General features: G+C 38.9%; 6 protein-coding genes across 16 annotated transcripts; 3 read left to right on the plus strand and 3 right to left on the minus strand.

Moving 5' to 3' along the window:
• The first annotated feature begins 1660 nt into the window (after positions 1-1660).
• Positions 1661-38535, plus strand: LOC109034461 (uncharacterized). Of its 3 annotated transcripts, XM_072301756.1 has the most exons (4): positions 1663-2511; positions 17530-17673; positions 33850-34115; positions 35955-38535. In XM_072301756.1, the coding sequence occupies exons 3-4, from the start codon at positions 33898-33900 to the stop codon at positions 36211-36213; spliced, it is 477 nt and encodes a 158-aa protein (XP_072157857.1). In that variant the 5' UTR covers positions 1663-2511; positions 17530-17673; positions 33850-33897; the 3' UTR covers positions 36214-38535. The 3 variants fall into 3 exon arrangements, with proteins under 3 accessions (XP_072157859.1, XP_072157857.1, XP_072157858.1); XM_072301758.1 differs by lacking the exon at positions 17530-17673 and having other exon boundaries at positions 1661-2511; XM_072301757.1 differs by lacking the exons at positions 1663-2511; positions 17530-17673 and adding an exon at positions 28112-28325.
• A 2000-nt stretch (positions 38536-40535) lies between these two features.
• Positions 40536-118893, plus strand: LOC109034428 (monocarboxylate transporter 14). 4 transcript variants are annotated; one of them, XR_002009144.2, is made up of 10 exons: positions 40536-40859; positions 95250-96863; positions 105258-105508; positions 106400-106653; positions 107647-107764; positions 108581-108811; positions 109525-109807; positions 110820-110982; positions 111960-112107; positions 118595-118893. XR_002009144.2 is itself a non-coding variant. In XM_019047557.2 (9 exons), the coding sequence occupies exons 2-9, from the start codon at positions 95438-95440 to the stop codon at positions 112054-112056; spliced, it is 2823 nt and encodes a 940-aa protein (XP_018903102.2). In that variant the 5' UTR covers positions 40536-40859; positions 95250-95437; the 3' UTR covers positions 112057-112747. The 4 variants fall into 4 exon arrangements, 3 of the variants coding, with proteins under 3 accessions (XP_018903102.2, XP_018903103.2, XP_018903105.2); XM_019047557.2 differs by lacking the exon at positions 118595-118893 and having other exon boundaries at positions 111960-112747; XM_019047558.2 differs by lacking the exons at positions 40536-40859; positions 118595-118893 and adding an exon at positions 62661-63741 and having other exon boundaries at positions 111960-112747.
• Positions 118894-119069: 176 nt separating this feature from the next.
• LOC109034430 (uncharacterized) lies at positions 119070-135830 on the minus strand. 4 transcript variants are annotated; one of them, XM_019047564.2, is made up of 8 exons: positions 135380-135830; positions 132504-132609; positions 128959-129168; positions 128227-128281; positions 126846-127214; positions 125950-126030; positions 124373-124455; positions 119070-123667 (listed from the first exon to the last, which is right to left on the minus strand). In XM_019047564.2, exons 3-8 carry the CDS (start codon positions 129154-129156, stop codon positions 123524-123526), a joined length of 930 nt encoding a protein of 309 aa, XP_018903109.1. In that variant the 5' UTR covers positions 129157-129168; positions 132504-132609; positions 135380-135830; the 3' UTR covers positions 119070-123523. The 4 variants fall into 4 exon arrangements, with proteins under 4 accessions (XP_018903109.1, XP_072157334.1, XP_018903108.1 ...); XM_072301233.1 differs by lacking the exon at positions 132504-132609; XM_019047563.2 differs by lacking the exons at positions 132504-132609; positions 135380-135830 and adding an exon at positions 130463-131540 and having other exon boundaries at positions 128965-129168.
• Positions 135831-136808: 978 nt separating this feature from the next.
• LOC109034433 (putative fatty acyl-CoA reductase CG5065) lies at positions 136809-150522 on the minus strand. The gene is made up of 9 exons (XM_019047566.2): positions 150159-150522; positions 148640-148840; positions 147166-147414; positions 145260-145405; positions 144407-144516; positions 143528-143720; positions 141726-141965; positions 139714-139971; positions 136809-137077 (listed from the first exon to the last, which is right to left on the minus strand). The coding sequence occupies exons 2-9, from the start codon at positions 148835-148837 to the stop codon at positions 136912-136914; spliced, it is 1560 nt and encodes a 519-aa protein (XP_018903111.2). The 5' UTR covers positions 148838-148840; positions 150159-150522; the 3' UTR covers positions 136809-136911.
• A 5564-nt stretch (positions 150523-156086) lies between these two features.
• Positions 156087-240748, minus strand: LOC109034452 (protein kinase C-binding protein NELL2). 3 transcript variants are annotated; one of them, XM_019047608.2, is made up of 17 exons: positions 239833-240748; positions 235926-236378; positions 188046-188168; positions 186893-187043; positions 185437-185716; positions 184463-184618; positions 180530-180658; positions 178124-178217; positions 176865-177056; positions 175143-175262; positions 172703-172963; positions 171088-171327; positions 169506-169634; positions 167399-167652; positions 166213-166437; positions 164595-164644; positions 156087-158398 (listed from the first exon to the last, which is right to left on the minus strand). In XM_019047608.2, the coding sequence occupies exons 2-17, from the start codon at positions 235987-235989 to the stop codon at positions 158059-158061; spliced, it is 2808 nt and encodes a 935-aa protein (XP_018903153.2). In that variant the 5' UTR covers positions 235990-236378; positions 239833-240748; the 3' UTR covers positions 156087-158058. The 3 variants fall into 3 exon arrangements, with proteins under 3 accessions (XP_018903153.2, XP_018903154.2, XP_018903155.2); XM_019047609.2 differs by having other exon boundaries at positions 164624-164644; positions 239833-240739; XM_019047610.2 differs by lacking the exons at positions 235926-236378; positions 239833-240748 and adding an exon at positions 224654-225633.
• An 18844-nt stretch (positions 240749-259592) lies between these two features.
• Positions 259593-274041, plus strand: LOC109034442 (glycogen [starch] synthase). Its single transcript, XM_019047588.2, is given in 15 exon segments — positions 259593-259743; positions 260727-260933; positions 261698-261882; positions 263140-263331; positions 264387-264584; positions 265165-265427; positions 265915-266035; positions 266541-266707; positions 267371-267563; positions 268100-268274; positions 269108-269319; positions 270088-270128; positions 270130-270298; positions 271121-271178; positions 272169-274041. Coding segments are annotated over 13 exon segments (2079 nt in total). The 5' UTR covers positions 259593-259743; positions 260727-260794; the 3' UTR covers positions 271145-271178; positions 272169-274041.
• The last annotated feature ends 14317 nt before the right edge of the window (positions 274042-288358 follow it).

Raw genomic sequence — 288358 nt, forward strand, 5'->3', positions numbered from 1 at the left:
TAAGAACCATTTTTGTTCCTGATAAAATTTCCTATCGTCCTGCTTAAAGAAAATTACGCTAACATTAGCCGTTCAGTAGTTATTCAAAATTCAAAATTTGGGGGCCCCCCTGCCCCCCCAGGGGGCTCAGATTTTTGGGGTCTATGTCTGAATCGAATGTCTATAGGGTAGAGATGAATCCCTGAAATTTTCATGCTTTCTTCCAGAAGTGCACGATTCTTATGCTTATCGGCCCCACTACGGCCCATGGCGGCAAATTTAGGGGGCGGGCGGCAAATGTTGTAATTTTCTCAATGTAGGTAAATGTTTTCTCAATGTAGGTTTCTTCAAATGTAGGTATTAAGAAAAACATCTGATTCTGAAAAAAAATCACAAATGAAGAAAGGCGAAAAAATCTTTCATATCCTGAGAGTTAAACTATAGTAATTTCGAATTTGTTCGTCTTTCGGTGATACAAGAGACAGCGCCTTTCATTAGTCTAGTTGAGAGAGAAACCAAACACGCAATTTGGCCTGGAGCGGCACGACGCAGAGAGCAATGATGGCGAGAACTTGAGATGGAAAGGAGAAGCCCTATCGGCGCACCGGTCAGCAAGAAACACATATTAGCGCCTACAAGACTCCATGAATACTTCACGCATTGCGTCAAACGTAGTGCGGTCAGCAGCGGTTGGCGTGAAACTCATAGTGCCTACAAGACTGCATGAATACTTCACGCATTGCGTCAAAAACAGTGCGGTCACTTGGTCAGCGTGAAACGCATAGCGCCTACAAGACTGTAGGGATACTTCACGCATTGCGCCAAACACAGTGCGGTTGGCGCGGTGGCGGAAATTAAGATCATTAGACCACATTCATGTTTATTTCTTATTCATAATTTTTTCGTTCTTTTCTTATAAATGAAAGGCATCGTCCACACAGAGATAGGTCACCGGAACTTAATTTTCGAGCAAAGTTCCGTGAGCACTTGCTAGTGTTGACAGGGCTTTCACAAAACATGTGCCAAACGCGAGTAAACGCGTGTAAACGCGTCTTATGTACCCCTCCTCCTCCGGCACGTTCTTTATATGGATGTTTCAAAACGAATGAGATGGGGCGGCAAAATATAGGCGGCAAGCAGGTAAATCCGGCCCTGCAGGTACCTAATGCAAACGTCATGAATTAAAAGATTTGTGTTATTGTCGTTTTTCATGTCACTGATGAGAACAATAAATCGAGTATCAAACATCGGAACCTCAATTCAGTAGAAAAACAGAGCGATAGGTAGTATCAACGCCGTCAGGTTGAAGCATGACAAAATTCACAATGAAAGATGATTTTTGGGCAGTGCAAAACACAAACCTTGGAATTAAGGATCATTAAGGCTTGGAGGATGCGTAGTGGCCTATCTTGAAAATTGAAGGCGAAATAGCAATTTTAGCAATCTCCAGGCCACCTTTGAATCTATGCTGCCTTCTATACATACTAAAATATCCAGCAAAAAAACGCTACTGGAAAACTTAACTATCTCGCTGACAAATTATGCTTGTTCGATTGTTTGATTTTGATTTTTTTCATGGATTATAGGAGAAGCTACATTTAGCTACTGACTGACTTTTCCTGGAGGAGGCTTCAGTATTTATCAGTGTGCATCAGCGCGTTGCTGCGGCACGGCTAGCCGACCGCTAGCAGAACTCACCAGCTCCTCGTCATACCAGGTTTTCACATTGTGAGTGCTGCTACCTTCCGGCACTCAAAGCAAACAGCCATGTCGAAGGAAGATTTCGGCAGGTGACTTCAATGCCAATGTGACTCAATTTTACCTGTGCTCCGTAATTTGCTATGCGATTAGCCGTCAAGGATAAGGTGTTTTCTTCTTTATTATGCCTCGAAAGTGTTTTGGAAAGTGGTGCAAGATTTCGGTTATCAGTGTTTCTACCCGAATACGCGTTATCAGTACCTAATATGTAGTTGATCGTCAGATTACTGCTTAAGTGCGTTCTTTGGATTAAATGTTTACTAGGGTATTTTTTTTTGTGAAAGTTTAAACTAAAAATTTGATCGTGAACTCTGTTGCATTTAACAGAGGCCAACGCGACATGTGCTCTTTTTTCCATTCGTCTAATAATCAAATGCTATTAATTTCATTAATGTTCCTAAGTACATTGCAATGAGCCAAGGTAGCTGATTAATTAAAAATAATTCACTTAACAGTGTGATTTTGCGATTATTCAGTTTCATCAAAGAATCGACTAAAAGGAGACACACTTAGGTAACTCCATTTCAAATATTTTTCATCGGTCTATAGGTACGGTTCTTTTCTCGGCGGAGTATTCAAAAAAAATTTTTAATGAGTATTTAAACTTTCTCTCAACTTGAAAGTGTGTACCTACTTGTGGTTTTGTGCAATCTTTGGTGAAGTGGAATAAAAAATTTTAAAAGAATTCGGATACCTATTACATCACATTATCAGGAGTTTCATATCCTTCACAAAATCAGAAGTTAGGAAAGGACCAAAGAGGCCACCTAAGAGGTAAGAAAATACGTTTGTCAACATTAGTGTGTTCCTTTTTCCACGTGATAAACGTTTCAGATTCATGAATATGACTCACCAAAAAGACTATAGTCTCTTTTATATGACGAAACAGAAACGGCTTTCCATGCTTACAAATACACCTACTTCACAAGACGGCTGAATAATGATAAACATTAATGTTTCTTTTTGAGGAAAATTAGTGCGACTGTCGTTAAACCTACAATTGGACGTATTTCTATCAAACGGAACTATGTGCATTAAGACATGAGCCTTGAGACCCATAAGAATACATGCATAACAGAGCTCACGTCATAATGCACATAATTCTGTTTGACAGAAATGCGTCCAATTTATGTTATGATTTTTAATTTTCCGACGCAAAATCGATTAGTTTAAGACGGATGATAATTCAGTAACTACGTGGGTGCCCCTTACCTCCTTTCCTCTGGACTATGTATTCAAATAAATCCATCAGAGCAAAACTCATAGTTTTCAGTCAATGGTCAAACAGGGAATGAAAGAGAAGACAGGGTAAGAGGTGGGAGGAGAGGGGGAAACATCAGAAAAGACCTATCGAAACGAAAATATTTGTAGCTGTTACGTGGAGGAGGGGGAGGGACACATTTGGTACATGTATAACGTAAGCAACATGCAAATAATGTTAAGATATTTTGAATATTTGATCTCTTAAATCGTTAGACCTCAGAAAGAACACAAGAGGAAGATAGATATTGTTATATCTTAATTTCATCTTTCTTTCCTTCTCCGCAACTGTCCTTAGTTCCCTGCTTTTCAACAATTTTTTCAAACCCTTTGCGGGAAAATGTTGCTTTGATTCGAGTTAAGCACAACTCAGATTACGTCAAAGTCCTCGCGGAAGTATGTAATACACATTTTTGACCACTCATTGTGACGTAAACGTATGCTCATTTTTCTCAAAATGCCATACAATAATGAAACTGCTAATAAGTAATGAAGGGGGGGGGATGGGAGTTGCAGAAACATTGAACCAAACAATCGACTCTAAATGAGATGTACTCAATAGTTTATAGAGAGGCGAAGCGGACGATATGAATATGGAGTTGACGAATAACGTTTACAAGGAAACGAAACTAATTGTTGAATTTCATGAAAACGTAGGAGATGAAAAGACGAGAACCGCGCAAGATAAAAAAATTATAAAACGAAATAAAATTGTTGCAAGACAATTTTATCAAAACTCAAAAGTATTTTGAACTACGTAAGATTGACCTTGCTGTATAATACGACTTATAAGGGTAAAAACGCTCATCTCAGAGTATCGACGGTGAAAATCCCGAATCAGGTTTCTTTTTGCGGCATTTGAAAATTTCCGATCCCGTTTGAATATTCTGAAGGAGAACAAACTCCCGTACTTCCGTGAAGTTTTTGCAGAATTTTCTCTTTACAGTGGAAAAAAATAATAGAAGTTTTTAAGAATTGACGTTGAGTCGTTTCCCCTTTAGAACATGCAGTACCTAGGTATAAAATAAAGCCTGCAACGCCGCAAACCGATATACGTGGTTTGGGATCACACCATCTATATTTATGTCGAGAATGCAAAATTCTCAATTTTTCCAAAGTTGTTGGTTACCCCTCTTTGACTCGTAACCATATGATGTATTCTCGATAATAAAATGAGAGGGGAAATTTTTTTTTTTTTTCTATATGATTGCGCTTGTTGTAATTTTAATAAAAGTGAATCTACAGAGATGACACATTTACTCTCTATCCAAAACGACCTTTTCAATTCAATACTGACAAGAGTAATTTTTTTTTTTTTTTTTTTTTTTTTTTTTTTTTTTTTTTTTTTTTTTTTTTTTTTATCGAGGAAAGATAAGAATGACTAATATTTCCAGTGCCTCGGCAAAAGATTCAAACAGGATACGAGGCGTAATCTGTTTTAGATACCATGAATCAGTACGCCTGGTTATGATTCTCCTCGTTCGTCAGCACAGCATGGCATGCGATGTAGCACAGAAAAATGTGATTTTAATAATTAAAATCACTAACTCGAGGTTTCAGATGTGTTTATTATTTAATTTCAGAGGAAACGCATCCTACAAATGGAATCAAGGGACATTTCATATAAAAAGGAATCCTGGAAAAGAGCGGTTCCTCTTTAATTATTTACTTATCAATTAAACAGTTAAAAAAGTGGACATTTATTGTGTTGATGGCCCAAAGACATCACCATAAAAAGATTTAAACTGAAAAGTCCATGAGGTCTAAGTGGAAGACATAGAAAAAAAAAAAAAAAAAAAAAAACAGATAAAAAAACGTCTTTCTGACTGTTTAGTTTGGGCTGTGCTTCATACCGAGGATGGTCCGAAATCGTGGACGCGCAGGCACGTTCGATCGTAACGCTTTGCGAGGAGGCATGTCAGTTCGGCGGGTGTCAGCGACTCGGTTGACAGTCGTGTCTGAGCATGAAACGGACCCGAATTTTCGGGTTTTGGCCACGGTCCTGCTCCACAGCTCGGCTTCGTGCTCCCCCCCCCCCCCCCCCCCCCATTCTTCGTGCAGCACGATTCGGGCTTGGGCCAGGATGACCCCCTGAAATGCGGAAATGGACACACGTTCGCGACACACTCTTGTCACAGACGCTCTCATGACTAGACCTAGGCCGAAAATCGGGTTCCGGAATGTCAGATTCTGTGACCCCACGACCTCTACCTTTGCCCTACTGGGCACAGACCGTGGATCTGAGCACCATTTCAAACAAAATACGCGGTTTTGTTCAGCATGGCGATGCACAATTGGACTTCATTTTACAATTGGGGACTGGGACTCCTACTCGAGCACGTTTTTAAAACAGCTTAAGAGCCCTAAGTTTTACTATACAGATAGGTGATTTTATGAATAACTCAGAAATAGGAGCTTCTTAATGCAAAATGGACGTATTTATGCGAAATGGAACTATGTGAATGTGGAAAGATGTGGTGTGCTCGTCAGTGCCCGGGCCATAAGAATGAATGGGACTTTGAAAGTGCCAGTGACGTCAGCGGCAACGAACGAGCCCGGGAACGACGGGGAGGTCGGTGGCGGGACTCTTCAACTCGTGAGTCCTGTCCGCAACGCTCTTGTCACATGCCCATGGCTCACGAGTTAGCGCTCAGTTCCTTTTGATTTAATGGCAAATCCCGCTTTTCCATTTTCTTAAAAGGAACTGTATCCACTTTTACATTGTCTCTTATGCAGCTTCCACGAGCACACCCCATCTTTTCACTTCCACATAGTTGCTTTCAGCATAAATACTTCCAAATGTTGCCCAATTGAGGACCCCGCACTAAGAATGGCCTATACGCGTATTGAATATTACTGTCCTCAGGGGTACAGAAACTTCCCAACCACGAGACCGGCCGTTCGCGTGGAATGAGGGAACCCATGTGAGGACAAAAAATTGGGGGAACCTTGAAAAGTTTTTTTTTAGGGTTTAGGTGGAACTTGACTGTTGAAATAGCTACCTTGAGGGACCTAACTATCAAGTGCGCTGTTTTGGAGGGAATCAAACTGTTGACCACGCTTGGACTATACCGTGGTATAGATAGAACATGGTTAGCTAACGGCTGGAGATCAAAAACCCTTTTTTCCCGGAGTTAAGCCAGGCCTTTGGAGCAGTGGGTGGAATAACAGCCTATACGAGTGAAGGCCTTTCTTGCCTCCATCAACTCGGTAACGTTATTTTCGAGTTTCGACTCGCAAGAATCACTGATAGTGACAGTTCGTTCATTTTGCATTAATTTTTCGCGATTAGGTATACATATGAAGAATCCCTATGCTCTGAGATGAATCTGACCACGGATAAAATGTTCTTTATTAAGTAAAAAAATAACATTTAGATATAGACGGCAATATATTCGGCCGGGATGAAATTAAGATTCAAGAGGCGAATGTTTGATCTCGTGCTGAGGCTCTGAAGTCAAAGAACCACATTCGTGGTCGTTGAGTCGGGTTGCGCGAGCTCCAGGTGACATGATGATAGTGCTCGACAGGCAAAGCACAGCCCGCTCCGCGAGCCGAAGACAGTGTTTATAAGCCCTATGATTTAGGAGGCGCGCGCCGAGCCATAAAATAATTTAAACGAATGAAAAAGCGCACCAGAAAACGAGGCTTCGAACTAGGCTGTTAAAATAAGTACCCGGTTTTTATAACGTCGGCTGACAGGAAATTTGATAATTTCGGGATCCGAGGTGAGGTTCGAAATTTATCTTCGCCGGCCAGATAATGAGCTAAACACCTTTTGGCGATGGATCCTCTTGATGTTTTTTTGGTTGTAGTCTCGCGGTGAAAAAAGTCGGCGTGTCAACATCTTCAATCTCTCGGACGAAATTTTCTTTCTCCTACATTACCATTGATGCGAAAATATTATTAAAATATGAGGGCAGTGGCGCAGCGGGAGTGATGCAGGGGGTCCGGATCCTTCTGTTCCTCACGATCGGAAAATTTTCCCCTGAAAACGACATTTTTCGTGTTTTTCCGGAATTTTTTACCCTAACCCCTCTCTCCTCCCTCCATGAAAATTTTTTGGTTGGGTTACTATTCTAGAGTTTGCTTAGCAGTCGAAACAATAATAAGCTCTGTTTATAATTTCAACTACCTTTATCAATGCAAGTACTAAGTCCATTGGTGCTCACCTCAACAGCATTATCAATTAAAAATCGAAACAATTTTTGTTTTTAATCGAAATACGTGATATGCATAATTTTAGCTTGCCGTCTTCGTTCCCAGTCACTCGTAATAGGATTTCTTTGCTCCTGATAAAAATAGGAGATCGAGAACTAAAGAGAATAACCTCATGAACAGCATATCCATTTATCATCATTTAAAAATAATTTTCACTTCACATTCACGCAGGAGCATGTGCTTTTCTGGATAAAATTTTCCGGTATCAGAAAAGTCTTTAAATCTAATCACTGGAAACCGGATTCTGAGTGAGAAATCATGCGGAGACGAGTGAAATTTTCCCACCTCTGAGACTTCTCTCTCGTCATGTATCTTACCTATGTTCCTGACATTTCTGAATGCCAAAAGCACTGTCAAGAATAAAGGTGGCTTACAGAAATCTACAACCTCCTCTCCTATGGCCTAACCCCCTCCCCTCCCCAAAAAAGATAAAAAATTTAAAATAATTGAAGGTCTAAAGGAATTTTCACTTGCGAACTCTCGTAGGAAAATTTTGACCCTTACGCCCCCCCCCCCCCTCTACCCTCGTGAAGAATTTCTAAGCACTGCTGAACGTTGCTATTTTTTAACAAAAGTTTTATCAACTTTCATGATCCATAAGACCCAAGCTGGCCACTAATCATCGGGAAGAATGATTAAGCTGATTTTCAGCGCTAGCCACACTGCGTCGGTGATGGATTCGAAGCGCGAGCATCGTGTTAAGACAACTCACTTCTAATGAAGACGGCACTTAGGAAGGCCCCAATCCAGCCGCTGGCTTTGTGAAAAAGTGTTGAATGGTGGGACTTGACGCTGGGATTATAAATAAAAATTTCGTCTTATTACTCGTAAATGAGAATGATTTGTGTTTCTTGAGACGGACTTTCTTCGTTCGTGCGCCCGCTCCGTGCTCAGCCGAGTGTGTTTCCTGTTGGTTTGCGCTTGTGCGCGGTTCATCTTCATTGATGCGTTGCCAAATTGTGCTCGGGGAGGAAAACTTAGTGCCTGACAATGAGTCCTAAGATTAATTTAAATAAAAAGTTAACAAACATCGAGATAATGAATAATACATTTTGCTAAATGGAGAATTTGCATGTGTCTGAAATTTGATGAATTTCGTGTTTAAATGGAAAATACTGAGTGAACTGAACGCGAGGATACCCTTGGTTCATGATTTAAACAATTATTGGAGAAGATATGACAAAATTATCTAATCTGCTGAAATACGTGTGTTTAAATGGGAAATGCCGCCAGATGACGTCACTAGGCGGTGAATTTATTCAATTTGAAATCTATTTTTATGCTATTTTCCATATGAAAAAAAAATTATAAAAAATACTGTGAAATCAGCTCTTTAAGCACTTTCAGATAAAGTTTTAAAAAATTTGCATGCAAATTCTCCATTGCTAGTTTTATTTCAAATTTTTAGCAAAAAACGGAACCATCGCGCATTGAGGAGGCATATTGTTTCTTCCCAAAGAATCTATCTAGGGAACCCAAATATAAAGTTAGGAGTACGCGAAAGCAAAACATTGAATTCGATCAGTCAAAAGATTGATTTTCACGTTCACTAACTTCCAGCTTTGGTACAGGTTTTACAAACGAGTTATTTTTTAGGGAAGGAGAGAGACAGACAATTGAAATGTACCTCTAAGCGTACGTATCCGTTTTTTACCAAAAAATTGTAGTGAAACCAGTATTCCAGCAAAATTTGTACGATACCTTGAAGTTTGCTTAGTCCCATCAAGTAAAACCTTAATCGAGGATAAACTCCTATAAGATAGAGAATGAGAGAGAGAAAGGGCTGCAATGAGTTTTTGATTATCAGTGAGTCATGGTTGTCTTAGTCATAATATCGTACTTTTATGCAGAAACTTTCAGACGTATCTAAAAGATGATAAAATCTATCTAAACACAATTTTTTTCGTTTAATGTTAACGGAGATATTGCTCTTAAAAAATACGTTGATTAATGTCATCACCGTATAGTGGTGCAATTGGTGCATATCGTGGGTCATTCCATTACATTCAACAGCATGCACACATTGGTCGCGGGAAAATTTTCCAGGTGAATCACTGATAAGACCGTAGTGCAGAAGAGATCATGGTATGCGTCATACCGCTGTAGATGACGTCACTGCCTTTTAAAAGGCTTCGTTTTCATTAATACTCAACAAAGAGACTTAAAATCCAGGCAAATCTTTATATAAGTTGTAAAATATCGGTTAGAATCGACCATCATGACATAATTTTACCCAAACAGAGACTAGCCAACTTACTTTCACAACTGATTGCGATGGTGGAGATCGGAAAATAGCTATCTGGATTTTCGACATTGCTTTTTCGTCACTTTTAATTGAAGTTTTCAAATTTTTCATTTAAATAAATTGTAATTGATTGTTTTTCCTTATCCTGTGCAAATTCTGAACAACAAAGTTTACCAGGTCTCTCTATTTTTTTCTTCCTTTTTTTTTTAAAAAAAAAAAAAAAAAAAAAAAAAAAAAAATTGTACGAATAAGATTTTGAGACTCCACAATCGAGTTACGTGTTTTCCATTTTTCATCGTTAAACTCCAGAACACTCCTGTGTTTCAAAGAACCGATATGAATTTCCTCTTTAAAGCATAGATAATTCATTAACACGTTTATGTGTGTACAGTTGTACACAAACTACTGGCAGATCAAAATATCGTATAGAGTAAGAGTCTAATTTGTCATAAACCGGGCAACCCTGGTAAAAATTGGCGATAGGAGCTGCGTTTCAAAATACCATAGGAGTTCTTAAAGCCGACTGAAGAAGGCAATAGAAAATCATATAGCTGGCTGTAGAAAGTGGAAAAAATCATACGGCCGGGCTACACGAAGCGATAAAAAATTAAACAGCCGGGCTATAGTTCCTGTCGCCGGGCTTTACACTTTATCGCCTGACTGTTGCTTTTTCGCCATCGGCTATAAAAAGCTATAAGAAATTGTGTAGAAATTCGTATGCTTTGCAAATCCTTAAGTTTGTACAGAATCACCATAATATTTACAAGACGCACATTATAGTTTCCTTTACTATATATTTGTTTTCATCAATTAAAATGAAAATAATCCATACAGAGTGCGCAAACATTTCAAAGTCATGAGTTGAAAAACGCTGACTCCGCGAGATTAAATATTAGAGTCTAACACAAAGCGGAGCCGCGACGCACTGGCGCCTACAAACCTAACAGGAATACTTCACGCATTGCGCAATGCGTGAAGTATCCCTGTTAGGTTTGTAGGCGCCAATGCGCGTTTCGCGCTGGCTACCTGCCCGCCGCGCCGCAGCGTACCACGGCGCTTGAAGCTACTATTTCACACCAGAGGTATTGCACAGTGTCGTACGAAATTGCAGGCGCTCCAACATATTAGGAATGGCAGGCATCCTTCAAAAGTACGGAGCTTTCCTTGTAAAATAAATCAAGATACTCCGGCCCAAAAAGAGAGCGGTAGTCCAAAAACTCACTAAGTCCTGGCATCCGTAATTAGTAACGTTTAGCATACACTTTATCGTCAGGCTGTTGCATAGTAGCCATCGGCTATGAAAGGCTATAAGAAATTGTGTTGCCGGCTATAGAAGCTATTGGAAATCTTACAGTCGGCTGTAGGTCTATGGTATTTTGGAACACAGATTCTACTGCCAATTTTTACCAGGGAAGCCACCAGTTTTTCCATCAGCCATCGGGCTGGTCCGTCTTTCGGCTACCCACTCCTTACGTCCAATGTCCAGCTCATTGTTCGACCGTAGAATAATCGAGTTCTGGAGCGTGTCGTAAACGGAGTTTAATTGGGTCCCCAAATGCGATGCCCCCGAAACAGCCGAGACAGTGTTCTCGATTGAAAGGGCCATTCGTTAATGCGGTAATTAAAGAGAGATGAGGCCAAAATGGTCCTGAAGCGAGCCACTGCACCATGGGAGTTCGCGTATCACGTCAGCGAAGCTCCCAAGTCCCCAATGACATTTTAACCGCCCGGAGATTTACTACGACCACCACAAATTTATTCTCACGAACTGCGAGAGAATAGGAAGCACTCAAAAGTGAATCTCTTCTAAGCCCCGGCCAAAATGTTGAACAACGAAAAAAAAGAAGAAGACAAAGAAGAACGATGAAAAAACCCAAATGCATAATAACTGATGAAAATTGTAAAAAAAAGGCGGTGATTTACATAAATAAACGCTTTTTGTTCAGAATTCAATGTTATCGTTCCGAAGATTTGACGCAGTAACGAAGGCACGCGCCAGGAAATCAGATCCCGAGCTAGCGCGGTCAATCTTGACGAAGTCCTTAGGATTTCAGTAAAACTCACTTCAGTGGGGAGGTGTGAATGATCGATTATCGATATGTCCCTATTAAAGGTATGGTAAAGAATCGATTATGAAGGCATTAATTGCGAACACCCTGTTCATCGATTCTAATCCATAGATGTAAATGGCAGATCAATCGATTCATCGCAAAGCATGCCACGCAACTGACTCTCTTTGCCGGGTTTACCCCGGAAAAACGCGATCTCTCACGTAGCTTCAAGCTTCACGACTTAGCGACATTGCAGAAACGCATTCCTATCATGCGTCATAACGTTTATTTATCAGTAATGACGTCCCTGCCGCAGTATGATAGGTTCAATGAATCGTGAATGTATGTGAGAATGTTAAACCTACCGGCTTGGAACCGATTATCCGATCAATAATGCTGGAATTACGTCCGAACTTTCACATTTTTTCGCAGCATTGCAGTGATTCATCGATCACGATTCATCAATTTTCGGGCCCCGGAATGGAGTCGCATTAATTTTTGGATCACCCCTGGAGCCAGCATCACGCTGCGACGATCGTCTATCTATGCTCCAAACGTTTAAGAAAGAACGCCGTATGAACATCCTGCCGTTGTCGAATCTCCTCTGATAATTGAAATCCGAAAAGTCCGGAAGTCCAGAGTTAAAATCCGGAGTTAATCTCTCCGAAAATTTTTAGGCAAACTTGGGAATTTTTCCCCTCTGAATTTACGGGGAATTTAATTCCCAGTTCATTCCAATGTATTTTTGAAAATTTGAACAGGAACGGGTAGGCTACGACTCAACGAAGAGAGCCTGGGTTCATCAGAAAGATGATTATTCTGCCGTGCTAAGTAAGAACGTCGTATGAACATTCGAGAGTTGCCAAATTTCCATCGAGAAAATGTTCATTTTTTTTAGCAAAGATGAATATCTCTCCTTGAAATTTTTAGGACGTTTCGGTGAAATTGCGCGCAAAATTATTCGAAAAATTTGAAGAAAAATATTCACAAGTTTAGTGGGAAATTCGTGATTTATCAAAGGAAATTTGGCAACGCCTGAAGGTTCATACGACGTTCTTCCTTAGCACGACAGTATTGGGGACCTTTTCAAATAAAAGGGAAAGCTCAAAACTAATCCTGAGAAGCTTTACGAAATTGCTTACATTGTGCCAGATGGAGCCCCTGAATTTTGCCGAAAAGTACTTCCTCGAGGTCATTTTGATTTAAATTTTGGGTCCATAAAATTTTTTGAAAATAAATGTTCTATCGGGGGAAATTTAGCGACGCTCGAATTCATACGGCGTTCTTTCTTAGCACGGCAGTATATGGTCGAACAGATAGTCGGGGTCATTAATACTAACACGTCTGCAGTAGTCAAAAAGTACGACCTCCAGGAGGATGGGGAGAGGAGGAGCGGCTTGGACCACCCATCTCCCGCTGTTCGGTCAGGAACTGTTAGGGTCGGGACGCAGATTGAATCGCGCGGGTAATAGAAATGGACATGTTTGATTTTTGACCTCTCGAGACGGGCCAAAGTGGAATTTTAATCATAATTAATATTTTTCCTCTTGGTCGTTACAGGCTGCGCATAAACCGAGGGAACTTAATCAACGCGATTTCGTGCTCGAGAATTCGGCGTATAAACTGCGGTCTGTTGCGAAATGAAACTTTTTACGGCCGCATATTGAGGTTCCTTTCAACATAAGCAGAAAATATTGGGCTCTATTTCAGCTGCTAGAACTTTATTGGAAAAGAATTTGGTAAAAAATGTTTTAAAGATGTAAATTTTGTTCAGTCCTTCAGAGAAGAGTGCCGAGTAGATGTTCGTGTTGTCGCATTTCTAATGGGATATTATCGTTGTTAAGTATAGAAATAATAGCTATGCCATATAGTTATCATTTTCCTTGAGCGTTCATGCACTTTTAGAGTATGCCTGTCTTACTGTGAATAAGTGGTGAGCAGATTTTTTCATAAAATACAGAATGAAATACATACCTTCTCTTGATGACCTTCTTGGTGACCTTCTCTTTTAACTAAAATAACCTTGATTTCCTTCACTTAATTGTGCTATAAATATCTTAAGTATAGGTATGTAATTTTTGAAAATGTACACACTTCATGTAAACACTTTCATTTTGTTCAAACAGCAAAACGTGTTCACTTTATTGATTTTACTTAACATTTATTTTGCAAATATTTGGTTTGGAAACGCTTCCTGATTCCTGAGAGTGTAACATCTTTTTCAATCAATGTCCTGACGGTCAAAGAACAGGCGTAAAGCGACGGAGTGACGCGACGCGATTTTGATCCCAACGCCTTAATACAACTATTCGTACTCGAAGGATGTCTGTGATGCATACACACAAAATTGAAGGCGCGCTGACTTACGATCGCTTCCCTCTCGCGATCCCTTTATAGAATTAGGGGCCAATAGGTGTTACATAAGGTATTTTAGCTGACTTTCTGAACCTCTTCTCCTGTTATTAGGCACACATAGAATAACCTTTCACTTCTCCTTTTAAATTATATGGGAATGGCCTCACGTTATACGACTGGACCTGTCCATACCTGCGGGCCGATTATTGAAACTGACGGACAAAGCGATAGACAAAAAAGACATAGGAAGTATGGAGCGATCCTATTGGTTGACATGGTTGGTTCTTGTAGACTAAGGGAGAAAATGATGGACTAACTGTCGGGTCTTCAGTGGGTTTCCGTTAGTTAGTCTATTACCTACCTCCTATGTCCATTGCCACCACCTGCTTTCACCAATAGGATCCCTCCTAATCCCGTTTGTCGTCTTTGTCCATAGCTTTGTCTATAAGTTTCAATAATCGGCCCGCAGCTTGACTCAGAGTATCGACGGCGAAAATCCCAAACCAAGCTTTTCTTTTGTGTTAAATTAAAATTTCCGCCATCATCCTATTTCTTCGAAGGAATGCAAATTCACATCTTTCCATTGACATTTCACAGAAGTTTCTTCGCACATAGAAGAAAAATCACGGAAGTTTTAAAAGAATTGACGTTGAATAGTTTTCCTTTTAAAAAATAAAGTATGGCAGGAACTCTGTAACGTCGCAAACCGAGATACGTGGTTTGGAAGTTTCACTGTCAATATTTTTTGGTTTTCTCAAAAGTACCCATTCTTGACGTTGCTCTTTTTAGGTCTCCACTCAGTTGTAGAAAAGCACCGTGAACAGTGCAACCTGTGCGTTTCTTAAGTGTTTACTCATGACTCACATGACTGTTTGAACTGGTTATCTTTTCAAAAATAAAGAAACAACCGAAAAGCATTAAGTTCTAAACGAAGTAATGAACGCAATTCAGCAGCGTTATAGGGTACCGCTCTTTATGCCCTCAGAGTATTTTTCCTACGCGCTGTGCGGTGTAATAAAAAATGATATCTCTCATTCGGCAATTGAATGAAAGCGGCTCGGGCACGGCATACATCGTTTAGAGAATAAAAGACGAATGGGGTTCGGGATAGGTCGCCCGGGGCCGCTGCGAAACTAGAAAATAAACAAAAGCACGCCCATTAATTAAAGAATCCGCTATTGCTTTGTGTCACAAGTAGTGCTTATCAACGATTCAACGACGGTGCCTTGCTGCCTCGAGCTTCGAGTTTGGCAGTGGGGGAGGCCAGCTCAGAAGTGGATCGAAACCTGAATTTTACTAGAAGGAGCCAGACCACATAAATTATTACCAATTTATTTTATTTATTTCTTTTCCGCTAGGAGCCTTTCATCGGAATCCATTGAATTTGTGAGGAAATAATATACGTATACATATTTTTTAAACCAAAAAAGAAAAAAAAAGAAAAAAATAAGCTAATTTAAAAAAGAAAGTGTTGTTGCTAGTCAAAAAGAGGAAAATAAATAAAATATGATAATATAAAAATAAGGAAAACAATGAATATTAACAAGCGGTCGATGATTAGTTTTTTCTAAACTTTTGAAACCCTATAATTCTTATCATTGACGGTGGACGTAACTTGAAACTTTAGAGTTTAGTCTATATGAGAAAGAACTCAAAATTCGTTTAGCGAAGTTTTTAAGAAATGCTTCTCTGATCGATCGAATCAAGCTCGGTTTGCCAAAAGCCACTCTCTTTAAGAACGAAGTTGAAGTAACGAAACGGAACACTTCGTAATTTAAATGAGGCAAAAACAAAACGGCACCAGTCTCGCAAATGCCCCGACATTCCCCCCGTGCCTCGCGTTTTTTTTTATGAAAAGCGGTGCGTCGCGCATTGTTATGCATATGTAGTAGAGTGGCATGTCACTTGTCTCGCACGTTTCACAATGGTGCCAAACCTTGGATTTTATGTTCTGTTTTCACAACGCGGCTCAAGACACGAGTATCGATGAATCTGCGCATTCAACAAATTGTAATTAAATCGCTGTTTTTCAATTTTCTCATATCGAGGGTGCAATTTTCCAAGCAAAAACGTTTACTCAACTCATTTCATTCAAAACCGCGGCACGACCGCGATTGCGTTCATGTTGGTTGGTTGTTTTTACTACATGGCGTTCAAGTCACTGAGCTGAATTTCCTGAACGATTGGATTTTAGTGTCTTTCAGAGTAGTGTGGATATAATATTGATAATATGTTGTAATATATTCATGTTGGTTGGTGTTTTACTACATGGGTTCAAGTCACTGAGCTTAATTTCCTGAACGATTGATTTAGTGTCTTTCAAGTAGTGTGGATATAAAAGGATTTTTTAAAACAATTTTGATAGTATTAAAGAAAAAACCAACGACTCTTACACGTTTAAATTACCATAAAACTCGCCTGCGATAGAACCATGTATCAACTAGAAATCGTCCCAAACAATTAATTTTAAAATTCCCACATTCTCTGTGCCTTCTGCGACTGATGCAAAGGTGTCTTTAAAGGCTTTAAAAGCTTTTAAAAGCTTGCTTTGCATATTTTTTTACTTCCGATTTTTCCTATCTTTTTTTTTGCTTCTGAGTACGTAAGCCAATTTTTCTAGGCCCAAATTTTAACTTTTACTTTTAGATATTTCTATCAAATATTTTGATCAGTCTCCAAAACACACGGGAAAAGGAATATTTAAAGGAATTGGCAACTATGTTGACGAGATTTTTGGAAGTGGAAGTCCACCTCACCGAAGCGAGTTGCGAAGCTATGTTGAAAGGCCCGAAAATGTGAGATCGAGAATCGGGTATGGTTTTATAACGGAGCAAGTTCGACTGGATGGTTCTTTGAGTTAAACCGAGGTTGCGGGTTTTGCGACGAAATCAGGCGAAGTTTCCTCTAAAGATTACAATTTGATTTTTTATTCAAAGGGTTCTCCGCAAAACACGTGAATGACAAATACGAAATCAATTCTTTTCTCTCTCTTTATTTTACAATATTGACGCATTGACTTTTTTGGGTGATCCCAATCTCGACAACTTTTAATACTTTCTTAGATAAGATGAAGCAGAAGCGGAAGAAAAAACGAATGACCGAGTCTTTAGCCTCGATTATGTACCTATAATCTTCACTTGCATTTTTGAACCATGTATAATATTGAAGCTTTAACTGTAGGCAACTGCAACTTTAAACTTCAAATCTCGAGGAAAAATATTTCTGATTTCTCTGTCAACACCAATTACTCCTCTTTGACTACCTCAATACGTGGGTGCCCTTGTTTTTGATTGAAGTTTTGGCTTTTTTTACCTTATTTAAAATTTCGTCAGTCGGTTGATGCACTTTTTATTCTTCCTTCTTCCTCTTTGGTTTCTTTTAGGTACTTTTCCTCCTTTTGATTGCCTGTCAATTGAGTGAGGGTGTCATTTGGTAAAGTATTCTATTTATTTTGACCCTCGTGAAGCCAGAAATAGTCAAGCGAATATCGAGTATCGGGTAAAAAATTTTAAAAAAATGTTGAAAACTTTTAAATATCAATGGTAGATATGCTCCGACTGTTGCTGTATTCTATTCATGTTTTTAGTATTACGTATCGTTTCAACTGAGCCTACAAATTAAACCAAGATTTATAGAAATATTTCTCTCTCTATGTTACAGAAAATTGCACCTTTGCGGAGTGGATTCTCTCCATACTGACTAGATTTCTATACCTATAACTATACGGTCTTCCATTAGCGCACTGCTACGTCATAGGCTTACTTTTTGAACAAATGATTGGCTGAGCTTCAAAAAATTTTGAAGGTAAGATCACAAGTCTGCGTCTAGTATCAGATTTTCTTTGTTTTTAGGAACTGAATGGAGAAACCTCCAACAGGGCTTGTGATATTCTCCTCAATCTTCTTAGAGACTGCTTTAATATTGCCTATATGAATCGCAGAAAATAACCTTTTTCAAGGTGAAATTCCAACTTGAAAGGTTCTATTCTAAAAATTGTTGTGTTTTTTTTCAATTCACAACGCAAGGGAACAAATCCTCAAATATATTGAAAATGCAGATCCCTCGACTGCATTTACGGTAAATCAAATAACCCCTCCAAAATACATTTTTTGGTAAAATATCAATAAACTATGCAGGGTGATTTTGTGAATGAAGATTCGGATATCTTTCAAAGTTTAACATAATCCCAGACATACATTTTATTTTCAAAAAAATGTCATAGCAATAGTGATATTAGCGACCAGTGTGTCACGCGTGTGGGCTTGCGTGATCTTTTATGTCGGCAAATCAAAAGTACCATTTAAGAGTTGAGAATGAAGCGACGAAGTTAAATAAACTAGATTCTGTCGCGTAAAAACACTTCGTGTAAAAAAGGGTGATAAAACTGAGCATTATTTAAAATACAAGACTCATCGTTGCAGTTGTCGAATGCTACTTTATTCGATTTAAAAGGCTTTCAATGTCTCGTTTAATATTGTATCGGAGAAATTGAGCGGACGACCCATAAAACGGCAACGGAGTCATCGAATTTGTGGCGCTCCTTCAACGTAAGGGCGCATCTCAATTTTCTCGTGAGATCTGTTCTCCGTATAACTCAACGCTTCCTGGGGCTCATATGGGAATAGAGATTCGTCCATACGTCAAAAAAGCGACGTTTTGGGCAGTCACACTGGCGCTGCCCAACCAGGACCCGGTGCACGTATCGTTGGATTGGAGAATTTGGAGATGTGAGGCCATATAAGGCTCACGTTCTTCACATCACAAGACTCATCTTCCCAGCTGACCCGCTCACCTTTTCCGCGCTTCGGTTGCCCCCTCGACCCCCCCTCCCCCCGCCCTCAACGCCGCGGGTCGTGATGAACCCGACGCACTTTTCGATCCCGTGTAAATAGAGCTTTGTTTTCGGGAGCCCGCCTGGGAGTATATGAAGTGTCTTCGCGGAGAGATAGAGGAGGCCCAGGCCGAATTTGGTCTTGAATCGTGAGAAAGTTCGTAACAAAGAGGCCCAATGCCGGACTTATGATTTTTGGCCCCATAGGTGAAGTCTGTGTGGGCCCCCTAGTGCACCTCTGCGGAGGAGGGGGTTAAGTGGTGGATTTACCCCGTGGGAGGGGGGAGTTCAGGGGGTTCTCTTCGATATAGCTTGAAATTTTAGCCCCTAAAAATTATAAAATTGAAATCGTGTCGTATGAAAACCGTTATTGTTCGTTTTTCCAGTATTGAGTTGTTTTGGGTTGCTGTCACATTTCAGAGTTAGATGAAACCTCTATAGTGCTGTTAATATTCGTTTTGAGGGTTTCTTAATAAAAAAACGAGCTTTTGCACTCTTATCATGATTGTATCAACTTTTGAAAAGTATTATGAACACAAAAAAACTGAAAGCTGGACAAAAAGACAGTGGAAGTTTTTGCACCATTCTATATCAGCAATAACAATTAAATAAGTCCCCTTGATGTATGTGTAAAAAAGATGTGCCCCAAAAATGTACGTCTCAATAGTATATGCCTCAACGTGGCTTTGAATTGCAGAATTTTTGACCTTTAAAACACAACAATTAAATATTCTTGTCATAAAGTAAGGTTTCATTCCTGCAGAATAGTACTCAGTGCAAATTGGCAAGTAATGCGCGTCCATGCGTGAACAATCCGTCATGCGCCTTTATCATTACTTACTCCTTAATCATAGCCCTTGCTAAACGTTTACGTCCTGTTGTCAAACTGACAAAAATACTAATGTGTTCTGGTGAGTACAGAATTGTTCACATGTTAAAGCACAACTTCGTAGACCTAGATGGTTAAGAGTTTTTCCCTATTTTCATTGATCCCATTTGACTGGAATGTTGAAAAATCTTATGCATCATACTTTCAACATAAGTTGAATTCGGCCCTCTGCGGTGTAAAGAAAGCTGTGAAAAAAGGAACTAGAAAATCCTTTTCTTACACCCTCATTGAAAAAAAAACTATGCTTGTAAGCTCAGTGAGTGAGAAATCAAGAAGACCTCAGTTCTCTTGGTTTTGCATAGGGGCTTAGCACGTAGCCTGCATGCTTTGGTAAATTCCCACGGATTTTTTGGTCAATTCTTTCGCCGTTGTTATGACACGTATGAATTGTTTTAGCCTATCTGATTGAGATGTAGGCGAAAGATGCTCCGTGCCCTGGAAAATAATTTAAACTGATCAGTGTTCTCGATCCGTTGTTATTCAAATGGCTGAGCAAGAAAACAAGCTGATGCGTTCACCACCGAGTTTACTTCCATTTCACCTAATTAAAGGAAGGAATGAGCAGACCGCTGACTGGAACTCTAGATTTAGAGGCAATTTTTCAAAATTTAGTGTTTTTTAGAGACGCTCAAACCTATATTCAGAAAGATAGCTTCGATGATTTCTCATCTGCGATAGCACCCTCCTCGTTTGATGTTGAGGCGATGACAGCATCTTTATGATAGATTTCGTCGTTATGGAGCTGAAAACTCTATGTAAATGAAAGTGAGCACACATATGACAAAAATGATGCGCTATTCTGCATCTGACACCATGCAATACCGTAGCAGATCATCGAGGGATCAGCGTGCCATCAAATGCGCGCGCGAACCGTAATATCGTGACATTAACGTCCATTCATTCATGGGTCGTGATGCTCAGTTTTTATAGTTATGCCTTACCGAATTTCTACGAGTGTTAATGCGCATTGATGCGCGCTGATAACTCAGCCGAGTTTTTAATGCTTTCTCATTACGTATCACAGCTCGCGAAGAAGACGCTCAAATTAAAGGCCAGCCGACTGGTTTCTCTTCCACCCGATGCCAACTTGCGGGATTAGTGGTCTGCCGAATTTCATCCTGTGTTCCTTACCGTCACACTTGAGCACTGTATCCTAACTCCGAACTTTTTTTTTTCTTTCTTTCTTTCTTCGTTCATTTTTTCATTTTTTTTAAAACAATGTTTAAATTTTTTTTGTCAAACCTAACGATGCCTCATTTTGAGTGAAGAGATTTAGAGAAGTTTTAATTTTTAGTAGAGGACACTAATAACCCGCGACACAACCCTGTTTTGATGACGGGTGTAATTTGTCTTCATGTGTGCGGAGGCGTTCTGGTTTTTTCTTGTGACAGAGTAAAGAAAGGGACTAGTTTTTGGTCAAAGTAGTTTTTGACCCGATCATATTTCACCGACTCTAAAGATTACATTGCATAGATTGGTGCTGATAAAAATAAAAAATTGAAATGTATTTAAAATTTACTGTCAGATTTTTGGGTACTCTAGTAGCTCACTATTGGGCGCGGGCCTCATCAGGCAGCGAAGTGTGGTTTGGTGGTCAAACTGAGCTCCTTTATTTGAGTTCGATTTTGGCATCTCCCCTGAATCAACAACAACTGTTTTCGAAAAATAAACGATTAAACAATTTTCAACGATAAAATACTTTGGTGTTTACTTTTGATCAAAATCACAGTCCTTCAAGCCAATACTATCATTCATCATTCAATTTGTAGGATTATGGAAGGAACAAGCTAATCCTGTGCATACCACAAACATTCAAATTCGAGGATTGATAGTATTTACAGATGCAGTAAATGCGCAAGGCGTCCCATCTATTACTTTTCCTCTCCTCAAACTTACCTACTGTAAATCCAGCTTATTTCTGAGTAGTAGGGGCCAATCCTTGTCGAATTACCGTTTATCGAAATGTTTATTCAAATTAAGTCGGCTTAGGACTTAGGAGTAGGACATAAATTTTTTCGATTGAGTGTCCAGCGCTTTAACACTTCTGATCTGAGTCCACGAGTTGTTCGAGCCTTTGGCTGAGAAAATAAGGCGTTTTTTTTTTAAATTTTAAAGAAAACAAATGGTCCTGCTAGAAATGTGCTATTTAACCGCTTTAATCCAATCTTTGAGGCACATAGTTCAAATGGAGAAGGGGGGGGGGGAGGCTGATCACCCTGGTAAAAATTGTCGGTAGAATCAGGGTTCCAAAATACCATAGACCTACGGCCGGCTGTAAGATTTCCAATAGCTTCTATAGCCGGCTACACAATTCCTTATAGCCTTTTTATAGCCGATGGCGATTAAGCAACTCACAGCCAGGCGATGAAGTGTATGCTAAACGTCACTAATTACAGATCCTAGGACTTAGTGAGTTTTTGGACCATTGTTCTCTTTATGGGCCGTAGTATCTTGATTTATTTTGCGAGAAAAGCTCCGTACTTTTGATGGATGCTTGCCATTCCTAATATATTAGAGCGCCTTCAGTTTCGTATGATACTGTGCAATACATACCTCTGGTGTGAAATAGTTGCTTCAAGCGCCGTGGCACGCTGCGGTGCGGCAGGCGGGCAGCCAGCGCGAAACGCGCATTGGCGCCTACAAACCTAACAGGGATACTTCACGCGTTGCGCAATGCGTGAAGTATCCCTGTTAGGTTTGTAGGCGCCACTTCGTCGCCGCTCCGCTTTGTGTTAGGCTCTAATATTTAATCTGGTGGAGTCAACGTTATTCAACTCATGATTTTGAAATGTTTGCACATCCTGTATGGATTATTCTCGTTTTAATTGATGAAAAAAAATATGTATTAAAGGAAAATATAACGTGTGTTTTGTAAATATTAAGGTGATTCCGTATCAAACTTAATGATTTCCAAAGTACACGAATTTCTACACAATTTCTTATAGCCTTTTATAATCGATGGCGAAAAAGCAACAGCCAGGCGATAAAGTGTAAAGCCCGGCTATAGGAACTGTAGCCCGGCTGCATAATTTTTTATCGCTTCGTATAGCCCGGCCGTATGATTTTCTCCGCATTCTACAGCCAGTTATACGATTTTCTGTAGCCTTCTTTAGCCAGCTATAAGAATTCCAATAGTATTTTGAAACGCAGCTCTTATCGCCAATTTTTACCAGGGCAATGACCATATAGTAAGGACCAGTGTAGCAGCGTAGCGCGCATCTACCCATTCTGCCCTCTCTATAACCAGTTTTCCTTAAAAAATTGAATATGGAAAATAAAGTAAATTAAATTGTATAAATACTTTCCTTTCAGGATTTCTCGAACATTACTGCACTTACCTGTCTGTGCTTTGACCATATCTCACTCTTGTGACGCATTCTTCAAGCAAAAACGTTTTGTTTGTTTGTTTTTTTTTTTTTCGTTTCTTTTTTAAGTGAGAAAGGAACGGTTAAAAATACGATGTTCTTACCAACACCAAGGGAAGAAATCCAGAACTTACTCTTTCATCCATCATAAATTTCATTTCCAAGCAGTGGAACCCGAAGTTGACGAGACCACCGTCTATTGTCGACAGTGATCCGAGATTTTTTCGGATCCCAATTAATAAAACTGACAATTTAATGGACAAGCCTGTATTAAAAATCACTTAGGTTCGTAATTTTTTCGAATGTTTGAGCAAAGCAGCTCCATCCGTTAGCTTGATGCGCCCGGTCTCTGAGGCCTGTCTTCTTTCGTGAGATCAACCAGTCTATTAGTGAACGCTGTTGCTTGACCCGTCTTAAACCGTGAATATTCTGAGGAAACTCTCTCGAGGATGCGAGAATTTTTGAGTCGATCTAGCATCGTTTAAGTAGGATCACTCAGTCAGCGTTGATTTATAATTTGTTTCTGATCAGCTGAATTTCTGGCTGCTGGCAACTTGTGGCTCTTCGTTTCACGATGAACCGTGTTGGCAAAAAAAACTTGGTATCGGAATTATCGTTAATAACTTATGGATCGGTTTTTACTTTCTCTTTCTCCCTCGAAAGACATATTTACCTTTGCTTTCATGCGTTTTTGACCTGCTCATGAACTTTGAGGAACTATTTTTGGCTAAGGAAGTTGACCCAGATTTTAAAAAGTCCAAGAAATCAATAAATGAACCCTAGATAATATATAGGCACACCTAGCTCCCTATACAATTAAAATATATTAGTTCTACATGAAGATTTAAAACTATACAGAACACCCGCAAATAAAAAAAAAAAAAATCAAAGCTGACCCTCAAATGAAGGGCCCAAAACCCCTAAAACTAGACACCTAATTTTACTTAATTAATTCAAGTAACCTCTATTTTCTGCATTAATTGGATTTTTTCTGTATAAGATCAAACTTCCAGGCCAAACTAATTTGAAAAATTCATTGCAGTCAAAGATAACCTAAATTTTTGGTTTCGCTGATTTTGAGCCACTTTCAAGAGCATTTATTTGTTAAATGATGGCCTATTTGAAGATTGAGGAAATCATGTTTGAGCCATTTTTGGCATCTTTATCAAGTAATTAATGATAAAAATGATGAAATTTCAAGTTTCTCCTCTTCATTCTTCTTGGACGACGACAATATTTCCTCTACCCGCGAGGGGAGCGGAAAAGTAAAGGAGGACTTGAAAGGAGAAGCCCTCGGCGCGGCGATCGGCATGTAACACATATTAGCGCCTACAAGACTGCACGAATACCTCACGCATTGCATCAAACACAGTGCGGTCATAGCGGCCAGCGTGAAACGGATAGCGCCTACAAGAATGCATGAATACTTCACGCATCACGCCAAACACAGTGCGGTCAGCGTGAAACGCATAGCGCCTACAAGACTGACGGAATACTTCACGCATTGCGCCAAACACGGGACGGTCTGCGCGGCGCGGCGGCGGAAGTTAAATCATTAATCCACATTTTTGTTTGTTCTTTCATAATTTTTTCGTTCATTTCTTATGAATGGAAGGCCTTGTCCACATAGAGATAGGTTTACGGAACTTAACTTTCGCGCAAAGTTCCGTGAACTTTTGCTAGTAGTGTTGACAGGGCTTTCCCAAAAAATGTGTTCAACACGAGTAAATGCGTCTTATGCACCCCTCCCCCGCTGACACGTTCATTTGGTAGTTTTTATCGAGTTTCAAAACGAATGAGAAGGGGGTGGCAAAATACAGGCGGCCCATAGGCGGCAGGTAGGTGAATCCGGCCATGGACAGGGGTTCAAAAGAATAAAACTCCTTTAAATCGAGATCTTTTGCAGAGGCGCACGTAATGCATTAATTTCTGCACTTGAAAACCAGCAAGGGACGGCGTGCCCCTGGTCATTTCATCCCCTCTTTTACCAAATCACATTATCTTTTCTGAATAAACCCTCTTGATTTACAAGAATGGAAAGCTTGCCATGGTTATCACGTTTGAAAGGAGGTTACATTAGACTTTTTTTACCCCTTGCTTGGAGAAAATTGCCTCTTTCAGCCCTCTTCATTCTCTGTCCCGCCCGGAAACTCTGGCAATAGCTTGGAGGAAACTCAGCTGACTCTGATTTTGCCTGCGGATAATGATTTCAGAGAGATTGTCGCACGATTAATAATGCAAACAGTTTAATTGAGCTGAAGCAGGTTGAATATTTGATTCCAGGTTGTTCGACTCCTGCCACTGTATGCCCGGCGATAGGCAGGGACCGTGCTTTTAAGCACAGCGGGGGGTGTTCCTTATAGACTAATGTATCACCGAACGTTGCCATATCGAAGAAAAATGTTGCTTATCACAAATCGGAAGGAAAATATTGCGGATATTGAAAAGTTTGTCTGATTGCGTTGCGCCATTAGAGCCGCATGCTATTTTAGTCGAGGGCGAACACCAGTACAGTTCTCAATGAAAATGGGTTAATCGAGTTAAATGTCCTTACGTACCTGTGTAAAATCAATTTTGAATTTCACAGGGGGGGGGGGGGGGGGGGTTAGTTTTCTGAGGAATTTTTCTAGTGCATTTTGCAGAGTTAAAATTGCAGAGCTCTCAGTGGCCTTTTGGATTACGGTAGACGAGCTGTTCATTATAATTATACGTCGATGGATGCAGTCGAAAAATGAACATCACCGCATGCGGCATCACAATTTACCGCTCATGTTGTTCTTTTTTTACTAAGGAATATAATAATTAGTTTTTTTGAAAAACAGTGCTTTCAGGAGAAAACCTAACAGAAAAAAGCGGACACTTTTAAGCACTGCAATAAAAAAAACTAATTCCCGAGTTTTACCATTGATATGTTCTTAAAGTCGAACGAAAGTCGCTGAAAAGGAATGAAGGGGGATGTTTAAAGTGACAACACTGTTTTTCTTTAGTAAACGGAAAATATTCTAGAACAGGTATGGTGTGCGTGTTGACATGCCATTCAAAGGATTGATAAAATCAACACTTATGTGGGGTTGTACCCTCGAGACACCTCTACTTACATCCTGTCCATCCTCGTCCAAAGTTTTCATATTCTATGAGGGAGGGTTTATAACTTACAGGGTGTGACGCACGTTGTAGATCGATTATATGTGGATTGTTTATTCTATTATCGCCCATTTCTGCTTTACATTGGACAAATGAATGAATGAATTGATTGATTAATTGGTTTCTTTTTTATTTCCATTCAACGATAGCAATCATTCTCTATTTCAGACGTCTTTCAATTACATAATCCTTTGACAAAAATGGATGATCAGAGAGCGTTTGAGACCGCAAAATGAAAGAAATCCGTTTACTTACCGAATGGTATCGTATACGCCGTAAGGCAGTCAAATTAGTCTACTCTGATATCAGGTTTTAGGCTATCATAAAATTATGCTCAAAAGCAGGAAATGGCAAAAAACACAATTCAGAGATAGTAAAAAAAAATATCTCAAAGTTACTAGTAAAGTTAATTTTTCTAGACCGTTGGTCCTTCATACAAAGTTTCATTCCTTGAAGTGTGCGACTTTTTGCATCTACTTTCTTCTCTGCCTAAGTCGCACTGAAGCACCCAGGGAAAGGGAAAAAAGGGGACCCGAAACTGAACATCAGGCGCCTTCATTATTTTGGATATGCAACATTGACAACTGTAAAACACGTATAATTGCATCTATTCATTTACAGCGCGACGAGTCTGTTCGTGAGTGGACTCAGTGGACTGTGTGTAACTAATCAAAGGCGTCTGTCTAACTCCATTTTCATTCTTTATGAATAGAAGAAGAAGGAAATACCTATTTCTCATTCCCAGAAAGTCTGAGTGATATGAATTAGAAATGAAATCCGCTGCGTAAGTGCAGTATTCACTTTGCAGAAAGGGTTGATCTCGCTGTGTGAGAGCGGAATTCACTCAAAAAGAAAGTAGATTCTGTTTTGCATTCATATCACTCAGGGTTTTGGAGAGCAAAATGAGCCTTGGGGTGAAATGCACCCCGGGTTTCACTCTGAGATTTATACAGCATATTTCACCGAAATTAATTCTTAACCCCCACCAATTTAGATTTAGCTGCCATTTAGATTTTTAGCTGCCATTTTATTTTATTTTATCACAAGATTCCGAAATAATTCCGATTTGCCGATGTTTGGAGAAGAATTCAAATTTTTTCAAAAATTTCTGGGAAAAATTCCGAAATACGCCCGGATTTAGTTTCGAAGATCGTCAAGTTTGACAAAGAGTCCCTAAATTTGATCAAATAATTGGTCAAACAGGTAAAAAGAACCGCAAATTTCGAGAGGATTCCGAAAATAGGTGAAAATTTCGGGGATTCAGAATATTCCGGGAAGAGTTCCTATCATATGAAAAGTTCCGAATTTCGGAATTAATTTCGGGAAATGGCAGGACTCTAATTGGATGGCATTTTGCAAGAAGGAACCAAGAGTATTCCAATGTTGCTAAATTTGTGCAAATTTTTTTTATCTTGCAAGTATAAATTGATCGTTTAAACAAGTTTTATCTTTACTCCCAATAAAATATGAATTTAAGATGAAAATTACCTTTGTAAATTGAATTTTTTGCATGATTTCAGTAAAAGTTTTGCCGAAAATGTAAGTTGCACAATTCTAGCAACATTGGAATGCTCTTGGTTCCCTTTTGCAAAATGCAATCCAATTGCTGTCCCCCAAATTCTAGAGAGCTTTTTTACAGGTTTAATGGCACCGAATACTACTCCAAGAGACCGCGCTCACCGCGCTGTCAGGTGACAAGCGTTCCTCGGATTCATTCCTCTTTGTTCCCGACATCGATTGAGACATCGGCTCCGCCCGGTGACGTCGCCGAGGCCCGTGCTGCGAGCAACGGGACCCGGAGCGGTGCTCGAACTTGAACCTCCCGCGTGGAAATCGCGCACCGTGACGCAACACCGCGCCCCGCGCCAAGAGAGCAGTCCCGACTCTCCGTTTCGTTTCGTCCCATCGATTTTTAAAACCGGCCCATCTTCCCCCTCACCCTCGCCCTCGCCCTCGTTCGCCGGTCGCCTCCCCTCGTTCCTTAAGCTCGTCACGTGACTAGGACGAAAATAACGCAAGAATTGAAATCGCAGCGAAACCCCGTGCTCTCCCCGTGTCAGTTCCGTTGTTTTCAATTATGTGCAACGTATCTTTCCGCCGAGTTTCCGTTGATTACGGGTTCTTGGATCATTAACAATCAGAGTGAAATAACCCGAGTTTGAGGTTACGTTGTTCTCCGGTTTCGAGATGCTGGTGCTTCGGACTGAGTGTACGTGAAAAGTGTGGGGTAGGTAATTTGCCGCAATCACAGTTTCATTCCAAGGAATTAAATAGTTACCTATTGAATATGAGATGGGTCTCGTTAGACTGACAACAGAATGTTTTTCGTCGTTTCCAGGACGAACTAACGTAACTTCATTCCGAAGTTGTACAAATGGTCGACTCAAACCATTCTACATTTTTTACAAGACTATATTCAATATCTGTCCAAAGATTTAATGATATTTTGCCTGTGATCAGGAAAATCGAAAAATTTCAGTCACGGCAATGCCCTGAGGTGTTATTTTCTTCTTCTTCTTCTTCTTCTTCTTCTTCTTATTCTTCTTATTTCCAAAAATTGTAGTTTTCATGTAAAGATCCAGCAACTTTGAAGTGCAGTGGCGTTCATACAACCAAGGGAAGCACTGCATCTCCTATCATCTTTCATTAGATGCAAAGAGAATTAGTCTCCAAGTGCTAATAATTTAAAGGCTAGCAAATAAGAAAGAGTTGAGTCAATTAAAAAAAAAAGAAAAAATAACGAAATTTTAGTTATTTCGCCTTAAGTAGTCTCCACTTGAATACCATGTAAAAAATGAGCTGTGTAGGTCACTTTTTCCTCTCAATGTGTAATATTTACTGGTGTCATGAGGTGAACGCTACCAAAAGCGTAAAATTCCGAAAGCGAACTCCAAAAGTGGTAACTGCAGGGCTCAAAAGCACAAGGAGAGTGTGTGGAGGCTCGTACACAGAATCGCAAACCCCTGGATAAGGAAAAGACTAAGAAGAAGAATATGCATGATTTTTGTGAACGCCTCAATTATTATTTGATGGCAGACTACGAGGATTGTAAAAAAAAAAAAAATAGCACTTAAACATCAAAGTGATATATTCAATAGGGGGAAAATCCAAACGCAGGACGACTCGTTGACAAAGGTTGAAGGAAACACCAAAAATCTTGCCACAATCCCACATTTTTTGCAATGTTGAGGACCAGTAATATTGCCATAAATACATATAAACAATCATTAATTTTTCGGAAAATTGATAATGTCCCCATAAAAATCAGTAATGGTTTACGCCATTGGCATTATAGGTGACGCTGAAATTAATTTTCAGTTTAAGAGAACAAGAATGTGAAGCGCATGCGCCTAATAAAAGTACATGAATTTCTTTATAACGCCTGGATGCAACTATTCGGGCTCCGCGGATGTCTGTGTTGCATACGCACGGAACGGAAGGCGTTTTGACTTCTAGACACTCACCGCTTCACCCAGGGCGCGGCGTGGAAACGGGCTGTATTGTGAAGATCCAAAATGAAAGAGCGCCTTTCATTCTTCATTTATACTACGGAGATGTTTCTTGGGCACGAATAATGTTGCTCTACAAATCATTCTCAGCACATCGCTGTACAAAAACTGAGGCATGAAAGATATTCAAACCCGACGCATATGTGAAAATATCCGTGCGTAGTAGATGTTTTTGTAGTATAAGCGAAGGGTTGAGGGCGCTCTGACATTTTGGATTCTAGCACTTTAAACCACTGCCTGCAAAACGCCTGAACTTCCGTGCTTATGCAACACGGACATCCGAGGAGCTCGAATAGTTGCATTCAGGCGTTGTAATAATGAAATTCGCTCAAGGTTCGTTGCATGCGATACTGACTGAAGGTACTTCGCGTGTTTCTCTTACACCTCACTTCATTCCAGCGTCGCCCATTGCGCAGATGAAGTAAACCGTCACTGATTTTAATCTCGTCGTTGGCAATTTTCAGTAAAATGCTTTGTTTACATACATCTGATTAGAACGTTGCCTTTCTAAAATAAAGGCTACAGCCCTACACTTCGTTTCCTAAGAACGACGAGAGTGGAAGGTCGTTTTATGTACACTTAAAGGAGGGGGGGGATCGAGCGCGTATCTCAACATATTTGTTTTTGCAGAAGAGTTAAGTCAGAAATATACATCAACCTACAGTCAGTTCAGAACTCGATGAGGCGGGGCTACAGGTAATAGAAACAATTACTTTACGTCAATGATCGCTTCAGTCATCGAATAGGAGCACTGGCAGACCGGGTTCATAAAAAGGGATCAGTGCCTATAGTTTCTCACGTAAAATTCTAGATAAGACGCTAACAAAAAAAAGTAAATGTGTGTTCTTAAGTTTTATACAACCGTCGAAAACATGGATGAAAAAGAAATTCGACGCTCATAGCGGAACGAACCTGCTCAACGTTCAGATACGAGTACTTGGCTGAAAATTTAATAACGTTCAGGCCCGCCTCAAGGGGGGGGGGGGGATACTGGGTCCTTGGTACCGGGGCCCGGGCCCTGGAGGGGCCCGTGACGCAGGTGACAAACCACTACGAATTCATGTGTAACCCTTGTCTCGTAGGGAAAATAAGTGAAAAAATTACCCTAAAAATTCCGCAGAAGGTGAATAAAGTTTCAAAAACACGCTAGGGCACTATAAAATTGTTCTTACTTTTTTAGAGATTTTCAAGATTTTGAGTATATGTAGAATGATATTTTTAGTAACTGTGTTTCATTTTCTTCCGTTGTCGGATGCTAAGAGGCTCCTTTCTGGGCATCCTCGACTTCAATGGCTTAACTCCCTTGCCATAGACGTACGAAAGGGGAGTCCAGGGGGGCCCGGCTCCCTATAGAATTGAAAATTATCATCTGCCCCCTCAAAAAAAAATTTATAGATGTTTTGAATGGAACAATTCGAAAGTTTTTGGTGCTGAAAGTAAACAAAAAGGCGTAATTATTCTGCAGAAATTGATGGGAAATCTCCATCATAAGAGCTTCATAATGCGTCCAAATAGATTTAAAATTTCAAAAATTTCCCGGGGGAGGCCCCCCGGACCCCCCCCCCCCCCCTGTGCTAGGGGCCCGGGCCAGAAAATTGGTACCAGGGCCCGAGATGGGATGTGGCGGGCCTGTCTCACGTAGAGATTGAGATCCTAACGAAAATGTAAACCCGAATTTTATTTTGCATGTTGCTCACGTCTAATCATTGATTTTGTTTCCGTAGTCATTGAACTGTCGTGTCCTTTAGTTTTCTTACTTTCTCGCTCCCCTAGTTTTTTTTGGATTGATTTGACCTTACATGCAGTACACACCTTTTGATCTGACTCCAATTCTGCCGTGCTAAGGAAGAACACCGTATGAGCCTTCAGACGTTGCCAAGTTTCCTTCGATAAAAACAGAATTTATAAGGAAAACTGTGAATTTTTTTTCTGGAATTGTTGGGCAATTTTGCACGCAATTTCATCTAAAATATCTGAAAATTTCAAGGAAAAGTATGCATGAGTGTAGTAAAAAATAAATGTTTTATCAAGAGAAATTTGGCAACTCTCAAATGTCTATACGGCGTTCTTCCTTAGCACGGCAGAATTACTCTCAGTTAATGACCGTACTTAAGTGCATATTCCCTTACTTAGATTTCTCAGCTTCACACCCTTTTTCTTTCAACTTTTAGAGACTCAAGTTTGTGGGTAGTCGTATACACGAGTGTTTATTTTGAAGATCATCCTATGTCTCGTTTCCCTTTCACTGCACTGGTGGAAATTGTGACGTTTGCTAATAAATTATGCGTCAGTGAACTCTAGAATGCTATCTCAGTGACCCATTTAAACGCAGCCGTCATAAATAAGTCGAACCACCTACGCGAAGAAAACTTGATCGCAATGCAAAATACATTAAACAGAGGGCACTGAAGTTATTTCGAGCAGCGTGAAAATGCAAGAATTACCTCGCTCCTGTTACCGCCAACCAAGATTGACGCGCCTCAATTACAGCATTTCTAAATTCCTACTCCGCTATTTTTCAAATCTTTTACATTATTATTGTTCATTTATGTAGAAAACTTATCCAAAGCGCAGGAAAACACACAAATGTTTAGGAGAAGAAGCTAATTTATTTTCCAAAAAAAAAAAAAAAGAACAAATCAGAAAGAAAAATGTGAAAGTTTGCCGTGGCAAATGTTTAAACCGCATTTTTAAAAAGTATTTGTTGATATTAAAAATAGCGCAGCTTAGAACTGCAACAGCAGCACATACCCCTCCAAAGCCTCCATAAGGCTATCAGACTTCAAAGGTTTTTGATTAAAAGTAGAAGCTAAAATAAAAAGGGTTAACATACATTTTGAAAATGAAGGAACAGAAACTACATAAGACTGAAATGTGTGATCTCATATACCCATGCGCTGCAAAAGGAATTCTCTTGAAGCTTACTTACCTCCTTCAATCAACAAGTCATGCTGTGTCCGAAGAGGTGCTGCAGTGTATAATTCATTGCGTCTCACGAAAATGAAGGCGTTTTAAGATCGTATCAGTCGCCCGCGACCGCGGCGCGGCGCAGCACGGCTCGAACTATGATACTCCTGTCCATTCCTCAAAATGGCTAATAAATCAAATGTTAACGCAAAAGAAGTTTGTGTTAACTGCGTGCCATGGTGATCCTCTCCTACCTAAATCTTCTCTGCGATCTGAACTAAAACGGATCAATTTTTTCAAGCTATGTCAAAATAAGTCTTTCGGCTCCATGTAATGTTTTCAGTGTCAGTAACACACCGGAATTAGACCATGAAACCAATTTTCGTGGCTTGCTTAGTGCCACTATCAAATGGAGTCTGGGTGTCACTATTTAGAGTCTGATTATAAATTATATCACGCACTAAGGGGTGCTGCGTAGTCGAATTTTCGCTTAACCCTCAGTTTTGAGGTAGAATAATAGAGTATACAAAGTTTGACACTAATCGAGGCAAGGATATTGAGATAGGAGTTTGTATTTTCTCTTATAATTTTCACCAAATAACGCTTTCACTGACTTCATTAAAATAATTATGATGCTTAATTGGTTTTTTTTCTTCTCTCCACTCAAGATTTTGGAGAGGGGTATATGTTATCGAGACGTTTTTTTTTTTTTTTGGGGGGGGGGGGATGAGGAAAATAAAAAAAATTAAGATCCATATAAAAGGTATTCGAGAGAGGAGGCATAAAACACTCCGAATGACACTGTAAGAACATTCATTTATGGACGACCCCTTGAGTGAGACATAGTTTGATGAGTCACTCCATTGAACAGTGAACACGGATAGTCATATAATCAAAGGCACTGACCTCCTGATTCAGTGCCCTCCTCTATCCTTTTTTATTTCCTTATCATTTCGCTGCACCGGACTGTTATCATTCCAAGTATCCAATCATTGCACATCAGTGGCGCGGCATGCTTTGCGATAGAATCGATTGATTTGCCATTTAAACCAACGGAGAAGGATCGATAAACAGGGTGTCGCAACGTACACCTAAATAATCGATTTTTTACTATAGCTTCAAATGGGTAAATATCGAAAATCGATCATTCGCGCCTCGCCACTGTTGCACATCCTCGCAACCCACGAAGAAAAGTTAATCAAGTGAGAATTTATCTGCATTGCATGTCTGACAGGGTCAGTTTTTCAACTTTTCATGTATCAGAATCGAAATTTAAACATTTTTTTTTTTTTTTTGTGCGGACAAATTTTTCAGTTTCTATTATTTTGTTCACAGTGTTACACCGGTGGATCCAATGAATTCAGATTTTCGAGGCCTTGAATAATGAGTTGCGTGCCTTGCTGCCCGAATGAAGATTTCATTCCGCAAGAGGAGCTCGATCGATGGACGGACGATATTCATCATGTTCTCAACAATCGAGAGGGTACCCGCCGTTTCCATGAGTTCCTCGTCACCCGAGGCTTGGATGAAAGCGAGCTCACCCTGGAATTTTGGGAGAGGTGCAGCCGGTCCCTGGATCAACTTTCCGCCAGCGGTTCTCCGTAAGTAACTCCTTTTTTGTGATACACGTTGACGATAATCCTGCCAAGCTAAGGAAAAACACCGCACATTGGACCGAATCATACTAGTCATAAAAGTAAATTTGAAAGTGAGAATAAAACACATGCACCGGCTAGTCACGTCATCTGGCAGTACATACCATTGGAACATAATATGTATTTTAGCAGATATATCATGTGTTCATATCTCCTCCGATAATTGTTCAATTTATGATCAAGAATATCCTCGTGTTCAGTTCAGACATCAAAAGGCTGTATAATTGAGACTTTTTTTAAGAAAATATATTTTCGAAGCGTAGATTTAGGAGAGTAGGAAGAATAAGTCGGACAGAAATGATTAATTGTTGTGGATTTTTATATCCAAACGCTTTAAAATGCGAGCATGTGATGATTACCTGATAACGAAATGATTTACCAAGCCCATCGTAGGGTGTAAAGGTGTGATTTTCACCCAGTATTTGATGCAGGTACTCGGACTTATTGATCGGCAGGAGCTATCAACTGGACGTATTTCTACCAAAGAGACCTATGTGCAGATGAAAAATATGGGGTGTGCTCGTGGAAGCTGGATAAGAAGCAATGTGGTTAGTGGGCGTGATTCCTTTTGAAGAATGGACCATTAGACAAGGTACGAATTTAAGCATTCTGATGCATGTTCCCTAGTCAGAATTTCACATAGAGCACGATTCGTACAATGAAAATTACTTAAACCAACTCCTAACGAAGATTTTAACGTTTTTATTTCACATTGGTTACGAGGAATTTGAACTGCCCGCTCACAAGAAACTCAAAGCACTACGCGAGTCAAATCGCGCACTACAACGGTTTCAGCAAGCCTCTCAATCGAGCAATGTTCATTTCCCACCATGTGTTGTTCAAACTATAAGCAATTTGCCATAGCTGAGCCAAAGCATCAAGATTAAGGTTGTCAGATATTTATATACCAGAGATTGTCATGATAACGTTTAGCGCTCAATTTGAATCAGGTAGAGCATTGAGTTTTCATGAGCGGGAGGTTTGAATTCACGCATCAAGAATCATTAAATATTTTCGTAAGGAGTTGATTTCGGCAATTTTCGTTGTGCGTATCATGTTCTACGTGAAATTTTAGTTATGAAACATGTATCAGAATGCTGCAATTCGTACCTTGTCTAGTGGTCCATTGGAAAAGCGGGATATTACATTCTATCAAAGAGATCTATGTGCCATCTGAATGCGGAATTCATGAGCCGCGGGCATGGCACGAGAGCGTTGTGAACAGGGCTCATGAGTTAATGACCACGACTACCGCAACCACGAGGAACGTGACGCCGGCGTCCTCCTCCGTTGACGTCACTGGCGCACAATTATTCTCATTCACTCTTACGCAAAGAGAACTAACGAGCACACCCCATATTTCTCACTTGCACATAGGTCTGTTTGATAGAAATACGTCCAACTGTCTCTGAAAGTTTTCAAATTTCCGACTTGAAGAGCGTGCTCCAATAGATATAATATACCCGACTCGTTCAAATCACTACCGAGAAATTGGTCGGCGTTACCTATACTATCAAATTGGACGTGTCTGTGCTAAAAGGGACTATGTCCATAGGGTTTGCGTGCAACAATAGTGCAACATAGTTCCTTTTAGCGTAAATACGTTCAATTGTGGAATTGTAATCAGTTTGTCCTCACGAAATTTCTTACAAAAGGGTTTGACTTCAATTTTGACAGTTACGCGATTTAACTAATTGAAGATTCTTTCTCGCTGAGACAATTGCCAGAAACTTTGAATGAGTTTAAGGAAACGCCTCTAACAAGATATCGTTCAATTTTTTTCAGGCCTGACACCAGACATTCGGTTGAAGTCATGCGATTTCACAAGGAGGTAAAGGATTTGCTGAGTTTTGCGGAGGAGAACGTGAACTTCGATCTAGCCCAAATGAAGATATTTTATGAAGCTGTCAAAAGCGCTAACGTGGATAAGTTGAAGACAGTGGTGGCAGAAGCGATGGAGTCTGCGGTCAATCTTTTGGACGATGATTATCAACTCTTCAGGCGTCACTTGCTGCGAGAGAGGAACCTTTTAAAATCTCGGTGATTCGGAAAAAGTGATGTTCGTTGAAAATTTCCTCGTACCTGCTCAAAAAGGAACCATCAAAATCTGGTGTAACCTTGTTGATGAAGGTTTTGCGTGAGTCTTTCGGCTTGTTCACGTTTTGAAGTTCCTGAGAGATTTATATAAAGTTCCTGATAATAATGTTAATGATTCGTTTCGACTTGAATACACTGAAATGAGTATGCATACGTACCTAATTGTGAAAGTAGCGTATTGGAAAAGAATCTTGCCTAAAAAAATCTAAAGCCACCATGAAACCTGAGCATTATAACCGGCTACCTTAAAATAAAAAATGCGTTGAGAAAAACAAAGTATTTTCTTCCGAAAATACCTACATTGTCTCTCCAATACGTCAACCAGCAGCTCCACTGCTTCGCTAAAACGCCTTCAATTTTTGCTTCCGCAACCATTACTGCTTCGCGTTGATATGTGAATCCAATGTTACAATGCACTTTTGTACCTACTCACAAATTCTAACCACTCTAAGTTTAAGTGCGTTAAGGTTTAATAGCCTGTTGCTCCTTCTGATTGCGTAGAATTCTACGGGTAACATGAGTCGATTATTTGATTAACCAGAAACAATAAAACAGGATAATGAAAAATCACAAATGTATAGAAATGAGGAAGAGATATTAGATAAAATGTCGTGCCGATATTTCTCAGATGCGTCGGAAATGAGTTTATCTGTGTCTTAACAAGGGAGTTTTTACTAAAAAAGTTGTGGGAGAGCTAAGTTTGTGGGAGAGCAGAAAATAAGAAAATATTTAAAGGGCCGAAAAGAATTGTATTAAAGAATTTGGAAAACTATGGAATTACAAAGAATAGTCACACTAAAAAAATGTGCCAAAAGGGCGAACAAGGGGCACAGCGTACTAGTACGGGTCAGATGGTAGAAGAACCTCGAGAAATGGGCAGCTCAAGCTTTTATAGGCTTGCTGACGTCACAGGTGGTGAGTCAACAAGTCTACACGCTATTGGCTGGCTATAATCAGTGGAGCTATCAGCTTCAAGTTCAGTAATAAAAGTAATGGGTAATTTAAGGTGATGGCTGGGAGATAGGACTGAAAAAGAGGAAAGTGTACGAAATCCAGCCATCCCTAGTGAGTAAACTGAAATGTAATGAAAAATCGAAAATGTGAAGGAAAAATATGAGAAGGTGTTGACAATCTGCCTCTATTGCAATGAAAGATTTTATTTTGTAGTAACTTTGATAGCAAAATAAAGTAAATACCTATTTCAAAGAAAAATAATGATGATGCTACTTTAAATAGGTCTGTGGTTACATATTTATTTGCAAAAAAGTTTTCCTTTTATGACTTTTCACCACTGAAAATGAGAAATTATTTTCAGCCTTTTCCAAAACGACTGAGTGCTGTTAGTGTTGCATTCATAATCTCAGCTATCGTGCCTTTTTATGCAAAATGTTAGTTATGATACTCGTTATTTGCATATATTCGTTGTCAATCATACTCGTAGGTATGATTGAAGGAATTATGAGAAAGAATTTGTTGGGATTCTGAAGGAATTGGTATATGCGTTCCTGAGGATTTATCCATACTTATGTAATTACTACACATTGACAGCACGAATATTAGGTAACACCTTGTAGTAAGGAACGTGTATTGAAAGTAAAATGTTTTAGAATCGCGGTGCTCCCGGCATGTTCCAAAAAAAAATTTGTCTTGGCAAGTTTTTCAAGAAAAAAATACGACCACTTGAATTTTGTTAAGATATTGAGATTATATAAATTTCAATCGACTTATTAAATAACTTGCTAGAGCACAGATTTGTTTGAAAGCTCCGAGGTATTTTAACGCTGAGGCACTGTAACGTCCGATTATACAAGTTCTGTATAATGCGCTGTTTTTGGGAAGAGTACATGATCCACGGGAACAAGGAGTGGTTCATCATTAATTTTGAGGGCTTTTTATTTGCACGAAGTATATAGAGATATTTCGCGAGTAAATTTGTATTTTCGATTTGATTAATTACTTCATTAAGCAAGCCCTGCGTGAGCAAACAGAGAAATTTCAGGGGTATTGGACTCAATCCAAAGTTGTAGATATCTATAGTACCTAAACTTGTTTAATTTAAAAATGGTTAAAACTTCTCATCTTTTATACAAATGTTACTTGGGTACTTATTTTCGTTTCATTTAAGGCCCAGAAAGAAGTTTTTGTTTAGTTATGTACTTACGAATATTTGAAATACTGTGCGGCGAACTTTTCAGTTAAATGTCAATTTTTGTACAATAAAATTTTGTTAATTTTCTACCTCATTATTTTTATTAAATATTACTCTGTATTTTTGAATTTTATTTTTTTCATCCCCTATTGCGTAACATTTTCTTTCAGTCATGGGTGGAACTAGGAATTTTCTGTGGGATGATAGAAGGACAACCCGTAAATGGAGATGTAAGAGACACAAAAACATCCTGTCTAGAGGGATTTGTGGGTTTCCTCCGCAGTTCCAAAGAGTGGATTTCCCTATCCACAAAGGGAGGTCCTACTAGTAAAATTTTGAAAACTTGAATCGTCTCAGGAGTAATTTTAAGCTATTCTCAACAACAAATTGATCGAATTAAAATTTCAAAGGTGAAAAAAATGTCATCACACACTTGTCAGCAATTTTTAACATTTCAAGGGGGGGGGGGGGGGCTTTCCGCTTTACCCGGCCACATATATACTAGTTCCGCCCATGCCCTCAGATATTTAAATTTTTAATAAAGTGAATGCATTTTGAGTGGCCATAGGAAAAGAAGAAAAAAAATGCAGTTCCGTGAGAAAAATGCAGTTTGTCTTGTCGGAACTTCAATAAGTAGCATCGTCAGAAGTAAGTACAGCTCTTCCTCCACTTACACATAAACATGATCCTGTATGAGTGCGTGGTATATATAAAAGATAATGATTCAATGATACCTGAGGACAGGATGTATTTTCTTTCTCTGTATTTTCGAGAAAATCGGCTATATTTTCATAGAAGGCAACCAAGGCAATATTACTGTGGCACCTTGGCTGCAACACATTTTGGCTATATCTCGCTTTGCGGCATAACTTTATAGGATAGGAAAGGATTGAAATTGGAAAGTCAAAAAGATCAATCTCGTCTATTTTTTTCAGATGGTTTTCACATTTAATTTTACGATGAAACCTATCATACAAATCAAAACTTAATCACGCAAAAACAGGAAAAATTATACGTAGCTCTTCGATTGACCTTATGTAAACATAGGTATTAGTCAATTCTCCGTTTAATTTTCCTTGATAATGTAGAAAGAGAAATTCCTGATCGCGCGTGACAAAATGAGCAGTTTTCCAAAAGGACATATCGACGGTGAAACTACCAAACCACGTATCTCGTTTGCGGTGTTTAAAAATCTACGCTCACATTTTATTTTTTTGAAGTAGACCAAATCAATATCATTCCTTGAAATTTTCACGGAATTTTCTCCGCACAAAGAGGAAAAATCACAGAAATTTTCAAGACTGGATGTTAAGTAGTTTTTCATTTAAAAAATAAAGTATGACAGGAAGTCTGCGACGTCGCAAACCGAGATACGTGGTTTGGTAGTTTCACCGACGATATGACATATGAATGGAAATTTGAAGTTTCGTAGTGTCAATAAGTATTTCTAAAATTAAGAGCCCTTTCATTTGCATGTTCTGATTTGTGGTCATACTGATCAGGTATTTCTCAGTGTTTTATCATGATAAGGAACATGACAGATCTGAAATACGAGCAAACATATATTTGATTATTTTTACAAATGTATTTGTAAAAAATGCATCGCGGAATTACTACGAACAGGCTGTACTGTGCTGCAAAACTCACTCTATCAAATCACAATACAATGAAGACCTACCTAATCACACACGATGCTGTGTTGCGTTAATTCAAATTCTCATCGATTCCCGCTGCAGTCTCTGATTGGCCGATTATTTCAAGCGTGACGCCACAAAAACTCCAACAATATTCTCTGTGAATTATAAATTTACAATCAATTAAATAATGGAATTTTCTAAACCACTAATATGATAAGTTAACACAATTTTGTTCATGATATAACACAGAATATATTTAACAATTAATAAAATTTTGTTAGCAAAAATGGCGATCCCTGGAGTTGCTAGCTTTGTTCGATTTTGGATGAGTGTGTTTGTATTCCTGCGCACGCAAACAGCTGATTCTCCAATGAAAAAATAACAAAACACGATTAGTGATCTGTTGGTCGGCTGTACGCATGTCTCGTGTTTGCCGAGTAAACCCTTCAGCACCTATTAGAATACCTATCCCTTTAGGTATGTAAGCTCATTTTAAGTAGGTTGTGTACCTCTAAGGTGATATTCGTGGCTTTATAATTTAGGAAATTAAAATTTTTGATACCCGAAAGTTCTTTGTTTGTTTACCGTAGTCAACTGAAGTTCGTGTCTTTTGTTTCCAAGTTTTTGTTCGTTTAGCTGTCTATTTTGTTCCCGTTCTTTTCTAAAGAATTTCCATGAAAATTTAGTGAGCGTTTCGTTGTCTAACTCGATTAGCTGCAGCTCATTTCTTTGCCTTCATCGTAAATCCTCAAGCATTCCTACCCGAAGACTCAACCATGCAAACTCGAAAAGTTTTTTAGCATCCAGGTAAATTACATTATGATAGTACTTAGTTTGACATAATTTGTCCTTCATTATCATCCCTGAACTGTGAGTTTGTAGGTTTAGAGAACCTAGATTCTATCAAACAAATACTACACTGCCAGTAGGTAAGCAGACCGCTTTCTACTTAAATTTTTGGCAACTTTCTTGAGGCGTTATAATTTTCTGTTCCTCAAGTTCCTTAACCTCTAGGTAAACAAGATAAGACAAGTGTTTATTTTTCACCTGCCTGTCAGCCTCTGCTGAATACTCATTTACATTGTCCGTAGAATTACATATTTCGTTTTCAGTTCTTAAAGTGCTATCTATTTAGTCAGTTAGTCGTCACAACATGAATGAACGTTCATTTTGAATCTCTACGGAAGTAGATTGTTCTTTACATACCTCCGATCTAGGTATTATGTTTTGTTTACTAAGATTGCGCGTCTATAGCTTTCTCTCTACACTGACAAGGCACAATTCTATTCACTGTCTGGATTCACTAAAAATATTTTTAGTTAATCTTCTTCTAAACCTCTACCCTATAAAATAAATTCACAGTGTTGATCAAATTTTTTCTTTGAAGTGTTCCGAAGCTTACAGAATACGTAGGTAGGTGATGATCATCCGTGGTTGAGGTGAATGTGGGTAATTTAAAGTCAGTGCAGCGCAAATATTGTATTATGAACCTGCTAATGTGTATCTGTGAATAGTCCAGTTACCTTTGTTGAATGCAACTTAACGTAGTTTTTATACGGTAGAACTAATGAGTTTAAGTAAGCAGGTAGAATGCAGAATAGCCAACTGAAGAAGTAGGTTTCTTTTTCTTTCAAAGACTTCAGAAGAGCAAAATTATTTTTATATTCTTCATTAGGTACTTAAATACACTTTCATCTTTAGTAACTGTTTTGATGTTACTCCCAGGTGTACTTTATTTAATCTGCACTCTTGTGTTTTTCCGGAGAGGGATTGGAAATGTTTTCCGAATCAATAGATCATTCATATTCATAATTTTTCAAGAATTTCCAGAGGCAGAAGATCTAAGTTTTCTTTTCATGCTGAAGGTTCATTTTTTTTTACTCACTTTGTGCCATGATTTATTTCGTCTGTTACTTAGTCTTTTCAATGTTTTATCGGCCAAGAGCACGCAAGAGTATTATTTTTCTACAAGTTTGAAATCCTTCACGAGCTCATCTAGGTACATTCGCTTTAAAAGCTAAGCTTAAATCTCAACACTACCCCTCTCATCTGATTCTTGTTCTTTTCTGCTCTTGTTCAAAATTTAACTGAATTTTATTTGCATACGAAAATGAATCAGTTAAGTTGTTTTACAAACCTGGTTGCTTTTAAGTAAGTACTGTCGGGAGCATAAAGGCGAGCATATCTTAGAAGGTCCCTCCATAGGAAAGGGAGCAATGAAATAAACACATTTAAGAAAAATGAGAAGAATAAAATTTCTGTGAACAGGTTTGTTGCACTTAGCTCGTTCCAAATTCACCAGCACTGACATTCTTTTGCACGTAGGAAGTTTCTGTCAAGTATTTACCAATTCACAAAAATAATGAAGCAATTCATGGTTTTAGAATGTACAAGTTTGGAATTAGGAGACCAGAATCCTTCCTTGTAACAAAAAAGGAACTGTATTTATTTATTTTAGCAGGTTAAAGCTCCCATTCACTTAGGTACTTTAAATTCTAGAATGATCCTTGAAGTTGGTTTCAAGGTATTGACTCTGGTGAGTCAGATTTTTGAGTGGGGATAGCGCCCTGATATTTTTTAGAGGCTCCGTAATTTAGATAGACCACTTTGACATCACTGATTTATTTCAGACCAATGATTCTTCCTAAATCAATAGATATACTTAGGCAGTGTTTTTAGCAATCTTATGCATTTAACAATACAGTTCTTTTTTTGGAAGACTGATTTGAAATTTTTCTGTGATGGGAAAGGGGGGGGGGGTGTCGCTGACAACCTGTGCCACAATATGTTTGAGGATTTTCTAAATATTGCTAGTTCTTTTCTGTATATTGAGGGGAGGGGGGGGGGGGGTGTGATCTCAGACCAAGAGGCTTTGGAGAATTGTAAGTGTACCTGACCTGCCTTATTTATTTGACCAACCTTTTTAAACACCTTTCACTATGCTAGCATTCTGGAGATTTTTGAATGATGCCCTTTAACCTGGAGCTCGAACGTAGCGTCACCATTAAGGTCCCCAATTCAGTTTTATGAGGGGGGTGAATTGACACTGCCTCTTTTTAATTTTGAATTGCCTGCCGCGTTAAGCCTAATAACGTCGATCCCATTGTAGCTCTGAAAATATATTCGGTAATTTAAATTTGGCAACGAATAAACTTGGAGTCCCTTCGTTAGAGGTCGCCAGGATGTACGAAAATCCGATGAATTTTTCCCTGTCGCATGAGGTTTTATTCCTCCAGTGCATGTGATTTGTCCGTAAATCTGGCACTCTCCGCTCTGACCCTGATCAGTCTAGATCCATCAAACTGGTCGTCGAACGTCTGACTGACCTGGTCCCGCTTCGAGCCAGGCGTGAAATCCAATCCAAGCACAAGCACCGTTAAAAGGAGCGTCTAATAATTCGCTCGCGATCACCTTTCATACATGCTCCTGTAGAGTGACCCTCTCCTCGCTTCCTCCTCATAAAGTCATAAATGCGCGGGTAATCGGCTCGGTCAGTATAAGTACGGTAGAATGCTAAGGTCGGTTTCTGCATCACAGAACAAGTGACCCCAACGTGGAGACACCTATACTGCCGTCCTGAGGAAGACGAAGAACGCCGTATGAGCCTTCAGACGTTGCCAACAGGGTGTATAGCATCAGGATTTTCCCGATTCCATCAGGATTTGAGGAAAAATCAGTCGAAAAATCAGGATTTGAGGAAAGTCGCCTGTCCGATCGTATTACTTTCGCCTACGCTTACGCAGAAATTTTAATTTTTCTCCACAAATAATGAGGATTTGAAAAAATTATCAAATCAGGATTTAGCAGTCAAAAATCAGGATTTCTCGAAGTGAAAAAAAAACTAGACACCCTGGCCAAGTTTTCTTAAATAAAAACCAAATTTAGGACTGGGAAAAGTGAATATTTTTCCCAAGATCTTCCGACAATTTTGTACGCAATTCAATCTGAAATAGGTATCTGAAAATTTTCAGGAACAATATGCATGAATATCGTTAAAAGCGCATGTTTTATCAAGGGAAAAAAGCTCTCGAAATTTCATACGGCGTTTTTCCTTAGCACGGTATTATGGGTATGACGATGGTTGAATTTTGTAGGACGTCAAAAACGATAAGATTCGTCTGAACGCAACCCGTGGCATTCGATAGCTTTTTCCTATTGGGTAAGTAGTGTCGAATTTACCTTCACCATCCCAAGAAAGCAACGTTATGCATCTCATATCATTGAAGATGTCGCCTTGTAGAAGATGCTGTGGATGACGTCATTAACCGTGCTAGTCCATATCGATATCGTGGTTTTCCCACTTGGTCGCATCTCACACTTGCTAGACGAACGAAATTCTGTATAACACTGTCGTGATGTTTTCTTCTCTGTGCGAACGTAGAAACTTAATTAGACATTGATACCATAGCGTAGCGGAACGCTCTACGAATATTTTGGGATGGAAGTCGCCCAAAAATACCAAATGAAACCGGTGTTACTTATGGAAGTTCGAAGTTTCAAAACTGCATAGTTTCTAGAAAAGAGTTTTTAAAAATCTGCCGAGCTCAGGACACAAAATTTCTGGATTATCGCTGCACTTTATTGGCAGTAAAATGATCAAAGCCGCCGCAACACATTCCTCCGGACTTTTTCGGCAAAATCTCAAAATCCGATTTTTTTTCTCAACTCGACAGTAATCATCTTCCGTGGACCAAGGTGTCGTTTTTCTGTGGAGGTCAGGTCACAATTAGTATCAATTTTTTAGAACATTACTCGCAGCTCAATCTTGGTATCAAATCAAGTTGTAGCAGAATTAACATTCAACCGTCAGCTTCTCTAATTGAAGTAGATAAGAAAATTAACCGCATTTGTAATCTCTTGGTCGCACCTTAAGAGTTCCGAAGTCACCTACACATCAGAACGAGAAAGAATCATGGATTTTCTGACATTCGCTCGAGACAAGTTACGGGAGTTCGTGACGAAATCGACATCTGAATGGAAAATCATTTCAGTTTTCCACGCAGAAAACGCTTAAGTAATTGCTCCTATTTAAAACCTGATGATAATTCACACGCGTAGTTAGGTACCATGGAGGAAAATTTTTAAAAAAAAAAAAACTTGCGGTCTAATCCGTCATGGAACATTGAAACAGCTGTTTAAGCGTCGGTTTCCTCTTAAGTTCCGCATGAGTACCTGTATCTAATTTTCTCCGGCTAGAAAAGAACTTTAGAAGTGTTTGTATTCGCACTGATGCGTATCTTCGATCCATCCTTTCATAAATTTCAGTAATCTTTTGAACCGTGTTCAGTTAGTTGGCTAGTAACGTTATGCTTTAACTGGACTACATTTTTCAGTAAGGAACTATTATTTTTGGCACATTTAGAAACATCTCGTCGTTTCTCAAGCGAAGGAACGTTACTCTATTCCAAGGTTGCAAAATTGACTCGAACAAATGGAATTTTCGCAAGAATTTGACCTGACGATTTCTGTCTAAAATTGTTACGATTTTTGCGTGTAATTAGACGGAAATACACTGAAATTTTCAATTTGAATCGTTCATCAGTTTCCAAGTAAAAATGCCATTGACGAGGGGAAATTTTCTTACGTTCTTTTCGTAAGGGAAACGGCGTTACAGTATTTACATCTGTGTCATTATTGTAAGAATCCAGTTTTTGTTCAAAGAACCAGGAGGAAAATGGGATGGAAGTTTCTCTGTCATCAGGAATCCGATTGATCGCAAAAATTAGAGATATCTCAAAGAATGAGAACATTATACACCTTATACCTTTACCTGTAAATACCTTTAGACACAATGGCCCAGTGCACTGGGCAACTCAGTATTACAAAAATAATAAAGATTCCAACAGAAATGTTACTCACAGTCATCCAAAGTGGATTAATAAATGCAATACTGGCTATAATCATTTTATTTGGTTTAATAGCTTCATTTATTCAAGTATACTACACTGGGAAAAAAAAAAAAAAAAAAAAAAAAAAAAAAAAAAAAAAAAAAAAAAAACCACATTGGATCTAGAGTCCAGACTCTTGAAAATATTGACAAGAAAAAGGACTCTTGATTCAATCAGATTTAAGCTTAAATCAAAAGGAAATCCGCTCAAATTAAGAGGTTTGATTCTTGATTTAAGCTTAAATCTGATTGAATCAAGAGTATTTTTTCTTGTCGATGTTTTTAAGAGTCTGGACTCTAGATCCAATGTGTTTTTTTTTTTTTTTTTTTCCAGTGTATAGTATGATTATAAAGGTATATATAAACGTATATTAGGTGGATTACAAGCCACTGCAGTAGCTTGTTGTAGGTATGAAAAGTTACACAATTTTCTCAGTTTGCACCAAGGGCGCGTGGAACCCTGAAAGTCTATTTGTATAAACATATTGGGTACTCATTATTAGATACGACGATACCACATAATTTTCTTTATGAAGCTAAATGTCAAATTCGATAAACCATTATCAACGAGCGAACTCCTTTTTTATCAACGAAGTTGAGGTTTCAGTTCGCGAAACCTCGCTCTCTTTCGAGCCGTACAGGTTGAAAATACAGCAATATAAAAAAGAAACTGTCATAACCACCGGTTGTAGCGAGAACCACTTAATGCAACCTGAATGACTCTTAAGGTTTATCTACAGCTGCGTGAAGTAAGAAATTTCTCCGCGCAGGGGGCGCCACCGCTGTGTTTTAGAGTCCGTACAGCACCACGTGAGTCCTTGAGCTTTTATAAAAGTTGAAGGAATTTCTGTTTAAATCGAAGATAAATAAGTTCTAGCTATAACATTCTTCTTCCTATTGACCCTAAAAACAACGTGAAAAGTCATTTCTGAAGCTCTGCAATTTGATCCCAGAAAAAAGTAGGGTTAAGCATGATGACCTTGATGCAACCAATCGCGCTTGATCGCTCTCAGCAGTTGGCAGATATCTCTCTCCCACCGTGAGCTGTCTCTCTCGCACTTACAGATATCCCGTAAGAGAAACTGGGATCAATTTACAGCTTTTATTATTAGACTTTCAAAGCTCGCGTTTGTTTCTAAGGATTCCAGACGTATGCTGCTAGAACTTATGAGTCTTAGAATTTAAGATACCTATTGTGATATTTAAATAATCACTGATTTCGGAGTCGGATTTTAGCAGCGCGACGTGGTGGATTTTTTCGGAACTACAGCTGAAGATTAACCTTAAGTGGTGGCGGTATTCATCCCCACTATTTGACAACCATTGCAACTATAGGCCCGCCGAAGTAAACGGGGTGAGAGATACCGCACTGGCCTTGGCCCTACTCTGTCACCCCTCCGCCCGCCCCCCGTACTACTCCACCCCCTCTACCCCCTATTATATTGTAATTGCCCGGACTTTTTCCCCCTGAGCGAAGGAATCGGCTTAGCGCCCCAAAACCCGCACTATTTGTATATCTAGGTCATCCCTACGATCTCTAAGCTTCCGTCTCTCACTCTTTTATGCAATATCAGCAGAGCTGCAATGACAAACATTTGACTCCCCCTGCCGTTCAAGGTGTGAGTCGAAACTTATCGGGTGTTTTTAACGTAGGTGTAGCGAGTATGTCACACGATTCTCGAGAGATTCGATGTCTCGACTTCCTACCTTGCTGGCGTTCATGAAAGGGATCCCTGATGGGGAAAGATTTATGACTCTGCATCCGCGTGTTCATCAATTCTCCCGCGCTGAGGAAGGATATCGCGTGCGTATTCGGATTTTGTTGAATTTCCCTCCATGAAATTCTCTCTTTCGAGAAAAATCACTGAATTTTCTCCTAAAAATTTTCAGGTCCAAAAGATGAAATTGTCCCTAAACAGGGTGACTACAAAGCCGGGATTTCTGGAGAGTCCGGAAACAGTACTAACTTTTTCAGGGTGGTCCGGAAGTACTGAAAAAGTGCGGAAATTCCGCAAAAAGGCCCGGAATTTTTTTAATTTTTTGTCATTTTTGTCGCAATTTCGAATTTCGTCAAACGGAGGTACTGAAAAAGTACAGAATTTTTCTGTTGGAGGAGGTTCTGAATTTCTTAATAAAGTATTGAAAAAGTACTGCAAAAGTACTTATTTTTGATCAGCCTGTTTTAGTAGACACCCTCTGAGTGTATCCTTGTGTAGTCACATTCCGCACCAGTGTGAGAAATAGGCGAATGCGTTTTAGTCGCGAGTCATTTTCCTTCCTGGAGTCATTTTATCAAGCAGGAGGACCGAAGGAGCACAACAAATCATGACTCATAACAATTGCTCTGATAAAAAGAGCATCTATCTCGGGGTTTTGAAATGACTACTCACTCATATATCTAATTTTTTTAGGCAAACTATTTCACTAGTAGCGTAGCTTCCCATTTTTTTTTTTTTTTTTTTTTTTTTTTTTTTTTATTTTTTTACAAAAAAGTCTTGGAAGCGTAGAGAATAACTTGATGGTGAGTTCTGAACTCTGAGAAAAAGTGGATCAATCTCATCTGAGAAAATCTCTTTGACGCAGTTCCTGATCACGCGGAGGAAGCAACTAGTCGCGTTAAAGAAATGACTCATTACGCTATGTAAAATTTTAATAAGAACAACGAAAGTTTGTTTGCCGTAACCAAATATTTATTGTCAGCGCAAATGAGAGTATTTGATCACGACAAGTTTATTTTCGAAGTCACAACTAAACTTATACTCAGTGTAAAAATAGATTCCTTACCGCTGTACATATTTTCCTTCGCGCAACGAGGCACTGAAAGCAAGCGGTTTTTTCTGTCATTTTTCTGCGAAATTTTGCCCACTCGATTTTTCCCTCTTGAATTGAAAATTAATTCTATTTTTCTACGCTTTGCGCGCACTAATGACATTTAGTTGCGTCAAAATGCCTCGAAAGGCAAATTAAAATAATCGGGGTGGTTCTGACGCCCCCAGAATAAACATCCCTCGCAAATGCGTGGTTTGCGTGGGTCAAATCGCCGCCCCTCAGACGTAAGGGCGTATCTCAAATTCCACTCGAGCCCTCTTTTACATATAAATCCATGCTTTCTGGGGCTCATGTGGAAATCGAGGTACGCCTTTACGCCAGAGGAGCGACGAAATGACGGCTGAGTGTCCTCAGATAAAATTCATTCCTTCAATACGCAGTAAAATTAGCTTTTCCCGTTCTATTGCCAGTGGAGATGTTGCATGTGTGAGGACTTTGCGATTTGACTGTTGATTCTTATGTAAAAGTTCGCGAGAAACACGATGGTGCCATTGGTTTTCTCTGAAATCATCTCCCAAGCTCAAAAAAAGCTCTCAAGTTGAGGTCAAAATGGAGGGGATATCCCACGCTATCCTGAGAGTCCACGTCTACATCAAGACAAACTCTCCATGCAAAGATAGGGAGCAAATACATTGACAGGGCTGCCACATTATTTGGGGACTCCAAAACTGAAAACACGGCAACCCTGCTAATGTATTTGCTCCCTATCTTTCCATGGAGAGTTCGTCTTGATGGAGAGGTGGACTCTCAGGATAGCGTGGGATATCCCCTCCGTTTTGGCCTCGACTTTAGAGTTTTTTTTTGAGCTCGGGAGTTGATTTCAGAGAAAACCAGTGGCACCATCGTGTTTCTCGCGAACTTTTATAGAAGAATCAACACTCAAATCGCAAATTCCTCACACATGCAACATCTCCATTGCGGGTCGCAGACTTAATAAAATCAATGAATTTTACTCAAGAGCGTGCATTTTGCCTAGATTGCTTTAGAAGGCGTTTTTTCAAACGAAGATTTTGCCGTCTTTGTTGCTCGCACGTGCGGGTTCGTGGGCGCTTAAGTAAGTGCATATTATTGCGATGAGACATTACTGCCCGCAACCTTCGCAGCAGTATGCTGCCGTGCTAAGGAAGAAAGTCGTATGAGCCCTCAGACGTTGCCAAATTTCCTCTGATGAAATATGAATTTATAGGAAAATTCGTGCATTTTTTTTTAAAATTTTTTTGATTATTTTATTTGTAATCGGATCTAAATTTTAAAAAAATGTAAAGGGACAACATTCATAGCTCTCCTAGAAAATTAACATTTTATCAGAGGAAATTTGGCAACTCTCGAATGTTCATACGGCGTTTTTCCTCAGTACGGCAGTATGGATCTTCGATTTGGCGTAAGAGCTCCGACTGTGGAAACTTCCTTTTGTTTCGGGTCCAATTCGCAGACTGCCAAAAAGCTATCACGTGACGCAGCTTGGCCCCAGACCGAGGGGCGAGTCTCGCTTCTCGCGGTGTATCACCTCTTGGCAAATATTTTACGCTGCAGCGTGGATTTATGTGTTTGGTTCTCGCCGATTTTGAAAAAGAGGGAAAATGCATCCAACCTGCTGCACTGCTGGCATGGGTGCAGTCGCAGGTCACGCATGGGAGTTGAAAGTACTCAGAGTCGTTTCCTGACTTTGTATTTCATAAGAACCCAATCGCTCCAGCTATCCCTTTAAAGTCAGGGTTCCTAGTCCGGAATTTCCGGGAAGTCTGGAGTAGCACTGATTTTTTGAGGGCGGTCCGGAAGTACTGAAAAAGTGCGGAACGTGCGGTACTGAAAAAGTTCCGCACGAAAGTCCGGAATTTTATCCTCGAAGCCACGCGTCTTTTTTAATAAAGCCTGGAAAGTATGCAATCCCCTGCGCGTTGATTCTTAGGTTAACATTTGCCTGCAAGATCGCGATTGCGTAGTGAGTTAATCCTCAAACCACCCATGAAATTTTGTTTCTACCTACGTCATTTTTGTCGCGAAGCGGGAATTTCAAATTTTCGATTATTTTCGAATTGCGTAAAATGGAGGTACTGAAAAAGCACTGAATTTTTCTGTTGAGGAAAGACTGAATTTCTTAGAACCCTACTGGAAAAAAACCGTAAAAGTACTGATTTTTGGCCAGCATGGCCCCCCCTGTAGCACCCCCCCCCCCCCCCAGCATAGACACCCTATAAACGAGTTTCCCCTCCTAAGTGTGAATCTAAGGCCACCCTCACAAAAGGCACCGTTTTTTACCGTCCTCGAAATTGAGCGGTAGTAAATAATATTGTGATGGATACTATGAGATGCAACTTTGCTGAAGTTTTACGCAGACTCTTTGGGGTTTTGTCACTAAATAAAAGTGAATTGTCTAGGCAATCTCACGCAGTTTAGAGCAAGGCGGAAGATCGGACATCCTAATTTTCACACACAGCATACAGACCAATTGAGAACGGGAAATATATCGTGGCTCTCCAATACTGCCGTGCTGAGGAAAAACGCCATACGAGCCTTCAGGCGTTGCCAAATATCCCCTGGCAAATCACTTATTTTCAAGATAATTTTTGAATATTTGTCTACCAATTTCTCAGATAATTTTGTTTGTAATTTGATCCAAAACGTCTGAAAATTTCAAGGAAAAATATTCATAATTATCCTCAAAAATAAAAATTGTATCGAAGGAAATTTGGCAACTCTTGAATGTTCATACGGCGTTCTGCCTTAGCACAGCAGAATAACCGATCAACTTTTTATCTTAAGGCATTTGCAGACTCCTTTTTTCCCCTGCTAAGTCCTTGAGAGTCTGAAAAGTCCACAAAAGTCCTTGGTTACTTCTTGATTTTGGTTTTAAAGAGTTGACTTGAACTATTAGCGAGTTCTCCGACAAAATGTTTCAACTTTTCCATTACGAGTGTCTCTGTGTCATTACACGAAGTAACGTGGATTTGTTAAGGCGAGCGTGTTCAAGCCACAAATGGAAATACCACCTGCAGTCGAGTGGTTCCGCAGTCATGTACCATGAGTTTTATTCATTTCAAACCATCCGTTTTTACCGTTTTGAATGAAGTAATATGGTAAAAGTTCTCTTAGTATCTTCAGTCTGGAAAGAATCTCACAAGAGAAAAGAAAATTGTGACGTAGGTCTCATATATGGCTAAACACAGCAAGATAACAAAACTGGGGCGTTTTAGGTATAGCTACACATATGGATTGCATTTAGCAAAAAGGAACCACTAGTATTGCAATGTTGCTAAGATTGTGCAACTTCTTTTGTCTTGGAGGAAAACCCCGATTGTCCATTAATAGTTTCTATGTAACTCGCTAAAAACTGTGAAATTAAGACAAAAATTACCATCTAACTTCCATAGTTTTTCACGATTTCCGCAATTTTATTGCAAAGGATGAAGTTGCACAATCTTAGCATCATTGCAATGCTAGTGGTTCCATTTTGCAAAATGCAATCCATATGACCTTTATCAACTGGAGCAGAAGCTGGAATAACAAAGTAAATTATGAAAATTGCGGCTATGTAGTGTAATTCTTTTCATTTTCAGCCTCTTTGAGCTTTATGGCGCTATATGCACCCTGTTGGCAGTTTACTCATGGCTCAATCCTGGCTCATATTTTAGGAACATAATCTGTAGTATTAGATTCCTCGTGCAGATATGTGCTTTTATCACTGAACCTGAAATAGTAGTTCCTTATTGCAAAATGCCGTCTACTGGTCTTGCATACGACGCGGGACTCCCTTGAGTGCCCTGTATTCTGCCATGCTGAAGAAAAATGCCGTATGAAATTACAGATTTTGCCAAATTTCCTTCGATGAAAAACGATAATTTGGAGGAAAATTTTGAACATTTTCCCCCCAAAGATTCAGAGAATCTTATTCGCAAGTCAATCTAAAGTGTCGAAAAATGTCAGAATAAAACATTCATATACCTTTCGCCTAGTATGAATATTTTATTGGAAGAAACTGTAGGGAACATTCGAACGCTCATACGGCATTTTTCGTGGACACGCTTTCCTCCTGAAGTTCTGTACCAGTCCCAGATCGCCCATTAATTCAGGTGCCTATTCGACTTTCTACTAATCTTCTTTTGAGCGAATCTGGTAAAACCTATTCATAAATATTAATCTAATTTATCTCCTTGTATGGGTTATTTATTCATTAATGTGAATTACGGTCAATTCTATGTTAAACATGCAGAATGTAATTCGTTTAAGGATAATCATCTCCGCATTACTAGTGGCTCTGCCTTCTTTCACGACTCGTCCAAGTTATTTTAAGAGACCTGTTGAGCCGATTTCCATGATTTTCCGGATTTAGAAAGGTAATAAAGCTCTAGATTAGCCTGCTGTCTGCAAATTTTTGAATTATCTCTTATTTAAGTATTTTTTTTCTTCTTTTTTTTTTTCGCGCGACGATTCTTGAAGGTTGGCAAAAGTAGGATTCGCCTAATTAAATGCGTGTAGAATACTCGATATTTCTCACCTAGGTAGAATCAATTATTATTTGAAACAGAGTTGCATGGAAGGAAAACTGTGATGTCACCTCGCGAGAATTGGCACTATACTGCCATCCACAGCAGAAACGCCGTAACTCCCCGGAAAATGTTGTATTTTTTTCTTGATTTTATTCTTTTATTCTTTATTCTTGAAGGTTGGCAAAAGTAGGATTCGCCTAATTAAATGCGTGTAGAATACTCGATATTTCTCACCTAGGTAGATAATCAATTATTATTTGAAACAGAGTTGCATGGAAGGAAAACTGTGATGTCACCTCGCGAGAATTGGCACTATACTGCCATCCACAGCAGAAACGCCGTAACTCCCCGGAAAATGTTGTATTTTTTTCTTGATTTTATTCTTTTATTCTTTATTCTTGAAGGTTGGCAAAAGTAGGATTCGCCTAATTAAATGCGTGTAGAATACTCGATATTTCTCACCTAGGTAGATAATCAATTATTATTTGAAACAGAGTTGCATGGAAGGAAAACTGTGATGTCACCTCGCGAGAATTGGCACTATACTGCCATCCACAGCAGAAACGCCGTAACTCCCCGGAAAATGTTGTATTTTTTTCTTGATTTTATTCTTTTATTCTTTATTCTTGAAGATTGGCAAAAGTAGGATTCGCCTAATTAAATGCGCGTAGAATACTCGATATTTCTCACCTAGGTAGAATCAATTATTATTTGAAACAGAGTTGCATGGAAGGAAAACTGTGATGTCACCTCGCGAGAATTGGCACTATACTGCCATCCACAGCAGAAACGCCGTAACTCCCCGGAAAATGTTGTATTTTTTTCTTGATTTTATTCTTTTATTCTTTATTCTTGAAGGTTGGCAAAAGTAGGATTCGCCTAATTAAATGCGCGTAGAATACTCGATATTTCTCACCTAGGTAGATAATCAATTATTATTTGAAACAGAGTTGCATGGAAGGAAAACTGTGATGTCACCTCGCGAGAATTGGCACTATACTGCCATCCACAGCAGAAACGCCGTAACTCCCCGGAAAATGTTGTATTTTTTTCTTGATTTTATTCTTTTATTCTTTATTCTTGAAGGTTGGCAAAAGTAGGATTCGCCTAATTAAATGCGTGTAGAATACTCGATATTTCTCACCTAGGTAGATAATCAATTATTATTTGAAACAGAGTTGCATGGAAGGAAAACTGTGATGTCACCTCGCGAGAATTGGCACTATACTGCAATCCACAGCAGAAACGCCGTAACTCCCCGGAAAATGCTGTATTTTTTTCTTGATTTTATTCTTTTATTCTTTATTCTTGAAGGTTGGCAAAAGTAGGATTCGCCTAATTAAATGCGTGTAGAATACTCGATATTTCTCACCTAGGTAGAATCAATTATTATTTGAAACAGAGTTGCATGGAAGGAAAACTGTGATGTCACCTCGCGAGAATTGGCACTATACTGCCATCCACAGCAGAAACGCCGTAACTCCCCGGAAAATGTTGTATTTTTTTCTTGATTTTATTCTTTTATTCTTTATTCTTGAAGGTTGGCAAAAGTAGGATTCGCCTAATTAAATGCGTGTAGAATACTCGATATTTCTCACCTAGGTAGAATCAATTATTATTTGAAACAGAGTTGCATGGAAGGAAAACTGTGATGTCACCTCGCGAGAATTGGCACTATACTGCCATCCACAGCAGAAACGCCGTAACTCCCCGGAAAATGTTGTATTTTTTTCTTGATTTTATTCTTTTATTCTTTATTCTTGAAGGTTGGCAAAAGTAGGATTCGCCTAATTAAATGCGTGTAGAATACTCGATATTTCTCACCTAGGTAGATAATCAATTATTATTTGAAACAGAGTTGCATGGAAGGAAAACTGTGATGTCACCTCGCGAGAATTGGCACTAAACTGCAATCCACAGCAGAAACGCCGTAACTCCCCGGAAAATGCTGTATTTTTTTCTTGATTTTATTCTTTTATTCTTTATTCTTGAAGGTTGGCAAAAGTAGGATTCGCCTAATTAAATGCGCGTAGAATACTCGATATTTCTCACCTAGGTAGAATCAATTATTATTTGAAACAGAGTTGCATGGAAGGAAAACTGTGATGTCACCTCGCGAGAATTGGCACTATACTGCCATCCACAGCAGAAACGCCGTAACTCCCCGGAAAATGTTGTATTTTTTTCTTGATTTTATTCTTTTATTCTTTATTCTTGAAGGTTGGCAAAAGTAGGATTCGCCTAATTAAATGCGTGTAGAATACTCGATATTTCTCACCTAGGTAGATAATCAATTATTATTTGAAACAGAGTTGCATGGAAGGAAAACTGTGATGTCACCTCGCGAGAATTGGCACTAAACTGCAATCCACAGCAGAAACGCCGTAACTCCACTCAAAATGTTGTGTTTTTTTCAGTATGTACTTTTCTACACAAGAAAATTAAAATGCCAAAAGGCTTCATTTCTTCATTTTTAGTTCCAAATGGTATTGCGGAGTTGTATCAAAAAAGTAAGGATGAATATTCGTTAGGTTTTTTGTAATACAACATTTTGTCAGAAAAAAATTGAAGAAATGTTGAATGGAGATACGGTGTTTTTTCTTTGAACGGCAGCATAGCGCACCTTAGACGGCGCTGATGTTTTTGTTGGGAGTCGGGCTGCATAGCGGTCAAGGGAAGCATCCCCTCCTTCAGTCAGCACACTGAAAAAAAATTCTCGGCATTTTTACGAAGGTCCGTTGGTACCTTTACCATCTCACTTTTTTTTACCAATTATTTGTAATTTTACCAAGACAGACCGGTAAGCTTACCTAATAACCGGTATTTTTACTGTTTTTTTCAGGTAAGAATACCACTTTTATTAGTAATCAATTCCCGGCAACTTTGCCATTTTATCTCGGTAATTCTACCACAGTCGATAAAACATATTGGCGTTTTTACCAAGGTCCAGTAAAATTACCGAGAAAGTTCAATAATTTTACCGAAATTTCTCGGTAAAATTACCAATTTCATAAATGGTAATTTTACCAAGAAAAAACTGGGATCAAATAGACCCATGAATTCTTGGTAATTTTACCCTTTTCTTAGTAAATACACCGAGATTTTTTTTTCAGTGTGATGTTTTTGTTGGGAGTCGGGCTGCATAGCGGTCAAGGGGAGCATCCCCTCCTTCAGTCAGCGATGCTTATTCAGCCCTCGGTTTATTTTGTAGGATTCGACCATATGATATATTTTCGAGGGAAAAAAAACTGCGTCAAGTTGTAACAGTTGGTAATTCCTCTGGAAGGACAGTCAGTATCAGCAGTAACACAGCAGCACTCCTGAATAATGAAAACGTCCAGGGAATGGAGAAAGAAAAACTTCCCAGCGGGCGCCAAAGCTAACGTATGGAAAAAGCTTTTTGTTGCCCTAGAACGAGCACGTAGAGAAACTGGAAGGCCCGAGTTTTATTAGGTCCGGCATGTATTTTTAATTGCATAACTACCGTTTTTCAGCACTTTTGCTCAGTACTTTGCGCGTTATGCTAGCGGAAGTTAGTTTTATGTCTTGATTCGTAGGGCTCTCTTTCCTTTTCCGTTTTTTTTCGAACCGTTGGATTTGACTTAATTTTGACAGGTTCCCAACGATAACTATTTCGACCCTGCTGTGTTTGACATTGCTTACTCGTCTTTTGAACACTGGAAAAAAAAAAAAAAATGAATCTAGAGTCCAGACTCTTAAAAACATCGACAAGAAAAAATACGCTAGATTCAATCGGATTTTTGCTTAAATCAAAGAACCAAGCCTCTTAATTTGAGCTGATTTCCTTTTGATTTAAGCAAAAATCTGATTGAATCAAGAGTATTTTTTCTTGTTAATGTTTTCAAGAGTCTGGACTCTAGATCCAATGTGTTTTATTTTCCCAGTGTGCGTTCTGGTCGGAAATAATAGGGGGGGGGGGGGGCTGCGATTCTTCGGTGTTTCCACGCTGCTGCATTTATTTTTATTTTTTTTTTGGTCGCTGGACGAAATGTAGTGTCATTGCAAGTTTGTTAAAAAGAGACTCGTATAAGCGCCCTCTTACCATTATGGTCGGCCTTTTCCCCACTAAAAACAATAATGTAAGATGACCATCGAGAGAAATTGATTTTGAACTCAAGATTGGCAATACACGAGTCAGGCAATTTTTTGGTGAACGCCTAAAATGTATGCACAGGCGATACCTCGCATACAAAGGAAGGTTCTCATCATTCTTTATATATGGGTAATTTTTTCTCCAACATAATGCGGTTGCGCCAAAAATTTGTAAGTCGTCGTGCGTTGCTCCGAGGGTAGTTTTGTAAAATATCCAATTGATAACAAGAACACACAATTTACGAAACTGTGATGGAAAAGAGGCTGTAGAGCTTGTTCCACTATTTTTCTCATGAAATTAGGAGCGAGCATTGTGACTAATGAATCGGACAGAAGGGAACGGCCCGTATCTATGTAAATCAAAGGAATGAGGCCAGTTTATTACACGGGGTCTTTTAGTACGTATATACATGAACCCGAAATTTCATCAGAGGTCCTTTACAGAACATAAAATGAAACAATAGCCTAAAAAGCATTTAAAAGGGGGCGGTTTCAAAGGTCGCCTCTTTTTATCGTTGTTTATTTCGTGTAATGGGCTTACATAAATTTTCGGCACGATGAAGAAAAGTATACGTCTATTTTGCGCGCCACGCAATAAAGCATAGACTTAGGATAAGTACATTTTTTTGCTAGAATGAATTGTAAGTTTTTCTCTGTCTCCATGTATCCTCTCTTTTTTCTCCACGTAGATTTCGAAAATGTCGGGAAATTCGAGGTCAAGAGCTCTTTCCTCTCGCGGAGGCTTTGCGCTGTTGCAAAGTTGTGCAATGGAAATTGTATTCTTTAAAGAATCAAGAATAGTTAATTTTTTATTTCCGGCTAATTATAGCTCCTCAGTAAGAGTCTCCGAGCTCTTGGATCACTTTTTAAAACTTTCTCTGCTCTTCTCTCGAAGACGCCTACATTTTTTACACAGCCACTGACGGCTGCAGAAGCTGGGGAAGGGAGGATTGATGAAAGCGGATGATACCCACCCTCGTCAACCCCTTGAGTTTATGAAATGATATAAGAGGGAAAAAAGGAGCGGTGTAGGTAGAGGGGCGAAAGTTAAGTAGGCTACGACCGCAGAGTGAAGAGGCGGGAAAGTTTCTAATTAAAAGTTTTCATTTGAATAAATTGACCAAAGCACCGAAGCATCAGCGTGGGATTTCATGTGGGACTTCAAGTACTTATGGGACTGTTAAGATATACAAAAAATAAAAAAAAAATTCTCTATGTTCTGTTTGCCTTCGTCGACAGTACAGTGCTACAGTACTTCATAGTAGGTATACAGTACATAGTTCAGCACAATAGCCCTTACCGCGTGAGTTCCAAAAATATCAGTTTATAGTTTATTCTGACATTATTTAGTGCATACATTATACTATATACATTACCGAAATGTTAAAGCTCTCTAAAGAAGGAAATCTCAAAATTTAAGGTCAATATCTGGACTCCGCCGTAAATATAGCCTAATTGCTGATCGGCGTAATTAATTAGCTAACTAAGTATATAATAATAATAATGCATTATTCGTTAAGATGCTGCACTGGCAAAAGATAATTTAAAATCAACCCTCTTTCTTAAAACAAATCGTAATTTGATAATCAGGTTCTTATCGCGCATTTTTAGTCATAATTTCAAAGTGTCTATGGGTGGCAATCATCTAAAATATCCTAGTGAACCAGAAATAAAGAGAGATTTTGGGTCATCCTGAAAAAGTCTGGATTTTCAGGAAAATCGTGACAATCAGACAAAATGAGGATTTTCAGTCTGCAGATCTAACAGAGGAAAGATTTTCTGATGCATCTATTTTTGGGGGGTTGCACGAGGCAGGGAAACAGAAACATCAGCAATACAAGGCAATTTTTGTAAAATATCAGGATTTTTGGACTGAAAACACTTTTCTCAGCCTGCTGGAAATGAGTTCTGTAACAAACGTGCAGTTTTTTAGCCCAGCGTAAACGATAACCTTATTTGAAATCTTGTTATCTACATCTCGCATACCTCCCCATCGAAGGCTCCTCTCATTTTGAGTCTCAAACTTTTGTCGAAGCCATGGTCGTTTGACTAACCGCTACTCTACTTGTATCTTATTCTCTTAGGGCTATTAATACCATATTCATCGCTTAAGACAAATTTGTGGCTGTTCTCGCGTGAGTTTAAACCATTAAAGTGATAATACGGTTAGTCTGTCGGTTGAAAGATAACAGTGCCCTTCTGTGCATGAAAGATAGCTGCAAATCTAGCGATGTTGTTCAAAATCATCTCTTTCTCCGTCCCTCCTGTTCTGATTCGCGAATTGCATAAATTATATGTCAAGCTGATTTTGTTCAAATTCAAGTTCAATTATAGGTCAACCAAGTAAAAACTTTATTTATACGAAAGAAAATTCGTCAACATGTTACGCCGCGCCGGGAAAAATTTAACTTCATCTTAAAGCGAAAAAAGGTATTTCTTGAATTTGTCGTCAAGAAGATGTTCTTTGAATCAAAAATAAAATCTCTTGAAGTAAGCAGGTTTCTATTTAATACAATCAAGCGACTTTCCTCGTGATGTAAGCTACTTTCTTATCGATGTAAGCATCTCATTTTGTTACCAGGAAAAATATTCTCGGTGGAAATTTCAAGAGTACTTTTACTTAAATCTGGCACTTTGTTCCAGTCAAGGTTAAGCAACGTCTCCAATTTTTTGTGTCCATTCTGTTCCGGAAACAGTGAACAATTTGCGATTTGATTTTTATTGTCGTCTTGGTATTCAGCATAATGGTGAACTCTACCGTAGTTTACGTTAGTTTGAATCATACTTATTGCAAATGCTAAACAGAGGACACGGAATTTAAATATCTACTTAACCTTTCTGACACATGGGTGATTAAGTGCTACTACCAAATACTTCCAAAAGTACGATTAAACAACGGAGATTACGATTACAATGTATCGAACCCTCACGTTGAATTTATCTTTGTGGCTGAACAGTACTTTATTGCGCGCCGCCGTTCAAGAGCAGTAATGATTTCAATTAAAGCTATAAATCTACTAATCCCAGATAAGACCGATTAAAAAATCGAAAAATTAAATCCGGCAGGAACATTCATTATCATTACCATCTTTTTTTTCGTTGTGCATTGATGGCAGCCACGACTTTTTTGAGTGACGGAGCTTAGTTTGCCGCACCTTCATTCCCCCGTTGTCAGATTAATTTATTTCCATTTCACGGTGAACTTTGGACAATTTTCAACCTTTGAAAGTATGATTTCCGAAGGCCCGCAGACGTATTAACATTTTTTTTCTTTCTTTTTTTAAATGAGATAGGTTATTTTTTTTAACAGAAATTGCGATGGTTTTTGCGACTTGGTTGCATAGCTATGTTTAATTTGGGCGTATTTCTTTCAAACGGAACTAAGCGCCATCGGGGGAGGAAGGTAGAGGGGGGTTTGGGTTGGCGGGTGTTGCGGAACGCGATGCTCGTTCCGTCCTATACTCGCAATGCTTTTCCATGGCGCTTAGTTCCGTTTGACAGAACGCACTATCCGGGATTCTAAAATCCGCCAAAGGAACTCAAATTGGCGCTTAGTTCCGTTTGACAGAAATACGTCCATTTGAGCTAAAACTACAAAGAGGAGAGTTATTTTTATGTAATCTCACGAGCACTTGAACGAAATGTACCAGAGGCCAGGAATAGCAAATAATGCCCATGTAACTCGATAATTATTCATTTAATTTTGCTCAAAAATTCGAGTCCGCACTGGCCAGAATTGTTTACACAATTATTTCTATTTTAAATTTGATGTTTACGTAATTTTTGATTCCTTACTCCGGATACAACCCTATCTTGAATTTGACCGACTCCGGAATTTGGCCAACCCATAATAAAATTAGTTGTCACGGTGTCATGACCTCAACCTGAAGAGTTGTTATGAGAGTTGCTTTTTAGCAAAACCGAACTCATGTACATCCAGAATCAACGATGTTCTTCGAGTCTCTTTGATGTTGTCTACGTTTATTGCTTGGTCAGTGCCGCCCGTATCATAAATTTTAGTCTCGTTAGCTAATTTAATTCCATCTATTCATCATGTTTGCTTCTAGAAACAGTGCCTTTATGAAGCCAATTTATTAAGATCAATTTTTCTCTTATGTTCCAGGTATGTGCTTCCTCCTTCTCTTTTGTTCGACTGTAATTCTCTACATTTTTTGTAAGTATCAAAGAAGAATATTTTAATAATTTATGTTGCCGAGCATGCATGCTTGTTTTAAAATTTGGTTTTAATGCAATAAGGCAGCGAATTCCCGATATGTTAGGAGACACTCTGTGGATACAGGCTCCGATTTTGGAACAGCTTTGCACTTTCTTCGTACATGAAGTTTAGACTTTTTGTTCTCATTTACTTAACGAACAGTAAACCAACATAGGCTATAATCCATCAAAGCTTATTTCGGTCTAAACAGAATTTACCCACATATACTTACTTTTACAATTCTTAAGTTTACTACAAAATACGCCAACGGTGCATGTTACGCATCGATGGGTGAAGTCGAAACGTGCCTTTATCCATTGTAACATTTCGGAGATTTTTAAACGCTGCAAGTGTTTCGCGTGCAGGAGTTACGCATTTTTCGACTTTAGCCATTGATATAATACCGACAACGGTACACGACCTCAACGGCAATGACACGAGTGCCTTTAAAGGTCTGGATACACGCTCAAATTCCGAACCAATTCTGATCTAAGTAGACCAGTTGATGACTGATGGTCACCATACAACAGTCCTCTTTGATCAAAATTGGACGGGCCGTCAAATTTTGATCAGAATGGAGTGCCGTCATCCGTCATTTCCTGCCGCACGAAACATTTCTGCCAAATCATTTTAAAATTTAGCAAAGTAATGATCTGATGACTCCCGACACTTTGATGGTAATTGGTTCGAGAATTTGATCGTGTATCGAGACCTTATCGCAAACGAGATCTCTTCACGTCCTACCGGTCTCGCTCAACACTCAACAGCAACACCACAGTGGGCGAATTTTATCGGGAGCCGGCAACCCCACACGAGACTCGATTCGTACATCTTTATCAGTTTAATTAATTGACTGATACCGAGTCCGAGCCGAGAGTCGCGCGTGTTGCATACCCGGCGGGCGCTGAGAGTCGCCGAGCTAATATTTGGCATTCAAGACTTAATTCTTATCGCCTTTGCTCCCCCCCCCCCCTCCTCCTCACCCACCACTTTCTCCCGACCCCGCCCGGGCGGCGCGGGGCGATTCATGTGTGGCTTTTGTAAATACTCGGTGGAGGCAGCATCGGTAGCAGTAGTAGCCCATCTTCTTATCTCCCCGCGCGCTGCCATATTTTGTTGTTAATTTTTTATCCGAACCCGCCGCATGCACTCGCCTTGCAGTCGTCGATCAACTCACGAGGCCCTTGCAGTCTTCCCCGTGCATTTTTTACTCGCCGCCGCTGTGTATCCTCCACACTCTCGAGTCGCGTCTCCAAATGTCATTTTCGGCGCGCGAGAAATTGTGCCGTTGTTCCTGCCTCTTTTCACCCCTTAAAAAAGTAACCGGATCGAAAGTTTCCCCGACTGTTTGAAATTTTACAACGCAGTCGATCTCAATAATTACCACCGGCAACAATCTCCTCGATACAGCCTTTCAGTGTTAATAGCCATCGAATCATGAAAAAAGGCTGCCTTTGACTGAAAACCATTTTTTCTCCCATCAAAGTTGCGTTAAGCTTTCAGCCTTTTCCGATCCGGCCGAACATCGTCGGCCCTGAAATCTTCAACGCATATTTTCGGTCGAAAATTGTCGCTTTCGCAGAGCGCCGGTTTTTCGTCGTGTCTTGAAACGTGCTGAACGCATATGTTTTTCCTGCTCCAAATTGACAAAGTTTATCGAACTGTTATAACCTAAGTTTTAGAACGTGCCCTAAACGAAAAAATTCCGTTTTCTTGTCCTCACAAAATCATTTTTCGAATATCCTAAAAACAAGGTTCACACACTTTTTTCGGGAAAAATGATGACTTCAAGCAGTTCTGTCGAATCGGAAGATTCATGTGCCGCTGTGCTTGTCATGCTGCGCGGGCAGTGCCAGTGCCTCGGTATTTTCGAGAATCATTTGAAACTGTTGACTTTATGAGCATGAACCGTTGTAATTTTAAGTTCCTGTGATTTCTTAGCTCAGACCAATATCAGAATACCTCTTCGCGCCAGTGTCAAAATCTTTGTACGGTTTTTCATATCAGTTTAATTAGATTTACTTCGAATCGTGAATCATATCGCCTTGCTCAATTTTCCATTGTTCGGAATCTCATCTGTGTTGTCGCATACCGCCGAAATAAGTTTTTACCTCTCCGAGTCTCGTCCCTGGAATTACTAGCTGCCGTAATGAAAAGGTAATAGGACCTTCGTATTAACTCATTTTGAATGTTGCTACCCGGTATTTTGCCTCTTTTATCACTCCCTTCATTCATACTGCCGTGCTAAAGAAAAACGCCGTATGATCTAAATGTGAAGATGGAATGTTGCCAAATTGCCTCTCAGGAAATGAGGACTTATCTGTAACAATAGCGGATGTGAAAAATTACCTTTTCAAAACACGCTTAAAAAACTGTTTTGCTCACACAAAAATTTAATATGTCAGGCTCTGGCATAATGTACAGATCTCGAAGATCACATCTCAAGTATTTTCTCAACATTTTCTTGATGCCAAAACAGTTTTTTGAATGTGTTTCAAAAAGGTAATTTTTCACATCCGCTATTGTTACAGATAAGTCCTCAAATATTTATTTTTGCAGAACTTTATGAATATTTTTCCTTGAAATTCTGATGTACTTTATATGAAAGTATCAGCGAAACCCTCCGGAAAATTCGCAGAAAAATATTTACAAATTTACCCAAAAATTCGTGATTTATCGAGGGAGATTTGGCAACGCCTGAAGGCTCATACTGCGTTTTTCCTTAGCACGGCAGTATACCTCGAAAGTAAAAAAAATGAGGTTTCGAACAAAAGAAAAACAATTAAAATGAAGTCCTTGTAAGGCTTTGTCCACCGGAGCACAGTTCAAGCGAACTTGTTCCAGGAACTTATTTTAACTCAACCATAACTTATTCCACGAAAGCTCAGTTCGTGGAACTAATTCGCTCAAACTGCGCTCGTGTGGACAAGGGCTAATAAATAAAATAGCAAAGAAAGATTTTAAATAATTTAACGATCCTGTGCCACTTCGCCCTTTTATATACTCGTTAAAACTTCTATCCCCCACCGCTCACCTTCATCCCCATGCTGTCTTGCTAAGCAAGAACGCAGTAAATCCATCAAGATTTTCCCTCGGTTTTTGGACTTTAACATTTTATAAAATAAAGACTGTATTACCCATGCTCCTCAAATTTTCAGGTTAAGTTTTTGATGGTAATTGCAAAAGAATTCTGCAAAAACATTGTCTCGAGGTACGCAAGTTTTTCTGCTATGATACATTGTCTCCAAAAAATTTAAAATGGCGTTTACGGCGTTTTTGCGTTGCACGGGAGCATGGTAATCAATATGTCATGACACAATCGTTTCAGCATGCTGTACCACCACTTACAAAGAGATAACGTCTAAATGTCGCGCCTGTGCATGGCTTCATTAACAATCGAGTATTGTATGAGGCTTCAATTGACTCTTTCAACTCTCCATTTGCAAAGAGGATTATAATTATCCAGAGAAAGGCTCGTGATGGGATGAAGGTTTCCCGCGCATCGGAAGCAATACCTTCAGTCGGTCGGCAATCAGTCCTAACTGGAGTTTGCGCTCTTTGTTCACATTTTGCCGTACCTTTTTTTTATTTATTTATTATTTTTTGTTTTTCACCTTTTTTATTATTTTTGGTTTTTTACCTTTTTTATTATTTTTTGTTTTTTACCTTTTTTTATTATTTTTTATTTTTTACCTTTTCTTCATTATTTTTTGTTTTTTACCTTTTCTTTATTATTTTTTGTTTTTTACCTTTTCTTCATTATTTTTTGTTTTTTACCTTTTCTTCAGTATTTTTTGTTTTTTACCTTTTCATTATTATTTTTTGTTTTTTACCCTTTTTTCTGGTTTATTGGCTTTTTTTTTGCGATCTTCTTTGAAACTTTATGGAAATATCTTTGGAAGTTTCGTTGAACGGCTGAGCACGATGGCACGGGGTGGCTGATCAGAAATCATGTTTACCTCCTCTTTCATTTTTATCAGGCATTCTTCTTATTTCAAATGCATCTAATTTTGGAGCTTTCTTCTCACCGAAATTAGTTGCATCTGAGAACCGAGAAATATTAACGATTGAAGGTCAGCGAAATATTTCTCATCGGTTCCACAGCAGCTACCTTGTCGGTCCATAATGAACTTTATTTTGGGAATATTTACCTGAAATAGGAAAATTATAAATAGGAAGAATGTTGTGATTGTAATGATATGGTTATTTTCGTTGATAACTTGACAAGACTGACTTCTGAGGCCTCTTCGATCCGTCGAGTCGTCCTCTTGTCATCGTGTTGTCTCGTTGTTTTTTCTTCTTTTTCTTTTTCTTTCTCAATTAGATGTGGATGTAAGTGAGCATGTAAAGTGCTAAGTGCTTTTGTGTATCAGTCGCTGAGAGTGTGGGCAAGGATTGGAGTGCTTTTGTTATCAAGTTGTTCGGTGCAGGTAACAATCGATCCTCACTTCTAAAGGCGAAACGAGTCGTCGAGTATCGTGTAGAGAGGTAACAAATCCGGCGGAGTTCCAGTGAAACAACCCGGGAAGCATTTAACCGCGAGGTAAATCTTGAATACATATGATGTCGTGCTAGAATCTTCGATTTTCCAGGATATAACCTTAAATGATTTTAAAGTTTTGAAATAAGTCAAAGCGAGAGTGTGAGTAGACCGCACCTAACAGAATAAGGGAAGCAGCGTCAATTCAGTGCACTGGAAAAAAACACATTGGATCCAGAGACCAGACTCTTAAAAATATGGACAAGAAAAAATATTCTTGTTTCAATCAGATTTAAGCTTTAATCAAGAACCAAGCCTCTTAATTTGAGCGGTTTTCCTTTTGATTTAAGCTTAAATCTGATTGAATCAAGATTCCCTTTTCTTGTCAATGTTTTCTAGAGTCTGGACTCTAGATCCAATGTGTTTTTTTCCCAGTGTGTTCTAAGCATCGTAAATCCTCATATTTATCTAAAATCGTCGCTTTCCGGATGAAGGAACCTAACTCTATTCCATGGTTGCAAAATCAACTCAAACATTTCGATTTTTTACAAGAAAATATATATATAAGCAATTTTTGTCCAATTTTGTCTGATTCTCGCTTGAACTCGGATAATTTTCAGTTTGAAATTCCTATATAAGAATTTACGGTTGAAATCGTCATTTGCGTGGAGAAATTTGGCAACATTGAAATGTAGTTGCGTTCTTTCGTGGGGAAAACGACGAAATATGCACTGATTGTGAAAAGAAAATAATTATTGCTTTTCTACCTAAAAATGTTTAATTTAAAGGAAGAAATATCGTATGAATCTCATTACCGTGCATATATTTCGTAGGAGTATATTTTGTAGAAGTTACAAGATTCTGAGAATACTATAATCGAGTTTATTACCTTTTGTTCAGTGCACTCTTACTGATCTCCCCAAAACTTACAGACTAAAATAAACACTTTAATTTTTGACGTGCAGTTCGTCAACTAACATAAGTTAGTTCAGCGAAAGTTTAGATAGCGATGAAGTGTTAATATTAAAATAACTTCGTGCCAACAATTTCAAAGAATCTCGAAGAGCCTGTAATAAAGCTTCGCCAAAACCGTATGATATTGACATTTTTATTGCTAAGGAAACCTCAAAAGCTCTCTAAGTTTTAACGACAACCACTTGAATGTTAGAATCACGCTTATTATTATGTTAAAGGGCTCCTCTTCTTAGTCCTCGTCGTTTTTGCTGTGTTCCGTAACGGGATTACAATGTTTTATAATCATTAATCTTCGTGGTATCTCATTGTGTTCTTTCTTCTCATGTCAGAGTTTTCAATGTCGTAGGTATTGAGTGATTTTTCGGTCGCAATGCTCACATAGCACAGGTTGAGATTTCTCGTATCGTAATCTTCATTAGATATCGTACAAATTCTCCTATATTCCTAGCGTAGCCTATGAGGTAATGACGGGTAATACTGCCGTATTATTGAAAAACGCCGTATGAGCCTTAAGGCGTTGCCAAATTTCCTTTGATAAAACACGAATTTCCTGGCAAGCTTTTGAATATTTTCCTTACAATTTTTTAGATAATTTTTTCCGCAATTTCCCCTAAAGTTCCTGAAAATTTCAAGGGAGAATACTCATAACTTTCTTCAAAAATGAACATTTTATCTAAGGAGATTTGACAACTCTCGAATGTTCATACGGCGTTCCCCCTTAGCAGCGCAGAATAGTTGCAGCTTCCAATCCAGAACAAATCCTGTTGTATGATTAAAGGAATTTTCTTTCCCTAAGTTTGATCGTCTCGACCGATCCGGTTATCATTGAGTTTTTCCAGGGTATCGTTACAAAATCTTAAAGTTATCGGCAAATGTCATCATGTTCCCACGTGAGAACTGCCACCGCGGTAAATTTCTAAAGTTAGAAACCTAAGATCTATGTTCTTTTAATTGATTATCTCGCCCTATCTTTCTCCGAAGAAGACGTTCTAGCAGAACATTACGAATGGAATAATATCGTTCCGCGAAACCTAACCTACAAGCCTGTAATTATATAATGAATTAACATATTTTTCCGCAAAACTGAGGTTATCGACTGATTGATCCCACATTTTCTCGGTTTTTTATCTGTCCGCAAGTGTAAAGAAATTATGTGGTCGGATTATCTAATTCCTATTTCCAATCTTATGACGGCTCGACAGCGAGCTTATCCCATCGCTAAAGTCCGATGATTTACGTTAGTTTTTCCGTTCCTGAAATCTAGGTCTTCGTTACTTAATGTTAGTTTCTATTTTAGAGTCTTTAGTCCCTCTCCTCCTCCCTGTCTACTTTTTTTTGATTTCTAATCAATCAACCTTCTTTTGCTCACTTTTCTGTGATGTGCAACACAAGAGGCTTTTCTTTCCCTTTGTCCATTTCTCAGTTCATATTCAAATGTGGTGGGTTTTAGGATCGAAATGGATTTTTTTTATTTTTTGCTCGAACGTGAATTTATCGAGTTGAAATGAGAAATAAAATGAACATTTCGCTTTTGTGAAGTATACATCTCGGCGAAAATATATTCACTGGAAAAAAGTCTCTTTTGGATCCCGAGTCGAGACTTCTAAATAATTTGATAAGAAAAAAACTCTTGATTTAATCGAATTTTATCTTGAATCCAAAGGAATCCGCTTAAATTGAGGCCTTGGGTCTCGATTTAAGTAAAAATCCGCTTGAATCAAGAGTATTTTTTCCTGTTGAATTTTTCCATAGAGTCTGGACTTTAAATCCAAGAGACTTTTTTTCAGTGTTGCAGTCTCGTTTGCCACTGTTTTAGCAGGTGATTTCTGAAAGAGTTTTCCCTTGTATATCAGCAGGAGCTATTCTACATGTAAGTGGGCTTTGTTTCGTTTAGAAGACAGTCGATGAGCCCGCAATGTTTAGTGCAGCGGTGCATTTTTTGAGTAGAATTGAGCCCGTTCCTACCCTCCCTAGGTATATGAGTCTTGTATGAGATGCTTGCATTTTGATTTAAGTATGTATAATGCACCCTTGCAGCATTCAAGTTCATGTAACATAGGAAGAAATAAATCGAGAGCGAAGGACCGTAGTTTCATGGAGTGAATCCATTTTTGATTAGGTTTCGAGTTTTGAATTCGCGCCAACCGTCCGTCAAATGTTGTACGTCATACAGTTTTTTCTCATTCATACGTCTCTGAAAGTTCTGTCTGGTAGCTAGTACTAAGGGAAAAAATGAAGCTAATTAATGCTAAATAGATTAAGCTTTTTTAAAAAATTAACAGCCGTAAGATGTAGATTTTATTGCTATTCCTGACCACACACGTGGTCAACCGTAAAAGCTTTTCGGTTTGATGGCAATTTTACCATTTGTAGTTATCGAAAATTATGAGGGATTAGATAGAAAACAACTAATTACAGCAAGCCTGTCTTGTTTTGAAAAATTTCCAGCAAACTTCATCGGGTACCCCGTAGGTAATAGTGCTTTTTAATGGATTCCGTATCAGTAATCTTACGGAGGGATTTTTGTCGATGCTGTCATGACTCTTCATCTCCTCATTCAGTTTAAGATTTATTAAGAGGTTAATCGTTCATAATCCGAATTGATAAATGATTTTTAATTTTGCCGCTCCAGAATCTGGGACCATGTTTATTTTCGAACACAAGTATGTATAGGTTTTTTCCGCTCATTTGCGATAGGTATGAACTTTGTTGTAAATCTTCTACCTTTGTCGGCTTCGTGTACTTTTATTTTATTACATAAAGTTACCTAATACCCTCTTCTTGATAACGTTAATATGCGAAAAAGAAGAAAGCACATAAAAATGTAGATCTTATGCAATGCGATAAAGCGAAAGTGGAAAACACCTGAATCCAATCCATTAGATTAGCCCGCAGCGGAAGCTTGCAACATAAAAAAAAGAAATTAGTTCAGCGTTGCGATGGTTTTTTTCTTCTAATTTGCTGTCGGTTACCGCACCCCTGTTGACTTCGTGGCTCAACTTTCATTCAATTCAGATAAGTATTATTAAATAGATCAGTTACTGTAGTCATATTATATCGCATTTTGATGGTTGAAGCATTTATAGACTGGCAAAAGACGACGCATCAAAGATCTAAGCAATATGTAATCGGGGAAGAAAAAATTAAAGTCGGAGGTCAACGCCACGTCTCGCCTAATGATGAGTGATAAGGAAAATGTGTTGAGCAAAAAATCAATATAAAATTCGCCTCTATGGTGACTGATGAATGTCGGGGTGAGCGTTTTGAAAGGCGAGTTCTCGGAAATCGGGTTATGATCACTAAAACAATCGCTCAATATACTTTGATTATCAGTCATCATTAGGCTAATCTGAGCGTTGACCTCCAAAAGTACATTTGAACTGAGTTAAGCAGAAAGGAACCAACCCACATTTTGGAAAAAATTGGGTTATGAGAGGTTTTGAACTCAACCACTTCTCTACTATCTGTCGCCAGAAATTTAAAGTTTTTGTTTGGGCAAATTTTGCTGAAATTGAACGTGAAGTTCATCTTTTACATTGAGTCTTATGCAGGAGCCAAACTTTAAACCTCTTTTTCTCGGTTCAATCCCGACGTGGCTTGGTTCCTTTCTGTTTAACTCGGTCCATTTAAAAGCTGGAAGAAATCAAAGTTATATACAGCATTGCGATGGGTGATATTAATCACAATGCACACGCTTTGATGGCGATATCTCCGTTGATGCTGAAAGTGTAGAGACCCCTCTTTTGACTAATTTAATTGATTTTGTTTTTTCATATCGTCGTCTCCGGGATAAAGGAACGCATATTATTCTAACTGTATACGGTATTATTCCGAGGTTGCGAAATTGACCTAAAAAATTCAATTTTTAAAGAAATGCACCTGTGCAATATGTGTCGAATTTTGTTCTGATTTTCGCATGATTTGGAAACATTGATATGCAGTTACGATCTTCCGCGAGGGAGGCAACGATTTGTATCAACCATCGCGCAATGCGATGTAATGACCAGCGCTATCACCCAGTACCGAAGGAGGTGAAATTTATTCGCGTTTGCTTGAACATTTTAAAGTATACCATATTGATGATGGCCTTCCCGAAATGGCGGTTTCCCGAACGTTGAGGATAGTGTGCGCAGTGTCTTTTAGCTTTCATACCTTTGCGTGGAATGTGAATCGAATAATTAGCACAGTACATTGATTGCAACATTCATAAATTTGATCTTGGACTTGACCCGTTCGAGCTGTTCGTTCATACCCAAGCTGGGCGGCATAAGTAATATTTGGCACGTTCAACTTCTCAGACAGCGCCAAAACGATTCGTTTGGAAATGGTTGCTTCGTCGCTAATGTCTGCGGATTGGCACATGGCGTGTAAACATTCGGGATACCAAGTGCCGCTCTCTTTTTGACGTTTTGTCAAGAAAATTCACCTCTTCCGAAGGGGCGAAGAAGAAATTTCTAAAAGACCTCCTTCCCCCCCCCCTCCCCTCCGCAAAAAAAAGAGAGAAAAAAATACCTGTCTGGGATGAATGAAATACAGGAAATCCCGCACACGAACTTCGTTAACATTTTATAACTAACGTATGTTTTTCCTCACGTGGACGTCGAGTTGATTAAAAACGGAAGGACGTGAAGATGCCGTCATGGACGGATGAAACGCGTCCGTGTTTAATAAATTGGTCGTGCTTGTAAGTGAGAAGAAGTAATTTTTTTCAATATTCTCAACCTTTCAAAGTGTCCGTAACCGCAATACACGCACTTCAGGACACCTGAAAGTTTTCACTAGCAAATTAGTTCTCATTGCTGTATTTTTATCGTGTTATTGTTTGATCGCTCCAGCCGTGGTTCAATTTACGTGTTTTCAATTCTTAACTACTATCTGTATTGTGTAAGTCCTTTCTTGCGCGGCAAAGGGATTTAGGGTTCTCGTCGTTCCACCTTTGAAAGATTTAAAAGGTTAAGGCAGGCTTAGGGTCATTCCGTGTGTGTAGTTCGGCGTTCATTTACATATCTGCAAAGCATGTCCGATCAAAATTTTTGTTGAGTCTTTCTATGGTTTCGCGGCTTGCCGGCTCAGAAATTAGCTATTTAGTCGAGGCTGTGATTGTGTTCCTATTTGCTCTGTTGTCTTGTTTTTTGAATTTGTAAAATATTTAACCGCTAATTTTAAAGGATACCTAAAGTTGACACGTGATCTTCCCCCCGTATATAAAACTTCTAATCCTTTTTGTGCAATTCAGAGTAAAAAATCTAAGCTTTTAACATTTATTCAAGAAGTAAATTAATGATGAATAATGATTCAGAAATTGATGTAAAATGTGGTAAAATTACTTTCTTATCTGCAAACTATCTCGGAGAAAAGTGTTGTTTATTAAGTTTATGGAGTGTACTGAAAGGGGGATATCTGTAGCGTATGGCCATTGGCCAGCGTGTGGCGAAGGAGAAAATTCAATAATCTATTTCGAAGACTCCATGTTTGACCAACAGCTGAGAAATATTAGAAGGAATGAAAGTGCGAATGAACTCGTTGAAAACATAACCTAGTCGATAAGGCAATGTCTTGCATGGAAACCTTTGATGAAGCTGCGGTGCTGAGTGCAGAGTTCTGAACCCTAACCTAGTTATGTTATGAACATGCGTGCATTAAAATCTGTAGAACTATTTTCAAACTTCAGTGTTCATGAGAAAACGTTTTACTAATGCTTGGTCATATCGCAGCACTCTTCTTAATTGTGTATTTGATTTACCTAATTTTCATGTTTTTCTTCATCCTCGTGTGCCTTGTGTGTGTAGTAGTGTGGGCCGCATCTGTAAATTCAATGTCGCAGTTTCATGTTGTTGAATCGAGGGCAGTGTAGCCGTGAAATCAAAGAATGTCCATTATTTTGAGTTCTACTTCACTCCCTAAGAAAGTATTATCAAGGTGAATTTTCAAATCTTTGAATTTACTTTTCATTGCAATCGATAGACTTACTGAAATCCTCATGGGTAACTTTTTTTTGTCTTTGCCCACTCGACGTCCTTCACATTTCGATATTTGGTCTGGAGCGTCGTTTCTTTTTTTTCTTCTTCTTTTCTTCTTTCTCTTTTCTTTTTGTGCGTGTCGCACTAGATGGTTTTAAAATTTGCCATTCCCATTCGCCAGTCTCCGTAGATATAGGAACTAGTCCTCGTCTTTTGAGATCCCCTCTCGGCGTTTTCTCTTCGGAAAAAGTAGGGAAGACTTCTCCAGCAAATAGATGGTTGAATCGTTATCGAATGGCCTCGATCCATAAATAGCATTGCCGAGATAGTGACGATCGATTAATCGAAGTTCACTCGATAACGATTTAACAATCGACCCGCTGGAGAAGTTATGATATTATATGTATAGTCGTTCCCAGGGCAAGGAATAACTCTAATGACTTGAACCACTGTAATTGTATGATTTTTCTTAATGATCATAACGGAAACCTTGAACTCATTTCTTCCGTGAGTTTTCATCAAGATAAGTGGCATCCGGACATGAACCGGTACAAGAGAATACCAGTAAGAGCCATCCTAACTATACTTTCGCTTCGAGGTTTCTTGTATAAGCGCTTGCAATTCTTTTTTAAGCTCAAAATTTGTTTATTAATTGCGGTGCTTGTATAACTCAACTTTAAATTCTGTTGTTTTTTTTCATCGATTAATCAACCCAATTTCTTGTATTGTCTTATCATATGTGTCTGTAGCCGCAACAGAAATCCGGCCAATTCAACCATATCTTTTTTTAATGAGGGGGAAATTCGGTCCAAAGTGGTGCCTAACGTGAGTTCCAAAACTTTGTGAGTTTCCATGAAGGGCGGCCCATCGAAAGTGGCGAGGTGTGAATGATCGATTAATTATCTGTATTTCCCCATTTGAAGTTACGGTAAAAGATCAGTTTTAAGGTGCTCGTTGCGGACACCCTGTGTATCGATCCTTTTCCATAGGTTTGAATGGCAGATCAATCGATATATCGCGAAACACACCACGCCACTGCCCATCGAATACCGGCACGGCAACGCGCAATCAGCCGGTGAGGTTCCACCTTGGTGACTCCTAAGTCCTAAAGCAGCTGAAGATGTTACTTCCGACCATATCTCTTGGTGGGCACGAAAATTAGTCGATAACTTGGTGAAATCTATCATCATTTTTCCCAGCACAGGCAGTGGCGTGGCGTGCTTTGCGATATATCGACTGATCTGCCATTTCGAGCTATGGAAAAGGACGGTAAGGGTGATCGCAACGAACATCTTAATAATCGATTCTTTACCATAGCTCCAAATGGGGGAAAATCGATAATCGATCATTCACGCCTCGCCACTGATCACAGGTCATAAAACACACTTGAAATTATCAGTAATTTTTTTTAGCTCAGTCGGTCAATTTTCGGTGCAAGGATCGGAGAAAGGATAAGGATCGAAAAAGCTCTATTTAACGAGAAAATATTAACTTGAGCAACTGTCATGTCATGTGTACAGTGACGTCGTTGGACTTGGGGACTCTGATAATTCGGTATTAATAGCCGAGCAGGGAGCTTTTGCTGGTGTCCCCGTGCATAATCGAATTATCTTATCGATTCCGTGGAGTCAATTGGATAGGCCCCCTCATCCATTTATAATCGGGGCGGCGACCAATACCCGCAAGTTGTAAGTTGTGTAACGCGCGACTAATGCAAGTTCAGCCGTTGTCGTGGCCCAGCCTCGAGCGCTGCCGTCGAAAGTGAACTTTCAAAGTCGCACTTTTGACTTTGGGATCGATCAAAGCTCTCGTAGCCTCGGGTCGGGATCAATTACCCGACTTAGCGCCCCGCGTGGCCTCAGGGTTGCCGCTAGACCGGAATTTTCGCGCCCCGGCTAGTTGGATCGACTGCCGCACGGTGGATCGAGTCAATAGGAGAGGCTGGACAAAATTTGGAAACTTTTAACGCTGATAATTCCGTTTACACGAAACTTTGAGGTTCTGAAAGTGGCTCCATTGGTTTTCTCGTGAAATTTTCTTCCAGAAGTACCCCTTCAGTTTTGAAATATGACGAAATAAATGTCAGAATGGGCAGTTTTAGTAAAAAATTTCGTGTCCGATCTCTCTAATTGACCCGATCCACTGTGTGCCGCCAGAAGCTGGCGCGACGTTCGGGGAAAAAAGCTCGCGATAGTGCACTGGATAACAGTGTCCTTTAAACATTAAAAAATAAAAAAGAGCTCCATAAAAATTTTAGGCAGCGCATGTCTGGGGACGTCCGTAAGTTACGTCATACGCCCGAGGGAACAGGATTCTAGAGGTGCCTGAAGATTGGGGGAGGGGGAGAGGTCAAGTTGAACCTGGCTTAAGGCTCAAGACACGTGCAGTCTGAAAATTTAAGAATTGACGTATAGGAGGAGGAAGAAGAGGAGAAGCACATCTGTGAAATTTAATCTCTCCGGTTTTAGTCCCCTCCCTCCCCAAATTATTGATGGGGAGGGGGGCTATAAGTGTGTGATGTAATCTATAAACAAAAGTTATTGTATAGATGGTAAATCCCTCCAATCGATTTGAAACTTAAGTGCAGGGGTGAAAATGCTCGGTCGGCCGAAAAATTTCGAAAGAACTCCAAAAGTACTTCCCGAGGGGAGGGGTCACCGCAAATTTTTTCGTCCTTTAATTTGCGATTCTCACTCGAGACGTGCTTTCGAATTTATTTTAAAGTAAGTGTTTTTCAGTCAAATCTTATATACGCATACCTACGCACTTCAACGTGCGATTTTACGTTTGAGATTTTTTAAAAACATGCTATAAATTATAGAAAGTATCGCCATTGCTCGATCGACCATCGAAAGAGCCATAGAGTCACCCTAACAGCTTTCGACTTTTGTTGGTTTCTTATGGAAAGGGATATCTTTCACTTCACCACTTGGCAAATCGGCATGATGGGGTGGACTTGACCTAAATATTTAATTCGACGGTAAAAGCAGTTCGTGGTTTGATTTTGTGTATCTCCACTTCACGCTGCGGAAGGATTGAATTGCAATGTCCCTCCCCTGTACTTAAGTATACCTTTGAAAATTGTCAAATCTGATGAATACTAACGATTTTGCCTAACAAAGGTGGTCATCTCGCGCTAAATCTGACAATCCTGCTGAGCTTGACTTTCATCTATCGATTGTTTGGCCTTGAGGAAAAAGTACCGGCTGTATGTGTTGTATGCGATTCTAGCGTGTGAATTTGATTGCCTCAACGAGCGAATTACCCAATTAGAGCGGTTCTTTTGGATTGGCGATGTTCGTAACGAGAGCTGAAATATATAGTTTTTTTTTTATGTTTTTGACCCTCTGACAGCTCAGCGGCAGTCTCAGAAGATGTGCGCTTTGTTGATGTAACAATGGTTTTCAATTTCTGATTATTGTAATCAGATATTTCACGTGTTTGCATCGATGATTCGGAAGTTCTCTCGTGATGGTCGAGTTAGAAGAATTTCCTTACAACCTACTCCCATACAGTCACAGCTTTAGTCGGTAACGTAGTTGATCAATTGTTAGGTTCTCGCTGAGGGCAGTTTGAGTATAGCTCAAATAATTTTTGTACTTCTCAATATTATAATTTTTGTTTTCATTTTATAACGGAGACTGTATATGATTAGAGTGGTGTTTGTCGATTTTAATCGAATGCTCTCGATTGAGTTCCGTAATAACTATGAATTCGTGCTATTTCTGTGTATTCCAATGCTGTAAGAGAATGATCGCCTCAACGGAAAAAATCACCTCAACTTATAAAAAATTTAGGTGTTTTTTTCAGTGTAATCATCCTTTTTTCTGCTGCTGTGAGAAGTACTTGTGAATTAAGTACCTAGCAAAATTCACTTGAAGAAAATTCCGCATTTTATAATTGTTGTAGAGTGTCATCTGATTGTCTTCTAATTTTTAAAAGTCATCAAAAAATCTGCTGAGCGTGTCTTAGAACTGCTTCGCGTTGACGGTTGCATCATGAATAGGTTATGAAAAATCAGTGGTCCAAGTATCAAGTTCCCACGTCCAATAGGTAATATCAAGCAGAGATCGTCCTTTGAAAGTTGAAACACACGATGGGTGATACCATTCGTCGCGTCAGTAGGTACACGTGCTTTTCTCCGCATCTTTTTCTCATCAATGATGCGCGAGATTATTTTTTGCAAATATTCGTCTTTGATAGTCGAAAGCAGGTTCAAAGTGATCATTATAGGCTTTCCTTCATATTCTCGTAATTTTGATGGGTTTCATATCAGATAACAGCACGCACTTTAAAACTCGTCGTTCAGACAGATTTTATTATTTTTCCTTATAAATGTACGATATTCAGCCATTAATACGCAATATTTTACCATTTGTTATTGACCCGCCTGAGACTTAAGGCATCTTGAAGCGGAGAGAGAAAAGTCCATTTTACTGTTGTGCCCCAGGTTACGCAAGAATCCTAGCGTTGGGGTGCTCACCAGGAAAACGTACTTTGCTCCCCCTTTAGATGCCTCACTTTCGATGAGGCAAATCAAGAGTTCAGTTCAAATTGGACCGCGTTAACAAGAATGGCACTAAATCTTTTATTTTTTAACTTACTAAAACTAATTAATTTTTTTAACTTCAAAGTTTAATGTTTATAAACTCAAGTAAACAAATTTTATCTAATATCACTTTTCAGTAATCTTACTTTGTTACGACTTACCTTAACTTATTTAAGAATGACGGGCGATTGACCACGTCACATCAGCCACTGTCAAATTTAACTGGGCAATTTAATTTTTTCAAGAGTACGTTTGTACAGATTCTTTTGAAAATTTTGAAGAATTTGCTTCGTTCTATTCAGAAAATTCACTCAAAGTCGCACAAAAATTCGCATATCCATTTTCATATACAAAATTAAATTGCTCAATTGAATTGAACAGTGGCTGATGTGGCTTGGTTCCTTTCTGCTAAATGCGGTCCAATTCCGAAAAGGTTGATCGGATAAGAAGGTTGAGAGAATGATTAGGGGGTGGATTGCGGTGGTTTAAGGACATCGTGAACTGGCGAACTTACGAAAGTCGTTCATTTCTCAAAATTGAGTCGTTAATTTGATCAGGAAACTTTCCGTGAGTCGTTTCCCAAGTCTTTAGAACTCGAATAAAAAGTGGGTGCTTTTTGTGCTGAATTCAATGATTGGAACGGATATACCATTCATACTGAGCAATCAGGTCAAGTGCATCCGATGCATCGCATGGAGGCCCAGAAAATTAACGTTGAACCACTTACAATGTTCATCGCCTTTTACGGCCATCAGCTTTCATTTTCTTGATCTGTGATCCTGGTTATTTCTTGGAAATCGGAAATTGTGTTGATTCCTCCATTTTCTTCGTTCCTCGTCTCCTATTGTACCTTTTACAGCACACTGGAAAAAAAACCACATTGGATCTAGAGTCCAGACTCTTAAAAACATAGACAAGAAAAAATACTCTTGATTCAATCAGATTTACTTAAGCTAAAATCAAGAACCAAGCCTCTTAATTTGAGCGGATTTCCTTTTGATTTAAGCTTTAATCTGATTGAATCAAGAGTCCTTTTTCTTGTCAATGGTTTCAAGAGTCTGGACTCTACATCCATTGTGTTTTTTTTTCCAGTGCAGGGTGTCTAGCATCGGGATTTTCCCGATTTTCCCAGGATTTGAGGTCAATCAGGATTTGAGGAAAAATCGGTAGTAAAATCAGGATTCGAGAAAAGTCGGCCGTCCGAAATTCTATAGTTCTGCTTTCGCATAAGCTTATGCAGAAATTTTAATATCCCTCCGCAATAAATCAGGATTTGGAAAAATTATGAAATCAGGATATAGCAGTCAAAAATCAGGATTTCCCAAAATAAAATAAAAGAAACTAGACACCCTGTACAGTGTTGAAAATATTCAAAATTCAAGGCAAGGTATCAAGGATCAGGATATATAGCCATAGTTTTTAAAACTTGCAGAAATCTGGAATTGATTGCTTTAGAAAACGCAAGAATATTGATCAATGATACCTGAACAGATAAGTACTCGTACCATATGATTTTTCAAGGGATCAGTTCAGCACATATCAAGAATTTTGAAATAAGGAAATGTTCGTCAATTTCAAGAAAAGTTTTAAGTATATCCGGGTTTTATTTTGTGCTTTTGTGAGACAAAAGCGACTAATTATATCTTTCCAATCTTTGATTTCAATTTGCAATTGCCGGGTCTCGTTTCGCCATTCAATTATCGTCGGTAATTGTTCATATTTGGGCGATCACATTGATTTTCAAATCTTTAAAGGGCGCAGATTTTGAACGACTCTCTTAAAAATCTCGACAAATGACGAAAGGGAGTGCAAAGCAATGATAGTTTAGCAGGTTATTGGCAACGGCGTCGAATTGTAGGTTGTTCAAATTCCACTTGCTAACAATTTAAAGAATTGAAGCGGCTGCTATTTTTTTTTTTATCGCGGAGGTCTTCGACAGTCGGAGTTTCTCACGGAGTTCAAATGTTATCATCTCGCTGTCGTGGGTTGTTTGTGCAGATTTTTATCTCCCACACGATGAATTCCAAGATTCGTTTTGATTTAAGAAACCCCCGACCATCTTATCACACAAATAATTATTTAAATTAAAGATTCAATTTTGCTCCTTCAAATCATTTTCCCTAATAATTGTGTCTATTCTTGGCCGAAGAAGACGGATAAATATTCGCAGATCCATTCGGTAGACTAATCGAGAGATGATGCAAAGTTCAGTTACCCTATCCTTTTAGAAATAACAGTGTTGCCAACTTTCAAGGATCGCCACTGGTCGTCCCAAAGCCGGTGTCGAAGTTCTTGAAAGTTTGCAAAATTATTTGTCCTCCATTTAAATGCTGCAAAAATATCGATTCTTGGTGAAACAAGCTACAACACCTAGAATCGATTGTTTCGCATACATTTAAATGGAGAAAAAACAGTGTTGCCAACTTTGAAGGATCGCCGCTGGTCGTGACTTTCGCGCGGCGTCGGGCGAGCTTCGAGATGCGTGTGTGGATCGGGTGCGAGCTGGATTATTTGAATCCATTGATTATATCGATTCCAGGCGAAACAGGCTGCCACCCCTGGTGAGGCCCTCACCTAGAGTCGATTGTTTTACATACATTCAAATCAGTGTTCGAAATTCACAGGCGCCAACGCGCCAAATGCGCCTAAAAATCTGTCATGGCGCCTAAAAAATGAAGGCTCTGCGCCAACGTGGCCCCTATGAATTTCTGCCTAAAAATCTGAATTTTCATAAGGTGATTATTCGAAATTTCGACGCACGACATCGGATTGAACACGCGAAAAGCGAGCAATTGCGGCATGTTGAGCGCACAATTTTGCCGCAGCGCGGCGGTACTTTTGCCTCCCCCAAGTTACAGCTTCTTTCTTGTTCTGTTACGGAAACATTTGGCGTCTAACTTTTCAATAAATGCGCCGTAACATAATATAAGCAAAAAGTAAATTTGGCCCCTAAAAAATCTTCAAAAATTGGGCTTGATGCGCCACATGGCTCCTAAAACCCAAAGGTGAGTTTCGAACACTGATTCAAATGAAGAAATGTCAAGTTTGAAGAATGGCCACCGGTCGCGACTTTGACGCCTCGAGATGCGTGTGTGGATCGGGTGCGGGCTGGATTCTGCTCATTTTCGCGGACTGAGCGTGAGCGAGCTCGGCTTGCGTTAAATTGCTCTCAATTGAGTCTAATAAAACAGACAAAGGACCGAAGGAGGAGGCCGGGCCGTTGCACGCCGATCGGGAGACGGGCGACTCAAATCGCTTATTCACTTTGCACCACTTATTAAATCCCAACCCAGACAGTCATTACCGTGTAGCGTCGCGAGCCTCCAGCCATTTTTGTCTTATCCCATCTCGGCCCAAGCCCAGCCACCCCTCGCCCCCCCCCCCCCTCTTTCCACGCCTCTCGTTCACGTTTTTCCTCGCCAATAGACCAGAAGCTCACGAACTCTTCTCTATCCTAGTCAGCGTTGCCACCTTCGAAAACTTGGAGACGTGCTTTGAAATGAGGGGGAAAACTGAAATTGGAAATCAATTTTAGGGATACAGCTCGACCGCGGAGTTTTCCAGTTAATATTTAATTTACAAGATGCAGCTTTTTTCCAGTGAAATCATGCTGATGATTTCTCGAGGAAATAAACAATGATGCCTAGAAAAAATGAAAAAATATAAGAAACCTCGAAAAATCAGGGAATTCTATGTTTCAAATCCTTGAAAAGTCAGGAAGTTTTGATAAAGAAAACTCAGTTGCCTTCCTGAAACAGCGAAAGCAGGATGTCGTATCACGAAAATTGCACACATGCATCGACGAAATATCATGAAAATTGAGGGATTGTAATGACCTTGTCGGAAAATTTCAAGAAAATTCTGAATTTTCCGAGATGAGAACACACTTGGTAGCATAAATTAGGTGCCATCGGCTGTTTCTTATTTGCGGTAAGAACTTATTTTCGGAACCTTGGAGTGTTAAGTATCCCAAAAGATGTATTCACTAGTTGCAGTATGAATTGGACTGTATTTTTCAATTCGGAACTATAAATTCTAGCCCAGTTTAAAAACAACGTGTGTGCCATTATTTTCCCTATGCACATAAGTGTTTTTCCTGAAGAGCTAGAATTTATAGTTCCAAATTGTAAAATGCAGTCCAATTACTCGCCTTATCGTGGGAAGTATAGAAGCTGTCACGTGCTCTTTCGTCGGTAATTTATTCCTTTTTCGATATGGCCCCTACGCTCCTTCACCGTCTAGCTTATTATCAGCGCTCTTCTCAAGAATTTGCTAAAAATCGTGGACGAATTAATCAGTTTGGGGCCCATCCCGTCATTCCAGAAAATCGGCAGTGGCAACATAGGATTAGACTGACCCAGTTCGAGTCCACGGATCTTTGATTCCCCACTTAAATGATCCTTTCATCTTTCTTGTTAATCGCTGACGCTGAATCGCTGATAGTTTCCCCTCTCCTCCTCCTCGCTCTCCTCAGTTCCGTGTCGTTATTTAGCTTCCAACGACTCTCTCCCAGCTTGCACGGCAAGAATGGAAACGTCGCTGAAAAATCAACTGGTGAAATAATTCTTCACCAACGAAAGGCGGAAAGCTCAGTTTCCTCTTATCCAATCTCTCTTTTGTTCGCGTGGGCGGCGCGTGTGGAGAAAGCTCTGGGAGCTGCAGTTCCAAGGGAGAATCTGAAACTTTGACACTTCTTCCTGTATTCCTTCTTCCTCGACTTTCTTTTCCTTTTTCCCTGTCCCTACCCTTTTCTTAAGAATTTACTTTTGAATACTTTTCCTTTAAAACTTTTTGAATTGATGCGTTCCCTTAAACTGAAAATCCCCCCCCCCCCCCCGCCACACTCCGGTGATCCGTGCAGCGATGGACGTTTCCACCACTATCAAGTGTTTTATTTCTAATTTGATTTTTTCCTCTCTCTTCCTATCCTCTAATTGTTAGGTTTTTCCATCTAGATTTTTTTTGTAACAATTTACTTAAGTACTTTGTAAAAAACCTCTACTTTAATTGCAGAGGTGTAAAAGGCCCAAGTTGCAAAGCGCTCTAATTCTACTACTACAAATACTATTACTTCTACTGTCTTTTCCCTCTTTCTTTTCCCTTCTTCCTTTTTTGCCTCTTCTGGTTCTTTTTCTAGTCCTTTTTACAATTTCCCTTTTCTCTTTTTGCCTCTTTTTTCACCCTTGTCTTTCCTTGAATTGCTTTCTTTTCTTTTTTTTAACTTTCTCTTTTTCTTACTGTCTATCTTTCCTTTTTTCTCTCTTTTCATCGGATTTCACCCCTGCCTCTTCTTTCTTTGACCCCACTTTTCCACCTTTTTTTTCTCTTTCCTTCTCTGCATTCCCATTTTTTTATATTCAAAAAATTATTCTTTTACTTTTCCTCATGCATTCCTTATTTCGTCTCTTCTGATTTTTTATCTCCCTACACCCTTTTTTCTCCTCCTCTTTAAGACATTTTGTATCAATACAAAATGTAACCTTACTAAATCAAAAATGGAGGGAGGAGAAGGCATATATTATATTCTGTAATCTCCAACACCAGACGTTCATGTCTGGTTTTGAAAGGAATTAACGTTCGTCATTAGCAAAAGCACTATGACCGCACGAAATCCAATGGTCGATAATTAACTTTCAATTATAGGTCAAACGCCAATATGGATGCATCTTTATTAGTCATTCAGCATGACGTCAGCCGTTTTCCATCCTTGGTTAACGTTTTTTTGCAATTAGGCGATTCAGTAAAACTGTGCTGCGACCCAGTTTTTTCGTAATCCGATAAGTCTATTATCAGTTTCTGGATGAATTTTTTATATGTTTAACGTGCTTAACCTGTGGCTGGAGCGGCTCCCTAATTATTTATGATCGACCCCCAAGGTCTCCCCAGTTTTCGGCATACGGATAAGAAGAGTGGAAAATTTGGATTATATACGCACGCCGACTAAAGTTCGGAACTGTTGCATATTAGTCTGGGAAAAGAAGCAGTAGGTGCCGGGCTTTACTCTCAAACGAGGTGAAGGTCATCACAATTTGACGGGTTTTTGTCTTAAAGTGCAAGGAAGTAGCGTGGAGAAATCAAACTTGGCTTCAATTTGAGCTCAGTGTTAGGTTTTAAGCGTTAGTAAAGCTCAGCGTTAAGTTGCTATGTCAGTAGTGTGAATCGCCAACTGTCACTAACTTTTGCATTTTTTCCATGTATCGTTTCTTTCCTATCACACGAGGGCGTAACTCAATTGTCAAGTGAGTCTAAATAGCCTAAGATACTGCCTCCTAAGGAAGAACGCCCTAAGAGCACTCAAATGATGCCACGTTTCCTCTCGGAAAATGTTCATTTTGAAGAGAGCTATGAATATTTTTCCTTGAAATTTTCAGACACTCAGATCAAATTATGAACAAAATTCTGTAAAAATTGAAAGGAAAATACCCACACAACCGATAATTCGTGATTTGTTCAAGAAAATTTGGCCTATATGTATAGTGTTTTTCCTTAGCACGGCAGTATAGAGCTAAAGAGTTCACTTCAAACGTAGGTAGACCCTCTTCTTAGTAAGAAAATACTCGGCGAGTGCTTTTTTACCACGTGAAAGTTAAACAGAACCGTGAATTTCTTTTTACAACACTCATTTCTTACGTAAGAAAGTTACAGTCGAGTTCACTGTTCCACCTCTACTCTAACGTCCGGGAGTGAGTTCTTTTTCGTTAGCATTGTTTGTCAGCCTCAGCTGACGATGTCCTGCATGAAAGGTTTCCTTAATTTTTCCGTCCTTTTATTTTGTAAGGTTTTAATTTATTTTGAGACAGTATGTCATAACGAGAGTCTCTTTATACTGAGAGTCAAGACAATGTGAATCCATTTCTGATTGGTTCCCGTATTTTAGGCCTCCGCAGTGTCACGAACGGGAACAAAGATTACATTTTCACCGATTGCAAAGATTATAATTTGGAATGGACCAGGGAATAACGGGTTCGGCAAGGAACAAACGGAATGAGTGAAGGAATTTGAGAATTGGCCGATCAAAGATTACAAAAAACGTTCAATTTCTGTAATCTTTATTACCGTTTGTGACTCCATGAGGGGGTGTTGTCTTGACTCTCAGTATAAAGGGACTCTAGTCATAGCGGGTTGAGGAGGTTTATCATACGCGACTGACTACTTACGTATTGAACTTTTCTAGTTGTAGTATTCACTTGAGCCATCGCCAGATAGAGCTTCGCGCCCCTTGGCTCCCTCCCGCCCCGCCTCTCCTAGCTCGGATCGATCTTTGAAGTTTTTTCCGCGGGAAATTCGATGGGAGCGATTGGCACGTGCCGCGGAACGTGTCACATTTCCGGGCCGCAGACAAGGTCTACGCTTATCAAACGGGGGTACCCGGGCCGGGGCGGGCGCCGGGCCCCGGGGGTACCGGTGCAGGGGTACTCCTCGAGAGGAAGTCGGAGTATGCTGTCGTGCTAAGGAAAAACGCCGTTTGAAAATTCGAGAGTTGCCAAATTTCTCCAGATAAAACACTTATTGTTAAGGAAAGTTATGCATATTTTTCCGTAAAATTTTCGGATGTGATAGATCAAGTTGAGAACAAAATTATCTTAAAAATTCGGAAAATAAAATTCGGGTGTACATTTTCGTCAGGACCTCAATCTCTACGTGAGAAATTACATTTTCAGCCAAGTACTTACTGGAAAAAATAAAAAACAGATTGGATCTAGAGTCCAGACTCTTAAAAACATCGACAAGAAAAAATACTCTTGATTCAATCGGATTTAAGCTTAAATCAAGAACCAAGCCTCTTGAGCGGATTTCCTTTTGATTTAAGCTTAAATCTGATTGAATCAAGAGTCCTTTTTCTTGTCAATGTTTTCAGAGTGTGGCCTCTAGATCCAATGTGTGATTTTTTTTTTCCAGTGTAGGTAAATTCGGTTTTTAGTAAAGGAAATTTGGCAACGCCTGAAGGTTCATACGGCGTTCTTCCTTAGCACGGCAGTATGTAACTCATAACGCCCCAATAAATAGGGACTTACTGACCTACATTCGAGTGGAACGGGGCTCCGAATCGGGGTCGTTCCAGGAGCCGCACGAGGGGGGGAGGGGGTGGCAGGGGGGCAGGGGTGGGGGATCCTTCGTCGCTCTCCAACGCGCGGATTTTGGAGTCGAGCCAAAGCACCCCTGCTCCCTCGGAGCCATGAGATTACGCTCAACGTTCATTAAAGAGAGAAAATTATTAATTTACAGCCGCCGCGGCAGTTTCCCGGCATCTGTCAGCCGAAGAAGCGCTTTTTATCTATTAACTTTTCCTAGCCTGCCAGATCTCTCACCGAACGCTTTTTCCGCGACGTATACTTTCGGGAAAAACCGGAAGTTCGGCCATGGGGGGTATTTTTGTTTTGTTTTTCCCGCTCACTTAAACTCGGGTGGTATGATTAATGTATTTTCGATTTCTATGGATATACCGGCGCTGGCTAATTCAGATTTGTGGCGCTAACTTGGTGGTATATCGCACCACTTGTTATTAGGAAACAGGAATCTTTGGCGTTAATGGCGGGGATACTCTTTTTTGTGGAATCACGAAAGTTTCAGACACACTCGGAAGTTTTGAACATTTCCAGAGCTTAATTTTTCGTAGACCAACTTTCTCCGGCGCAGTGTATTTCGCTGGTCAGTTTCCTGTCAGGATATCTCAAAAGCTCTAAAATTTCAAAATCATCGAAATTGTTTGGCGTTTCCAGCGCTTAATTTTTCGTAGACATACTTCCTACAGCGCAGTGTCTTTGTCGCTGGCCAGTTTCCCATTGAGAGATCTTGAAAGCTCTGAAATTTCAAGGGTAATTAAACGTTTATTAGACGCAGGGGATGAAATTCATATGCGCTGATGGATCAAAAGTCGATCCAGTTTCATTGAAGACCATAATCAAGAATTTAATTATAGGTTCGGCCAATCAGTATCAGCTTCAATTCTAAGATTACACGTTTTGGCAACAATCTCTTGCAAGGTCGAGTTTTTAACGCATTTGGGCTCTGTCGCGTTACTCGTGGGACTGTTGGCAGTCAACCAATAGATTCTTTTGTCAAAATGTCTTCATGAGCTAGTCTTGATGGCGTTTACTACTCCATAAAAAAGCTAATAAATAAAAATCGACGGAAAATTTTTTGATCAGGTAACTGAAGTACCATTTACTGAAGGTAAACTGAAGACGGTTTATCTATACCTTTGGTATAATGTCGACTCTTAATGATCTATATGTCGCAGGCAAATAGTCATATCAGGCATTTCATCAAATGCCTATTTTATTGCGCACTCGCCGTCTGATCTCTGAAAGAGCGACTTTTTCAAGGCTCGAATAGGAACTTTCCAGGCAGACGATGTCCATGGAAGAAGTGAATCTCTAACAATTGTAAGTCGCGATGCGCCCCCTTGCCTACCTTGCGCTGTGTAGTGTTGAGTCCCTTTATACTGAGTCAAGACAACACCCCCTCATGGAGTCACAAACGGGAATAAAGATTACAGAAATTGAACGTTTTTTGTAGTCTTTGATCGGCCCATTCTCAAAATCCTTTCTCCGTTCCTTCTCTCATTCCGTTTGTTCCTTGCCGAACCCGTAATTCCCCGGTCCATTCCAGATTATAATCTTTGCAATCGGTGAAAATGTAATCTTTATATCCGTTTGTGACACCGTGAAGGCCTATAAAGTACGGGAACCAATCAGAAATGGATTCACATTGTCTTGACTCTCTGTATGTGTAGTGTAGAATTTTTGATTACCTACCTACGTGCGTATCCAGTTTTACAAATCCTGAAGGTGCTACGCCGAGCATCCTATACCTTTCCTAATGAAAATGGATGAGTATACTCGTATTCATTATTTTTATTCAATTTCCTCTCGTGCGCTCCGACACACCGATTCGATTTTTCCTCTCGAGCAGGTTAACAGCAAGAGACAGTCTGCTCTCCTCGCGCATGCCTATTGACAATGGGCAAACCAGAGTCATAATTTATATGAGCATTGTTCTGTTGGTTGTTGAGTAACTGAAACTAATGAATTACTGATTCATACTTATCTGTCGGGGAATCCAATATTTTTTTTTGTACAACACTCATCTACCTACCGTGATGATTGAAGAACCTCGCTCAAGAGCATAAAAAGAAAAATTTCAATCATCATCATATTGCCTAAGGTCACGAGTCATCATTAGAAAAAACAGAAAGACAAAGAAAAAAAACTTCTGGGTTCTTGTTACATTCTTTAAATACGAGCGGAGTGATGATTCATCGATGACGATGATGATGACATTCCCAGCCCTCGTATTGGCTAGTGGCACAGGGTGGCTAAGGGTATATTGAATCGTCCCTTTGCAACGCCTACCATTTTTATTTCTTCATAAGAGCCCCACGAAGCGTAAGATGGTTAAGCCAATCTGATTTAGATCCTCCAGTTGCAGTATTTTTCCTATGAAGGTATTTAATGAAAAGAAACTCCACAGGCAGCAGTAGAAATGTTTTCTCCTTGCTTTCATTTTGAAAGTTCCCTGCTAAATCGATTTACCCCCGCAAATAGGATTCGTGCAGAGGCCATATGCGTGCGTAACCGTGGTTGGTACGATCCAAAGTTGATGAACTCATTAAACGGCGACCTTCAACCTCCTTCCGCGTCCCCCCTTTCCGAATCCTGCGAACCCCCTCCCTCCCCCCCCCCCCGGTTCCGTTCTTTCTATCATCGTCGTCTCGACCAACATCCGTGGGTCCCAGCGGTGAGAAGTGGATCATCAACTATCGATATTACCTCATTTGAACCTATGGTAAAGAATCGATTATGAAGGTACACCATGATAATCGATATTTTTCTATATGTTTAATCGGTAGAACAATCGATTCATCGAAAGGCATGACAGGTCCTCTCGCACGCACGTCCGCCCCCGCTCGGCGCTCCCGGTACATCTTGTCGTTTGAGTCGTTGTCAAACTGGTTTGTAAAACGTCCTGCCCTGCCGTCCAAAGTAGTAACGCCGTAAGAGCCTTCAGACGTTGCAAAATATCTGTCGATAAAGTACAATTTTTCAGGAAAACTTGCGTACATTTTTCTCCAAATGTTTCAGACAACTTGAATCGCAATGAATTGCGTCCTGTATCTGAAAATTTCAAGCTAGAAAAGTCATGAATTTTCTCGAAAATTAATGTCTCATAGGGGAAAATTTGGAAACATAAGGATGTTCATACGGCGTTGTTTCATAGCACGGCAGTGTGTTCAGACAAACACGAGTGATGAAATTTGCCTCAAAGCGGCAACAGCGCTTTCACAATGTACCGGAATGTTTAATGTGGAGCACTCATGAAACAACAGTTATCTAATGGTCGATAAGTCGGTTTCTTGGAACGCTGGTCGATTTCAAGCGGCTCTTGGTTGGTATATGTAATGCTTTTTTGGGGAGAGGATCGACATCTCGGGGTCCAACGCTGATTATCTTGCAAGTTAGGTTAGTCGTTGCAAAAATCCTCTTTAAATTAGTGTATTTACGAGACGCACAACCGTGAACCCCCAATTTTTCTTCCTGGTTTTTTCGCTTTTTGCCGACCATTACCAGTTGCACATAAAGAGTTGAAAATTAGTTGGATTTTGTGTGGTATTTTAATTTTTTATCAGAGTAAATGACAAATGGTCCATTTAGAGTGCGTCTGTGCAAAAAGAATTAAAATCAGAAGTTGAAAAACGCTGCGCGAGTTTGAATGATCGCGCTACACGCTGCGGTCGGCGCCAGACGCATGTGAGCGCCTGCGGGACCGCATGAATACTTCACGCATCGCGCGTACTCGACGGTGCGCGCGCTCAGTGCCTGCAAGGCTGCATGGATACTTCAAGCATTGCGCGTACGCCACTTCGCGCCTCAATCGTCGCGTTCCTCGTTTCCCGTCTTGTGTACAGTTCAAAGTTCCTTACTGGAAACAACTTGAAACAGCTGAACCGGTTGCTTAACGTTCAGTATGCGTTTGGCTTAAGTTTTTCTTACGAGCAGGGATTTTGAATTGCATTGGAAAGCGTAATATCCTCGTTAGTAGTTACCCGCCGATGGTAGTTACCCGCCGATGGTAGTTACCCGCCGATGGTATACCATATGGTAGTTCCGGCGCGATCTTGACTTCTGGAGTCCCCTGAATTTGTTCTCTTTCTCTCTCTTCTGTAAACTGTTTTTACTCCTAATTTTCATTTTTTCTTTTCTATACCTTTTTTCTTTTTTTTCAACTCTGTTAACTTAGGTATTGTAATTACCTGCAGTCTTTGTAATTACTTACGTATTCTTCTCGTCACATAAATCGTGTTCTAAGTTCACAGCGAAAACTGTAGGGCAATTGCTCGAGCATGTGACGACATGTGAACGAACTTGAGATAGAGAGTGAGGGATGCGTTACTTTCAAAATGAAGTGTTAATGCTGTCGGAGCTTTAAGCGTTTGATTTGTCGATGAAGCGGTCTCGGGTTTGTTTCGTCTCGAACTCGAATCCAACGCTAAAGTGTCGGTGAAATCTTGTATCGGAGGGCCTGGGATGGCTCAACTCGGACGGTGAAGTCCCTTCCCGGGGATGCAGTTTGACGTAGATCCGCCCGGTGAATGAATGCTCACGGCAGCCGAGCCCCGAGTGGCGGGCGGCAGGGGAACTTGAAAAATTAATGAATATCGCCCGACTTCAGAGAAAATCTCAAGTGTCGTCTAGTTGTCCCTCCCCTCGCCTCTTCCTGCCTGAAAAGTAATATTATTTACGCTCGAGTGCAACACTGTTTCTCATAATTTATGCATTCACTCCTGTTGCCACGCTCTTGTTAATTTTTGCATTTTGATATTTTTAAAAAAAAAAAAAAAACCCCGACATAATAACAGCCTCACTGGAAAAAAAAACACATTGGATCTAGAGTCCAGACTCTTAAGAACATCGACTAGAAAAAATACTCTTGATTCAATCACATTTAAGCTCAAATCAAGAACCAAGCCTCTTAATTTGAGCGAATTTCCTTTCGATTCAAGCTTAAATCTGATTGAATCAAGAGTCCTCTTTCTTGTCAATGTTTTCAAGAGTCTGGACTCCAGATCCAATTTGTTTTTAAAAAAAAAACAAATCCAGTGCTGCTTAATCGGACCGCGTTAAGAGAAAAGGAACCAAGCCACGTTAGCTATTGCCAAATTTAATTGGGCATTTTAATTTCGCCCATGAAAACGGTTGTGCGGATTTTTGTGCAAATTTCAGTGAATTTACTACCTAGTACTAAGCAAATTACTTAAAATTTCCAAAGGAATCTACACAAACCTTCCCTGTAAAAAAGTAAATTGCTCAGTTAAATGTGAAAAGAGCTGATGTGGCTTGGTTCCTTTCTGCTGAACGCGGTCCAATTATTCGCGGTCAGTAGAGGAAATGTACGATCGCATTTGCAGAACATTTCAATGGAAGAACAGTCTATCTGCTTCAAGCTCTCTAAGGCTGTTGCAAGGTTTATCCTCTATTGTACGGGGCTTCCTCTGCAGTATACTATTTTTATCCCGAACCCAGGCTTCACTTGACTTTTAACCCCAATTCCTCTGCTAAAAATAGGCTCCTTTTAAAAAGGACTTAAAGTTATAACTGTTAGTATCGACGCAGTCCATGATACAAAGAGCCTTCAGCGACCCAAGAGTTCACCATGTCTAAAACTTATATCGATATAAAGATGCTTTTTTTTCTCCACTAACGGAGTTCAATTTTATCTTTGCAATGGCCTGCATTGCGTTACTACCAACTTGGCAATCCGGGTATGCACTCCCACTTAAATTAAATGAGCCCGCTGAAATACAGCGACAAGAAACGGTAAACATCGCCCTTGCCTTCACTTTTATCGCTTAGGGCTGAATTTTTCAGTCGTGACGCGAAGTACAGGACACTCGCTCCGTTCCGCGGCGATCCGGCAACAGCGGTACGTATTGCTCGCTTGACCCTGTTTATTTTATCTATAAGTTGAGAGAGGTCAGGAAGTTTGAAGCCTTTTAAGTGAATTTTTTTCTCTTAATTAATCCGCTAACTCCCTCTTTGAAAGGATGAGAGGGGCCTTTTTTAATCGCGCGAGACGCCGGAGTCGGCTCGCTCCCGGAAGTGGAACTCCCTTCCCGGAAACGGGGAACAATATCTGGGGGATCAAATCAAATTAATTGAGAGGGCGACTCCAGGATTTCCCAGTCCGCGTTTTCCATAACTTCCATCGCGGAGGAAATTGAATTAAATTGTTACTGAAACCGGCGCAGACTCCGGGAACTTTTGCTCATTCAAATCTATCGAAATTAATCTCGCATTTCAAATCCTCCCCAGTATCTTTTATTTGCCCCTTAATTGATTTTTTGGAATTGTGATGGTCCTTTTGTGTTCCGCGTCTCTCCAATGGAGCAAACATTATTTAATTCGAAGCATCCTTTCCCTTCACATTTGTCTTCGTGGAAAAGTGAAGGCAGGGGTGCACAATTCTCCACAGCCTTCACTGTTCCACGCGATCACCCGTGCATTTTTCTTATTGGCTTCTCTTAAAATTTGCCATTAAAATCTGAAGTGATAAAATTTGTCTTCTTTTTATCTTTGACTTCCGACTTTTGACCCCCAAAAATCGCCCCTCTTCTTTCGTTTTCAGGGCCTTTCTACCATTTCTTGCGCTAAGGAACTCAAATCAACAATATAGTACAGGAAAATACAGTAAAAAATGAGCACAAAAAGCTTTAATAGAACGAAAAAACATCCGAGAAAATTACACGCTCACTATCAACTGGAATGGAAGCTATAAACAAAATTAAAACATGGAGATGTGCGCATAACTGTTGCACTAGCTCGTAAGATCGGTCATTCCATTTATCTCATGCTCCGAATTTTATGCGATACGAATATCCCGATAAGAAAATTAGTAGTTTTGAAAACGCCTTCAATTGTGGAGTGATACCTCATGCATTCCGGAGAGTACGAATAGTTGTATCGTTGTGCCTTAGCAATGCGACCATCCACGCTGGCCTTGTTGGTTTTCCTTTGCTGCTATTGCAGTTTTGACCGCATAGTTTAAAGGTGCTTAAGCTAGGATTGAAAGAGCGTAGAGGAAGTGTAAGAGAAGTTTAATTGACGAAGCATTGAAGGCGCTCTATCATTTTGGATCTTCGCAAGTATAACCCGTCGTGCCACGGCCCGCGGGTGAAACGGTGAGTGAATGGTAAATCAAAACGCCTTCACTTTCAAGCGTATGCAACACGGACATCCACAGAGCTCGAATAGTTGCATCCAAGCGTCATAATGAAGTTTGTTTAGTGTTCCTCGCATGCGAAACTAATTGAGCGTGACTTGCTCGTTTTTCTCACACCATAACATAATTCCAGCGGTGGCTTGCTGTGCCGATGAGGAGGAACTATTGTCATGGTGGCATTTTCAAACTCTCGTAAAATGCATTCATTGTTGAAACGTAATTCAACGCCGCAGGTCCACATAATCGCAAAAACTTAAAATGACTGAGCTAGATTCGTAAATTTTCCTTCAATTTACTTGGACAAGTCGTTCCTTGTCCGGATTTCTTTTTTTCATTTTGCGAAAATACTTTCGATGTTAAAAATCGATATTTCCTAAAAACTGTCCTCTCTGTGTCAAACTGGTTGTTAAATTGAACGGGATTTTGAACAAAAACGACGATTGATGAGATAATTATTTTAGTGTTCGTTGCATTCGTATGTGCTTGTCGCACTCGTACCTAAGCAATATCGAACCACCGAAAAATCAATTTTTAATTTTTTGGCGCCTAAGTCTGCTGTCCCGGAATCGACTCGTAGTGTTAAAAATTTACGTTAGCCTGTGAATATGGACCAACTTAACCACCAATGTCTAAGAATGTGTAGATTCCACTTGGTTTGTTCCGGGAGAAAAAACTGGTCTCAAGTGTGATGCAGTTGAATGGGCACGGAACTTACAACAGCAGTGTAGTAAAAATTGCATAGTGGTCCGTCGTAATCGGAGTATCGGTGTCCGGCGGCTGTTGGATCGCAAATTCGCCCCATAAATTTTCATTCACGCCGTAACTTGAGCGTCGCCGCGTCGCGTCGGCCGCACGGAAAGCGTGATATTATGTGAGCACTTATGAATATTACAGTTTAATCTACATACTTGAGCCATTCAAGCGCTCAGAAGTCGATGGTCCGCAATTTCGCTGCGCCATTCCCCTCGCGCCCCGCCAAGGTTTTTATTTATAGCTCCCCAGAGCTTCTAATGGCACCCGCGTTCCTCCAGTTTTCGTCCTCAAGTTCACGACTCGAGTTTAATGATAACTCTGCTAACGTTAATCGTCATCTTCCGAAAATTTTGCATACATCAAAATCTTAAAGTGGGAGCAGGAGTGCATTTCTACGGTGTCTAACCTACGGAATAATCATGGATACACCAAAAGAGCGCAACTTTTTAAGGGTCGGTATGGAAAATGAAGAAGAGTTGTCGAAACGCCCTCACGTGCAAATGCTCTGGGGGAGAAAAAACAGGCAACATCAGAGTGTTTTTTAATCCTTGCCGATAACAGGGGATTTAAAAACTGAATGTAGTTGTGGGTATCCGTTATTCCATTCATGCTCGAGGCTCTCATTTCCAGGAATTACGACCACACGCCATATATTGATTCGTGTTTCCCTCATGTATTTATATTTACGTCGTATTTTTCATTTTCCTTCCGGGAAAACTCGGAAATGAGAATATCATAGAAAACAACTGTCGAAAATTGAAGTGAGGAAGTATGGGTTTGCTTTGTGAAAGAGCATTCGTGCATCGATAGCTGTATAAAAGTATACATTTGTACATTTGATTTTTATGTCTCGTCAGTCGTCAAGAAGTGCAACGGCAACGCACACAGGTCAATCATCCCGATACAACTATATTAACTCTTAGGAGCTGATTTTGCCTAACCGTCCGTATTGAAGGCGAAACACGTTTCGCGAACTATACTCTTTTAACGAATGCGATGGCGAAGAATGATTTGCCTTCTTATAGCTCGTATAGGCTAAAACAGCTCTCAGGAGTTGAAATTGTCGCATCTCGCGAGGTGTACTACCTGAGCGCGATGCATTCCTGCGAGGATTGAAAGCTGAATTAACGCACATATTAAATTCAGAAACCATGACAATGGATCAAATCGTCATTATGTGTATCCGAATTATTTACATTTTCTTTTTCAACTAGTTCCTCCCATAAAGTAAGCTATTCCTTCGCGTGACTCTATTTTTTAATATTTGATAGTTTTTCCCCCCGTAAATTTATTCTTTTATACTTACGTATGCTTTTCCTCTAGGGCGAATTTAAATTATCGAAGGGGCGCGCGGAGGATTTCTTCCTAGCGCGGATTAATTTCTGCATGTAAAAATGTTCATTTTTGTATAAAAAAATCCCTTAGGCTCTTATGAATTGAATCACTAAATACAAAAAGGGCACATGTCCAGAAAACCAAATTGTTCAGGAGACACAAAAAACTGTTTATTTCGTGGTAGATATTTTTTTAAACATAACGACTTTCCAAAAAATATCTACCACGAAATAAACAGTTTTTTGTGTCTCCTGAACAATTTGGTTTTCTGGACATGTGCCTTTTTTGTATTTAGTGATTCAATTATTCTTTATGTGTATCAGAATTCTTGTCCCTCTTTGTTACTCGACATGATGAGCGTAACTAATTTTTTTTTCTGTTATATCTGTTTCAGAACTGCCGTCAGAGACAAGGAGATCAGTTTGAAGCACGTCAGAACTGCATCCCACCTCAACGCATGGCAAAACTGTCCGGTGGCCCCCGTTACAGTTCATCTGTACCCCGTCTAATCAACAAAATCCGCATGACGCATCTAACGCAACTAAGTAATCTAAGGTTCCGGTTCAAACGCGATCTACCGGAATGGAGAACCCACAAAAAGATATTATATCAGTTAATCAAGTCAGCCCCCTTAAATCAGCTCTACTGGTCAACAACACCGTCGACCGCAAAGCAGCTCACGTCGGCTCTTGCGAGGTTTTAAACGAGAGCAACAAGCGGCTCGGAGGTGACTCCCCCGTCAGAAATGGGGGAGATCAGTTTCCTTGCGAGAGTGAAAATGAAGCATCGTCCCCGCTTCTTACGACACCCTCTAGTGACCTCGACGCCACGAACCACGTCAACGGATTCGAAACCTCGACTCCGCTCAAAGCATCACCCACCGACGACAACCCGAATCATATCCACGACCACGGCGATTCCACACTGCCCGTCGGCGATGTCAACTCCAACCACAAGATCACCGCTTCCGAAAGCGGCTCGCCTCTTCTCGCAGCGGCGCCCAAATGCAGCAGCAACGGCGATTCCCCGGCGCTGAAGAAGGAGGGCAACCGGCGATCCCAGCACGTCCAGTTCCACTCGAGCACCAACAGCAGCTCCTCCCTGAACGACGAGAAAGACAAGGAGAAGGACTCTTCGGAGAACGGCGATGTCCTCAAGGGTAGTAACTCCTTCTCGTCGAGTTCGATAGACTCTTCTTCCAGCTCGGAGTCCTCGAGTTCCTCCTCGGACGACGACGAGTCTTCGCTGAACCTATGCGAGGCGCGGCCGCCGGACGGCGGCTGGGGCTGGGTCGTCGTCTTCGCCTCCTTCGTCGTCAATCTCATCGCCGACGGCGTCACCTTCTCCTTCGGCGTCATCTTCATCGAGTTCGTCGAGTACTTCAACGAGAGCAACAGCAAGACCGCCTGGATCGGCTCCATGTTCATGGCGATGCCGCTGCTCTCCGGGCCGCTGGCGAGCTTCCTGACGGACCGCTACGGGTGCCGCAAGGTCTCCATCGCGGGCGGGCTCCTCGCCGCGTCCGGCTTCATCGCCTCGGCCTTCGTCAACTCCATCGAGGTGCTCTTCTTCACCTTCGGGATCCTCTCCGGCTTCGGGCTCTCGCTCTGCTACGTCGCGGCCGTCGTCATCGTCGCCTACTACTTCGACAAGCGCCGCTCTTTCGCGACCGGGCTGTCCGTCTGCGGCAGCGGCATCGGGACCTTCATCTTTGCGCCGCTCCTCGACTATCTGCTGGCCGAGTACGGCTGGCGCGGGACGACGCTCATCCTGGCCGGGCTCTTCCTCAACCTGTGCGTCTGCGGGGCGCTCATGCGGGACCTGGCCTGGACCAAGGCCCGCGCCCAGATCCAGAGGAAGAGGACGCGCGAGCGGCGGAAACGGAAGAAGCGGAGGAAGAGGATGGGCACCACCTCCAGCGCGGGCTCGTCCAGTCAGCACAGTCAGCAGCCGCACTCCCCCTCTTACCCCAGTATAGATGAAATCAAGAAGCTCTTGAACAAACCTGGTAAGTTTTTCTATCATTCTTTAATTCTTTTACTCGCGTTTATGTGGGGGTCGTCATTTCAGTTGATGGTGGGCGGGGCTTCTTTTATGGAGGGAGGGGGGCAGAATTTTGGAAAATCGAGGCGAATCTAGTGACCTGACACAGAAGAGACGAATCCTCATTTTTGACCGCACTGGCCTTTCCCAAGTACTCAGCTTACACAACTGAGACACTCTGGAACACTAACATAGAAAGCTCAGAAGTTAGTTTTTGTTGGTATGAAGTAATTTAACTGCGTGCGGAGTACATGCATAGTTCAATTCTCGTCCTACCCTTTTCTTTGTCAAAGAAACACCAAATAGTGAGAATCAATGATTTAACCCCCCCCCCCCCCCCCCCCAACGACTCATCGTTTCAATTTTGACGAGAATTACCCTTTTCATTCGTTGTACAGTAAGGAAGCTCCAATAATGTCTTTCACTTGAACGGAGGAACCCTAGTCCTTTTCGGTTAGTGCCATCATTTTGTCGTTTTGCTGACGTAGAGACTTTACCTAATTTTTACGTAAGCCCTGGAAATCATGTAAATATATGTACGATAGGGAGACCGACAATTTGTCAACTTTTTCAAGGAGCAACACTCATTCATTCATTCCTGATTTTTTTTTCAACGCATGTTAGTCGCCTCAAGTAATAAAAATAGAGAGAAAGCAGTGTAGCGAGTGGAGTCACCTGTCTTTCCAGTCTCGCCATCGACATGTGGCAACGTAAGTTGTGTTTGACAATGGAAAGAGATCAGACAGCCTGGTGCGAGCGTTCGGTGGAAGTGCGGCGGGGGGCTTTTCGATGATTGATGGACTATTTTTAAATACCCCGCCGTCGCTGTCTCCTCGACGACTAGATTGTGCAGTCGCGCACCCCGCCGCCACGTCGCGTCGTGGTCGCCTGGGGCCCGTTTGCGGCCTCCCTCTACGAAGGAACACGGGGTTTTTCGCACTCCCGCGGCCGGCAAGGCGGCAAGGCAACTCCCGCCTCGCGCTCAGCGCCATTTGTCATTCGTGCCAAATATGACTTCCACACCATCCCTTCGCGCCTTCGCACTCCTCCGGCTTCTTGTCGGATTTCTTCCCCCAGGCCCCCAGCTTGGTCGTGTATTTTCGGTGCGAACACGAGCGTTACACTCGTTAACATTTCCGTAGGGGAAGATGTCAGAGGTTTCTTCTTCTCTCTCTTCTTATTCCTCTTCTTCTTTCTCTTCCTCTTATTCCTCTTTTTTCTCATCTTCTTATTCCTCTTCTTCTTCTCCTCTTCTTATCCCTCTCCTTCTTTCTCCTCTTCTCTCTCTTTTTCTTATTCCTTTTCTTCTCTCTCTTTTTCTTATTCCTCTTCTTCTCTCTCTTTTTTTATTCCTCCTCTTCTTTCTCTTTTTCTTATTCCTCATATTCTTTCTCTTGTTTTTATTCCTCTCCTTCCCGAGAAAAAATGGATCGTTCCAGCTCATTCAGGATCATTCAATTTTCAATGATCCTGAATGAGTTTGAATGATTCTTCAATGAGCTTGAATGATCCCGAATGAGCTTGAGTGCGCTGGCTCATTGGATCGTTCAACTTGAATGTGCATCGGGTCATTCACCCAATGTGCTTGAATGCGCTGGCTCATTCGATCATTCAACATGGATGCACTAACTCGTTGGATCGTTCAACTTGTATAATCAGGATCATTCAATTTGAATGATTCAATTTATCAGCTTATTCAAACTCATTGGGCCAATGATCAGGCTTATCGTAACTGAATCATCGAGAGCATTGAAATTGAACGACCCAACATGCTGGCTCATTCAAGCTTATTAAATCAACGATCAAGATTATTGAAGTTGAATAAGCCACCAGAATGATATGGATGATATGATCAGCAGATTCGGATATTCAAGTATCGGTCTGATGAGAATCTATCATAAAGAAATTGTAAAAAGTATAGAAGCAAAAGTACGTGGGTATCCATACTCACTTTGCAGTTTTTCTTCAACAGAAAAATGAAAGGGGAAAAAAAAAAAAAAAAAAAAAAAAACATATGATGATAGAAAAAGTTAAAAAAACACAGGCTCACCAGAAGTTTAATCCAATTCCTTTTGAAGTAAGCTCATCCTCCGCCCTATTACAGTAATAGCGTGAATGTACCTTTAATAAAAGTAGTTTGAAGGTGAAAATTTTTGCTACAAACCATCTCCCCCACGCTGTCAAGAATTCAAACCACAAAACAGTCATGATGGGAGAGGCTCGTAGCTTTGCCGCCGAGTTGTAAAGCTGCTCTGCTCTGGCTCTGCCGTGCCAAGGAAGAACGTCGTATGAGCCTTCAGACGTTGCCAAATTTCCTCCAATAAAAACCAAATTTACTGGGAAATTGCGGATGTTACTTTCTGAAATTTTCAGATAATTTTGTACTTAATTTAATCCAAAATATCTGAACTTTTCAAGGAAAAATATACAAGAATGTTTTCAAAAATACATGTTTTATCAAGGGAAATTTGGCAACTCTCAAATATTCATACGGCGTTCTTCCTTAGCACGGCAGTGCTGCGGGGATACTTCTCATTGACTACTGAAAAAGTTAACTAAAAGGAAACATGTTAAATTAACAGCATAACCAGAAAAATGTTGAATTGAAGAATGAACCGCGCGTTTAGAATTACACGAGCAATGTCGCCGTTACTTTGATTTTAAAGAAAGAAAGCAGCAAAAATTACATTGGGATACAGGGGTATGTAATTGATTTTGTCTCTGAAATAATTAAATTACCTTAGATTGTGCTTTGAATTGAAACAAGGCCGAACGTACTTACAATTTTGTGCTCGAGTGTTCGTTCTAATGAAGTGTCATCAATGGAGAAAATTTTATCGGAATAAAATTGTGTCTTCGGAACACAAAGCAGTGCATTTGATGGCTGGAACACGACTCACAAGTATAAGGTAAGTTCATACTTATAACTTGTTAAACAGTCTAGGGAAATAACAAGAGATAGAATTCAAAGCAGTATAGAAGAGAAATTACAGAGCAGAGGATTTTAATTATCGAGAAAAGAAGGGTTTCCCTCACACTAGCTTTTCCGGTAAATTCGTTAGTCTTATGACAATAAAAAAAATGAGCCTTACATGATAATATAAAAAATAGAGACAAGAAAGTGACGTAATCGTAGCAACCCTTAAGACAGGAGGATGGAAGAATATTTAAGCAATGTGGCAACGCCGTTACTTCCCCGCCTCCCGCCACTGGCCACTCTGCAGTTTGCTGCGTGAGGAAAACAAAGGAAGATGCCGTTGAGCAAGGGAAGATTTGGAAATTCCACCCCAAACCTACGCGGCCGAGGGCTCGCGGGCTCGCGTTGGTCTGATCTGATCAGTCTAGGACATAGAATAATAAGGCTACGCCTATAGAAAGGACACTCTCGCAGATTTCGTGACGAAGAAGAAGAACAGGGACCTGGAGCTCTTGAGCTGGAGCTGGCGGGTATTGTTTACATTCAGAAATGAAAATGGCGGCAATAGCCAACTGTAACACTCTAACTGTAGCTGATCACATGTGATTTTATCAGTCATCTGGCCAGCATGAGCACGACGAGGCTGTGGAAATCGTTTTCGTTACATTAATTTTGATACTCAAACTCTTTTACTCTGTGGCAGTGACTTTTACACTTACATAACATTAGACTCTTCTTTGGCACCACTGATTACATTTGGCAACCCTGCAATTAGCTGGGCCCTACTATTACATTTGACAACCTTGCAAAGAGCTGGCGGGTTCAGAAAAGTATAGGGCAACGGGACCTAACCAAACCTGGACACAACAGGCGAGAGTCACAACGGCCGCTTACGCGAGTGTTCCTTCTATAGGCGTTAGCTTTATTATTCTATGTCTAGGACTAGATTGTCTTACTGCCTGCGTATCATTAGCGTGTCGCCGCTCAGATTTTTCTTCTGTGTTGCTTTAAATTTTCTCGCTTTTTTCCCTAGACCGTTTAACAAATTATCAGTATGATCTTACCTTATACCTGTGAGTTGTGCTCCAGCCATCAAATGCACTGCTTTGTGTTCTGAAGATACATTTTTACTCCAATAATATGGTCTCCATCGTTGACACTTCATTTGAACAAACACTCAAGCACAAAATTGTAAGTACCTACTGGCTTGTTTCAATTCAAAGCACAATCTAAGTAATTTAATTATTTCAAGACAAAATCAATTACATATCCTTGTATCCCAATGTAATTTTTGCTGCTTTCTTTCTTTTAAATCAGAGTAACAGCGATGTCACTCATGCAATTCTAAACGCGCGGTTCATTCTTCAATTCAACATTTGTCTGGTTATGCTGTTAATTTAATATGTTTCTTTTTAGTTAAATTTTTCAGTTGTTGATGGAAAGTATCCCCGCGGCAGCTTGCAACTCGGCGGCAAAGCTACGAGCCTCTCCCATCATGACTGTTTTGTGGTTTGCATTCTTGACAGCGTGGGGGAGATGGTTTGTAGCAAAAATTTTCACCTTCAAACTACTTTTATTAAAGGTACATTCACGCTATTACTGTAATAGGGCGGGAGCTTACTTCAAGAGGAATTGGACGAAACTTCTGGTGAGCCTGTGTTTTTTTAACTTTTTCTATCATCATATGTTTTTTTTTCCCCCCTTCATTTTTCTGTTGAAGAAAAACTGCAAAGTGAGAATGGATACCCATGTACTTTTGCTTCTATACTGTTTACAATTTTTTTATAATAGATTCTCATCAGACCGAGACCTTGACTCATTGGAATTCAACGATCAGGATCATTCAAGCTGGTTTGGATTCAACGATCAGGATCATTCAAGCTCGTTGAAATGCAACGATCAGGATCATTCAAGCTGGTTGGGATTCAACGATCAGGATCATTCAAGCTCGTTGAAATCCAATGATCAGGATCATTCAAGCTCGTTGAAATCCAATGATCCGGATCATTCAAGCTCGTTGAAATCCAATGATCCGGATCATTCAAGCTCGTTGAAATCCAATGATCCGGATCATTCAAGCTCGTTGAAATCCAATGATCAGGATCATTCAAGCTCGTTGAAATCCAATGATCCGGATCATTCAAGCTCGTTGAAATCCAATGATCCGGATCATTCAAGCTCGTTGAAATCCAATGATCCGGATCATTCAAGCTCGTTGAAATCCAATGATCCGGATCATTCAAGCTCATTGAAATCCAATGATCCGGATCATTCAAGCTCATTCGGGCGCATTAAAATTCAATGATCAAGTGAACGATCTGGATCATTCAAATTTGAATGAGCTGACGAAAAACTCATTCAAATTGAATGATCCGGATCGTTCATTTTTCAATGAGCTTGAATGATCCATTTTTTCTCGGGTTCTTTCTCTTTTTCTTATTCCTCTTCTTCTTTCTCTTCTTCTTCACTGAAAAAAATAGTTCTGTTCTGAGGCTCTGCAATTTCTTTTTTACAGCTACAGAAGTTTCCGTCATGAGGACAGAGCTCACGACCGAGGTTCTGTTCTCGCCACAGAAAAGTTCCGTAAGTATAATAAAGAAAGTGCAAGAGCCCTGTGAACAGAAGGTTCTGTCGTCAGCACCGACTATTTTTTTGCGTGTCCTTTTTTAAAAAAAGAAAGAAAAGATACTATATTCGAGGTTGTGAATTCAATCGTTGTTGTGTCAGGCTCCGGAAGGGGTGGGAGGTTCCTGAAATTACATAATTATCTCAAAATTGTCTACTGATTGACCCTAATAAACATGGGAGAGGGGGGGAGTAGCTTTGGAAGGGTCAAAGTGGGATCGGGAGTAGCTTTGGAAGGGTCAAAGTGGGATCGGCTATCCCCTAGAATTTGAAATTGCATCATCCCCCCTCCCCAGAAAATCTGCAAATTAATGTAATCATCAAAATAATGTTAGATCCGGTGAATTTCCTCGTTTTATTTTACGTTCTACTCGGAGAAGGTGTGCCCCCTGCCCCCTCCCCCCATCCCAAGGATTATTGGTAGAGCTGAACCATAAGTTTACACCCGGCCAAATTTTGGTTGAAAATAGCCTCTTAAATGCTTGTAAAAGAGGTCAATTTTCCATTTTTTTCAAGAGAGAGCCCTTGCGCGGTGCGTTTTTCAACAACTTTTGAAATCGGAAGATGAGTAGGGGAAAAATTGCCTTTTGGTGAGGGAATAACGTCAAGTATACTTTTGTAATTTTTGCCCAATGTCTTGACTCCTTTTTGTAACAAGACTTTTTGTAAAACGCACCTCTCTCAAGATCCCCCAAAATTCACCTTTGTACTAAGTAGGCCCCCCTCGGATAAGTAGAGGTGAGGCCACTCACCCCCAGAAATTCGCTTTGAATACGCCCGTGCTGAAACAGCCTTCGTGGTTCCCACAGCTTACAAAGTGTGATGCCCTCCGGGTCAAGTCAATAGGAGGGTCAGGTGGCAGAATGTCCTTTATCCCGATCGTTTCTACGTCGTAGTTGACGGCGCGGTTTTTGCGCGGTTTCTGGTGGTGCCAGAACCAACGCGCAATCGCTCGGTCATGATTCACGGACCTGGAGGTTCTCCGTCCGGCTGTCCGTCCACGCGCGTTCCAGGTCCGGAGCCATGCCACGTGTCTTTATGACTCCTTGTGCGTGTGCGAACTTTACTCGCGCGAGTAATTTTCCACGCAACCCCACTCTCGGTTTTTTGTCGCTCGGTTTTTGTGCGTCTTCCCGTCGCTGTACGAGATACGAGCACGGTGACCATCGGAGTAGCATTCATGGAATGAGGACAGCATTTGTAAGTGCCAATGCGCTCGGGGCGGTTTCCGCCCGCAGATGTAAACACTGCCCGAGACCTGCGACTCGGTCCATTTTGTGGTTCATGTACACTGCTGTGCTGAGGAAAAACGCCGCATGAACCTCCAGGCGTTGCCAAATTTCCTCTGATAAAACACGAATTTCCTGGTGAACTTATGAATATTTTCCTTCCAATTTTTCAGATAGTTTTGCTCGCAAGTTCACCTAACGTTCCCGAAAGTTTCAAGGAAAAATATTCATAACTTTCCACAAAAATAAACAGTTTATTGAAGGAAATTTGGCAACTCTCGGATGTTCATACGGCGTTCTTCCTTGGCATGGCAGTACAGCTACTGCTCATCCACGTTTACGGTCAAGGGCGAGGGCGCCGCATGGGAAATGTTTCGCAGTCGGCTCGTAATGCGGACCCGTTCGCAGGTATTACCCGGCCGTGAAAAGGAAGAGAAACAAAAATTGGATCAATGCTTGTTTACATAACTTACGTTACCACCGCAAATATTTACTTTCGGTGCTTTTGACCAGGAATATGTCAACCAGGCACTGGGCGCGCACCAACTATTTCGTGGTCATTCTGCGACAGGGTGTCTAGCATCAGGATTTCCTCGATTTCCCGATTGTATTAGGATTTGAGGTCAGTCAGGATTTGATTCCGATTTTATCAGGATTTGAGGGAAAATCGGTCGTAAAACAGGATTTGAAAAAAGTCGGCCGTCTGATCGGATTTTTTTATGGAGCTATTTTTGTGAAGTTACATTCGCCTTGCGTAAAAAGATGACGTCTTAATTTTTGTCCTCCAAAAATCAGGATATGATCAGGATTTGGAGAAATTATGAAATCAGGATTTAGCAGTAAAAAATCAGGATTTCCCAAAATGAAAAAAAAAGCAGGATTGAATTGTTAATTTCAGGCATTTATAATTAGTACCTGAAATTAATTAGAACGTTTCAAAGATTTTCAAAAAGATATCTCCACATTTAGAAATTATGATTACGTTGAAATGATGAAAAAATCTTGATTTTTAGTACACTTAAGATTCGACTCTCCTAATCATCTTGCCTTCTGATAGTCTGCTAGGTTCTCTAACTACTTTAAATGGCTTCATTTAAGCGTCAAAGTTGTTGAGTTCTACATTTGGCAATCTGAGCTGTCGAGAAACATTTTAATACTCCCTTTGAAAGTTTCTGGAATATCCTCGATTGAGTAATGAAGACCGCTGAAACAAACAAAAGTATCAAATTGAAGTCGAAGGAGTTTCAAAGAGCGTTTTAGAATCTCAGTCAAATTATATTATACCTGCAACCAGACCCTCATGGCATTCCCGGCAATGAAAACTTAATTGTATTCTCCAGACGCCTGAAATGTCTCACACCACAAAGGAAAATATTCAGCGAGCCACCAAGAAAAGATGTTAGCGCATCAAGTATTGAAACATTGAGACCATTCTGAGTACTCTGAGTGACTGCGTTATTAAGACTGCGTTCAGATGCTAGAATTTCAAACCTCTAGTTAAGAGCTTATCGTCGAAATCAAAGTCACCCGAATCTTTTATTTCAAGCTGAATATTTTACCAATAAAATATTTTCCTCTTCTGTTTCAGTGAATGAAGATGATATTCATGACCCGCCTTCTTTTGCAGACATTCACCTGTCTGAAGCAGAGCGCGAAAAGGCACGCCTTTGCAGCTCACTAGTCAGTTTGCCAACATTCATTCGAAATGGTGAAAAAGTGCCATTAGAAGTATTAGAACTTCTCTCAAATCAGAAGCAATTGTATCATGTATTATGTCACAACTACCCTAGTTTATTAATATCTTCCCGCAGTTTCAGTGACAGTGGACGTGTTCATGAAGTAAGTAATTTTCATCTAAATTGGTGCCAATAATGGTAAAAATGAGGGGCTCGGAGGACATGACACATAAGTGCAGTTTTTGCAATTTCGAGAAATTCGTGTTTGAAGTTGCAAAATTACGTGGATCCTTGTGGTGGAAAGAAAGTTCAAACTGACTTGTTAATGCTTATAAATTGGAATTTGAGAGCGAATTTTTCTCAGAATATGCATTAAGACTAGTTTTACTTGAAATCATGAATATCTTAATTTTTCAAAAACTGCACTTACGTGCCTTGTCCTTCAAGAATCTCAAATGTATACAAATCCTCCTGTGGAATCTCCTCCAAGAATCTCAAATGTAAACAAATGCTCCTGTGGAAATTCAAGATCTTTGTAAAGATAGTTTTGCCTATCTTTTCCCATGCCAGATGTTGGATTGTTACCAAGGAACTTTTTTCATGGGCATAGGAAGAAGACGGAAAAAAACGGGGGAAAAACATAGGGAACGTGCAGAATTATAATGTGGCAGCTTTTTTCGAGCACTGTTCAGTCTGAATAACTTTTCATAGGAATTTGATTCTTACGCTGAGATCAGAAGAGATGCACTCCCTGTAAAATTTCTTGTTATATGAAATGAATTGTAAGTAATTGAAATGATGGGTCTATTCTCAAAATCTGAAAAGTATCATAAATTAGAAGCATCACTAAAGTATTTTTAATTAATCGAATTACATGGAGGTATCAAAGAAGTTACTTTATTTTCCTTTTTTAACAAAACATGATGATAATGCCAAAGTGGGAGCCATTTATATGTTATGGAAGGGAAGCTATTTCTTTGTGATATTTTAAAGTGACTAAAATTATAACTTACTGTATCATGAAATAAAACTGTATCCGTCCTTTTTTTCACAGATTCCACAGTCAAGCAACGCTGATCACTATGTTGGTCGTCTCATGCCTAATTCAGCCCCTATGAGCCCATTGGCAGCTCAGAATGACTCCGAACGACCCATCAAGGCTCATCCTGAAGGCCTTAATGGTAATGCATTAGCAAACCGGCTCAATTCAACGAACCCTAACACCACATGGTGGACCAATAAACAGCCTCGACCATCAAACAGAGCAAGATTGCCCACAGCTTATTTAAAAGACTTACGGGTTCATAGGTAAATAGAATATTATTTTATTTTTATATGCAACAGTATTTTATTGCCCTCAACTGCAATCCTATTGATGAATTCCTAGACAAGGTGTGAATTTTAGCTCTCAAATACATGTTTCCTCTTCAAAATTTCACTCAGAAAACTATTTGCGCAATACAAACAATCAACATTAACTCTTTACAAAGATATTCATGGTTTTATTTAGCTTTGGTCACAAAACATTTTAATGGTCTTTGTGTGTTTTAACTCAAGTAAATTATGACTTTTTCAAAAGCGGGAAGTTAGATTTCCTGTGCATCAGATAACGTTAATATCTTGGTAAGGAGTTAGGTGCTTTCAATAATTTTTGTTGCACATCGTGTTTAAAACGATATTTTGATGAGAAAACATGTATCATTATGCTTGTATTTGCATCCCCTTTAGAAGTCTATGGGAAATTTTCAATGTTCTGATAGACAATTCAAATGCAGGAGCTCTGAAAATGTGAGAATTCAGAAGGGAAAGTACAGAGCTCAACCATACTAGAACAGACTTATTTTTGGGGGCTCTATTTAATTTATAATTGAAGAATCCCTAGGGTTCCAAGAATAATTCTTGTCCTTGATACTCTACCAAGGGAGAATAGGATGCTAGAGTAGAGCTAGGTCCGTACTATTCAAGGCCGGAAAATGCCAAGAATTCGCATTAAATTAAAAAAAATTGATCTCTAGTGAGCATCAGTACAACACAGAGAAGGGGGAGAGTGTTCAGCTAAGGCAGATTCATCGGAATTAATCTGGCTGAGCTGAACACTCTCTCCCCTCAGTATTGGCCTGATACTCACTAGAGTTCAAATTTTTGAATCCAATGCAAATTCTTGGAATTTTTTAGCCTTGAATAGCGTGGACCCAGCTTTATTCTATCATCTTGTTCCAGGTGTTTTTTTTTCTTGCCAAGGAATAATGTCACTGTCAATTAATTTCAGTTTAAGCAGTGATATCTTTTTCCTTTTTTCAGACATTCACTAACTTATAGAGGTGCTATGCTCAATATAAACCGATATCGATTGAGGGCGTCTTCCTGTCCTGATATATATCGAAATTCAATGACGACTATAGCCAAAGAAAAAATAGAGGTAAGCTTTGAATTTTTTTTTTTTTTTTTTTGTCCCCCAAACATCTTAAATTTTAACAAGTAAAATGAAATAGAGGGTGATAAATTGTCTCTGTATCTTCAACCATTCAAATCATTAAGATTGATTTGAGTTTAAGATTTATTTTTTATTTGTTTCATCTTGCAGCAAAACCAATTTTATCTACAGCTGTCATCCTTACCACATAATATCATGCCTGAAACTATTCTAACCCTGAAATACATTTGCAAAGATTGAAGAGTTATCTGTTGTTCAAAATTTTTTTAAGTCGCATACTCAAAGAATTTCTAAGGAGCTGAAGAAGGGAAAAGTTTGAAAACAAGGGAGTTGGATCCTCCTAATCAGTCAAAGCTATCTCTCGCAATTATCTTAGTCCTAAAAATTTATTTTGATGTGTAAATCAGACCAAGATAATAGAATATTGCCAAGTCTGCATCATCACGTGGCACTTTAAGGGAAGAAAAGAAAAAAAGGTGTCGCAAAGATCAAACTTTTAATTGTAATAAATGAACCGAACTAGATACATATTTCTTTAATAGCAATGCAGATCACTCGATAAGAGTTGAAAAGGAGTTGGAGTATTGTTTGCTTTCTGATGTCAAAGTAAAGAAATTTTTCCTCTCAAATAGGCTTTAAAAATATCCAAAAATTAGGAAAGAAAAAGAGAGAGAATTTTAAGGAAATTTTTGAATTCAAAGAAATATTCTCAGCTTGTGGACAAATTTTTTAATTCATTTAAATTCTATCTCCTCTTGTCGATTTTGTGTGTGAAAACATATTTTTTGGTTTTTGTTTCAGTGGTATGCAGGATTGTCAGAATTATGGTACTTACTAACAGACATGCTTGATTTCTCACACTTCAGTAATATTCGATTCCTCCTGTTTGCTCTATCCAATTTTTTGCTCTATACGTGGTATGATGTTCCATATGTTTACCTGGCCGATGATGCCATCAAGTACAATAATGTAAAAAAGACGGATGCAACCTACCTTATTTCTGCAATCGGTATTTTCAACATGGTTGGTGAAGTAAGTATTCAATTTATTTTTACATTTTTCCTTCTTTTAAACTGCCTCTTTAATTGTATTTTCAAAATGGAACCCTAGCAAAGTTTTTCAAGAAAATACTTTCTTAAGTGACCATCAAAGGTGAATATATCAGCGCCCCAGAGTTGAAAGGTGCCTAAATACATTTTAGTCATCTCGAGATAGGGATTTTTGAAACTTCGTATCTCATAACGATAAATAGAAAAAGACAAAATGGCAAGATGGCAAATTGAATGGGACGACGAACCGAAGAAGTTCTGGATTAAAACCTTGATACCAGAACTCCATATTTGGCTTTATAGACGACTTGGAACAGTAGATTTTTACAATTTATGATGGGGCATGGTGCATACGCTACTTATCTTCATCGCTTCAAAAAGCGGGTGCCTACTTCAAAGATTCCATTATATAAGAACGATCAAGTTAGTCCTGCATATTTAAGCTGTAGATTTCTTTTTTGGTGGATGGCTCCATCTTTTCATCAAGTTGTGGATTGTAAGCAATTAAATTTATTTGTCCACTCCTGCACTGCATCTGGCTTTGTCCCCAATACTTCATCCTTTAACTGAAAGTATAACTTAGCTTTGATAGTCTTTGTGAATGAAATGGAAAAAGGACAGTTAATTTGAGCTCCGTCATTCATGAACCCACCGTATATTAATTTAACATGTACTGATTATACTATTTTGTTACAGATAATTTTAGGTTGGGCCGGAGACTGTAAGTGGGTGAATGTGAATGTGCTGTATGCAATCTCAATGACACTCTGTGGTCTTGTGATTTCTTTGATTCCTCTTCTAAAGTCTTACGAAGCTTACTTCATTGTCTCTGGTGCTTTTGGCCTTTTTATTGCTGCTAATTATTCTCTGACCTCCATAATCCTCGTTCAGCTTATTTCACTCGAGAGATTCACCAATGCTTATGGATTACTATTATTAGTTCAAGGAGTTGCAAATCTAATCGGTCCACCTCTTGCAGGTAAAAAAGTGTCTAAGATTTATTTATTTCCACTCCTGTATTTCATTATTTATTCTAATTTTATTATTTCTTTGCCACGCACACACAAATGAGCACAACACTATTGAATCAGAATTGAAGCATTGAAAAGGATTAGTGTCCTCAAAATGAAAAAAATACAACTGCATACAAGAGTATTTATAAGCATACGCTAGTAGCACGTATAAGCATGCTCATTGGTGGGCTAAGCTTGACTCTATCTAATCTTGTCGATCAAGTCTGTCATCATTAAGATGTTAATTGAGGGATAAGGGAGTCATTAAATGGAATTTTAGACAAAAAATTGATTTTGTGAGCTGAGAAATGAATGGAATATTTATTTAAAAAAATTTTAAGAAAAATTTGGAAAAATAGGGCCCCTCCAACTATGAGGAAGTATTTACAGTCGCTCATCTCAATTAGAAACTTTGTATAAAAATACTGAAAAATTCCCTTTTCAGCTTTGCTTTTTGTAGTATTGTAAAATAGAAATTTTGATTTTTAAAGCTCGGGAGGGGGTAAAGAACATCAAATAATAACAAAATTTTACAGGCTTAAAATTTAAAGCCAAATGCATTATGAAAATTCATTAGGTAATTTTATTAATGTAACTTTTTTTGCACTACACAGAAAAACTAGTTATTCATCAGAAGCAAAGTTTCCCTTCTCATTTAAGTGAATAGACGTGAACAGTAAATTGTTTTTCTGGGAAAACCCTTTCATAAATCAAGTTTCTCTGAATGGTTGGGTACCTTTCAATAAAATTATATCATCACCAATATAACCTCTCAATTACAGGGTATTTCAGCATTTGAGTTGATGCCACATCTTGGAATTCTCTCTTTAAGTGACTACACCACTCTAATTTCTTAGACTTCATGAACCATTCTTATATATATATTTCCTATTCTCACTACCTCCACACCTACAGTTAATGTCCCACTACTTTCCTCTAAACTTCAATTAATTTGTAATCGTGTTAATTTTGTTCAAGGTTGGTTGTCAGACGTGACTGGAACGTACGATTTGTCTTTCTACCTCTCTGGTGTGTTCATAGCTATCTCGGGGCTCTTGCTTCTTGTTCTACCATGCATTGAAAAAATCAAAAAGCAGATCATCCAGTCAAAAAAAGCTAAGCTCAATCTGCAGAATTTGAAGTAAGGAAACTTCTAAATACTATTTATTTTTCCCTAGCCATCTATAGTTTTCTCTATCCAGCATGAGAAACGTGATGTTTTTCTAATAATTAATTTCCTTTGATTTTACACGGACATTATGAGCCTAATGATGAAATGTATTCAATTCACAAAATGGGCCACTAGACAAGGTACGAATTTCAGCATTCTGATACATGTTACCTAACCAAAATTTTACGTAGAACACGATGCACACAACGAAAATGACCGAAATTAACTCCTTACGAAGATATTTAATGATTCTTGATGCGTGAATTGAAACCACCCGCTCATGAAAACTCAATGCTCTACGTGATTCACATCGCGCGCTAAACATTATCATGATAGTCTCTGCGATATAAAAATCTGGCAACCTCAGTCTTGACGCTTTGGCTCAGCTACAGCAAATTGCTCATAGTTTGAACAACACGTGGTGGGAAATGAACATAGCTCGATTGAGAAGCTTGCTGAAACCGTTGTAGTGCGTGATATGACTCACGTAGAGCTTTGAGTTTCTTGTCAGCGGGCAGTTCAAATTCTTCGTGACCAATGTGAAATAAAAACGTTAATATCTTCCTTAGGAGTTGGTTTCAGTCATTTTCGTTGCGCGAATCGTATTTTGCGTGAAATTTTGGTTAAGAAACATGTATCAGAATCCTTTAATTCGTACCTTGTCTAATGGTCCATTCCTAACTCATTTATTCCTCTTAAGTGTCTCATGTAGGCATGTCAAGACCAAATTAATACTGATAATTAGCCTGATTTTGGTTGAAAGTCAAAATTCTCATTATCCCATATGGATTTTTTACTTCTTCAAAATTCAGAATAAAGCATTCGTCTGCCATTCAAGAATTTGTCTCTCCTCCTATTTTTACTTAAAGGAATGTCTCATTAGTCGATAAAAGAAGGTGAAAATGAAACAATAACATCACATTACAGTTTCCATTTTTTTTTTTCAGTGGGAAATCAACTGTAGCCAATGAAAGAACAAATTGTCTCTACATCGAGAAGAAACGATCCATCACATTTGATGATTCTGTTATGCAACATGTTTAATATTTGCACAATTACTTGATAGAAAATTACTTAGCAATAGTTCAGCCGTAGGTAAGTTGTATGATTGTTTTTGTTCTTTTTTGTGGATGTACAAGCTTAGTCTGTACTGTACAAAGACCATACATACATCACTGAGTCATCCAAAGTAAGTCATTTGTGCTCAGCCTCCAAGTATCCTCTTTTTTAATTCGTTCCTAAAGTGGCGTATACAGTTCAGAGATAATCTAAAAATTATTTTTGTTATGATTTTTACCAAAAACCGTTTGACAGCAAAAGAGCTTTAAGTAATAATATCCCTCTTAATTCTCTTTACTTTGTGTACCCTCTGTATTTTCAGTTAAGACTTAACATTGTGCGTACCCGTTTTGAGTCCCTTAGGTATTTTTTCCTATCTAATGTTCCAGTTGTTTGAATTTTGCGAATTATAATATTATACCTAGATCATAACAAGACATTTAAAGATTGAAAGTTTGCGGCATGCTTATTGCACTAGTTTCATTATTTTTCAAAAATGACACCATGTAAATTTACTATAATGATAAAGATAGTTTTATACTTTGTAGGTATGAATGAAATCAGGAGTAAATCTTAAGGACAAAATTATTGTGATTTCAACTTGGTTGAAAAGTTGAGAAAATAGAAAGAAGCCAAAGCCTCAGTTTGATTTAATTTCTATTTTTATTAGAGAAAATAGTTGAAAGAGCAGTTGACAAGTCAAGTTTCTGGCTATATTTAATGATAGAACAATGGAATTGACATCGAAAGCAATATAATTGTAACTTTTTCTTTTCGATAATTTAAGATCCGTTCGCTCCCTGTTCTATTATATACAAAAAACCCCAAAAAACTTTCAGATTCTAAGGGGTAAAGAATCCGGCCAAAGTCTTAAACTTGTTGAACCAAATTTTCTTATTACTGCTAAAGGAAAATAAAAAATTATACTTTACTGAAAATCGAATGTGGGCCCCTTCATAAACGAGTGATACAACATTCACTGCATGTGTGTATGTGAACCTCTTGTAGTTTTGTAGGAGCCCAAGCGGTTCGTTCGCTCTTTCCAACAAACGCTACATTCGTGAATGGAAAGTCCTTGAAGGAGCACATAACGTCCTTTTTCTTTCTTTAACTTTTGCATTTTTTATTCAGAATCTTCGTAAAATCAAAAAGAAAAGTATGGACTGATCTGAGCCTTATATGTGCTCTAAAACAATATGAAATATTTTATCGCACAAAGTCGAACTGTAGATCGAATGTAGGCCCCTTCATTTATGAGTGATGCAACAGTCATGACGTGTAAGTATGTGTAGCCCTTGCAGGAGCCCCCTTCCTCACCTATTTGCATTTTTATCTGAAGTACAAAAAAAAAAATCGGTATGGATTGATCTGAGCCTTCTGTGCTCCAAAATAATATGAAATATTTTATCGCACAAAGTCCAATATTTTTCGATTCAGGTCCTACAAATGCTTTTAAAAGAGCATGAAAAAAAAAATACTCAATCGGCTGGCGAAAGTCCAGTATTTTTCTTGAGAATAGTCTCCTCCTTCAATGAGTGATGCAACAATTGCGACATTTTTGTATGAAAAGCCCTTGCAGAAGCCTTTTTATTTGACTCAGCTAAATTTTGAAGAATCACTGACGTGTCCGCAAAAATACTCTTACTGTAATCATTAGTATTTGTCCCCTCTGCATGCTGGAAGATTGCTTGCAGTGTATTTTTTGAGCGCATCAGTCTTCCTTTGCTTTCTCCCAAAACTTATTTATTGTATAATATTTTTAATCTCAACTTATGATGCTGCAGTTTAATATGCATGTAAATGGTAGCTATTATAACATTGTATCCTATACCACTGCAAAATGAACTGATCGTCATGAAAAGGACTCCGGATTACCCAGATATTGCAAATTGTTTTAAGAGAAAATTAATGAAGATTTAAAAAAAACTAAAATCATGGTTGAAAAGAGCGTTTTTATTTTTTACGCAGAGTAGAATAGGTAAGAGGGTTTTGACATGGATCCTCAGATATCTCTATGAAGCATTAATTTCAGTGACCTATCTTTTTTACGCATTTTTGCGGACACGTCAGTGATTCTTCAAAATTTAGCTGAGTCAAATAAAAAGGCTTCTGCAAGGGCTTTTCATACAAAAATGTCGCAATTGTTGCATCACTCATTGAAGGAGGAGACTATTCTCAAGAAAAATACTGGACTTTCGCCAGCCGATTGAGTATTTTTTTTTTCATGCTCTTTTAAAAGCATTTGTAGGACCTGAATCGAAAAATATTGGACTTTGTGCGATAAAATATTTCATATTATTTTGGAGCACAGAAGGCTCAGATCAATCCATACCGATTTTTTTTTTTGTACTTCAGATAAAAATGCAAATAGGTGAGGAAGGGGGCTCCTGCAAGGGCTACACATACTTACACGTCATGACTGTTGCATCACTCATAAATGAAGGGGCCTACATTCGATCTACAGTTCGACTTTGTGCGATAAAATATTTCATATTGTTTTAGAGCACATATAAGGCTCAGATCAGTCCATACTTTTCTTTTTGATTTTACGAAGATTCTGAATAAAAAATGCAAAAGTTAAAGAAAGAAAAAGGACGTTATGTGCTCCTTCAAGGACTTTCCATTCACGAATGTAGCGTTTGTTGGAAAGAGCGAACGAACCGCTTGGGCTCCTACAAAACTACAAGAGGTTCACATACACACATGCAGTGAATGTTGTATCACTCGTTTATGAAGGGGCCCACATTCGATTTTCAGTAAAGTATAATTTTTTATTTTCCTTTAGCAGTAATAAGAAAATTTGGTTCAACAAGTTTAAGACTTTGGCCGGATTCTTTACCCCTTAGAATCTGAAAGTTTTTTGGGGTTTTTTGTAGTTTTTATATCAGGTCGTTTTTGGAATGATGTGAAGCTAATAAAACATTTGGCTGGAGACAGAGAAACTGAGAATAATTTTTTCAATGAGCAGAACTGGAACTCCTTGTTTGATCAACTAAACATTAATAGGGGGTGATTCAGTTTGCAATCAATAAAAGTTACCTGATGTTTTGGTGAGTTTAAACTTCTCTCATTGAAATAGGGTACATAATGTTTTAAAAACTGATGGATTAGCAATTAATTGTCATAGTGTAGGCTACTTAGAATGAACTTCTTTTGCCGCATAAATTATTCCTTACTCATAAAGTTTCAACATTAATTCTGCAATTTTTACTGTGTTTAACTCAACTGTTGGACATACTTACATTCAGCCACTAAAATTTTAAATTAAATAACAGTGAGACCACTAAGTGGAAAGTCCATTCAAAGAGTTAAATTTTTTTTTTTTTTTTTGGTTCACTCATTATAAAAAGTATTTCCTGTAAGAGGTATTTAAGTAATTTATCAATAAAAGTGTGCGTTAAGCCAAGCTCCATCGGCCACAAAAGTATTTTTTCTTTTAACAGAGTATAACGTCTAGGAATGTGACTTGAAACATGAAGATAAGAAAATTGTACATATACCTATTATGCATTCCGTTGAACTTGAGCGATTCAGGTAATAATCGACTTAATTTCAACCTCAAGTTACAATGGCCTCAGTCAGAAAATTAATTGAAAAAGAGAAAAACTTGCTGCAAATACTACACTGTAAGCTTACCCCCCGAGTGGCTACCGCCACTCTTGCTACAGTATACCTATATTGACGCTAGCGGAGAATTTTTGATTTATTTTGCTTAGAGTTGCTTCACCACATAATTTGTCGAATCGTATACCTAACTGGCATGAAGTAAGCATTTAAATTTGAATGGAGTCTTTTGATTCATAAAAGATAATGAAGGCTACCTCTCAGTTACCTGGTAGTTCAAGAATTCCTAGTAATTTTGTTGTCCACTGTCGGACTAGAAACACCACCCCCAAAACTCTTCATCAGAGCATGTTCCGCAGTTGGTACCTAGGCGCAAACTTTTTGATCATAAACGCTACCGATTGGTCTAATCTTTTTTGGCTTTGATTCACCCGATTACATTTATTCCATTAAGAACTAGGTAGGCACGCGAACCATACATAGATCCAACGCTCAATTAATTTCAGAGTGCACTGTTTCACTGGAGTAATTATGCTAGAAACTCACTAGGTGAAGATGGAATACTTCTGTGACACAACAACCAACAACACCACAATATTTTCACATCAAGAGTGGCGTTAGCCACCCCCGTTCGAGGAAAATGACGACCTACTAAAGTCCCTATAACAAAGGGGTGGCCGACACTCTTAGTCACACCTTCAACTCACTTCATCTGAAAATTGATTCGATATAGAATGGAATTCAGAGCAAACGGTGGCACGGATTCCAACGATCTTGGTGTCTATGGACGTAGCTAAGTTAGCCGGATGGCATTTAAGGGTTTATTATCTAACAGTCGGTAGCTGCACCACCAGTGTAAGTCCATAACATAACCTCACTATTTGATGTGTTTACATCAAGTTTTCATATAGGGCTTTTTTTTTATCGCGGATCAGGGTGGATCTCGGTGGAATGCACTGGATCGGAATCCTGAGCGATCCGGACCGATCCAAGTGTTCCAAGCGATAAAAAAATCCAAACTTGGAATTTGGTTCGATTTGTTATTGTTTTGATTTTTTGGGGACGGCAACTTCCTCGCATTAGATTAGGATCACAGTGGATCGCGAGCTGCCCCCACCTCGGAAGAGCGATCCAGCGTTCCACCCTGATCCACCTGGAACGCTTGGATCACGCTGAGGAACAGAATAAAAAAATACCGATGTTCATCGCGATCCACCGCGTTCCACTGCGATCCGCATAAAAAAAAGCCCTTATGTTAAAATAGAGACGGAATGGGCGCTACGTAATTACTTGGCCCAGCGATTTATGCAGGAATGTAAATTCTTGATTTTATAGTAATCATCAAGCTGAGAAAATAGAACGAGTACATACCTTTCATGAAAGACTTTGTTACACATTGACTGGCCACATGGTGTTTCTAACAACTTCTGACGCAAAATCAAAGAGACTCGAAGAAAACCAAATTTGAGCTAATACTCATCGTCAAAGATCTCTGATTTAGGGACATAAAGTTGACTTAGTGATTGAATTATACCTCGCATCCCCGCATATGCCGATGATGTAAACCAGCAACGGTAAGAGGCGAAAGCTTTCCAAGATTAGTCATGAAGAACACAAGATCTTAATGTCAATAACATACACTTAGGAGAAGCACAAGCACTCCAGAGCACGAAGGTTGAAAGCAAAATTTAAAGCGAATAAATTTTGGTCAGAGCTTTGTGACCGTGTCGCAAGTAGTGTGATGGGGGAAGGCTCATATTACAGTAATTTTTAGATCTTTTCTTGAGACTGATAGGGTCCACTGAAAACAACTACATCTCATCAAGATATGGAAACTAGCATTCGTGACTTGAGGAAAACAATAATGTAATTAAAAACTGAGAGTAATGGGCTCTCCCTTCGATCCATCGGTGTGCATGGTAGGGAAATATTTGGATGCTGTTAGTCACGAGAATGCAAACTGTGGTGTAAATCCTGCTTCCTTTTGATAGTTTGGCACAACTTTGTTGTCCTATTATCGACGTAATTTACCTGAATTACATTTATTGATGCTTGGGTGAACTTGGGTCAGACATACACACCGACTGATAACCTCACTTCTGAACAAAGACATCACTTGAACATTTTAAGAGAAACTAATGAAATAGTGTATCGGACTCTGGCAGAAGACGTGGGACGTAATAATATAAGTGTGTAAAAATATTAGTTAGCTTCTACAGAGAATTGAACTCTTATATTACATTAAATCATAAATCTGTTCTCAAGTAGTTAGAGTTGGAAGTTGGTATTGGTAACTAGGGAAATTTCGTTCCCGAGACTGGCTGAACTGAACGGAATCGACCAATGGCATTGAACCACTATACCGGATTTTTCTAAAATTCAAAATATTGTAGCTAAAATTTTGAAAGTTATTTGCCGATGCTGAATTATCCGAGCATTGAAACCCTATTAAATGTGGTATAAATGAAATCCTTATATCCTCAAGCAGGGCCTTTCTAAGTTCCATTAGAATCTGTGGCCGTGTAAGAGAGAAATCTGTTGTGAAAGGTGATCATGTCGGTTTCCCGCTACTGAACGGCCCATGTTACAAAAAATATTTGTCATTTTGGGCCTTTAAGTGCTTATAACTTTTTGAAAACTCAATGGATCTGGATGAAACTTTCCCACTTAGTAGGCCCAATTTAGGTGCGTCAGTAGACACCAAGATCAATGGAATCCGTGCCGTCGTTTGGGCTGCAGTCGAGTTCGAGTCGAATCAATTTTCAGAATAAGGGAGTTACGTGTGTCTATGGTTGGCTGCCACCTTTTTCGTTTGGAGGCTTTCCAGTGTTGTCGAGTTTAGACTTTGTCCGGAGGTGGCTACCGCCACCCATGATTAGTCAGTCCTGTAATGAGCCAGTCATTTTAAAAAGGTAGTTTTTCCTACTTAACAATTGATTTTGTTCCTCTTCTTTTCCAGGTTTCATTTAATTTCTCAAAACATCTGTGATTATTAGTGTAAATGAGTAATGCTACATTAATCCTATTTTTCTTTGATTAGTTGTTTTTGAAATTCATCTCACTTTGTATAAACTTAAATTCAATTATATTTTCATAATTATTTATGAAGTGATCCAGTATCTTATTTCATTTATATTCTGTACATTTGACGTAAATATTGTTCATCTCAGTTAGTTTGTTTTGTTTTTCATTAGGCTTCTTTTTCTTACTTATTTTCAAGTTCAAAAATAATTAAACTGTAAAAATAATTTATCGCAATTGTGTTCCTTTATTTACATTCTTCTCCTCAAATTTTATTAGGGAGTTGAAGAAGGTTTTTCTGGTGAGTAGAAGGTTTAGAAAACAGAGCCCTCTAAGGAAAATTTTTAAAATTCATTTTGTTCTTCTCTGAACTTCCTGCGTGGGGAGAAGGGCTGAAAAAAGCAGAAGTCAACTTTACATAAAAAAAATAATGTATTGTGCCAAACATAGGTTTATACATTTTCCACTACTGTAAAGTAAAAGTAGTAATAGTAATAGTAGTAGTATTTTACTATAAAGTAATGAAGGGAAAGGACTGAAAAAATATGGAATTACACATAAAAACCCTTTCAAAGTCGCAGGAGATTTCGGTTGATTTTTTTTCTTTTCTGAGTTTAAAAAACCCAATTTGAGTATAAACTGAGATATGAGAAAAAGGAATGTTTCACTAACTTATCATTCATTACTGAACATAACAGATAATGTTCAGTAATGAATGGAATGTTACTAAAACAACCACATTGTCTGCACAATTTATTTTTGAAAATATTATGGAATGATGAAGGATGGAAAAAGTAAAGAAGACTATATACATTTGAACCTATAGAAAAGAGGGGGAAATCAAATAATTTTCAAAATATTTTAGCACAGCACAATTGACTAGTTTCATATCCAGTCGCGCAATCCCGAAAAATGCTGACACATTTGCTTCTATGACTATTATATGTATTTATCTTCTAAAATAACAGCTTATGCAGACCATCATTATTATGATGATTATTATTAATTTTTTTTTTAAAAAAAAGTAATTATAAAATTATTCGAGAATGCTGCGACTCATCATTTTCAGAGATAAACTCTGAATGATCTATTTCACAAAAAATGGATGCGACCGAATTTCAGTAGTCTTGCTATCTTACAACTTTGTCTTTCAGGGGATTGGGAAAACAGTACCTACTACTAAATTACACAAAAATGGATTTTTCGAGCTCTGGTAGGAAGTTCATAGAGAGCTGACTTCTAATAGCACAATTTTTAAGTCCTTAGTTGTAAGAGGATTGCTTAAAAAACGAGGGTCTAACCAACTTTTACAATATTAAACAGAATTTCTCGAGATTAAACAGGAAGACCACACTACAGGGGCGTACTCCGTGGGTCAAAATAAGACCTTTTTTCCTCCATAAAATCGTTTCCAAAAGTAACTCGGCGGCGGTGCCAGCATAGTTATGACTGGGAAAACTGAATAGAAAAAAGGGGTTATCTTGACCCATAGATAACACTTCTACATTCTAACCGTTTAACCCTAGAAAATACCGTATTAAAATGCTCGGGTAGTTTTCAGCTCTTTAATTAATTTTCTAGGATCAGTGGAAACATTTTTACACTGATTAAAAATTATGGAATTTTTACTACGACAGCTTAAAGTAAAGAATTTACACAAAATAAATACATAAATTTTTCTTTCTAAAACGGAGAAAAATTAAAGGAAAGGAACAAATACTGATGAAAAATCTTATGATAACAAGTGAGAGAATGGTAAATCCATATAGAGAGCAACAAATTACATGCTTTCGAAGAAAAAGTCTGTTATCTTTGCGGTATCGACAAAATTTTAGCTACACAAAAATGATGAGTTAAGGAGCAATAAAAATGAAAAAGATAAACCCATTGAAGGTGACACTAGGAAGAGGGACAAATTTCAGAAGTCGAAACTCAATTTTTAGTATGGCCAATCATTACACAAAGACCCACAATATTCTCTAAAGTTACATCGATTGGTATTACAACAGTGTTGGTGTGGGCCTTGGTACTGACCTGCAATGCAGCAAATAATGGAAAAAACTATTTAAACACCACTGCGCACATATCCTGCTTGATGTTAATACTTATATATGATAGCTAGAGAGAAAAGTACAAGAGGCTACAGAATTTACGAAAATCTCAGAAACCTAGAAACTCAATGAGAGGATTCTAACTATTTGGACTGATTAAAACATAGATGAAATTGTACAGGCACAGATAAAAGTTTTAAAAGGCGGAAAACTTTTCACTTTGTCTTAAGTAACCTCCAATTGGAATTCATAGCTTACAGTTTAAACTGACTTTTGAAGGATTTTTTTCCGAACTCAGTCTTTGACGGTTACCTATCATTTTATCTTCCCTCCCTGTTCTTTAAACACAATTAATTTCTCTGAAAAAGAAACTTTATTTGAGATTGATAACATCACCAATGAAAAATATAAATTCTAAAAAATTATACAGGCAGTTCTAATGCAATACCGTTCGTTCTCATTCTGATCATTAAAATTCCAGGTCAAAGGGCGACAGAGCTCATGATACTTAAGTATTTACATACATAATGAAAAAAATAAGGATTACTTAAAAGTTAATATGCAATCAAGGTGGAAATATGCGTACAGCACAATATTAAGCTTGACAAAATCTGTTCGGCGCTATCTTCACCTACCAACCTTTAAGAATTGCAAAAAATCATTACATACTCTGGGTGGGTATTCAATTACCGATAAGCTTTTTTACCTTAAAATAAATCATTTGAGAAATTTTTTTGAAGTAGTAATGATATCACATGAGTAGGACATCAATAAACCTTCTGCCATTTATTTTATTTGTTTCATAAGCTAGGTGAATCACTCTAGATGAATTGAGTACAAATTATAAGAGACAAAACAAACTTCTGAAAGAAACAAAAAACTACGATGAAGCTTTATATGTATCATTATTTCATCTATACGTGCCCGAATATGGACAAAGAATAAGAAAAAAAGGACCAAAACACAATGAAGACCCCGTACAAGTAACATTGCAAATTCTTCATGTAAAAATGTTATTCAGTTTTCATCAGTTATTCAAAAATTCCTGATTCCCATGAATTTTTTTTTTTTTTTCGATGTTGACAATACCGTTTTTGATACATTCAAAAAGTAGTTTTGAGACCGCTGACGATGCGATAGTTGGCGTGATGCAGAAACAATGTCATTTAGCAAATTATTGATGAGGGTAGATACTGTTTGTGAATAAAACGGAAAAAGGAAAACCAGCCCTCTCATATTACATAGCTATGCGCTTGGGTAAACATACGACTCGCTCAACAACAGTCAATGGGTTTGAATTGTTACAGCTATCATGCCCACAGATATTTAGTTTATCAGTTCAAAACTGCAGTTTGCATAGTTGATGTCTTAAAACCGGCACCATTAATTGAAGCGCTGAGTGCAGAAAGGCATACCTTGCTTGCGATGTCTCAGAACTTCTGCTAAGGTTTCATCTGTTACAATTAAAGCAAATGTACAGAATTCTTTGAAACTGACACTGAATTTTCTTTATGGTTTTACAATGCTGGAAACAAAAAACTTCAGAAAATTCATCCAACAGTTTCCTGTTTGAAATATAAATTAGCTTTGAGAATTCTGAAACAGCGCAACCAAGAAATGTCCTTTCTGCACCCAACCCCTCAATTGGGGGGAAAAGAATGTTCTTATTCTCAGGAATTTTGAAATAGCGATGTATAACAATTTGAAAGCTTTAAGGAAAGAAGTATTTGCAATGTTATTTGAATGGTGTCTTCTTGCCACTTTACAAAATGAAGAAAAAAGCCCTTCTTTTAATTTTTGTATTCTTGTTGCGTAATGACACTCAGATTGCTGTGTGAAAAGAAAAACGTCATCTTTAAGGTTATCTTCATATCCACCTGCATTGCCTCATGTGAAACTTGAAATTGGCAGCAAAATTTTAAGGAGAAAACGCACTTGGCAAAAAGTCAAGTTCAAGGATAATACATAATATAGTTTTCTTTTTGGCACCAGTTTAGGTGTAAAATTATGATGTCAGTAAAAATTGTACCAGAGGAGAGAGTATTTAAAAACTGCTTGCATGACACTTAGGTAATTTAGTATTTGCCAGTATGAGAAAAGGCAATTTCAATTTGCTAAATATCCGTGAAGAAGACAAGTACTTTCCAAAGTTAATTGCTAGGAATTTTGGATTTCTGGTAGGTACTTACTTCAAAAAAAAAAAAAAAAAAAATAGCACTCTTAGAAAAATTGATATTCTAGAGTAAAAATTTTTTAAAAAAAAGGCACTTGAGAATCTTAAACACTACGGAAAGTTTAAACTTCAGGTCGATAACCAGTTCATAAATGTTGTGCTAGAGACCAATATTAACACATAGGGCTCATGAAAACTAGACCAAAGTAGGAAAGAATAATAAAATTCAGAAAGCTGAGCAGAACTAAATAAATATGTTCAGACATACATACCTACATAAAGCCAATTCTGTGAGGAGTAATTAGTAATAGTTGCTGATTCTGTAGATAAGCAGCTCTGATTTTGGATATATATATATTCAAACTGATTGAACAATTTGATTGAATGTGTAAAACATAATATGAAAAAAGAATAAAATGCTTCCTCAAATTAAGGGATTTTTTTTACGATATAAATTTTTATGAGCCCTATTTCGGTACATAGTATGTATGCTAAAAATGCAGAAAACCAACAGAATCACATTGTTGTTCTTCATGTGAATCTAACTACGCTCAATAGCATTGTTTTACTCCATTCAATTTGATTTCATTAAATTGATTATGACAGGGAGAATTGACAAACAACCAGGGTTCTGGATTTGAGATCATGACAGGCCAACGGGAGCGTGTGTCAGGGAACCATTCGTTACAGCAGCTGAAAGTCCCATAATTGCATGTGTCATTTCTTTTATTGCAGCAGTTTGCAGTTCAATGCTATCTTTCAAACTTTTTAGTGCCTCGATTCCCAGCTGAAACAAAATAAATATTTCATGAATTTTACAAGGTAAAGTAGAAAAAAATAAAAAAATGTACAAGGTGAAAAAAAGAGGAAATAACTGAATAATTTTATTTCACGGACCTTGTTTTGAATCTACAGTTAAAGTAAAAAAATTAACTTTCTAAACATCAGAAAAACCAAAATTAAAATTTAAACATTTAAGGAAGTCACCATTGATGGTTGACCAGAATTTCAGTAAAAAGAAGCAACTCATGGTTCACTATAAATCCTGGTTTTATCAGAAATTCAAAATTAAAAAGAAACTCTTGCAGGGTGGGTAGTGCATCTTTCAAATTGTGTCATGCTCGTACCTCTTCTTCATAATTCATTTTTCCAAAGTAATTCAAAACATGTCTGCAAACATTTTTCTTTAATTATTTCACCAGACTTAAAGTAGGTAATCAAAAATGGCATTTCAAAATTTTCATGTAATGCCATAAGGCATAATATGTGTTGCACTGGTTCAACCAAAATCAGAGCAACTCCTTAGTTCCAGTTAATATCTGATAATAGGATTGACAAATAGAACTATAAGTCTATGAAGTATCAAAAAATTGTTTTTTTTTTTATACTTGTAAATTATAAGAAATCAAGTGAAACTAAAACCATATAACGATATTATATTATATTAGAGTTAAATTAGATTATATAATTTTTGCAGAAAAAAAGAACTTACCATTGTGGCATTTCGCATTTCTTTACATTCATTTGCATACAGTTCAGTTGTTTCTTGATAAACTGAGGTCATTTTTCTTTTTTCTACGTAAACAGACAAAAAAAGTGCAAATGAGACAGAAACTTAAACAGAGACACAAAATGAAAATATGAAAATATAGTCACAGTTATGAATGATGGAGATCAAACATGTCCACAGGACCATGCAGGTTTTGCCTTTGGAGGACAAAAAATGAAGGTGCTGCCCAGGGACGCCATTCCAAATTTTTGCAATGCTGGGCAAAGATGGACCAGGTGGCCCCCTCCTTACCTCATTAAGTAAGGCAGTGGCGCAAAAAAAGTAATTTAATCTTTCGACATTACCGTAGGTACCTTCATTAGATTTAATATATTGAATACATCAATAATCATTACTCCCATTACTTGCTTGTGGCATGGGTCAGAGTCAAGATGCTGGATATCAAGTGATCGCTCTATAGTCATTATTATTAACCATGGGCTTTGTCCCAAGGTGGCAGATTCCAAAGATGCCAACCTTTTATTTGATTTTCAAGTCTTCTAAGAAAGGCTGGAAATGTTAGAATCTAGGTGGGGCAAAATCGTGGATCCGGCCCTGATTGTCAATATCCATTCACTAGGGGGCTACGCCCCCTGGCCGCTACGCGGCCCAACCTCCTGAAGGCGCTCCGCGCCATCAATGGGCCGCTTCGCGGCCCTATTTTTACCCTCCTATCGGTGTTAGTTTTATTTTTCCCCTAAAAAATTACGAAATGAGGTATACTTTACTTTTAGAATGAAATAATTTTTGGTTTTGATGAATAAAGAAACAAATTTTTTTTTTTTGAAGTCTAAAGGACGCGTTTTGGAATGACTACTTGATGAAATATTGCAGTAAAACAACGAACATTGATAATCAGGTAATAATTAAGAATTTCGGGTAATGGGGATCGAACCCACACCATATTTTAAGTGGACGCTTCCGACGTCTTTGACGACTCGGCTACCGCTCGTCCTGAGGAAGTAGGGGCAAATCTTGAGTAGATAAGTGTAGAGCTGATGCGCAGGCTACCCAGCTACTGCGCAACCTCCTCGACCACTGCGCATCCTCCCGCGCATAGCGGTAGCAGTCTCGGAGCATTCTGAAAATTCACTCACTTTTATAACGTGATTGTAAAAAAACCTGGGTCCTATTTCCAAAATCTGAATAAAGCGGGCTCATCTAGGGCCAATTACCTGTCGATTACCGCAAAAAACTTGGAAATCGGCCCGGTAAAACGCTCAAACAAACTATGACAAAAAATATAAATTTACATTGTTTAAATGGGAGAATTCGCAACTTTACCACTTAATATAAAAAAACCTAGGCCATATTTTGAAAATCTGAAAAGAGTTGGCTTATCTAGAGACAATTGCCCGTCGATAGCCGCAAAAATCATAAAAATCGGCTTTGTAGAACGCTGGAACTAAGCGTTACCAGTTTCGCAAAATTAGGAGGCTTGAGAGCTTATAGTATAGATTAGAAATACTGTTAATAAAAATCAGTTCATGATAGCCAATGAGAAACTTGATGAAACTTACTTTTTCCAGTTGGTTTCCGAAAATCTGAGTCGTCGTTGTCATCATTATCAGACTTTTGGTCATCATCCACGGGATGTTTTTCTGTAAATGAGAAAATTTTTGGTTAGAAGTGCATGGTATTAAAACGACAAAAACTGATTCTGCATTAATTTTTGATCTTTCAGATATAAATTCATCCCAGAAAACCCTCAGCAAGCTACCCTAGGAGTAGAGCATTTACTTGAATTCAATCGCTCTAAGAGAAATTCAGGGGTAGAAAACCTCTAAACCATGCAACCGGCAGGTCACCATTAGTCGTGTTCAAAAATGGGAAGGCCTCAAAAACGGGACATTCTTAGGTATAAGTGAGGGGAAAAAAACACTAAGAATTGGCCTAAACTGTACGTAACAAGGTGGAGAAATTATGCTAGGTCCACACCATTTTGGAAGAAAACAAAGCGAAGAAGTTTTAAAAATTATAATTAGAGTCAAAATTAAATTTTCTAACTCTAATAAAGTACTAATAAGTTGCACATTTTCGGCAAAATCGAAAAGAAAATCACATTGTATGGAAATCCATTGAAAATTGTGAATTTTTTGGTAAAAAGCAGCAATCAGTTCATAAGAAGCAGAGAAAAGGACATCATTTTGAAATTTTTGAGGAAAAAAGGGTTTTTCAAAATGGAAAGGCTTAGAAATTTCTGCATCTCAGAACAAACGTCTGACAAGGAGTTAAAAATCAGCATGCACTTACTGCTAAAGCTTGCTCATGCAATTAGTCACAGAACTCCACTCCTGGAACTAGGCTTGCTCGTTTTTCCTAACACTTTTTTTCTGGGAACTTTCATTCGTTGGATAAGCAGATTAAATTATACTACGTAATAGACTTCTTTGTGTACAATTTAGAAGATACATACTACTATATGATGGAGTTGAGGACACATAATTAAATGATGGCATTTGCGGAGAGAGAGTAGGTGAATGTGTGGAACTTGTAGAAGGTGGCAGCTGAAAAAACTGCGCTTGGCCAGATTGTGATGTGAAACAGAAAGAGCCGTTCTTTGCTGGTTCCATAAGCCTTGCAGGTGCTGAAGGTGGCCTCGACGAGGAAGAGGAGCTTTCTTTTGTTGACTGACTATGGAACTGCTCATATGTGATGGTGAGGGGCATTTGGTTTTTGCTATCTCCTGTTTGATTGTGATATGCCGGGAGGATGAAACGATTAATTTTGACTGGGTTTGTTTCCAGTCTTGAGACAAAGTCGACACGAGGTAGGTGCACAGCTCCTGCAAGTCAAAGCAGGCAAAACGGGTAAAATAGGTGACTTGACAAGTGCCTATGAAACAAATTTTGTAAATTGGCCCTTTTTATTATCAGAATCAAACAGTGAGATAATGATCAGGCAAGAAATTCATACTGGCCTGGCCTATGCACATTGATTCATTTTGAGTGCATATTCGCTTTGGATTGGAAAAAAATAATCTCTTTATCATAAGATTAAAGATACTTCTCTTCATTGAGAATAAATACACATAGGTGATCTCATTTTGTACCCTTTGATGGCATTGAATGCATTGCAGGTAACTTTAAAATTGCCAGAGTCTATAAAATGGCATTTCAAATTAAAATGCTATCACCATTATTCTTACGGCTAGTATTTTGAATTTCAATTAATGTACATTTGTATCATTCTTCTTTATTGTTACTGAAGGTGAAAAATGAAAAACAGTTAAGTGTGACCATAGATGTTGATTTTTGATACTACTCTATAGATAGATGTATTATTTATCTGAGTCCATTGAGACTTTTAAAACATCCTTCATGTACTTCAATAAAATAAGTCATTCTTATTACATTATAAAAAGCCTTAACAACACTTTTCAACTCAAATTCTATGACCAGCTTTTGTATCTTACGGAGTTTCTGACTTGACCCTTTCAGGAAAAGCCCTGTATTGGTAACGAAAATAGTATATTTCAATTTAATAAGGATTCATCAATACATAAAAATTGGCGGTTTTTAATAAAACTATCCTCATGTGCTATTTTATAAAGTTAAGCAGGCACGATTTCGACTGAATTAGGCTGTGTGGAAGGTCCAGTCTCTTATTCATGAAAAATACATTAGTTGAATAAAACTTGAGTACCTGGATGACCTTTAAAGAAATAGAAATCTACAAATGAGGCAGCTAAATGCAGAATATCGTACTATAATATCATGTTACGATTCCAGCAGAAAACTTCACTTAAAAAACACTTCAATTTAAAAAGTAATTCTGAAGAAATCAACTACACAAACCTTCATCATCCATGAGGTCCAGGGATGAGGTGGGAGACTGCTCGTCGGTGAGATTCTAAAAAAGAAAATGAGTCAAGTGATTGCAATATCCAATGTGACAACAAACAATCACACTAGAACAGCAATGTCAAGGAGGTTCTAACATTTCTTGATCTTCATGTAAAAGAGAGTAAAATTATAGTGCCTACAAACTAAAAATGGGCAGCTGCTCACAGCAGCAGATATCAAGAGTCAAACATTTGAGCCAGTGAAATTTGGAGGTTCAAGAAAGAGAATTGCTTTCTTTGCATATTAAAAGGAGGCATAAACTGACAGAGAAAAGTTGTCAATAGTATCTAAAATCATTGATGGAATCATAAAAAGCGCATTAAATGCAAAGAAGTCTGTACTTACTGGCTTTGGAAGCTTAAAAAGGATGATAGCCTCTGCAATTCTACCATGGCTCTGGGTGCTCTATGGCTTGCAAAAATAAAATTCTGAGAAAATTCATGAGAACACCCTAAAATGAGCTTGAAGAAGCAACAAGGTATGGTGGCATCTACAGCTTTGCTATCTTTAGGGCTTTATTCTATCCCTGGAACATAGATCTGGTCATCTGCGTTTTGGCTTGAGGCAAGGTTTGCACATAACTGCTCATCTACCACTGCAAGAGAGCGATCCAAGCATTCCACTGGAATGCATTAAAAAAAAAACCATAGCTTGCTAATTGCAGTAAGAAAAAGAAAATCTTACGCTTACGCTGACGAAGTGTGTCCCCATTCCATTTTCAGTCGCTCCAATCCAATCAGTTCCGCCTAGGAGACCATAGATTGCTTCTTCGGTTTCATTCAGGTGAGCCGCTTGACCAGATGATCCTTGAAGTGGAACCTCAGTTCCAGTTCTTTGTGCTTGCTGTATTTCACCTGCTTTTAATTTTACTCGAGATTTCATGTCCGCCCATGTCTAAAATGAATAAGACAAGAATAGTGAACTATGGTATGATTACAGGGATTTTTAGATTAGAGAAACTAAACTTCCTTTGTGGAAGATAGTTACAGGATCCACAGTGAGTGGTCCAGAGGACAAATTGAGGTAAATAGTTCCAGTTCAAATTGACTAAAAGAAATTTTGTACTTGGGTACGTCAAACAGAAAAAAAGTTAGCTTTTTTTTATTTTAAGGCAAACATTTGTGGAGACATGCGGACTGTAAGGATTTATTTCATGCATGCATCAAACAGTTTAACTATTGTATATAAAAGGATCCTGAGAAAATAAAGCAATTGCGTTAAACTTCCAAGTTCATTTTCTGATGAGTGATGAGGAATCTACGATCACATCTAGACAGAAGATAATTATCGGCTCGATAAAAACTGACTGACAAAGTTCTATCAAGGCTGATAAATAATGATGCTGCAATTGAATTTGAGCCATCATTTCAGAGACTCACAATGCGCAGAGAGTACGGGCATGCAAGAGTACCCACGATGTCCTGATGCCATGTGACATTAAGGGCAGAAAAATACAACAATTTTAGTGCATATGTCTTGAATTTCACCCATGAGGAGGGTGGCCATTAAGGTTAAAGTTCAGATGAGCGGTGCGTTGTCGAAGTGAACTTGTCCAATTCCGTTTGATTCTTCGGTTTCCACATGCAATCCAGCGGTCCTATCGACCTCCTGAGATCATTGAACGTTTGGTAGAAACATTAGGCTTTTGTACATAAACAAACAAGCCATCGGGTAAGTCTAAGAGAGTCTGATAGTGCCAATTGTTTGAAATCAGGTAATTTTAGTTCCAGACAGTCCCAAACAGTTTACTTCAACAACGCACCTGAGTCAAGTTTCAAATCTAGTTTTCAACATTACAGGTGACACACTTGGATTGATGGCAGCAAGCTGCGATTATCAAAAAGTTTAAAATGTATGCTGATACAACATTTGGGGAGAGGTTTGAAGCAGTAAACTTATATAATGGAGGGGTGGTTATCCCTCCTTGTAATAGAAGTCAAATGCGAGACCGGCGCTTTCAAAATATCAACACCATTTGATTTGCGTATTCTCAGTCATTGAATAAAAGGTTTTTCTACTGTACACAAGATAGACATCTGAGATCACGATAAATTGATGAAACATCAGATGATCATACGGAGAAGGGTTGTAATCTCTTGTGGTGTAGTGGTGATTTGCGCTTCGCTCTGATTCAGTTGCGAGGATGATGCTACGAAGGCTAGAATGGTCAAAATGATACTGCACTAACCTGCTTCCAGCCTGAACTTGATTTCTGAGCAGGACCTCCAGAATTCAGTAAGTTTGTTACTCTGTCCCACATTTTTTTGGCCATTTGGCGATCTTGAGACCCGGGACAAAGACCTGTTTTCGCAAAATACGGGTGGCGTTGCATGTACGAAACGAGCAAGCCTTTCTGATGATCACTCATTCGTTGCTTCCCACTCTTAATGGTTTTAACATTGTTCACCAACATTTTAAAAATATGTACAATTCACTTAATATGTTTATTTTTACTAATTTAATAATAACTTATCACCGACACTGACGATTTTGTTGTACTCGTTTGTTTACAACTTATGTTTTTCTTCTTCACTCTGTCCATACACGGTTGCCGATGTTCGGAAAAAATGCAATGATTATTTGCCGATTCGCGACTTCTCATTTTTTTACAATAAATAATTCCGCTTTTCTTTTCGTTTCCTCTTTATGGAGATAAGTGAGTAGTGGTATTTTCTGAATGGATAGGTCAAGTCAAAAGTCAAAGATACTGCGGTTAGCAGCAGTCGGCTTGAACGCATAGCGCCTACAAGACTGCATGAATACTTCACGCATTGCGTCAACACAGTGTGGTCAGCAGCGGTCGGCGTGAAACGCATAGCGCCTACAAGACTGCATGAATACTTCACGCATTGCGCCAACACAGTGTGGTCAGCAGCGGTCGGCTTGAAACGCATAGCGCCTACAAGACTGCATGAATACTTCAAGCATTGCGCCAACACGGTGCGGTCGGCGCGGCGGTGGAAGTTAAAATTATTAATCACATTTATGTTTGTTCTTTCATAATTTTTTCGTTCGTGTTTTATATATGGAAGGCCTTGTCCAAACAGGGATGGGTTTACGGAACTGAACTTTTGTTAGTGTTGACAGGGCTTCCACAAAAAATGTGCCCAACTCGAGTAAACGCGTCTCATACACCCCTCTCCCACCGGCACGTTCACTTGATTGTTTTTCTAGATCGTATTCGACAGATCACACAGGTGAGATTATATTGATATCGATTGGTTCAATATGTAACCACAGCCTCAAAGGTCAATTTAGAAATCTGAGGTAAAACGGGTCTCATGTGATCGAATTTTTATTCGATCTCGAGTACCAAATGCGGCAATGAAAAGTGAAATTGTTAGGAATTTTCTCATTTTCAGCTTTTCCAAATCAAATCATAAAATTTTTGTTTGAGGTTATGCTCTATTGTTTAGAACCAAACGATACATCGAACCGCTGTCGAATACGATCTATTGATGTTTCAAAACGAATGAGAAGGGGGCGGAAAAATACAGGTGGCCCATGGGCGGCAAGTAGGTGAATCTGGCCCTGATCGGTGAGCCACGATTTTTTTTTTTTTTTTTGGCAAGCCTCGGGTCATTTTGGCTTGGCTTGGGCATGTAAGTGTTAAAATAATGAAATCTGATAGGAGATTTTTAAACTTTGTGATGAAGTTACGAATCCGTCGACTTAAGTCATCGATATGTTGGAGGGGGGGGGGGGGGGGGGTCTCTCCAAGGCAGAGGAATCGTAGCGTCTTTGGAAAATTATAAAAAAATTTCCCTACTTTTGCCACAACCTTATCGTCAGGAAATATACTTCATATATTTTTATATGCCCTGTTCCGTAGGACAACTATTTAAACGCCTCGTAACTCCGTCTCTTTTGGACGGGCGAGCCAATGCGATACTTTAAATTGGACTGCATTTTGCAATTTGGACCCATCAATTCTGGCCCGGTTTAAAAACAACGTATGTGCCATTAGTTTCCCTATGCACATAAGTGTTTTTTCAGATGAGCCAGAATTTATAGTTCCAAATTGCAAAATGCAGTCCAATTTAGAGGCGGAAAATGTTTGCCCAATACGAGAGTCAGGAGTATCATTAATTCCTGATCTTTATGATGTGTGTGTAAAAATGGATATGTGTACGTGCCTGTAAGAAATAACTATGAGCAAGCCTCCGTCCTTAAATTCCTCTTAAGCATGTGATTTTTATGTTTGAGCCTTTCAATCCGCCGTCACTTACCTCTGTTGACAGTTACCGTGGCCAATAATCTACCGCATTCGACCTCCACGTGGCTCCCCGACAAGAGACCGATGAGCTGAATGGATCATCAGAGGGGACCAACAACCTGGACGATAATTAAAATTAGGCGCGAATAGATGGCTTAAATAGTAAAGAATAGGACTCTACGGTCCTTCGCCGCAGCTCTCGGGCTCCTCTCTGCGTCCTTCCGTATGAGCGCGCCGCACAGTGGATCGAGTCAATAATAGGAGAGGTCGGACACAATTTGGAAACTTTAAACGCCTATAACTCCGTTTATACAAAACTTTGAGGCTCTAAAAGTGGTCCCATTGTTTCTCTCGTAAAATTTTCCTCGAGAATCACCCCTCAAAATTTAAAATATCCGACGAAATAAACGACTAAATTTGCGGTTTTCGGAAAAAATTCATGTCCAACCCCTCCCATCGATTCGGTCCATTGTGCGCCGCTTGCCGCTTCCCTACGTTCATTTATCTTTAGACCTCTACCTCTCCTCCCGCCGGGCCGTTTCAGTCTACGCTGCGCCGCACAACAGGTCGAGTCAATGGGGAGGGTCGAAAAAAATGTGGAAACTTTAAAAGCTCATAACTCCGTTAATACAAAACTTTAAGGTTTTAAAAGTGGCTCCAGTGGTTTTTTCGTGAAATCCTCTTCTAGATGCAACCCTTAAAATTTAAAATATGACGAGTCAAATATCGCAGTTTTAGTTAAAAATGTCATGTCCGACCTCTACGATTGACTCGATCCAGTGGCGTGGCGTGCTTAGCGATATATCGATTATTATGCCATTTAAACCTATGGAAAAGGATCGATGAACAGGGTGTTCGCAGCGAACACCTCAATAATCGATTCTTTACCATAGGTTTAAATGGCATAACAATCGATATATCGCAATTCACGCCACGCCACTGACTCGATCCACTGTGCGCCGGTTGTCCCGTCGTCGCCTCTGACTATCGGGCGCCCCTCGGGGTGGATCACAATGATGATGGCCAGACCAGCCATAGAAAAGCAGCTATTGTTCTATGGACGAGCGAAGACCGGCGCGTAGGCCCCGTTGACCCCCCTCTCCTTAGGGGACCTCAGGTGCCTTTTCCGTTCCGTTGTTGTAATATTTAAATTTTATTCCGACAGTAGTTGATATTATATAGATTATTATTTTTATTTCACTTTCACGCGGTAAAAGGACCCCCCCCCCCCCACCACACCCTGACGATATAGGATAGAAAACTTCAAAAATACTTGCAAATGGTTACGAGCTTTGACGTTTATGATACTTAAATTTTACTACTGTTAATAATTATTAGACGCTTCTCTTAATGCTATGTTAACGTATGACAATGATATTGTATTCCAGGGGCGGACTGGCCGTGGGGGCGGGAAGGCGATCGCCCCCTAACAATTTGCCTCGAGGTCCCGAAGGGGCCCCCGCGGCGAATTTTTTTCGAGTCATCTTTTTTTCCCGTAATGTTGTAATTTTCTTATCCTTTTCAATCACTAAAAAGCCCCGAATTCCTTGAAAATTTGTCTCTAAGAGACATGAAAGGTCGCCAAAAGCATTTGTGATGAAGGGACCCCCGATGATCTGAAATGGGTTATTTTGAAGTTCAAGTACTGTCGAATCCAACTCCAATAATGCCTACGTGTTTAAAAAGTGTGAAATTTTCAAAATTTACCGGGGGAGGGCCCACGGACCTTCTTAGAGGGGCACCCGAACGACAGGAGGGGCCCTTACATTTAAGTCTCCTCCTAACTTTTCAACTACCAGTCCGCCCCTGTGTGCCGCCACTGCAGTTATGACCATTAAGCCGTAGTTTAAGGGCGCTAAAGCCAGGATTGTATTTCGCGAACAGATAATTTTTATTACAGTACGATGCAAAACAATTTGGAAAATCTCGTCATGTAAATACAGAAAATTCGAAAACGCCTTCAAATGAAGCGTCATACCTCACGCGTTCCGGAGAGTTCAAATAGTTGTATCCCTGCGCCTTAGGAAGGCGATGGAAGCTAACTATTGCAGTAGCGTCCCCGCGTTGTTTTTCGGTTTTCCTGTGCCGCTACTGTAGTTTCGACCGTTAAAGCCGTAGTTTAAGGGCGCGAAAGCCCGGATTGTATTTTGCAAAAAGATAATTTTACCAGAATAATTAAAAATAAAGAAGCAGGAATAATTTAACTAAATAATAAAAGGAACTCAAATCTACAGTACAATGCAAAAAAAATTGGAAAATCTCGTCATGAAAATACAGAAGATTCGAAAACGCCTTCAATTGAGGCGTGATACCTCACGCGTTCCGGAGAGTTTAAATAGTTGTATCCCTGCGCCTTAGCAAGGCGATGGAAGTTTAATATTGAATTAGCGTCCTTGCGTTGTTTTTCGGTTTTCCCGTGCCACTACTGTAGGTTCAACCGTTAATGCCGTAGTTTAAGGGCGCTAAAGCCAGGATTGTACTTCGCAAAAATATAATTTTTGCATAATAAATAAAAATTAAGAAGCAGGAATAATTTAACTACATAACAAAAGGAACTCAAATCTAGGACCTAAAATTCTATCTTGGCTCCTGTTTGACGTATTTTTGTGAAACTAGTTACCAAAGGGGGGAAGGGGTAAATTTTCAACTTTTACTCTTCCCTTTGTAAGATTTGTTCATAACACATTCCCTAAATCCAGTATAACATTTTCCCCTTTCCACCTTTTTCATGGATATGAAGCCGACGTCCCTTACAGCTTCTCGATAACCATCCATCATAAAAATTAGTAGATTCTATTGAAAAATTATAAGAAATTAGATCCACGGTTCTAAATTTGATAAAAAATGTACAACGTTTATATAAACATACATCTGATTCTTTACGCAAACCTGTAAATTTATCCCCAGGAACTCAAGTTTATGGCACTCTCACCAAATCTAGTTCTAAATTATCCCCACTTTACAAAGGCCCTTATACAGTCATAAAAAAATTGCAGCTTACAAGGAGCGGTAGCCACCCCGTCAAGCCTAAATGAGATCCTCCTCTGAGATATACTCGATGTACAACATTTTTCGAAAGTGTGGATGTAACATTTAAATTACGTGTACCACACCTCCCGATGCGTCGCAAACTTTCCAGTGAAATAATTCACGCCAGTCGCTTAAAACCATTTCATCCTCCGATGCAAAATTCAGTTCCAAGAAAACATTCCATTTAAACTTCAAATTGTGTTATTGATTTAAAATAAGTCCATACCACACTACAAGAAGACATTCAGCCAAGCGGAGCAAAAAGAGGAATAATCTCCATAAGAATGTCGGGTTGGCTCAACGGGTAAAGGCCTCTTATCAGACACTATCAGCTATTGACTTAATGGCATCTAATATCTGATAGAGGTAACAAAATTTTCCCCTGATTTCTTGTTCGTTAATACCGAGGACCAACTAAAACAGTATGTTAGTGACTTAAACGCTTATTTTTGGTTTGACAATTCGGGTGGGTCCTAAAGCAAAGAGTGTCCTGCATTTTGTTGAATTTGCAATTCGATCTCAGGGTAGTTTGAATAGTTTCTCGATAAGGGAGTAAACTAGTGCGAAGGACAAACAGCGCGGCACGGGGAGCTGCGCTCTTGATTTGGCTGCCAGAGGACGCTTACGCCTCAGTACAACTTTTCAAATCCCCTTCAATTCGTTAAATATGCAATTCGACCTCCCGCGGGAAAGTTGAAATAGTTGCTCGAGGTAAGAGCAAGCTGACTGAATCAATCACGTGTTGAATCACGTGTGAAAGTGTCGTGGATTTCTTTGATAAGAGCCTAAAATCTTGATGAGGTAACTTTTTCCAAAATCAAATGTAGAATTTTTGAATGGGAGCCAATGTAGGAAATAGTCTAAGAAAAAAAGAAGAGAAAAAGTACTTATATTTTTTGGTCCCTCATCATGATAATTTGGTATCAACATGCCGCTACTTTTTCTCATCCCTGGCCTTAATAGTTGTTTAAATATTCGTATTTAATTGACTCCCTTCCCCTTTCCTCCGCCGCACGGTGGATCAAGTAGGAGAGGTCAGGCGAAATTTGGAAACTTTAAAAGCTTATGACTCCGTTTACACAAAACTTTGAGGTTTTGAAAGTGGTTTCATTGGTTTCCTCGAAAACTTTTCTTTTGGAAGCACCGCTAAAAATTTATAATGCGACGCATTAATCATCAACATTTGCAGTTTTCGTCAAACATTTCATGTCCGACCCGTAATTGACTCGATCCACTGTGCGCCGCCGCGCACGGTGTGTAATGATGAGATACAAAAAATTGAACCAAGTTTCTTCCTAAAATTTATTATGAAAGTCATATTATAGTACACTTTTTGTCGAACAACTGGCAGTAGGTATTTAAGTAGGTATATTTACAAATCAAGATGATCGTTATCGGAAAAGATGATTAAACTTTTGATTAAAGATGATTAATACTCTTGATATCAAATCCATGAAATTACTATACAATCCAAGATTAATGCCATAGATACGCGCGAACATCTTCCATGCAATAAAAGCCAAAACCAGCTGCGTGAATCTATGCACGTAATACATCCTGGAAAAATATAAAGTTGGTCAGTTAGTATGGTTCAAAGAATAAAAATTGACCAAGCAACAAAAACTAGGACTTCAATCTTACTTCTTTCAGTCACTTTGAATAAAATGCAAAAGGATTGTGGTTGTATCAATGCTTGATTGACATAGTAAAAGATTTCAATCATGATGGCCCAGAAGCTAAGAGAAATGACCTAATAATCAAATTTTCCATTCATTTATATCCTTCGGCTCACTTGGTCAGCTCTTCAAAATAGGTCTTGTCAAAAATGATAAGATTTTCAAAGATCTATTGACAGACTACATGCTGGTTGCCTTATGAAGAGCCCGCATAAAGGTATACGTGTAAGGTATAAGATATAATAAGGTATACCCTTTTTACCTACGGCCTGTAAATTTGACATATCTCATGTAACGTTAATTTCAAGTTTTAAAGTAATAGATTCATTTTAAATACCCCCTCCATACAAATGGATTAACGTGCATACGGGTATGACGAATCTAAACGTGCTCTTCGAAACGAACGATTTAATCGAAGTCAGCTTTTAGGAACTTTCTACTAATTATAGTATGATGTTTCTTCATTATTAAGGCCTCGTCAAGAAGAGAAAGAGCTCTATCTTTTTTAGTTAACCCGTTGCCGTTATTCAGCTCATAATACATACATCCACATAATCCCTTAAAACCGTCGAGTTGACTTCATTTAAAGCACGATTAATTATTGCAAGAGCATTCCAATGTCGCTAACCTTGCAAACATAAACGATCATCTAAACTAGTTTCACCTCTACTCCCAATAAACTAAGTATGAATTCAAGACGAAAATTACCGTCGCAAAGTTTACTTTTTGCAAAGAATGTACCTAAGTTGCACAATCCTAGCAACATTGAAATGCTCTTAGTTCCTTTTTGCAAAATGCGATCCAATTGGTTGTTGCTGCAAAAAAATAGTTTCCCACAACCTGCTATAATGCTCCAGTGACCGTGTAAGTTGGCCCGAGCACTAACGAGACGCCGGCGCTAATAAAAGCGTTCGGTTTCGTCCCGAGGAATTCCTCACGATAAATTCTTATTCTTCCTCCTCCGCTGACCCACTGAGCACTACCCATGTTGCCACGTTGCATTCATATGCTCGAATCAGTATGTCTACGTTACGTCTCTTTCCTTCACGCTATGATCGGGTATGATGCATGAAATTATATCAATTTTTAACGAGGAATCCGAATCTGAGCTTCGATTTTGGGTATCACGCGTTTTAAGTTAGATTTTCCAAATTCAAAAATCCGAAATGACGGACGTGACTTAAAATGCCATCTCGGCTCCTGTTCGATGGATTTTCCTGAAATTCGGTGTCAGGGTATGATACATGAAATCGCATCGATTTTTTACGAGGAATCCGAATCTGAACTTCGATTTTGGGGATCACGCGTTTTAAATCAAAATCTGTCAAAATTAAAAAAATTCAAAATTCGAAAATCCGAAATGGCTTAAAATGCTATCTCGGCCCCTGTTCGATGGATTTTTCTGAAGTTCGGTGTCTCATTGAATTCTCAAATTCAAGATGGCGGACGTGGGCTAAAATGCTATCTCGGTTTCTGTTTGTTCGAGTCTTGTGAAACGCGGTATCACACGGTATTTTTCAACGGAAAACTCGAATTTTTAGTCAACTTTTTAAAATTCTCAACTCCAAAATGTTGGATGTGGCCTAAAATGAGCCCCGGTTCTGGCCTCCGTTTCTGTTCGTCAGAGCTTTGTGAACCGCGGGATCAGGGGTACTTTTCAACGGGAAACTCGAATGTTTAGTCGATTTTTGAAAATTCTCAAATCCAAGATGGCGGACGTGGCCTAAAATGCTATGTCGGCTCCTGTTCGATGGATTTTTTTGAAACTCGGTGTCTGAGGGTATTTTTCGACCGGAAACTCGAATTTTTACTATGTTTAAAAATTCTCAAATCCAAGATGGCGGACGTGGTCTAGAATGCTATGTTGGCTCCTGTTCGGTGGATTTATGTCGCCCCCTTACTACATGCCTACTCTTGTATTTCTGTACAGTCGCAAATTTAGGGTCAAGGGGCGCCTGACCGTCTATGGACCAGGTGGAGTTTTTGTCCTGAAAATTTACCTTTAGACGGCAATTCTCTTTATATTTTGTCTATGGTTTTTATGCCCCCCCCCCTTTCTCGCGGACTCTCTTTTCACTTTCCTTGCCCTCCTTTTTCCTTCTATTTCCCCCCTTCTTCCTTGCTTTCACTGCCCAACCTTGTTTCCTTTTCCTTTTTTCCCCTTGTACTTTCTTCCCTTTTTTTCCTTTTCCTTTTCCCCCCTTTTTTTCCCTCTCTTTTTCTTTCGTGGCGCCCCCCAAAGGCTGGCGCCCGTGTGCGCCGCACGCCCTGCACACGCCCTAAGTCCGGGCCTGTTATTGTTACATTTATTTAATAACTTAAGGGCAGATCCATGTGAGCAATGCCATAATTATCTAAGGATGTAAGGTGCTACTACTAATGCTTTGAGGAGGACTAAATTATAACGCAAGAAACGGAGGGGACTTTCAAATTATCACAAGTTTGTAATGCGGCCCTTTTTACGCTATAAAATCATGTGGTGATTTTCGGGAAAAACTTGAAAAGAAGTACACTTACTTGCGTAAATGCCGTTTTGCCTCAGGTTGATCTTTGACATCCTCTTTGAGTAGAAATCTTTGGGTTCCCCTGACATAGATATCAATATACTTCCGCCACTGCAAGGGAGCGACGTCGAAGTCAAAATGTTCCTTATCCTCCTGGTCGAGGATTGACCAAAGTTGTTGAACATTCTCATTTGAGAACTTCCATTCGTGAGTAGTGAAAAATTCTAGACATCCTACGGCTCGTTGCAATCGATGGTATAAACGCACCATGCTGAAACGAAGATAGGGAAATTAATATGAAGGAAACCACACTCACGGTGCTTACCATTCTTTTAAGGTACCTACGAAAGAAAATCTACTCAATAAGATGTTCTCTATTTATACACCCGCAGAGGCATCGAGCGATGTTTCTACGCTGAAATTTGGGAGTAAACCTTCTTTTTTTCTTTTCTTTCTTTTTTTTCGTATTGAGCAATATTTATATCAATAATAGTCATGCAGGCCTAAAGCAAAACTGATGAAATGAGGACCAGGGCAGCCGATTTTGTTTAATTTTAGCGATGAATCCAAAAATGTCATCTGTTAGATTTTCCGGAAACTCGAAATTTACGGAGGAAAAAAACCGAATTTCATAGAAAATTGAGACATTCCGGGAGACTATTGCATCTCCGGAAAAAACGAATGTCATTCTCCAATTCAGCGGCTAAAATCACATTTTAATTTTAAATTAATTTCATTCGTTTTAAATTCATAAAAAAAATCACGTCTAAAATTACACTTATGGTATGTTTCAAAAATTTCGCTGCTTTTCTTGGTGAGTAAGTTTTCATCCAAGAAACTCAAGTTTAGTCTGGAATATTTGAACTATATTTTGCAATTAAGAAATATAAATTTCGGCCCGGTTTGAAAGCAACGTATGTGCCATTAGTTTCCCTATGCACATAAGTGTTTTTTAGTTAGAATTTATAGCTCCCAATTGTAAAATGCAGTCCAATTTACTGAGAGGCAACATTTGTAGACGACACAATACTCAAAGCCCTGAGTAGATACGCGGTTGGTTCACGGCTTCACGGTGGATGCTTTTTGGCCTACCTCAAAATTTGAAGGCAAAACAAGGGCGTGTGCAACCTTTCCGGTCAATTTTGCGTTAAATGCAATGAGAAAACGCCTCTAAAATATTTCTTCTCTATGGAAATAATGCTGATTATCTTTAGAAATGATTAGAACCCTGGTGAAATGCGATGGAACAGACCTAAACTCCGTCAATTGACCAGTCGATAGTATGTAGTGCACAATACCATGTAATAGTTTTCGATGGAAAGAATTTTATTACGAGATCCCAATAGTGCAATCCTCTCCTTGCACTTGTATCTAGCTAGCATTACCTGATTTCTGATTCTGAATTCTAAGTTTCCTGTTAAAAATGAACACGGAAACTTTCTTCTTGGCAACGGTAAATAAAGATCAAGCTTTCCGCAATCAAATCGAAATTCGCATGTTGTTCCTTCATTATCACGTAAGTGCCTCTTTCTCATCCTGTGTGTAGAAATCACACGTATTGCAGCCAAATGACAGCAATAATAAAATAAATCGCTAAAATAATGATACAAATTAAAATTATCCTGTTGCTTTTTTTTCGGACGATAATGCAGGTATATTATTGTGACCCTTGATGTGACGAGAGATTAATTGCGGATTGCATTCCGCAAAAAGGAACCACTAGCATTGCAATGTTGCTAAGATTGTGCAACTTCTTTTTTCTTGGAGGAAAAATTCGAATATCCATTAATAGTTTCTATTCTACTCGCTAAAAACTGTGAAATTAAGACAAAAATTACCATCTACATTTCATAGTTTTTCACGATTTCCGCAATTTTATTGCAAAGGATGAAGTTGGACAATCTTAGCATCATTGCAATGCTAGTGGTTCTTTTTTGCAAAATGCAATCCAATTTTCCCATATTAAACTTCGCCGTTTTGCGTTGTGGTAATTTCAATTTTCGTGTATGAGAATTTGTCGCTTACACAGGTTTTCGACCCAGGAGGCTTGCCGAGAAGTCTATCAAATAGGCTGGAATGGCGTGGAAGAGAATGACGGATATGTTGTTCATGAAGCGTGTGTATTTGAAACTTCCGCCGGGATACCATACGACGTTGGTGAAAGGGTGTGACAGAACGGAGTCTCTTCCCCAGTTCTCCAGCTCACCCCATTTTATCGGATTTGTAGAGCCGGAGGTGCAGTTGTACACCTTGATCGTCTTGGAACTAGAAAACGAACAATTTCTCACGTTAAAAACTGATAAAGAAGTTAAGGCATTCTAAATAAAATATTAGAGTCCTGTTGTGCTCTTCTAGGAGTTCGACAGAATTTTTCCTTTCTTCGCTTAAATTATTCCGCAGCACTTTTCTTCAAGAATCTGATAAGATTTTGCTTCAGGCAGATCAAAAAACTTAAATTCGTTCGAATAGCTTTCTACATTCACAGTACACGGTCTCGTCAAAGTGCGTCGTTGAAGTGTTGGATCGTATGAATTCTCTTATTGTGCTACTTGCCTATTTTGAAATCTCTGTAAATGAAAACTAAAGGGGTTGATATGTGCGAGTTAATGACGCGCCTTATCAACACATTGTGTTGGAGTTCACTGCTTGTTTTTTTATTATTATTAAATGAAATTGCCCTATGTGAAGATGTATCTTAACACATGTTGGCAAATAAAAATAAGATCGAACTCATTTCACGTTAACATAATTTAAAACATTCCGAAAAAAATCTTCTTTCAAAGCTACAGTAAATAAAGTAAAACTGTTATTTGCTCTATGTTACAGTCTCAATTAATACTATAAAATAAATTAAAATTAAAGGAGTACCCAAAGGAACTAGATGAGAAAAACACTTGCTATTAAAATTAAATCAACCCAAAAACACAAAAACCAACCAAAAAGGAAAACCATAATTCGACATTGCCGATAGAAACGTTTAGTTAGGTGCTTGAATTCAAATTATTGAAAAAGCTTTGATCGTAAGTGCGTATCTCACATTCTCACACATGGAGTATGCTACTTGCTTTGCTACTATCTCGATGTGTCGCCTTGTTTTTGCCTGGTCACTGAATTGAAGGCGCAACACGTTTGTTGGTGGTCCTTTGAAATAACACGCAGCACACAGCATTGTGACACGAAGGACGGTCTTCGCCCTTTTTTCAACGTATAAGCATAGATGCAAAGAGTTGCAGCCCCTAGGATGAACGTGCCTCGCGAACCTGACACTAACTGGTTTCAAATAAAAGACTGGGCATGCAAGGAATCTTACTTTCTTAAAATATGGTTTTTATTTTTATTAACGATGAGTATGATGGCTCACATATTCAGAATTGGTACGTGGAATTTTGCTGAAATAGCAAGTGGCAGTTTATTCAGATTTTACTAGAATGCCGAATACAAATATCAACAGTGAAAAACTCAAACCACGTATCTCGATTGAGGGATTTCAAGAAACTTCTTCTTGTTTCATTTTTTTAATGGAGAACGAAGCAATACGACACGTCGAAATGTTCACAGAATATTTCTGACGCGAGCATTTAAAGCGCAAGCGTTTTTAAGGAACGATGTAGAATAGTTTTCTATTGGAAAAATGAAGTATAAGTATGACAGGAAGTTTGCAATACCGCAAACTGAGATTCGTTGTTTGAAAATTGCACTGTCAATTCGTGAAGTAAAAGGACCATTTTTTTCATAATCAATGGAATAAGAACATTTTCACCTCTTCTATTGAGAGATGACTACTTGCCCTAGTAAAACAATTGAATCAGCAAAATATCAGTACTTACTTCTCCGTTGCGGTTGACCAAGCAACAGTGATCATCAAATTGACTACGATATCCACCGGTATGAGGTCACCAACTTTGTTGCGGTGGCATAAAACCGATCGCAAAACACCTTTTCCTGCTCCTGCCAATAATCCTGTTGGACCATTCAGGTTATCGACCCAACCTGGAATTGGCTCCCTCCATGAGGCTGTCACTGTTAAAGGAAACAATAATTTTCAGATTTCCAATTCAGCCCTTTCATTTATGATAGTCGTATATATATACGAAGGGTGTTCGTAAAGTATGTTAATATTTGTCATATCTTCTAAAGTAATAAATATAATTTCAATCTGTAAAAATTCCTTGAATGGCTATACTCTCAGCTTTCTAAAAAACTTCAGTTTTTTAAATTTTGTCTTCTGAGTACCGAGTAACATTAGTTTTCCCACACCCGTCTCTCACCACCGCGTGCCCAAAAACGCGCGCTGGGGAGGTGGCAGGACGGCTTGCGGCTTCATCCTACAAATTGTCAAAATGCGATTTTTTGTTCAAAGTTTAAAGTTTTCATGTTTGAGAAGACCTAACTTTACTTTTCCTCGTAATCCCCATTTCGTTGAACACATTTTATACATGCCGTAATGCGAGCTTTTTAATTTCATCACAGTCAAACTATCGATACTGTTTTTGCAACCACTTTTGTTCAGCTTCTTTCACCTTATCGTCGTCCGCGGAACTTTTTCCGCCAAAACCCTTCTTGAGCTCAGAAAATAAGTGGTAAATCACTTGGGGCGAGATCCAAAGAATAAGGAGATTGGGGGAAAGCCCCATTTAATTGGCCCATTTTGCTAAAAATTCAAGAAATTCGTAAAAATCCACAGAATCACAAAAAACTCAGCTCACCAATAGAGGGTCTGATGATGGCGATTGGGAGTTTGCCATTTTCTTGAACTAAAACGTGCTCAGCAAGAGCTTTTGTGAATGTGTAAGTGTTTGGCCTTCCATCAATGACTCTGTAAAAAACAAATGAAAGCTATGAGGAAAGACTGATAGAGGGATTGAAATCCTCATTGCACGTAAATGGTTCAGTCCAAGATATTTATAGAATATTGGAGGTACAAATAGAAATTTCTCGTTTCAGTTAGGGTGCTAGGCAATATTCCATGTTGACAATATTGTATAGACTTTTTTTTTCTCCTTCTCCTCCTCCTCCTCCTCCTCCTCCTTCTTCTTCTTCTTCTTCTTCTTCTTCTTCTTAAAGTAAATAATATTCTTTCAGTGAATATTCACCAGAGATAAGAAACCCTCCACCGACCTCCTAGCGACAGGTGGAAGCTTTTACTTTCGGGGTTTCAACAATTCCTTACGGACAATTACTAGGAAGCAAAAGTCATCACTCTAGTTTCGGCTGTTGACTTACCTACATGGTCGATGATGAGCTTCGGATGACGTCATGAGCCAAACAAGTTTCCCAAACGTCGGCTATTTTCGGCTTGTTTGCAAAACGAAACTGCCAACACGTTGTTAAACATCAATCATGAAGGTAAGTCAACAGTAGAATGCTGAGGTCCCGAAAGTAAAAGCTTCCAGAATGGCCAAGATACTAAAGGAGGGTCTCTTGTCTCTGATATTCTCCATGTTTGCGTAATAGAAGGAGGGAGAGTATCGGTAGGAAGCTCCAACATTTTATTTATTTAATTTTTGCAAATTTTAACGCAATTAATTACGATGGAAGATTTATACTTAATCGACTCACACCGGAGTAAGAGCATCCAACAATTTATTGTCCATCCAACTGACGGCTTCGATGATTCTGTCAGGATCTGCGGGTGGGGGATACACAGATTCCAATACATTCTTTTGGTCACAGTTACAATACGCAGTTGACACGTGCACGAGAGCCTGTAAACAGGAGACATTTCTCAAATCATACAAATCCAGAGTTTAAAGATAAAAATTCAATCCACCACAATCCAGCCAGGCCTTGTCTCCACGGGGCGTTCCTCTATGGATTTATCCCGGAGAAAATCTCACTTGCGAAGTTGGGAAAAATATTGAGTTAGTCAAAACTAATCACAGTACTAAGTAGAGTCCTTGTGGAGTCCTAAGAGCGACTCAGACAGAAGAGGAGGAAATTTTGTTGATTCGCTTAGCGAGGGAAAAGCGCAGGAGTTTTACTCCTGCGATTTGAATTTGGGACAAATTCCATGAAATATCCTGTAGACCCAAGGCACAACTTTACTCGGTGGCTTAAGGGTGAAATCGCGAGAGGTATACGCGGTCCATCTGCCGCGGTGCCTACGTATAGTCCATTTGGATCGTATTCGATATATCAAGCAGGTGAGATTGTATCGATATCGATTGGTTCAAAATGTAAACATAGCCTCAAGAGTCAATCAAGTAATCAAGGGAACAGGTTATTTATGATAGATTTTTTTTTTTTTTTTTTTTTTTTGAATACCAAAAGGCAGTGAAAAGTGAAATTGTCAGGAATTTTCTCATTTTCAGCTTTTCCAATTTGAATCCTAGAATTTTTGATTGAGGTTATGTTCTATTGGCCTTAGTCGCTAAAAAAACAGTCACCGCATCATACATTCCTAGACATTCGTTATTTCATTGTTATTCATATCTTCCATTCATTCATCAATTTTTCGTGTTGTCTGCTTCCCGAGTGGTCGAACGTGCAGACCGCGGAAGGTCAAGATCAGTGGCGAGGACGTAATTTCGTTATGACTCCTCTCGTACACATCGATAGCAAAAGTGCGAAACCACGTATCTCCATTTCCAACGTTGCAGATTTTACGTCATACTTTATATTTTCTTTGAAAAGCAAGTGGACGTAATTTCTCGAAAACTTCCTCGATTTTCCTTCTCTGTTACCGGAATATTTTACGTGCATTTTAAGCCATAAAATTGGTTCATTTTCTTCGAAAAAGTAAAATATAGCGAAAATTTTGAAATACCGCAATTGAAATGCTAGGTTTTGCACTTAGGCCATCGACCTATGATTCGATGGTGTGATTTTTTGAAAGGTCAGGTATCTTGGTTTGCGACGTTGCAAATCTCTCATCACATTTTACTTTTCTAAAGAGGGCCTTATCATCACGTTATGCATTGAGTCTCGTCTGGTTTCTCTTCACCCATCTTTACCGAATTCTCTGAAAATGTACCGCAAGAATGAGAAAAAATTGAAACAAAAATTTTGCTGGAGAAATGAAATGCGAGCGAATTTTTCAAGTATCGCAATCGAGAACTGGTTGGGTAGCAGTGTTCGAAACTCACAGACGCCAACGTGCCAAATTCGCCTAAGAAATCGGTCATGGCGCCTAAAAAATGAAGGCTCTAAGCCAACGTGGCCCCTAAAAATTTTCCCACCCCGTCATAAAAGAATCCTAATTTTTCTGTTTCGTATTTTTTTGAAATTTCAACGCACGGCACTGGATTCTAACATTCCACTAAATGCGTCGTGATATATAGGCAAAAGTCAATTTGGCCCCTAAAAATCGAGCTTGATGGGCCACACAGCTCCTGAAACTCAAAGGTGAGTTTCGAACATACTGTTGGGTAGCATCAGTAAATGTACTCTCGCTCCCTTTATAAGACTGGGTTATCTTTTCTCTCGTTGACGAACAATAATAGCTGCCTCTGAACAGAACACTTACCTCGAGTTGGCTCATTTTTCTGCACAGCTGTAATAACTGTTTTGTACCTTGTAGATTCATAATGACGGCCGGTTTGAGGTCCTCGTCGAACTTGACGGTGGCTGCCGAATGAAAAACTACCGAAACATTTTCACTCAGAAGTTTTTGATCGGCCGCGCTTAAGCCTAACTCAAGGCTAGTGATGTCTCCATTCACAGCCACTAGTTTCTGCAGCTGCTCATTTTGCGTTTGCCGCAAATATTCAAAAATCTACAAATACAAGAAAATGTATACTTAAGAGTATATATATGGGATCGGGAAACTACATTATTCTCTGCACAAAATGATAAAATTTCCCCCTTTAGTTTGTTAAAAAATTTTCGGAGGTTAATGAAAGTTGAGGTCAAAAAGTCAAATATCCATAGAGAAAAAAGGGCGTAGGGTTGCTGGAAATGGAAGTATGAAATTTGGAATGGAATCAATACGGAAATTTTCAATTAATTGCGGTTGTACCCCAATGAATTAGGTTACGAACCCAAATATTGCAGTACTATTCCAAGTTGAGTTGCGGTACTATCAGAATTGATTGGAAATGTCCATATCATTCAACAAATTGGGGTAGTACAACAATTTTAGGGGATAACCCCTAACATTTTTTTCCATGTCAAAAATTCGTTTAAACCATCGTGCGAGAAGCACTACTGCATGTCCATTTTTCCAGATTTGAGTCCTTTTGAGTTACTGGTTTTCATGGTCAGATGAAATCATGAAAGCTGTGCAAAGACTCAAATATACTTGGTCCTAAAACTAGCCCCAGTCCACTTTCATGACTCCGAGAATTTTACATTTAAAACTGTTCGAAATTAATGTAAAAAAATAAATTAATGACTGACTATAAACTCGAGTCTAGAGTAGCTGTTAAAGACTCAGGGATTAGGACATCATAAAATTGGTGGTGCAAATGTCAGCAAACAGGTTCTTAAAACCTGTCCTCACTGATCATTTTTCAGGAACATGTTTCCATTCAACAGGCTCCAAGGGTAACATATACCATCACAGAACTTTTAGTGCACGGATTGGCACATATTTACATGAATACTGATTGACAATGATAAGGGGCAGACTGGCCGGCCCCCCTGGCCAGGCCCGAATGTCCATGCGGCGCACAATGGATCGAGCCAATTAGAGAGGTCGGACATGAAATTTTTGACTAAAACTGTTTTCGATGTTTATTTGGTCACATTTTAAATTTTAACGAGTGCTTCTTGAAGAAAGTTTCACGAAGAAACCACTGAAGCCACTTTCAGAACCTAAAAGCTTTGTATCAACGGAGTTATAAGCGTTTAAAGATTCCAAATTTTATCCGACCTCTCCTATGAACTCGATCTATTGTGCGACGTTTTACCTTCGCGCAGCAGAATAGACGATGCATCGTTGCCTTACTTTTCGTCCCGGAATGCCACGGGAAAATGCTCATTAACCTTTATGAACTTACCTCTGTATCAAGCAAATTTTTGAGTCTAGTTTGGATGTCGACACCTTTCTTTGGGCGCATCAGGAGGTAAATTTTCGAGAGCTTTGGGCATGATCTGAGGAGTTTCTCGACTAACACTTTGCCGATGAATCCGGTCGCTCCGGTAATCAGGATATGACGACCGTCGAAAAAGTTTGCAATCCGGCTTCCGGAATCCATCGCCTGGAAAACAAGTCAAAACTTTAAGAAAAAGGGTGGTGGCGTGAGGTACTTTGCGATACATCGATTGATCTGCCATTTAAATCTATAGAGGAGGATCGATGGATAGGGTGTTCGCAACGAACACCTTAACAATCGATTCTTTAATGCAATGAAAGAATATGTTTTGATCGAAAACACAGGAAAATACGGAAACAAGGCTAAAATACAAAATACAAACGCAGGACGTCTCGGTACCTTACGACACCATTATCAACTGCTAAAATAGAATTAAAAATAAAAAAGAAATTAAAATAAAAACCAGCAAACGGCGTTACATGGTGAAATTGGCATTGAAATGAGTTGGTCAATGGTAAAATGCTCGCCTGAAGTGAAAAGCAGTTTTATAGGAGTCTCATTTCAATACCAATTTCACCGTGTAGCGCAGTTTTCTGGTTTTTATTTTAATTTCTTTTTTATTTTTAATTCTATTTTAGCAGTTGATAATGGTGCCGTAAGGTACCGAAACGTCCTGCCTTTGTATTCTGTATTTAGCCTTGTTTCCGCATTTTCCTGTGTTTTTGATTGTCGTATCCGTTTCGGGCTGCTTTTATAAGTCTCTTTGTTTCCACTAAATATGTTTCATTCACATTATATGACATCTGTTCGTCATATCTGAACTGAATACCGTCATTTGCGCATGTGCAGCAAAGGTTGATACTAATACTTAAGTTACAAATTAAAGTTACCGATGAACATCTCTCAGGTTTTTTATCGTTTTTCCTTTTACATTTTTATTGTTTCCGACTGAAAATGACTCAGTTTTGAGTCGAAACGTCTCGGGTTTCATGAATTGTGTATTTTAGCCTTGTTTCCCGTTTTTTCATCCTTGTTTTTCCACTGTTATCATTGTCTTGGGCTGCTCTTAAAAATTTGTATCTATCGATGAACATCTTCACGACGTCCTTCAAAATGTACTGAGTGCCTTAACGTTCATCCATATGTTTCTTACAGCTCACGTAATGCGTTATTTTAATAACTTCCTCACGCATGCACATTTGACAAAAAATACACTTTCTCTTCAGAGCACATCCTTCCTCCTTTTATGGAACTTGCAGCCTTTGCTTTGAGGTAAACCTCACCGATCTGTCTAAATATTTCCAATTAGGTACCTACATTGCAGGAACCTATGGGACTGAGGCTATATGTATGTATTCTCAGCCTCTGACAAAACCTCATTTTGGATTTTCAATATTTTCGCCAGAAACTTTAGTTTCTCAGTGAAAATGATTCGCGCAAAAACTTAAGTAGTGGCAAATTGAAGTAAAGGAATCATAATTACCTGTTATTTATATTTCACTTGAGTACACTAACCAATGAAAGTAAGTTCAGATAGTTGTTTACGGAAACACATTATGATATTTTAAAACGTATAAACTTCAAGGAGAGAATTGATCTCATTTTGAAATCCAAAACTTTAGGCAAGGAACAAGTAACACAGAAGAGAGCACACGTTAAGTGAAACAATATTATTTTAATGAAAAAAAAAAAAAACTTTCTGATAACAAAACGAAGCACAGACACAAATAAAATGATAAAATCTGCAAGAACTTGAGGAGTTTTCGTTCCCACAAACTTGATTGAACGAGACTGAGTTGTGCGCGATGCTTCGTGGAAAATCGACCTAGGAATGAGAAAAATCAGCAGTCTCTTGGACAGACCTACTTTCCAGCCATGGCTACGTAAACAATAGGATTACGCAAACAAAAACCAGAATTCAGTGACGCTCCTCATTTGTTTTTGAACTAGTGGCTCTGCACATAGGTACAAATTGGCTTTTCCAAATCAGAAGTTCCGGGCAGATCAAAGCTACCGAATGATGCCACTTTGCTTAGAAATCTGATTGTGTCAATGCTTTTCTGCAAAACAGCCAAGAATTGAGACTGTTTCTCTGCTGATTTCAGTGAATTTCACTTAAATTTGTATTTTGTTGCCACTCAAAATGAAAGCTCAAAGAGGAATGATTTGTCGAAATTAGCCCAGCGGTATGAACGTACAGAGCTCATGGATGTCGCGTTTTGACTTTTGAGCGCAGGCATCAAGTTTAAGCGATTCATTGGTAATGTGAGAAAAAAATTGCCCTTGTTTTTGGTACTTATTCCAGTTTTTTATAATCAAAAACGTTCTCCTACATTGAACGCGAATAAGTTCCCTTTTTAATTTTTCTGCTACTTTTTCGAAGAACCCCAATTTCATCGCATGTGGGTTTTTTTTTTAAAGAAAACATGTACTCATAAAAAACGAGTTTGCGTTGGAGACTCATATATGCATGTTAAAACGTCTGCGTTTCTGATATACTCTATTCTAAGTCTCTAACCTGCGCCAGTTTATGGTTGATAAGCAAAAAAAAAGAACAGCTACTTAAGGGACACAGGAAATGTTAGAAAGGTAACGCCTCTGCTGTGTTTCCGAAGAAAATATTTAGTTCCGTGTACCCTGGTAACATTGTCTATTATACACTGAAGTTACCAGCTCCATAGACATACCGTCCGTCTCGGGCCCAGAGACCGAAACCTCTGGGTGCTGGAGCCGTAGCCTCGATTGCACCAGGTGCTACGCCCGGAAGTTTCGGACTCTAGGCCCGGAACGCGAACGGTATGTCTATATAGCCGGTAAGTGCAGCTCCCACGGCCGGAGTTTTTTTTTGTGTAAAAAAGAACAAAAATGAAAACGGAAACTAGAATATTTTTCTGATTCAAGAAGAATCCACATTGTTCCTGATTACACGACGAAATTAAGATTATTTGCGCAATTTAAAATGTGTAAATAAGCACTGGAAAAAAAAAAACACATTGGATCTAGAGTCCAGACTCTTAAAAACATCTACAAGAAAAAGGACTATTGATTCAATCAGATTTCAGCTTAAATCAAGAACCAAGCCTCTTAAATTGAGCGGATTTCCTTTTGATTTAAGCTTAAATCTGATTGAATCAAGAGTCTTTTTTCTTGTCAATGTTTTCAAGAGTCTGGACTCTAGATCCAATGTGTTTTTTTTCCCAGTGAGTGCATCTTCCAATGCATTTCCCTAGCTCTGCTGCCTCCGTAAAAAAATAAAATCTCCGTCTTGATCAGCGCCCCCCCCCCCCCCTCCTCTTGACTAAAGATGTAGGTATCGTTTTACAAAAAGAGTAGCCACCGCTTTCACCGCACCGGTGCATCATAAATAATTCTGAGACGATCGGAAAATTGCGGTCGACTCATTTCAAGGTCATACACGTGCCAAATTTATCGCTCCGGGAAGTCATAAGGTACTGCATCAACTGTAAAATCTCCGGATTCGCAGGAAATTCACTACTTTGTCGAAATACGCGCTGTTTACTTTGGGTGGGTATATAATAGACCGAGTTTCGGTGAGAATAGGAACAAAAAGATTTTAGTTATGATTAATGATCTTTGTATCTTTAAAATTTCAGTACAAAACTCAGCATAAACGTCTAATCTAAATGCTGGTTGTAGGATTTCCTCAGGCTTTAAAATGGGTTGCATATTGCGCATAAATATAAATCAACAGTTAAATGCTCCAAATTTACAAATAAATGAGTATTTGAAGTGATATTTCTTTGCATGGAGTACATTGTTTAAGACCAAGCGTGCGAAATCCGGCAAATATGTATTGTAAGGAGAGTCATTTCTATCAATGGCCGTAGAATCTGGATCATTTGTATTACACTGCCGGAAACGAGTACATGAATATTTCATACGAATCAAGGTGACAGACATAATGAGCAATTAAAATGTGTGCATAAACGGTCAGTCTATCACACGAAAGAAAGCTCAACCTTCATAAAGTACCTGCACGTGTATGCAAGTTGCAGCGAAGAATGGTCTACATTTTCATCTGCGTTTAAAAATGATGGTATCATCACTTTTTTGCGACCAAATAATTAGGATCCATAATAGTATTCTATTTTCAGATAAATTTTGCGGCTCCCTGCTCCCCTGACTCAACAAGTTTTTTCCTTGACAAAGTGGAAAATCGTCGAAAATACGGTTCTTTTGGTTGTAATAAATCTAATTTTTCTCAATGCTCTCTACAGAATCTCCAACGTAAATTTACTATCGGAGACCAGAATAATTTCTCGCTTATAAATGATGATCGATGTGCGACGCGTTAAGGAAATGAGCGTTGAATTGAAGATGAAGAACCTCTTTCGCAAATAGTGCTTAACTTGGCATTCTTCATAAACAGCATATGGCTAACGAATCCCAGCCAGCAGTTGCTCCTCAATCATCGTGATCAAGCGTAAAATAGTTTTGATCCCCGAGATGCCACGTATGCATGTTCATTCAATTTGAAAAGTCACTTCGTGGGTCTCTAAAACCTTTTTTCTCTGATTACAGAAGCTCAGAATTTGTGTAAATAGATATGTCCTTACAGCCAGTAGAATCAACCAATCAGAGAGCTTGTATCCGAGACGGACAAACTGTTATGGCGGACAAAAAAATCTGGGCCTTCAGCGGTAACTTCGCTGGAAATTCGGTCCACAATTCAAAGAGAGTCAGATATGGACTGGACATATTTCTGCCAAACGGAACTATGCGGATTAAGACATAAGCCTTGAGACCCATAAGAATATATGCATAACAGGGACCACGTCATAATGCACATAGTTCCGTTTGGCGGAAATACGTCGATATTACGTCAACTCCATCAGGTGAGATTGTACTTGGCGTGCCGGAAATGTGGAAACTTCTGTTTGATGCACAAATTTTGCGCATCGCGCATTTTTGATCGCGACTCCGGCGGTGCGCTGCACGGCCGAGCAAGGGCATGGCCAAAGTGTATGCGAGGAATTTCCTTGTTCTTCTTCGTTTTCGGATCAAGTATAAACAAACGGAGCAACCATCCGAGCCCCGATGACCGACCGTAACTCAAAACAAATCCGCGACAAGCCAGGTAAAAGGCCTCGATTAACGTCAATAATACCTGGGCGCTCCACGATGCTACTTTCCTACAAGTGGTGAAAGTTCAAAAGTTTCAGCATCGTTTTTCGGCACTGTTCAATGAAAACTTTTCTTTTTTTAAAAAAAATGAGAAAAATAATTAAAATGCTTCTTGTGTAATTTATTTTCATGCACTGGAAAAAAACACATTGGATCTAGAGTCCAGACTCTTGAAAACATTGACAAGAAAAAATACTCTTGATTCAATCGGATTTTCGCTTGAATCAAAACGAAATCCGCTTAAATTAAGAGGCTTGGTTCTTGATTTAAGCTAGATTCTGATTGAATCAAGAGTACTTTTTCTTGTCGATGTTTTTAAGAGGCTGGACTGTAGATCTAATGTGTTTTTTTCCAGTGTTTTATTTTTTAACAAAAGAATAGGCAAACTTTTGCATTGTTAAGAACCTCGGAGTTAAATTCGGTATAAATTGATGGCCGAAGTACGAAGTCATATCTCAGTCTGCGTTGTTTCAAAAATTCCTCTCCTATCTTATCTTTTCGGCTAGAAATAAGGCAACCTCATAGTTTGAAATTCATACGGAATATCCTGGTAACAGAGAGGGAAAATCAAGGAAATTGCCAAAGGAATTCTGTCGAATAATTTTCCAAATGAAAAAAAAGAGGTGTATGCCAGGAATTCCGCAACGTCGCAAACGTCGTAGTTTCATTCTTCAGCCATCGATCTCACTTTGAAGTATCATACTAAATAGTGCTCAAAGAATCGGAGTGATATTTTGTAGCGGGATCCTCTCTTTTAAGGAATTATTTACATTTTAACGGAGCGAATTAACGGAATTAACGGAGCGTAGGCTGCTGTTTTAGGGGATTGTCGTACGGTCTTACGGAGCAATTTTCACTCCGCACTCGCAGATTTGGGTTCTTTTGGCACTATAAAGACTTAACAGTAAGATGTGCTGAGGTTCATCGAATTCCGCCCCAAGATTTTCGGCAGTGTAGGAATGCATTTTTATAAACTAGGGCAAATTTGCAGAGGTTTAAATGTAATACTTGAGAAATTGGAGACCTTTAGAGATGCAATGAAGCTGAATCTGGTTGATAATGCCATTCTGAGGAGGTAATTTTGCACGGATGCGACTTCTCAGAGTATAAGACATTTTTGAAAATTTGGGTCAAAATGGTCAGTAGACAGCAGACAATCAAGAAATGGGCAATCAATTGTGGGTAATTTTCAATGCTCTGGCATTGAAATTACCCACAATTGATTGCCCATTTCTTGATTGTCTGCTGTCTACTGACCATTTTGAAGCTTTTTTCTGAATGCATTTTCAGATATACTCTTTTATCAGACAAGGTGGAGAAATGGTGCTGGGTCCACACCATTTCGCGGGGAAACAAAGGCAAGAAATACCAAAAATTAAAATTAGAGTCAAAAATAAATTTTTAGAATTCTAATGCGCACCAGTACGTAACTGAGGGGTGAGAGTGTTCAGCTCAGGCAGTTTGCAATGGAATATTAAGTGTTAAGTTGGAACATTTATTTTTGACTCTAATTTTAATTTTTGGTATTTCTTGGCTTTGCTTCCCGCGAAATGGTGTGGACCCAGCACCATTTCTCCACCTTGTTACACACAGTTTCGGGCCACTTTTTAGTGTTTAATTTTTTCTTTTATCAGATATATATCCATTTTCAGAACAGGTGTTTTATCGGATGTAAACAATTAGGGAGTGTTCATAAATTATACGTAACGCATTTTTTCGGCATTTTGGCCCCTCTCTCCCCTTGTATCGTTTTTGTGACGTAAGTCCCTATCCTTCAACACGTAAATACAAAATGGCGTAACGCTCTCCTTGGCCCCTTTCCGTAAACGTAACGTAACTTTCGAACGGCCCCTTGGGATTGTGGAACTCTTTTTACAAATTGGAATCGCCAACAAAACAGGATGTGGGGCTCAAATAAAACCATCACGTGATTTTCAATGATTAAGCAGATTAAACAGAGCAGCCATGCGGTATCATACTTGCTCAAAGGCCGCAGTGTTGAACTCAATAATTATTACTTAAACTAGAAAGTTATACTTTCTTGTAAAGTATTTGGTGTAAGTAAAGGGATTTTTTAGGGCTAATTGTAAGCTAAACAGACAAAAGCTGAACATCATTTTCACAAAAAAAATGGTGTTGGAAACTAGTGTTTTCGTTTATTGCCGGTTGGTCTCCGGCAAAAAATAAAAGGAGACCAATACGACTGAATATTCAGATGAGTTTACGCGAAGGGGCTCACAAGGCAATCAAAATTGAAATCGAAGTATGATGATGAAATATTTTTTTACAATTAATATTATACAACAAGATTTACAAAAACAATAATGTACATTGACTAAAAAAGTAGAAAATAAAATAAAATCTATGAAAAGATAACATAGTTGACCTTCACTTGAGTTATTTATTAGAATTTTGTTTTAAATTACTTTGTCTTATGTCAACAAGGAATTAAGTAAATAACTCTAATACTTTATGGTTTTTTCATAAAAGCACCTATTTTTTTTTTATTGTAACTTGTGGAGTAAAGGTACGATCTATATTACCCTAGTTCAGGAAAAGTTACAGCAAAATATACAAAAAAAGAGAATAAATAAAATAAAATAAAACATGCTAACTAAAACTCTTTAAAGGAAAATAACTGTTCATTCCGAGGGAAATTGCATAATTTGGTTCTCTGTAAAGTGGAACAGAGCACTTATCTATTAGTTTTAAAACTTAAGTTTAAAATGAAGATTGGAAAAGCTGTTTAAATTATAATCTACAAACAGAATTAGTGGAGCAGCTTTTAAACTAGCTGACCGGTGAGGTGATGCATAGAAAAATACAATGGTTATAGTTATCTGAGTGATAATTTGATAAGAACAAAATTAATTGGATTCGTTACTAAATAGGTATGTTTAAGTTGATCTGGCATTAAGTTGACGAGAATCGCAAATACTATTTCACTTAGACAATATGTTCAAGGCTGAAGGTTTTTTTTTAGCAACAGGATACGTATAATTAGAAAGACGCAGAATGACAGAGCTAATCAAATCTACTATTACAGGAATCTGAGGGATAAAAATTTATCTGTGTCATCCTCCGCTTTTTTGTAAAATAGGTAAAAACTTGAATGAACTTATGCGGATTTTTCTAAAACGATGTACATCGTAATGAAACACTTAACATTATAGATGTGCATTACAGCTGGAGATTTTAGCAGCTGCTGAATTTCTTCGCCTTTGATGAGGCCATAAATTATTGACCTGAAATAGAGTCGTTTAACTAAATTTCATCACTTTTAGTATTTTTTCTCGGACTTATTTTGATTTTGTATCACCTCGTCCATTACAAATGACATATCATTCAGAACTTGAAGTGTAATTCTAACAATAGTAAACTTTGTTATAAGTGGAATTAAGAATTGCAAAGGTTTTATTAAAAAATTATTGAGCCCATTTGTCTCAAACATAATTTTCCTCTTCTACTTATAGTTTTGTTAGCCTTGAACTTGAATATAATTAATTTCACCTTCTATCTCTCTTTTTCAAATTGTTGTCTATGTAATTGTGGTTATGTCATGTAAAATAAGTATTAAGAATAAGATTTCTCTCCAGTAATGAAATTCTGATATGAAGGAAGCTATGATTCATATTATCTTGGGTTTTTGGCAATTCTACATACACATTGATTTCACTTCATTATGCTTTGGAAGTGAACTTTCAACAACTTCAACTATTTCTTTAAGCGCCATGCGCTGAAGGACCAGTCTTTCTTTTCAACACTGAGTACCTACTAAAACAGGAGCTAACAACACCGTAGCATTAAAATCTACGATTTTTTTTTTTAAACGTTGAAAGCCAGTTCTGGGACGAAGGTTCCATCTCCGCCTATCTCAGCTTTGAGAGAAAGAAAAAGGAAAGAAGGTAAGCCTTCTAAAGTCCTGTGCATCAAAAAGGTACTCGCCCATTTTCGTGACCAGCTCACGTCTTCAAGCCAATGCGATGTACTGATGCCTCCTGCGACCTGAGCGATTATCCATCCTGACACTTCAAAGACGTCACTTTGTGGAAGCTCGAGTCAACCAATAAAAGTGATTCCGCAGCCGCACAATGATTCATGCGCTCCCCGAGGTATCATCTCGCTGGAAGGCGCTAAGCACGCTCCCTTACTCTCCGCGATGCAGCTCAACGCAGAGTGGTAAAGATTTACCAATCGTAAATTTTCATAAATAACCTAATACAAGATAACAGACATCTTCATCTGAGGTGGGCTTTGAAATTCAACATGATTGCTAGGACGAAGAGAATTAACCGGTGCAGCGGCTCAGGCAGCCTCCGCTGGAGAACCACTGGAGCCAGTGGAGGGGGTCGAGGAACTTGAGGGCTCGCCAGGAGGGCTTTCAGGGGGAGGTTCAGCAGAGCCAGGCGGAGGACGACCAGTTTCTGCCTCTTGAGCGACTCTACTGCTCGAAGTGACGTCAAGCAAGGCTGTGGAGCTCCCGATAGCCGGCAAGGAGCGAGTCTCGTTTGCCAAGACGAGAAATTTCGCAGGAGAAGAATCGCAAGGGGAATCAAAAACGCAGCGGAGGCTCCCATCCTGAAAAAATATAATCATTCAGTATACTTTTAGTGTCGAACAGACCCTGTTCGGAAAGACATTTGCGGTGACTTGCTCCCTCAACCTCGAACCCAAAACCACGCGGAGATGATACACGACTTCTGAGACAGGAAATGAGTTGTTGAGGACCGTCAAAGTATTACGTGAGCTACTCAAAGGAAAGGGGGTCTGAGAATCCTTCACGTGAGGGGAGAGGTCAAGCCCAATATTGCGAGAGCTATTCTCTGTAAGGAAAAATTAGTATTTTCCGATTAAAACAATTTTTATTAGCTACTTTTCAGGCTTCCTCCTTTCTTTTTTGAAACATTGGGGGGGGGGGGGGTAACGTTACGTAGTTAGATAGAGAGAGAGGTGCGAGGTTCTCCGCTAAGGGTGGCATACCAGGAGAAAGGGGTGCGGTTAAAAGTTCGGCCCAAACACATACATGTCGCTTGATAGCCTTTTCTGGCCCTCTATTGTATCTAACTGCCAAATTCCCTCTATCGAACCACAACCCTTCGGCCATTAGCACCTTGACATTTTTGCTTCAATTCCGTCTCTCCAACCTCTCATCGGGCACCCTCTATGCATTCGTTCTGGAGAAACCCAATCTAGGACCTTTTTCGGCAACCTATCTCCTGCCATTCTTTGAACGAGACCAATTTAATGCCTTTATTCGGCTCACGTTTCATCAACAATTATTAGAGTGATTACAGCAGTGGCTCGTTTCCCAAGTGATTCGCCTTCAAAACTCGGGCAGGCAAAAATGCTTGCAGTAATTTGGCAAAGTTCAAACAGAGCCGAATTCACATTTTTAGCGTCTCTCGGCTGAACTGTGTTTGACGATCCGAAATGACGAATCTGGCCCTACGGGCTGATTATTGGAATTGATAGACAAAGCTGTAGACGAAGAAGACAAAAAGGATTTAGAAGAATCCTATTGGTAGAAGCGCGTCGTTGCAATGGACAAAGGAGGTAGGTAATAGAATAACTAACGGCAACCCACGAGAGACCCGACAGTTAGTCTATCATTTTCCCCAAAGTCTATGAGAACCGCCCATTTCAACCAACAGGATTACTTTATACCCCCTATGTCTTCTTTGTCTATAGCTTTGTCTATCAATATCAATAATCGGCCCGCAGATGGCCATATTGCATAAGTTTTTTCTTTATAATGCCTCGCTTGATCGAGTCATCCATATTGCCTCACGTAATATTTGAGCGGTCCCCTAGAGGAACTGGATATCAAAATCAAAAAAGCTGCAACTAAACACCCCCCCCCTTTTTTGGTTTCTTCCTCTTTTTATTTTCCTTTGGTAGGAGCGACTCATTCTGATGTAAGTATCTCGAAAAAATGTGTTCAATGTCAGTCTGAAGTTTTTTGGCCACCCACGGTAAAAATGAATGTTAGTGGTTACTAAATTTCTAACCATGTATGATCCCCAGGAATACTGGTTGCTAGTATAAGATTGTGCTCATTACACGGCTGGCAAAAGTGACCGGATACTTGATTAATAGAAATGAAAATCTAGCCTTGGGTACTAGATTTTTAAGAATCATAAGCAATCAGGAATCTAGTAACCACGACTAATCTGCTTTATCCGTGCTATGCTGATGATGAAATATAAGTCGCAGGCAGTCAGCACTTTGCGTGTCAACTCGTCAAATTGCCATAATTCGCATCAATATTGAAAAGGTTTTATTGATAAAGAGACTCGAACAAACTCGGCTTGAAGCGCCTTCAAATCCCGGCGATACTCTCAGCTTTGCTGGGAAGTTAGTTTAGTTGCTTAACCTAACCAAACCCACCTGAGGTCACTGATTTCACTACTTGCACTCTGGAAGCTTGTAACTTGTATTCAAGGGGGGAAAAGTCTGTTTGAATTCCAAGCAAAATAATCAGTATTATCGATACTGTCCTTTTACTTCTGGATTTTTACATGATTTTATTCAACGCAACTGAGAGAGCCTGTGTCACACTATCAAAATACTCCGTCAAAATATCAAGGTTAGGTGATGTGATTGGCTTAGGCCGTGTTTATACAGCATTTGACTCTTGATCGCGACGCGATTGCGCTCATTTGATCCGAGACTGCGACTTGACGGGGATTTGATGCGTGTGTTTATACAGGGTTAAACTCCCTCGCGACTCAATTTTAATTTATCAACAATACTGTTGGGTCATGGTGGCAGTGCATCATGTCTTCATCCGACGAAGAAGACGTGCTTTTGCTATGGGCGGTGAATAAGCATCGTCGTTTTCGTCGTTATAGTAAACACCCTTTCAATACTGCAGAAAATATTAAAAAAAGTCAGTATTTAAGTTTTTTGTTAGCATAAAATGCATTCCGTGGGTTCCAGAGGCATGGCCGAGCCTCCACCAGTTCCATAAGCTTCAGGGCTTCCTCTTCAGAAGTCATTATATTAGCCAACCTCTAAAAATCTTTTTTATTTTATTAATAAACCACCTTTTTTAAAAAAATGAAAAAGTTTTCGTCCGTTCACTGCACCAATCAAGACAAGACTGATAAAGAGTCGAGTCGGAGTCTAGAGCACAGAGTCTCGTCACAGACCGCGATGCGACTGAGATTTGATCGTCAAATCTCAATCGCGTCCGAGTCGCGACATGTATAAACATTCTCATTCAACTCCATGTGTTGTGCCGAGTCACAGTCTAGTCGCAATCGCGTCGCGATCAAGAGTTTAATGCTGTATAAACACGGCCTTACTCGACGACTTGGACCGATCACAGCACTTGACCTCAACATTTTGATGGAGTATTTTGATAGTTTAACACACACTAGAAAAAAAACACATTGGACCTAGAGTCCAGACTCTTAAAAACATCGACAAGAAAAAATACTCTTGATTCAATCAGAATCTAGCTAATATCAAGAACCAAGCCTCTTAATTTGAGCGGATTTCCTTTTGATTTAAGCTTAAATCTGCTTGAATCAAGAGTCCTTTTTCTTCTCAATGTTGTCAAGAGTCTGGACTCTAGATCCAATGTGTTTTTTTATCCAGTGCAGGCAATTGTAATTTGCCGATGATTGCTGATTGCCTGCGAAATGTACAAAGCAAACTATCCTCACAACTGGTCATCTCTTACCTACACCGCAGACTAATAAACGGTGAACACGTTTTTTCGAATGATTTTTAACGATTTAACTCGACTCAATAGAAGGAATTTCGGAACGCCGTTTCATCGTGGAGTGGATTGGGTTCGAGGCTCTGCGATGCCCGCACGAATCGTTTGTTATTATTAAAAACACGTAGAGACTCATGCAAACAGAAACCGAAAAGTTCCATTCAACAAGTATTAGTCCACCAGAAGTTGCATTGTTAGACGTCAGAGCGTAAAGGTAACATTCTCAAAATAACACTTAAGAGTCATGTTTTGGTTTTCCATGCACCGTTACGGTTGACATTTCATGCGACAGAAATGCAAACACAGGTTGATAAGCGAGGCTCTCGGCGATGAAGAAAAGAAACATTATCCACGTCATTGAGCTTTTAAAATTGAAGTTCAAAGACTTCATGAGATGAATGACTTCCAAATCTATGCATTTTTTAGTTTCAAATCTAAGAAAAACCCCTTTTTCATTAGATCCATGTTAATATTTACTCTTCTCTCTACAATACTCGTACAATGAGGAAATTAATAAATTAAAAGTAACATCCACGCACAAATTTCCCGTCAATTCTTATTATTATGTATTTTCATAATTTGCTCGCGATAATTATCGATTTCCTCTTTATAAAAAATTCTCCAGTCATTTGCACGAATTATAACTTGTAATACAAACAAGATAAGTAATTTTACTATAAAGACAATGGGTCAGTTGCGCTGGTCACAGAATCGTGTTTTGATGCTTGATCCTTTTAAATTAGCTAGAAATAATAAGATCTGTCCAAACAGCAACTTTCTGCGGTGAATATTAACCGTGACATTGCGCCTTAAGAAACTTGATTTATGACGTCATCCACCGCGGTAGTATATATCGTGTTATGCACAACCGCGGTGGATGACGTCAAAAACCCTAATTTTCAAAGGGCGATATCTCGGTTAATATTGAACGTAGAAAGTTGCTACTGTTTGGACGGATCTTATCATTTTTAGCTAATCTATAAGAATCGAGCATCAAAATACGATTCTATGACCAGCGCAACTGGCCCATTTTCGTCAATTCTTCTTAATGTGTATATTCATAATTTGTTCGGGATAGTTATCAATTTCCTCTTTAAAAAAAAAATCTCCAGTCATTTGCACTTATTATAACTGATTATACGAGCACGATAGGCACTTTTACTATAAAGACAATTAGCGGAAACAAACATCAAGAGATTTACATAAATCTAACAATTGAGTTGCCTCTCAATTTATATCTTTGAGAACCGAAGAGCTTACGCTTCCAATTTTTAAGATGTTCAGATCTGAATTGCTTTACGATTCAACTATTTTTTCAAAAATACAAATATTTCAATGGATTGTATAGTTCGGAGTTTCCGTGGCATAAATATTGGAATCCATATGCTGAAATATTATATTAGGTCTGTTTTTTTCCCTTCCAATAGAAAAGGACATTTGCTATGTAGATCGTATTATTTCGCCGGGTTTGCCTCTTTGTTAGTTTAAGCGATGGCTGGAAAGCATAAGCAGAAACAGTAAAAAAAGAGGGGGAAAATTATTAAGCTATAAACGAAGGGGCACGAGAGAATGCATCACGAATGTACCGGTTTTACCATTTTCATGCATTGTACTTTTGTTCAATTTTTTACTCAGAAAGTGCATATTGAACTGATTTCATTAAAGGGTAAGTGTCATTATTTAGAAATTATAATTGAACCGCGCGTTTAGCAGAAAGGAACCAAGCAAAATCAACAATTGACAAATTTAATTGGGCACTTTAATTGTTTACGAGAGAACGCTCGTGCGGATTCTGTTAAAAATTTTAAGGAATTTGCTTCATTTAATGCAGAAAATTCACTAAAATTTGCACAAATATCTGCATATCCGTTTTCATGTAAAATATGAAGTTGCGCAATTAAAGTTGGTAGTAGCTAATGTGGCTTGGTTTACTTTCTCCTTAACGCGGTCCGATCCTAATTTCAAACAAGAAGAAAAAATCCAACATGAGTATGTTGGAAAAGCGTGCCGAATAACTGAAATGTTGGACAAATACCTCTTATTTTCACGTTATGCTTTTTGCATCAATTGGTACTTTTTGCTAAATTTGGGAGAAAATATTGATTCATGAACGTTGAATGTAAATTAATTTTAAAGATTCCGTCCAATTATCTTGATTTTAAGCTGATATGCGGCATTTGCGCACGACCGTGATTTGGGCGAACTGCCGTGCATCGAAATCGCGTTCAGTTAATCTCTTTGGATTTCGAACTGTAACTTCTCTCCTATTCGGCCGATTTGTACAAATGAGGTCTCTTTTTATTTGTACTTCAACGGAAAGTAAAGAAAAACTCGCTAAATAGACGGAAAACAATTTTTGAGAAAATTTGGTGGATCCTGGCATCACGGTGAATGGTTAATCGGTTAATCGCCTCGCCGTCTTTTATTGCCTTTGCTCGAAACCGGACACCCAAAGCTATATCGCGAGATAACTGTAGTGGTTTAAGTGGATTTCGGCAGGGGCCATGGTTAGTACATAGTATAATGAGTCACGAGGCTCATCACAGATTGCACTTACAGTGCAAGACGCTCATTGGCTATAGAGTTTTGGCGGGAAAGAAGGTTCTAGAGTTGAGTCCTCCGAGCGTAAGAAAGCTCCTATGAGGTTTCTGTCAAATTGAATAATACGGTTTTGACAGAAAAATGTTCTCAAGGGTTTCCAATTAGCAGTTCATTAGATTTTTTGGTAAAAGACCATCAGGGCTTGACAGTGTAATGGTTCAAAGACAAAGAAACGGGTGCGAGGAAAGAAGTATTTGGACGACCCGTTGAATAGCATTGGTTGATCTGTGTGCTGTACTATGGTACATCCGAGTGATTTCAAAAAGCGAGCCCTACTGGCACGCTTAAAAAAGAGAGTTTTCGATTTATAAATATAACATCAATGCAACTGTGCCTCACTCGACATTCTCTCGTGCCGGCTTGGTTAGTAGAAAAAATTGGCATAAATAAAATGAAAATAAATGGTGTTGTTTTGCAGGGCGTAAGTGTAGGATTTAGGTGATTTACCGATGCACACAACACGCGTAATTGCTCACCAGTTGGACGCAGAAGGGCACCTGCGAACAGAAATAAGCGTATGGATAAGAACACATTTCTTTAGAAGAAAAAAATATCACCAAAAATTTGATGAGCGCACTATTTGGGCGCAAGTCGAGATTGTCAACAAATTATGTATAATATCAGAATATTAATATAGGAGTAAACGGTTAAAAAAGTTATTCCCCTTGTAAAAATTGGCAGTAGAATCTGCGTTCCAAAGTACCATAGACCTAAAGCCGGCTGCAAGATTTCCAATAGCTTCTGTAGCCGGCTGTACAATTTCTTATAGCCTTTTATAGCCCATAACGACTAAGCAACAGCCAGACGATAAAGTTTATACTAAACGTTACTAAATACGGATACCAGGACTTAGTTAGTTTTTGGACTACCGCTCTCTTTTTGTGCCGTAGTATCTTGATTTATTTTGTGAGGAAAGCTCCGTACTTTTGAAGGATAATGCCTGTCAATATGTTGGAGCGCCTTCAATTTCTTATGATACTGTGCAATACCTCTGGTGTGAAATAGTAGCTTCAGACGCCGTGGCACGCTGCGGCGCGGCGGGCGGGCAGAGAGTGCGAAAAGCGCATTGGCGCCTACTAACCTAACAGGGATACTCCACGCGTTGCGCAATGCGTGAAGTATCCCTGTTAGGTTTGTAGGCGCCAGTGCGTCGCGGCTCCGCTTTGTGTTAGACTCTAATATTTAATCTCGCGGAGTCAGGGTTTTCAACTCATGATTTTGAAATGTTTGCACACTCTGTATGGACTATTCTCATTTTAATTGATGAAAAAAAAAATTGGTTTTAAAGGAAAATATAACGTGTGTTTTGTAAATATTAAGGTAGTTCCGTATCAAACTTAATGATTTCCAAAGCACACGAATTTCTACACAATTCCTTTTAGCCTTTTATAGCCAATGGCGATAAAGTGTAAAGCCCGACGATAGGAACTATAGCCCGACTGTATACTTTTTTATAGCTTCGTATAGCCCGGCTATATGATTTGCTCCGCTTTCTACAGCCAGCTATATAATTTTCAATAGCCTTCTTTAGTCGGCTATAAGAACTCCTATGGTATTTTGCAGCTCCTATCGCCAATTTTTACTAGGGTCGCCACAGCCAGCTGCAGGGGCTGGTAAAAAAAAATGCTTTCATGTATACCGTATGGTAGTTACGATACTGTGGCACAACTATTCTGATGGTCATGACAACTATTTGGGCAGTTCTCGGTTACTTATAGCAAAGCTCATATTGACTGTTATATATACCAGATCAACTGTGTCCATTATTATAACTATGTCCATGCATTTATTGTAACCACTGCATGGTAACTGGCTCACTTTTACCAGCCGCTGGTCACGGCGACTATATTCTTTTTCCGTGCAAATCACACGCAAAGAGTTTCCTATATTTAATCCATACGAATTTAAGTTTAACACATATAACTAACTTATGAAAATGACTGAAACAAAGCATATTGCGGACCCTGGGAAGTGTTGACGAGTTGATTTTTGTAAACCAACTAAGACAATTACGATCGGGAAAAACTGGACCTAAATCAGACTGAAATTGGACTACAAGACTCACCTTACAATTGCAGGTTGTACATTTGTCAATGTTCCAGTGATGGACGTCGTCTTGGTATCGGTGGGCGAAGGGACAGGGCAGGGTGTAGTTAGAGGAGGTGAATTTGTTCTGGAAACAAGGGTCGTTGCGACACCTGGGGCAGCATTCGTCGGGTAGGATCTCCAGCTCCTGATCCGGACACGACAAAGGTGGGCACTCGACCGGCCAGCAGTCAACCTCTCCAAACTGGATGAAAAACCATAAGATTTGGTTAAATTTTATACCACGTGACTGTCCAAACGGTATATTAAAACAAGAGCATGAGGGAATATCCCTCGAACTTTCCTCGGACGAAAGACGCCAAAATAAAATATCAAACACAGGAAAAAAAAACACATTAGATCTAGAGTCCAGACTCTTGAAAACATTGACAAGAAAAAATATACGCTAGATTCAATTAGATTTAAGCTTAAATCAAAAGGAAATCCGCTCAAATTAAGAGGCTTGGTTCTTCATTTTAGCTAAAGTTCGACTGAGTCAAGAGTATATTTTCTTGTCGATGTTTTTAAGAGTCTGGACTCTAGATCCAATGTGTTTCATTCCAGTGAACACAACTGGAGTTGGACATAAAAAAGTAGAAAGTAGTTTTTAGGGAAACCAATTTAAAATTAGATCTGCCATGTTTGGGTCACCATACTGCCGGATTATGATGCACACTGGAAAAAAGTCTCTTGAATCCAGAGTCGAGATTTTTAAAAAAATCGACAGGAAAAACGTACTCTTGATATGCGCGGATTTTTGCTTGGATCAAGAGCACATGCCTCCTAATTTAAGCGGAATTCCTTTTGATCTAAGCAAAAATCCAATTAAATCTCGAGTATTTTTCGTCATTTTGTTTAAGAGTCTGGACTGTGGACCGAGAGACTTTTTTCCGGTGCAACTTAATGTATTCTCTCGATGTAAAAATTAGCTACACCATTTGGTACTCACAACGTAACCTTTCGAACACCAGAGGAATTTTTCCGTCGAAATCCCTAAAATCTGCTCTTTTTATCCCACTCGTCAAAGACCGCGCTGCCGGAAATTTTGCCTCCGTATTTTAAGGCACATCTGCAGGATCAATCGACGTATTGTTCATTATCTAAAACACCCTAATCCAGTCTTGTCTGAGGTGCAAGGAGTAAGTTTTAGGGCGGCATTTACTTACCAAACATTCGCAAGTTTGGCACTGATATACCCATGTGTCGCCACTTTTGAAAACGACATGGCTGAGCTCTTGATGCCTGCATGATGCACTTGGATTGCACATGGGGCAGCATTTGTTCTCTCGGCTCTCCGCTTGGGAACAATCACAAACAATGGGAGCGCAGCTCACTATTCCTTCATGACATTTGCACTGACTGCATTCCGAGCCGCTAAACGTTTCGCCATTCCTTACTTCTTTACCGTTGACCATGCAACCTGAAAGTTTTTAAAATGATCGAATACAAATTTTTCAAAAGAACTCAGTTCAAATAGAGAATTGGCAATGGAATTTTTTGCATACACGCTAAGTAGGGAGTAATGCTTCTCCAAGAAAATTAGTGCGCATTATTTTTAATCCATACATTTGTCATTAACCACATAGGACAGAGCTGGCGTCTAAATTCGGGAAACCCCTGGCTGGAGAAAGAGGGTTCAGGGGGGCCTCCAACGGAAAATTTCAGAATTGAAGGTTCTAGGGATGCAATTTTGAGCTTACTCAAGTTAAATACAAGCATTTTGAATATATTTAATAATGAAGCCAAAATACCTAAATTTTCAATTTCCTGAGTCACAAAAGTTACATACATGAGATGGGACAAGGAGACCCATGAGACTGCGAGGAAGGTCCTCAATCTTGGATGAGAAGCAAAAATGATGCTCATTCGTGAAGTCCCGATACAGATTGACAAATTGCTCCGGTACCTCAAAAACTTTACAGCCAATGGGTCAGTTGGGCTGACGGTCTCAGAATCGTGGTTTGATGCTTGATTCTTGTAGATTAGCTAAAAGTAATGAGAGCTGCCCAAACAGCAACTTTCTAACTTCAACAGTAACCAAGATATTGCGCTTTGAAAAATTCGATTTATGACGTCATCCACCGCCGTAGTGACCAAGTGACACCCTTGGTTTCATCAATCGGGGAAACATACATTTGTTTTGGTTTTTCAATTTGTAACTTGGATGAAGAGCCCCGGGACAAGAGTCCCGTGTGTCCCACTTGGAGTAGGACTGCTAAAAATCGTTCTTCCCATGTCCATGGCCGGATTTACCTACTTGCCGCCCATGGGCCGCCTGTATTTTGCCGCCCTCGTCTCATTCATTTTGAAACATCAATAAAAACCATCAAGTGAACGTGCCGGAGGAAGAAGGGTGCATAAGACGCGTTCACTCGTGTTGGACACATTTTTTGCGTAAGCCCTGTCAACACTACTAGCAAAAGTTCACGGAACTTCGCGCGAAAGTTCAGTTCCGTAAACCTATCTCTGTGGGGACAAGGCCTTTCATTTTAAAGAAATGAACTACAAAATTAAGAAAGAACAAACATAAATGTGGTTTAATAATTTTAACTTCCGCCGCCGTGCCGCATGCCGCGCTGACCACTCTGTGTTTGGCGCAATGCGTGAAGTATTCATGTGGTCTTGTAGGCACTGTGCGTTTCACGCTGCGCCGACCGCTGCGCTGTTGACCGTACTGTGTTTGACGCAATGCGTGAAGTATTCATGCTGTCTCGTAGGTGCTAATATGTTTACGTGCCGACCGCCGCGCCGCGTCGAGGGTTTCTCCTTTTCATCTCAATTTCTCTTTGCGCCGCGACGTTCCAGGCCAAATTACGTGTTTGGTTTCTCTCTTAACTCAACTAATTAAAGGTGCGCAGTCTTTTGTATCACCGAAATACGAAACAATTAGAAATTAATGAATTCTCAGGAAGTGAGAGATTTTGTCACCTTTTCTTGTTTGTAATTTTTTTCTGAATCCGTTTTTTTGTACCTGCATTTAAAAAAATTGCAAAATTTGCCGCCCCTTAATTTTGCCGCCATGAGCCGCGACCCATGTGGCCACCCCCTTAATCCGGCCCTGCCCATGTCACGTAAGTGAAAATTTCAAACTTGATTCCCGCAAGTTTCAGTAAAAGTACATTTTTATATGTATTCTTAAATTATCTATTTGTTAATTGGAAGATAAGAAACAACTTTGTACTTTATATAGATTTTTAAAAATGTTTAATCTTCTTTAAGTTTATTTTCCCCCATATAAATTGAATATATAAATCATACGAGAAACAAACTTACTTAGTTTACATTCTGTTGCAGGATTTTGGGATTGAGCGTGCTGACAAGAGCACTTGAAGGCGCCATCGGTGTTAATACATTCGGCACTAGGATGACACGAGTGTATTTCTTCTTGACACTCGTCCACGTCTGAAATCATTTCAAAATTATAATTTTACGAAATAAGTCTTCAAAGCAATGATTTTGCAAATACGTTAATGGACGAATAAATTAATTATTTTGAAAAATTATTAACTACAATTATATGCTCGATTACCCTTCCTTTTTCCTAGAAGCGGCTTGGAGTCTGGACAGCCATCAAACAAATGGACGTATTTCTGTCAAACGGAACTATGTGCATTATGGCGTGAGCCCTGTTATGCATATATTTTCATGGGTCTCAGGGCTCATGTCTTAATGCACATAGTTCTGTTTGGCATAAATACATCCAAATGAAAGCATCTACGGTTGCTCGGTGGAATGAGCTGCACACTAAAATTTTAGTAATGTGTTATTTACCGTGGGTTTATTTTGCTATTAACAACAGCAACTTTGAGCTTCATAGAACTGTCACTATGGTAGCATTAATGAAAAGCCTCTGTAAATCTAGCTCGTTGAGCGCAAACTTCGTGATTCGATTGTTTCTATATGTGCCGCGCAATGCATACTTGCCGAAATGCAGGCGCATTTACACTCACGCTTCACCAGCGTTTCCTACTAGGAATATTAAAGGGCACCTCCTCAAGTGAAACGTATTAGTGATGGCTGTCTACAGGGAAAGGTATTAATGTATATGGGGGTAATCTCCTCAGTAAAGCAATTTTTTTTTTCGAGTTGGTTCGAAAAATCAGACTTTGAGATTTCGACAAAAAACTACCTTTGGTGCCCTGACTATTAGGTCAAGAGCAGTTTAGTCAATTTTTGTTCCAAACAGGCATGAAATTGCATTATAAGCCGAGAATTTTGCGAACCAAATATGGAAAATCATATTTTTCAATGTCACTTTCTTGAAACTAAATTTTTCTTGAACTACAAACTTTGAACGGCCTTGACTTCATCTTAGTTGCACGCTATTGGTCGTGGTCGTTTTTTCTATCTAAAAAATGTATATAGCACTTTTCTACGCTTTGACACCGACTACTTAATTTTTAGCTTTTGTAGACTAAACCGTTCACAGCCATTTTGGTAACCATTCATGAAAAAAATAAAAATTAACCCACGCAAACATGCAAATTCAGGTCACAACAATTTGAAAATGTGAAGACAAAACCGGTCCCAAAATGTAAAAAAAAAACCAAGGTTATGGCAATTCGCAATGCACGCAGTTAAAAAAAAGCAGTTTCCAGAAATATTATATTGTCATAATACGAATTACTTTGTCTTCAGGCAGTGTCCGTTATTCTTGTCTCAAAGAATAAGGCATGACTTATCCACGAGTACACTTGATTTTACGACCCAACTCGACGAAATTTGCTCCACCGAAAATTTGTCCTCGTGGAAATATGTATTTTCTCCAAGGCCGGTCCGATCACATTTTACGACATACCACTAGATTTATTCATCGACAACTCATACATTTGGGGTTGATTTGAAGAGAACTTACCTAAGCACGTGGTTCCAAGTCCGTGTTCTAAAGTAATATTGCTTCGGTAACCAGGTTTGCATGTACAATAATACCAACCGGGCATGTTGACACACATGGAGCCGTGTTGGCAAGCGTGCATGCCGGCGGCACACTCGTCGAAGTCCAGCTCGCAGCTGTGCCCGTGATACCCGGTCCGACACTGACAAACTCCCGGCGATACACACTCACCGCCGTTCTGACACGATTGCTTGCAGACCGCTGAAATTTCATTCATTCATTCATTTAAATTTCATTTCTTCCTTAAATTAAAATTGAAGTGTAAGTTTTAACTTCGCAGTTCCATAGCAGGCCTTACAAAGTAGCACACACTGGGGAAAAAGCCTCTTGGATCCAGGATCCAGACTCTTTAATAATTTGACAAGAAACGAAAAAACAAGAAAATTTTGACAAAATTCAGTCAGATTTTTGCTTGGCTCAAAGGGAAATCGCTTAAATTCCGAGGTTTCGCTCTCGATTCAAGCAAAAATACGGTTGGATCAAGAGCACATTTTCTTGTCAATTTATTTAAAAATCTGAACTGTGGACCCGAGAGACTTTTTTCCAGTGCAGGTTGTTGAATTGCAAATGTATGGTCAAATCATTTATGCTGCATCTGAGTGTTGTGCTTTTTGCCTAGCTAGTAGTTGAAGGGGTTCCTCTTGTTGCAATGAAATTGAAATATGTTGGAATCTTTCAATGCATTGGAAATTTTCAGTATTTATGACACATAGAGATCATTTTATTAATCGTTAAAATTGCTTTGATCAACCGAATAATGAAAAAATATTGATATTTATGTAAAAAAATTGCAATTTTATTGCAATAGACCTCAGTTTTACTAGTATTTCAATATTTTCTCTCAACTGTGCTGCTTTGGTGGTTACGGATCACAGGGTAGAAGACTAAAGGATCTTCTCCATTTTCTCAAAGGCTAAAGGTCGGGGAACAATGGGTGAAATAATCTTAGACCATCAAATACCCTTTAATGTTCTCACGATCCAAGGAATCATTTGGATCACATTAAGACAAATGAATTTCCGGCTCTAAGGGGGAGTCGATGGGGGAAAAACACAACACTATGATAGTACGTACATTGACTGAAAGTCTGAAGTCCCTGTCAGACATTGGCTGATAGTCTGACAGTCACTTTGAGAAAATTCGGGAAATTTTACTAATCCTCGCCCCTCCTTCGTAAACTGCTATATTTCGTCGTTTTCCTCACGAAAGAACGCAACTACGTTTCAGTGTTGTCAAATTTCCCTTCGAAAACTGCAGTTTCACCCGGGAGAGTGCTGCGCAATTCTAACAAGGAATTTCACTGATTTTCTCTAATGCAAAGATAAAAAAAAAAATTGTAGACGACAATAATTGCGCACTTACATTTTTGTAAAAAGTTAATCTGTTTTAGTCAATTTTGCAACCATGGAATAGAGTTGAGTTCCTTCGTTCGGAAAACGATGATTTAACGAGGGCATAATCCAACCAGATCTGGGCTTCAATTTAACTATAATTCTGCATGGACCATCTTTTTAACAAGGAGAAAAATTCGCTTGAAATATTCTGGTGAAAACTGATGAAGTTGAGTTGAACTTACGAGAGCAGGAGAAGCCGTCGCCGGCGAAGCCATCGATACAAGTGCAAGCGTAGCTGCCGATGGTATTGTTGCAAACGGCGTTGGAGTCGCACCGATGGAGACCCGCTCCACACTCATCGAGCTCCACGCAGTTGAACCTGTCCAAACGCTCGAACCCTGCGTGACACTCGCATTCGTACGAACCCACCGTGTTCACGCACGTCGAGTGCTTTTGGCAGTGATGACCCTCTTCACCCCCTTCTTTCAAGCACTCGTCGATATCTAAAAATAAGGAGCAACACAATTAAAATTAAAAACATTGTTCAAAAAAGTAAAAATTATAAATGAGGGGCTTGGAGGACTAGGCGCATTAGCGCAATATCTGAACAAATTGAGATTTTAATGATTTCAAGTAAAATTGAATCGAATACAGCAAAAAGGAACCAGAAACGGCTGGTAGAAAAGGAGGTGTATGCTCGTTATTGAAGGGCCATAAGAATAAATGGGAATTACTAAGCGCCAGTGACGTCAGCGGCGACGATGAAGTCCGGGAACGACGATCCGAGGCTTTAACTCATTGAGGCCTGTCTACAACGCTCTTGTCACATGCCCAAGTAACCATGGCTCATGAGTTAGCATACTTTGGTGTTTAGTTCCTTCTGATTTAATTGAAAATCCCACTTTTTAATTTCCCTAAAAGGAATCCCGCCCACTTTTACATTGTTTCTTATGCAGCTCAAACGAGCACATTCGATCTTTCCAATCCGTCTCTAGTTCCTTTTAGCATAGATGCGTCCATCCAGTCTTTAAGTAGAATCTGTGAAAAATTCGCTTCCCAATTCAATTTTTAAGCACCAAAAAGTCAGTTTGAACTTTTTTTTGCCATAAGGATCCACGTAATTTCAAAACTTCAAACACGTATTCCTCGAACTTTTCAAGAAATACACGTATGTGTCTTGCTCTCCAAGCCCCCTTAATGAACATTACGACATCATTAGAATCGGAGGCAAGTAAGTGCTAGAAAGCCGCTGCTGTTATGTGTCGCCGTTTTTCCAGTATTCCCAACTTCATGGATTTCGCTAAAATTTTAGAACAATCAACTAACCGCAAACCGCAAATCAAATTTTGGGTTGATCATGAACGGGTTTCCGGAATATGTGTCCATATTTATTGTTAGACCATATGAACGCAAAATGACCTAATAAAAAAATAAATAAATAAATACATGAAAAATATGAAAAGTTGACGAGAAATCGGTAGATTTTTTTGGAAGGAAGGTCAGAAACCCATAAAAACAAGGAGCTTCCGCTTGTTGGGGCTGCATAAAAGAGGAAATAAATTCACTAAAATTTTGGAATAATCAACGGCCAATCAACAACATCACAAACTAAACGGGTTAATCTCGAGTGGTGCTACTGGGAGGTGTATCGGCATTTATACCTATTCTTCGACCATATGACGCGCAATGAAACTCCTTCTGGTTTAGGTGAATTAAGATAAGAGTCATAAGTAATCCCTTCAGGGTTCCAAACTAAGCGTAGGTGTAGTTTGGAGTGGGCGTAGGTGGAATATTTTAATGACGCGCGATGAAACTCCTTCTGTTTTTAGTGGGTAAATGAAGATAATAGTCATAATCTCTTTAGGGTGTCAAACTACGCGTAGGTGTACCTGTAGTTTGGAGAGGGCGTAGGTGCAATTTTTTAATATGGCAGTATCGCTTGAAGTGATGATATGCGAAATTTGTTAAGGGACGTGGGCGATGTGACGCTAAAACTGATATCTTATAATAATATTTTAACAGCTGCATCATACTTTCTTGCTCCGAAAACTAATTTCAGCGGCAGGTGGTTTCAGGATCGTGGGTCTTGTGACTGTTCAAGTGTTCAAGGCACCAAAGAAGACCCCGCTACCAACCATGCTTTTATGTCTGTTGTACATTAAAGTAACGTCTCACAATCAGTTGCGACTACACTGGACACTCTTCATATTGGAAGTGTAAAAAAAGTGTAAGTAAAGCAATTTTCAGACATGTTGCATTGAGAAATGAAAAATACGGAAGATCTGTAATGTTAGCAATTAATTATAGGATTTTATGATTTCACCTCCTATTTTCATTTATCTGAGTCGTGAGATTTTTTTTTTTTTAATTGACTTAATTTCTTTCGCCAACAAATCATAACCCTCAAAAAAGATTCAACGTTCGGAACACTGACTTGAAGTCACAGTTTATTTCAATTGAGTCTGAAAAAAAGGGAAACTTCAAAGTACTTTTATTTACTTTAAAGCGAGGAGATTTGGTTCCACCATTAAACTCAATCCAGTTAGTGTTACAGTCACCGAGTCTCCACTAGCTGAACAGATTTTTACTGAGTAAAGTTAGGATGAAATAGTCATAAATAGGAACCTAAAAAATAAGCCCCTAAATGAAGATGAAACCAATTGATATCCCTTTCCTACTTACCAGAGCATTTTACTCCATCACCGTAATATCCTGCGTTACAAAAGCACGCGAAAGTGGTATCCAAATTATGACAGCTAGCATTAACGTGGCAGTTGTGACCTTTCGCACAAAAATCAGTACCTGAAATAAAGAGAGAAAATTAAAAGGAAACTTTAGACTCATTATTTGGGTTAGTCTTGAATTTTGTTTCAGTCGAAGACAAGCCAATACTTTCCATAATTGATCAATAATGATTAACCAAGTGCAACTTTTTGAAGGTAAGTTTACAATATGAAACAAACTAACTTATTACCGAAAAAATAATAAAAAATTCAGTGGAAAAAACCGCATCCAAGGGGGCGCGATTGGTTAAGAGGGACACCCCCAAAATTAGCATGCATATAGATAATCTTTTGATTGTTTCCTATTGACGAGATCCATGGTTCATGGAATAGAAAGACTTTTAAAAATTTCGAAATCATACTATGAAACTCTTAATTTGATTAGGAGTTTCACACATAGAGAATGAAAGGAGGATTAGCTGAGGGTAACATCATAAACAGGTTCCTATATGAAGGACCCAGACAGTATATAATCTTTATACTATACTAACGTGAGTTTACCAATATTAAATAATCAGCACATGTAAAGTCAGTGATATAAAAAAAATTACTTGCCATTTTTTTATTGGCATATGAGTTAAAGTCGTTAAAAATTCCAGTCTTTGGATGTCAAACTCGACTTTCTCGCGTTTCTTGTCAATTTTATCAAACTAGACGGATGTAAAAATTGTTGAGTGATTATTGGTATATAAATTTTCGTTCAATACTTTTCACTGCTGTCTCCTTTGTATCTCAAAGAAAACAATGTTTTTTTAACATCAACTACTTTCTTATTTTTTTCACCAGTGCAGGTTTCAGACAAAGGTGACAGCCACTCTCAATTGAACCGCGTTGAACAGAAAGAAACCAAGAGCCACATCAGGTACTGCCTCATTTTAACTGAGCAATTTAATTTTTTATATGAAAACGTTTGTACGGATATTCGTGCAAATTGCAGTGAATTTTCTCCAAAGTACGAGGCAAATTCCTTAAAATTTTCGAAGGAGTCTGCACAAACGTTCTCGTGAAAAATTAAATTGTCCAGTTAAATTTGGCAATGGCTGATGTGGCTTGGTTCCTCACTGTTAAACACGGTCCAATGGAGATGTTGCATGTGTGAGGAATTTGCGATTTGACTGAAAATTCTTGTGTAAAAGTTCGCGAGAAACACGATGGTGCCACTGGTTTTCTCTGCAATCAACTCCCAACTCAAAAAAAGCTCTCAAGTTCAGGTAAAAATGGAGGGGATGTCCTACCCTACCCTGAGAGTCCACCTCTACATCAGAGCAAACTCTCCATGCAAAAATAGGGAGAAAATACATTGACAGGGTTGCCACCTTATTCGGAGACTTCAAAACTGAAAACACGGCAACCCTGCTAATGTATTTGCTCCTTATCTTTGCATGTAGATTTTGTTTTGATGTAGAGGTGGACTCTCAGGATAACGTGGGATATCCCCTCCATTTTGGCCTCAACTTGAGAGCTTTTTTGAGCTTGGGAGATGATTTCAGAGAAAACCAGTGACACCATCGTGTTTCTCGAGAACTTTTACGTAAGAATCAGTAGTCAAATCGCAAATTCCTCACACATGTAACATCTTCACCAGACGTATGCTCGAGCAGTGATGAGGAAGTGTAGTTACCTCGGCAGATTTTACAGCAGCGATCAAGAACATTGACTTGCTCAGAGGGTGGGCAGCTGAGTGGTGGACACATAGTCACTGGGTCGATGCGAGTGCATGTCATGGATCCATCCCTGCACTCGCACTCCACACACTGCTTCAAACTGACCTTGTCTCCGTGATCGAAGAAAGTATCCCGTAAGTAACATTGCTCTGTGACAAACCACACACTGTTATCAATCACCTTGGTGGCCAATTCAACAAACAAGTCATTTTGTATTAAATGACATCATTTTACAGTTAGGAAAAATCCGAATTACGAATTAATGTTTTTAATACAAAGGTTTTACACGTACTCCATTTCGTCGCTCCTTTGACGTAAGGGCGTATCTCTATTTTCACGTGAGCCCTGAAAAGCATGGGATTATATGAAGAACAGGGCTCACGTAGAAATTAAGATACGCCCTTACGTCAGAGGAGCGACGATTTAAGCGTGAATGCTGAACCAGAGGCGGATCCAGAAATTTGGTAACACCTAATTCTCCATTTAAATCTACGTTAAATAATCGATTCTGATCGGAGCACCACGCCCCTCCAAGAATCGATATACATTTCTATGAATTTAAATGGAGAAAAACGATGTTGCCAATTTGCTGGATCCGCCAATGTGCTGAACTCCTGTTCTCTTTCATAAAGAAAGAAATGAATAACAATAGTGAAGAAGATCCTCTATTTGTAGCAAATCTGCAGTGTTCTAAATGTGAAAGAGATGTTTTTTCCCCCTCAAACATCAAAGCATACGTTTAAAGTAGCACACTGATTTGTTACTCAGGTGGCTTATTTGGTAAATGAATTTCACTGGGAATCGATTTTTCAGGACATTTCCTTCGATTTTCTATTTAGATTGTAAAAAAAAAGGCAGGTTTTCAAAAACGGTGGCAGATATGAGTAGTTCCAAGGGATAAATAAAAATGGGACTTTTGAATTCATTGGCTGGAAAATAAATAAAACCTAATTTCTTTTTAAAACAATATGTGTAATATGTGGGAGCATAGCTTGTTTCTTTGCTCGTCAATCATATATTCCTCAAATTAAATTCAATTCAACGAAATAAAGAAAATAACTAAAATAAATAATAAATAAAATACAAAAAATTAGAACTCCATTCGAAAAGCTGAATTAGATTGCCGATGGAAACGGATACAGTGCAAATCCAAAAAAAAAAAAATGTTTTGTCGAAGTTTATGAGTCGATAAAAATTAAGAAGCTAAGAAACTTACTTAAACAGGTGGGGCAACATTCGCCAGGATTTAGAACAGGATTTTTACAATTAGTTGGTGCGCATTGGACCGGGCGGCATTGAACAGTCCCATGCTGCAAAATAAATATTAAAATTACTATATTTATTATTGAAGAAATTACATGTCATCACACTCGGACACCTCCATTCCACGCACTTGTTCGCATGGAGTCACTTAATTACAAGCCCTGCAGAAAAACGTGACCTCTCGTATATTTCCTCACCCTCTCAGTAATGCTCAGGGTTCATCAGTTAGGGTGAAAAATTCAGATTTTATCCCTTCCATACCTTGTATAAAATGTTGGAGGGTGGAATGACTAATGAGATTCTTCATTTCAAGTTCAGTAAAATCTCAAAACAGTATAACAGAAGGGATGGCTCATCAACTTCCGCACTTGGAAGTATATTGAGCCTCTTTTTTCATTATTATGAAGAATTTATTAGATAGTGTACTTTTTGTTTCATGAGTGCACGAGGAGTGTGGTCATCTTTAGTCTTAACGATAAACGAAGATTAGGACATGAAGAATAGAAACGTAATAAAATGGTGGTGAGCTATCGGCTTAAAATTTACACCACCCCATAACAAGATTGATTCCAATTTACGTTTAATGTCCTGTGTAGCTGTATCATTCATCAATATTTCCACCCCTCCGGTGACAAGTTGAAAATCTCGCCTCTCTAAGTTCTGTGGTCCAGTATCATGTCGCATCGTGTCTTATATAATGGACCTTCTCAACCCTCCCATAAAATCTTGATAATGTACTAAAAACTCCCTAGTTTGGAAAGTACCCCCCCCTCCCTAGTTGTATTTACACTACTCCTCAGATTGATTTTTACATTATTATACATCGTTACTAATTTCAACACATTTAATTACAGGAATTCCAGTCGCAATATTTATGCCTTAAGAATTCATTCACTCCTGATGTGTTCAAAATAAGTCGACCATTATACTTAGAGGAGAGGGAAGTATGTTTTTAACACGCCAATCGTTCAAATGTCTCGCTCCAGTTTTCCGTCTGTACATTGAAACTATTTGAGAGAATTTAATGATGATGGTTGCAACGCCGCTTAACACCGTTTTAACAAGAGGGGCGGGGGGTGGGTGATTAGCTTCAACCAATTCAATTACAGACAGGGGGAGTCTAGACTCATTAGCTCTCGTTTCTCGCTTTTGCACCCTTTTAAACCTCAGAAAGTTGAACTAACTAGCAACCCATCCCCAACTCTGACTGCCAATCCCTCTAAAGCACCTCGCAGCTTTTCCGTGAGCCAAATTTCGGTTTCCATTGAATCCCTCAAATTACTCAGTGGTGTCACAGAGTACCTCACAGAGGATTTATTACACTGCCGATCACACACCCAATACCTGACACTATACATTTACAATAATTAATTATTTCATTAGTGTTTCTCTTATTTAAGTTTATTTTCAGTTATCTTTTTCTCCATAATAAACCCAATAACTATGGATTTACTGTAATACATGATTTCATCATCAGAGTTTCTCTTTTTTTCATGTCCTGTGATAGTTTTGTGTGAAGACGTAATTGGTCATTGAGCATAAAATTATCGCCTAAAAAATATGCGATGATGAATCCGTGGTCTCTCACTGAGAAATCGTTGAACGTACTCCTAATATTTTCATTCCAACATACCGAGCAATCCAATGTGCAGTGATATTAGTTTTTGGATTCGCGGTGTTCTTTGCAAAACGTTGAAAACTGTAAAGATCATGTAAATCGACGAAACTATAGAGTCAAATAGATCAAACTGAAATTCAATCAATGGTGTGGGTGTCATTAGCTGTTCAGTGGGTTAGTTTTGCATCGCACGGGGAAGAAAAATCACGAAGGTTTTTTTTTTCTTTTTTAAAAAAAATTGACTTTGAGTAGTTTTCCATTCAAATAATGAAGTATAATAGGAAATTCGGGACGTCGTAAACCGAAATACGTGGTTTTGAAGTTTTACGGTTGATATGTTACCCTTTGAGCTATCAGTCAGCCCAGGAGATTCTCATTAAAGAGATAAAATTCGGAGCTCATGTATAAACCATCATATAGACGTTGCATTTAAAGGAGATTAGGAGAAAAATATGCGGAAAAAAGAGAGAACAAGAATTGATTTCTAAGCTACGAAGGACAAAATTGTGTAGGACGACCTTTGAAACACCTTTAAAAGTGAGTTTCTGTACCGCACGGCCGACACGCAACTGTAACATTAGGTTCAACGCCTGGATACAACTATTCGCGCTCGACGACTGTCCGTGTTGCATAGACAATAATATGAAGGCGCACTGGCACCGCTACAATCTCAGCAATGCGGATTGATCTATAACAACGGTGAGATACCTCGCCACGGGTGAGAATATAAGGGAGACTTACCGCACAAGTACAAATATCACAGTCATATTGCCAAGAAGCACCGCCCGCCACGACGCTTCCGTTAAAAGTGCAAGCTTTTTGACAATCGCACTCTTCCACACGACCCATCCGGTCCTCCATTGTCTGTAGCTGAAATTTAGTACATAAATCAGTTAAAAACTTATCACACAGCTGAGGGAAGGAAGCAATTAATAAGATGGAAATATATCCAAGTATACGTGTGTGGCATAAGCAATAGTTACTCTAAGGTGTTTAACAGTGAGGAATTACACTTCTTACGACTTTTTGAACCTTACGGACTTTTTTTACGGATTTTTGAACCTTTCCATACCAATGCAGCCACCTGAAGATGGGCGGCCTGCCCGCTCGAAATGGCCATAGTGCATAGAGAACAATAAGAAAGTAAGTGATATATAATCGATTTTCTAAAAAAGTTTTATATTAATCAAATCATTTGTGTGGTGCCGATAAAATTTTAAAAAAATATGCAATATGCAACAACATGGTCTTACGATTTACATTTTCATTTCATCGTTTTCCATTGATGCGGTGATATTTTTTTACTTTAACTACTCTTATTTTTGACCTCTCTCACGGAGCCTGGAGCAATTTGGAATTCAATTTTTTCTGATACACTCTCGGCAATAAAAGAAAATCACACACTATACTTGCCAATTCTTCTTATTTATCATTTCTTTTTGATTCCTAAACCTGCAAGTCCGTCAATCACGTCTCATTAAAAGAGAAAACAATTCCAACCAAAATTTGTTATGGTTGTCATTTATAAAAATGCAGTTTGAGTTAATCTTTAATAAGTGTCTTTAATCAAAGTATAATAATTGCGGAAAATTAATTTTTAGTTCAGCTGCGTCATACGGGGGTCAGGAGGACAATTGACACCCCCCCCCCCCCAAATTTTAGAAGTCCTAGATCAAGAACAAGGAAAATCGATCAAACTTGCCGATAGCCTGATTTTTTTGAAACTTTTAATCGTAGTTTATGAATTATGCCGTGAGAGTTGCGAAATTTTTTCGAAGAATTTTTTCGGAGAATATTTAGAAAGTTAAATTTGGCAACATGTTATTTTGACTAGTAAGAAAAAGAGAAAAAAACGCCCCCCCCCCCCCCCCGGGTTCAGTGAGGTGACGCCGCTGCCTCAGTTATAACACTACCATTCAGCTTAAAGTATAATTTTCATGTACGTCTGAACTCCATCTCTCTTTGCAATATTTTTAACGATTTGCTGACATTCTTCGCTGAACATCCAGTTTTACTCAAAATGATAATAATGGTCCATGCTGAATGAAACATACACGCAAAACTTTTTGAAATGAGCAACTCATTCATTCATATAAAATTACAACAACCACAATCATCTTGTAATCAGAAGTCGTGAGAAAAATCTTTCCGCGTCATTTTTTCATGATGATAGAAGATGTGAGATGGAGGGTTAAAGGTCCTTGACCTTTCCCAAGCCGAAGTTTCGTCCAGACTTCGCGGCTACGTCATTACTCAAACTACTGTTTGCAGTGGACCTCCTGTATTTTTATTGGCGAAACCTTTTCACTCATATCACTCTGCTCGGAATCGGAGGATGTAAGGATCACAGAGTAGGGTGATGCGGGTGAGGGAAGCGCCTTTGAGACTTGGACAAAGGCCAAAAGACTGAAATCCAGCACGTTGGCTATAAGAAGTGGATTAGAAAACGTTTGAAATGGTGGAACGGCGTTTGGAACAGAATGTGACCATAAATTTTATAGTTGTATTAGTTCTGATGTCTAATGCGTTTTTTCTTGATCATGAAAACACATTCATCCATTGCACGATTCAAAATTATTGTCTCCGGGGATTTAAGTAATCTCTAAACTCCTGAGTCCATTTTATCTTTAATCGGAATTTTAAAGATACATCGAAACGAAGCTGGTGTGAAACCACTGCAACGCGAAACTGACAGTAATTCTTTACGTGCAACTACTTCTGTTCAATGACCATAAGTCGCAAATTTAAAAAAAAAAAAAAAAAAAAAAAAACCATAATCATAGTGAGAAATAAATAGAAATAAAAAACTGCCACTACCCTTACCCGCGCGACAAAAACGGGTCGCGAATTCAGTGTACTTGTAAGTATAGCTCATTATTTTTGACCTTGTCACGGTATTTTATTCCTTAATTAATTTTCCAAAAGGCTGTTTCTGGATTGTCTTGGAGGGTAATCATTGAAAAATCAATGGATACGCACTGGGAAAAAAAACACATTGGATCCTGAGTCCAGACTCTTGAAAACATTGATAAGAAAAAGGACTCTTGATCATCAGATTAAGCTTAATCAAAGGAAATCCGCTCAAATTAAGAGGCTTGGTTCTTGATTTAAGCTTAAATCTGATTGAATCAAGAGTATTTTTTCTTGTCGATGTTTTTAAGAGTCTGGACTCTAGATCCAATGTGTTTTTTTTTCCCAGTGTGTTTGATGAAAAAAACACTGTTTTTGTAAAATTATTAACATAACCATCAACATTATTGAGCAATGCAAATGTATCATCTAAACCTCGGGCGGAGCACACTTTACACGGTGATTTTCTGTGCACTTAATTCACGCGCAACGATCTACATCAGATTGCTAGGTTACAGCTTACAGCTCACCGGATTCTCTCAAAGTTCCTTCACTTGGTCGGATATGCAATTTGCGCTCCGGAGAGTTAAAATAGTTGCTTGAGATCGAGTTGAACTTCTAACATCAGCGCGAGGGCACATCACGCACTGTGTTATCTGCCCTTAGAGCATTGCTACAGGTGAATTTCCTGTTGTAATTGTTTAAGAAATTCCTGGTATACTTTCGCAATCTGCGCTACTTTTTATTCTAAAAAAATGCCGATTTAAACCCGAAAAGGCTCCTCGCCTGAGCAAGATAAGTAAGTTGCATATTTCACCGAGCTTATTATGCGCTGTTCGGAGAAATCATTTTATCTATTTTATTAGCTTGCTCGGCCGTTCATGCAAGAGCAGCACGGTGCGGCACAATAATGGTGGAGAGATTTGCGACCATTTTTACTTAAAATACGTCAGTTTATGAAAAGTTTTCTTTTTAGTGGTTTTGAGGGGGAGATCAAAAGTTATGCAGAAATGCACTGTAGTAACCCATATTGAGAGGCTAGTTTGCTGAGTTATTAAAGTATAAAAGTTTACCCTAACAGGAATCTTCGAAGCAGCAAGGGCCAAAATTTTAAAACGCTTCTTGGAACTTTTGGGACTTGAAATTCTCCTAAAATTGCCTTGAGTTTTGAAGATTTGGGTACACATATGGGACCTCCCGAAAATGTTCAAGTCAAAGCTATTTATGAAGATGCGTCTTTGAACTCCGGCCTAGGTACTTTCAGAACCTGGGGGCAAAGACGTAGGAAAATTCAGAAAATTCAAGACTAAATTTCTAAAACAAGCATCTTCGTGGCATCTTGAAAAAAATAGATGATTTGAATCGAACGAGTTTTTACATGCGCACTATCACTTAAATATGATTATTTCCTTGAAATTGAATAGTCAATTCCCGTGTCAATCATTAAAACTACACCTAGTTGTACCTACTTTCAATCAAACCGGTAAGTTGTGGATCATCGATTTACTGAAAGTTAATTCATTTTATCAGATTTACAATTTCATTTCCAGTTGTAGTATCTACTCTTGACTTTATGCGCACCGTGTCATGCACTCTGATCTCCAAACTACCCTATGAAATGGACAGTTCATTCCTTCCCTAATCGCAAAGGGTTCAATCTTTAACTCACTTAACGCAGAGATCAGCCGATTCGTTCTACTCAAAAGTTCCACGGAAGTGGTCAGAATTTTACCAATTAATGTCGACCAAGAAAGCAGTTTCGTATAAACTGACAAAATTAAGACTTTGACTTACATCTAATAAGAGATAGAATCACTTACTGACCCTGTGGGAAAGTTGCTGTAGCCTTTCGGTGAGTTGCTCAACAGTATCTTGCAGGATGGCGAACTGGCCACAGGTCGGGCAGCTGGTATCGTGGTGAGGACACTGGTTCAAGTATCCATAAGGCCCCGCAATCAGTCTTACATCTTGCACCACCCCCTGTCAACAATCTCCTTAAATTAGATAAGCGAATCGTTGTTTTTGCCAAAAAATTACTTGACTCGTTTGAAAACGGGTTCATTGTCAAAGGAGTCCTTGACCTCTTTCCCTCTTTTTAAATTATATTTAACTGGTCATCCCAAGGTACATCCCAGTGTAAAGAAACTGTTATTTCCAGTTGTTCAGTAGCGTTACATTTTTCAAGAACATCGAATTTTCAAACCTTTTACTCCACTATTCTCCCGATATTCCCTTCGTTGTGGGATAATGGAAAAAGAAGGTAAAAGAAAGGTCCAAAAGAAGAGAACGAGGAAAAAGAGAAAGAAGAGGAAAAGGAGGAGGATAAAGAAGAAGAACAAGAAGAAGAGAAAGAATGAGGGGAAGAAGGAGAAGATGAAGAATAGAAAGAAGCAGAAAATGAGGAAGAGAAAGAAGATGAAAAGGAAGAAGAGAAGGAGAAAGACATCAAGAGGAGAAATAATAGGAAAAGGAAGAAAAGAAAGAAGAAGAAAAGGAAGAAGAGAAAAAGAAAGACAGGAGGAAGAGGAAGAGGGAGAAAACGAAGGAGAAAAGGAGAAGAGGCAACAAAGAAGAAGGAAAAGAGAAGAGGAAAGAGGGGATAAGAGGAAGTAGAGACGAAGGAGAAGAAGAAGAATAGGAATAGAGGAAGCCCAAGGAGAAGGAGACGACTACGGAGAAGAAGATATGAGGATAGGAGAGAAGAAGGAAGGACAAGAAGGAGAATGAGGAAGAGAAGAAGGAAACGAAGGTTTTGACAAGTGCGATACTTTGACCATGGTAGATGGTGTGTGACTTACCCTGAAGAGAGAGTGTAGTTTGTTCCGTTGGCCTATCCAGAGGGCAAGTTGAGGGGCGGTGAAGTTGGTGTCGGGGGTTCTCGAGAGGAGCCTCAAGTAGATGGGGTGGCAGTCGACCATGAGCTGGATCTGGGTGGCGCTGACGGTGACGGCCACCTTGTGCCACGTGTCGTCGGCCAGCCGATACGGGAACGTCTCCACGTGGACGCTCGAGTCGCCCCTGCTCGTGTAGTGCAGCCGGATCTCGTTTTTCCGACCACTCGATTGCAATTCTAAATACCTGCGATTGTTAAGAACAATTTAGTTCAAACAAAACCTCCTCCGTCACTCTCAAATCCTCCCACCCCCACACAGCTACTAAAAAAAAATCCGGCCGTGGAAGCCGTACTTACGGGCTACATAGACGTGTACCGTCAACGTTCCGGGCTCAGAGGCCGGAAGTTCCGGACATAGCACCCGTAGCAGTCGAAACTACGGCTCCAGTACCCGAAACTTTCGACTTCAGAGCCCGGAACGGACGGTATGCTATAAAGCCCGTAACCTTTTTGTTTTCAGTGCGGCATATACATATCAACGGTGTAAGTCGACAATCACATAACTCGTTTGCGGTGTCTAAAAATCTCCGCCTCTATGTTATTTTTTTAAAGGAGAACAAATTGGCATCATTCTTTGAAGTTGACGCAGAATTTTATTCGCATAGAGAAGAACAATCACGGTAGTTTTAAAGAATTGCTGTTGAGTAGTTTTCCGTTTAAAAAATAAAGTATGACAGGAAGTCTGCGACGTCGCAAACCGAGTTATGTGATTGCCGACTTACATCGTTGATATACAAGGAGAGACCCTGCATTAAAAATCTAAGCAATGTAATCGGCCGACGAGACCCTTATGCTATACTATAAGGGTCTCCTCGAGACCCAGCTTACATAATTTCTCTACTAAGGTACTTTAGGCAAGGTATGAAGTAAAACACGATGTTATACGTTCCCTCCAAGAAAATTTACTTAGAAAGCAATTGAAGCTGCGGGAAGTTTTGATAAGAAATTCTAAGTGAAATACTAAAATGCATACACTTAATACTGATCAAAGGTCTTAACTCACAAATCAAACATGACATTCTATGCTTTTTTGCCATTCAACGATGAATACGCACGTCTTATCACAATTTCAAAACTGCAAACTTCAGTAATCTTTAAACGATCAGAGAGGCATTACTATGCATATCCGTGATGAATATTTAATTTGTACCATGAAGTTTTCCCTTATCAGTGTAACCTGCGATCAGGATGACCTAATAATTTTGTATCTATATGTAACCTGTAAAATTCACCGTGATTAGTTTATTTTTATATTTTTGAAATTGAATAAGATGGCGAATGGCAGATAAAGGTGCAGAAAGTGCAAGAATAAAACGTGAACAATGAAAATTTCGTTGTATAACATGATCAAAAATGTATACCTATTGAATCCGTGAGAAAAGGCTATGATGGAACCAGAGTTAGCTTGTTCCTGCTTGAGCGATGCAGCTATAGTGAATTCGTTTCTGTGCTGTAGCAGCTCGACTGCCTGTAGGAACACGCTTTGAGGTAATTTCAGGTCTCTGTGATCGCCTGGAAAACACATCCTCCATTAAGAATCGATTACTTTAACTCGTGGGAGCACGATAATATGTGTCACAGCTTGTAAAAAATGGAAGTTAGTGGAACAATAGAAAATCCAAGGCCACAGCTGGGACTGCAGCGTGGGGGTGTAATATTGGTAAAAAAGAGGGGCACAGTTTAATGGGCTACATGCAGAGTTAGCAAAAACTTCACAAGGTGAGGGAAGGGAACACAGTCCTCCTCCTAACAATAGACGACCAGGAAAGGAGAGAGAATTACGTAAAGTTAAAAACTCTGAGAAGTAAGAGGGATTCGGAAATCAAATTATTTCTCTTTAAAAAATGATAATTTATCTTTTCCGGGAAAAAGCTATTTAAATTGTTTAAAAATGCAACACTCAGATGGGAGCCTTTTCTTTAACAGTGCCGCAAGTAATTTCCCAGATTTGTAAAGCCTCCTAAAGGTTATAATAACAATGAATATCAACGGATGTTAATTTATTGGAGGATTTTTCGATCTTGCGCATATCTTAATTGAACGTATTCCTGCCAAACGGAACTATGTGCATGATGACGTGAGCCCTGTTGCGGACATATTCTTATGGGTCTCAGGGCTCATGTCTTAATGCACATAGTTCCGTTTGGCAGAAATACGTCCGATTGCTCCATATGGAGATCACATTATAAATAGTGTATTTCTATCGGAACGTACACTAAAAGTGGTATTATATTGCAAGTAGTCTGATGTATTATTCTAATTTGGTAAAATCCTTTAGTTTATCATTAGCGATAGTAATGAGGGGGGAAAAAACGCTGCTAGGTCAATATGATTCATAAGTTCAGTACTATTTTTTTCAAAACTGGATGACAGTCTTTTTCACAAGCACAAGAATCGTGTTCCTAGATTTTTCAGCGATTTACAGGAATGCGAGGAAACTAAGACGTGAATTGATCGTTTCAGTGAAGACAAAAGCACAAAGGAACGTATTAAATTCTAATAGATGAATCTGACCTTGAAGGTAAAAAGCCGGACGAAGCCTTTGTGGTCCTGGAACCAAACTGACGCCCTGTCGACTTAAATTGTGCATTTGTAGAGATTCAAGTAAATCTATCCCCGGTGCAGGTCCTGCGTCAACTGAAACAGACAACATCGCTCGTTATAAGTTAATCTCCTTCCTTCTTCCAATTCAAAATATTAACAAATTATCAACTGACTGCTACAGCTACTGAAATTGTATTCCTTTTCAATTCTTAACCATAAGATATTACACGAGTATGTATGATCGTTATTTTAAGATTCACTCTGCTTTTAGAGTTACAGTAGGTTTTTAAAAAAAAAAACGAATGAGCGATAGTATTAATTTTGTTCTAGGTATACATCGGCGGATCCAGCAAATCGGCAACATTGTTTTTCTCCATTTAAACCTATGAAAATGTATCGACTCTTGGAGGAGCCAGGTGCTCCCACAAGAATCGATTATTTAGCTAAAATAAAATCAGAGCAGAATCTTCAAAATCACTACAATTAAGATGGTGGTTTTCAGGTTTAGCCATCATACGTAGTATCGAAAACTGCATCACATTTGAAGAATTTTCCTGAAGTATTAAATCACCACGCGCCGGCCGGCCGGCAATACAAATTTGACGTACCTTTGCTAAAAAGAACTATTTGAAAATAAATGAAATCAAAAGAATCTTAAATGAGCGCAAATCCTTCGCACACACTTCCCTTCAATTAAAATCATTTTTATAAAATTCCCCTAGGACAGATGCGTTCATTTAGAACTCCGAAGCTGGGCTAAGTAACCGCCTTAAAACTTTGAGCTCTGCTGACAGTTCTTAGTTTCCCTTTGATTAAAGTACGTACTTCCCGGTGTATTCATTGTTCTCGACAAAATCAGGAATGATCCTGTGATTTTCGTGGAGGTCACAAGGCCGCGAAGCCGTAGTAGTTCGAAGTTCATCCATTGAACCGAGCATGACTAGAATCGAAGTTCAAACAAAAATAAAACTCGGGCTTCGCAGACCTCTGCATCGTGATTTAATAAGTGTTGATACTGAGATGATGCACCGCGCCGTGCTGGTCGCGAGACGCGGGTCACGCGACTGCCTCGATGTTTGCAGCACTGCCGTTTTAAGGCGCCGGTACTTTCACCAATTGTGTTGGAAAAAACGAGTGAGAGGGGCTGCATTTTACAAATGGGAACTGATAACACTATAGCAGTAGCGTGGCGTGAATGACCGATTATCGATATTTCCCAATTTGAAGCTGTGATAAGAATCGATTATTAGGGTGTTCGTTGCGAACGCCCTGTATATAGATCCTTTACCATAGGTTTAAATGGCAGATCAATCGATAAATCGCAAAGCACGCCACGCCACTGCTCTATAGACGCTGCAAAAGCTGGAAATGTACCTTGAATTGTTTTCAAGGCACACTGAAAAAAGTTTCTTGAATCCAGAGTCCAGACTTTTTAAAAATTTGACAAGAAAAATACTCAAGATTCAATCGGATTCTTGCTTGAATCGAAAGCCTATCCTCTTAATTTAAACGGAATTCGGTTTGATTTAACCAGAAATCCGAATATATCAAGAGTAACTTTTCTTGTCAATTTCTTTAAGAGTCTGGACTTAGGATCCAAGAGACTTTTTCGCTTGAACTAAGCAGCATTCTGTTAGATATAGGCGACTTTCTCCTTGATATGAGTGTGACTCCTTCAGTCCTTCTTGCTTCAGGAGAAGTTCCTTCTTGCCGGTGAATAGAAAAATATTCCATTTTGAATTAGCCTTTTTATGCGTGCAGCGTTCATAAGATTGTGCGACGTCTTTGCTTACAATAAATTAACTGAAAATAGATCAAGAAATGAAATCGAGAGAGTATTCTGCTTTTTAAATTAGGATTTTGATGACAAGGCTGCCATGAAATTTTCCCTGAATTAGCTCCGAGTTTTTTCTCACTTTTGCAAGGAAGTAAGTCGATTGTAAATGAATTTCATCTGCCGCAAACGCTACAGTAAAATTCACATTCATAGTAGTATTGTAAGCCTTATACGCTTTTTTACTCAATTGTGTTCAGTTAATTTTGAGTACTGTGAAACTTTTAGTTTTTAGATCCTTGGAAGTATTCTATAGACAAAAGTATTCGGTAGTAAAGCATAAACGATGGTGAGGTATGAAAAACTGTTCGTGAATTTTCAAGGCTAAACCGAGAAATTTTAGAAGCACATGTTCATACTGCTGTTAAATAGGTACTCTAAGTACGTGAAGTGTGTTTGTATACGCACGCATAAAAGGTATCAGCGACATAAAGCTTAAATGAACGTATTTATGCTAAAAGGAATTATGTTCCACGCAACCACTATGCACATAGTTCCTTTTAGCATATACGTCCAAATGAACCGCGATGACCTTACGAATTTCGCGTAAATTTTTTATGGCTTTCGCGGCCCGTGCTCGTTACGACTTAACGAGGTAAATATTTTTCCACGGGCATAGGTATGTCTTGTGTTTGAGTCCTTTTCGGCGCTGATAAATGTTTCAATCTTGGGTGCTTAAATATTTGGACGAATCTCAAAACAGGGTTGCAATTCCTCTAGCCAATTTGATCCCAAATTCGACGATTAAGATGATAAAAAATACTGATCTCCAAGCCAAGACATACGAGTAATTCAAACAGGGGAGATGAGGCGCGAAAAAATTCGCCGGGGCGGAATCGGGGTGGGGGGGGGGGGGAGGGCGAAATTGGGCAATCCTCACGAGTCCTCATCCTCAATAAGCCGCATGGACCAAGGCTTGGTCCTGATAGGGATCTAAGATCAAAGTAGGAACTTTCCCTTTTCCGGGGGCGGTGAATTCCACTATATGCCCGAAAAAGTTCGGCTGAAACTTACTTGCCCCGCAAAGATTGACAGAGAAGGAAACGCACATGCACACCCTAGTGCACGGTCACTCACACCTGAGGAGCCTTCAAGAGGGTTCCCATTCCTCATATTTAACTTTCTCGAGATGCTTATTTATTTTGATCCCTATTCTGATGACCGATTTTTCCCGTGTACTTTCTTACTTATCTTGGACATGAAATTTTTGCCTAAAACCGCAAATTTTGATGTTTACTTCGTCACATTTGGACGTATTTCTGTCAAACGGAACTAAGCTCCAATTTGAGTTCCTTTTGAGGATTTTAGAATGCCGGATAACGCGTTCTGTCCAACGGAACTAAGCGCCATGGAAAAGCATTGCGAGTATAGGACGGAATGAGCCCGACACCCGGTTCCGCCACCAATTCAAGCCCCCCTCTACCTTCCTCCCCCTATGGCGCTTAGTTCCGTTTGACAGAAATACATCGATTTTACATTATGAGGGGTGATTCCAGAAGAAAATGTCACGCAGAAACCAATGAAACCACTTTTAGAACCTCAAAGTTTTGTATTAACGGAGTTATAAGCGTTTAAAGTTTCCAAATTTTGTCCGACCTTTCCCATTGACTCGATCCAGGAAGGGGCGTTGCGGCGTGGCCTCAGTGTTATTTTGAAAAAAACCAGTCAACAGAGCGGGCCTCTGCGATTCGAACAAGTGACTCATCGTGTAAGGAAAATGAATTTATTTTTCTGCAGCGAAAATTTCCGGAGTATCCGGGAGGAAGCTACCGGGAAGAGAGGGAAAAGACACGAGTGGCGGTGGAGCGACAGCGCGGTGCGGAGGAGATGAGTATCGCAACGAGGTTGGAAAGTCGTAAAATTGCGGTTTGGCGCGAAAATGGAGAGCGGCTCGGGTTCGGGCGCCGGGGTCGTACGCGAGGCGGCAGAAGCAGACGCCGCGCCGCGCCGCGCCGCGCCATGTCGAAATTTAACGAGCGGTTTTTCACCTTATTCCATTCCCCACGCTCATTGCCAGATCGGATACTTTAAGCTCTTCCTGTCTTCAAAACTTCGAATGGTCCGAGAGAGAATGATTCCGACCAACGCTGAAAAAAATGTTTGTATTCTTGTGGTTCTTTTGGTTCATGATAGGGGGTACGCCCCATAGAGAAAAAAAAGGAGGTGTTTGCATCTTGAGGTTTGTTTACCCTGTGACGTAGGTCGGTACAACCTGGCCAGCGATATCCGGAATTAGAAGTATGAAAAACGGGCCATAATGTCTCATTTTTTTGCTTAAATCAACTCATGATATAATTTCAAGCACTTTTTATAGAATGACTTTTCTCCATAAATTACACCATTTCCAAGAAAATCGCTGATAAAAGTCGCTGTACCGACCTACGTCATCAAAAAAATTCCAAGATGCCCGAAATGCAAACACCTCCTTTTTTTTCTCTATGGGTACGCCCCACTTGCCGTTACTCGGTCCAACCCCCAGAGGGCGCTGCGTCCTCGTGAGTTAAGTTTCCGAAATCTAAATAGGGCGAGCTCATATTGAATGACTCATCGAAAGTCGCTGGTCGCGAAAATCATGAAAATGGGGTCGGTTGAAAACTGCAACAAACCGCGAGAAAACATGCAAATTTATGTGGTTAGAGAGCTACTCGTAATGATAGGAAATGAAACACAAATCAACGTGAAATTTGTGTTGATTTACACTCACGAACGGTTTGCGTTAAAATTAGCACAGAAAACAGGGAAAAGCCCGAATTAATCAAACGTTAGGGCACCTAAGTGGTCCTTTTCTCTTATACCTATTTTCCAAACGTTCGTGTTATTTTTCTTTCTCAGGGAGCAGAGGTGGAATGACTCCACATTTTCCAGGTGGTGAGTTCTCCCTCCCCCCCTCCCCCCCGAGAAGTAACTCGTTATTGTGTAATTTCTTCAGAGAATTTGAAAGATATATCTTGAGGAGCTTTGCATTATTCCATAAAAAGGGCCAAAAGATGCCCCCTGAGGGTCTCATAGAGGAAAGTGTAGGTAGCGATCGCCTTAGGCCATTACTGCCTCTCGGGCCAGTCCGTCCCCGTCAGCGAGTGGCGACTTCTGCACATGTGCGCGTAAAGGTAGACTGTGAGTGGTAAAGTATGCGGGAATAATGGCCCATCCGCGGTCAGACGGGACTTTCGTGACTATTTTTTTTTTTTTTTTTTTTTTTTGACAAGTGAACGAGACAAACCGGTCCGAAACGACCCCAAATATCCACTGGCCCAACGGGATATTTCTCGCTGTTTCTGCTGCCTTTCCGCCCCTGGAACGCGAGGCAAGCTCTGCTTCGCCAAATAAAGTCTTGCCCATGGGCTAGGGTGGTATTATTACACACACTAAGAAATTTTAGAGCGAATTATTTTTTTATACATTTACAAGACCGCCCATAAAAAAAGGATTTTTATCACGATGGCATACAATTTTCATTGGGATTTTGTATTAAAAAAAGGATTTTGACACTCCCCCGGGAATATGTGCCTTTTTTGAAAGTCCCACAGCAAGAGTCGCGAGTGAGTTAGTCCATTTTTGTGCTAGCCAAGGCGCTAAGTTACCGAATGAAAACTTAAAATGTGAGACTGAGTTCATGTTTTCATTCAATTTTTAGGGGGAGTTTCTTTGTATGATTGTGAAAGTTTGATGAAAATCTGATGGGAAAATTGGTTTTTAAATTATAGCTAATCCTTCATTTTAGCCTTATGAGCAAGGATACAGATGGTGGTAGGATTTTAGGGCGAAAGCGCACAAGTATTTCCACCGTATGTTTTGAATTTTGAAGCAAAGCGGACCGGCAACATTTTTCCTGGCGTCAACAATTCAAGGGACGAAGGGCGAGGGAAGCGGGGGCTGGTAGACGTCGCGTCAACTAAACTGTCTGTGATATCATAATCTACCCCTTCCGCCCCCTTCCTAAGCTAACCTATACGACTTGAAACCCGTAATAATTCTTCAATCAATCATCGCGCAGATGTAATTTTAGCGCCGGGTTTAAACGTTTCAGCGGTGAAATCGTTTCTCCCTTTTGCAATAGAGACGAGTGTACGCACATATTTTTTCGTTGCTACCTCTGTGCATCTTTTACGGAATGACAAGTCTCCGGTGACGTTTGACGTGAAATTATGATATTCTTACCATGACAGTGCTTTGGTCCCACGAGTAAAGCGACCTCAGGGTGAGTTTTTTTTTGGTGCCACCCACTCAGATCGAGGGAAACATTTTTGATCTATCAGAAGTATATTTTTAATATTTATTTTTATTAAAAATCCCTCTAGCATATGCGAATCAAGGAGGTATAGGGAGCGTAGCCCCCCTTCCCCCTCCGTTCGCCCGAAAAATGGAGGAAGAAAAATAGAGGTAAAAAGGAAGGAACATAGAAAAGAAGAATGGACGACTGCTTACATTTGGCAATTATTCTTGAAAAAAATTTACTCGAACTGCATATTAGATGCTTCAAAAATTCAAAATTTTACTATGGGGGCTGTATTCAGGAAGCTCCGGATACACTATAATCCTTTCCAACTTGCTGTAATTTTTTTTTTAAAAAAAAAAAATCCAAAAGTAAAAAAAGAGAAAAGAAATGAAGCGTCGCGATTTTTGTGAACCAGTTTTATAGTAAATTAGCTCGGTTCCTCGGCTCTTGCAACGAACACAGAAGAATACACAGCAAAAATTATTGAATCACCACCAGGAGAGACCATGCACCACGATGAAAACTAGACAAGAGGATGATAAGTTGCGAATTGTACTTCCATATCGACAACTACTAAACAATTATTCTATACCTCAATGACTAAGGATTTAATCGATTAAACGGGATATCGCCGTGTGATATGAGAATATTTGGGCAATATAAAACGAGACGCGGTAATTCCATTGCTACTCCCTTATAGGTAGGAAGTAGGTAGGTCATGCGGGCTGGATGACCCACTGGGCGCCCCGCCAATAGGGTAGAAAGGAATTAACCCGCGGCTGGGTGATCCTTAATGACTTAATGAATTTCAGGATAAATTAAGGGAAATGATAATCCCTCGATAAAACTACGAAATGACGCTCCAAAATGTCTAAAAAGGAAAGATGTCCTTGCTACTTTGCGGTGAAGTTGACACTGATGTCAACTTACCTGAATACATTCTGATTCGCGTCTCTGACCGCACGCTTTGGAGAGGCGTTTTTAATGTACAAAAATGCTCTTATGAATCCATGTTCGCCCGTACCTTTTAAATAAGAATCTTGGCGAAAAGTAATAGCAAGTAATATACTTGTAAAAGTTTGGTATGACACCAGTACAAATGGTTTCGTTTCAATGAAAAGCGATTGCTTGTTCTTCGTTCGAGTATCTACAATTTTTTTTTTCAGAATTTTTAAAAAAATTAATTTACTCTTAAGTGGAAGAAATCAGAGAATTCCAAAATATTAGGTACAACACAGTTGTAAGTATAGATTTAATCTGCGTCCATATTTATAATGATTACTATTTTAATCAGAAATCTACAAAATCATCCTTGTCTGCACGAGGTTTGAGGTCAACGGTCGTGAAAGCGACCGAAGTATAGGTATAAATTCTAAGGGGTTTTCACGCATTTTTATTTCAATACTTCAAAAACTCCACTAAACGGAGATTCTCTCAAGACTGTAAGAGAGGGATAAGGGCAAAGCGTAATGAGTTCCTTTGAAATTTTAAATGACACAATTCACTTTATCGGCATCTAGAATTAAAAAATCCACAAGTTTGCATAATAACAACGCGCAACATGGATTTCCGGTTAAAATATCTTCGTCCTAAAAATTGATTCTTCATCCCTTATGATGACGGCAACTCGAATGGTCCGCAGATGCACGGAGCATTTATGCGCGCAATTTCCCACTTCTTACACATATTTGCACAACTTCAAGGAACAGACCATCACGCAATACGCGAAACTATTCTTGGAGTTTATTGGTGCACCCAATTGGCAATTTTTCATTCATCTCTCCGTCATTCGGGCCCCTCCCGCGCCCCTTTCACAACAAATGTACACTCATTTAAAACGAGCTGGTTTTCGGGTGCGAAGTTTCAGAGGTGCGAAGTTGTCAAAAAGTAAGCGCCTTCAGATTTCTTTAAAAAAAAAATCGAACGGTGCATCGCATTTCCTACAGAACTTTGACAATCCTGTCTGAAAGCCCAGCCTCTCCGATGGCCCCGCGAACCGAGTTGCAGAGAGGAGCAATTCTGACAATTTGCACAATAGTAAACAAACTTTGTCGAGAAACGCAAAAAGGAGATGAAAAATATTTTAGACCATTCAGAAACTCTAAAAATAACCTGAACATGCTCCCTCGCGGATTATGGCCGAAAACGAGGTTCAAGCGAGACCTTGAAGCTATCGAATGGAAGCATAACGGAAAAATTGACTTAACTACGGAAAAAATTTCAAAAATTTGCACGGCGAGAGATTTCGCTGTCAGCCCTCCCACGAAGCTGAAATTTGACCACGTGAAGAGTATGCCATTCACGGCTCTTTTTTCTGTCCATCGTTCAGTGATACTTTCCATTTTTCTCCATTCCTAGGCAGATTATGCATATGGTTACAAAGAAATCATCGGTCAGTAAACCCTCGTCCTCCGATAGAGCAGCGGCAGTTTTAAATTGAAGTCCTTAATATTGACAGACCTGCTGATGAAAGTAAGGGAACATTTGTTTCCGTCAAAGATGGAGGATGAGATGACAGTGTGATTTTTGAGGGTTGTATATTTATTTACGTATTTTGCAGGTATTATGTCGTTAATTTGCCTACGAAGATGTTTAAAGAGGTTTTCTGCATCATCAAGATTCTTAAAAGTGAGGGTATCTTTCGCGCAGAGGTTTACAAATAAGGGGAAGAAATTGGCTCTATTTTGATCCGACGCTCAAATTAAAGCTCAAAGTCTAAGATCGAACAGCTATCATGTTCAGTTAAAGGTTTACAGATCAAAAATCCTGAAGAATTCTTCATATTTCTTCGAAATCTTCTCCAATACTTTTAAGTTGACTTTTGCGTAGGAAAAAATTCGTATATTTTCTTTACTTCTACATACAAAATGCAATAAATTGTGTATTTGTGTCCTATAAATGTGCGTCATCGATGAGATCAATATGGAAAAAACTCAGGTGTGCAGTAAACGTGACATATGAGATCCACCATGTTTTTCACGATTGATATGTCTTTATTAAAAAAGGTTTTGGAAAGTTCAATTAAGCTGGAGTAAACACCGTATGCATGAACAACTTCGGCCATAGCCAAATGTTTTTCCATCAACCAAAGAGAAAAATTGAGGCGCAATATGAATTGCGGGCCTTTCACAAGTCGTCTCTGATGGCTGATCCGTCTAGTGCCCACTTTCTGGGGCCCTCAAGGAAAATTATACGGGGCTCATTTTTCATCCATAATGACCCCAGAAAGTGGGCACCAGGTGGATCAGCTAATCAGAGACGACTCGTGAAAGTAGGGGGCACCGTCTGGCTCGCAATTTATATTGCGTGGCTTTTTTACTCTTTACCTCAAAATGGCAGAGCTAACTTTTGCACAAATTTTATTACTCAACGTAAGACTTCAAAAAAAAAAAAAAAAAAAAAATCCGCAAAATTCGATTGTTAGAAGTGACTTCTTGGCAAGTTGTACTCCTCCAGACAATTAAGTTCCCGCGCTTTTTCTGACTAACTTACGAGTTCCGTCTGCTCCACCCCCCCCCCCCCCCCAGTTTTGCTCCACTCCTATTCTACCGCGCTGAGGAAGAACGCGTATACGAACATTCGCGAATTGCCAATTTTCCTTCGATAAAATGTTTATTTTATAGAAAGGTTAATCATACACTTTCCCCTGAAACTTTCAGATGTTTAGATTAAATTGTGGACAAAATTTTCCGAAAAAATGGAGGGAAAGTATCCAGAATTTTCCCAGTAAATGGAGATGTTGCATGTGTGAGGAATTTTCGATTTGACTGTTGATTCTGGTGTAAAAGTTCGCGGGAAACAAGATGGTGCCACTGGTTTCCTCTGGAATCAACTCCCAAGCTCAAAAAAAGCTCTCAAGTTGAGGCAAAAAGGAGGGGATATCCCACCCTACCCTGAGAGTCCACGTCTACATCAAGACAAACGCTCCATGCAAAGATAGGGAGAAAATACATTGACAGGGTTGCCACCTTATTTGGAGACTCCAAAACTGAAAACACGGCAACCCTGCTACTGTATTTGCTCCCTATCTTTGCACGGAGAGTTTGTTTTGATGTAGACGTGGACTCTCAGGGTAGGGTGGGATATCCCCTCCATTTTTGCCTCAACTTGAGAGCTTTTTTTGAGCTTGGGAGTTGATTTCAGAGAAAACCAGTAGCACCATCGTGTTCCTCGCGAACTTTTACATAAGTACCAGTCAAATCGCAAATTCCTCATACATGCAACATCTCCATTCGTGTGGCATTGAATGAAATATTGCACCGTCTGAAGGCTCATACGGCGTTTTTCCTTAGCAAGGCAGTATTCCTCTGTGCGTGAAGTCGCGACCGAAGCTGAAAAAGTCGGTGGAAAATGTGGTGGCGCGACGCGACTGGCCGAGCCCCCCTCCCCCCACCATTCCCCCCCCCGGGGCGGGGGGGGGGCGTCGCGGCGCGGGGCGCGTGGCTGGCTGGACGGGGTACACTCAGACACACACACACCCTTACACACAATTTGTGAATTGATTTTTGCCATATTGCTTTCCATATTTACTTTCGCGGGCTATTGTTTACATTTTGGCGGGAAGAGATTCCGGCGGGAGGCTCGCCGATGGGTGGCGGTCTCCGGAGTCCCGGTGCTCGCTGCGCCCCGGATATCAAAACAAACACTCGAGGCATCACTCGCACCACTTGAGTCATACTCACACGCCGCTCCATTGTTACATTGTAGGAAAGCACAGGCTACTCCAAGCGACGCTTCTTCGCAGCGACTCTTGGTCCGAGGATCCTCCCTCTCTCCCAAACGTGGTTAATTTTCACAACCGTCTAATTTTAGCGTTTACGTGCATCGTTGCTCGCAAACCACACTAGCCCACGATATCTCAGTAGTAAACGGAAGACGCAGCGCCGTCACGGAAGTAGCAAGGGTGTTAGAGTGATGGGAAGGTCCCATTCCTACGTATTCCTACCTCCTTGTGAGACTATGTTCAGGAATGAGGCAAATTTTAGTACCTATATTTTTGGCCATTTTTGGCCAGTATTGTAGAGGATAGTCTATTATGTCTATATGACGAGTAAGGTGATTCGTCAAGCTAAAAAGAAGTGGTCGAACTGGCATGCGATATATCGCATCTTTTAGGTCAAAAATCTCGGCAGATTTTGAATTTTCAGCAAAAAAAAGGACGATGGCCCCTGCGCATGAGCCTAAAGAATCATTCTAAACCCAAAAATCGGCAAAATTCAGAGAGATGAAAGCAGAATAGTGTTCGGGAAAAAACCTCGCATTTGGTACAGAAATCGATAGCTGAATCGAATGCGAGGTTTTTTCCAAACACTATCCTGCTTTCATCTCTCTGAATTTTGCCGATTTTTGGGTTTAGAATGATTCTTTAGGCTTATGCGCAGGGGCTATCGTCCTTTTTTTTGCTGAAAATTCAAAATCTGCCGAGATTGTTGACCTTAAAGATGCGATATATCGCATGCCACTTCGACCACGTCACTTGAGCTTGACGAATCACCTTAAGTCATTTGAGTCCAAGGAACTCTATTTTTTCTGGTATGCATCAATTTTTCAGCAATTTCGAGGTTTTCGCGTTATACAACATTTTTGTTCGTTTTCCCAGAGTCTAAATTTGTGAAGTAACTATTACCTACTCGCTAGAAAAATGGAGTTCGAACGGAGATTAATCATATTTCATCGGTGAAATGTTTGCTGAGCAAGTTAATCTGTATTTTAAATCTGAGTTAAAGGCAAGAGCAACGAAAAATTTGCAGGTGTCTGATGCGTGATAAATTTTCTTTACTTAGGAGAATTACCTTGTATAGACAGAGGACCAGAACATTCTCGGTCCTTAAATCGAACAATTAGCGGAAAAGTTACGACCAAAGAATAAGCAGCTTCCAACCCTCTTCCAACCGAACTCTTCGGAATAAAAAAAAAAAAAAAAGGTAAAATTTTGTTTGCACAGAGCGGCAACAGCTGTCTACTCTTCGGCGTGATGCCGATGAATGATATGAACTCACGAGCCCGCCAAAAATCTTGAAGCCTTCAACACTTCAAACCCAAGTTCGTCTGGATTGAGTGAGCCTAATGACTGATCAGCGACCTGGGGTAACCGAGACCATGTGTTGAAACTCGGGCCGAATTGAGGCACGTGGCTTGGCAGTCCCTTACCTATGACTTACACTCACGACTGCCCCAAGAATTAAAAGAGTAACTCTTGTATAAGTGAAGCTCTATGGTTAATCAATGAGCGAACTCGCACTTGCATGAGCGCAAGGCATCAATTGCCCTAAATTCATCTAACCGCGAGTACCAATGTTATGGATAAAAATATTTAGACACACTCCTTCTTTTGTGAATCGAAGAGGTACACTTCGAGAATCGAACAGCCGGCTGAATCCTCGTTAACACAACATTCCACGGGTTTGACGGAGATTTAAGTGGGTCTGTCTCAGCGATGCACGCTTATTAAGAGAGATGAATGGTTCTTGCGAAGACTTGGGTGGTAATCGTGTAAACAGTTTATTTCTACACTCTGTAGTCACATCATTAACACGTATAAAATGGTGCTGATGCTCTCTAAACTGCAACCGCAAGTAAATTAAGTAAATCTGTTAACTCGTTAACTACGAGTTCTTTTGGCGCCGTTGTCGCGTGAAGTTGAAAAATTGAGATTTTCCAGTCTCGAACTATAAACCATTAATATGAATGACTAAAACATTGAGCTTTTAAGTTCTGGCCTGATGTCTTGCGGTGTTTGTAATGCCGGAATTTTGGATTCGTGAGAGCTTACATTTTCTACTTTTAATGAGCACCGTTCTGAAAAAAGACTTGTAAGTCCTTCTTTCAATTTTAACCCGAATTCTTCTGGAGGAGTACCGCTGAAGACCCATTTTTTATGCGGTCGTTTCCTCAATTCTATTTACTTCCAGTGGTTGAGTCTGCTGACTCCTTTATTTTTCGTCTCACAGTCATCTTACTGCAAGTAAAGAATAATAGAGCGTGACGGACAATTAAGGACCTAGTTGGAACTGTCCCAAAAGAACCAGCACAGGGTCTCTTGCTCTGATCTGCATTTCACTGAATCACAGACGTCATCATTGAATATACCATACACTCCTACCTATGTCACGAGAATCTCCAAGGGTTAGTGTCATTATTGCCCTGGTAAAAATTGGCGATAAGAGCTGCGTTTCAAAATACCATAGGAATTCTTATAGCCGGCTAAAGAAGGCTACAGAAAATCATACGGCCGGGTTATACGAAGCGATAAAAAATTATGCAGCCGGGCTATAGTTCCTATCGCCGAGCTTTACACTTCATCGCTTGGCTGTTGCTTTTTCGCCATCGATTATAAAAGGCTATAAGAAATTGTTTAGAAATTCGTGTGCTGTGGAAATCATTAAGTTTGATACGGAACCACCTTAATATTTACGAAACACACATTATATTTTCCTTTGATACAAATTTTTTTCATCAATGAAAATGAGAATAATCCAAACAGGACGTGCAAACATTTCAAAATCATGAGTTGAATAACGCTGACTCCGCCAGATTAAATATTAGAGCCTGACACAAAGCGGAGCGGCGGCGCACTGGCGCCTACAAACCTAACAGGGATACTTCACGCATTGCGCAACGCGTGAAGTATCCCTGTTAGGTTTGTAGGCGCCAATGCGCGTTTCGCGCTGGCTGCCCGCTTGCTGCGCCGCAGCGTGCCACGGCGCTTGAAGCAACTATTTCACACCAGAGGTATTGCACAGTATCATACGAAACTGAAGGCGCTCTAATATATTAGGAATGGCAGGCATCCATCAAAAGTACGGAGCTTTCCTCGCAAAATAAATCAAGATACTACGGCCCAAAAAGAGAGCAGTAGTTCAAAAACTCACTAAGTCCTAGCATCCGTAATTAGTAACGTTTAGCATACACTTTATCGCCTGGCTGTGGCTCAATCGCCATCGGCTATAAAAGGCTATAAGAAATTGTGTAGCCGGCCATAGAAGCTATTGGAAATCTTACAGCCGGCTGTAGGTCTACAGTATTTTGGAACACAGTTCCTACTGCCAATTTTTACCAGGGTGCCGCAGAGAGGATCCCGCTTTTGACTTTCTTCTTCCGTAAAAACACTTTTAAGTGCATAAGGCAACTAGAGTCCCTTCATACTGAGAGTCAAGACAATGTGAATCCATTTTTGATTGGTTCCCGTATTTGCCTTCGCAGTGTCACAAACGGGAATAAAGATTAAATTTTCACAGATTGCAAAGATTATAATCTGGAATGGACCAGGGAATTACGGGTTCGGCAAGGAACAAACGGAATGAGAGAAGGAACGGAGAAAGGAGTGTGAGAATGGGCCGATCAAAGATTACGAAAAACGTTCAATTTCTGTAATCTTTATTCCCGTTTGTGACTCCATGAGGGGTGTTGTCTTGACTCTCAGTATAAAGGGACTCTAAAGGTAACTAATGGTACGTACGTTGTTTCTAAACTGAGCCAGAAATAAAATTTCCTGATTGCAAAATGTAGTCCAATCGGCGTACCTTGTAAGAAATCATATCATAGCGAACTCTATCCGACGGTGCTGTTCCCTTACCCTACTATCAACTATTTCATTTCCACATAAATATATCTTATGTTGTGCTCGATGTCCATTTCATTAACTTCTGCTTAGGGGTGGTATCATCTCCAGGCTTTACCGTAAAATCACTTATGGTCAAATTCAAAATGGTGTACACGCTTGTAAAATTAGTTCAAAAATACAGCGAAGGCTCGAAAACTTCAGTCCTATCTGCCTCCTGTCGCTTTGAGCCAAGGTAGGCAAAACGACAAAACGTAGTATGTTCTTTCACTCCTTTGGCCAAAACGCAGCTTTTTATTCTCGCTTTTAATAAAACTGAATAAATAGCCACCTCACTAAAAGGAAATTAATTTTCACTCTCAACCACCTTGCTTGCACTGAAGTGGCGTGAACAGGACCCGGTCATATTTGTTGTCTGCCAAGACTGCACAGTTGTAGGAATTCAAATTTCGCGCACGGCTCCGCATGATAGCGGAAACAAAAAGCTGCGTTCGGCCGAAGGAGTCGGGAGGAGCACACCTACGTTTCACTTAATTTGGCTTTAAGTAGATGATAATGGCTCATGTTGGCCGGAAAATAGGATCAACTGCAGTGGAGCCTTAAATAATTCCAGCACTACCCTTGAACATGAGGACATGGAAGTCCGAAAGTGGACAGTAATATTTCACATCGTTGCGGTGGTAGATGGTATAAATCTTATTTGTGTGACCGAAAGACGAGGAGCTATGTGACAAAATACTGGGAAATTATTAAGGCAGTAACGTCTCCAGTTGACAAATGGTGAACGAGGAAGGCGGTTCCGGGTGACGGAACTCCATGTTGCCGGTTGTAACGTAAATCATCCTTGAAACTCATTACTCTGTTCAGGCGAAGTAAATGATACTAAATACACTGGCAACTCTCCTGTAAATTTGCACTCTTAGAAAACCTTGACCCTATAAACGCCAACTCTTCTTGCCTCTGCCAATCTTTCCACCGTAAATATACAAAAGTCCTTGTTTAGCTCTTTGACTCCTGACTTAGATTTTCACGCAGTGCTCCCTCACTCAAAGCTAGGAATGGAAAATCATGAAAAAATGACTGGTTTTAGTTTTCTCAATTTTATCAAAGAACACGAAATTTTGTGTGTTTTGTCCAAATGTACGTAGGAGTGAAGGTCAGTCACCAAAAGTGAATATTCGCAGCACCCAATTTTTTTTTTCATATAAAATACACCAAAAAAGTAGCTTTGTAGGCAAGACGAAAATTCTCGTCCGTACGAGTCAAGTTAAGTACGGGTTAAGTTTTTTGTGTGCCTGCAATATATTTGTAGCTTAGATAACGGAACGATCATTCAACTCAATACAACGCGAGGAACAATGGAAGACTACACCAAGTTGGGTTCGAACCTAACATATAACTATATTAACTCCGCGGTGGGCCGGGTTGCATACGCTAGATTTTGCGGGCGAATTCTGAGATCTGCTCACGGCCTACGCGCGCTCACGATAGGTTACATGTGCGATCAGTGTTTTCCTCTAGCGTATGCAACCGGCCTACAGTGGAGTTAAATAGCTGCACGTTGTGTCCAAACCCGACTTCTTCTTGTATCCTTCCATTTTTCACGCTGAATGCATTATTCCAATGCCGAGTTTGAGTCCACCTTTTGGAAAGCATCTCGGTTTGTGAATATCCCGTTACAAATCTGTGCTAAAGGAGCGTCCAAATAGATGCCCAAAATAGACGCAACGCTCGGGAGAAACACTAAATGCCCTGTACCCTATCGTGAAAGATTCAGATTCGGACCTCAGATTTCGCCCGCAAAATCGAGCGTATGCAACCCGGCCCACCGCAGAGTTAAAATAGTTGCATGTTGTGTTCGAACCCAACTTCGAACATTCTTCCATTGTTTTACTCTCCGCGCACTATTAAAATGTCAAGTTTATCTCTTTGAAAGGTATCTCAGTTGGTCTATATCGCATTATTTTGTTTGTAATATTCTTTTCTCTGTTAACTGAGAAGCCTATAGAAGAAGTTATCCGGGAGATTCACGGAAGATTCCAATCCCAAAGGGGGTAATGGATTGGATAATGACTAACTTTTGACACATTTTAAACAGAAAATTGTGTTACTTAAATTAATTTTTTGATGAAAGAAAAGACTGGGATAATACTGGGGGACATGAGGGCGGACCCCCAGGTGAGATTAAATCCGCGAAGACGTTATTTTGCTCTGCGGGTACTTACTTCAAAATAGCAAAAACTTGGTTACGTTAAAAATCCTAGGCAAGAATCTTGTTGAAAAGACTACATTGTAACGGAGTCCGCGTTCTGTTCTGTCAGAAAGCTAATATTTTATCTAGAAGGATGCCTCCCTCCTATTTAAAGGAAAACAAGCCCGCAGCCCGTTAGATTCTTCTCCCCAAGCTATTCGGAAAATTGTTTGACAAATTTGATGGTTTATGCGAGTGAACTTTTGGATTTATGGCGTGAGCTCACAAGGAATTATGTGAATGTTCTATCCGAAACGGAGCAGTCAACGACACGACAAATAAATTGCCTAGCCTCCAGACCGTAAGACGGTAGCTTTGAATACATGTTCACTTTCAAAATAACGCTTCCTTATACAATGGATATCATTTGATCGATTATTCGATTGTCATGCCTGCAGTAGTTTACAGTCGTCGATATGTAAATCCAGCGTTTTATTATTTCATCGGGCTTAGCTAAAATTTTGAACAGAAAGGAAAATAAAATTTTCCATTTCAGCAGATATTAATGCATTCAAATAAATCAAGATGAAATTTTCCTCGGAATTGAATTATTTGGGTAACCCGCTGGAATGGGAGTGTATAATTGGATGTCTCTCCTACCGTTGAAAGTAATTCTCTATAGTCAGAGAATGAACTTTGACTCGAAGAAATTCACTCTGGGATTGCTGCATAAGAAGTTAACCCTGAGAGAGCATACTCTATCCCATAAGCAGGCGAGATCTTGTCTATGAGAAAAAGCACATGATAATTCATTTTCATCGGATAAATCGGAGGAATTCTTGAAAACTCAGTCTTTGCGTCACGCTGAAAAGATTAAGATACCAAGATAGCTATGACGTTTAGGTAACAATATCTGTTCAAAATTAATCCAAATATACTGTTAAAAAATGATGCATTAATTGTCCCCTTGTTCATATTTATTCATTCAATCAATTCAATTTTCAGCAACTGTTCTACGGTAGAGCTCGTTCGATTTAACTAAACATTTTATTTAGTTCTCAAGACAACATAAACCCGCCGCGATGACTAAATGACCCCATTTACCCGGAGTGGTTTTCCAGTTAAACGGATAAGACAGAAAGGAGAACACCATAATTTAGGTGCGTATTACATTATTGGTAAAAAAAATATGACTCAATTATAACTTACAAATTACCAAGGCGATGGACGGACGTGAGGCAAATTGTAGTGATAAAACCGTTGCAGAAAAGTCTTTAGCTATGCAGATTTTATTTTCACAGCCTGGAAAATGAGCCATTAAGAAAAAGTGCGACCTCTCTTATCTACCCGAGCTATCTTGTTGTATGCTTTTTTTCACTCGATTTTACGGCTGGCACAGGCCGCTTGAGCGATAAAGAGTCATCATTATTTGCATGAACTCTCGCGAAATCATGAAACATTTCAACCAAAAAAGCTCTTAGTCTGTGAGACCACCGACAGGAGAATAAATTTTCACGAAATCAGTCCTCCTGAAAATTTATCATATCCGCATGAATACAATAAACAATAAAATACGGATAAAACTCCCATCTTCATTTTAATCCTTTAATTTTTACTTATATGATCACTTAGGGGTATATATCTAGGCTTACGACCAGAAACTAGATATACAGAATGATCGATCTTCTGAAACGAGACTTTTCCCATTTGCAGATCTCCCATTATTTTTAAATCAACTTAGAACTTTACAAGTTTAAGCTGCGCCCTTTCAGCGAGTTTGCATGAATATTTATAGTTGCAACTTTTATGATTTGCGTCGTTTCTCGAAAATGTTTCGGCAGTTGCTCAATTTTAAAATTGTGCAAAACATTTACGGTTTTACATAATTTTTTTTTGCATTAGAATGACAATTTTTACAACATGTTGGAGCTCGGGCACTTGCTTAAATGTGTTTTGCTTAAATGAATTAAAATTGCGGTATTATTTGGACCTTCTAAAAATATCAGAGCTTTAGGCGGATTATTCGAGAAATTACAAAGTTTGTATGTGTAGAAAATATGGATTGCATTTAGAAAATAGGAATTAGCGCGATTGCAGTGCTTTCAAAATCGTGCAACTTTTCCTTTTCATTCAAAAATACTTAATACATGTACAGTATCAAAATTTACTGAATTATTTCTCTTAAAAATTTACATTTTTTTGGCGGGGAGCCGAAACTATTTACTATTCTAGAAGATTCTTTAGATAATTATGAAGAGGCAACAATTTTACAACACTGTAATCGCGCTGGTTCTTTTTTGCTAAATGCGATCCATATCATTTGTTCAATACCTGAAGTTTTCCGAGATTTTTCATGATTTAAACTGCGAGAAATTTACAGAAAATGATGATATCTCTATCATTGATGGAGAGTGGGGTCATAAAGGCACCACCGGAGTGTGAATGACCCATTTTTACGGATTGTCACCGGTGGGAACATTTACGAGTCGGGATGTGCCGATGATAACCTATGGAAAAAGTGTCTACATAAAATCACACTGCGACAATTCAATGCAGCAATTTCCGACTGTGGACAGAGGCAGCGGTCGGGGGGTAGGGGTTGTGGGAGGGGGCGGGGGTGGGGGCTCGGGTAAGCTGTAAGACGACAATTTAGGGCGGCTAGAGTACGGAAAGGAGGAGGAGGCTCACAAAGGGATGGCGTGCAGGGCGGGGGAGGGAGAGAGTGAGAGAGAATCATGTTGAAGACTTTTTGCTTACTAGTGGGTATCGATCTGGGTTTGTTCTATGGCTCTGTGAGTTCGGTTAATTTTACCCTTAATGTTCAGTTGTTTCACCCAGGCAACCGTTGCCAAATTAATCATAAATAGATTATTTACAGTCTTGGTGTCTTCTCATCTGACATTGTTAATACATCAGAGTAGAAAACCAAAAATTTGCGAAAATCTTCACTCCTCTGACACGAGGACATTATGTCATCTCGACAAGAGCCCTGGAGAGTGAGGAGTTATATGGGAGGCAGCAGTGGCGTGGCGTGAATTGCGATGTATCGATTGTTATGCCACTTGACCCTATGATTAAGAATCGAGTATTATGGTGTTCGCTGCGAACACCCTGTTTATCGATCCTTTTCCATAGGTTTAAACGGCATAACAATCGATACATCGCAATTCACTCGAAATTTTCCAGCACTCGAAACTTTCGGCCTCTGAGCACCGAACGGACGGTATGTCTATAGAATCCGTAACTTTTTTTTCACTGCATACATAATCAGGAATTTAATGGCCTATATGTTGTTCAGCAAGCGTTACAAAGGAGGGGGGCCGAAAAATCCATGGAGGGGGGCGTCACAAAGGAGGGGGGCGTTCCGTATATTTTATGAAAGGCCCATACGTATCTACGTATTTCATGACTAGCCATCACCATAAATTAACAATATAAATTGAGATATAATGACAACAGAGGATACATCGATCAATAAAAAGTATAAAGTTGAATTAAATGCTAGCTCTGAACATGGCACTAGATGACCATGGCCGCGTTTTTAAAGACGTTATCAAAGTTCATTGAATAGATACTGTCAGCAAAAGTGATCGACGGCGAATAAATCGATTTTCATCAGTTTTTTTGACGAGTAAGTATGATAACGCTCGCCACACCACAATTACAGTCATACACATTCAAAGGTTTAAAACCAGGACTTTATACTTTTGGGGACTACTAGGGACCCTGGAGGGTACGGGAATACGATCACAAACTTGAGACGGGGGTCACTGGCATTCTGGGGAAGTAGCCCTACTACGCGATCCCTTTCTCGCAGTCATAATGATATTGTAATACTATGTCAATAAATTAAACAATTTTAGAATTATAACCCGTCCAAAAATTCAGATATTTTTTTTTTTTTTACATTTAAGCAATCTCACTGATATTCACTGCATCGTTGAATGGAGAGCAAATTCCTCATATCTCGTTTCTTAACTGCATAATCCAGATTTTTTTTTTTGCTTCATTGATCCACTGTCTTCGTGACAGATAAAGAAAAAATACTAGGTATAGCTCAAGGACTATCAGCAGCAGGATAATAGAATAGTGCTGGGTCCATATTCTGAGAGGAAATCAAAACCAGAAGTCCCCAAATTCATAATTAGAGATAGGAGAGAGAAAGTTAATGTGTTTCGGCGCAAAATTGACTTACATTGAAACTTCAACTTGTAAAAGAATACAACTCGACGTGTCGCACAAGATTGTCTTCTTTCATACTGGTAGTGCCAGTGTGAAAGAACATCTACATCGCATTTACCGGCTGAAGTATTGGTGGAAACTTAAGTACGCATTGTAGAGAGATACTGAGGTTGCAAACTGCTGTGCCACTTCGCCTTCAATTTTAAAGGTAGGCCGAAACATTCACTACGTCGCAACTTTTGTCTATGCGAATTTTTATCGTCTGGTCTACCATCCTAGCAGTAAATTAACTGCCATTCAAACCAGGTGGTTCAATCTTCCAACATTTTTAAAGCTCCGCCTTTGAGTCTAAATGACTAATTAATGAATAATGCACTTTCATGAAGAGAGAGGAGAACAATCCTCAAACAGCGGCGAGGCGTGAAGGATCAATTATCGATATTTCCCCCATTTAAATTGCAGCTACGGTAAAGAATCTATTATTAAGGTGTTCGTTGCAAACTACCTGTTTATCGATCCTTTTCTATAGGTTTAAATGGTAAGATCAATCAATACATAGCAAAACACGCCACGCAGTGGCGTGGCGTGAATAATCGACCATAAATCCATAATCTCACCATTTGAAGCTATGGTGAAGAATCGATTACTAAGGTGTTCGCTGCGAACACCCTGATAATCGATATTTTTACATAGGTGTAAATGGCACAACAATCGATATATCGCAATTCACACCACGCTACTGCACCACGCCACTGTCCTCAAATTTCATTGGGGTTGCAGTGCCTCCCTAACTATAATGTAGAAACCGACACTGCGCTCTGGTAGAATAAATGTGTCAATTGAGTGCCCTCGAGATAGAGCTAGTTTTGCGAAGGATTAACGCTAAACTGATAACCAGGAGGAAACGGCAACAGTGCCAGTCAAAGCTCGGATAGTTGTGTAAGCTCGCAAGGATATAGAGGATAGCGGAGAGAAGATATAAAATGTCACACTTTCATTGATTCCTAAACCCTCCCCCTTTCCCCTCGTCACCCTTTTTCTTATCTCCGTCAATTATTTACAGCCTATTTTTAAGTTCTACTTTTTTCTTCGGCCGACACGGTGGTAGTGTCGTAGCGGTGGCGCCCGCGCAACCCTTCCACGACTCTAATACATGGTTGCCAAATGCTCCTATTTAATTCTCCCCCACTAATTGAAAGTCGAAGATTTCCCGTTTAAGCTTAAACTATCTTGAGTATCTCACGGTTGTCGGCCGTTCTTGAAAACTAAAACATTAATCGCTTTGCAAGCAGTTTAAAATAGTCAACTTTTAAAATTAATCCGAAAACACTGTGTTCACTATTGCAGACGTAGTATCTTAGGTATTATTTACTACCTTTACATCGATTCTCATGGGAAAATTAACACATTTCTCGTTGAAATGGCAACAGTGCGTAGGAGGCGCGGCTTTTAGGCGCCTCTGTGTCTCTCGCTTATCAAGTCAATCAAAGAATCCTTTCATTTTATTTCTCGTATTGTTGCCCTTCTCTGTTTTATCGTTTCCAATGCCGTGTCATACAGCCGACGGATAGTCATATTTCCTCGTGGATTTATTTATTATTTCCTCCTACTTTTCTCATTTTCCTCATTTAATTCAATCCGTTCCCCACTATGAATTGCGAATAAGTCTCTGTCCTGAAATTGACTGATTATTTGCTTCGCCGAGTTCCCCTGATGGTCCCATCAATTGAACGTATTTCTGCCTAACGGAACTATGTGCATTATGATATGAGCTCTGAGACCCATAAGAATATATGCATAGCAGGGCTCACGTCATAATGCCCATAGTTCCGTTTGGTTGAAATACGTCCAATTGATTGACGGGTCTGTCGATTTCAACTGTAACTATAATTTCAAACTGAGATACAAAAATTAATCATGAAAATATTTACCTGGACTTTTTAAATATGAGAGAATCGATTTCTCTTTCATTCTTATAAATGCTTAAAGTTATTTATTTTGCCATCCAAAATTACTTTTCTTAGAGAAATGGAGGCACAGGAAAATTTGATCATATTTATGTAGAATCATGCGGTGCATTAGCCCAAGTGTTACGGACAACCAGGAAGTTGTATAACTTCAGTGACGCCGAATTTCGTTGAGTCAATTCCAAAACTGTCCATTTGCTAAAGAGATTTAATTTAAACAGAGTTCACACGTTTTATTTAACTATTTTAATGGCTTGCTCATTGATGAATATTCAGTACCTACAATATAACTTTTTTTTCAAGGCGTAGTCCGAGGTAATATAGTTACCGGCTCGCTTTGATTATACAATCGATCATCTTTCATGCCCCCTGAAGGTGAGGAAAAAATTTAGGAGCTTTGGCTAAAATAATAAGAAAGGCAGCGTTAAAACATAGAGAATTGAACAAACTTTCGAGGAATGAGAATTTCTTTTTAAACGTTTGTCGGGAAAATGACGACATTAATCCCGGGCGGGCAACTATTCGATCTTGGTGGTCCGCGTGATGCCTACATCAAAACATGAAGGCGCGATTTCTTTTGAGTGCCGCTCGTATCTATTTAGTATTTGATGACGGTAGCTCAGAACGGATTCCGATTTTTGAGGAGAATAATTTGTAAAATTCACGAAGATTCGTTACTTTTGCGGGGCATTTAATCCATGACATTGTCAATGCAACGCTCAGATTTGCAGGATAAAACCGAGATATCATCATTAATATAAACTTCGAAGGATTCAGACTTTCAGCGATTCTACCTTTTTCTATTTCACTCGAGTGGTTGCCAGATTGTGCGATAAATGCGAATATTTTAACATGGATTTGAATTGGGAAAAGTGCTAAAAAAGCAACTTATCCGGCAACAATAGAGCCCGGGAGGGACGAGAGGCTGCCTTCCTGGGAAAACCCATGATTTAGCCGGAAATGTCATTAAAACAATTGATTCCGTTTGAAGCATCAATTGTACACTAGGGGAAGGCTATTTTATAATAATAATTGTAAATGGACACAAATGCTACAGAAAGGGAAAAAGGAAAGGGAAAGGAAATGAAATGAAATGAGGATATAATTTCTAATATGCAATCAGAGAGAGTAAAACAAAAACATCAGATAAATTTATATGCCATGAAAGTATAAGAAAAAAACACGAGTGGGCTCATTACGATTTGGAACTCGGACTATACTATCGTTGAGCAGTTTTTAGACCCCTACGCCACCGATAATCTTCCTAAGAGGTAAAGATGAACTTTTGCTACTTCAGCAAGTCAAATCGCGGGAGGAAATCCATGGATTGTCTTTTTCCGCCACCCGATGGGATGACGTCCCAGTCAAATGCGTTTTTGAAGAAATGATCGATCCCCATCATCGCCTCATCTCCACACATCTACATGTGCAAATGATGGCACGCTCCGGCATCAAGGTTCAAAATCAAATGCCGAATCACTGAGAAAAATGGCTCCCGGAGCGAGCCGAATGTCACTCGCGTAGCGAGTGATCGGGGTTCCAGGGGGCGCAGCCCCTTGGCTGGCCGTGACGCGCTAGAACGGCTAGTAATCTTTTAAGATTTGATCGTAATGAAAATTGACAAGACAGCACCATATCTCGGCAATGACTCAAGATGATTACAGCAAGTGTATGCTGAACGGCAACCAGTGGCAAGGCGTGATTGGTCGATTATCGATTTTTCACCCATTTGAAGCTGTGGTAAAGAATCGATTAATAAGGTGTTCGTTGCGAACACCCTGTTCATCGATCCTTTTCCATAGATGCAAATGACAGATCAATCGATATATCGCAAAGCACGCCATGCCACTGACGGCAACTCTTGTCTTCTTCTTCTTCGCGCACCCCCGCGAGTTAAGGGTGCCTGAAGAGGAGATAAAAAAGTGATTAGACACGCATTCATCTCCTCATTATGTTGAAAACACCTCTCCACATCCAATATCGTACTCTTTTCCACTTCTCTCCATCTGTAACCCTCTTTTGCTCCTCACATACATATCACCCTGTGTGACTTTAGACACAACTCTTTTTTCTTTTTAATGCTGTAGTCGTTTACAACTCTACGTTTTTTGCAGTAATATTACGACTATAACTACGTTGCGCTGATAAATTTTACGCTTCAATAGGGCATATTATGAAAAGTAGTGCCTTATCGATTTCCGGATTTAAAAATCAGTTTAAGCTGTCGTAATCATCTCGCGAAATCTCTCTGAAGATGGATACTCTTAATCTTAATTCGTTCTTAATCTCATTTGTTTAAAATTTCATACACTTCAAAATCACTAAGAATGTATGACAGCGCAAAAAAATCATTTATTATTCACCCACCCTAAGTATCAACAGAAGAAAGGACAAACGTGTCAGTTCGATGCAGTAGATACCGATGACAGCATTTTCAGTTTTCTACAATGTTTAATTACAACTTCAAGCCAGAATGTAGGTATGTGGCAGAAACTAAGCAAAAACTGAGATTTCGTAAAAAAGGATAGGAACAGGAAAAATAAAAAAGAAGGGGAAGGAGAATTAGAAAAAGATGAAGAAACGGAAAGGAAATACCAGAAAAACATAATGGTCAGGAGGACACATTTTGTTTTTTTCTGAATTTAATGTAGGTTATTTTCATTTGATCTAAAGATATAAATAGATACAGTTATGTGTCAATTTCCTATATATGCTCATGAAACATTGTAGCCGCGTGTTTCGACCTTTCTCCTCAGAATACCAGTGAATCATTGACATACCTCTGAAAATTTGATCTCCCGTGGTGATAACTTTATTTACTTCTTGATTACGATTTTGTCGTTTACTGTTTTCAATAACAAACGCTTGAACCATGCAACGAAAAAATTCATAAGTGCTTGCACTGGGATAGGAGGTTGGATACTAAAGAAAGAAAGGATAATGTTCAATTAAGGATTTCACGAATCGCACAATTTCTGCAGCCCCCCCCCCCCCCCCCCTGTAAATGAAGCGTAAAGTTTGTAGAATAGTTAAGTAGCCTATTTCCTAATTCCATCTTGTCTTTGGTAGGCTCTCAGTTTCTTTAACGTCTTCAGATTTCAAAGGACAGTGCAGTTAAATTCAGACGTCCGGAATCATCAGAGTCGGGTTTAAATTCATTCTGAGCCATGCGTTCCGAAAACAGTATCATCAGTCGACCTAAACGCTGAAGGTAACTTGAAACGATTGAATAAAATCGGCAAATTATTGTAAAGTTTCACTGCTCGAAAAGTTTCGATTGAAATTCCGTCTTTCCGGTGGCGGTCAAAAACTTTTGCGGGTCTCAAACAAGGGCAAACTAATTTGCATATTTCATTCTTAGCGTCTTAAACGCTCATTCTTCTGCTCAACTCCACTCTCCTCGGCAGAGCTTGCCTTCATACGGCTGTATATTTTGTCTCTGTCTACCGTTCTGCTGAGCTAAGGAAAAACGCCGTATGAACATTTCAGAGTTGCCAAATTTCTCTAGATAAAACATGTATTTTTGAGGAAAGTTATTAATATTTCTTCTTGAAATTTTCAGATACTTCAGATCAAATTGCAAACAAAATTATCTGAAAAATTTGGAGAAAAATATTCGCAATGTTCCAAGAAAATTCAGTTTATATCGGAGTAAATCTGGCAATGTCTAATGGCTCATACGGCGTTTTTCCTTAGCACGGCAGCATTGTCGCGCCGTATACCTCTCTCCGGCTGAATTTCTGCTGTGTCCTCACAAACTCAGGAAACTTTCGGAGGCAGAAGTTGTGAAAAAGAAGCATGTTTTGCTTTATGGACCGATCAGGATTCGGTCCGATCTGGCTGGGAAATCGCGAAGTCACGCTAGAACGATCCATCCATGCTCTATAGACTGAATGAGCGGTGGAACCCAGTGCCCCATTTATCCACCGACCGCAGAATTGCTGAGCTTTCCTTTTAGTTTTAAATATCCGCATTGTTCACAGTTAATAATGCCGGTTATGGCCCTTTAACTGCTCTCGAGTTTGACTTATTGCCCGTTGTAAATTGAGCTCAGTGTTACGAACGAAACTTTTGCCAATTATAGTACCGTGCGAGAAAAACCCTTCAGCCTTTCTCGCAGATATTGATTCTTTCCAAATTTTGGTGGTCATTTTAAATTTCCATGTTTTATGTACATGCAAACATGAACAAATGCATGTGCGTAGCGATGTAACATGTATAACATATACAAACCTGAAAAACGCCATCGCAGGTGTCGCGAATATTGTGCGAACTATTTCACTCATTATATGTGTATCCAGTGGTATGCGAATGTATAAAGTCTTGTCAGAAAGAAATTTACGGAAAATTTCCCGGTAAAAAGTCCATGGAGGGAAGGTGTTTATGTAAATGCTTCATGGCGCATTTACGGTTTTGAAATGCTGTCCCTCAGGTGTTGGGGACTCTAGCATATTAACAAGGGATTTACTGTGTATTTTGGTCTAGATCTAAAGTGAGTCTAGAAGTGAGCTTTTAAGCTTAAATTTAACCTTTACTTGAAGTACAAAAGCTGAAAGTTTTAAAAAATAATCCCAAATCAATTTTCCATTGTATTTATATTCATCCTGTAAATATTTTGCTCGGAAAGGTTAATCTCACAAAGGAAACAGTACCAACAAAAAAAAAGCTCTTTGCAATTTTTCCTTTTCATGGGGATGTTTTTCTCCTAAATCAAGATTCAATAATCCATCTTCAGGTGCCTTATAAATAAAAGAAAAATGACATTCGTATACAATAAGCCCCCGCCACGAACGAATTGATTTTCTTCCCATAATAAATTCAAACTTCCCTAGGTTCATTCTGACGGATTCCTCCATTCGTATAAATCGGGCAGTTATATTTCCCTTTAATCACAATTTTTCCCCTTTCGCCTAGACGGCTTTTGTTTCGAAATCACCAGAAACTTCATGAGCGCCATGATAAGGCAAGGAAAAGCAGCGGCATCGCCGAGTCTGTGCCCTACATAGGCTGAAATCCTGACCAGTGTTGCCTAATATCAATGGAGAAAAGCATATTCTCTTGGGCTTGGTGGTGTTGAATCCAACAAATTTTGTCCGGTGCGACAAGGGTGGTTTCCTGCAAGCCCTGGAGCGAGATATTTCACGCGAAACTAATCCCACAGCTCTTGAATAAAAGCCAAAGTTGTTCGTGCTTGCATTGTTGAGCTGCTGAGTCTAACTCAGAGGAGCATTCCTCACAATGAGTCGAAAAACAATGAGAGGTCAGCAGACGAGCTCTCGATGCTTGTTTTTTTCAATAGAGTCTTTTCTCCTCCAAAAACGAGGAATCAGGACGAAAAATTCAAAAGCCATCTCACCGTGTCATCAAATCGGTAATAGGTGGAAAAATCATTCTCGCGAAAACGATTCTAGGGTGACACTGTCGATTGAAGTAAGTTCGAAAATATCTATTGGACAGCCCGACTTCAGCGTGCATTTTCCTTTTATTTATCGATTTAAAAAATAAAAAAATAAATCTTTACTTTGGTTTGAATTCACAAATTATGAGGATGAATATTTCGACAAAAAAGGCTAGGAAAATGTTAGGGAAAAAAGAAAGAAGTCCGATAAATAGTCTACGTATGAGAGGGAAAATAATTTCATAATAGTACTTTTAAATAATTTGTGATGGTATATTGGCAAAATGATATTCTGTGCAACCTTAAATAACTAGTCTCGATATAAAGCAAGAAAAAATCAAAGAAATTTCAATTAATATTGTTAATTAATGACATGGAAAAGATGGTTCAAGGTCAGAAAAACATTCACTTCCTTTCTCAAAAATGTATGTTCCACTGTGAGAAATCTGATAACATTCGAATGCAAATACGGCATTTTTCTCAACATGACAGCACAGACGATTGGGTGACGAACAACCGTCTGAAGGGAGAGTTTTCTCCAGAGGATAAAAAATTGCGAATTAAACTCCCATTCACTCGAGCGCAATGATTTGAAGTTAACTTTAAGAATACATCTCATTCTAAACCTATTTGAATAACTACTAATAAGTTTTCTTCGCAACTTCACCTGCTGGCTGATTATTGAAATTGATCGACAAAGCGATAGACATAATAGACAGAGGAAAAATGGGGCGATCCTATTAGTGGAAGCGCAGATGGCTGCAATGGACAAAGAAGGTAAGTAATACTAACTAACTGCAACCGACAGTCCATCATTTTCCCTCTAAGTCTATAAGAACCACCCTTTTCAATTACCAATAAGATTGCTCCGTACTTCCTATGTCTTCTTTGTCCATAGCTTTGTCTACATCTTTGTCTATATCCTTGTCTTCAGCTCAGTCTATATCTTTGTCTATAGCTATCTATGGCTTTGTCTATAGCTATCTATGGCTTTGTCCATAGCTTTGTCTATCAATTTCTATGATCAGCCCGCTGATATAAAAAAATGGTCACGAATTTTCTCCCGGAAAAATGGAGGCGAAGTTAGTCTCCTCTGCTCTTTTGTGGAGGGGCGTTACCGCCGAAGCAAGCTGACCACGAAGAAAGTTGCTCTCTTGGTAGGATAACCATCTCGTGACAAACCCCAATTGGAATCGGAGCTGCGAGCACTCTCGCCCCTCCTTGCTAAGTCGCGCACCTTACGACCCGCTTTCATCCCTCAAGTGGCTCTGAAATTACCAGTTTTTCATACCGACTGACAACTGCCCACAGCATTGTCTGTGACTTGCATTCTACCCACTGCCACTCAACCACTGGATACGATATGCCAAGCTTAAATATTTTCAGACAACCACTTCCCTACCCTCATCAACCCTCTCTCGGTGCCCGCCCCCTCCCCCTCCAAACCGCGTTCCAGCCAACAATCGTCTGGTCTGTATCCGGCGTTGACACATTTGGCGGAAAAATTAATTCTACGATGACACGTCCAAAGGGCACCGTGTACCGTGTCTTGCGGGTTTCGTATCCGAGACTTTGAAGGATCCGTCTGTATCAAGTGTTGCATATTAAAAAATTATGAGGGGCGAAGCTACGTAAAGGGAGGTATTTTGTACAGGCTGTTCCTGGATAAAACGGCTAGACTGCACTGCGTTTCACGGCGTTTCCCATGGGTCAAAATGAGACTTTTCTGCCTTTCACAGTTTTTCCAAAAGTGTCCTTCACGAGGACGACAAACACGACGACGCGGCCCCCTCCCTAATTTTTGGGAATCTCATCCGTTCTCTGAATTTTGGGGACGGTCAGGGATCGGAACTCATTAACAATGTTTACCCTCTTAATATTAAAATGAGATCATCATTGGCCTCAGAAAATAATATCAAAATGTGAAGAAAAGAGGGACTTTGAGGAGATGTTGGATCTCTGAGGGTATAGAAAACTTTGATTTTTTGCTTAGACCTCCTAAAATCTCCCTTCTCTAGAGATTTCAATATTTTGAGGCTATGAATGAGTGATGCGCACTATAAAAAATGAAACGTTGCCCTTTTAAATGAATTTTGGTCCGAAACTGTCACCAAATTTTAGAAAAACGATATAGTCATCCCAAAAATTGGAGAGGACGTTGCTCCGACTTCTGCTTTTTGGGGGGAGGGGGAGGGGGAAGCCTCTCTTTTCTCAAATTTCAAATGGCTCGTAGGGCACTTCAACGATAATTACCTCATAGTCCCAGGTGACCATTGATATCGAACTGGATCGAAGTGAAAGCTTTTATTTGGACCGATAGACTACGGTCTTGGAGTCTAGCCATTCAACACTAGAACACTATATATTGAAGGTTGCGGGGCTCATTTACAACAAACCCCATGAGGAAAATGAAGAGAGCTCGGAGAATTGACAACCCCGCCGTGTGATTCCACTTAAGAACCGAGAAGGAAAACTAAGGCGGAAATAAATAAAATTATCATAACAAATAAAAGGAACAGGAACTTATTTTCACTATGCGGGTTTGCTTTTCATTCCATGCGACGCCGTTCGGGCGCGACTAGCTTTCTTGCACACTTTCGCAGTTGCGTTTCCCAAGCTTTTGAGTCCTTTTGCCTTTGAGATAGCAGACAAACTTCTTAACGACTGACTCTGACTCACAAGCAAAGTCTCCTATCTGCAGAGTATGGATTTTAGCAGGTCTATCTTAAGCTTTCATAATTTAATGGAAGATAAAAATGTAATGTAGATTTTTTTAAGGAACAATTCGGAGTTTCAGCGAAAATTTTCCTTCCGAAGACGTGAGGCTTCAAAAAAAAAGGTAAATTTTGCGATAAAAGCGCCTATGAGCGCCAGCAGGGCAAAAGTTCCCTGTGGTGGTATAAAGAAATGGAATAACTATGCCACGGCATTGATGAGGCATTTATTTTGCATCTTTTATTGGCGCAAAGAAAACCCAAATAATTCTAAGTTCATAGTTCTAAGTGTTACAAAATACGCAGATTGCGCACTGAGGTGTGGATTTCAAACTTTCTTGGAGTGCCCAACGTAACTTTCGAGCGAATTTACCCCCATGAAAGTGTATTCAATTGGCTGTATCTCTCGTATGCAACAGACCCATTAATGAAAGTAAAGGCGTTTGATAGTCGAAATTACACAATGCTTTTAAAAAATCGATTATAAGAAAAAATTTCTTTGAGGGAATGACTCATCGAGCGATTTAACATTCACCACGATCAGTTGCCAATTTAAATAGACGATGAATGGCTGAACTCATAAAACAGTGAAGTAGGGGCCAGTTTGGGCGAGAGCAGATTTTTAAGGTGGCCCAGAAACACACTGAAGTTAGGCCTGTATCCGTGTGCAAAACTATCTCACGAACGGTGTACAAAGGTTGATCAGAATGAACGAAAATAAATACTCTAAAATCATTGTTGTCGCACACTACGAAAAATCGAGAAGCATATACATAGTTCTTTGCGGTGATTAGGAACGAAGTAATCTATCGGTCACATGGGGACTTCAGCAAAGTGAAAAAATTATTTATCCTAACGGTCTGAGATTTATTATAATGTGTTGCCAAGTTGCAAATAATTTTAAAAATAATTAATTTGTGTCCTTATGGAAAATTTTGATGTGTGATTTACAGTTAGCTTTTCCTATCCTACTGAAAGGTGCTATAGACGTTGATAGAAATATGCGCTTTTAGCCCTCAGTCACCCAAAGCAAAGCGTTCATTCTTGTTTTTATTCTTTTATAAATGAAAAAAAATATCCAAGCCACGGATTTGAAAAGTGAGGGACTACCTACCAATTGTTATATTGAAAATTTTTGGAAAAGTTCCTGCAGAATTCGTCCCTGTATAGTTTCAGCCTTGCAATATATTCTACCAGCTGAAAATTGTGGAGGAATGTTCCTCAAATCGTGAATATTTTTTCTCTTTCAGTGTCATTTCAACTTATCAGCATTTATACATCGAACAGAATTACGTGTCTCATTATTCAATCGTTTTAGTGACTCCATTCTCAGAAGTGGATCCGAATATTTTCAGTTACGCCTGTCTTAAGTATCACTGCGTTCAAGAATAAAGCAGGCAGGAAGTCACTGGCGTGGCGTTACTGTTGATAATAGACTGATTAGGTGGTCAATGTATCGTCTTTCGATTGTGCCGCTCTCAAAAAGCGCGGCAAAATGATAGGTATCGGAACAGTACATTTGATCTGTAGGAGAGATCATCGAAGACATAGGCTGTTAAAAAGGAAGCGAGACCATACAGTAACTTCAAAAGTTAGAAAGATAGAAGCTTTTTCTTGGTTTCTTTTGATAGATAAGACTAATAGCTTTCTAATGAGACCAAGATCTACACATGTTAAAAAGAAAAAAAGTTATTATGGGTGGAGCAACGATTGTTCAGCCGCCGCCTACGACGTTTAACAAGGTTTTTTGCTCCCCGAAATTGGTCCCTTAAAACGGAAAAAAATCCAAAATTGGTCCGATGTATTGATACGCATAAAGCAACTTGGAGACCCTGAAAATTACTTGACGAACTTTTACCTCAGTCGTCATCCGTTTAGGAAACCCAAAGATCCTATGGCCACTAGTCCGGTCGTCAGATCGCAAATCGAAAATCTGCTAGTGCGAGACAACCCTTTGGCGATCGTTTTGTGCAAATATTTGGCTAAACAACAAAATAATGCTTTTTTACCAAATCACTGTCTTCCCACACACCGTTCACCAAAAATTGGCACAAATCGACGCAAAAATCACTCACTACTGTGATATGCGCGTGCATTTCAAGGGGTTGTCTCCTACTGGTAGATTTTCCCGATTTTCGCGGTGCGATCTGATGACCAAATGGGCGCCCTTTGGATCCTTGGATCACCCAGTCGGACTACAATGGTAAACATGTCGTCGAGTAGTTTTTAGGGTCCCCAAGTTGTTTTAGGCGCTGTACATTACGTGCTTACTAGCGAACATTCCATGCGATTAATATTTTATTACGCCTGAGTTATAATGATGAGTAAATGAAAAAGCATTTATTTTGTCTCTCTTCTTTTTTCTCCATGATAAACATAACCCTCTATGGCACAGCGTTACGAATCCGTGACATTGTATTTTTGGGGTGTTAAAAGATGGAATCTTTTCTCTGTGGCATAGTTTTGAAAATTTTCATTAATTTCTAGATAAATGATTCTCTAAAATTTAAGATTTTGAAAATAAATTTGGTGCTCCATGTTTTTATGCGAATTATAAAATAGATTAGTACCTATCCCCCAGAATCTGAGATCCAAAATCAATTCATGCCGTAGATGATTAAGCCAATGCTTGCATAAAATCAGACGCACTATCTCATTTCTTTAATATATTTATTATCGGTGCCCTGGATGGCTGATGCAATACAGCTTTAAAGTTACTTTTCTGGCCCTACGTGTAATGCTAGCGAGGACACTGACTTCGCGTTTACTATCTCAGCTATGACGACATGTCCTCTCTTAAACTCTTGCGAGTCATTCTAACATATTTTACCAAGTGCAGAATTTTAATCTATTGTACTCCGGTGTCGTGAATAAAGTGCATATCTTGTTCATCCAGCCGATTCTAAGGGTTGTTCTTCCAAAACCGCTCTCTCAAAAACTATTTTAACTTTTTGCTCTCCCACGATTACATGACTCTTTCAAATAGAAACATTGGATGTTTTCAGTCCGTCTAATGTGACATAGTGCCTTCCATAAGTTGTCCAACTTATAAACGCGACACAGGGTAGAGGGGAGGACCACCCTCGCTCCTGAGGAACTACCCCACCCATGCGTTTGCGTAAGTATTGCAGATTATATGTGTGCGCTGGATAATTTTACCTTTCTAACTATTTTTTTTTTAAATCTTTTTTTAGGATTCTCCTTGTTAACTCATCTCTCCTAAATAATTTCCTACCCTTTGATTATTCACAATCTTTTATTTTGCCGCATTTTTAAACGTGTCCTGAATTCGTTTTTCTCCCATTCTTAATACATTACTTGACAAGAAAAAATACCAAAATATGTGGCCCGAAATGCATGTAAAAAACGGTAAAATAGTGCCGGGTCCAGACTATTTTGCGGAGAAAACAAATCCGAAAATTTCCAAAAAAATAAAGAATAAATAAGAAATTAAACTTTCCAACCTTGCTTTCCGCGCAAAATAGTGTAAACCCAGTAATACTTTACCACCTTGTATATTACTTGATGGCACAGAATATCTATACCACCCTCGCATCTAATAACATCAATGCGGTATTCAGCCGTGCTAAGGAAGAACGCCGTATGAACTTTCGTGAGTTGCCAAATTTCCTTCGATTAAATGTTTATTTTTGCGGTAGGTTATGTATATTTTTCCTTAAAATTTTCAGGAACTTCAGGTGAAATTGCGAACAAAATTATCTGAAAAATTGAAGGGAAAATATTCATCAGTTTACCAGGCAATTCGTGTTATATCAAAGGAAATTTGGCAACGCCTGAAGTTTCATACGGCGTTTTTCCTTCGCACGGCAGTATTGCAGCCAGAATTTTATGATCATGTGGCGGCACTTTGAGACTCCTCAGGAGGCGTCGGTTGATGACACCGATACTATTTGGCGCGAAACTTAAAAGCCATTACTTTTCTCAAAATAGATTTGACCTTTTTTTTTAAGTTTTATCACTCATGCCGTGTTCCGTCATTGTTTCGGTAACAGTGAAGTCCGAAAGAGAGTAAATTCCGGACTAGTAGGTTCTCTCGACAAACTTGACATGGTCGCATGACGATAATGAAACTGGGCGCGTGGGAGTTTGTATACTTTCGCTCGGCCGCGCTGTCAAAGTTCAGCAACCTAATGATGTAACGAACTGTGGACTAGGTATGTTAAGCATCAGTGTCGCCAATAATCTGTGTCAAATTTCCCTGCTGCACGCCTGCCCTTGTGGAAATTCAAAGAATTTTACGCCGTCGGTAACATTGTTGAGCGCTCCGTTGCCAAGTTTAGTGCGCATATTCTCAGTTTTTAACGGACAAGCCGATAGAACAAGTTATTCATGGCGTGCAGTCTAGCAACTTTGTTAACAAAGGGAGTTATCAAATTTCATGTAAAAATTCTTTCTTGCACGGAGTCAACGCAAATAATTCCGAGTAATTGCCACGAAATTTTGCTGTTTCGAGCAATTTTTTGGGAATGAGACTTATGTCATCACCGTCACTTCGTAATTCTTTTTACCTACCACGTAGTCATATTTTCCGATGATATTTTTTTAATCGGTCACTATAAACAGATTTAGAGGATAATCCTGTCATATTTTCTTTCAATTTTTCAACTTTACACAAACAAATTATGAACGTATAATCGGTGATCTATTTTAAAAAAGGACGAGTAAAAGAGAAAAGGAAATGAAAAAGGAGAAAAGGTTTTTAAAAAAATATTAAGAGGTGCAATCTCATCGTTTTTTTTACCCCATCTCTTACAACGCACTTGTAAAGCAAAACCAGGCATCCCATCTCTTATAAATTACGTCACGAAAATGTGAAATCTTCCTCCATCAATTAAATAAATATATTGAAATAGAGGAAAATTGTGATTTTTTCTATGAAATTTTGTCCAAAAATCTTTAGTTATTTTAAAATTTGGACCTTTATTCTAAGCTTGAACCCTACTTCCTCCTCATTATCGTGGCATACTTTTCAACTTTCCTTTTGCAGTGAAACTTGGAGGGTACCTTAAAACGACATTGACAACTGGAATTCAGTCTCATTTTCAGATTAGAATCTATCAAAGCAACATTTTCTCTCATTGGTGGATAATACCAACGTTTAGGTAAGTCAAACAACCATAGAGCTAGTTTCCATCCAAAGTTGCTTCATCCCTGAAATGACACGCGTTCTTTCGAGCGAAACCCGTTGAGCATGAAAGTGTAGCATTTTACAGGTTAAGAGGAAGCAGGTGGGGGGGGGGGAGGGAAACAGTTTCATTGTAAATGGACCAAATAAAGAAGACAAAAACTGATAAACGACAAGCTCCAGGGAACGCAGAGTAAGGAGAATCTTAAATTCTGAATACTACGTTTATTATCAATTCTGTTTTCTGTATTCCGTAGAATATTGATTACAAATGTAAAATGCGGTTCTTCCGTTTTCATCCTACATAGAGATTAACTAGAAGAATAATATTAAAGAAGATACATCCTCAGTAAAAGTGAGTCAGACCAACCTTGATGGATTCACACGAAGCTGGCGCATAAAACTAGTAAGCCTGATAGTTCGGCGTGTGCTCAGACATTGACTTCATACTGTTATCAACCGTGATACCAATGTAGTGAAGGATTTATACATAGACATTAGACTGGTGTACGACCACATTCGGTAACGTAGTCAGTGTAATCGATCTGACTTATTCATTTCACCGGCAATTACTGTTAGAGTAAACTACGGTTATTTTAAGATACATATTTGGCCGTTACCAACTACGAGCGGCAACAAAAAAAGAAAGTAGGCGCACACAGGGATAGTCAAAAGTCCCGCCCTCAACCCATCAATTCCTTCCTAAAAAGGTTTTTGGAACGAAATTTGAGGGTACCTATAGTAAAATGAAGCAGCCTTATGACACTTTTTGAGAAATCTTCGCTAGTCCTTTAAGGCTTATTCTTAACTGTTTCTTTATCGGAATGAGTCCTTAATCCTGTCCTATAATCCGGCCTGTAATTTCTGCCGAAATTTTCTAATTCCTTGTGCCCGGCGTTCAAATTTGGAATGCGTAACTTTCCTCGCCGAGATATCATCCCTACAAAAAACGTCCTAGGTCCCTAAGGATGATTGTCTAAACAAAAAATTCCCAAAAATTGTTTTGTTTCAAAATTTGAATCAGGTGGAGAAACTTGCTAGGCTTAAAACTACGAGAGGGGAGGGGGCGATTGATGCTGACTTGTTTTCCTGGTGCTCAACTTGATTAGGAATCTCTGAAACTTGACGAGTGGACACAAAACTTTTAAGACAAATGAGCGTAACGCTAAAACGCAAAACTAATGGTGAACACGGCCGCGGCGTGGTACGGACTGACGCTCTATGAGCGGCCCTCCCGTCGATTTGAAATCCACGCGCTTCAGTCGAACTTCCCGCTTGCTGCGCGCTGAGTGTGCGCGTTAGATATAGCGCGAAAAGATCGGACCGCGCCGCTGTGCGACGGCATGGCAGCATGACGTGCATGAAAGATCCCAGATTCCGTGCGTTTCGAAAAACTCGCAAGTACCTACTCCTGCTTGCTGCCTAAATGTGTGCAGGAAAAATAAGATATTGAAGTAATCGCATCGGCGAGAGAATACTGAGAACCATTAGGTGATATCTTAATCATGATGGAATTGGAACATCCTCGCAGGCGCAGGTGAATTGAGACATTGGAATTGAAATTTCAACCTACATTACTGGGCTGGTGTACTGTGAAAATTAATGCGCTTAAGAGGCTGTTCTGTAATCACGTGAAGCTGAATTTGGAACTTCAGACCCCCCCCCCCCATCCTCTCCTACCCACCCTCCCTCCCAACCTCCCTCCCACCCTCAGCCCCTCCCTCCCTATCCCCTCCCTCCCATCCCTTCCTCCCCCTCCCTTCCTCCCCTCCATCCCCTCCTTGCGCTCCTGCCGCACAGCCTTGTTCGCTGAAAAATTAAGTTACACTTTGCTGGACAACCTTCCAAATTTATGAATCGGCATTACTGTCGATATTTTTACCAAAACTATCAAGAAATTAAAAAGAAAAAGAATTGACGCCTTACAATGCTCTTTGCAAGACATCACGTGGTGTTAGACACACCCCTCCCCCTCCTCCCTCAGGACCAGACTTATGAGTGATCAACCTCATGCGTTACACATGCACATTATCGCGAATAAAACTGCAAAATAATTTTTTTTAAAAAAGGTCAAGATTTCCAAATTCTACCAGAATCTTGCCGAAAAATCATGAATGTCATCAGTCCGGCAGACCTCCAGATAATGCATCAATGACGGCTGTTATATTTTGCCATGGAAAAAAAGAAGATTTGAAGAGTCAAAGAGCACAAAGTAATGATGCCATTTTCTTCTGATTCAATACTGTAATGATTTTGCATCTAGTTATTTCTGCTGACTGCAGTCTTTTCTTGGATAAATTAATTTACACGCGAGACGACCTTTGACATAACCGATGAGAATAGAATGTTTTCTCTCTCTCTCTCGCTCAGAGTATGGCAGCTTTTAAACTTTTAATTTTTTTTACAATGATATGAACTTTCATGAAAAAACGATCCTGCCTGCAACATTGTTTAATTCTTATCTTTTCTGTTCGCAGACACGACGGTGCGTATCAAAATTCATTGCTGTGCCGAGGATTTTCGATCTCCACTTTAAAATACAGTGAATAATGTGGACCTACTTAGTTAAAAAATGGTACATCATGATTTCTCAATTAATGTTCTCTACTTCACCTTCAATTCATACTTTGCTTACATTCATAATATTCCTCGGAGATTTTCTGCGAAGATTCTACGGGAACGACGCAAAAATGAAATATCGTTGGCTAGCAGATTAGTAAGAAATTTGCGCAGGAACTGACCTCGTCTACGCGATTCCTCTTGAGAGTCATCCGATATATTCAATGACTAGACTCCTGACCTGCTAAGCTATTGGTCAGCGTTGTTATATTCGAGCAAGATTCTGAAATAGTTCGAATAGTTCTACTACACACCAACGAACATTTCTGTGAATCTCGGGATTGAAGCGTCCTTTCAAGACTATACCAGTCGGATGCGATTGATGACACTCCTCAAATTTCGAATCTTCGGAAAATAATTTTCCGTCCTCATCAAACGATGCAAGTCGATTTAGGTCAGAATGAAAAACTATACTCTTTTTTCTTTGAAAAATTTTGTCATCTAATTATGTCATGTAACCGTGGTGATCACTCTTTGGCCGAAAGATGGCTGCATGCCTCCCGGCTGAGACGCGTAAGGTAAACATCCGCTGATTTTTCGTGGAAATAGTTCGCATCAATCTCGTGTGCGTATGTGTTTACATGAAAAGTGACACACTCACGCACCCTTCTTAAATTACTTTCCCGAAATTAAGTGTCAAAACTACTCGACTATTGAAATTTTTTAGTCCACAGAATCGGATGCTGTCACCAATTTTCCCCGAAATTTTCCGGCAAAATGTTTTAACGTAAGCCACTGCTGGGGAGAATTCAATGTTTCTATGATTGGAGTTGATTGAATACGTTTTTAAATTGGGTCTTTTCTTAAAACGATAATATGCCTCAAAGAGTTTACAATTGGACTTATTTCTATCAAACGGACCTACACGCCATAGGGTGAGGAAGGTAGAGGGGGGCTTGGATTGGCGGCGGAATCGGGCGTCCGGCTTATTCCGTCCTATACTCGCAATGGCTTTTCCATGGCGCGGCGCTTAGGTCCGTTTGACAGAACGCGCTATCCGGGATTCTAAATTCCTCAAAAGGAACTCAAATTGGCGCTTAGTTCCGTTTGATAGAAATACGTCCAATTTTCATTGGAACATAGATTGATGCGGGAAATGGAGCTTGTTGAGAAGAGAGAGAAAAATGCTGGAAAAAAAATTGGCACAAAGAGGGTCATACTCTCTCTTAAAAAACCGAAAATATCACCTCTCCCACGCTCGATCCACAGATTTAACGTCAATGTCACAGCTAATTAGAGCTTTTTTCTTACAAATCTTTTTGCCAATTTGCAAATTTTAGCAAAACCATTAGCTCCTCATTCATCGATTTCTGAAATGAGTTATCGGAAAGTACGAAAGCACGCGTGCTGGAATCATCGAAGAGAGTTGGACGGCGCAGCGTGGCGGCAATTGCATAGATCGTAGGCGAAATTCGCTAAGGCGCGCTAGTTAGCTCGGCAATTTGCCCGCCCCCGCGTGCATGGCTGCGTGAATTAAAACCACCGATTACTTTTCAATACGCCTCCTTGTATGCTCGGGAAACTGCAGCGTGAAATCTGGCACCCTTGTAAGCGTGAATAGCGATCGGTTGTATCGGGAAAAGTTGTTTATCTAAGCAGACAAGTGGGTTCACTGAGTGATTTTTAGTTCCAGCAAATCCGCGGCTGAGCCGTCGTCGCTTTCGCCGTCAAGTCTCGAGAAGAAATAAAAAAATTGCGGTTCAGTCGAGTTCTTAAAACTCGAAAGAAAGACGATTTTCTACCGAAAAAAAAATGTATGGGGAGGGTCAAGAGCCCATTTACAGAAGTCTACACACACTTTCTGGAGAAGACGTTAAGCATTCTTGGAATCTATCCTTCAAGTCCCGTAGCCCCTCAGCTACACCAATGAGTTCTATTTCCCCAAAAATTCACTTCATAGTTCATGGGAAATCCTCAAATTTGATGCCACACTTATCATCTTAAATGATAGTTGAAAGGTAAAAATATCGACCGCATTGGCGATTGCTAGTTACGCAGGTCACAAAGTCGTGTCATGATAATACAATCCTGTAGGTAAGCAAAAAATAATCAAATCCGACCGAACGCCACGTTTTTGCAACCGATGTCATCACCCCTTGGAGAACACGACTTGACGATTCTAAGAAATAGTATGACAGGGCTTTCGATTAGATCTCTTAAACACTTACATCGGTGTTCATTCATTGCCACTCATAATGTTATTTCTTCACTCATTAAATACACATTGACTCTTATTTGACTCATTATTTACACACGGATTACTCATGGTGATTAAAAATGGAACTTTGCGCAAAGGACCCATTCAAAAAATACGTAAGGCTAAATTTTGGGTTTTTAAGCCCCTTAGGATTTGCGGCTCAATTTATTGCTTCTATTATGATTAAAAGTCTTCGGGATTGTAACATGAGGCGATGATTTCACACTATCATAGGTGTGGCTACAAAATATTTACGGGGGAACTAAGGGCCTTTGCAACTTTCACAGGCGTTTTACTACTATCGAGCTACTACATGCGATTCCAACTTTTCTGGGGGACGGGGCACCAGCCCTCTCAGGGGCACCCCCGCAGTCCTCCTAGCTTCGCTCATCTTCTCTCTTTAATGAGATTTCATCCAAAATTGGATCCGAAGTTCAAAAAAAGTTTTAAGTTCTGACTCCATGGCGGTAACGACCTTCCATGAGTAGCTATAGTCGCAGGTTACACCTCGTGATCGGTCCAAGTCGGTAAAAGGGCTAAAGAAGTAAAAAAGGTTGTGATGATTGTGGGCAAAAAATTACTGACTCGATAGTGTGTTTTCTTCAATTTTCTTCGATGAGGCAATACTTCCTTAAATGGATCGCGTTAAGCGAAGAGGAACCAAGCCACATCAGCTATAGCCAAATTCAATTGTGAAATTCAATTTTTTTCATGAAAACGATTGTGCGGATTTTTGTGCAAATTTCACTGAATTTTCTGCATACGACGAAGCAAATCCATTAAAGTTTTCCAAGGAATCCGCACAAACGTTCTCTTTTAAATTTTAAACAGCAGCCACCCGTCTTTTCTTTCTTTCTTTTTTCTTTTTTTTTTTGTCGTCAACTTTTTAGGGGGAGTTTTTCTTAGGATTGGGCCGGGGTGGCTACCGCCACCTAGAGTTGCCCGGTTAAATTTTACAATAGCGGATGTGTTTTGGCTCTTTTCTGCCGAACGCGGTGCAAGTATAAGTCAGAAGACGTTGCCAAATTTGACTCATACGACACGTTTTTGCATCAGGAACCGAAGTAGAAGTCTGTGAATTGAAAGCGAGGCTCTTTAAGATTTCAGACGTGTGTGAATTTGAGTAGGAACAGCGGGGAAGGAACGGTGCCGCCGCCGCCGGGAGTGGAGTCTGCAGCCAGGGCGGAACGGACGTTTTTCTGATAAATTACGTTACTCGAATTTTACGAAATTGCTGATGGAGGTGAATTTTGCTGCGAGTTCGTGATGACTGCTACTGCAAAACGACCGTCATTTGACTCACTCGATTGCAAACTACCGAACACGCTACTCCAACAGCATCTCAAATCACATGGCACTAAGCTCCAGTGATGCTAAATTTTACCAAAATTCCCAGATAATTTCAGCTTATCCGATCATGGAATAAAATCTGTAATTTTTTTTCAAAGGGTGACTAATGTCATGGTCTTGGCGAGCTAAGGAAGAATGCCGTACGAGCCTTCAGACGTTGCCAAGTTTTCTCCCATAAAAACTGAATTTACTGGGAAAATTATGATTGTCATTTGCCGAAATTTGTAGAGAATTTTTTTACACAATTTGATCTAAAATATCTGAAAAAAATCGATGGAAAATATGCATGAATGTTATAAAAAATACATGTTTTATCGAGGGAAGTTTGGCAACTCTCGAATGTTCATACGGCGTTCTCCCTTAGCACGGCAGTACACGACGTGCACTTGGCGTCTTAAAACAGCCGATTCGCACCGATAAAAGACTGAGGCTATAATTCGTTGATTCAAATCTAGCAGACTCGTCTTGGGTTTCTGGAAATAAATAGGGCAAGGTATAATTTGAGGGGCAGAGAGCTCATATAGTGACGGTATAAATGCAGGTGTGCAAGTATGCGTAAGGTGGGCATAATGGCGCGTTTTGTGACAAAATCGCGAATGGACTTTGGACCGAGGCACATTTTAATCATCTACATCTTTACCATACTCACCATATCATTTCAAACTAGACGCCACGCCGCGCCAAACGGTGGGAATTTTCGCGGATTATCAGCTCCAGTCGCCACAGTTTATTAGGAACGTGGCCGAAAGAACAATGAGTTCAAGAATCATTCGTTGTGAAGCGGGTAACGCCAATATGCAATTATATACAAATTCTACAGCACAATGGGATCAACGGTCGGCGACCAGGCTTGTGAGAGAAGGGGTCGGAAACAACCTTTGCTCGCCAAAATTTACGGATCTGTATTTTACTTTAACCTCGAGGGGGTTCCCTTGAATGGCTGCTCGCCGCACGAGACTCTGGATACAACTATTTGAACACGTGGGAACCCGTATTGCATACTCGGAAAGTTGAAGGAGAACATTGCCGATCATTTTGATGTAAATCAAGAATTTCGTTGCGCACAAGACAAATAGTTAATCTAAGTGTTTTCAAATTCAGTTCTATTTTCAGACTACATTAATTGTGGGGCTTGGAGGGCACGGCTCATAAGTGCAGTTTTTGCTATTTCGAGAAATATGTGTTTGAAGACTCGAAATTATATGGATCCATATGGCGGAAAAAAAGTTCAAACCTACTTTTTGATGCTTAAAAATTGGAATTTGGAAGCGAATTTTTCAGATTTTGCATCAAGACTGGTTTTACTTGAAATCATTATTATCTCAATTTTTTCAAAAACTACACTTATGCACCTTGTCCTCCAAGCCCCTTACTTACTTGTTTTTAGCACGATGCTGATCTGTTCATGCATCCGTGCTAAATCTTAATATTTAATTTGAAAAATAGAATGAAATTGTGAATCAACCACTGTACTAATTGCGAGGGGCGTTGGTTCATTTGAAAGGTGTTGTTCTCAATGCTTCGGGAAAACTATAAATTATTTTCTGGGGTTCGTCCCCGATTTTTAAATCCCTAAAAACTCATAAATTGGATGAGGGGAAGTGGGGGTTTTTTGTTTTTTGTTTTTTCGGAAAAGTTTTGTTGCTACGCATCTTACTTTACTGTTTGCTGTCTTTTTATCAGCTGTTTTCATTCAACAATCATCATTAAGTGAGGTTACTTCCAACACTCAACTGCCATCAACTTACATTTTTCTTTTCCCGCGTTTTTTTTTTTTTTTTTTTTTTACGGTTTTTCATGATTGCTTCCATCTTTTTCCTATTGCCAATTTTTCCTCATTAAGTCAATAACCTCCAAGTTTTTTTCTCATTTTAACATACCAAAAAAAAAAAAAAAAAAAAAAAAAAAAAAAAAAAAAAAAATTCCGATCAGAACTTTTCACGCTGTTTCTTTTCAATGTGTATAAATATGTTTTTATTATTTCCATTTTCATTTCATCCTTTTTCTTCTGATTTATTTTTTTTAATTTAAAAATTGAACTTTTCAGTTATGATTTTGTTAAAATAATAATAATTTTTACTAATTTTAATTTTAAATTTAACAGTTGTTATGAGTGAAATTTTCAATGACCGAGGCGGTCGTCCTCCAAAACGTGGTCGCGTTTTCCAGAATTCTTCGCATGTTCGTTTAGTGAAGCAAGAACTTAACTCTGTTATTAGTATAGAAAATCAAAGTTTCATTTCTTCATTTCGGAAGTATAAAATTGATGATCAGAACTTTGATGAAAATTTTGTTACCAAATTTTCAGTCGGTTCAATGAATATAATTTGTCATCATTGTGATGCTCGCCATTTTCAGGGTGAAATGTCCAATGGTCATTTTAATAACTGCTGCCAAAATGGCTTAATTTCTTTACCGAGTATTTATATTCTCCAAATTTCATAAAGCGTATCAGAAATTATAATAGTGCTGTTGCTTTTGCCTCTTTCTCTGTAAATCGAATTGATATTCCGGGTGATGGACCTTATTGCTTTAAAGTTCAAGGATCCTTATATAGGTAAGTTTATTTAATATTTACCGTTACGTAACGTACTTTTTTCAGTTTCTCAGTCCGTCCCTCCCTCCTTCCCACCCCTTAACGCATCCGGAATGCAGCTGCATTCCCCGGAAATTTTAATTAAATGCTAGTAAAACTAAAACTCGCTACTCTTGCGATTGTTCAAATGAGTAATTATTCCACTGCGTGCAGGGCAGTTTGCAAAGTATTATAAAAAGGCGACCACTCCAGAAATTCCTATGATGAAATATGAGAGCTTGCACACATTGCAACCCGAAAAGCGCTAATATTTGCATGATTTCACCCTCTTCTATTCTCTCTGAGCATTTTGCACCAGCCCTTGGAGTGTAATACCAACCCATGCCAATCCTCAATTAGTAGGTACAATAAGTATGACAATTAAATGAATATTCTCATATTCATGCTCATGCTCTCATTCAAACATTTTCATCTTTTTTTCAACTTTATAGGTTTAATTGGACTACATTTTGCAGATAGGAACTATAAATTGTGCCTCACTTTAAAACCAGTATGTACCATTAGTTTCTCTATCCAGATAAGTGCTTTTGCAGATGGGTCGGAAGTTACAGTTCCGAATTGCAAAATGAAGTCCAATTATAAGATGTACTGATTTTCGCTGTGCGTTCTTAGTGCGCACTGAAAGATATCTCCACGTAAGATAGCGTTTGCGTTTGCAAATCATGCTCGCGATACCTACATTCCTCGCGATTTTCTCGCCTTTGCGTCGCAGCAGTTTAAAGACTGTGCCTCTGCTGTCTAACTCCGATCGTGATAATGGCATTGACGTTGATATTTGTTTTAGAGCTTCGAACAAAGCTATGAAAAATGTTTCGGAAATAATCTAATCTTAACTTAACTCGGCAAAAAATCCTTCTTTTGTGACATAAGTTTCACTTTGTGCGTATTTCGTCCGTTATGATGGTTTGGACCTCTCGGTAAAATTTTCATGAATCCGTCAATTAAAAATAGGTACAATTCTCAACTCAATCTGAAAGTAATCAAATACAGCTCTAAATGCTTCACAAGATCTTGCATACTATAGTGCTTGGCAATTTTTCTATCATTCCTTGCGGGTGAAAAACGCGATTAAAAAGGTGGAAAGCTTTTCGCCTAGCTTTCCTAACGATAAATCCTTCATCGTTAGGAAAGGAACTTTTTAGAGGAGAAAGTTTGAAAATATAAAGCAAAAGTCAGGAAAATCTACCTTTGACAAATCGTCTTCACGTTAACATACCATAGAGAAAAATATGCACAATGTTCAGGCTCAACTTCATCATCAAAAGAAGTTGGACACCGTGCGATTCAACTGGTGCATCTTAATTAAACTCTATTTGCAAGTATCTCGTTCTCGGACGTAATAAAAACAGATTTTTGATGGGAACTGAACTTCCGTAAGTTTCTAGTTTTCCTACACCTAACGTCCTTGCTGATTTCAAGTGGTTCTTCTAAAAATCTTATGGCGTGAGGATTTAAAACAAATTCTAATCACAACTTTGGAAATGAGGCCCTGACTCGTCAATGGATCACTATACAGAGTTAAGGTTACGTAAAAACCATAGAAATTTTGAAAATTCCCAAATTCAATTCGTCACAGTGATAAATTAGCGCTTATATTTTAAAGGATTCAAATATCCCGCTCATCGGAAAACCATACAGTCTAGTTGATCAAATCGGTTTCTACATTCATATTTTCATTCTTGGCAGTTCCTAGTGAAACAGTATATCTTGTGTCAAAAAAGAAAAGGAAGGAAATGTATGTGCAACGGAGATCTAGTTACTTGCCAAACACTCTTAAGTTTTTCGTGGCTCTTTGACCTATGATGACTTTCGTTTTATCATGAGCGGAAACTAATTCTATTGATAATTGTAAACGCCACTATTTCATTTTTAAGTAGACGAATGAAATTCTAAAGAATATCTACGTGCGTATATCTTAAGCGAAATTTTCAAGAACAAGGTCAGATTAGCGCTTAGGAAACCGGGGTCACTAGGGGCCCCAAATCCTGAAATTCAAGGGCCCCACGACATTTAAAATTCCAGAGACAAGATCGAGACCCTCCACTAGTACCTTGGCCATGGTGGAAGCTTTTACTTTCGGAACTTCAGCATTCTACTGTTGACTTACCTACGTGGTTGATGTTCAACAACATGTTGGCAGTTTCGTCTTGCAAAAAAGCCGGAAATGGCCGAAGTTTGCAGGGAAACTTGCTTGGCTCAAGACGTCACCCAAAGCTCATCGAGGAAGGTCAACAGCCGACATTAGGGTGCTGACTGTTGCTCCCTTATAATTGTCCATAAGGAAGTGTTGAATCCCCGAACGTAAAAGCTTCCACCTGTCGCCAAGAGGCCAGTGGAGGGTCTCTTGTTTCTGGGTCTACTGGATCGAAATCACACTCAGAAAAATTTATAGTTATGATTACCATATTAGTGGTGTTCAACATGAACTCTTAATTCGTAGTTGCCATAACCAATAATAGAGATATTTTTACCATTAAGTGGTAATTTTACCACCGCACACTCGTAAAATTACGATTGCTCCAGTAAAAATATCACTATTATTGGTTATGGACGCTACTAATGTGCATATTGAACACCACGAATATGGTAATTATAACCTTAGTTTTTTCTCAGGTGCACTGGAAAAAAAAACACATTGGATCTAGAGTCCAGACTCTTAAAAATATCGACAAGAAAAAATACTCTTGATTCAATCAGATTTAAGCTTAAATCAAGAACCATGCCCCTTAATTTGAGCGGATTTCCTTTTGATTTAAGCTTAAATCTGATTGAATCAAGAGTCATTTTTCTTGTCAATGTTTTCAAGAGTCTGGACTCGAGATCCAACGTGTTTTTTTCCAGTGTGAGAAAAATTGAAGAAGAAACTGAAAAGTTGCTTACCTCCTCGCATGATGGTGACTACAATTATATTTATGGCAGCTATCAGCCGGCAGGATGACGTCATAATGGAGTACACCGGGTCAGCCTCCACCGGAAATGGTGAAAACCTGACGGGCACCTGGCGGGCAGACCATGGTTATGAGCATGCGCATGCGTTCACATGGCGGACATGGCCACTTGGCGGCCGCGGGCAATTGCTCGACTCGAGTCCGGCCGAGGCTCCAGGCCACCGCCGAAAGCTCCTCACTGACCGGCCACGGAGTTCCCTCCGACCGGGTACATTTTCCATCGTTCAAAGCTCATCTATCACGCACAAACACAATTTCCCAAAGTGCTGATCCAAGTTTCTTCACGATTCACAGTCAGCTTTCGGGGACACGCTCGGTTCCTCCGGTATCGGCACGCACGTCACCACTCCCCTGATTGACCCTAACCTCAGCAGCCGAAGGAACACTGTGGGCACAAGGATTATTCATCAAGTCCTTTCCCTCCCTCCCTCACTCTCCGCGGAACTTTACCCCGCTGATTTCCATCATTTTTGCCGTCACTGACACATAGTCTCCACACCCGTGGATCAATTTCCAACCCATTGGCACGTGTTCTTTGTGACAATAATTCCTTTGCCTCCTTTTTATCTCGCTTTGGAATGAAAAGCTGGAGTTCTGAGAAAATTATGAATCCGTCTCAAATGTTGCTGAATCGTCACTTATTCGCGGGAAAAAGCATGATCATGCTTTGGGAGTTGTGTCGAATGGCCAAGCCCAGCAAGGCCTACGTCACGACCGGCGATCCCCTCGCGAAAAAAGAAAGATACGAAGAATCCCTCTCTGTTTTTTTTTTTTTTTTTTTTTTTTTTTTTTTTTTTTTCCTCCTGGTTTAATGGCTTCGTGTCTAGCACCTTCGGCCACTTTAGACAATGCTTAGTGTCCATAGACATCATGGGATGTCCATGCTCCAGGCTTTTCCAATTTTCAGGGATTAGGGCCGAGGAAAATCTGTTTCAGCAGATCTACTTGTCAATTCCGTGAAAATTAGACGCCACCACTGGGATTCGAACCCGGGGCCAATTGACCTAGAGTCAGGCGCGCTGACCACTAGGCCAACCTGGCCGGCTTTGCAATGATTGTTTTCTCGGCGTGTTAGCGGTGGAAAAGTGTAACTTCGAGGATGGGGGGGGGGGTGTCATTTTTTTAATTCTTACTATATAATTGATCATGATTTTGGTCCCGAATGGGTGTGATCACTTAGAGAGCTTGGAACTTTTTGAACCCCTGGGTATGTACCAACCCTGCCCGCATCACTGTGCAATCCTGCAGGGGTAGATCTAGTTCTTACTAAAATGGGTAATTGGTGTTTTCTGGTAATGGTTGCATAAGTGTACATTATTCTTCAAAATTTGATAACTTTCGGGAGATATCGGAATTAGTTCCGAATTTAGAAAAATTCGGAACCAGGAAAATCCTGGCGTGTCGATTTCAGAACTGTTCCGTTAGACTGGTATGAGGTGCTCTATCTACATGAACTTTTAAGAGAGAACCGTTTCATAAAAGATGATTAAAAGTACCGGTCTTAACCCATATTAGAGGGGGGGGGGGAGGGCATCTACGTCAAAACACTCATGTAGTGGAGGAACTAAGTTCTAGGATTAGCCTCTCGAGCCTGCGGTGATTTTTCCTAATAGATAGATTAAGTTTTTCACGGTGCGCAAATATGTGAATGTTGCTCATTAAATCTCACATAGGAATAATATTATTCACATGTCTCTAAAATTACGCATTATTCCTCCGTTTTATTAAGATTACTTAGAGTAATATTTTAATTATTTTCCACTCGAAATTTTCCTCCACTTGAGAAGGTCCAGGTTAAAAAATTCTGATGGAAAGGTGCAATTAGTTATACCTAAGTTTAAGACCATTAAACAATAGAAAAAAAAAAAAAAAAAAAGTTTAATTCAGACAGAATATTGTAAAATCTCGGCAACTTTCTATCTTACATAGCACCTTCCGAAGCTAGGGAACCCTTGCATTCTAAGCGGAGGAAGAGATTCCACAACATTTTTTTTAAATGGAACGATTTTGATTCATTTTCTTCACAGAAAGCAAAGAAAAGACTCATGAAACTTTATTAAGGTGATACATCTTCCGCCCTTAGAAGCAAAAATTCCGAGATAGCAGGAAGTACTGATGATGTAAAATGCGGAAACCAAAATCCTTTTTATGCGATTTGTCGCTAAAAAAATGCTTCATTTCATTTATATGTATTAATGAAGAATGTTATCATAACATCTACCATGGAAAATTTGCGATCTTCCTTGAAGATTGAAAACTAATTTGCCCCGTTTAACTAAGAGTTTAACTAAAAAAAAACTAATAAACCCGAACCACTTCGCACGCCTCAGGTGTTATGCTTTACGCGTTACTCTCATTATTTTATAGCATATAGTAAGATGTGGACTGCAACATTACAAAACTCCTATTCATCTCGATTTGATTTAAGATGATCGAGGTATTTGCCTTTTAAGTAATTAGGAAAAGGCAAAAGCCTCCTGCACAGCATTTCCGAACTTTTGCTGCACGCACTAAGGGGCAAGTCTTCTTCATAATGATCCTGTTTAATTTCTTGAATCCATCCGTCCCCATATTTTCACGCATACTACTGTGTAGAGAAACGAAGCGTGTTATTATTTTCTCACACGTGAGTTTGATGGACACGGGATAAAGTGCAAAGAAGTTTGATCCAACATCTATGTGTACTTTCGCAGGAACTTGGATAAAATATATAGATAAAAATCACGTTTTTAAATCATTCAATTACACTACTTTTGGCTACCTATTTAATGCTTTATTTCTGATAAGTACAATTATCATTGCCCATTTATTGACATAACATATTGACTGGCTAAAAACGTCGATGGAACCTACGAACTTCTCGCGATGTAACAAAGAAAACATTCTACATCCGTGGACCAATTTAGAAGTTCGATTAGATTAGTCACCAACTCATGTTCGAGAATTCACGCCCGGGAACACATACCCGGCTGCACTTTTCTAAAATGAATCTTTCTATCGATCGATATTCACCATTGCTCTTACTAAGTTTTTGTGCTTCCACCGGTAATTTTTTAACTTACACTAATTAAAAATTTGATGGAATGAGTGTCCCACATTTGCAAGGTGCATTGCACTCAGGTGCGCGCAATTTTTTTTATTTCACCTAAAATTAATTTGTATTAAATCAGAAAACCTTGGTTCTTGCGTGAGTGCATCTAACGTCATGTCAAATAAATCAACTCGCCGTGTTCAAATGAGAGTAACGGACTTTCAAGTTAATTTATTTTATTCGGAGAACTGGGGGGTTCAATTTGAAATTCCACGATATTAATGACCGCCTGAAATCATTTTTAAATCAAAATCTGAGACTCTGTAGGGAGCCATCATAGAGTATCCACCATCATAGGGCAAATTTGTTTGCAAACATTCCACTCAGTTCGTGCGTGCTAGAACTTTGACAATTCGAATGAAAAAAAAAGATGATGAATTGAATTTTTTTTATTTTAAAAAATATTTATGTATCAATTAAAATATACTTAAAACTCTTTGAAGAAAAACTAAAAACGAATGAAATAATCAAAGCATCACAAATTCGGTTAAAATCTGAAATTGACATAGGTGTTTCCGAGAAAGTCTATTATTGCCATTTATTTTTCTCTTGAAATTAAATTACTCATTTTTATGATTTGAGAACCGACATAGTTTTTAGTCTCTTATCGGTATGATGAGCCTTCCCTAATTTCTCCCCCGAATTGATCCTTTCACCCTAACCTAAAACTATGTGTCAGTGAAGGTCTTGACCCTACCTACAGAGCAATCTTTTTTTTCTTACATAAAAAAAGGGCAAAAATACGTACGTTATAAACCTGTCGAGGAGTTTTACGACCGAGAATTGATAACCTCAGGCACACAAAATAAAAATAACCACAAAATGTCCAGGAATGTCCGAAACCGGTTGTCGACAGAGCACGCGCGCGTGTAATGTAAATAGATGATGAAATCCCGGTTCGGAATTAGTATAGTGAAAAGGGAATCGCGGACTACGAAACGAATAATCAGCACCGGACATACATCGATAATGAACCGCACACTATTATTGGTTATATAATACTACGGCGCGGGGTAAATCATCCGTTGGAAACTCGGCGCTGGATCAATTCAACTCGAGGAAAAGCGCGTTAGAAAGCGAGGTCGCGTCCGGCGCGGCGAAGAAACACTGACACGACCGGGAAAAAAATTCTTAAAAAAATTCGGTGGGGGTACCCAGACGATGACGGGGTGGTTCCCGCGACTTATTCGAGGATGTACTCACAAGTGACTGAACTAGTAAACGAACGGTACGTCCTCTGCTGGAACATAGGACATGCGCGCTGGGCCCCGCACTCCCTCCGCGCCCCCCTGACGCTCCCTCTAATGCCGGCCCGGTGGCGCCCTTACACCTGCTTACAGGGGATGGTGCGAGGTCCCTTCTTGGCGTGTCGCACGTGATAACGGCCGACGGGTCTTCTAATCAGTTTTCGACTCATTTACCCATAGGCGAATCCTATATCAATACCCTCTTCCCGTAGTGTACTGGTCGTCTCTCCCGCTTTCGTTTATTTTATCTCTCGGCCCATTCATCCATCATCTTATCACTTTTTACCCCTACTCCCCTTCGTACCCCCTCCTCCTTCGATTTTCTTTGTAGACGCGCTACTATTTGATTGTTACAAGAGAACGGCCGAAACTCAGAATAATTGCCATTCAGGAATATTATCACGCGCTATTTTACTTATCGATACATCCAACCGGTCTTGTAGAGAGGCTTTGCGAAGCTTAATTTGGCGTTATTTACGTAAACAATGCGGAAAATATTTATTGATTGATAAAAAATCAATTAAAACAACTTTTGTTTAAAAACAAGGAGTGATGCTAAAAAATAAAAAATAAATAAATAAAAATCGATGCGATTGATCCATTGGAAGCAAGATGTGAAATCAAATTAATTGTCTATTTGTAGATAAAATCTTACTTATCGATACATCCAACAGATCTTTTGGAGAGGCTTTGCGAAGCTTAATTTGGCGTTATTTACGTAAATAATGCGGAAAATATTGATTGATTGATAAAAAATCAATTAAAACGACTTTGTTTAAAAACAAGTAGTGATGATAAAAAAATAAAAATAAAAAAAAATCGATGCGATTGATCCATTGGAAGCAAGGGGTAAAATCAAATTAATTGTCTATTTGTTGATAAAATCACACAAAAATCATGTTTGGCACATAAAGAACGTATTTAACCTACTCTTTAGCATGCGATTTCCGTGGTTTTTTCCCACGCTTTTTCAAATCCCCGCGTCCGTAGGCAGTTTTTTCTCGCCGACAACCTGGCTTCCCCGGAAAGATACATGAGAAAATCTAAACTACATAAATTACGATCAATCTCGCAAACTTTCCTCACGTGTGATTAAAATCCTTCAAACGTGGTTTATGCGGTTTTTTTGTTTTTTTTTTGATTGATCTCTTTTTCGTTTAACAGTGTTTCCTCCTAATTATTTAATTTGCAAAAAAAAAACTAAATCTGTTGAAATCATGTACAAGGAAAGTTTATGACAATTCGCGAGATTGTTTGTTTACTTCGGTTAGGTTTTTTGCGTCTCTCTATGGTCTTGGAGCAAATCTTATCGCCGGTCACTAACAATAAGAAAAACTCATCGCGGACGTGGGAGGCTTGAGGAGAACGCAGATTACGCGTTAAAAAATGAATTTCAGACTTTCTTTATGTGTCCGTAGTGATTTTACTGCAATTTTACCTGGGGGAAATCTGTTTTCCTGCCTTTATTTTTTACTTGCAACAGACTCATTAGAATAAGAGTGTCTTAGCACATTCTACTGATTAACAGTCATATCATTTCATTTTTCACTCCGGTCTAGTTCACTTCAACCCCTCCCCCTCCCCCTTAGGGGCCTGTTCCCCTCTATCGTTGTCGGCAAGGGAATACCCTGTATTTAAAAACAAGGTTAACTGTTCACCCAAATTAGCCTCTCTTATGCTATTATAGATTATAGGATTTTTGGCACTTTTTACCACCTTAGCTCCCTCTGTAATACTGTAAAGAAGCTAACTTTAATTTCTTGCTTCAAATTCTCTTATTTTCTTACTATAACTTCAATTTTCAATTTTTTTTTCTTTTTAATACTGAATTCTTCTTTAATTCTCTCACTCCACATTGTAATTCTGTTTCCAAAACGTGTATAATTGTATGATATATCCTTATTATTGCTAAGATCTGAAAAATGTATTGTATTTTATATTATTTGTATAATACTACGGGGAAAAAAAAAAAAATCCACTCCGATGACAAAGTAAATTAGATGATGGAACAGATCAGTCTCTGAATAATAACGCAAGGCTGTTGCGCACAACGTCAAGAGAGCACTCGTTTTTCCAATTTTCAGAAAAAATTCACCCAAAAAAAAACTACTTGTAAGTGGGGGAAAACCCTTAAAAATCGTCACTGTCTCGTAACTGTTTTGATCCTCGTCTGTTCTCCTCCTCTGACAAATAATCCATAAAGCGGAACAGGAATCCCCCCCCCCCCCAGGAAAAATAGGGGGCGCGGGTGACGTTTTAAAAAAAGATAATGAATCAGAGAAAAAATGCATTCCAGCATGTCCGCAAGGCCAATTAAATCTCTTCACCGAAAGCGGGACTCTTACCTAGAACGTCCAAGTTAGAGGTTGGCTCCTCTTCTGACCGTCGATTTTTCAATTATTATTTTCTTTTTTCAGATTTTCCACGGAAAAAATTCTCAGATCCGCTGATACGTCTGAAACGCTTGGGAATGAATGCACTAAATCTAACCATTAAGAAATTACTGCTTGTGCCTCCATTTTAATGCCTGAGAGCCCGGAAAAAAGAAGAAAAAGAAGAAGAAAGTGAAGAAAAGAGGAGGAAAAAAGCAAGAATAAAACCCTCCTATACAATATCCATAAATGGTATAAATGACGTTACTTAAGGAATCTACATTGTTTGCATTTCGCATGTACAACATTTTTTTTATTATTTAATAAATAAATAAGTGAATACACATATAACACCTTGGCTACTCATTTCTCTACAATCCTATTTCAAAATGATGTTACTAATGAACGATTTCATAAAATAAAAAAAAAATAATGATAACAAAAGGTAGATTCTATTCTCATTCTAGCTTAACATATCACGAAAGAAGGCTCAAGTCTTTGGTTGTTTAATGTTTATCGTACTCATCATCGACACATCATCGTAAGGAACTCTTACGCGCTGAGATATGAAGTAAGCGATCGAAAGTGCAAAGTAACATACGATTCAAGTTCATTCAACTATGTAGGACCGCACGACCACGTGCTATGGAACGTAAGGTGTAGGAAACCTATGAGCTCCAAAAATTAATTGCATGGTGCGTGAATATGCTATTACTTAGGCACTTTTTTTGAGAGCTTTTCGATGGTGAAACAGCAGAAATGCGTATTTCGGTTTGCGACATTGCAAATTTCCTGTCGTATTTTATTTTCTATATCGAAAACTACTAAACGTCATTTCTTCGAAACTCTGGTGATTTTTCTTCTACACGAGTGTGAAAATTTCGAGGCAGGATTTATGTTCGGTCTCCTTTTAAGAAGTAAAATAGGAGCGGAGTTTTTAAAACACTATAACTGAGGTGCGTATTTTTGCAGTTTTATCGTCCTTTTGTCTTTCAAATTTTAACTGAGCTTGTGCAATATCCATGGTTGAGGTAAAAAAATTCGCTTGAAAACATTTTAAAATCTCAGATTATTTTGTGTATTATTTTATTAATTTATTTATTTTAGAAAACAAACCAAAAAGTAGCCTCAAATTTCTCTGTAAATATATTAGAGTAAGTGAAGAATTTTCACGAAACATAAGGGGAAATTTTGGGTAGGTTTTCTTTTAAAAGAAGAAAATATCGAAGGAGCGTTGCAACGTTGCAACTGACGGTACGCATTTTTCGATTCACTCAATGGACAAGTCAGTGCCGATTAGGTTTAAAATTGTGACCGTCTTGGACACACTTACAGAAACTGCCCTGATAAAAAAAAAAAAAAAAAAAAAAAAAAAAAAAAAAAAAAAAATCTGGCACTGACTGCTTTTTATTGGTTAGAATTAAAAATGTAAACTTATCGTGCCAATGGCTACTTCAAGGGACTTCAACTGATTGTTGGCGATTACCACTTTCCTGTAAAATCAAATATTTCACCTCCAACATAGTTCACTTTTTTCACCGATCTTCTTCTTTTGGCTTTATGAGCTTTCGCTCTTAAAATTTTTTGATTTTTTGCCTCAAGTTTCGGAACCGCCAGTTTCAAAACTATTGAAGGGTCGCGTTATACATATAAAAAAAAAAACACTCTAAAACTTGAACGCGAAAAGAGAGCTATGACACGCGAACATCTCCACTTCAAAAAGGAGTGTGCTTTTTTGATATTCCATTTTCATTTCACCAGCCTCTTTTCTACCACACCAGTCTTCTACTAAGTACTTTAAATTTGGTGAGAAATTAGACATAAAAGCCCACAAAGTAAATTTTGCTAATGTGCACTTTTTGTCATGAATTTGTATTCGTATTCGTTTACGCCACGCCGCGGCCGCAGCCGCACGTCGCGCCACTCTGCGCGCTGAACTGTGCCACACTGCGCCGCATAAAGCGATTTCGTTCAGATCGCGTAAATGTGATGAATGTTGCTCACTAAGATTTTGAAGGCTCTTTTAAGAATTATAAATGTAACTCCTCTTATTTTATGCGAGCTATCCTTGCGCTGCTAATAGTTTATTTACTTGATCAGTTGGCAAAAGCTCGCTAGAGGAATAGACCTTCTTTATCGAACACGACGTGAGGTTTTATAAGACCGTCTCAAACTTTGTTTTTTGTGTGTTTTTCTGTTAATTTTTGCTGGATTCATGGCCATTTTGAACGATTTTTAATCATTCCCAACCTGAACCAAAAATAAATAAAAATTTAACTAGAGGGAGGCGTATTTTTGTTTGCGATATTGCAAATTTACTATCATATTTTACATTTCGCAGGGATGGAAATTTTGAAACAGTTGCATTTTCTATTTCAATAACTTTCTCTAAAATTTCATATTCCTCTGAAAAATTAAATACGAGCAAAATTTTTAGAACACCGCAGTCGTACTCTGCATTTAAATAGTTTAGGTAATCGTCAATAAGGAGACCCTCTTTTGGCCCTTGAGCGACGGAATCAGGGACTTTAGAATGAGTTCGTTCGGTAATTTTTTATTGCTGGATTTTTGTAACAAAAAGGGTGTAATTAGTTCACAAGAATATTCTCGGATTTTTTTTAATGATGTTAAAGCACCGAAAAGGAGTTCAAAGTTGCATATTTTTTTAAACTCTTTTGTCTCTGATTGCAATTTATCTCGAGCCAATTTTCCTCGGTAATTTTTATCAAGTATGATAAGAGTTGCATCGTCTAGACCTAGAATACAATCATATGAGGTAAGATTATATTGGTTTTTCGTGTTCCGACAATTTATTCGCGAATAAATTTTCCTTTTTTGTCATAGATTACAATCTATTTTTTTATCATCTTATAGTAATTCATGAATGCGTCCTATTAATAAATCGATTTATAAGTAATAATTATGATGAAAAAAAAGTTCAAAGAAGTAACCCATGAAAAGTTATTAGCAGACGGGATTAGTTACATATCCTCAGAAAAATTGTTTTTAGCCAGCTATCACTGCAAAAAATAAAAAAACTCAAACAAGGTATCGAATGCAGGTAGATTGCTACTGCTTGAAATTCCCACTGACTATCATTCAAAGTCAAGACCACCCTTTACATTTTATAGAAATAAGCTAGAGACCCAAGTGCGTATTGTTGCCATCAATTCCTTGCATGTTGTACAATAGCCCAAGTAGTGCAGGTTGCAATAAATTGCAATTACTTGGTAACATTACTGCTATTGTGCGGGAGTGTTGCATATTTTGTCTACTCACTAATTGAAGGGGCTCCTCTTATTGAAGTTTATTCTAGTAAAGTTGAAACCCACTTCAATTATTTTTGCATTGCAAATTGTCTACCTTTGTTGAACATGGAATTAATTTAATCGTCTAAAATTGGCATTTAAGACCAAATGATGTAAAATATTGAAAAGTCATCTCGAAATTTTTTCCTTAAAGTACATTGCAAAATTATTTTTATTCTTTCGTCATACTGAGCTCCTCGGAAATTAAAAGAAAATCACAATTATCTACCTCGTAAGATAGTTAAAAGATACCTCTATCTATTACGTTTATCATACTGACCATACTATACTAAATCAATTTCTTATCTACTATATTCAATCTTAATATTTCAGCTAAAACCTCCAATGTGACTGTGAAATGTATCATTGCAAGACATTTGCTCTAGTATATCACCTGATTTTTCAAATCTTCATCTCAAGGGTGATGTATAATACTTTTCATTGAAAATGACCGAAATGTTCATAAGAGCATCGTCGAGCACTGAATGTAGAAAAAGCTTCAAGTTCTTGGAATATCGCAATACGAAATGGATCAAAAACATCGAATTTTAAAACTTCGAGACCGCATGTTAACGTATGAAATGGAGATGAAGCCAGAAGAAGTTTGAAGAATGGCACACAGTAAGCGGTCTTGAAGGAAAAGAAAAAAATATGCGACGATAATGTACCCAAAAACGGTTCGTAGGGGATGAATCTATGGTACGTGTAGATTTAAAATCGTGAAAAATCAAAATTTTGGCGGATTCTATTTTCGAAATATCGCAACTTTAAATTCTCATAGTAAAGGCAAGTTCTCTACTAATTTTGATCCAGTTTTTATTTATGTGTCCCAGGGCCGGATTTACCTACTTGCCGCCCATGGGCCGCCTGTATTTTGCCGCTCCTTTCTCATTCGTTTTGAAATATCAATAGCGGGGGAGGGGTGCATAAGACGCGTTTACTCGTGTTGGACACATTTTTTAGGAAAGCCCTGTTAACACTACTGGCAAAAGTTCACGGAACTTTGCGCGAAAGTTAAGTTCCGTAAACCTATTTCTGTGTGGACAAGGCCTTCCATTCAGAACGAACAAATTATGAAAGAACAAACATAAATGTAGTTAAATGATTTTAACTTCCGCCGTCGCGCCGCGCAGCCTGCACCGTGTTTGGCGCAATGCGTGAAGTATTCCGACAGTCTTGTAGGCGCAATGCGTTTCACGCTGACCGCTGCTGAACGCACTGTGTTTGACGCAATGCGTGAAGTATTCACGCAGTCTTGTAGGTGCTAAGCGTTTCACGTTTGATGCAATGTGTGAAGTATTCGTGCAGTCTTGTAGGTGCTAATATGTATTACATGCCGACCTCCGCGCCGAGGACTTCTCCTTTTCATCTCAGTCCTCGTCATCATTTCTCTCTAAGTCACGCCGTTCCAGGCCAAATTGCGTGTTTGGTTTCTCTCTTATTAACTCGACTAATTACAGGTGCTGTCTCTCGAATCACTGAAATACGACAAAATTAGAAATTACTATACTTTAACTCTCAGGAAACGAGAGATTTTGTCGCCTTTTCTCGTTTGTAATGTTTTTTTTTCAAAATCCGATTTTTTTTAAAAAAAAAGTGCAAAATTTGCCGCCCCATTGATTTGCCGCCATTAGCCGCGGCCCATGTGGCCACCCCCTTAATCCGGCCCTGATGTGTCCATTGAATCAGTGTCGATTGGTTCACGTTGATCGATTCACGTTTTTATTTTTTGTTCGATTCGTGTCGATCGAATACATACCCTCTCGTTGCACATAGGCTTCCTATCGCACTCTTTTTTTAACTGAACAATGCGCGTTATGCTGTGTCTGCAGCGAATGTTGTTATGAATATGTTGTACGTGCTGATTTTAGATCATTACATACTCGACTCTCTGAAGGCGTTTTATATGCACATGTATAGCGAAATATGTTGGAGAACGAACGAAGAAGGGATTAAGCGATTCATTCGATTCAATCTCTCTTCTGGTGTTCTCCAACATATTGTGCTATCTTTGCACATAAGCGCCTTCAGAGAGATGAGTATGACCTAATAAGCTGAAATCAGTACGCCCAACATATTCGTAACAACAATTGCTGCGGACGCAGTTGAAGGCGAATTGAAAACAACCGCATAACACACGTTGGAAAACATTTTAGCTTTTTAATTAATAGGTATTGTTACTAAAAGAGGGTTGTATTTTATGATCTTCTTATGGAGAAGTTTAGCCTTAACTTCCCGCCTAAACTGAAAAAGCGCCAACACCACAATGGTTTTGAGGCAAAAAAATAATGCGACACAAATGTACCCGAAAACGGTTAATTTGCATGCAAGGGGTGAATGTATGGTACGTGTAGCTGTAGCATTCCCAGTGCTTCGAACATGTACTATGGAGATATTTACAATTCTGATCAATATCCCAAAACGTCATTTCCATCTATGAATTTTAAACTATGCTCCACGTGTCTTAAAATGACAAGGATTTTCAATGATTTAGAAGGAGTATTGGTAATACTTCTAATAATGCTTTACTTAGCTCTTCAAGTCGTCAACGTGTAATTATACAAGCAGGGCCGAGGATCAACTAAGATTGAAAAGATCGTCTCAATGCATGGATCTTAGCATTATTTTCCATGAACTACGAAAACACACCATCAACTCCCTCACCCCAACAAGACTTCCTGTTTTTTATTGCAGATATTTTGATCGATTGCCTCTTTTGCATGAAGTAGTCAAAAGGTCAATATTCAAAAATGGGGCCCTATATGAAACGAAACTTTCGTCTCGTATACGAAAGATCTCATTCCTGAATCTCGCGACACCTGAGCCGCCGCACCCGTAGACATCCACAGAGCGTGTGTTGCCTGAAACTGGTTTACAGCTACCGCCTTGGATTTGGAAAAATCTTTGAATGAAACGTTGATTTTTTTACTTAAAATTTGGATTCTGTGACCGAAAAACACCGGAATCAATACCTCACTTTGCGTTATTTCGTGGTAATGGTTTGTTCACCCATGCGGCGGCAATTTTGAATGCCTTCCTAAATAGGGGGAGGGAGGGGTGTTTGGAATTTCAAACATTAATTTCCCCTTCCTAAACATCTAAACTAGGAAGCAATGAGAACAATTGGCATTTTTTTTTAAATTATAATCACAAAATTTCTCGACAGTTTCGGGTATGAAATCTTTAAAAAAAATTGTGAAATGGGGCACAGAATATTCACTCATTAGCAACGTTAATGCATTGACGAAATAATGCCGCATATTCACTTTTAGTTTAATCGGCATCTAGTCATAATGGGATCATTTCGCAGAGAATTCATCTGAAAATAGAAAAAAAAGCCCAAATCGTTTAAAACCGTCTCGTGCAATTTTACGTACCAAAATGAGCTCTGAGAAAGGAAATAAAAAGTACATAAAGTAGACGATTTAGCCTGGAATAATTGCATTATTTTTTAAAGCTCTTTCAAAAATATGATTTTTACAGGTTTATATAAAATTGTCTACACACCACTGTAAAATGAGTCAGTCGAACAAACAAGTTGAATTACTTGCCTATTTTTACCTTACCGACTAGTAATCTCCAAACGGATGGCCAGAAATTCCTCATGCAGGGCCAAGAAAGGGCCCTTACAGGCAACTGTCCTTCATTTTCAATCTCTGGCGTTTCCAATCGTATGGACGTTGATCTTGATTTTTTAGCATTCTAAAAGTATGTATGAGTTAGAATATTTATACAAATAATGATTATGAATGCTATTTTTCACTTACAACATGATTCTCGAAAGATTCGAAAGTATGCTCCTCGTATCTACGTAGAGTGGAATTTTGATGGGAAAATGTTTCTTGTTGAGGTGTACTAATTGAAAAATGTTGTCTGGTGGAATAGTGATCCATTCTTATCAGCGAGGATCAATTTTCCGGAGCGAATACACTTCATGAAAATAGAAAATGTTGAGGTGCCTGAGAGTTAATATTTTATACTATTTGAACGGACTACAAGGAGAATTTTCGTTTTAAAATAATTGTACTAGCGTTGAGTACAAATTGCAATAAAAGAGATCGAATCTGTTCAAATACAATGGTGTTCAAAATGGGGGAAAGCGCAAAGTGACGACAATTAACCATATTTCCTCTGTTTTGTGTCAATTAATCATATTGTCTCTTTTTTGCATCAATTTTCTTTAACTCTGTTGATTAGAAAATAACTTTAAAAATTCTACTTTTTGCTTATCTACCATAAGCAATGAATTTTTTCATGTAAAATCTCCCATTCCCTTGTCTATGTATACAATTTTAATATTCATAGTCAAACTCATTGAGCATAATTGTACCTAAAATTAGCAAATATGTTTAACTTAGGTATAACATAGGTTTCCCGTATAAAAATCGTCAGACTTAACGAGAGTAATGAGGGCGCCTATAAAAATATTAATTATCGTTAATTAAAGAGGGCGCTGAACATTGCCGAAGAGCGGTTGCAGACACAACACGTCTCTGTACCTCCTTATCTCTTAACTTTTCGGCAATGGAAAACCTCAAGAGAGATAAGGAAAATTAATAGTAGGTCATTGGAATTATTCGCAAATGACGAGGAGGGGAGAGCTTTTTACCCAAACAAAAATGGTATAAGAATGATGAAGTATAATTCGCACCGCAAAAATGTTATCCAAATAACATCTCTGTATACACCTTATTTTCGCTTAATATTATCATTCCCATATTTTACTTTTAGGAAATGTGCATCAGTGGCGAAGCGTGAATGATCGATTATCGCCATTTCCCCATTTGAGGCTATATGGAAAAGAATCGATTATATCAATCGATGTATCGCAAAGCACGCCACGCCACTGCTGTGCATGCATAGTTATAGATATTATTGAGATAGAGAAAGAGAGAGAAAAAGTAAAGTTTGCCAGTAGGAAATTTCAATTAAACTTTAATCCAAATAGTTCGTCTATGTCGATCCCACCAAAAATAAACAAATGACTTAAGCCTTTTGGTTTAGATCAATGAGGTCATTTTTCCAGCCTCACCTAAGCTTGTACAATAAATAGACAATCAAGTGGATTACAATTTGCAATAAGGAACCATTATCTCTGGCTCTTTCATAAAAGCACCTTTCTGCATAGGGAAACCAATAGCATTTATGTTGTTTCTAAAATGAGCCAGAAATAGTGGTTCCTTATTGCAAAATGTGGTCCAAGTTTCATTGGACCCTTCTTTAATAGAAAAGAACCAATTAAGCCACATAAGCTTTTGCCAAATGTAACTGGGCGATATAATTTTTATAACAGAACGTTTGTAAGGATTCCTTTGAAAATTATAAGAATTTGCTCCGTAATATGCAGAAAATTCAATGAAATTTGCAAAAAAAAGCCGCACGACCGTTTTCATCTGAAAAATTAAATCGTCCGATTAAATTTGACAATTGCTGATGTGGCTTGGTTCCTTTCTGCTTAACGCGGTCCCATTAGCAGGTATCATCTGCAATTTTTTAGGAACCATTGAGGTTTTCGATGATTCAGTGGAGCACTTTGCGAGGAACGAAGACGTGGCTGAAATCAAGGTTGCATCTAATTTTTAGACAGAAATTAAGGTTGCATCTATTTTTTAGATTTAACAGGAATCAAGGTTGCATCTATGTTTTAGACATGACAATACTGCCGTGTAAGGAAAAACGCCGTGTGAACATTCGAGAGTTGCCAAATTTCCTTCGATAAAATGCATATTTTTTAGGAAAGCTTTGAATATTTCTCCTTAAAATTTTCAGAATCTTGAAGTGAAATTTCGAACAAAATTATCTGAAAAATTGGGAGGAAAATATTTATAAGTTTACAAGGAAATTCACATTTTATCAAAGGAAATTTGGCAACACCTGAAAGTTTATACGGCGTTTTTCCTTAGCACGGTCGAATAGGCCTGCGTCCCTTATTTTCAGCCGCCATAACCTGAGTTTTAGACGTATTTAGCTAATAAATTTCCCATAAGAACTACATGAGTAACACAAACGAGTCAACCAATGTTCTATTAACTTCAGCTATTCCTATGATTCATGCCTCAGATAGCTATTTTGATTAAATTAGCGTTAAAGCCAACCAAAAAAAAATCCGATACAGTTCGTTTTCCGGGTATATCCCTTTAATCTCGTGACTTAACTCTATTCGCGCGTTTGAATCTATCTGACGTCGTGGACGCGCTAATTGTTTAGACTTTCATCCCAAATATAACCGTGGAGGCCTTATCTCCCGTTTTAATTATCGTTACAATATGTCGTAGATAACCTTCAAGTGCGTAATGATAAAGCTTTTTAATACGATGGGTTCAAAGCTGCAAATCTTTTCGATGAAACGTCATATGAGATATTTTGTTTCATTCATCCGGAGACGTCGTCAAGGTGGCTTTGAGGAGCTCAGACGCCAGAGTGATAATCCAAGTTAGGTCTGGTTGTGCTCCTCTCATCTCGACGGGATTCAGAGCTGCGACTTCAAGTATTTGAAGACCCAGAAAGTCTTTGCGCTGTTTCTTTTGCTCTTTTTACAATTTAAGATATTACACTTGTCATAAAGCTAGAATTTGATTACGCTGTTAGAAATGCGAGTGTGTGTTAGCTTAAATGTTTTGGCAGTAAACCGTGACAGGTTGAGGGATATTTCCTGACTTCTTTTCATCAGTGGTTCAGCTTTTAAAACCGAAGTATCAAGGTTCAAGGCGCCGTGGAAAACGTATACGTAAGGTAAGTGAAGTGTGTACACGCCAAGATTTACGAAACAAGACGAACAGATTTTGAGTTTGTTTACAATTTAACATTACAAAAGTTACTTCCACATTTGCAGGTTCAATAGTTTAGCAATTTTATTTTACCGCACAAATCTTTTTTTCTTCTTTTTCATTTTAAGAATGCAATTTTTCTTTTTTCTTTTTTTTTTAAAAAAAAAAAGGTTGACCTTCACGTAACACCCGGCTTAAGCCCTCTTCTCCTCTCATGAAAGCACCATATCGCAAACACACGTACCCTTCCTCTGCCCTCAAATTGCCTACTTGCCTGAATGAAGGCTGAATTTTGGCGGTGCGTCCGGCGCCAGCCCATACTTGAACACTAACTCAATTCTTGGAGGAAATAGCATTGGCGGATCCAGCAAATTGGCAACATTGTCTTTTCTCCATTTAAACCTATGGAAATGTATCGATTTATGGAGGGGCTAGGTGCTCCGACAAGAATCGATTATTTAGCATAGGATTTAACGGAGGCAATCCGGTGTTGCCAAATTGCTGGATCCGTCTTTGGGTATTAGTTTTGCCTTCACTTTACAGGATAGGAAGAAACTGCATTCTGCAGTTTTTTCGAATGAGACATGTAATTAAATTAGGTTGCTGATTTTCACACACAAAGATTGCCTCTTGCCCACCGTGGTTCTCGAAATTCAGATGACTTGCTTCGCAAAGTTACAGGTTACAAAGTTTTAAACAAAGTTTAGGTTAGTAAATAGTGCAACTTCCAAAACCACGTATCTCGGTTTTCGGCGTTGTAGACCTCCTGTCATACTGCATTTTTTGAACACGAGAACTATGCTCAACGTCAAATCTAAAAACTTCCGTGATATTTTATCTCCTTGCGAAGCAATATCTGAAAATGTTTCAAGGAATGTTGTTCATTTGTTCTCCCATACAAAAATAAAATGTAGCGTAGATTTTAAACGCCGCAAACGACATACTTGGTTTGGCGGTTTCACCGTCATGATGTCACTTGTCCAGGTCGTTGTTCAGTTCGTATGGACATAAGTAAATATATGTTGGTAAGAGAAGTAAAACGGGGGAAAAAACGAAATAAAAAAATAAATAAAAAATCCAAAGACACTTTTAGGGATAGAAAGTCTGCCACTCGGCCGGCGTATTGTGCTCCCTGCGTATACAACTTTTCAGCTATAGTTATAGGTGGGATCGTTTCGATGAGATCCCTTTCTTGTTTTTAAATGTTTCTCTTGTCGATCGTGTTCGTGACATGTTTTGTGTTTGGGAGTAGTTCGGCAGGTTCTACATCAACGAAATTAATACAGCGAAATTCGCTGAGCGGTCGAATTTCCCACATGGGCGTAGCCACTTCGTTCGGAGTCGTTAATATCGTGAGAACATCGGCACTGGACATGTCACGTATGGTCTTAAAAACGGTTCGGCGGGAATTTTGGGCCACCGAAAATGTGCATAGTCTCCATGTTTGGTCAATAAAGTCTAATTTTCTTCATACTCATGATGCTCAATTGGTGTTTTTTTATAAAATATGGTCGCCCCGAAGCGAAGACTAATCAAGGAAGTTCCCTGGATTCGCAGATGTCCAATTGCCAACCATCATGAGGCATGATAGCACTTCGACCTGATGTAGTACAGGGTGGTCTGGGACTGGACATCCTGTATAATATGGCACACGAGAGTAGGATATTCCTTTAATGTATTTAATGTTACCTTGTACGATCTGATTCCCTGAGACACACGAGGACGCTCGATTTTTTATTACAGCTCAGTTCCTTTCCAAATTCCTCTAATTGTTACGCAATTTGAAAAATGATTGTAAATAGAATTTAAATTGTATAATTACACAGCGCAAGTACTTCAAGATTGACCTAGACGCAGCCCACATTTCAGGGAGAAAGAGAAGAACAAAATATAATTTTCACTAATATATTTGCCAGACTTTATTGTGCTATAGTTTCGCCGTTGCACCTAGGAAATCATGTACTTGTATTTAGGTTTATAATGTTAAAGATATCTCCTGTTGCATTTCATTTTACGGACATTTTATCGGCAACGCTGGAATTAAGTTAAATTGTAAGAAAACCAATCAAGCTTCAGTTATTAGTGTTACATACGACGGACACTAAACGACGAATTTCGTTATAACGCATGGATGCAACCATTCGCTTCCGGAGGATCCCTACCATGACAGATTCCCGTGGAGAGTAGGCGTCGCAGAGCGCCCTAGCGCGCCGTAAAAGCGGCTCATACATACACATGAAACTATTCGCGCTCCATGGATGTCCGTGTTGCATACTCGCGGAGGTGAAGGCGTTTTGGCTTCGAACGTTAACCGCTTCACAAGCAGCGCACAGTGGATCGAGTCACTTAGAGAGGTCAGACATGAAATTTCAGACTAAAACTGCAAATTTTGATGTTTATTTCGTCCTATTTTAAATTTCAAGGGGTGCTCCGATGAGAAAATTTCACGAGGAAATCGATGGATTTACTTTAAAATCTCAAAGTTTTGTATGATCAGAGTTATAAGCGTTTGAAGTTTCCAAATTTTGTCTAAACCTCTCCTATTGACTCGATCCACTGTGCGGCGCGCGGTTCAATGTGAGGAGTCGCAAAAAATTTAAAAACATTAAAAGCTCATATCGATGCTAATACGGACGTAGAGGTTTTGGAAATGGTTTGCTTGATTTTCCAGTAAAATTTCCATTAAGAAGCATCCCATCCCATACAGTTTATGTTGTGACGAAATCAACATCAAATTTGAAGTTTTAGTTGAAAATTTCATATCCCACCCAGGCCCGCCGCTAGGGGGGGGGGGGGATACTGGGCCCTTAGTACCAGGGCCCGTGTGTTACCCGTGAAAAACCACTACGAATTCACATGCTGTCACATGCCCTTGTTTCGTAAGGAAAAGTGAAAAATGTACCCTAAAAATTTCGCAAAAGGTGAATAGATTTTCAGAAACACGCTGGGACACTGTAGAATTCTTCTTAAATTTTCTAAGAAGTATACTTCTTGGAAAATTTCTATCTATTTTCAAGATTTTCAGTACAGAGGGATATTTTTAGTAACTGCGTTTCATTTTCTTCCGTCGTCAGATGCTAAGAGTCTCCAGTCTGGGCATCCTCGACTTCAATGGCTCATGGCTCAACTCCCTTGCCATAGACAAACGAAGGGGGAGTCCAGGGGGGCCTGGCCCTCATAGAACTGAAAATAGTATCATATGCCCCCCCCCCCCCCAAAAAAAAAAAAAAATTCCAGATGTTTTGAATGCAACAATTCGCAAGTATTTTGTGCTGAAAGTATATAAAAAAAAAAAAAAAAAAACATATTTATTCTGCAGAAATTGATGGAAAAATTCTTTATGGAAGCTTCAAAATGCGTCCGATTAGTCGTATAAACTATAAAATTTCTCGGGGGATGCCCCTCGGACCCCCCCCCCCTCCGTGCTTTGGGCCCGGAACTTAAAACTGGTACCAGGGCTCGAGATGGGATGTGGCGAGCCTGAATGAAGGCTATTTCCATTTAAATCTTCCGTCACATTCATACGGCACAATGATACAACTATTTGAACTCTCCGGAATGCGTGAGGTATCACGCCGCATTTGAAGGCGTTTTCAAAACAGCCAAGTTCCGTTATCGGAATAATCGTTTTGCATAGTTCATATTATTTTGTTTCCATTTCTGACCACTTGTTTAATTATAATCCTCTTATAAAAAACCACCCATTTGCCAAATACAATTCTAGCTGAAGCGCACTTAAGCGCATTCATGACTGCAAAAATGTTAACGGAAATCGAAAAGGCCAGCGTGCATGAAGGCTATTTCAATTGTAATCTTCCGTCGCATTTCTAAGGCGCAATGATACAACTATTTGAACTCTCCGGAATGCGTGAGGTATCACGCCGCATTTGAAGGCGTTTTCAAAACAGCCAAGTTCCGATACCCGGATTATCGTTTTGCATAGTTCATATTCTTTTGTTATATTCCGTAGCACTCGTTTATTTTTAATCCTCGTAGAAAAACCACCCATTTGCTAAATACAATTCTAGCTGGAGCGCACTTCAGCTATGCATTCACCACTGCAAAAATGTCAAAGGAAATCGACACGCCCAGCGTGCATGGAGGCTATTTCCATTTAAATCTTCCGTCACATTCTTACGGCGCAATGATACAACTATTTGAACTCTCCGGAATGCGTGAGGTATCACGCCGCATTTGAAGGCGTTTTCAAAACAGCCAAGTTCCGATACCCGGATTAAAAAAAAAAAATTCCCAGATGTTTTGAATTCAACAATTCGCAAGTATTTTGTGCTGAAAGTATAAAAAAAAAAAAAAAAAAAAAAAAAAAAAAAAAAAACATAATTATTCCGCAGAAATTGATGAAAAAGTTCTTTATGGAAGCTTCACAATGCGTCCGATTAGTCGTGTAAATTCTAAAATTTCTCGGAGGATGCCCCACGGACAGCCCCCCCCCCCTCTGTGCTTGGGGCCCGGACCTTAAAACTGGTACCAGGGCCCGAGGTGGGATGTGGCGAGCCTGATCCCACCTCTCTGGAAGGATTCTTCATGGTTGGGCGAGCTTTATTACGAGGACTTAAAATGATAGAGAGCCTTCAATTCTGCATTTGTACTTCGGAGATATCTCTTAAACATGAAAAGTATTGCTACAGGTACGAATCACGTTCAGCACATCCAAACTGAAGCACAAAGATACTCACATCCTACGTTTGTATGCAACTATTCTTGCCTAGGAGATATTTTTGTAGTATAAACGAAAAACTGAAAGCGCTCTGCTACTTCAGGTCCTTCTAGTAAAGCCCACCGTTGGCACCAAAATAAAACGTTGTCTAGTAAGCAATGTTGCGTCCCCTTCATTTAACATGATATGCAACGACGACTACACAGAAATTGAAATAGTTCTATCATAGATTCTGGTCTGATTGTGAGCTGTCTTCTAGGAGGAAAAGCTCACGATCAAAATATTTTTTTTTTATTTTATTTTATCCGCCATGGCCGGATTTACCGACTTGCCGCCCATGGGCCGCCTGTATTTTGCCGCTCTCTTCTCATTCATTTTGAAACATTAATAAAAACCAACAAGTGAACGTGCCGGAGGGAGAAGGGTGCATAAGACGCATTCACTCGTGTTGGACACATTTTTTGCGTAAGCCCAACACTACCAGCAAAAGTTCACGGAACTTCGCGCAAAAGTTCAGTTCCGTAAATCTATCTCTGTGGGGACAAGGCCTTTCATTTTTAAGAAATGAACTAAAAAGTTAAGAAAGAACAAACATAAATGTGGTTTAATAATTTTAACTTCCGCCGCCGTGCCGCGCTGACCACTCTGTGTTCGGCGCAATGCGTGAAGTATTTATGTAGTCTTGTAGGCACTGTGCGTTTCACGCCGCGCCGACCGCTGTTGACCGTACTGTGTTTGACGCAATGCGTGAAGTATTCATGCAGTCTCGTAGGCGCTAATATGTGTTAAGTACATGCCGACCGCCGCGCCGCGTCGAGGGTTTCTCCTTTTCATCTCAAGTCCTCGTCATCATTTCTCTTTACGCCGCGCCGCTCCAGGCCAAATTACGTGTTTGGTTCAACTAACACGTTTCACGTTTCTCTTAACTCAACTAATTAAAGGTGCGCAGTCTTTTGTATCACCGAAATACGATAAAATTAGAAATTAATGAACTCTCAGGAAGTGAGAGATTTTGTCACCTTTTCTTGTTTGTAATTTTTTTCTGAGTCCGATTTTTTTGTACCTGCATTTAAAAAAATTGCAAAATTTGCCGCCCCCTAATTTTGCCGCCATGAGCCGCGGCCCATGTGGCCACCCCCTTAATCCGGCCCTGAATTATCCGCAATCGAAAATGAATTTAAAAGTTCACCTCGTGACAATGGTTGATCAAAATTTCAAAATTGTGCGTTCTCTGTATTAAGGATATTTATGGCCTCCCGCGCCGTCAATGGCACCACAAACAATATGTCATAAATAGGAGCTGCCTAGGATAGGATACGTGATGAGAGGGGGGTGGGGGGGGGGGGGGGGGTTGGCAAAAGTGGGGTCTAACGGTTTACTACTTCGATTTCGTGAGAATTGTTGTATTAATTTAGAGACCAAAAAAAACGAATTGAGATTAGGAATAAAAAAATATCACACCTTGAGGGTTTTTTCTACTTTTTCTTCATCGTAACGAGTCGCCTATTCGGAATAGGTAAATAAATATGTAGATTAAGAAACGATTTGGCAACACTGACTGTCTGAAGCCAAACAACTTTCGGGTGAGGCTCCTCGCTCCCTCTGGCGCAAAGTCAGGAAACTAAGCTGAAGTAGCCCATAGAAAAGTTGTTGTTGATAATGATAAGAGGAGTGATAAGAGAAAATGGGAGATGTCCTATCATAACAGCAATTCAAGGCATCACTGAAGACTGATTTGGCATCCAGTAATCAGCTTGGCGGTCAGCCGTTTCTAGAAGGTGACAGTTTATCTAGACTTACTCGTTATCAGCAAAAATTTTTTTGATCCCAAGATTTTCAGTCTCCTCTGTCATGTCAAGCTAACCTCTCATGTCGCACTACCACTATTCTTCCTCATTCTTTTAGAGTAAGTAAGTACAGAGCAATTTATTCCTCAGAACAAATCCTTTTTTTCCATGAGTATAATTTAATTGAAGCACCTCAACTCACAATTTACTTCTTGTTATCTGTAATGGCTCTCAACATCTTTCATTAATGGACCACCCTTGCCCTCCGTCCATAAGCCCTTCGAGATTCAAAATAGGTTTGGGAGCTAATTATAGACTTCAAACTCTTGTCATCTAACTAACCTTCACCTTCATCATTGAATCCCCTATTTTTAAGCTGCTGTGTTACTTTTTGTATTAAATTATTAACTTTGCGCAGCTTAAAGGTCATAGTTTGTTAGTGGTAGTTATGCTTAATGATAAGAGAACATATCTCATTTGTGAAGTGATTCAAGTTTAAGGTAATATCTGTAATATGTAGTTTGACACATTGGGATCTTGTGTTATGCCCCTAGTTGTTGAACAGCGATAATTTCATTACATAACAGTTATGGTTGGTTTCTATGCCCACACCGCAATCCTCATGTTCAGCTGGTTAACTCTATGAGGCTGGAGTCTCCTACCTATATTTATTTAATTTGAATTAATTCCCTAAAATTTTGACACTGTTTGCAAGCTGTAATGTTGATTATGAGTGTTGTTCCCTAATAATTTAGAGTACGGAGTTTTCCTGAGCACTTGAAGGCACGGTAAGAATACCGGTCCTGAGGTATCGGAGCCCATGAACGTATGACTTACTATATTTCGAACTAGTGCTTGTTTATCTATTTTCATTAAATTTGATTCTGAGTGGATTGGAGTATCAAAACTTGGTGATTGTTGACTGGACATTATGAGACTTTGATGGAAGATAACCGTGTGGTTGGTGGCATGCCTTGACAAAATCATTCTCTCGTTGAATAATTATTATCGGTGCCTAAGTATGCACGCTCAGCATGTGAATTGTTCAGCCCATTCAATGAAGCCCTGGAAAAAGAGGGAAACATCATCAAGTGATGCAACTAGTCAATCGCATTGCTCCATTTCACCTCAGTCTTGTCCTGTATGTGCAGTTACCAAACATAAAATTTAGACAACGCGTGCAGTTAGGGATCATTCCATGCTAAATCAAACCACCTGTCTCAGTTTATTGGTTTTCTGTGTCATGTTAGGGTATTAATACCGCTGAAGTGTTCATCTACGTTGATTATTTCTAAAAAGTGTGAACCAAGACCCAGAGTAGGTGGGCGGGCTTTTTATGATGTTCTTGTGTACAACAGACTTCTTTTCGAATTCTGTAGTGCAGTCTGGAGACTCTCCGTGATGGGTTTTTTATTTAATAGAGTGTTTACTTACCTATTAGAAATGAGCTTATTAGAGTCTGCATTTTGCTTCTTTGTTGCAGGAGTTGACGGCTGCATTTTTCTCCCAATTAGCTGAGCATATACCAATATAAAATTATAAGAATCCATCATGTCTAAGGAACGAGCAAGCAAACGGTTTTACCGTGTGGACAGCAACTATGATTTCATGGCTGCCATGGATAAAGGTCAACTTGCCTACACCCAAAATAGATGGACATTTGAGGCTGCATGGGAGGTTGCAAACAAAGGTGAGACAAATTCACAAATTACACAGCACAATATTGTGACTTAGAGTGTATATTCCTGTCCAAAAAAAGGGTTTGATTTGGACGTATTTCTATCAAACGGACCTAAGCGCCATAGGGTGAGGAAGGTAGAGGGGGGCTTGGATTGGCGGCAGAATCGGGCGTCCGGCTCATTCCGTCCTATACTATGCAATGCTTTTCCATGGCGTTTAGGTCAGTTTGACAGAACGCGCTATCCGGGATTCTAAATTCCTCAAAAGGAACTCACATTGGCGCTTAGTTCCGTTTGATAGAAATACGTCCATTTGGTCTCTAAAATTTTGCAAAAAGTTCTTTACATGCTGAAGGTTTAAGTTTCAAAATAAAATGTATAATTTCCAAGAAATTTTCCTTAAAATATGATTTAATGGTTCTACTTTCAGTAAAAATTTGTTGTGAGGTTTCAAATTGACCATGTAGCCATTATGAGTTTATGTGGTCATAGTTCAGTTTTTAATCGGTTGATTTTTTCCATGTTTTAGGAGACCATTGAAACATCACTTTTCTCTATTACCTCACTGCACAGTTTTACAGCATTTAAAAGCTAAATCTATTTTTTAAAAAACTCGTTAACTCGAGTTTTCTAAAAATCGTAGCAGCCTTCAGTCATACTTTCACTGTTTCTCTTAAAATTATAACATTTGCAAGATTTGTGAATTTTTTATCATTGCATGAAAAGTTCTGCTCCTTCTCTTATTTTGGCTTTTCTTCTTTTTCTACAATTTCAGTCGGTGGAATTTACACAGTCATCCGGTCCAAAGCATATATTTCAACAGAAGAAATGGGAGATCACTACGTATTAATGGGACCATACAAAGAGCATTGCGCCAGAGCTGAGATTGATGAGGCAGATTTTGCTCCCGATTCTCCTCTTGATATTGCTGTACGCAGAATGAGAGATCGAGGATTCAAGGTGGGTACATTTATTCGGTAGTTGGATACCTACTGTGTTTCATAGATGTGTTTTTATGATCCATTTTAAACCATACTGAAATCAAATTTCATTTTGTTGCTTTATTATCTTGTCTGATGAACCCTTTAAATATTTTTACCGATCACTTTGTTGTAACATAATGCACAATTTTTCCAAGACTTATCGGTACTATGAACACTTTTTTTTATACAAATTGAAATTTTTTCAAAAACCGATTAAACTGACTTGCTTTAATTTTTTACACCACGATGGCCATTTTGGGCGGTACCCATCCTCAGATGTCTGAAATGGGTACAGAAATTAAAAGTTCCGTACCCGTTTCAGTCACTTAAAGATGGGCGGCCTGCCCAAAATGGCCATCAGGGTGTCAAAAATTAAAGTAAGTCAAAAAAAGTTTAATCGGTTTTGGAAAAAAATTCAATTTTTATCCAAAAAAGTCCTTTTAACAATGCTTCTTGTCATTGAAAAAACTGTAATCAATTCACTTTAATTTAAATTTATTATGACAATCATCATGATTTCATCTTGCTCACGTATCTAAGATTTTTCACCATGAGTAAGTGTAGCTTGCTCTGTAAGCCCAATTTTTCTAGTCCAGAAAATGATCAATAAGAGTTCAGGAAGCAGGGTAGGGTGTTGCTTCATGTATCTCATGGCTATCACTTTTGATTGAAGTGCAATTTTTATCAATCTGTAATGATTTGGAGTTTCCTTAAACAATTTGCCAAGCATCTAAAGGAGTATTTTGATAGCTATTACTATTTGAGGTGTGTCAAGTCTAGGAATGTCTTACCATATAATACTCAAGAGTAATCATTTTTAAACAAGAGAATGAAGCATTTCAATTTCTATGAAATCAGGAACAATTTCCTTATATTTCACCCTACTCTGAAGGGCTTAAACACATGCAAAATTGGACCTAGTTCATCAGAAAGTAAGCAACCCACATTAAGTTGAAACTTAGAAAAAGAGGTTTGATGTTTCACTCCTCCATAAGACTCAATTTAGAAAATAAATTTTAAACCCGCTTTTCACAAACTAATTTCTTTTTTCCGATTTTGAGTTTTTGGCAGGAGAAAATATATGACCAATGGAACTCAAAAACGTTCTTAACTCAATTTTTTTGAAAATGTAGGTTGGTTCCTTTCTGATAAACTCAGTCCAAATGCCATTTAGTGTACTTTGAATTTTGCAAGGGGTCTTACCTGTTTGTTCTTTTTCTCTGTTTCTTTACAGCTGCACACAGGAACTTGGCTTGTTGATGGCAATCCTCAGATTGTTTTGTTCGATATTGGCTACGCTGCCTGGAAACTGGATGAGTACAAGAATGAACTGTGGAGCAAATGCAGTTTGGGTATTCCTCATCTAGATATGGAAGCTAACGATGCTGTAATTCTAGGATATCAAATGGCTGAATTTATTGAAGAGGTATTAAAGCACATTTCCTTAAATACAGTGAAATATAGTTAACTTAAAGCGTACCAGAGTGACAAAAAATCAATTAAGAAGGTGTCGAAGGAGAAGTATAATGTGTATCTTGGCAATACTTGTGATTTAGGTTGCTTAAGTTCAAGGTTCAAGTGGCATTGAAATGCTAAGGTATGAATTTTAGCACTTTTTTCTCGAAACTTGAAAATTGATATCCTCCACTTTCACAGATAATACCTCATTCAAGCATGAATTTTATAACTAAGAAATTCTATTCATCCAATGTTTGGTCCTCTTCCTCTCCCATCCCAATGATTCTGATCTTTCTGGTTTTAAAAATCTCCTAATTTTAAATTAAAAAATCAAAATATTAAGAGATCAAAACTTGCCGGTAAAGAAGAGCTACTGCAATGTTAAGTGGAATTTTTTGGGATCAAGGTATCTAGAGACAAAGAGACTAATTTATAACACTATAATCAAAAGCATTCTGACACACAGCAGTGAGGTATTGCCCATGAAAGATCACTCCCAGAAGATTTTTGAGGCAATAGAAATCGATAACTCGCAAAGATGAGGTGGAAACTGGATAGGAGACCATACAAAATATGTAAGAGCGCATAAGATGACAAATGACAAGCAGACCATCTTTCATGAATTCATGACCGGTTATCTAGTATGATCATGTCAAAAGAATAGCGAACGACAAGCTGCCAAAGGAAGTACTATAACAGGGTTCCTCCTGAAGAAAATGTAGGGAATGCCCAGCAAAATCTCTGTTTCTACGGACAAGGTTGGCGATTAAGTGGAACAAAGTGCCTGAGCATGTTGCTGAAGGGGCTTATATACAAATTAAAATAATCAATTTGGGACAGTAGTTCTCTCTCTCTCTCTCTCTCAGCGGGTGATATAAATTTTTAAAAATTATTTATTTTGACAATTCTCGATATCCTTGTCCACTTTTTATTTTTCCTTATTGGTTATAGCAACTTAGAACTTTTAAAAAATGAAATCCTCATCGACAGACTTTTCATGTATTTTTTTATTTTTTTTTCCAGTTCAAAAAAGCAGCTGATGAAGACAGTTATGAAAATGCCAAAATTGTAGCTCATTTTCATGAATGGCAAGCTGGTGTGGGTCTTATTGCCTTGCGCAGTCGGCTCATCGACGTTGCCACAGTATTTACAACTCATGCAACTTTGCTTGGTAGATATCTCTGCGCTGGTAACACTGATTTCTACAACAATCTTAGCACTGTAAGTTTCTCTGCGTAAGTCGTATTTTTTTGTAATGATAGTGAACAAATTAAGTACTGTTTGTGCCTCTTGTTGAAGATGTTTGATGTGGTCGATTGAAGATTTATATTTCCTGACCATGGGCAACATTTAAGTGAACATACCCTAAACTCCTGAAAGCAACTACAGATTTACAAATAAAGTCAAGAGGTGCAAGTAAAAGCTTTGCTCCCTATGTTAGGTTAGTCCAGGATTTCTGTTATTTCCCGAAAGTTGGTAGATTTATCTTTACAAATGGTGTCTGAAAATTCAATAAAATTGATTTTAAAAGATTGGTACTTCCTCCCCTCTCAAATACACAATTCAATGGTAATATTTATTTTAAAAATTAAAAAGGGCAGATATTATACCTTTAATATTAGTCTTGTCAGTCTAATTGATTTACATGTATTATGAATGTTAAAGGAGTATACTCACGCACTGAAAACCCAGGCGAAGATTTAATCCTCAAACCATATGATACTCATTGATTGCTTAAAATTGTCATTTTAATAAAACAAATGAGAATGAATGTGACAACTCCGTTCTAAACTTTTTCCAGTTCAATGTTGATGAAGAAGCAGGGAAAAGGCAAATATATCACAGGTACTGTATGGAAAGGGCTGCATCACACTTAGCACATGTTTTCACAACAGTTTCTGATATCACTGGCTATGAGGCAGAAAATTTACTGAAACGAAAACCAGACTTCATCACGCCCAATGGATTAAACGTCATAAAGTTTTCTGCTGTCCACGAATTCCAAAATCTTCACGCCCGAGCTAAAGAAAAGATCAATGAGTTCATTCGTGGTCATTTCTACGGGTAAGTTGTCTTTTCCTACCTTTTTTTTAAATCTTATAACTTATCGGTCCTGTCTGTCAATTGGGATAGAACATTAAAATTACCTTTCCAATTTTATAGTTACTCTTCCTGCTGTTCATCCATTCAAATATTGCTGCCCATCTACGATGTACGAATTCTCAAAATGTTGTGCCCCTCAGAATTTTTCACCCCTAGACCATAACCTATGTAGCATAATGGAAAGTCGGCCTTACATTTCTGGTAGGGTCGTTTTCTCTTAAAAAAATCCTCGATTGTCGCAGTCAGATTTTCAAAAGGTTTAATATCTTAGCTGAATGCTCATAAAATAGCCGATGCTGATGCGTAAAGAGCAATGCTAAGTTTTGCAGAAGGAACTTGTTACTTCTTGTCATCATCAAACAAATTATTTTAAACATCCTTCAAACATCAGCTCAGTTTTACTAACCTACTTATGATTTTTTTCTCTTTTTTTACATTCTGTTCTCAGGCATTACAATTTCAATTTAGACAAAACTCTTTACTTTTTCACGGCTGGGCGTTATGAATTCGGGAACAAAGGAGGTGATATCTTCATTGAGTCTCTAGCAAGATTGAACCATTATTTGAAAGTAAGCATTTTCTTGTTTCATTTCTCACTTTATTTGAGCCTATAAAATTTACTGATACATTGATTGTTCCCTAAGTAAATAACTTGTCTCTAAAACCAACGATCATAATCAATGATTTTAAAAACATCTCCTTAAAATTATCGTATACATGTAAAGTAAGTATAACTGGTCAGAAACAAACAGTTGAAAGTGTCTAATTTAGCTATGTGTTATATAATGAACTATGATGTCAGTAAAAATGAAAACCTCCGAAAGTATTAAATGTCCAGTTCTAGCTGTTATCTTGGCTCCATGGCTCTGTTCCTATCACATCAACAAATACTCATAATAACCCGACATCATGAGAATTTTAGTGAAGATTGGCACTCGTGTGTGAGAAGCAAACCGTAGCGTTTCCTTCTCTAAACTGGTTATTTTTAAGAGGTCCAAGTACACAAGTAGCTCAAAGCAAAATCGACTCATTAAACTTTCTCTTCTTATTTATATGTTTTCCTGTTGCTTCTAGAATGCGCACTCAGACACTACAGTAGTAGCTTTCATCATCTTTCCAACAAAAACAAATAACTTCAATGTTGAAAGTCTTAGAGGAAGTGCTGTAACCAAAAGTTTGCGAGATACTATCCATGAAATTCAAGCAAAAGTAGGAAAACGGATGTACGAGACCTGTTTAAGGTATGTCATCTCTTGTAATAGTTTCCTAGACCGAAAATACAAAGATAAAAAATCAATAATGAAGTGAAACTACCAGACCACGTATCTCGGTTTGTGACGTCATAGACTTCCTGTCATACTTCATTTTTATTAAATGGAAACCAGACCCAGAACATTGATAAAAAAAAATGAAAAAAAGTGAAGAGATAAATAAATTACTCTAACCTTTATAGTATACCTTACTCAACGTCAATTCTTCAAAACTTCCATGTTTTTTCTTCTCTGTGCAAAGAAAACTTGGTGAAAATTTCAAGAAATGATATTGAGCTGTTATCAGTATATTATATGTTCTCCTTTAATAAAATAAAATGGGAGCGGAGATTTTTAAACACCGCAAACGAGATATGTTGTCTGGTAGTTTCACTGGCGATATGCGTTTACAGTTGTGATGGTTTGTATTTGAAGTTTTATGCATTCTTTCAACCACATTTCACAGTCGATTGGTGGAACTATGAGACCTGATCTCTTGGTTTCTTACATCACAGACTACCTATCATACTTCATGTATTTAAGTAATGACTGATCTCGGTATTTCCAAAAATTGTGAATGATTTCCACACCCTTCAAAAATGTTTTTGGAAAATTTTTAGAAAATAGGTAACAAATTAATTTTATTTATTTCAGTGGTGTCATGCCAGACCCAGAAGATTTGTTCACAAAAGAAGACAAGATGCATATCAAGCGCTGTCTATTTGCACTCCAGCGGCACTCTCTTCCACCTGTAACGACTCACAATGTTGTTGATGACTGGAATGACCCTGTTTTAACATCTTTAAGGCGGTGTTACCTATTTAATTCACCTGATGATCGAGTCAAGGTATGTTTTATCTAAAAAATTATAATTGATGTATTTACTGCCCCTTAACTGTTCATCGGTAGTGGAATAGGTTTTTTTGTTAGCAAATTTGGAATTTTGTCAGCGCCTGAAGGTCGATAGGTTTTAATCCCTGCAATATAACTTGAACAGGAAGACGAACTAAAAGTGTTGCTTGTACATATTAGTAGCATGAAAAATCTGATAAAATAATTTTAAATCACAGTGAGCAGAAGAGACAATGAAGGAAACGAAATGTCTTCTATAAATTTTATTTTTTTTTATTTCAAACAATATATGATAGAGTATCATTCCACTAACATATATGTCTCTAATAACAACATTGCAAGTGTTTGCTCCTCTTAAAGTTTTATTTTATTTTTAAAGAAACTTAACCCATTATTTTTCCTCAAATTTTCTGCCTTCATTCAAATATATTTACAGATAATTTCAAAGAAATATTTTGGTTAGTTCTCCTCAAAATAATTACAAATCGGAGACTTTGAATACAGCATAACCGTTGTTTGTTTAATTTTCAGGTCATATTCCATCCTGAGTTTTTATCCTCAACCAATCCTCTATTCGGTCTAGACTATGAAGAGTTTGTTCGTGGATGCCATCTAGGAGTGTTTCCAAGTTACTACGAGCCATGGGGTTACACACCAGCTGAATGCACTGTCATGGGCATTCCATCAATCACAACAAATCTCTCTGGTAACATATAGTTCCAACAGCCCAATATATGTGAAAGTTTGATCAATGAAATCAGAAAGATGGATCATTTATTTATTTTAATCATTTTATTCATCAAAATGGAGCGTGAAGCCATTTACAAAGAGCATTGCACCCGCCAGCTTATTGACAGTTAGACCGTAAGAATGCATACCTCAGTTTGCGACGTTGAAGACTACCTGTCACACATACTTCATTTTTTAAATGAAAAAATATGCAGAGTAATTTCTTGGAAACTTCCCTGATTTTTTCTTGCTATGTGATGAAAATTTCAAGCAATAGCATTAGTTTGCTCTCCTTTGATCAAATAAAATAGGAGCATAGATTTTGAAACACTGCGAACGAGATACACGTTTTTGCAGTTTCAACATCAATACAAGGATTTGTTTGTGGATGCCTGATGATGGTTTCTTTGTAAATACATTGAGTTATTAATATGTACATAAATTGACTTTCATATCATAAACTTCATAAAAGATATTTTAACAACATTTTTCTTCTTAATTTAAAAACTTAATCAAGCTATCTTTAATTTCACATGTTAATATTCTCATTTAACTACTTAAATTTAAATTTCATAATATTCGGGTCGACTCTAACTGAAATCATAAGAATAACGTGTATTTTTGTAATATCAGTTGATTTGGAATTTAGGTTGTTAATTTCTACAATTGATTCTGAAAAGATCTTGTATGTGATGTCAGCCTCAATAATCCTCAGATTACTAAAATCATTTCTTTATAGATTCCGAGGTCTTAGCTAATTTCCCATATCAATGTCATAGTTTATCGTCAAGGTAAAATTTCCTTTTTCAGGTTTTGGTTGTTTCATGCAAGAGCAAATAGCAGATCCTCAGAGTTATGGTATTTATGTCGTTGACAGGCGGTACATCGGTCTTGAAGACTCCGTTCGTCAGCTTGCACAATTTATGTATGATTTCACTCGTCTAAACCGCAGGCAAAGAATTATCCAACGTAACCGAACAGAGAGGTTAAGTGATTTGCTAGATTGGAGAAATTTAGGATCGGTAAGTAAAATGAAAAATTAATTTTTAATTATTTTAAAGTGGCTGTCATGAGAAACGCTCCTCCCTCCTTGATGAAGGTGAACTCATTTTTTTATTATATTGAAAGCATACTGCTTGTTTGGATGTTGAAAGCAAGTCCAAAACTCGCAAATTGAAATAAGTGACCCAAAAATACAGCATGAAGAAATCACTTGTAGTGACTCCCTTTTGACTTTTTTAAAATTTAGAGGTTTACTAACTCTCATGAAACTGTCATGAGTTGTGTGATCCTTCACTACTTTTAAGCTAAAAAAAAAAAAAAACAACACTACATTTTTTGCACATTGACTACCAAAGCACCAACGACCAGCCAGGGTTCCTACAGTTCTATTTTGCTCACATGTGCCCTACTTTTCCACCCTGAGCAGTTTTTTCGCTCCATCAGCGTTGCTAGCCCAAGATTTTCATGCACCCATGCACAAGGCTGGTGATAAACAGCACTGTATGAATGAGATTTTTTCCCAGCTCTAAATGCTAAACAAGCTCTGCCAGAAAAGAGCTTATAGAAATTACGCGCAAGTAACACGCTGTCATCAGTCACCAGCTGTCAATGTGTCATAAGAGGAGAGTTATTTTCAAATGAATATAAAGTTTTAAAGTTGACTTTATCTAATCTTGATCGAAAAAATCTCACGGAGGCCTGATTTATGTCACCCTTGTTGATTAGTTCCTTTTGAATAATTTCTCTGATGTATTAAATAATAATTTCCATCATGTTTTGTGAAACAGTACTACATGGAAGCAAGGAACAAAGCCTTAGGGATAGTTTACCCCCGATTTTAAAGTAGAGCACGAAGGAGAAGATGCCCAAAGACGACGAAGATTCAGTTACCCACGACCATACTCTGAGCCACCTTCTCCTGCAAGCAGCAGACCTACCACTCCAGCGCATTCCGTTCACGGCTCCGATGAGGAAGATGAAGTCGATGAAGAGCAAGAGGTTAGAAATTTTCATCTTTGAAGATAATTAAATTTGATTGGTTTTCCTTATTTCTATAGGCACCAATCAATTGGACTTAGTTTTGCAATAAGGAACTAAAATTTCCAGCTCATCAGTAAAAACACGTATTTGCATGAAGAAACTAATGATTCATACGTCGTTTCTAAACTGAGCCAGAAATTTTAGTTCCAAATAGCAAATTGATGTTCAATCGATCCTAAACAGTGGAAATCAGACTCAATGGTCATCAATATTACAGTAAAGTGCAAAAAATTTCAACAAATCCTAAACTAAAAGTTTTAACAAATTTTGTTGAGAAAATATCCAAGTGCCGTTGTTATGACTAATGTGTGAATATGTTTTTCCTTAATGAGGGGAAATGAAGGGGTATTATACCGGAAGTTTAAGGGAAAGGGGGGCCTGAAAGGCGTTGGTCAAATAAAATGAATAGAGCAGGCAATGAATGCAATACACATACTGCAATTGATGGTGAAAAACACTTTTTTTGGAGTTAATCCAGGTTTTTTATGATAAAAACTTCTACCCTTATCCTTTTGTAGATACTTTTCAACTTCTACTACCTACTTGTTTTCAACCCCAACTTTGGCGCCTTCTTGTGAACTTTTCCTTGACTTCCGCTGTCTTGATTTCTATTCCACTCAGGAATACCATAGCAGCACCTCAGGCCAACATTGCTGCACACTTTATTAATTTATTTAAACTCTCATTGTGCAGCCATGAGCTTTTGATCTGGAAGTTATAATGCAATAATTTTTTTGATGACTTCTAGCTAATCTTTTGCCTTTTTCTTTTTTTCCTTAGCTAGCTGAATTAAATGGGAAGTAGTGATGCAGCAGTTATTTCAGCAGTCAAATGACATGTAGGTATGAATTTCCTCTTTCATATTTTTTATAGAATTTCAAAAAAAAACATTTGTTTCGCAACAAAAATCTCACTGTTTAACTGCAAAAAAATAATTTTGCTTTGCTAAAAAAACAAGAGCTGCTTGTAGGTAGATTTTTAGAGGTGATGCTGAAAACAGCCTCTATCGTTCTCAATCAGTTCGGGCTTTCCCCGGAAAAATCTAAAATTGGGCTCTTTCTGGAAAGATTTACAATCAAGGAAACTGTAGCATGATGGGAAAAAGTAAAGGTCATTTTTTAATTTTTAGTCATGCGCAGTAGCATGTAGGTTGGCACGGCTGAACATTTTTCCAGCTGTTTTCAATGACGCAGCTCTTAGTTAATAGGCAAACTGAACTGTGTTGAACCAAGTTTTTTGTCTCTTTTAAAGTATTACACCAACTTCTGTAATGCAATTTAAGTTAAGTCCTTTCCTGTAATTTTTTACATTTTTTATCCACCAAATTGTGAATGTTGGAAGTTTTGTAAACTCGGTGAGAGCAAAGTAGGGTTTTGATAGCAGATGAGACTGCGGCAAAAAGTGTTTTAAAATTCCTAAAAATTCCTAAGTGTAAATTAAGAACTTTTCTATCATGTAATACAGACATCTATGAAGCCTCAGTTGTGTTCATTTGATCTCAAACTCTTTTTAATGGTATTCTAAAAGAATGGAAAGAGGCACACTCTGATAGAAGTTTTTAAAAGGAAAGATGTAATAACCTTTGATTGTGATCAATGTCGTATGATTTTTAAAGGGTGTGAAGGCCACAAAAAATAAACAGTTATCACTTCAAATCGTTTGGTATGAAGATCAAGGTCACAGAGCTGTTGATTCCAAAGAATAAAACTTCATCTTCAAAAGCACAGCCAAGTGGCATATGAAACATGAAGATTTACATGAAGCAATTTGCATAAAATTATTTAAAATTGTTATTAATTTTTTTTTCCTCCTATTTTTCTTTTTGCAGAAATTCTCGCCTTGCTTAACAGTTACATCACTGCCTTGTGTCACCTTAAAAACATTTCTAGGATTGTGCAGACGTTTTTTAGAGTCTGTCAATTTTATTATTTTTCCAAGCTTCTACTTGTCAGTAGCAAGATAAAGAAAAATTGATCGCTGTATTTTACGTAGAATAACTTGTTTTCTTTTGAACTGGAAATCCTTGCGGGCTGTCATGTTCCGTCATTTTATCCTTACCTGTGTTTTTTTTAAAAAAGCCAGCCATAGCTTCAAGCAATGTTGTTTTTAATTCAATCGTTCTTAATTTGTTATTTGTTCATATAAAAACTGAAAATGTTCTTCTCTCTTTGTCTCATAGATAGTCATTTTTGTCTAATCGATCTAATATTTCAACTCATTATTCTAACATACTTTAACTATGCCTGAGATCTGTACCTCCTTACTCATCATTTAATGTATACCTTATTGTGAGTATTTAAATATCTATTGAGACTTAAGATCAATTTTGTGTGCCATCAAGTGACTTTAAGTAATCTTTTTATCTTTTTAGTTCTAACTGAATTAATGCATTGTTTGATTGTGCCACGAAATTTACGTACGCTGTCATATTTTTTTAGGTTGTCAATTCCTTTTAATCTTTTTACAAGAAAGTAAATTAGTATTCTCACTCAAGACGTTCACAAAATGTATCTCATGTGGTGATGACTTATCGTAGTGAAGTTAATGTGATGATATTTGTCGGTTATCTGTCAAAAACTTACGAAGTGAGCTATAGTAATGAAACTGCACCTACAAGCTTACAATAGTTCCTCATAAATGCTTTGATTTGATATTTTGTTGTTTTGCTTCTTTAAAAGGTCAGTTTTAACCTACATATTTTTCTTCTATTTTTGTTTAACCCCATTATTTTTTCACATTGTTTTTTCTTTAATTATCAGTTTCTGTTTCTTGTAAAAAGATTTCTTTATTCTTAGTGTGGCAGCTTTATTATGAGGTCTTCTTTTATCAATTTCGATGAACCTTCATCACATGAAGATTATGGAATACTACAGATTTGATGGAAGTGAATCAATAATTGTTTACTGAATACTTAGTTCTCAGCTTTATAATGTCAAAATCATCGTCTTTTGACTTGTCCCTAGTCAGTATTTTTAACAATCATCTTCGACACTAATGTCCTCTTTTCATAGCTTAAAAGGAAATTTATTGCTTTCACTGTCTGCTAGTCACAACCGATCTGAGAAGTACAGAACAAGATTTTGATAAAGAAACCTTGAAAATGAAGTGATGAATGATTCATTCAGGATGTAACATGTTAGTTACATATCTCGTACTTAAGTTACCTAGTCTTCAGTTTTTGCCCTGTTCTTTTCTTTAACGTAAATTGTTGATTTTTATTTTAATCTGTTTTTATCTCGGTGATATTACTAATGCTGCTCTTTTCTTCCAAAGGGTGACTTAAAACCCCCTACTTTCATCATCTTGCAGCCTTCTCTGTACTGTTTTATCTACTCTTGTCATAAAATCTGTACTTTTCTTGCAATTTAGTGCCAAATTGAGTCAAGTCTGAATGAAATTTTGAGATCTGATTTTTTTGTTAACAATCTGTTGTATGTAGTCAAAGAAAGCGAATACCAAATCTTTTTTATTTATGTTTTTAGGACAAATTTTTACCTTTTCTTGTGAAGTCCCCGTATTTTTGTACTTAATTAATTTTTAGTCATTGTTTTTTAAGATATGCTCTTTAAATGTTGTAGAGCTATATTTTTTCATTATACCCCCCAGAGTAATGCCCTGGAATTGAGTTCCAAATACCTGCTGTAGAATTTGTGCCTTCTTCAAATTAATTAGAAAAATAAAATCATATTTTGTTACTACTATTGAATTTTGTATTTTTAAAGAATATCTATTTTTTTAATTCTCTTTCAGAAATATCCTAGGTTTTTAAAAGTATTTTTTAATAAAATCTCATTAGTATTTTTTTATTCATTTTGGCAGCAGTAAGAGAAAGCATTTCAACTGACTCATTCTTTCAGTCAGGAATTTTTGAAAAGTACTTAACATTCGTATGGTAAAGTGTGATATAATCATTATGTGTCACATTTTTAAGGAGTGTAAAATAATAGGCTCCTTCAGGTTGTATCCTCCTAAATACAATTACTTGTCTTGGGGCTCTATGTTTGGCTTAATTTATCCTAAAACAGCAATTGCTGTTGTTCTTTGCTGGAGCAAGGTGTCAAAAAGTTTGAAAACCCTGGGATGAACTCTCATGGAGTGAGAGTTGAATCAGTGTAGAGATAGGAAATGTGAAAGAGGGCCGAGAGATTATCTTCTGTCTGAGGGATATTGTAGCTGAGGCTATTTCTCTAATACTTTTTTTGAAACAATATTTCTAGCTGAAAATTATTACTATAAAAATCAGAAATGAGGTGACCTTAAAAAATTGATTCTACATGTAGTTTTCCACAAATGGTTTCCCAGTTAATAGTTGCAATTCACATGTTGAAATATTCACCCAAATTTTTTTCATGGCGAAAGCCAACTGTTAAATTGACAGCCAGAAGAAATGGTCAGACCATTTTTCCTCAATTAATCATTCGCAGGTTAAACAAATAGATATCGGTCCAGTATTTTAAACTTTCAGATTTCAAAAATACAAGTTTCTATAATTTGCAACTTTTACGAAGCGACGAAGCCTCAATTCAGAATTTTTGCGAAGTTCATTCTAATAAAACAGAATGAGTGCCGCCTATCCATCAGAACTCCTTCATTTCAAGTAGATACAATTATACCAACATTTTCATTGGTGTTGCATACCTTACGATTTGAAGGAGCTCGGAACAGTCCGTAATTAACGCATTTTTACTAAAGTCATGACTAATTACTAATAAGCTTACTCAATCGCAGTCTTTCAAATTTTTTGGATGTTTCAGTCTTCCGAAAACTAGGTAAAAATATCTGGTATGAGAAGAAACTTCAGGAAATGAAACAACAATCAACTGTAAGATCTCTTCTTATAAAAGAAAAAAAAAATGTTTTTGAGAATTAGGCAACTTTTAAACATCGAATTTATTTGATCGCTTTTTCCAAAAAATATAGAGTAAGTCACTTATCGGTGGTGAGACTTACCTCACATATCTCGGTTTACGACGTTGTAAATCTCCTCTCAAATTTAGTTCTTTAATGACTGAGCATCGTTCGTAATAGATAAATATTTCGGTAGATTTGTCCTTCCTCTTTTAAAAACACCTAATCTCTGAAAATTTGGTGGGAAAAAACTGTGTAAATACATTCTCTTATACATACAAAATAGGAACTAAATTTTGAAACACCGCAATCGAAGCATACGTTTTCGTAGTTTCTCAGTAATATCAGAATTTTAAAGTAGTTTTTAAGTTTACGTACTTCTTTTTCAATGAGAAGGAATGTGTGTTCACCTTACGTATTTATTTCCTGATTCTTTCGGTATTAGACATTCTAAGAGCCAATAAATCGAAAGTTATCAACATGAAAATTGTGTATTTTTTCGCATTTGATAGGACCAGGAAAAGGGAATCTAGGGCGAAAGTGCAAAATTTGACCAAACCATAATTCCACCCCTCATGGAAATCGACATAAAATCAAAGAACACCCAACGTTTTTGGAGGATAAAATAAAAAGAAAGTCAAATCGTACAGTTTTCTGCATTGCAGACGACATAAAATAAATTTTGACGGGCCATGAAAATATATTTGGTTGCAGACTAGATGATATTCCTTCTGAGTCCCCTGATCCCTTTGTATGTTGTTTACGTTACGATATGCATAATTACACGTAGGTATCTTATGTATCCACTTGAAAACTCTGAAACGTTTAAATTAATACAAGGAATTAATACAGGAATTAATACAAGCACAATTTCCAATACTTGAACTTTCACTTAAGTGGTGGAAACAACGCAAGTGAAATATGTTGAATGGAAACTGAGTGAATGAAAGTTCCAGGTTTTTTTAAAGGATTGTGCGTATTTTAATCACTTACATGCAGCAAAACTGAACCTGTTAAAATTCCTAATTTTCTTGTTTGTTACCGATTAACAGGAACTCTCGGCGCAGACCGCACCGTGTTGACGCAATGCGTTGAAGTTATTCGTGCAGTCTTGTAGGCGCTAATATATGTTACATGCCGATCGCCGCGCCGAGGGCTTCTCCTTTTCATCTCAAGTCCTCGTCATCATTTCTCTCTAGGTCGAGCCGTTCTAGGCCAAGTTGCGTGTTTGGTCTCTCTCGTAACTCGACTTATTGAGGGTGCTGTCTCTTGTATCACGAAGAAACGACAAAATTAGAAATTACTATACTCTCAGGAAATGAGAGATTTTGTCGCCTTTTCCTCGTTTGTAATTTTGTCTTTATAAATCCGAATTATTTATACCTACACTATACCTAAAAAATTGCAAATTTTTGCCGCCCCTTAGATTTGCCGCCATGGGCCGCGGCCCATTTGGCCACCCCTTAATCCGGCCCTGACTCTCGGCAACTTTACTGTCTTCCAGTAATTCCACGGTATCCTCGATAATTTTACCATCTATTTATTCCATATCCAATATATTTTACCGTGTTAGCTACGAAAAAGGAGACTGAAGAAGAAGAACCACTCTTTATACTAATTAGTATTAGAACGAGGAGGGGCTGAGATCGATTGATATGTTTACTGTCCTGTATTCCTATCACTCAAAAAAAGGTATGCCTCTGAGACCCATAAAAATGGCTCGGAGATCCATAATTCTAACCAAAGTGACTTACCGTCCACAGTATGGCTTTCTGAACCATACCTTATTGGTCGTGAACCTATAAGCATGGCTCCACGAACTATATTTTATGACTCCATGATCCATAACTCGGCCGGTAAGTCACTCTTCCTATACCTTGTCTTTTGAGTGTAGGATTAGCAAATAGTGGTTCATCTGTTGATTTGTTAATTTTGTCTCTTCATATTGCAGGAGTGGCGTTTTCCCTTTTCTGACGCTTGCTAAAGACCTTCTTTAAAACCACAATGTGATGTGGTCATCAAGGGAGTCTCTCTGAAGAAAAGAGCTGATTAAGGAACGGCTCTGAATACGACCAAAAACTCAGTGAAAGTGGCCAAACCTCTGCAAGCAACTATTACGGCCCCAAATCCGCTCAAATTGCCTATCGCGGTATTGAAGGCGAACTGAACGGAGCCCATGAGATGCAGGTAGTGGAGTACTAATTAATTACGATCGGAGCCATGTGGAAACAACGTAACGAAAGCATTATTAATCCGCTAATATACCAGGCATGAACCACGTAAACAAGGCCGACCTGTAATTATAATTTTGAAACTTATTAGTTTTATTTACCTCAAAATTTAACAAAAAACAGATTTTACCTTCGAAGGCGCACTGGAAAAAAACACATTGGATCTAGAGCCCAGACTCTTGAAAACATTGACAAGAAAAAATACTCTTGATTCAATCAGATTTGAGCTTAAATCAAAAGGAAATCCGCTCATATTAAGAAGCTTGGTTCTTGATTTAAGCAAAAATCCGATTGAATCAAGAGTATTTTTTCTTGTCGATGTTTTTAAGAGTCTGAAACTCTAGATCCAATGTGGTTTTTTTTTTTCCCCACTGCGAACTGTACAGAGCGAGTGAGATATTAGTGTGTGGAGTATTAATCCACTGATGCAATGAATAAACCGAGTGAGCGGGGCTGAAATATTTCAAACTGCAAGTAACTATTACTGCTCGAAAAGCTACCCATGCACGTACATTGTCCATCTAGTTATTGAAGGCGAATTGATCGGAGCAAGTTAGAAACAGTGTGTGTGAAGTATAATAATCCGCTGAAGCTGTGTATCAAGTGAATGAAGTTGGCAGAACTGCAATGCTACAAAGCAACTTTTACTGCTGCAAAGCCTCTTGAATTGCCGACAGGGACATGGGAAACAAATTGATCGGAGCACTTTAGAAGCAACGATCACTGCAAAAACAGCGATGCAAACTTTTTTTCTTCGTCTAACCATAATTTTTTGGGACTGATTCATGCTCTTTCCAACGGTTTGTCGGTCTCCTATGATGTGGTGGTTGTAGCGCTTGCTCTATGATCGAGAGATCCCGGGTTCGAATCCCGACCAGATGACCCGAGTTTGATGGTCTGAAACAACGGTTATTTGGGGCTGGCTTGATTAGACATGGAGGAGGGGTGGGATTTTGGGGACGGAAAAGCGCAAGATTATCCCTCGTGGGATATTTGAAGTAAAAAAAAAAAAACGACGGATCATAAGGGGGTCCTCTCATTTGAAAAAAAATTGGGGTCCATCGCCCTCTCACCCCCTCTCCCCCCCCCTCAGGAGGCCCGATGAAAATCTTAGGGGGTGGGGCTAAAAAGTAGCTCGTTTTGACTAAAGAACATCCTCCAAATTTCAAATGTTTACCTCAATTAGGTAAAAAGTTAAAGAGTATCAAAGGGACTTTTGGCATCACCCTTTATTTTTTATTTTTAAAATTTTGAGGATAAACAAAACTAATAATATTTCAAAATTATAATTACAAATCGGCCTCGTTCAATTTTGGTTCATTGATCATTGATAGTAGATTAGCGAATTAAAACTGCTTTCTCACTCCACTCACTTGTATCTATCTCATGCGTTCCGCTCAGTTCGCCTTCAATGTCTCGATAGGCAATTTGAGCGGCTATGGTGTTGGTAATAGTTGCTTGCAGAAGTTCGGTCACTTCCACTGGGCTTTCGTCGTATTCACAGTCGTTCCTTAACAGTGGTATGGCGTGCATTGCGATAAAATCGATTGTTATTCTATTGAAACCAAGGAAAAGGATCGATAAAAAGGGTGTTCGCAGCGAACACCTTAATAATCGATCTTTTACCATAGTTTAAATGGCAGAACAATCGATACATCGCAATGCACGCCACGCCACTGCCTTAATCATTCTTTTTTTTCAGAGATAGACTCCTTTGATGGACCACATTACATTCTGAATAAGGGAAGTTAAAGTAGGTCTTTATCATAGCGTCAGAAAACGGAAAATTCTAAGGAATTTCGAGTAGGATTCAACAGTGTAACTTTGAAAATAGATGCTTAAAGAGATTAAAATAATTTGATTTTTCAGATACAAAATACGTAATGAAATAATTCACAATTTTGACAAACGTCAAGGTGTTAACAATCTTAACTTAACATTTGCAAGACCCCGGATATTTTTTCATTTCCATCTTATATATTTTGCGGTGGCGAATTATTGTAATCCGCATACAAGCAAGCATTTATTTCCTATAAGTTATACTAATGAATTTTAATAGAACTTCGTAAAAATAGTTCTTTTTATGATGCTAAAAGTTAAAGAACTCCTTAAACCTCAAACCACAATTCCTGATTTATACCTACTTGCCGCCCATGGGCCGCCTGTATTTTTCCGCCCCTTCTCATTTGTTTTGAAACATCAATAGATCGTATTCGACAGTGGTTCGATGTATCGTTTGATTCAAAACAATAGAACATAACCTCAAACAAACATTTTAGGATTTAATTTAGAAAAGCTGATAATGAGAAAATTCCTGACAATTTCACTTTTCATTGCCATTTGATACTCGAGAGAATAAAAATTCGATCACACAAGACCCGTTACCTCAGATTCCTAAATTGACTTTTGAGGCTGTGGTTACATATTGAATCAATCGATATCAATATACATCTCACCTGTGTGATCTGTCGAATACTATCTATAAAAACCATCAAGAGAACGTGCCGGTGGGGGAGGGGTGTATGAGACGCGTTTACTCGTGTTGGGCACATTTTTTGTGAAAGCCCTATCAACACTATAACAAGACTTCAGTTCCGTAAACCCATCCCTGTTTGGACAAGGCCTTCCACTTATAAAAAACGAACGAAACAATTATGAAAGAACAAACATAAATGTGCCTAAAAATTTAAACTTCCACCGCCGCGCCTACGCACTGTATTGGCGCAATGCGTGAAGTATTCATTCAGTCTTGCAGGCGCTATGCGTTTCACGCCGACCGCTACTGACCACACTGTTTGACGCAATGCGTGAAGTATTCATGCAGTCTTGTAGGCGCTATGCGTTTTATGCCGACCGCCGCGCCGCGCCGCTCCATTCCAGGTCAAATTGCGTGTTTGGTTTCTCTCTTAACTCGACTAAAAAGGTGTTGTCTCCTGTATCACCAAAAGACGACAAAATTAGAAATTACTGTACTTTTACTCTCAGGAAATGAGAGATTTTGTCGCCTTTTCTCGTTCGTAATTTATTTTCTGAATCCGATTTTTTCTCTCTTTTTTTGATACCTACATTCGAAACAATTGCAAAATTTGCCGCCTCCTACATTTTCCCGCCATGGGCCGCGCCTCATGTGGCCATCCCCCTAATCCGGCCCTGATCACAATGTGGACAACATGATGCCTCCTTAATGCAAGAAACTGTTTAAGAAAAGACTATGAATAAGACTATTATTACATCATTGACCGATCATAATTCCCCTTACCAGTTACTATTTAACCAGTTAGTCTAAAAAATCCTGCTAGGAAATTTGAACAGTTTTGGAGCAGTAATGATTCCTTGCAGATGTATATTACCTACTTCACTCACATTTTTAACCATTTGTTCTGACCAGTTTGCCTTCAAGTAGCCGATGTAAGCGGCTTAGGAGCAGTAATAATTTCTGCAGCAGTTCGACAATGATCATTTGGTGTAATCATTGCATCCGTCAATTCATGTAACTTTCTCCACTTTCGTTGTTCCTCGCCCATTCTGACTAGTTCGCCTTCAATATCTTGATAGGCAATTTGCCTGTTTTTGGAGCAGTAATAGTTACATCCAGCAGTTAGGCAATGGTCGCTTGGTTAATTTATTGTGGCACTGGCAAACTAATATCACTTTTCTCGCGGTGATCCGCGCTGACATTCTGATCCAGTCGCCTCCACTTATTACCTCAGGCACTTTGAATAAAAGCTGCCTTCATAGTTCGAGCAAATTTTAGCCTTCATACAGTCTCCATTTTTGTACATAGGTTTCCTTGCTCTTTTAGTGTTTGCTATATTCGCTTGAAAAAGAATACACTGAAAAAATGTACGGGAGCAGAGAGATGTGATGATAGACTGATAAATATGGCGAATATTTACCGTTGGATACCGATCCATAACGCTTCATTAGACGGCACTTTACCGACGAGCGATCTCATCGTAAAATTTACGAAGGGTGCTGAATGGTAAGGGGTTCCTTCAAACTCTCAATAGTTGAATATAGCATGCGAAACTTGTTACTGATCTTGCCGTACTACATTTGTTGTGCCATTTTTGACATCTTAGAAAGCTGAGGGTATGTTCAATACATCACTACAGTTTCATTATTTTCCCGATATAAATCGTTCCTCAGATTTAAAATTGATAAGCTTCTAAAAAAATCAATTCTTGTGAAAAAATGTCTTTTTAAACCACTAATACTTTAGCTGCCGCTGATTAAAATTTCAGAGGTTATCAAAAGCGATATCGATATATTTTGCAACCGATTTAAAAACATGAAACAATGGCAGTGAGGAAAGAATGAAGATAACAGTAATTTAACACAAAAGACAAAGCAAGATTACACGTTGTGTCTAGGGCCGGATTTTCCTACTTGCCGCCCATGGGCCGCCTGTATTTTGCCGCCGTCTTCTCATTCGTTTTGAAACATCAATAAAGACCATCAAGTGAACGTGCCAGCGGGGGAGGGGTACATAAGGTGCGTTTACTCGTGTTGAACATATTTTTGGGGAAAGCCCTGTCAACACTACTAGCAAAAGGTCACGGAACTTTGCGCGAAAGTCAAGTTTCGTGAACCCATCTCTGATGAACAAGGCTTTCCATTCATAAGAAATGAACAAAAAAATTAAACACAAAATTTGGTTTAATGATTTTAACTTCCGCCGCCGCGCCGCGCCGACCGCACCGTATTTGGCGCAATGCGTGAAGTATTCACGCAGTCTTGTAGGCGCTATGCGTTTTACGCTAACCGCACTGTGTTTGGCGTAATGTGTGAAGTATTCATGCAGTCTTGTAGGCGCTATCCGTTTCACGCTGACCACAATAACCGCACTGTGTTTGATGCAATGCGTGATGTATTCGTGCAGTCTTGTAAGCGCTAATATGTGTTATATGCCGATTGCCGCGCCGAGGGCTTCTCCTTTTCATCTCAAGTCCTCGTCATCATTTCTCCCTAAGTCGCGCCGTTTCAGGCCAAATTGTGTGTTTGGTTTCTCTCTTAACTCGACAAATTAAAGGTGCTGTCTCTTGTATCACTGAATGACGACAAAATTAAAAATTACTATACTCTCAGGAAATGAGAGATTTTGTAGCCTTTTCTCGTTTGTATTTTTTTTTCTTTCTAAATCCAATTTTTTTTATACCTACATTTAAAAAATTGCAAAATTTGCCGCCATTGGCCGCGGCCCATGTGGCCACCCCCTTAATCCGGCCCTGATTGTGTCTCTAAAATTGCGTTGTTATTTCTTTGCGAATTGACTGTGCTCATTGAGAGACCATTTCCGGTGTGTCGCTAAGAAAACGGCAAGAACTCATTTCGAATGGCTGAGAAAAGAAAAGGTTTCATTACTCATTAAATCGTCTGAACGCAAGCCTTTAAAATGCTTTAAGCTTAGGTACTTGTCTCCGCATACCTTTTTCCTTCTCAACAAAAAACCAGAACAAAGATACTGGTCTGTCTTTCGACTCGAAGATATACAGCAACCCTTTCATGCGGAGTTCACCTGAAGGCAAGTTTACAAAAAACGATCATCCAGAGATGCGATTGTTTGTGAAAATACATGTTCCATTACAAATGTTCCAGCCCAACGGACCACTAGACAAGGTACGAATTTAAGCATTCTGATACATGTTTCTTAACCAGAATTTCACGTAGAACACGATTCGAGCTACGAAAATTACTGAAACCAACTCCTAATGGAGATATTAAAATTTTTATTTCACATTGGTTACGATGAATTTGAACTGCCCACTCACAAGAAACTCAAAGCTCTACGTGAGTCAAATCGCGCACTACAACAGTTTTAGCACGCTTCTCAATCGAGCAATATTCATTTCCCACCATTTGTTTTTCAAACTATAGGCAATTTGCCATAGCTGAGCCAAAGCGTCAAGATTGAGGTTGCCAGATTTTTTTATCCCAGAGATGTTCATGATAACGTTTAGCGCGCGATGTGAATCACGTAAAGAGCATTGAGTTCTCATGAGCGGGTGGTTTCAATTCTAGCACCAAGAATCATTAAATATCTTCGTAAAGAGTTGATTGCGGCAATTTTCGTTGTGCACGTCGTGTTTTACGTGAAATTTTGGTTAAGAAACATGTATCAGAATGCTGGAATTCGTACCTTGCCTAGACTATTATTATTGCGAGCCACACAAAGTTAATTTTTGCACATCGGACTGCGAAGTGATGATAAATCGGATTGAGTGCGGGATGAAGAAGAGAGAGGGTCGCGTAAGATGTTTGACCAAGTTGAAGACGAAGGCAGAGGGGTGCGTGGGTGCGAGTGACCACGACAAGGTGACCGTTACTGGCAAGGGATAGGTGTAGGAGGACAGCCGTTAGATAGTTCCCAGGCCGAACAAAGGCCGCTTCCCAGTCCACCCTCGCAACCCCTTTCCTTCATAACATCTATATGAAACGCATCTTTTTTTTAAACACTTAAAAGTCCGACGGGTCCTTTCGCCCCATCTCGCGATCCCTCGCATCTCACCGCGATATTTTACCCATGGAGTACAGCGTATTAATCGAAACGTGTTTCGATCGATACATCGAAGGCATCTCTCTTCTGCACAACCCCCCTATGAGCCTTTGGTTTTTTCTATTCAAGACACCTCCGCAAAGATAATAGTCTTGTCATAACTCCTCATGATATGTCGATCGTAATTAGAATATTGAATTAAGCTGATTTCCTCTCCCCCGCACCGCCCTCCCGCAGCATCCTCACTACATCTCTCTTCCTCCTTCGCTTGGGATCTCCGGGTGTCTCTTTTCTGTGCGCCACTTGATCTGGATTTCGTCTTATGAGACGATTTTCTTTCCTCCCTCGCTCGTATCACCCCGATCTCACTTATACTCCTGCTGTACCTATCCAACCCTGACCCCTTAAACCTGTTGATTCTTCGCGGGTCTCTATTGTAGTTTTCCCTCGCTTCCTGGCGTGATTATCTAATTTATTGCCGCTCGCAATTTTCAAATATGAAATAGCGTGCCTAATGTTCGATAATTTATGCTCGTAATTTGGTAGTTTTCTTGTTTCTCCACCGCCTTGTTCCCGATCGCATTGAATTCCTTAAATTATGCCATACAGCTGAGGGTAGACCAAAAAACGCTCGACACTCTACTTCTCCAATTCAAAGGGGAATTGCAATAAAAATGAGTAAATTAAAAAGGAGAGGATTTTAATACCGCTATTTCATTCAAACTCCGATAAACCCAAAATAAAACAATTCAGTGGTATTTTTGTAAGACTTTATTGAAACTTTATTATACTTACATGACATTTGTAACATCGGAATCCACTCATATTAAAAAGGCATTAGTATAAGACATTTGGATTACATTTTGCAATAAGGAACCACTATCCCTGGCTCTTCCATAAAAGCACCTTTATGCATAGGAAATCCAAAGGCATATACGCTGTTTCTAAAATGAGCTAGAAATATTGGTTCCTAATTGCAAAATGTAGTCCATTTAAAAGTCACGCAAAACAATTGGATTACATTTTGCAATAAGGAACCACTATCTGTGGCTCTTTTATTAAGGCGCTTCTCTGCATAGGGAAACTAATGGCATTTATGCTGTTTCTAAAATGAGCCGGAAGCAGTGATTCTTTGTTGCAAAATCTGGTCCACTTAGTCAACGACATCTTTTGACCTCAAATTTGAGTGGAACAGACTTGAAATGGGATATGGAGGTTTCAGCGTAGACCAGAAAGTATCCTTTATTTAGCAATAAACTCCACAAAACGACTTTGGTGGTTGTTCAGTAAGTGAGCATGCGCAAATGATTACACAGCTCGAAAGTAGGTTGTATGGTTTTTTTGTGTTTTTTTTCTTCTTTTTCCGCATTAGGTGGTTTTAAAATTTCCAAATAAACACCCAGATCCGTAGAAACATTTTGGTTACTAAATTTATTTACAGGTGCTTCAACAGGACCGCGAATGGAAACTAAAAACATGGGTAAGACAGGCACAAAAAAAAATATGAAAGAGGCATCACAGACTCATCTTTATCTATCAAAAAACCAATTAATTAAAAGAAGAGAGAAATGAGCAGCAGATTGATTTACGTCGATAATCTCAAGAGATAGACACAACTGTAATCAAGTTGCCTCTCATTTTCATTATTAATATGGTTGTTTTTTTTTTTTTGCAGCTAAAAATGAGCACATGACGGCTAAAAGCATTTTGCCGTTTTATAGTGCTTTTCAATTTTAGCTTTACTTCATTCATGTTTTAAATATTATGTTGCTTTTCATAGATAGTAAATAAATGGACGGATTTAGGTGGAATCATGTACAAATTTTATTATAGATTTAACAGATTTTGAACATTTTGGAAAAAATTTGAAATTTTGAAATTTATCTTTTTCATTTGTGTTCATCCATGGAAGAAAAAGAAATTTCAGATACCTACACGTGTCTCACTGGGACGTTCCAGATTTCTAGAATTTTATTTTTTAAAGAGGATTTGATCTGAAAATATCAAGTATAGCCAGTAATGTTTTGTTTTGCCGTTAGAAAAAAAAATATAAATAGGTAAGCTAATACGCACAGTTTGAATGATACAACTAAGAGTCATGTAATTGACTATTCACTCGTGATATTGATCATACCTAACCCACTAGAATTGATGAAAAAATACTGACGTTCATGAAACTGACGATTCTGTGAGGATGATACCTCATTGCATGAGTTTTGATCACCCCAATAGCACTCTCTTTTAGGCAAGTATAGAAAGTTTTCCGAAAGAATTCTTTCATGCTGAACTTTCATAAACGAAAACACTATCGTTCTTACTTCTGAAAAATCAGTGAACTTTGGTCGTGATTACCATTCGATGAGTCTCCTCTGCTGAATCAGTTTGATGTAGTTTATCCTCACGCAAAAACAAACTGTAGTGAACAGGTCTTTTTTTAATCTAAGTGAAAGCACTATGAATTGTTAGTCGTAAAAATTCAGTATGTATTTCATGAGATTTGTTCCTACTTATCTCCTTGTTCACTTCTCTTCTTATAAAGAAAATTGTAAAGAACCCTTAGGAGATTACATTTATTTCCCTGATTTCACGTTAAAATTGCAGTTTCAAAATTTCATGAGAGAAACTTTTTCCTTTTTTTCCAACGAAAGGTAAACCGAGCAGAAAAACGTAACAACCAAACAAATGGATTACATTTTGCAAAAAGGAACCAAGAGCATTCCAGTGTTGCTAAGATTGGGCAACTTTTTTTACCTTGCAATTTATAAACTAATCATCTAAACAAGTTTAGTTTATCATGTCCTGATAAACTATGAATTCAAGACAAAAATTACGCTACCTTCGTAAATTTAATTTGTTGAATGATTCCAGTGATTGTATTTCAAAGAATGTAGGTGTGCAACCTCGAAATAAAACATTGGAGTGCTCTTGGCTCCTTCTTGCAAAATGTAATCCAAATTGTCTTCAATTGTCTTGTCTGTCAATTGTCTCCATGTAGCCCAATATAAATTTTTGGCTGTTGCTAAGGAAATAGACACTTGGCCAAGACTTGTACGTCAATATTCAAGCTTTAAGTGAAATTCGGATTGAAAAGACAGGAAAGGGTAAAAAGACTGAGCATAAGGAGGAGACAAACGATGCGTGTTACCATTGTCCATTCCTTGTGTGACCAGTTTGAAACTGGAAACGGAGGAAGGTAAATGGGGATTAAAAGCAGGGTGGTGGTTAGCGGCATTGCAACATGTTAATAAATAAATCACCTAGAGCCCATCTCATCCCCTTCGGAGAGCGAGCGCTCCCAAACCTCCATCCTTAATTCTAAAGACCCCGAATCTGCATAGTCCATTGTTGAATCATCATCCACTTATCTTTTCGTATTGTAATTTCACGAGGGTAGACGTTATAGTATTACCATCATCATGAGAAAGGACCATTTTTCAGGCGGTGTTATTCGCCTCCTGGAAATCCGAACAATGGTTTTTATCTGCGGAAATAAAATCTCGGTAAATATTACCCAAGGAGGAGGAGCAAAAAAAATCATTCCGGGATGTCATGCTATTGTGAGGATAACGCGTAATCCTCCCTAATCCTCCCGGCACAAATCAGAATCAAGGTGGATTTCAAAATGGCTGCCAGCGATTTTGCGTGGCTTCCTCGTCGTTCATTTTTCCGGCCCTTCCAAAACGAACGATAGATAGCGCTGTCGAGTAATCAAATCATTAAAATCGGCGGAAAACTTCATGAAAGAATCATTCCGAAAGCCCGAACCTGTGCAAGTTTGCTATATTAGCACATGCACCGAAAAAAAAGTGAGGTTGATTTAACATTCAGGATGTAAAAAAAGTGAGCGAGAACTTATAAAATGCTGAAATACCTGCGACAGCACACGGAGAAAAAACTTCGTGCGTTGGACCCATAAAGTTTAGGTCATGTGGATCTCTGAAGTTTTCAGATTGAGCATCCGGACACTTAAGGTTCAGCTGCTGAGGTTCGGATCAACATCCGAAACCTCAGTTCTTACATCTGAAGTACTTCGGTTTTCACATCCGAAAAACTTCGGTTCTCACATCCGAAAAACTTTGAACATCTGAAGTACTTCAGATGTAAGAGCTGAAGTTTCAGATGTGTGATCCGAATCTCGACAGCTAGATCTAAAATGTTCAGATGCTCAATCCGGAAACCTCAGAGATCCCTATGACCTAGACTTTGGGTGCCACGCACGAAGTTTTTTTTCTCCGTGCAGATCGTCAATGATTTTATGACAGAATCGAATTTCTGAAAATTTTCCTTGATTTTAGACAACGAACATTCAAATATCGATGGCCAAAGTGCAGAACCACGCATCTCCTGTGCGATGATTCAAAAATTTTTCCAACTACTTTATTTTTTCAAGGAGGGAAACCGTAACTTTATTGCTTGTAATGCATACAGAATATTCTAGTTGCA

The sequence above is a fragment of the Bemisia tabaci genome, chromosome 6, assembly GCF_918797505.1.
Source record: "Bemisia tabaci chromosome 6, PGI_BMITA_v3".
NCBI lineage: Eukaryota > Metazoa > Arthropoda > Insecta > Hemiptera > Aleyrodidae > Bemisia > Bemisia tabaci.

Bases quoted from the DNA above. Each gene is read 5' to 3' on its own strand.
- LOC109034433 (XM_019047566.2), bottom strand. From the start codon at position 148,837: ATGGATTCCGGAAGCCGGATTGCAAACTTTTTCGACGGTCGTCATATC. The intron at 147,415-148,639 runs GTAAGTTCATAA...TTGTATTTGTAG, and splicing joins AAAATTTGCTTGATACAGAG to ATTTTTGAATATTTGCGGCA. The intron at 141,966-143,527 runs GTAAGTACTGAT...TTCGTTTTCTAG, and splicing joins TGGTCAACCGCAACGGAGAA to TTCCAAGACGATCAAGGTGT.
- LOC109034430 (XM_019047561.2), bottom strand. From the start codon at position 130,687: ATGTTGGTGAACAATGTTAAAACCATTAAGAGTGGGAAGCAACGAATG. The intron at 129,169-130,462 runs GTTAGTGCAGTA...TATTCATTTTAG, and splicing joins CAAGTTCAGGCTGGAAGCAG to ACATGGGCGGACATGAAATC. The intron at 123,668-124,372 runs GTAAGTTCTTTT...ATTTTGTTTCAG, and splicing joins AAATGCGAAATGCCACAATG to CTGGGAATCGAGGCACTAAA.
- LOC109034452 (XM_019047608.2), bottom strand. From the start codon at position 235,989: ATGACGTCATCCTGCCGGCTGATAGCTGCCATAAATATAATTGTAGTC. The intron at 171,328-172,702 runs GTAAGTTCAACT...ATGAAATTTCAG, and splicing joins CGACGGCTTCTCCTGCTCTC to CGGTCTGCAAGCAATCGTGT. The intron at 164,645-166,212 runs GTGAGTCTTGTA...TTCTGTTCGCAG, and splicing joins GTACAACCTGCAATTGTAAG to GTGCCCTTCTGCGTCCAACT.
- LOC109034461 (XM_072301758.1), top strand. From the start codon at position 33,898: ATGAGTTGCGTGCCTTGCTGCCCGAATGAAGATTTCATTCCGCAAGAG. The intron at 34,116-35,954 runs GTAAGTAACTCC...AATTTTTTTCAG, and splicing joins CTTTCCGCCAGCGGTTCTCC to GCCTGACACCAGACATTCGG.
- LOC109034428 (XM_019047557.2), top strand. From the start codon at position 95,438: ATGGAGAACCCACAAAAAGATATTATATCAGTTAATCAAGTCAGCCCC. The intron at 109,808-110,819 runs GTAAAAAAGTGT...ATTTTGTTCAAG, and splicing joins AATCGGTCCACCTCTTGCAG to GTTGGTTGTCAGACGTGACT. The intron at 110,983-111,959 runs GTAAGGAAACTT...TTTTTTTTTCAG, and splicing joins CTCAATCTGCAGAATTTGAA to TGGGAAATCAACTGTAGCCA.